The following is a 288,358-nucleotide window of genomic DNA, read 5'->3' on the forward strand; positions in this document are numbered from 1 at the left end:
AGGAAAGTAGGTGTCAGAATAAAAGACGTTGTTTGTATACGGTCCAGGCACAGTAAAAAGTCGTATCAATTAGGGAGTATTAAGTACCACCACCCCCCCCACACACACCGAAATCGAAGCTCCCAGACACCAGCCAAGGGCCAAGTTTGCAAACAGGCCTTTCTGAGGGTACCAGTCTCAGGACTGCTATGTTCTTGCGTCTGCAGAGGACAGTTGGCGGAAATCTCAGATACTACCATCGCTAGTATTAAGGAACCCTACAGGATAGAATGATGAGGTGAAACCAACAAGGTGAAGCCTATCAAGGGAAGACAAGAGCTTTGCCTTAAAGTCCAAATGTCAATTCCGAGTATTGGCTGGAGGAGACCCAGCTTGACAGCAATTAATGAGAAAAACCTCAGGGGGGTTTGCTGCTCAATATCAATTAACAGTGTTAACTGGGCCATTGGAAAAACTAATTGAAACTTATTCTAAATTAATGGGCGTGTCATGTCCAGATCAATGGATGTAGAACTCCCATGGTATTCTGAAACGACCAAACATCGTTTGGAAGATGTATGCACTTCTAAGGCTTTTATTCTAATACATGGATGAATAAATAAAAGATGTGTAGTAGGTAGTGAGGGCCGCTAGAGTGACACATGTATGAGCAGCCTTACCATTTTTGAAATGAGGTTTTGAAAATTTTGAAATGAGTCTGGGAGATTCTCTTTTGCTCCATTTGGCAGAATTGAGACCAGTGGAGGCAGCTTTAGGAGACAGATATGGAGACAATATAAAAAGGAATGAGAACAGCCCAGCTATGGAATTAGCTGACTTGGGCAAGAATGTCTTCCCCAATAATGGAAGTATTCACTCAGCTGGATGAACATGTGTCTCTAGACTGGAGGAGACATTGAAACTGAAGATCTGTAGAGTCTCTTTCTACTCTACAATGCTTGACCCTATGGTCCTATTAATTTAGACGTTTCCACTGTGCCCGTGGCTCAGAGGCTGCTGAACGGACGGTCAGAGGAAGAACAGGAGTCATGACCTGTGCCCGGTGTCTCAGTCTCATTTTGAGTGTTGCTGCAGGAACCCCGGGGATGCTCCCAAGCCCTGGGGGCTCATTTCATAACATTGCCTCATACAGGCAGGCCCTAAAAGTTTTGGAGATACAACTTTTCACTGGCAAGATTCATGCTTGAAATTTCGCCTCTAGAATTAATCTTCTAAGGATTCTGTGACAGACATCAAGACACTACCTCAGTGAAGGACTCTGTTAAGTTTGAGATGCAATTTCAGTATACACCAGAAAGTTCCTTAGTCCCAACTGACCAGAGCTTCTCACGTTATACCATTAAGCATTCATTTTTCTGCATCTTACTAATATGTCAACTTTCACAAAACACCCACTAAAAATAAATACCCCTGAGTGAAGTAGTGCTTTAGCTAATCTCATGTAAATCAGGGTTCTCTACATGTTCCATATTATGTAAAAATTATTGATTTCTATCAGGAAAAATTCAGTTGTATCAGTAAAAAAAAACAAACAAAAAATTGTGTCCCCACCATGCCTCTATCTGTTTTATTTCCTCATATACTTGACTCCCTGGACTCAGTCTCATTCAAACTTACTTCCTTGGAACAACCAGAACCCTAGTCACAGCCAGCTCTCTGCCTGCCCTGCAGCTGTACCCTGCTAGTGCCTTTGGCTGGAGTAAAACTCACGGCCATGCAGATGGGTCTCTCTTGAAATTCATAGTGCAAACCTCGCGTGGGCCCTTAATGCAGCTGGGCCATCAGACTATTCTTCCCCAATCTAGTCACTCTCGCGAAAGTGTATCTCAGACTTGAGTGTGCTGTCAGTCACCCGGGGGTCTTGATAAATAACACTTTCTGATCTTGCCTTTGAGTATGAGAGCCTGTGTTTCTAACAGGCCTCCAGGTAAGGTACAACACAACAGTGTATATGTGTCCATGCCACTCTCTCACTTTGTCACAGCTTACCTTTCCCCCTCCCCGAGTCCTCAAGTCCATTCTCTAGTAGGTTTGTGTCTTTATTCCTCTCCTGCCCCTAGGTTCTTCAGAACCATTTTGAGTTTTTTTTAGATTCCATATATATGTGTTAGCATACGGTATTTGTTTTTCTCTTTCTGACTTACTTCACTCTGTATGACAGACTCTAGGTCTATCCACCTCATTACAAATAGCTCAGTTTCGTTTCTTTTTATGGCTGAGTAATATTCCATTGTATATATGTGCCACATCTTCTTTATCCATTCGTCTGTTGATGGACACTTAGGTTGTTTCCATCTCCAGGCTATTGTAGATAGAGCTGCAGTGAACATTGTGGTACATGACTCTTTTTTGAATTATGGTTTTCTCAGGGTATATGCCCAGTAGTGGGATTACTGGGTCGTATGGTAGTTCTATGTTTAGTTTTTTAAGGAACCTCCATACTGTTCTCCATAGTGACTGTATCAATGTACATTCCCACCAACAGTACAAGAGGGTTCCCTTTTCTCCACATGCTCTCCAGCATTTATTGTTTGTAGACTTTTTGATGATGGTCATACTCACTGGTGTGAGGTAATAACTCATTGTAGTTTTGATTTGCATTTCCCTAATGTTTAGTGATGTTGAGCATCTTGTCATGTGTTTGTCGGCCATTTGTATGTCTTCTTTGGAGAAATGTCTATTTAGGTCTTCTGCCCATGTTTGGATTGCGTTGTTTGTTTTTTTGATATTGAGCTGCATGAGTTGTTGTATATTTTGGAGATTAATCCTTTGTCAGTTGCTTCAATTGCAAATATTTTCTCCCATTCTGAGGGTTCTCTTTTCGTCTTGTTTATAGTTTCCTTTGCTGTGCAAAAGCATTTAAGTCTCATTAGGTCCCATGTGTTTATTTTTGTTTTTATTTCCATTTCTCTGGGAGGTGGGTCCAAAAGGATCTTGCTGTGATTTCTGACATAGAGTGTTCTGCCTAAGTTTTCCTCTAAGAGTTTGATAGTTTCTGGCCTTACATTTAGGTCTTTAATCCATTTTGAGCTTATTTTTGTGTATGGTGTTAGGGAGTGATCGAATCTCGTACTTTTACATGTCCCTGTCCAGTTTTCCCAGCACCACTTATTGAAGAGGCTGTCCTTTCTCCACTGTACATTCCTGCCTCCTTTATCAAAGATAAGGTGACCATGTGCGCGTGGGTTTCTCTCTGGGCTTTCTATCCCGTTCCATTGATCTGTCTTTCTGTTTTTGTGCCATTACTATACTGTCTTGATTACTGTAGCTCTGTAGTATAGTCTGAAGTCAGGGAGCCTGATGCCTCCAGCTCCATTTTTCTTTTTCAAGATTGCTTTGCCTATTCAGGGTCTTTTGTGTTTCCATACAAATTGTGAAATTTTTTGTTCTAGTTCTGTGAAAAATGCCATTGGTAGTTTGATAGGGATTGCATTGAATCTGTAGATTGTTCTGGGTAGTAGAGTCATTTTCACAGTGTTGATTCTTCCAATCCAACAACATAGTGTATCTCTCCATCTGTTTGTATCAACTTTAATTTCTTTCATCAGTGTCTTATAGTTTTCTGCATACAGGTCTTTTGTCTACTTAGGTAGGTTTATTCCTAGGTATTTTATTCTTTTCATTGCAGTGGTAAATGGGAGTGTTTCCTTAATGTCTCTTTCAGATTTTTCAGCATTCGTGTATAGGAATGCAGGAGATTTCTGTGCATTAATTTTATATCCTGCTACTTTACCAAATTCATGGTTTAGCTCTAGTAGTTTTCTGGTAGCATCTTTAGGATTCTCTATGTACAGTATCATGGCATCTGCAAACAGTGACAGTTTTGCTTCCTCTTTTCCAATTTGGATTCCTTTTATTTCTTTTTCTTCTCTGATTGCTGTGGCTAAAACTTCCAAAACTATGTTGAATAAGAGTGGTGGGAGTGGGCAACCTTGTGTTGTTCCTGATGTTAGTGGAAATGCTTTCAGTTTTTCACCATTGAGGACGATGTTGGCTGTGGGTTTGTCATATATGGCCTTTAGTATGTTGAGGTAAGTTCCCTCTATGCCTACTTTCTGGAGGGTTTTTATCATAAATGGGTGTTGAATTTAGTCGAAATCTTTCTCTGCATCTATTGAGATGATCCTATGGTTTTTCTCCTTCAACTTGTTAATATGGTGTATCACATTGATTGATTTGCGTATATTGAAGAATCCTTGCATTCCTGGAATAAACCCCACTTGATCATGGTGTATGATCCTTTTAATGTGCTGTTGGATTCTGTTTGCTAGTATTTTGTTGAGGATTTTTGCATCTATGTTCATCAGTGATATTGGCCTGTAGTTTTCTTTCTTTGTGACATCCTTGTCTGGTTTTGGTATCAGGGTGATGGTGGCCTCGTAGAATGAGTTTGGGAGTGTTCCTCCCTCTGAATATCTTGGAAGAGTTTGAGAAGGATGGGTGTTAGCTCTTCTCTAAATGTTTGATAGAATTTACCTGTGAAGCCATCCGGTCCTGGGCTTCTGTTGGAAGATTTTTAATCACAGTTTCAATTTGAGTGCTTGTGATTGGTTTGTTTATATTTTCTGTTTCTTCCTGGTTCAGTCTCAGAAGGTTGTGCTTTTCTAAGAATTTGTCCATTTCTTCCAGGTTGTCCATTTTATTGGCCTAGAGTTGCTTGTAGTCACCTCTCATGATCCTTTGTATTTCTGCAGTGTCAGTTGTTACCTCTCCTTTTTCATTTCTCATTCCATTGATTTGAGTCTTCTCCCTTTTTCTCTTGTTGAGTCTGGTTAATGGTTTACCAATTTTGTTTATCTTCTCAAAGAACCAGCATTTAGTTTTACTGATCTTTGCTATCGTTTCCTTCATTTCTTTTTCATTGATTTCTGATCTGATCTTTATGATTTCTTTCCTTCTGCTAACTTTGGGGGTTTTTTGTTCTTCTTTCTCTAATTGCTTTAGGTGCGAGGTCAGGTTGTTTACTCGAGATGTTTCCTGTTTCTTGAGGTAGGATTGTATTGCTTAAACTTCCCTCTTAGAACTGCTTTTGCTGCATCCCATGGGTTTTGGGTTGTTGTGTTTTCACTGTCATTTGTTTCTAGGTATTTTTTGATTTCCTCTTTGATTTCTTCATGATCTCTTGGTTATTTAGTAGCGTATTTTTTAGCCTCCATGTGTTTATGTTTTTCCTGGAATTGATATCTAGTCTCGTAGCGTTGTGGTCGGAAAAGATAGTTGATGTGAACGACCAAACGAAAAAAGAATTCCACCAATGATAACAAGCGCTAAAAACTATACTAAGAAAAAAAAAAAAAGGACAGACAGAACCCTAGGACAAATGGTAAAAGCAAAGCTATACAGACAAAATCACACAAAGAAGCATACACTTACATACTCACAAAAAGAGAAAAAGGAAAAAGCATATATATATATATATATATATATATATGTATATAAAAGGAAGAGAGCAACAAAAGCAATAAACAAACATACCAATGATAATAAGCTCTAAATACTAAACTAAAATAAACATAAAACCAGAAACAAATTAGATGCAGAAAGCAAACCCCAAGTGTGCAGTTGTTCCCAAAGTCTACCGCCTCAATCTGGGAATGATTCGTTGTCTATTCAGGTATTCCACAGATGCAGGGTACATCAAGGTGATTGTGGAGATTTAATCTGCTGCTCCCGAGGCTGCTGGGAGAGATTTCCCTTCCTCGTCTTTGTTCGCACAGCTCCTGGGGTTCAGCTTTGTATTAGCCCCACCTCTGCGTGTAGGTCACCTGTGGGCATCTTTCGGGAAGTCTGAGGTCTTCTGCCCACATTCAGTAGGTGTTCTGTAGGAGCTGTTCCACACATAGATGTATTTTTGATGTGTTTGTGGGGAGGCAGGTGATCTCCACGTCTTACTCCTCCACCATCTTGAAGGTCCCTTCCAATTCTTTCTTTTCATTGTGCAAGATTCAGGCCCCACGAATCCTAGATCTGTCCGTGCTCTGACATCTATACCATTACCCTTGGGCCCCAGTCCCCACACACTTGCCCTGAGCTCCTGCCATGCTGGCCTTCTCACCATTCCTCAGACAATTCTGTCGTTCCCTGGTCTCTGCACTGGTCCCCCTGCCTGGAGCCTTCTTCCTCCAAACATCCACATTGCTTGCTTCTTCCCCTTTCAGAAGTCTTTTCTCAAAATTGACATTCACAGGGAACTATATTCAATATCCTGAGATAAACTATAATGGAAAAGAGTATTTTTAAAATGGCTTTGTATAACTGAATCACTCTGCTGTACAGCAGAAACTAACAAAACATTGTAAATCAACTATACTTCAGTGAAGAAGAAAGAAAAAAAAAATTCACCTTCTCCGTAAGGCCCTCCCTGTCCTGTCCTCTCCTCTCCTTTGAATATGAAGTCCATATCTACACATACTCCTGAAACTTCTTATTCCACTTTCATTGTCTCCTTTCTGTAGCATCTTTCACACTCTAAAGTAGATAGATTGATAATGATTGATCAAGCAATAGATAGATGCTAGACACTATCAACAACCAATCAGGTTATTATGCTTCAAGCTAATTGCCCCTCCACAAGAATGTACTCAATAAATATTTGTTAAATGAATGAAGCACTCCTACATCAAAACCTGTGAATCATTTACTTAGGTCTCACATACACACACACACACACACACAAAATGCTCTTCTAAACCAAAAGGATAACAACTTCTAGGATCTTAAGTGAAATGAAAATCAAGATGGAGTCACTATTGCTAAGAGAGCTCTCTAAAATGGATCCGGGAGGCCATTAAGGAAGTGTGACTTATGCATGTCTCCGCCTGGATGGAATCTGATCTTTTGACTTGATGAAGCCTCCCAGAACACCGGCCAGAAACTCAAGATACTTATCTGACAGTGACCCTAAAATAACTCGTGACAGTCTATCTATTGTTGGACCCCTACCCTAAAACAACTTGTGTTCCTTAAGGACAAATATTTTCTGACTCAAGTCAGAGTCAGTCACCGTTCTCTCCAGGCAACTTTTAACCAACCATCATGTGGCTTTTTGTCTCTATAAGCCCCTGACTCTTTCTCTTCCCCAGAGCATTCTTTCGGGGTTACCCGAATGTGGGGGTCTCCCAAATTGCAATTCTTAAGACCCCAGATAAACACTTTTCTTATCTGCAGCCTCCTGCATTATTATCATTATTATTATTATTATTTTTGGTTGACACCCCTTACTGTGCCTTGTAGAAATTTAATATCAACATGATACTCTGTGCCCCAAAATGTGAAAGTGTGGAGAAAATGTGACTCTTTGATTGAAAAGGCCCGGGGAAATATTGTAGGGTTTAGTTGTAGTCGGTGGATGCATATTCTTCTTTTTGGATCGTGTGAGGATTTTTCTTTTAAGATGATTTTTTTAGAGCAGTTTTAGGTTCGCAGAAAAATTGAGAAAGGTACAGACTTTTCCCTTATACCCCCTGCCCAGAGGTTGCAGGTTGTTACTACAGAAAAAGGACAGCATGATGTTTATAGTTGAATGACTGCAGGACAAAGGACAAAAGCTGCCTGTGAAATAAAGCTTCTCAGACGCATGGCTCTCGGTTCAGGAAACCAGAGAATTCTATGGTGGTCATTATTTAGACCAGTGAGGAAAATGAGTACAGCGGAAAATGTGGAATGCTGTGAGCATTGGATACAAGCCAGACGTTTGAAATGATTGTTTATTAACTTCTTTTCTGCCTGAATTTGTTTAGCTTTTTTTTTTTTTTTTTTCTTTTCTCGCCTGAGAAGTGAGGATCATTTTTCCACACCTGCATGATAGGGTAGCATCCAGGGCTCCATTTCCATCACAGTGCAGGAGGGGATGGCGGCAGGATCCTGACAGATGTTAATTTTGCTTCTGTCTCAGAACTTCACGTTTCAGGAAAACTCTTCCTCCTTGTCAACAGCAAATTAAGTTAGAGTTAATAGCTATGTTTCTTGTGTCTTCCCCTGGCTGTGGGCGGCTTCAAGCAACTTCTGTCACTGTGTGAGAGGCTGGATGAGAGGTCACGTTTCTCCTTCTCGCTGAAACAAAAGAAAGATTCAGTCATAATGTTTTCTGCTTGGCTTAGCACATACCCTGGGATGCTTACATATTTTGCATGGAGATTCTAGGGAAATTTTAATTTCAAGAACAGGTATCCCCTATGAGGATCAGTTGTCCGGGTGGTTAACCGTGTTTGTTCTTCATTTATATTTTACAAACCTATTTGTAGCTTTGGTTCATGTCTGATACTGAGCCTTGCCAGTTGTCAGAGAGCTATAGCTTTCTGTTCACAGCATGATGAACTGGCAGGAGGGGGCCTCCAATGGGCGCGGATGGCTTGTGGGGGCCGAGGGAGGGGCCACACGAGCCAGGGCTTATGAGGTTTGTTACTTTGTTATCCAAGTGAATAAGACACTAGTCTTACTGCCTTCGTCCTGGCGCCCACACAGCAGGCCGAAGGACCCTGTTGAAACCAGAATGAGATCATGTCACTCCACGGCTTCGCACGTTCCCTTGGGTCCTCATTTCACTCAGAGGAAAGACAGAGTCTTCACAATGGCCCCCAAAGCCCTCCTCGATCGGACCCATGCCCGCCTCTTACCTCTCCAGCCTCTTCTATTATTCTCCACCCGCCTCGCTCCATCCACTTGGACCACACTGGTCTTCTTGCTGGGCCTAGGACACACCAAGCCCATACCCTCCTCTTGTCCCTTGCATTTGCTGTCTCATCTGCCTGGAATTCTCTTCCCCCAGATTTCCTCAAGGCACCCTCCCTCATCTTCCACAAATCTCTGCTTAGAAGTCATCTTCTCACAGAGGCTTACCCTGACTGCTACATTTTAATTAGCACCCTCCAGACACCGCACTCACACATATATACCTAACTTTTCTCTTCTCTGCTTTCATTGTCCCATAGCCCTCTGTCATCATTTAACATTGTAGATTATCTTTCTTGATTGTTGTATCGTCTGTCTTTCCTACTGTGTACAGTGGAAGCTCCAAGAACGCATTGATTTTTACCTTGATATGATGTTCACTGCTCTAGTCCAAGCCCCTGGAATAGCACTTGGAATGTAGCCAGGTTGAGCATCCATTACTGGTTTGCCAGGACCATCCCAGTTATGCCTGAGGTCCTCGTGTGATTATTAACGGCACTCCCTTCACTGTGCAAAGTGTTAGATGCTTAGATTTATGGTCACTGTACACAGAGGAGAGGCTCAGTAACTATATCTTTATCTACTTATTTATTTATTTATTTATTTTTTCATTTCAGTTTATGGACAATGTATCTGCTAGGTTTTTTTTTTTTTTTTTTTTTTTTTGGCAGTACGCGGGCCTCTCACTGTTGCGGCCTCTCCCATTGCGGAGCACAGGCTCCGGATGCGCAGGCTCAGTAGCCATGGCTCACGGGCCCAGCCGCTCCGCGGCATGTGGGATCTTCCCAGACCGGGGCACGAACCCGTGTCCCCTGCATCGGCAGGCGGACTCTCAACCACTGCGCCACCAGGGAAGCCCTCAGTAACTATATCTTAATTGAGAGGCTGCTCCCTCAGGCGTACAAGCTTTTCTAGTTGTGGTTCAGGCAAATAGTCAGGACTGGGAAAAAAATCATATCGCTCACCAGGATAAAGCAGCTGAGGCTCAGAAATGGTGGTATAGAAGAGCAGCTGGCAGCTGGAAGGTCAGTCTTTGGGCTACAGTCCATCAGCCTCTGATATTCAGGAGCAGGGTACCAGTCTCCTACAAAGAGCACAGTGGAGTCACTGCTCCTGCAAGAAGCCTTGGGGACTAGAAAGTTGACCGGAGCAGAAATGTAGACTAGCATCCAAAGCAGAAATCTAGCTTTAAAACTGGGGTAGCAGCCAGGTAATCACACGTTCAGTTAAAAACGCAGCTAATGAAAAGGATTCTTGGGACCTCCCTGGCGGTCCAGCGGTTAAGGCTTCGTCTTCCCACGCAGGGGGTGCGGCCTCGATCCCTGGTCGGGGAGCTAGGATCCCACATGCCTCGTGGTCAAAAAAACACAAAACAGAAGCAATATTGTAACAAATTCAATAAAGACTTTATTTTACTTTTTAGTATTTATTTACTTATTTAATTTTATTTATTTTTGGCCTCATTGGGTCTTCGTTGCTGCACGTGGGCTCTCCTCTAGTTGGTACGAGCGGGGGCTTCTCTTCATTGTGGTGCGCGGGCTTCTCATTGCAGTGGCTTCTCTTGTTGTGGAGCATGGGCTTCAGTAGTCGTGGCACGTGGGCTCAGTAGCTGTGGCACGTGGGCTCAGTAGTTGTGGCTCGTGGGCTCAGTAGTTGTGGCTTGTGGGCTCTAGAGCGCAGGGTCAGTAGTTGTGGTGCACGGGCTTGGTTGCTCCGCGGCATGTGGGATCTTCCCGGACGAGGGCTGGAACCCGTGTCTCCTGCACTGGCGGGCAGATTCTTAACCACTGCGCCACCAGGGGAGCCCTCGATAAAGACTTTTAGAATGGTCCACATGAAAAAAAAAAAAAGAAAGAAAAAAAGGATCCTTAATGCTTTAGTCTCTTGAATGAACCCTTTGAAGCCTTTACGTATGTTCAAAATCATCCTTTTCTTAATGAAGACTGTGGCTCCCCTTCTACATGCCTTGTTAATCTGTGACTTTCCCTTGTTTCAAAATATATTCTTGAATATCTTTTTTAATATATCTTTCACTTTGATTTCTCATTCCCTGTATTAGTTTTCTATTGCTGACCTAGCAGCTGGCCACAAGCTTTTAGCAGCTCAAAACAACCCAAATATATCACCTCATGGTTCTGCAGGTCAAAAGTATGGGTTGGATCAGCGGGTTTTTCTACTCTGGTCCCACAAAGCTGAAATCAAGGCATTGGCTGGCCTGGGCACTTACGTGGAGGCTCTTGAGAGCTATTCCCCTGCTAGGCACATTCAGGTTTTTAGAGGGATTCAGTTGCATGCTGCTTTAGGACTGACGCCCCCATTTCCTTGCCGGCCGTTGTCTGGGAGTCGTTTACAGCTCCGGGAAGCTGCCCACATTCCTTGGTTTGTGGTCCCTTTTTACCTTCAAAGCCAGCAAGAGTAGGTCGACTTCCTGTCCCAATTGGAATCTCCCTGACCTGTTCCTCCCTAGCATCTCTCCTCCATTCTCCTCTGCTGCTGCATCTCTGACTGACTTTTCAGCCTTCCTCTTTTGTTTCTCTGGATTCATTTGTTTCTAATGGGCCCACATAGATAACCCAGAATATTCTCCCTATCATAAGGTTAACTGATTAATCGCTGTTGATCAGTTATTGTAATAAACTGTAAGAACTGTAATAAACAGATTAATTACATCTGCAAAGCCCCTTCACAGCAGTACCTAGATTAGTATTGGGTTGAATAAGCAGGAAAGGGGACTCTTGGGGGAGTCACCTTTAAGAACTCTGCCTGTCACACTCCTCCTGCTTTTGAAAATGTATATTTGAATCTCTCTTCAAAATGTTGAGTGTTAGGCACTTGAGGTGTTTTTACTTGTGAGTATGAGGGCCTCCCTGCCCTGCAGCTCTCCAAATGATGCCTGCGAAGGTGGTAAAATGGGTGGGCAGAACCTTGGGCCGGACTTAAAAAGTAAACTCATTTGGTGAGAACTGATTTGTGAGAGTCCTCCGGCTTCTGGCTGGTACTCAGTAACTTCATTCCTTCCTACCAGCAGAGTGTTTAGTAAATAGCAAACTTCGATGTCAACAATGTGTCTCCAAGTCTCTGATTTCCAAGGCAGGGGAAATGGGTAGGAGGATGTGCACAGGGCTTAGAAAACTCCAGCACGGGAGCATAATTATCAAAACGGTGCACCCGGGAAGTGGAGGTGGGAGGATCCCACGTAACTGAGGCCCACCAGATAGATGTGAATTGTGACAAGGGACATGTGGGTGATGATTCTGAAACTGCCGCAGTAACTCCTCTCTGGAGCTAGGATAGGTCAAAGGTGGTGGTTCTCCAAGTGTGAGTCCTAGACCAATCAGCGTCACCTGGGAACTTGTTAAAAGCATCAGTTCTTGGGCCCCATTCCCGACCTATTGAATCAGAAACGCTAGGGATAGGGCCCAGGTGTCCGTGTTTTAACATGCCCTCCAGGTGATTCTGATGCAGGCTGGAAGGAGTCCAACAGTGATTTCAAAGGGATTCCAAGGGGTTCCCCTTTCTGAAGATTAGGCTGCTCTCAAGATAATGGAGAGAAAGGAAACGGGCTTGCTCCCTGGTTGGGGTCCCCTTCTGTTGAGCCATCACACTGCACAAGAAACAGAAAGAGACACATTATCTGCAGGAGGTAAGTGTGTAAGGTTAAAATATCACGGACATTCTCAATTACCTTTCATGCATAACACCGTGTTAGTGGTTTTCTGAGAAGACGTGAGCACAGAATTATTTCCTCTAGAAATTTATACGCAGGACGCAGTTCCTTAACATCATACTTGAATATTTTCTCTAGAATGGGAGTTTTGTTGCCCGGAACCTCTGGGAACATTTTCCAACTTCAGTAATCTAGGACTATACTTAGTGCCCAGGGGCAAGAATATTTAAAATTTGAAAAACATTCCCCAAGAGATTCTGATCAAGTTCAGCGTTTCTCTGGTCCTGGTGAAAGCCATGGAGGAAGGAGTGTTCACGTCAAGGTTCCGACCTGAGCTTAAGGTGTTCCTAAGTCGTTCAACTGAAGCCCTTCAGGTCTGTCAGCTTTTCACTCACGACCCAGGGTGTGGAGGGCCCTGTTACCAATTTGGCTGCTAAATGGCTGGTGCTGAATAAAAGTAAGGGTCTAAACAGCAACAGTGAGCCCTGTCTCTCTACAGTGAGCTTCTCCTTTGATTGAACTTGGATGTGGGGCTGGCAAGTTGCCCAGACCATCAGCGAGTGAAAGAATTTATTGTGAGTAAATGCTTGAGGCGGAGGGAGTGGAAAAGGTCAAGGGCACGGTTGAACTCAGACATCGGCTTGGCTTCATAAAGAGAGGCGTGGGCCCTGTTCAAGGAATTGAGGCTTTTGTCCTCTTTTTCTTTCTTTGCTAAATGCTGATTGACTCCCTTTTCCCTGAGACGGTATGCTTTGGCTTTTGTTTTCCTCTGTTTGTTTTTTGGTTGGCCTGGAAGCTCCATGACCAAAAGAAATGGCTTTTCTGGATGTTTTGTCTTCAAGTTTTTTTTTTTTTTTTTTTTTTTTTTTTGCTGTACGCGGGCCTCTCACTGCCGTGGCCTCTCCCGTTGCGGAGCACAGGCTCCGGACACACAGGCTCCGCGGCATGGCTCGCGGGCCCAGCCGCTGCGCGGCATGTGGGATCTTCCGGGATAGGGGCACGAACCCGTGTCCCCTGCATCGGCAGGCGGACTCTCAACCACTGCGCCACCAGGGAAGCCCCTGTCTTCAAGTTTTGACATACCCAAGCAGCAACTCCTGAAACTTGTTCCTTGAGAGCTGCCTGCCCCCCAGCTCTGCCATTTCCAAACTCTGTAAGCTTGGGCAAGTCACTTAGCGCCTCAGCGTCTCATCTGCAACATACAGATATAATAGTTCTTACCTCACTGGGTGACTTTAAGGGCTGAGTGAGTTCGTAAATGGCAAGTGCTTACAACCGCGCCCCACGTAGAATAGGCGCACAGCAAATAGGAAAATTCTTATTGCTGTTGTGGTGGCTGCTTGCCCTGCCCTGGATCTCTTACTTCTCACACTTCCCCTCTTTCACCCAGTATGTACCACATGCCTGGTGGCCATAACTAGGGGAGAAGACAGACGCCATGGATTGGAGGTGAAATAGTTCCCCAAAGGCCACATCCCATCTGCATTCATAGTACCTCCTTGTCTTCTCTGACTGACCGTGAGTTCCTTAATGAAATGGTAGGAGAGTGAAAGAATAGCAAAGAATTACTTTAATGACCTGAAAATGTGGCCTTTGAGCATCTAGAAATGGAAACAGTAGAAACTAGCACAAACAAATTTTAAATCATTCCAACATAATGTACAGACCGTGTCAGTCAGAATAGGCAACGTCTTGTGCAGGGAAGCCCAGCATTGTAAGAATGTATGACAACAAGGGCTTATTCCTTGCTCACATAACCAGTCTGTCCTGGGGAAGCTGGGTCCCTCCTCCACAGCTCTCTTCTCTGGCCGACTTGGGCTGTGAGGGCAGCCAGCTTCTGGAGGGTTGCTGTATTGTCACTATGGCACATGAAGAAGGTCACGAGGGACTTCCCTGGGGGTCCAGTGGTTAAGACTCCGGGCTGCCAATGCAGGGGGGCCGGGTTTGATCCCACATGCTGCAACTAAGAGCCTGCGCGCATGCTGCCACTAAAGATCCCGCCCGCCGCAACGAAGATCCCATGTGCCGCGCTGAGACCCGGCGCAGCCAAATAAATAAATAGATAAAAGAAATATTAAAAAGAAAAAAAGAAAAGTAAAGCTTAAAAATAGGATAAACAAAAAAAAAAGAAAACGGTCATGAGGCAAATCATGTACTCGTTCTTAAAGCTGCAGCCCAGAAATCAGCCACTTCTCCTCACATTCCTTTGGCTAAAGCAAGTCAGCCGTCTATGCTTAACTTCCACGGGGTACATTTAATCTTTGAAGCAATATCCTAAAAACTATAAACATTGGAAACTATTGCTTCAAAAGAAATAATGAAAGCTATTTCATATTTAACAGTATAAGGACACAAATGAACCTGAAGTGAATCATCTCAACCCCAAGTGCAAATTATATCAAGTCAGTTTTTTCAGTCTTAACTCCCTTTTTTTTTTTTTGGCCGCACTGTGTGGCATGCGGGATCTCAGTTCTTCGACCAGGGATCAAACCCGTGCCCCTGCATTGGGAGCATGGAGTCTTAACCACTGGACCACCAGGGAAGTCCTTCATGTAATACTTACATGATTAGTATACTTTTTCAAAAGCATCACCATAAGCAGAATGATACAATTTTCAAACACTTGAATTGTCTAAGAAAGAACTGCATAAAAAGATCAGTCTCATTCCGATTTTAGGACAATAGAGAGGGAAGTGGAATTTTTCTCCCTGACTTATTTGTATTATCCTACATTTGTAGATATATAATTCCTAAAGTGTATTTTTCTGTAATGTCTTTTGTTCCTGGTGTTCAGTGTATGCATATATGTATTCCAGTTGCTTTAATTCAAAGAAACTACTTAAAATTTAACTAAGGAAATATATTTTTGAGAAAGTCTATCAAGTTTACTAGGTTGTAAGCATGGACTACAGTCTTTTTTCTTTTAAGTTAACCTTGGTAATTCCAGCTGTATAATTCAGTGTTTGCATTTAAAGCCAACTCTGAATTATCCACAGCTGTGAAATGAGAATAATAATAAACAATATCTTAAATTACTAAATTTTATATACTTATTTAATCCCTTCAATGCTCAGAAGGAGGTGCTATTATCCCCCCTGCCCCGATTTTACAATTTTAGAGATTGAGGAGAGGCTAAGAGACTTAACTAGGGTGACACAGTAAGTGGCAGAGAGAGCAGGCAAATCCTAGTCTCCCTGGGCACCAGAGTCGGTGCTCCTAATACCACTCTATGCTCAGGTGCTGACCAAGCCCCCCCAGAGTGAAATAAGACCATTTTGATTATCCAACTGAACTTATCCACATGGAATCCCTGAATATATAAAACAAAAACAGGATTACTTAGGGCCAGATAAAAATACATCCCAGTGAGTTAAGAGTAGGTATAATTTACCCAAAAGCATAATGATCACCTACCTGCACTAGTAGAATGAGTCCAATACAACGATTATCTATGTTTAAAGTATATAAGGAGGGAGTAGCAGGCTTTTGTAGGCTAAACGGATGAAAAAACAGTTGTGCTTATAGATAAGCAGCTGAATCCTTAATATTAAAGGAAAAACAACTATTTAAAAAAATGGTTTAAACTGGTAGGTATGTGAAAGGCTTCTTTAGTAAAAGCAGAGATGAACAGCAAGGAATATGCAGTAGCTTCAACTCACCTATTAACACATGAACCTCCAGGCCTGCCAAGAGACTTAGAGTGGCCAGACGTGTCATAATAGGCTTTTAGTTTTCAACAGGATCAGAGAGAAATCACATTTTAACTCCGATTAATTCCAACATCCTGTTAATTGAATACCTTGACAAGCTGGTTAATGAGACCATGGACGGAAGAATGTAAGATCACTTGTTTTTTATTGTGGCTTTTCAGTTTACATTTCCTTCATAAAGAAAAGCTGATAAATTACATTGGAAAATCTGTATTTGTAACCAGAAAATAAATTGCTATTACAGTAACTTTGCTAGGGTAGGCAGGCTACAGTATAAAGGGCATTTATTTTTAGGTAGATTGCTGGTGTTCAAAAATGTTCTATTTGCAAGGCTAGCTTGGTTAGCCACTATGCAGAAAAAGGGTTAAGATAACATGCCTGAGACTGCTTTCGTAAGAATGGTCTGTTAGTAAGGTTGGACCTTGCCTGGCTCTGGGAACTTGGAGTTTGGGAGGGTTCCCACCAGTCCCAGAACTGATAAGGGTGACTCACTGGGTCTAAGTGGTTTGTGCAGTGTAGTTCCTGCTGAACTCTGCTTTCCTTCTGGGGGGAATTTTGATATATGATTGACAGAGGGTACCTACGTGACCAGTCCCCAATGAAAAGCCCGAATGCTAAGTCTCTAATGGGTGTCCCAGGGCAGTAGCATCACACACGTGTTGCTGCATTTTTGTTGCTGGGGGAAGAGTGCGCTCTGAGTGACCCCTCATGGGAGGAATGAAACCAAGTAGGACCCTGTGGGCCCTCCCTGGTAGAAAAGCGTCTCTGTGTCCCCCGTTTCTTGTCTGTAGAAAAAGGCTTTAGTCTCCTAGACCCTTCGTGAGTTCCAAAGAGCAGACTCAAACATTTGCTAATTAGGGAAGTGAGGGAATGCAGAAACAAAGGAAAAGCAGTCAAGCAAGAAAAGTAATGACAGCTTCAACAGTAGTTCAGCAATAATACAGAGTCTTAGTTCCTCCTCAAGACCTCCACATAATAATCTGACATATATCTTTGAGTCGTTCTGCAAAAACTAAGACTCCCCACCCAGGCGGAGGATGGTGACTACACGCTGACTACAAGCAAGTAGACCTCAGACTGATTGGAACCAGAAGTTTGATGATTGATTAAGATTACCAAAACATCACCCTGTTACCTCACCACCAACCAATCAGAAGAAAGTCTTGCATCCTGCAGCCCTCACCCCAAATGTTGCCTTCAAAAACCCTCCCCTGAAGCCACCAAGGAGTTCTGGTCTTTTGAGCATGAGCTGCCCATTCTCCTTGCTTGGTGTCCTGCAAGTAAATGCTGTACTTTCCTTTACCACACCTGGTGTCAGTAGACTGGCTTTGCTGCTCAGTGGGCACGCGGACCCAAATTTGGTTTAGTAACAGGAAGAGAGTAAAAGGAAGCCTGCATGTGGATTCCTCGAGGTTCTGCTTGTGTCTTTTCCCCTCGTGATCTGGCTGTATATCCATACTGTATCACCGTAATAAATCTTAGCCATGTGTGCCACTGTATGCTGAGTCCTGTGAGTCCCTCTAGTGAATCTGAATGTGGGGATGGTCTTGGAAACCCTTCAGCACAGCTACTTTCTACAGGCATTTTACATCCACAGGCTTTAGTTTGAAAAGCAGTGCTAAGTACATGTGTTTCATGAGAAGCTTGTAGAAAGATGATGCCTTGCCCCTGTTCTGACCAGATAAGTAAAACTCCAAATATATTTGCAATCTTTGATTTCAATACATCAGCCTGGAACAAACATTTTACACAGTAACAAGCTCTGGAAGAGAATCAGGAAGGCAGTGAATGCACACAGCAGAAACAATAGTTCACTTTTAAAGAAAAGTAAGCAGAAATGTCATTGTTCCTTTAGCCTTGGGGCACAATTATTCTTTGTTCTGAGAATTGTGAGAAAAAAAAAAATCCAAGAAGCCATATGAAGATCTCCTGTGGACTTTAAAAACTATCAGCCAAGGGAGAAAGTGGGCAGAGATAGAGGGATCATGTTATTAACAAATGTTGTCTTTTTTGTTTGTTTGTTATTTTGTAATGCTTTTTTCTTCTTTAAAAAATGTTTTGCGGTTTGTGTTTTGTGAATGTTGTCTTTTAAAATTACAGTAACATTACCTTCACTACAATATCAGTATGTGTTTTATCTACTCTTCTTTTTAGGTACTGGAAGGCTGTTAAATATTTGTGAACAAAGGAAGAAAACACATTCACACAGTATGTTTTGAAATGGAATTGAAAACCAAAGAAAAGAACAAAGCAGAGTGTTCACTGAGATCATCACATGAAAAGAAAAGATGCCTGACAGGATTAAAATGCCAATGCCTGGCATCAGGTAAAATTGAAATGTCAATTTCATAATAAATACGTCATGAAGAGATCCTGTAACACAGTATGAAATGTTAGAAAATGACAATGCAGTGCAATGTGCATGTTCTAAGCATCACTGTAGTTTTTTTCCTCATCCTTTAAAGCAATATGATTTTTCAGAGTGCATAAAATACAGTGTTATGACAGCATTTAACACGTTTCATATAGTTTCACAGGGTATTTCCAGAATATGAGTAATAATTTAAGAGATATTTCATCTCTTGAGAGTATGGTTTGAAACTCTCTTCCTTTCCTGTACGATTCCTGTGACATGTATGCAACTTTAGCATCGGCCTCCCGTGTTTTTCCGCTTGCCACCCACTGACTACTTTGTAATTAACTTTATTTTTTTCTCCACAAACTGAAGATTTCTTAATGGAAGAAATAGTAAAAGGCTGGCCTTAAGGGGCAATGGGTTTTGCCAGAAAGTTGCAAGAGGATAAGGTTAAAAAGAAGGAAGATAGTGAGAGTAATGAATAGTTTGAGGACTAGAGATGGCAGGGAGTTACTCTAATTGCAATGTGAAGCCTATTGAAATGATCTGTCGTTAAAGTAGAAGTGATGTGACAAATAACTATGTCTATCAAAGAACTTTAATATTGTCTCAGAAAGGATTATTTTCCAATACTGTCAGTCCAGTTAGAACATATAAATCATTTGTAACAAAGATCTTTTTATTTCTGTTACATTCCTCATAGTAAAGGTGAGTAGAGTTGGCTTCACAAAATTATTTCTAAGACTGTAAACACCTTTAAGGAAGGGAAGTGAATCCATTATTCCTTACTTATATTTTTCTCCCCACATCCTCAGGCTTTTCTCAATGCTTCCTTCCTAAAAGGAATTTGGAGAAAAGTGGAGGGGGTGATGGGGGCAGTTTGCTCCTTTTGTTGATAGGTCGACTTGAAGAAAAATGCACGATACAAGAGTTGTGAGTTTGGTGTTCGTTTTTAACTTTTTATTTTATACTGGGGTATAGTTGATTAACAATGTTGTAGTAGTTTCAGGTGTACAACAGAGTGGTTCAGTTATACATATTACATGTATCTGTTCTTTTTCAAAATTTTTTTCCCAATTAGGATGTTACAAAATATTGAGCAGAGTTCCCTGTGCTACACAGCAGGTCCTTGTTGGGTATCCATTTTAAATATAGCAGCGTGTACATGTCAAGACCTTACTGGGGACTCTTGCCCAGGAGACAGCCTCTCAGTAGTTCTGAGGGAACTGCTCTGAAGAGGAAGAGGAAGAAGCCTAGTTTATATATGATTCTTGGCTAGGGAATCTATGCAGTCAAGCATGCATCTTGGTAGAAGATTACTGCTATTCACAAAGAACAGGTATCTCAGGTTAATGATTTTAGTGCTTTTCTATGTATGGGTCTCTCTAAGGGGCTTGTTTTTTCCAAAGCACAGAGTGCCTCATCCTGTTTTTCATCCTGAATTCTTCTCAGGGTACACTGTCAGTCAGTAATGACTTAGAGCTGGGTGCTGAGCAGTGCTCTTTGATCTTCTTTGTTTACAGCTATGTTATAAAAAATTAATTTTACTTTGTAATTCATAATTGAGAGGTGGACTGCAACTCTATCTGATTTCAGTTCTAGAATTTCCACTGGGTTCTATTTAGAGTTCGTACTTCTTTGCTGAGAGTCCCTGTCTGTATTATTCATTGTGAGGGTATTTTTATTTACTTCCCTGAGCATAATTAAAATAGCTCCTTTAGTATCCTTGCCTAATAATTTGGACAACTGAGTCATCTTAGGGTTGATCTCTGTTGATTAACTTTTCTCCTAAAAATTGGGCCACGTTCTCCTGTTTTGTTGGATAATTTTGGATTTTACCCTGGATATTGTGACTGTTATATCATGGAGACTCTGGATTCTGCTATAGTCTCCTGAAGAGTTGATTTTGATATTTTGCTTGTTTGTTTGTTTTTAAATCAGGTATGTCATTTGGTTGGTTTCAGACTTCATGGTCTGAATCTCCTGAGGTGGCAACATCTCAGATTTCAGCTCTCTTACATTTAGCTGTGTTAATTTGAGCCTACCCTAGCACCTGTGCAGTTCAGGGGTCAGCCACAGAATTGAGCAAAATTTGTAGAGAGAAATCGATACACCCCACCCCCACCCCCGTCTCCTTTCCATTGTCACCCCCTTGCTTTCCAGTGGCTGTAGTTGCTCTGCATTCTATCCTCTATTTCTTCAGGCCAGAAATTCTGCAGATTGTCTGCGTTTTAGCCTCTCCAGGTAGAGATATCTGTGTTTTTTCCTCAGTCTCTAACAGATGGAAAACTGGTACTGTGCTCCGTTCCTTCTTCCGAGTTTCGACTTCCCTCCAAGATCTACTGTTTTTGTTTATTCTCCTATGCCTCCCAGTCACTGTTTGTTTTATATTATTTTGGGTTTTTTTTTTCCCCCAGCATCTTAAATTGTTTCCTGTGGCAGGGTTGGACCTAGTAGAGCTACTCAGCTGTACTATAGCAAAACTGATAGCTCTATGTGATTTCAAATATGACAACTATAAGATGAACTTTGTGACTGTAAAAGCTTCTATGGTGTTTTCGCTAGTGGGATATTATAATAAAAATAATCGGCCTAGCTATTAAAAGTGAGCCTACCAAATATAACTTTTCTGTAAGCTATTTAAATATTTTAAAAATAGAATTTTCAAAAGAAAGTAAAATAAAAATAAGAAGTAAATAGAACAATAATTACTTGGAAATTCATATCATAAATTAAGGATATTTGAAGGAAGAATAAGGGGCATCACAGAAGACATAAGGTGAGAAGTAAACACAAAGGCTGTGACCTTGATTCTAAGTCATTATAGATAAAGACATTGGACTTCAGTATAGATTTTCTCCCTCCGAGTCTGATGTGGGTTGGCAGGGGCTCTCGTCCATTTAGTGACTCAGGGATCCAGGTTCCCACCATCTTGTGATGTTGCCATGTAAACACGTGGCTTGCATGACCTCTGCTATAGGGAGAGAAAGAGCCAGAGAGTTGCTTGCACACAGGCTTTTTATAGCCGGACTTGGAAGCGGCGTGCCATTTTTGTCTACATTCCATTGGCAAGAACTCAGTGAAATGCTCCCAACCCATCTGCAAGGGAGGTTGGGAATGTTGTCGTTCTGTGTGTCCAAGAAGAGGAAATGGTACGGTAAACACGTGGCACCTTATGTGCAACGCTCTCCTTTTAATCGAGGCTACAAGATGGAAAAAAAAAGATACGGTTTGTAGTCCACATTTCTCTTCTTAATGGGAAAGAAAGTTGCTACTTCTTGCATATTACAAGAATACTGCTAGGATCAAGATTACCTCAGAAAAGTATTTATGCAGTTGATCCAAAAGGAGCAAAGGGGCCCACTTACAGTAAAGAGTGATATCTTTAGTTATAGACAGACTGGTATTTGCGTGCGGGGGCGGTGTTTTATAAGATGTTCTTTCTGCTCCCTTTTCTCAGTAGTTTTAGCAACCTGCTCTATATTATAAGGGCAATACGGAGACTGTAGTTCTTGTACAATAAGATATAGGATATATAGCTTTTATATACAAGAAGGTAATCTACAGCCTATATGGAGGGTACGAGCACTGAGAGCTTGCCCCTGAGGGTTGGTGCAGCTGGGCTACCTTCATGCTGATTGTCCTTCAACCCCAGGGAGGCTGGTGGGCTGGGCTTTGACCTTTCTCTCTGGGGCTCTCTGCCCTGACATGTGGGAGTGGCCTGCATGTAATGCATTCAGGAATCCCAAAGCTTGAAAAGTTCTCCATTGATTACTGATTCTCCCTTCAAAAGTATTCCCTTCGTCAGATTTGGGACTTAACTGTGCATGGTTTGTTTTATTGTTACAGTTGGGTTTTAATTTTTTTTTTTAACTTAGAATATTTTAGCTGATCTTTCATAGTTTCTCTGGCGGGGTTCTTTGTATTATTGTAACGAACTTTAACCTCTTTCCTGTTTTACTAAGTAAATGTTTAACACAGTTTTTTTTTAGCTCCTTTCACACCTATATACAGAGAGGGAGAGAAGTGGAGCGAGAAACCAAAAGATATAGGAATAGATGGCAATTTCTGTATGCGATACAGGATTTTTGTGCAGAAATGATCAAAAACTATTTTGTGAAAGAGCCAATATCTCTGTCACAATCATTTTATGAAGAAATTATTTTATTATTTTAATACAGTACATAATATTTTCTGGAATTTATAATATATATTATAATAATATATTTCTAGAATTATAATACATTAATATATTATTGTATATTAATATATTATATATCATATTTTCTAGAATTTATACAATATAAAGTATACGAAAAATGCCCCAAAAAATCAAAAAGAAAAAAATTGCTCACAGTCCCATGATTCAGTCACTGTTTACAATTTAGAAAATGTGTGCACTGAAAACCTGATGATATTTGTAAGGAGATAGAGGGCAAACCCGTTTCAAAATCATGAACAGCTGGTTAGCTGAGGAGACAGTCTGTAGAAATGGAGAGAATGGAAGATTTGAGACAGTGCTATTAGAAGAGCATGAAGCAACTAAATGAATGAAGAGGCGTCAGAGAGGAAAAATTTTTCCTCTACCCTTCTGAGTTCTTCTGGCTGGTCTAAGAATTAATCTGACGTGAGACAGATTGACAGCAGAAAATCAAACATAAATTTAGTAACATGTAGACATGGGAGAGACCCAGGAAAATGGAGTAACTTGCCAGAATGTCTGAAGCCCTCACCTTAAATACCATCTTCAGCTAAAGACAAAAGAGGATGTTGGGGGCAGTGGTTTGGAACTTCAACGGGGAGGAAGGCAATTCACACGGAGATGGAAAAGCAAATGTTTGCTAAACAAATGTTTGCTGGGCTTTGCAGAGATGGTGCAGAAACAGAGTGGACCCCGATCTGTAGGTCCTGCTGAGTTTCCCCAATACATCTAGCCTGTGTTCTTTAGCTATCTCTAGTGATAGCTCTATTCTGGGACAGGACTTCTGTCTAAATTCTTTTAGGCAGTGAGGTGGAAGGTCAAAGATTCTTCCTGAGTCTTTGGGCCTTGATGGTTTTCACCTTGAAATAATCCGCATGTCAAAGAGACACATTTTGGTGTGGCAAATTTTGTTCCCCTGTAGAGTAAAAGTGTTATAAAGGTATAGTGTTAATATTTTTAAGGGAAAGAAAGGAAGTGATAAGCCACAAACAAAATCTCTTAGATCAAGAAAAAGCCCTAGTGCAAGCTCCCTGATAGAAAAAAAAGCTAGAGATAGCTCATAAGCCCCCAATGTAGAAAAACTAACGTCACCCAAAAGACTGATAACATTAGCCCTAAAAGCCCTGTGGGACTTCAGAGTAGCCAAAATGCTCCAGAAATAAACAGGATGAGGTCAAACTAATTAATCTAATTTATGGCCCACGTCGGGAAAGAGCAATCTGGCAGCTTCCTCACTGGATGCAAGAAAAATAAATTATTCTGTTTATATTTATTTTGGTTATATATTTTCTATGTAAGTTTAGCATAAGCATATTTTTTCACATAAGTACTGCCCTTCCACTTAAGATTGATAACAGAGAAAATCAAGTTGGGGTTTTCTTTCTTATTGAGTTCAAAACTGAACAAGAAATGACTATAAAAGTACAAGAACTTACAGTATAGACTCATGAAATAAGTTACAGAGGCGTGTAACTGAGAAGAGGAAGGGAAGAAGAGTGAGAAGATAAGAGCAAAGGCAGAAGAGAGGGAGGATTTTTTTCTTAAGTTTTAAATAGATTTTGTTTTTAAAAGAAATGAGCCACATACGCTACAAGTTCTCAAATTCAATCTGAGACTCTCCATTACCAAAATTCTTAAATTGCTTTTAAAAGTTAAATTAACTGTTTAATTCTTCACAGTTTAGGCGTTCTAGGCATCCCTGTTGAGAACATTGACCTGATTAGTTTTTCAGTTTACTTTTGGAAATTAGTTCCTTAGTCTGTAATTAAGCCACGTGCCCGTAGACTCAACAATGAACCCCAAAGATATTCACATCGTAATCCCTGGAACCCGTGAACATATTAGCTAACATAGTAAAAGGGTCTTCGCAGGTGTGATGACTTTCAGGATCTTGAGGAGGGGAGATGAGCCTGCGTTATTCAAGTGGGCCTTAAATGTGATCGCAAGGGTTCTTACGGGAGAGAGGTGGCGGGAGATTTGGCAACAGAAGAGGGAATGCAAAATGGAAGCAAAAGATTGGAGTGATGTGAGGAAGGGGATGAAAGGGACCACTAGCCAAGTGATATAGGAGACTTCTGACGATTGGAGAAGGCAAGGAGACAAATTCTCCCCTGAAGTCTCCAGAAAGAACACACCCTTGCCAACACCTTGATTTTAGACTTTTGCAGATTTTAGACATTTCTGACCTCCAGAGCTATAAGAAAATAAATATATGTTGTTTTAAGTCAGTAAATTGTGGTAATTGGTTACAGCAACAATAGGAAACTAATATAGCAAGCTGATTTGAATGGATCTGAAAGTAAAAAACAGAAAAAAACAAGGCTCTATATAATGTATATATATATGTGTGTGTGCGTGTATACATGCATATATATGTTCACATTCATATATACATATATAAACTTATATATTAAAAAGCTATTGCTATATATACATATATAAAAGGCTATTCATATATATATATATATACACACACACACACATGTATGAAATCAACTATCTGACATGTTAGACTTTTAATAAAAATGGAAAATACAACACATTCCTCTGGAATCATGTGAAGGTGATGTGCATAATCACTATACCACTTTTACTACACTTCATCTTAGCCAAACAACCGAGAAGCAATTACTATACTGCTTGTGACTGTAGTGAAACACAGATGAGATTTAAATATGGCAGAAACTCTCTTCACTGACCTCCTCCTGAAGGAGTTGTGGATGAAATGATGATCATTTAACTGTAAAACATACTAACCCATGTCCACAGCACAGTGAATACTCTTGGGCAATAATACTCATGCCTACTTCTGTCCCACCAGTTAAGTGGTCTGCTCTTCGTTGCGTTTGTTCCCAAACCTATTTATTTCAAGTACACATCCGTAAGTTGATCACAAATATTGTAATTCTGTATGTACAATTTAAATTCCATAATTTGACTAAACATTTCATAAACGGATGAAATATAAATTGGAATTCATGAAATTCCAACTGTTGTTTTCATGAAAATACTTTGGGAAGATTTAATGCAGATGAAGAGCTCGTAAAATTGCTGTTAAAATATGTATGGGGGAGACAACTTAAAGGTTTTGGATAAAAATCATAAAAGTCTAGGATTCTGTACTTAGACTGCTTCACAAATGCCTTTAGTTTTGTAAAAGCTCTTCTCTAAGGACACCCAGAAGTGGAAATTAGAGATGATGTTGTGCTGGTTAAGAGTGTAAACTTGGAAGACAGACAACATGTGTTTTAATCTTATCTCTACCATTTACTGACTGTATAATGTTAGGCAAGTTTCTTAACCTCAAATGTGAAATGAGGATGATAATAATTGCTACCTCAAAAAGATACTGGTTCTCCAAAGAAGATATACAGACTGCCAACAAACACATGAAAGAATGCTCAACATCATTAATCATTAGAGAAATGCAAATCAAAACTACAATGAGATATCATCTCACACCAGTCAGAATGGCCATCATCAAGGAATCTAGAAACAATAAATGCTGGAGAGGGTGTGGAGAAAAGGGAACACTCTTGCACTGCTGGTGGGAATGTGAATTGGTACAGCCACTATGGAGAACGGTATGGAGGTTCCTTAAAAAACTACAAATAGAACTACCATATGACCCAGCAATCCCACTACTGGGCATATACCCTGAGAAAACCATAATTCAAAAAGAGACATGTACCAAAATGTTCATTGCAGCTCTATTCACAATAGCCCGGAGCTGGAAACAACCTAAGTGTCCATCATCGGATGAATGGATAAAGAAGATGTGGCACATATATACAATGGAATATTACTCAGCCATAAAAAGAAACGAAACTGAGCTATTTGTAATGAGGTGGATAGACCTAGAGTCTGTCATACAGAGTGAAGTTAGTCAGAAAGAGAAAGACAAATACCGTATGCTAACACATATATACGGAATTTAAAAAAAAAATGTCATGAAGAACCTAGGGGCAAAACGAGAATAAAGACACAGACCTACTTGAGAATGGACTTGAGGATATGGGGAGGGGGAAGGGTAAGCTGTGACAAAGCGAAAGAGAGGCATGGACATATATACACTACCAAACGTAAGGTAGATAGATAGTGGGAAGCAGCCGCAGAGCACAGGGAGATCAGCTCGGTGCTTTGTGACCGCCTGGAGGGGTGGGATGGGGAGGGTGGGAGGGAGGGAGATGCATGAGGGAAGGGATGTGGGAACAGATGTATATGTATGACTGATTCACTTTGTTATAAAGCAGAAACTAATTAAAAAAAAAAAAAGAGAAATCTAGAAACAATAAATGCTGGAGAGGGTGTGGAGAAAAGGGAACACTCTTGCACTGCTGGTGGGAATGTGAATTGGTACAGCCACTATGGAGAACGGTATGGAGGTTCCTTAAAAAACTACAAATAGAACTACCATATGACCCAGCAATCCCACTACTGGGCATATACCCTGAGAAAACCATAATTCAAAAAGAGACATGTACCAAAATGTTCATTGCAGCTCTATTCACAATAGCCCGGAGCTGGAAACAACCTAAGTGTCCATCATCGGATGAATGGATAAAGAAGATGTGGCACATATATACAATGGAATATTACTCAGCCATAAAAAGAAACGAAACTGAGCTATTTGTAATGAGGTGGATAGACCTAGAGTTTGTCATACAGAGTGAAGTTAGTCAGAAAGAGAAAGACAAATACCATATGCTAACACATATATACGGAATTTAAAAAAAAAATGTCATGAAGAACCTAGGGGCAAAACGGGAATGAAGACGCAGACCTACTTGAGAATGGACTTGAGGATATGGGGAGGGGGAAGGGTGGGCTGTGACAAGGCGAAAGAGAGGCATGGACGTGTATACACTACCAAACGTAAGGTAGATAGATAGTGGGAAGCAGCCGCAGAGCACAGGGAGATCAGCTCGGTGCTTTGTGACCGCCTGGAGGGGTGGGATGGGGAGGGTGGGAGGGAGGGAGATGCATGAGGGAAGGGATGTGGGAACAGATGTATATGTATGACTGATTCACTTTGTTATAAAGCAGAAACTAATTAAAAAAATAAATAAATAAACTTAAAAAAAAAAAAAAAAGATACTGGGAGGACTAAAAGTACATGACACATTGTAGGTGCTCAAATGTTATTATTAATACTGTTATTGCTACTATGTATATGGTTTATTCAAGAGTGACTACGGGGACCATCTATTGATGGAGCCATACTCAAAGAAGACCCCCGGGCTTTAAGTCAAAAGACTGATAAATAAATGTACATATAGCTTTATGTTAAAATGAAGTTTTCAATTCTCCACTTTAGCCAGCTTTGCCAATTACCAAACCAATTCCAATCCTAATTGCTTTTGATGAGGGAATTCTCCTACAAGTTGGCTTATTTTTCTGCAAATTATTAGCTTAAAAACACAAAAATAAGACCCAAATCCTATGAAAGTACAAAGCTCCCATGACAGGGTAGTATCACTTCGCTCAACCCTTCCTTCCCTAGTGTTTTAAAGATTAAGAGTTTAAAACAGTAAAGCCATGTGCCTGTGGCCCATGGCACCCTGTACCAGTCCGGCTTCACCCTCTGTCCCTATGCAACATTCATCTTATAAAACAAGGGCCAAGGTCTTTTCAAGCTGAGGTTGCCTTCTGTAGCTGGTGCAGGATTCCCATTGCAGCTTGCTTTCAAACATTTCAATGTTGCATCTCTCTTGTTATCTTACCTTAAAAAATCATATTGAAGTAAATGGTGTCAGAACTATCCTAAGACCTAGCCTATTGTATTGGCCTAGGTCACCCAGAGGGGTCTACCCACGAGAAATGAGGGAAATTAATCACTACCTCGCGACTAAATAAACAGAATTTCATTTTTCTTATTCAGGATCAGAATAATAACTACTTCTGGTTAGACTATAATGGGCTCAAGTGAAGAGAGCAATGGAATCCCAGGTTGCTTCTGATAGAATCATCTCAATATTTTAGTAATTTGCAATTGGGTTTTCTCAAATGTCTTATATGGAAAATTTGTAATTATTTGGGAAAAAATGTTCCCTATTTTGGGGGTCATATTGGGAAAAGATACCCCAAAGTCTACAGCTATTGATCCAAAGGGAAGACAAATAAGAAGGAAACAAATATCATCTAGTAATATTTATTAAGGTAGGGCTCTGTTGGGCTTCTTCCCAAAGGTAAAAAGAGACTCAGCCCCTCTCCTCCCAGTGATAATAGATTTAAGAAAATCAACTCAGATTGTGATGAAACAAAAGACATATTAGAGCTGAAGACAAAATGGCCAGCAAACACTCAGACTAAACAGAGAGCAAATACAGAATCACTGAATGTTGTATCGATTTTTCTGTCTGAAGGATATATGTTTGACTATAGGATTTCAGAATTCAATCAAACGTCTTAGATTAAGAATCGTAACTTTTAGCCTTAAAAGGGATACTCATGATTTAGAGGCAAGAGCACAAAATGAGGTTTCAGAAGACCTGAATTCTAGTCCGAACTCCGTTCTGTATTTAGGTGAAGGCACTTAACCTCTCAGAGCTGAGTGAATTAAGATCAGACACTTACTGGATTCTAATTTAGTCCTTGACCCTTACCAGCCATGACCTTGGGCCCAGTGTTTAACCTTCCCTAGCCTTAGATTGGCTATTTGCAAAACAGGGATAATAATAGAACTAAACTGTAGTAGGTAGAAGTGATGATTCCATGGAATAAACATATGTAAAGAGCATAGCACTGTGGCCAGCATACAAGTACTCAAGAAATATTAGCTGGAATTTACTTATTCACTTGTTTGGGAGTTGGTTAGAGAGACTGGCAGGAAGGAATGAGTGTCAGAATCGGTGGCGTTAGCTCATTGAAAGGGAGCTATTTTTTTAAATTATTTACAATTTTTCAGCCTCTAAAGAAATGCTGGTACCCTAAAGCATAGTCCTGGGTGACCACACCCTAGTCAAACCTCTCATAACAGATCTTGCTCTTTTGCATGAAGATCCAGGGTCTGTGAATGCCTTCTGTGTGGTACTCATTCTGTTTAACCAGAAACTAGACAATTAGCCTGGGGAATAAAAGAGTATGCAGAAGTACAATTTATATTTATAGTAATTATTTTAGCTTTTATTCCAGTATTGACAATGCCTTATTAATAGTATCCTTTTCCAACAATTGAGAACTGTTTAGCCGCCAAAACGATGATCCAAATTTACAATCAGGATAAAAAGAGGTTTGGGGGAAGGATGGAGAAGTAACATCTCTGAAAGGTAAATGGCGGGGGAAGGCTTGGGCAGAGAAAACCTTGGTCCTGAGATGCTGATTGGACACTTCTGAAAGGAAAGTGAGGAGCTTCAGACCAAAATGCAGATGTGATCAAGTTTCAGCCAACCCAAGAGGGAGCTCCACACCAAAGATTGCTCCTTAGAGGAGTCCCACATTGGGCAGGAAGGGCCAGGTACCAGTGACCCACCATGCTCATTCACATGGTGGGGATTGCCCATCAAGCATGCATAGCCTCTGCCCCCACCTCCAAAGTTGAGGCGCATCCTGAAGGTGATATAGCTGGAGGCTGCCCGCTAAGCCTACTGTTTGTAGCTGAGCAACAGTTTTCCTTCTTGAAGGAAGATCTGAGAGGCATACCTGAATGGCTGCCAAAGAGTGTTCCCATAATATACACACCCTCAATATATTTTATTAGAATACAAATTTTTCCTATTTTTATACCTTACATCATTTAATGTTTTGTAATTTAAATCTTTATATTTTTTCTTGAAAAATTTTTACCAAATTCTTGAGTAGTTAAATTGAAATAGCAAATTACAAATTATAGTAAAGGACTTTAAAATATATATTTAAAAATTGATTTATTTTATTTTTAGAGGCAACTAAGTAAATATTCATTCCTGTGTTCCCAAGTATACCGATAAAGTTGGCATTTAAAATGCTGAGGTACCTAACCATAAAATTTCATTTATATTTTGTACTGAATTAAAATTCGTACTTTTGAAGTCATATTTTTGATATTACAAGCACATGTTAGATGCAAAAACAGCATTCTCTTTTAGTTTTCAGGTTCTTTAAGGATAGGCATTGTATCCATATTGCCAAGTATTTTCCAAGAGGTACTGTAGCCCAATTATAATGAACAGAGAATCACCTCATTTCTTGAATGTGATGAAGGATTATTTAAAATAGACCTTTAACATTAGTGAGATATATAAAACAGTCATTGAAAATGAAATATGTTTTTTATGTAACCTTACCTTTTAGTGAATTCAGGAGGATGATAGAGACTATGATTTTGGATTACTCTGTGATATAATGAAGGTTGTAAACAAAATGAGCCATGGACATTAGAAATGAAAAGCCATATTCTCTCTATCATGACAGTAAACTAGAGGATATTCTTTCATATATATTTTTACAGACATGTATGGACAGACAGATTGAATTCTGTAGATACATGTTGGAATTTCCAATGTACTTTAAGACCTTTTTAAAAATGTGAATATTGGCTCCCTGGATTATCTAAAGATTTAAATAAGTTAACCTGCACATACATGGCAGTCATAGTTATTATGTAACTAACTTTTGTATTCTGCAGCCAAAAGAAATTCCTGTATTCTGATGAGACTCAGTAAATATGGTTAGAAAAAAATGTTTATTTATTTAACATCTCCTAATTATATCACATTTTGCTGAGTATTTTTCCAATATTATAAAAATTTTCAATGATACAGAAAAGTGGGAAGGATTGTACAGTGAACACTCACCAAAGAGATTCTACAAATAACATTTAACTTTACTTGCTTTTATCTATCCATCTATCCATTACTTCATCCTTTCATCAGTCCAAATGATTTTCAACACATTTGAAAGTAGATCGTACATATCAGTATATTCCCCCTAAAATACATTAGAATTCATTAGAGTTTAATATTTGGTTGTATTTTTTTCTTTTGAGGTAAAATTTCGATACAGTATTATGCAAATGTCTTGAGTGTGCCATTCAATGAGGTTCCACAGATGCACAGATCTGTGCACCCAGAGTACAGAATGTTAATATCATCCCATAAAGTTTTCTCATGCCCACGTACCACTTTCCAGTCAATCTCCCAACACCCCACAGGGAAATACCATTGTCTTTTTTTTCCACCATAGATGAGTTTTGCCTGCTCTAGAAATTCATGTAAATGGTATCATACACATTCTTTCTTTTCTTTTCTTTTCTTCTTTTTTTTGGGGGGAGTTTGGTTTTGATTTTTGTTTTGTATTTTTTAAATTAATTTTTATTGGAGTATAGTTGATGTACAATGTTGTGTTGGTTTCTGCTGTACAGCAAAGTGAATTAGTTATACATATACATGTATTCACTCTTCTTTAGATTTTATTCCCCTGTAGGTCATTACAGAGTATTGAGTAGAGTTCCCTGTGCTATACAATAGGTTCTTATTAATTTTCTATTTTGTATTTAGTAGTGTATATATGTCAGTTCCAGTCTCCCAGTTGATCCACCCCCCCTTCCCCCTTGGTAACTATAAGTTTGTTTTCTACATCTGTGACTATTTCTGTTTTGTAAATAGGTACATTTGTACCGTGTTTTTAGATTCCACATGTAAGCAATATCATATGATATTTGTCTTTCTCTGTCTGACTTACTTCACTCAGTATGATAATCTCCAGGTCCACCCATGTTGTTGCAAATGGCATTATTTCATTCTTTTTAATGGCTGAGTAATATTCCATTGTATATAGGTACCACATCTTCTTTATCCATTCATCTGTTGATGGACATTTAGGTTGCTTTCATGGCTTGGCTATTGTAAACAGTACTGCAGTGAAAATTGGTGTGCATGTATCCTTTCAAACCATGTTTTTCTCTGGATATATGCCCAGGAGTGGTATTACTGGATCATATGGTAGCTCTATTTTTAGGGTTTTTTTTTAACACCTTTATTGGAGTATAATTGTTTTACAATGGTACATTAGTTTCTGCTTTATAACAAAGTGAATCAGCTATACATATACATATATCCCCATATCTCTTCCCTCCTGCATCTCCCTCCCTCCCACCCTTCCTATCCCACCCCTCTACATGGTCACAAAGCACCAAGCTGATCTCCCTGGGCTATGCGGCTGCTTTCCACTAGCTATCGGTTTTACATTTGGTAGTGTATATATGTCCATGCCACTCTCTCACTTTGTCCCAGCTTACCCTTCCCCCTCCCCATGTCCTCAAGTCCATTCTCTAGTACGTCTGCATCTTTATTCCCATCTTGCCCCTAGGTTCTTCATGACCTTTTTTTTTTTTTTTTTTTTTTTTGTTGCGGTACGCAGGCCTCTCACTGTTCTGGCCTTTCCCATTGTGGAGCACAGGCTCCAGACACGCAGGCTCAGCGGCCATGGCTCACGGGCCCAGCCGCTCTGTGGCATGTGGGATCTTCCCGGACCGGGGCACGAACCTGTGTCCCCTGCATCGGCAGGCGGACTCTCAACCACTGCGCCACCAGGGAAGCCCGACCTTTTTTTTTTTTTTAGATTCCATATATATATGTTAGCATACGGTATTTGTTTTTCTGACTTACTTCACTCTGTATGACAGACTCTAGGTCCATCCACCTCACTACAAATAACTCGATTTCATTTCTTTTTATGGCTGAGTAATATTCCATTGTATATATGTGCCACATCTTCTTTATCCATTCATCTGTTGATGGACACTTAGGTTGCTTCCATGTCCTGGCTATTGTAAATAGAGCTGCAATGAACATTGTGGTACATGACTCTTTTTGAACTATAGTTTTCTCAGGGTATATGCCCAGTAGTGGGATTGCTGGGTCATATGGTAGTTCTATTTTTAGTTTTTTAAGGAACCTCCATGCTGTTCTCTATAGTGGCTGTATCAATTTACATTCCCACCAACAGTGCAAGAGGGTTCCCTTTTCTCCACACCCTCTCCAGCATTTATTGTTTGTAGATTTTTTGATGATGGCCATTTTGACCTGTGTGAGGTGATACCTCACTGTAGTTTTGATTTGCATTTCTCTAATGATTAGTGATGTTGAGCATATTTTCATGTGTTTGTTGGCAATCTGTATATCTTCTTTGGAGAAATGTCTATTTAGGTCTTCTGCCCATTTTTTGATTGGGTTCTTTGTTTTTTTGATAATGAGCTGCATGAGCTGTTTGTATATTTTGGAGATTAATCTCTTGTTGGTCACTTCGTTTGCAAATATTTTCTCCCATTCTGTGGATTGTCTTTTCATTTTGTTCCTACATACTCTTTCATGTAAGGCTTTCTTCACTCAGCACTTTTTTTTCAGATTCATCCACATTGTTACTTGTTTCAGTAGTTCATTTCTTTTTATTATTTTTTTTTGCTGAGTTATACCTCCTTGTGTGAAGATCTCAGTTTGTTTATTCATTGTCTTACTGATGGGCACCTCTGTTTCCAATTTTAGACTACTGTAAATAAAGCTGTTAAGAACCTTTTCATACTAGTCTTTTTTGTACACATTTGTTATTATTTCTCTTGAGTAAATACTGATGAGGGGAATTATTTGGTTATAGAGTAGGCATATGAATAATTTTAGAAGAAACTGCCAGATCTTTCTCCAAAGTAGTTGTATATTGCTTCACTCCCACCAACAATGTATGAATGTTCCAATGGCTCCATATCTTCACTGACATTTGGTGGTGTTGATCTTTTCAATTTTAGCCAAACTGGTGGGTATGTTTTGTGATCTAATTGTGGTTTTATTTTGCATTTCCCTGATGACTGATGATGTTGGGCACATTGTCATGTGCTCATTGACCATTTGTATCTCTTCCTTTGTGAGACTTCTACTCAACTTTTTTGTTAATTTTTAAATTGCTTTTTTCTTTTTATTATTGAGTTTCAGAAACTCTGTTTGTATATTGATGCCAGTATTTTGTGAGATATGTTATGCAGAGTTTTTTCCCAGTCTGAAGGTTTTTCATTAATTTTCTAAATGATATCATTTGATGAACAAAAGTTTTAAATTTTCATGAAGTCTACTTCATCATTATTTTCATTTATGGTTATTGCTTTCTTTGTTCTGTCTTAGAAATCTTTGCCTACCTCCAAGTCACAAAAATATTCTATGTTTCCACATAAATGATGTATTTTATTTTATTTTACTTTATTTTTTAATATTAATTAACTAATTTACTTTTGGCTGCATTGGGTCTTCGTTGCTGCGTGCAGGCTTTCTCTAGTTGCGGCGAGCGGGGGCTACTTTTCATTGTGGTACGGCGGGCTTGTTATTGCAGTGGCTTCTCTTGTTGCGGAGCACAGGCTCTAGGTGCGTGGGCTTCAGTAGTTGTGGGTCGCGGGCTCTAGAGTGAAGGCTCAGTAGTTGTGGCGCATGGGCTTAGTTGCTCCACGGCATGTGGGATCTTCCCGGACCAGGGCTCGAACCCGTGTCCCCTGCATTGGCAGGTGGATTCTTAATGACTGTGCCACCAGGGAAGTCCCCCACATAAAAGATTTATAGTTTTACTTTGTACATTTAGGTCTATGTTCTATCTCAAATTAAGTTTTTATTGTGTGAGGTAGGAATCAAGTTTCAATTTCTTTGCATATGGGTACCCCATTATTCCAGCATTATTCATGGAAAAGGCTCTCCTCTCCCTAACAGATTGCCTTGGCTACTTTGTCAGAAATCAAATGACCATATAAGTGGGACACTTCTGGGCTCTCTGTTTAATCTATTGATATTTCTATTGGTCTGTATTCCAGGCTGTCTGTGACGTTGTAGTAGGTCTTAAAAGTCAGTTATTGTAAGTCCTCTAAGTTTGTTTTTCTTTTTCAAAATTGCTTTGGATAATTTGGATTCTTCCTTTACATTCCTATGTGGCTTTATTTTCCTATATGCCTTTTATAATCAGTGTGATTATTTTTTAGGTCTGCTGGGATTATGACTGGGAAGGTGATGAGTCTAAAATCAAAACTGGGAGAAATATATCTTAACACTGAGTTTTCCAATACATGAACATGGTGTATCTTTCCATTTAGTTAGGTCTTTCTGAATTTCTATCAGCAGTTTTTTGTAGTTAATAATAAAGAGGTCTTGCATATTCTTTGTGAAATTTGTTCCTAACCACTTTATAGTTTCTGATGTTATCATAAATTAAACTGTTTCCAGTTTTATTTTCTAATTGTGTGCTAGCATATAAAACATGATTGACTTTTATATTATTTTATTTCCAAATATATGGGTTTTGTCTAAATATCTATTGTACTTATTTCTTTTTTTAATGTTTTGATAATTTTATTTTTTATTATTTTTAATTAATTAATTAATTTGGCTGTGCCAGGTCTTAGTTGCGGTTAGTTGCCTTGTGTGGGATCTTCATTGTGGCATGCGGGATCTTTTAGTTGCGGCATGCAGGGTCTTGAGTTGCATCATGCGAACTCTTAGTTGCAGCATGTGGGATCTAGTTCCCTGACCAGGGATTGAACCCATGCCCCCTGCATTGGGCGTGCCAGTCTTAGTCACTGCACCACCAGGGAAGTCCCTATTGTACTTATTTCTAATTTAATCTCATTGTAGTCAGAGTGCATACTCTGTTTCATTTCAGTCCTTTTAAGTTTATTGACCTTAGTTTTATGGCCCATCATATGGCCTTCCATGCTACCTGTATGTTTACCAAGATTGTTTGAGATGATACAAAAGAAATACAGAAATTAAACTCTGCTTTCTTGCAGTTTCCCAACCACGTGGGAGTTAGAAATGTAAATACATGGAACAATACGACAAAGTCAGGAAAAACTAAATTATATCATCAGTAGGGATTAACCACATAAGTGATGAAAAGTCCTAAAGGAAAGGATTTATCAGAGTAGGGGCACAACAGGGTATGCACCCCTCCACTCATTCTGGACATGAGTGTTTAAGCCAATTCTTGAAACAAGTGCTGGGTGCAAACTATTAGATTGGAAGTTGGAGAACTAATGAGTGAAATGATTAAGGGATGGAAAAATGATCTGGCAAGTCATGAGCAGAAGACAGCATGGAATCTTATTTCCTTATGTTCCTTCTTTTTTTCCCACAAGAATTTTTTCTAACCTTGTATGTGTCAGGCTTTGTAATTAATGCCAGAGCTACATTGTTCCCCTGCCTCAGAGGTCTGGGTGAAGAGAAAGATTCAGGCATAAAGAAGAGGGGGATGCTGGTACTAGGCGAGCAAGGGGAGTAGCAATAACTAATTTACTTTGCATGGAGTGGCACCAGGAAGACCTTACACTGTGGGTGTCTTTGGAGCTGGGTCTTTAAGAATGTGTCTACCATGCAGAGAGAATAGAGAAGTCCTAGCAGCTTGAAAGTATAAGAGAGCAGCTTAGGTAGAGGGTAGAGGGAATGAGTTTGCAAAGGAGCGCTAGTGCCAGTAATTAGAAAATTTGATTGTGCTTAAGGAGTTTGTATTTTTTGTTAAAGTGCCTGGGAGTCATAAAATGTTTTTAAGAAGTACAATGGCTTGATCATGTTTGTGTTTGTTAACATATCTGGCAGAATTGAGCAGGGTGGATTGGATTTGGGAGAAACTAAAGACAGGGAAACGAGTTGGGAGAGCATCTTAGGTCAGGTGATTGATGATTAACCTGAAGTGATGCAGGAAAGAGGCATTAATATGTGAGACATGCAGGAGGTAGAATGAGTAGACAACTGAGGCTGGAAAAGAAGGGGTCATGGGTGACTTTCCCATTTCTAATGTGTGATGGGGTGCGTAGGGGTTTCATTAACAAGGAAAGAAATTGCAGGACAAAAGCAGAATTTGGAAGAAAAACTGAGTTTCATTTCTTATCAATTGAGGAGGAAAAATCCATTCGTCAGTTTTAACTATAGAACTGAAGATTAGGAGAAGGGGAGGCCAGAGATTTGATTTGCAAGTCATTAATATTTACTTGCTAGCAGTCAAGCAGAGAAGTAGAACTACATCCACCTGGTGTGTCTTGTGGAGACTGGACTATTGAATGAGAAAAAGGCTGAGATAACTTGTGAGTCCCCTTCTGGGCCTTTGAGTAACTATTAAGAGGAAGGAGGGTAACCAGGAGGTAGGGTACTAGTGAAGTAGACAGCTCTGGAATACCAACTCTGACAGTTTGGTTCTGAAATTTGCTTCATTTCTTAAACAAGAGGCATCTCATAAATAAGCAATTGGGGGAAAATTAAGCTAACATCATGTATTAATGAGAACATTTGGGGGTTTATGCAAGAGAAACCAATTTGAGCTAGCTTCAGCAAAATAAGATTTTCTTACGAGAATGCAGGGGTGCCTCATAGCAGCCAAGGGTAAGAATGCCACTGTAACCAGGAGGCGGACAGCCACTGAGAATCCAGGCTTGGCTCCACTCTGTTTACCTCCTTTCTCTTTGTGTCTCTGCCCTTTCTTGACTTGTTTTTTATCTTTCTCCTGATGCCATAGGTCCTAAATTGATATTATAGCTCCAGACACCCAGTGTTACTAATTTCCCCTTTCTAATCCCCAGGCAAGTTCTAAATCCCATTCTAAATCCCCAGGCAAGTTCTCTGATTGGGCCAGCATGGGTGAGAGGGTCCATCCTGATCCAATCAAGAGAGAGAGAGAGAGAGAGAGTGAGTGTGTGTGTGTGTGTGTGTGTGTGTGTGTGTGTGTGTGTGTTTAAGGGCCAATGGACTCCAGGCCAATTAAATCATAAGATCTGGGGGTGGTATCCAGACATCAGTATCTGTTAGAAGTGTCCCAGTTTGGGAACCAATGCCTTAGGCTCTGTTATTTTTATGAAAATAAAGACTATGGTAGGGTTAATAATGCCCCCACCATGTCCATGTGCTAGTAGCCAGAACCTGTGGAAATATTATGTTAAATGGCAAAGGGGAATTAAAGTTTCAGATGGAATTGAGGTTGCTAAAAAACTGACCTTAAAATAAGGAGATTGTTTTGGATTATCTGGGTGGGACCGATATAATCACAAGGGTCCTTAAATGTGGAAGAGGTAAGCAGAATTGTCAGTGTGAGAGAGTAATGTCATTCTGGCTTTACAGCAATGGAAAGGAAAGGGCCATGATCCAGGGCATGTGGGTGGTGTCTGGAAAGTGGAAAAGTCAAGAAAAATCATTCTCCCTTAGAACCTCCATAAAGGAACTCAACCCATCTGGCACCTTGATTTTAACCCAGTGTGACGCTTTTCAGACTTCTGACCTCTAGAGCTGTAATACATTTGTGTTGTTTTAAGCCATGAAGTTTGTGGTGATTTTTGTAACAGCAGCCATAGAAAACCAACACAGAGACATTATTGAGAAGACTGGTTAGTACTTGAATAAAAGAGAGAGATCAAAGATAATTCCAAGGCTGTATTCCTTAAATACAGTTGTTCCATGGTGAACATTGAACCTTTTTTTTTTTTTTTTTTGGTCTCTCTAGCACTTCTCTTCTGAAGACAGCATCTCCTTCTACCTTTTGTTTTCATTTAGAAATTTTCTCTTCATTTTTTTCCTCCAATTCTGAGTTTCTACTGGGGGGTACCATTCTTATGTCCCACCTGCACTTTCTCTCCAAGAATGGTTATATGACTCAGCCTCACCCAATCATGCTCTTTATCTGGTGTTCTAAAAATTGAAACTTCAGGAAGAGAGGTACTTTCTGTCTGCTGACACCTTGGTAGATGTGAGCCCACAATTTGTCCGAAGCCATGGTTCCAAGTGTACAGAACATGACTTGGAGGTTCTGAAGAGTGACCCCTTCCAAGAGAGGCAGGGTTGAGAGCCTAATCTGGAATTTGAAGCATTCAGTTACTGGTTCCACTTATTCTTAGGGCCAATCATAGACTTACCCTTTCGCAACTTGGGTTACACAATAACTTTCTCTTTTTGCGTAAGCTACTTCATTTTGGTTTTCGTCACTTCAATCAAAATATTCAGACAAATTCAGACATAAAATAAGAAAATAAATCCGTAATCAAATGAAAGTGAACAAACATATATCTGCATCTACTAAGATGCAAAAATTATCTTTATTAACACAGTGTTATTGTTGTTTTTTCTTTTAGCACCTTCTGTATGTAAAACATTTTACCAGTGAAGTAACTAGGACAAGGTCCTACTTCCAGGCACTTACAGATTTATTCAGCCTACAGAGTCTGTCTGCATTTAACAGTATACATACCCTCTTGCAGTCTGTTCTTACTGCAGTCCCCCTATGCTTATTTGACAAAAGCAAAACAGAAATGAGTTCAGAAAGTCTGGTTTGTAAAATACACAAACGGAAGAATCACAAAGGTTAATGGGAAGAATTTCAGGATATTCAAATCTCTAAGGGCAATGACCAGTCTCTCCCCAAAAATGTTTCTTTCCCTTTTCGGTCAAAATACTTGCTGGGAAGGACTATTGGTGTGGCCCTGTGGCAATTCTATTATTCTTAATAAGCCAAATGTTTCTTAGTTCCATCATAACTAAAGTAAAAAGAAGAAAGGAAAACTAATTTGGAATAAATCACTTCAGGCCCACAGGCCAATTCACTTTGGATTCACTCAGGTGTGTTTGTTTTAATAGCTGATCTGAAGGCATGTGAGATACCACAGCTTACCAGATTTTAAACAGAAAAGTACAGAACTTAAAACTAAGCACGCATGCAGCATGGAATAATAATCAAGTTAGGCTTCTTAAAATGCTAACTGCCAGAAAACCTGAAACCAATAGAGCAAAATTCACAGGACAACACAGGCTGAATATTCTGTTTCTCAGAGGGGCTTTTAAGAAGGCTCAAATTCTGAGGTAGCTCCCTAAAAAGCAGGGTCAATAATGGGTATTATTTGACAACATGTGTTCTTCTCCCCAAGATATTTGGGTAGGTTTGTTCAAGACTTTTTTTTTTTTTTTTTTTTTTAAGAAAAAGCAGATGTTGTCAGCAAAAGGCCAGAACAGCAGAAGAGTTTGTTCTCAGGGAAAGGGCTGAACTGTAACAGTGGGCAACGGTTGGAAAGTCACCAACCACGTTCTGGGCTCACACAGCAGAGACATGTTAACTAGGGTGCCCTGCATAGGCGGTTTGTGGGTGAGAAATTTCCATGCCGCTTACCATGGACTGAGGACACCGCGCGATGAGGAGAGAGGCCAGTGGGTGGAATAGTGTGTGGGGAGGTAGGCATGTAAAAGGGTGAAAGGCCCGCGAGGATCTAGGGTGGGTCCAGGGAGAGGCGTGCTGACGCAGAGGGCTGGCTAGCTTGGCCCCGCGCCAAGCTGGGCTTTCTGGAGTGTGAATGTGCGTGGGGTGCACCCAGGGGCCTCGACGACTTCTCTTGCCAGTGTTATTTGTAACAGATCTCAAGAGTGGAAAGCTCTAACGCGGTGCCCTGAGCGCTAAGTCTTCCGAACCTAGGCAGCGGAGGCCCCGCCCCTCTGTTTCCCACCCTGTCTGGCCCCTCCCCTCCCCTGCCTAACTCCGCCCTGGCCCCGCCCCCGCCGCTTCCCCCCGCCCTTCCCGTCGGCTCCTGGCTCCTCCTGGGCTCGGCGGCGGTGGGAAGGCGCAGGCGCGGTTGGCGGCCGGCAGAGCGCGGAGTAGTGGCGCGGGGCGCGCGGTGAGTGTGGTGGCGGCGCGGGGCTCGCAGCCGGGGAACATGGTTCGGGCGGGCGTCCGGGGAGGGTTCGGAGTGTGTGCGGGTGGCGGCCCTGGGAGACGTCGGCCCCATAAGGAGAAACCTGCCAGACGTGCGGCAGCGGGGCTGGCCGCGCTGCCGTAAGTGTCCGGCCCCGGCCGCGTGGGGAGCTGAGTGCGTGGTGGCGGGAGCGGGAGAGGGTATGTGTGAGGAGAAATTGAAGGAAAGGGCTCCAGAGGCTGGAAGTCCAGACTCAGGCTTGGCAGAACCGGGAGCCTCGCCAAGGGCGCTGGAGGGTGTCCCAGCTTCAAGTTCAGTACCCCCGCTTGGTGCCCCTGAGCGGCGGGCGTCCCGGGCCCGTCCCTTCCCCCGCGCTGCCGTCTCGGAGTGCAGAGTTGCCAGGAATATTCCGCGTCGCGCGGGGAGAGGATTTGGAGGAGGTGGGCTGTCGCCCCAAGCTTGTGCCAAGGAGGGAGTGGCATTCGTGTGACTTTCTTCACCCCGCCCCCGGGAATGTGCCCGTCTTCTGGTACATTGTGCTCATGGACGTTTTAACAAAGGCTATGACTGTTTTCTAGGCAGTGGCTGGTGACAGCGGGGGCGGGTCGGTGGAGGGGGGGCGCACGAGGTCGCGGTGCGGCCCTGGGGGAAGGGGGAGCGGGGGGGCAGGCTTGGGGGGAGTGGAAGGAAGGGAACAACCCTCCTGGCTCAGCTTTTTCCTCCTTCCTGGTCCGCTGATTTTGATCAGTGGTAGAAACAGCCTCGAGAGGGATGTGAGTGGAAATGAGTGTGTGTGTTCAGACTGGCTGCAGCCATTGGTTTTGTAATAGTGCTGTTGATGTATTTTCTAAGTGTCCCTTAAGGAGAAGGGCGAAATTAATGGAATTTAAGAGGAAATAATTGAACGGAAGGATGAAGAGGTGGAGTGTCAAAACTTAGAGCTAAATTAATGCTTTGAGATAGTCATAGTATAAATTAAGCCAAACTTTGAACGATGTGGAGGTGTGAAAGTCAGAGTAAGTGGAAGTTGGTTAGGGTGTGGTTGATTGTTTCAATCAAGAGTGGATTATTTTGTGTGTGTGTGTGTGTGTAGATGCTGAAAGTTCTTCAGCAGATTCACTTTAGAACCCTTAAAAATGATATTGGGGATATAAAACATCAGGGCAAATATTGTAATTTTAGATAAGGTTCTGAGGCTTTCATTTTCAAGCTTAGGATCTTTATGGAAATTAGTATGTGTTCCCAAGCATAGATGTTGATATTTATACTCATTTGTTTAACTTAATACAATAAAACAAATTGAACTTCTTCCTCCTCCACCCCTTTCCCTCGATTGTGAATCCTGTTTTATAAACATTTACTTTCAGATCTGAAGTGTGTTTAAAGGCTCAGTCCCCCCTCCAACCCCCAAGTCATGAAGTGAGCACGATTTCTTCTTGTGTTATTGTCATTTTATTCTTTCTTTTACTGTTATTTTAAGTTAAATGCCACTAACATTACCAGATTTGGGGAGGGAGGTGTTAGGGATACTTCCCTTTTCCAGTGGCTAATGAACTCCTATTCATCCCTTCAGACTCAGCCCAATTCACCACTTGGAAAAATTGCCAGATCCATCAGAATGAATTAGTCACCCCCCTTTGCTGCTAAACTGATACTACTGGCCTTATTTCTCTCTTGCTACTGGAACCTCAGTCTTCTGTGTTATCCCAGTACCTAGGGCTGCTGGGTAGGTACTAAGTGCCTAATGAATACAGTTAGATGTTAATAAGTGCTGTTGGAAAGATAGTAATTCGTATCACATAAAGTTCATGGGGTAATGGAAGAAATTCAGAATGCTGAAATTATATTTAGTATTTGAACAACATTATTTGGAATATGGATAAGAAACAAGTATGGAAATATGTTCCCATGTATTAGTCTGTGGATTATCCTTCTAAAAGAGGTGCAAAAACTTTGCGGATATCGACAAAATAGACATCAGAAAAAGGCCAATTCTTTTTTTTTTTTTTTTTTTTTTTGCTGTACGCGGGCCTCTCACTGTTGTGGCCTCTCCCGTCGCGGAGCACAGGCTCCGGATGCGCAGGCCCAGCAGCCATGGCTCACGGGCCCAGCCGCTCCGCGGCACGTGGGATCCTCCCGGACCGGGGCACGAACCCGCATCCCCTGCATCGGCAGGCGGACTCTCAACCACTGCGCCACCAGGGAGGCCCCCAATTCTTTTAAAAGGTCAACTTCTGACACTGAAACAAGTGAAAAGTCAACATGAAACGAAGATTAATCATTTGTAGAAAGACACAAATAAGGTGCTGCTGGAATTTAGGAAATTTGTAAGCAGATTAAGCTGGCCAGATGGTATCTTATGAAAGCTAATGTAACTAAAGAAGCTGTAACCTATTAGACTAATTAGAGAGACTAGTCAATTGCATTATACTCCTCCTAAACCGAAAGGTGATTTGAGTATTTGGCTAATGAGTCTCTTCACTTTAGAGTGCCCTCAATCGGTTTGTCCTATTTCTGCCAGCCAGTTCTCTTCACTGCACCAGCATCACTGGCCTTCTAGTCACCTCCGGCTCATAACAGGGATTATCTTCCTCTGGCCCCTTACCACTCAAGCTCATCACCCCTACACCTAGCTTTCGTCTGCTAGGTGGATTTACCCATCGCAGAGAATACCGTGAGCAAATAAGTGAAGAAAATTGATACTTCAGTTTTTAAAATGAGTCAGGATTGACTACTTGGTTACTCCAGGCTTCTGTGCCTGCAAAGCAGAAAACCTATTCTGGCTCTTAGGAAACTTGTAAGGTTTCTCCCCTCACTTAATTTATCCCCTCTCCACCTATATGTAAAAGCTCTTTTTCTTCATGTCACTTTTTAAAAATATATATAATATTGACCACTGTTCCCCCCAAAACACTCCAAGTTAGTGTCTGGATTTTGTCAGTAAAACTTGGGAATCAGAGAGAATGAGTAGTCGCCATAAAACATTTTCTTTTTTTTTTTTTTTTTTTTGCGGTACGCGGGCCTCTCACTGTTGTGGCCTCTCCCGTTGTGGAGCACAGGCTCAGCGGCCATGGCTCACTGACCCAGCCGCTCCGTGGCATGTGGGATCCTCCCGGACCGGGGCACGAACCCGTGTCCCCTGCATTGGCAGGCGGACTCTCAACCACTGCGCCACCAGGGAAGCCCCATAAAACATTTTGAAAAAAGTTCTACATCCTCTGTGGTCTGTAGATTCACTGAAAAAACAAAAAAATTCCCAACTACTGTGATTAAGGCTTCCTACTTAAAACTTTCCTCACCTAGACTTCCTCCCTTATTTCTGGTTTTTCCTCTCATTCTTTGACCAGTCAACCTCAGTCACTTCTACTGGGTCTTCTTAGGATTCTGTCCAAGACTCCTCCTTTCCCACTCTTTGCAGGAGACAATAATATGGTGGTCAAGGGCGTGAAATTTGGAGGCAAGATGTTAAAAATCTTTCTCTAAGTGTCAGCTTCCTCATCTGTAAAAATGATCATTATAACACCTGATAAGTGAGATCAAGTGTATTAACAGCTTACCATAATATCTAGCACATACTAATTGCCCTAATAGTGGTAGCTATCGGACACATTCCTGGGGGCGGGGTGAAGAAAGTCACACGAATGCCACCTTGCCATTTCTTATGACAAGTACTATAGTTTCACTAGCAGTTAACTTCAAAATTTGGATATACTGACACCTACTCTGTTCGAGCTTCAGTCCTGTGATTGTAGATTCCTCCCCTATTTCTAAAACAGGTGGCTTAGCACAGTGGTTCCCAAGCATCAGCATGCATAATAATCACAAGAATGCGTAGATTTCTGGGCCCCATCCCTAGAGTTTCTGATATCTGGGATGGGGCCTGAGGAGTTTTCATTTCTTACAAGTTTCCAAATGATAGTGATGCTGCTGACCCTTGGATCACATTGAGAGGCACTGATCTAGGTGGATTAAGACAAATTGGCAGGGAGGAAAGGAGACCAAAAAAAAAAAAAGACCAAAAAGTTATCAAAGAGAGGAGCATGCTTAAAAGCTGGTGGTATCAAACATCTTGTAAAGTTTGGAAAGGATAAAACTAAGAGAACACAGTTGGATTTGGTGACCAGGAGCCTTTTTGTTTGTTTTTCATGTGTGTCAGATACAGAGGGTTGATTTAATTATACTCCTCAATTGGTGGAATATTATCATTATTATGACCAGAAAAAAACATATGACAGGTATTTGAGGTAATGGTTCTTAATCTAGGGTGTGCATTAGACTCTGTTAGGGAGTTGTTTTCACTAGCATACTTATGTTGAGTGCCCTTCCCCCCAATGCAAACTCATCAAGTCAGAATTTCAGTGTGTGGAACCTGGGCATGAAAAAATTCCAGGAGATTTTCATGTACATCCTGGTTAAGAACCACTTCTTTGAACAATGATGGTCAGGAAGTAGAAGCAGTGAAAATAAACCAAGTGTTTGGTAAATTGTTGATGAAGTGAGAAGGGAAGAAAAAAACTGGGGTTTGAGAATTTTAAGGGATCAAGGAAACAGGAATGTGTAAAAAGAGGTAAAAAGCCTGCTGGAGTGTTTGAAGGTGTAATGCTAAGGGGATATAATTGATGAAATAGAGAACTGGAGCCAGAGGGCAGGAGGGAATAGAATCAGGCACCAAGAGAACAGAGGAGAAAAGAATGAGTGAAGAAAAATAAATCTAAAGGTAGAGAGCAGAGAAGTTGAAGGAACACTCCTTAAGGGAGGTTGTTTGCACACTACTGTTCAGTGGAACTTAAATAGTCCATGAAGTCTATGGATTTTTCAAGGTTAGTAATGCTGGTAAATAAACTAGTCAGTTCAGCTACTCCAGCTACCTCTAATGGTTACACAGTTGTGTTTTTCCACAACTTTTCGCATTTAGAAGAGTTTTTTGAAATTAAGTCTCGACATGCTGGGCTGTAATGCTGTTGCCCCAGCCCTTGCCATAAGATGACATATCATAAGTATTTATATGATTATTATTCAACAAATGTTTGTGTGCCTCTCAATTGCCAGGCATTGTTCTAAGAACTAAGGATACAGCAGTGAATAAAATATTTGTATTTTATTGAAATTTCTGTCCTCAGGGAGCTCACATCCTATTTGAGGGAGGAAGATAATAAACAAAATAAATAAAATATAAGTGTGCATGTGCACTCTGTGTGTGTGTGTGTGTGTATGTATATACATACATATGTATATGTGTGTATGTATGTAAATTTATAAAGTGTTGCATTCTCTGGAAAAATACAAAGTAGGGAAAGTGAATAGTGGAGCATCTATAGGTATTCACCAATAGGTGAATAGAGTCTGTTGGAGGGTGGTGATCAGGGAAGACTTCGCTGTCAGCAAAGACTTGTAAGAGATGAGAAAACCATTTATTTGGAGGAAGAGCTTTCTGGGCACACAGCACAGCAAGTATAGAGGTCCTGAGGTGGTACCTTTTTGAGACCTTTTTGCTAGGAATCACAAAACAGTCCTTGTGGTTAGAGTAGCATGAATGAGTGGGGATGAATAATAAGAAACAGGGTCAGATAAGTAAGAAGGTGTGTTGGAGGGTGGGAAGAGCATGTAGGGCTATTCAGCTCATTGTGAGAGGACATTGTAAGGTTATTGAGTGAGAAGGAAAGCCATGAAGCATTTGAAGAGTGAAATGATGTGATCTGATTTATTTTTTGCAAGGATCAATCTGAGTGCTTTGTGGAGAATAGATTATAAGGGGAGCAAGAACAGAAGAGACCAATTCGAGGAGAGGTTGTGGTGGCTCGGACCAAGACAGTATAATGCTGGAGGTATGATAAGTGATCAGATTTCCTGCTCACTTATTGGAAGTGGAATTGGAAGGGGAATGTGACGAAGCATGAGAGTCAGGGATGACGCCGAGGATTTTGATCTGAACAACTAGAAGGATGGAGTAGCCATTTAGTGAGACATAGAAGATTGTTGGAGAAGAAAATTTGAGAGAAGGAAGACCAAGAATTCAGTACTAGGCATGCTGAGTCTGAGATGACTGATATCCAGGTGGAATTCAGGAAAGTGGCATGGGTGGACAGGAAGCTCTGGGAATGGAACAAATCATTACAAGGAAAGAGAAAGGGTTACTCCTTTGCTTTAAAAACATTAATAAACTGTGTTTTAGAGCATTTTAGGTTCACAGCAAAATTGAACAGAAAATACAGAGTTCCCATATACCCCCAAACACACACGAACTCTTCCACTGTGAACATCCTGCAACATAGTGGTACCCTTGTTATAAGCAGTGAACCTGCACTGACTCATCATTATCACCTAAAGTCCACTGTTTACATTAGAGTTCACTCTTGGTGTTGTACATTGTGTGGGTTTGGATAAATGTTTAATGACATGCATCTACCATTGTAACATCATACAGAATAGTTCTGCTGCCCTAAAAATCCTCTGGCTCTGCCTGTTGATCCCTGGCAACCCTGGTCTTCTTACTGTTTCCATAGATTTACCTTTTCTAGAATGTCATATCGTTGGAATTCCACAGTATGTGAACTTTTTACATTGGCTTCTTTCACATAGCAATATGCGTTACTTTCCTCCATGTCTTTTCATGGCTTGATAGCTCATTTCTTTTCAGTGCTGAATAATATTCAATTGTCTGGATATATCACAATTTAACTTACTGAAGGACATCTTGGTTGCTTCCAGGTTTTGGCAGTTGTGAATAAAGCTGCTGTAAACATCTATGTGTAGGTTTTTTTGTGGACACAATTTTGCTGGATCATATGATAAGAGTATGTTTAACTTTGTAAGAAACTGCCAGTTTGTATTCCAAAGTGGCTGTACCATTTTGCCTCTCCACCTACAATGGATGAGAATTCCTGTTGCTCCACATCTTCACTAGCATTTGATTTTTTCAGTGTTTTGGATTTTGGTCATTCAAATAGGTGTGTAGTAATATCTCATTGCTTTAATTTGGAACTCACCAATGATATAAGATATTAAACATCTTTTCATATGCTTACTTGCCATCTGTATATTTTCTTTCTTGAGGTGTCTGTTCAGATCTTTTGCCCATTTTTTATTTTTATTTTATTTTTTTAACATCGTTATTGGAGTATAATTGCTTTACAATGGTGCGTTAGTTTCTGCTTTATAACAAAGCAAATCAGTTATACATATACATATATTCCCATATCTCTTCCCTCTTGCGTATCCCTCCCTCCCTCCCACCTTCCCTATCCCACCCCTCTAGGTGGTCACAAAGCACCGAGCTGATCTCCCTGTGCTATGCGGCTGCTTCCCACTAGCTATCTATTTTACGTTTGGTAGTGTATATATGTCCATGCCACTCTCTCAGAGTCTATTCTCTAGTAGGTCTGTGTCTTTATTCCCATCTTACCCCTAGGTTCTTCATGACCTTTTTTTTTCTTAAATTCCATATATATGTGTTAGCATATGGTATTTGTTTTTCTCTTTCTGACTTACTTCACTCTGTATGACAGACTCTAGGTCCATTCACCTCACTACATATAACTCAATTTCGTTTCTTTTTATGGCTCAGTAATATTCCACTGTATATATGTGCCACATCTTCTTTATCCATTCGTCTGTTGATGGACACTTAGGTTGCTTCCGTATCCTGGCTATTGTAAATAGAGCTGCAGTGAACACTGTGGTACATGACTCTTTTTGAATTATGGTTTTCTTAGGGTATATGCCCAGTAGTGGGATTGCTGGGTCGTATGGTAGTTCTATTTGTAGTTTTTTCAGGAACCTCCATACTGTTCTCCATAGTGACTGTATCAATGTACATTCCCACCAGCAGTGCAAGAGGGTTCCCTTTTCTCCACACCCTCTCCAGCATTTATTGTTTCTAGATTTTTTGTTGATGGCCACTGTGACCAGTGTGAGATGATATCTCATTGTAGTTTTGATTTGCATTTCTCTAATGATTAATGATGTTGAGCATTCTTTCATGTGTTTGTTGGCAATCTGTATATCTTCTTTGGAGAAATGTCTATTTAGGTCTTCTGCCCATTTTTGGATTGGGTTGTTTGTTTTTTTGTTAATTGAGCTGCATGAGCTGCTTGTAAATTTTGGAGATTAATCCTTTGCCAGTTGCTTCATTTGCAAATTTCAGAGACCTCTGGGACAACATTAAACGCACCAGCATTCGAATTATAGGGGTCCCAGAAGAAGAGAAAAAGAAAGGGACTGAGAAAATATTTGAGGAGATTATAGTTGAAAACTTACCTAATATGGGAAAGGAATAGTTAATCAAGTCCAGAAAGCACAGAGAGTCCCGTACAGGATAAATCCAAGGAGAAACACGCCAAGACACATATTAATCAAACTATCAAAAGTTAAATACAAAGAAAACATATTAAAAGCAGCAAGGGAAGAAAAACAAATAACACACAAGGGAATCCCCATAAGGTTAACAGCTTATCTTTCACCAGAAACTCTGCAAGCCAGAAGGGAGTGACAAGGGAGGACATATTTAAAGCGATGAAGGAGAAAAACCTACAACCAAGATTATTCTACCCAGCAAGGATCTCATTCAGATTTGATGGAGAAATTAAAACCTTTACAGACAAGGAAAGGCTGAGAGAATTCAGCACCACCAAACCAGCTTTACAGCAAATGCTAGAGGAACTTTTCTAGGCAAGAAACACAAGAGAAGGAAAAGACCTACAATAACAAACCCAAAACAACTAAGAAAATGGTAATAGGAACATACATATCGATAATTACCTTAAATGTAAATGGATTAAATGCTCCCACCAAAGGACACACTGGCTGAATGGATACAAAAACAAGACCCATATATATGCTGTCTACAAGAGACCCACTTCAGACCTAGGGACACATACACACTAAAATTGAGGGGATGGAAAAAGATATTCCATGCAAATGGAAATCAGAAGAAAGCTGGAGTAGCCATTCTCATATCAGACAAAATAGACTTTAAAGATTGTTACAAGAGACAAAGAAGAACACTACATAACGATCAAGGGATCGATCCAAGAAGAAGATACAACAATTGTAAATATTTATGCACCCAACATAGGAGCACCTCAATACATAAGGCAAATACTAACAGCCATAAAAGGGGAAATCGACAGTAACACGTTCATAGTAGGGGACTTTAACACCCCACTTTCACCAATGGACAGATCATCCAAAATGAAAATAAATAAGGAAACACAAGCTTTAAATGATACACTAAACAAGATGGACTTAATTGATATTTATAGGACATTCCATCCAAAAACAACAGAATACACATTTTTCTCAAGTGCTCATGGAACATTCTCCAGGATAGATCATATCTTGGGTCACAAATCAAGCCTTGGTAAATTTAAGAAAATTGAAATTGTATCAAGTATCTTTTCCGACCACAACGCTATGAGACTTGACCTCAATTACAGGAAAAGATCTGTAAAAAATACAAACACATGGAGGCTAAACAATACACTACTTAAAAATGAAGTGATCACTGAAGAAATCAAAGAGGAAATCAAAAAGTACCTAGAAACAAATGACAATGGAGACACGACGACCCAAAACCTATGGGACACAGCAAAAGGAGTTCTAAGAGGGAAGTTTATAGCAATACAATCCTACCTTAAGAAACAGGAAACATCTCGAATAAACAACCTAACCTTACACCTAAAGCAGTTAGAGAAAGAAGAACAAAAAAACCCCAAAGTTAGCAGAAGGAAAGAAATCATAAAGATCAGATCAGAAATAAATGAGAAATAAATGAGGGAAACGATAGCAAAGATCAATAAAACTAAAAACTGGTTCTTTGAGAAGATAAACAAAATTGATAAACCATTAGCCAGACTCATCAAGAAAAAAAGGAAGAAGACTCAAATCAATAGAATTAGAAATGAAAAAGGAGAAGTAACAACTGACACTACAGAAATACAAAAGATCATGAGAGATTACTACAAGCAACTCTGCCAATAAAATGGACAACCTGGAAGAAATGGACACATTCTTAGAAATGCACAACCTGCCAAGACTGAACCAGGAAGAAATAGAAAATATGAACAGACCAATCACAAGCATTGAAATTGAGACTGTGATTAAAAATCTTCCAACAAACAAAAGCCCAGGACCAGATGGCTTCACAGGCAAATTCTATCAAACATTTAGAGAAGAGCTAACACCTATCTTCCTCAAACTCTTCCACAATATAGCAGAGGGAGGAACACTCCCAAACTCATTCTATGAGGCCACCATCACCCTGATACCAAAACCAGACAAAGATGTCACAAAGAAAGAAAACTACAGGCCAATATCACTGATGAACATAGATGCAAAAATCCTCAACAAAATACTAGCAAACAGAATCCAACAGCACATTAAAAGGATCATACACCATGATCAAGTGGGCTTTATTCCAGGAATGCAAGAATTCTTCAATATACGCAAATCAATCAATGTGATACACCATATTAACAAATTGAAGGAGAAAAACCATATGATCATCTCAATAGATGCAGAGAAAACTTTCCACAAAATTCAACACCCATTTATGATAAAAACCCTGCAGAAAGTAGGCATAGAGGGAACTTTCCTCAACGTAATAAAGGCCATATATGACAAACCCACAGCCAACATCATCCTCAGTGGTGAAAAACTGAAAGCATTTCCACTAAGATCAGGAGCAAGACAAGGTTGCCCACTCTCACCAGTATTATTCAACATAGTTTTGGAAGTTTTAGGCACAGCAATTAGAGAAGAAAAAGAAATAAAAGGAATCCAAATCGGAAAACAAGAAGTAAAGCTGTCACTGTTTGCCAATTTTAAAAATCAGTTTGTTAATTTTCTTATTGAGTTTTAAGAGTTTTTTGGTATATTTTGGATAACACTCCTTTATCAGATGTCTATTTTGAAAGTATTTCCTCTCAGACTGTGGTTTGTCTTCTCATCCTTTTAACATTATCTTTCACAGAGCAGAAGTTTTTAACTTTAATGAAATCCAGCTTATCAATTTATTTCTTCCACAGATCATGCCTTTAGTGTTGTATCTAAAAGTCATTGCCATATCTAAGGCCAGTTAGGTTTTCTCCTATGTTATCTTTCAGGATTTTTATAGTTTTGTATTTTACATTTGGTCTTTGATCCATTTTGCGTTAAATTTTGTGAAGGGTGTAAAGTCTGTGTCTAGATTCTTTTTTTTTTTTTAGGTGGATGTTCAGTTGTTATAGCACCATTTGGTGAAAAGACTATCTTTGCCCCATTATGTTGCCTTTGCTCCTTTGTTAACAATCAGTTGACTATATTTATTTGTGTCTTTTTTCTGGGCTCTCTGTTTTATTTCATTGATTTATTTGTGTTCTTTCTCAATACCACAGTCTCTTGATTACTGTACCTTTATTGTAATTCTGTAAATTGGGTTGAGTCAGTCTTCTGACTTTGTTCTCCTTCAGTATTGAGTTGACTCTTTTAGGTCTTTTGCCTCTCCATATAAATTTTGGAATAAGTTTGTTGATATCCACCAAATAACTTGCTAGATTTTGACTGAGATTGTGTTGAATCTGTTGATCAACCTGGGAAAAACTGACATCTTGACACTATTGAGTCTTTCTATCCATGAACATGGAATAATTCTCCATTTATTTAGTTCTTTGATATCTTTTGTCACAATTATGAGGAATTTTCCTCATACAGATTTTGTACAAATTTTTTTAGATTTATGCATAAGTAATTCATTGGGGGGGAGTGCTAATGTAAATGGTAATATATTTTAAATTTCAAATTCCACTTATTTATTGCTGGTATATAGGAAATTGATTAACTTTTGCATATTAATGTTGTATCTTGCAACATTCCTGTCATTGCTTGTTAGTTCCAGGAGGTTTTTTGTTGTTGTTGTTGTTGATTCTTTTGGATTTTCTACATTGATGATAACGCCATCTGTGAACATTTGATTTCTTACTTACCAGTCTGTATAACTTGGAAAGGAGTGGTGAAAGGGCACATTATTTCTTTGTTCCTTATCTTAGTTGGAAAGCTTTGAGTGTCTCCTTATTAAGTATGATGTTAGCTGTAGGTTGTTTGTAGATATCCTTAACACATAGAGGAAGTTTCCCTCTATTTTTAATTTTCTGAGAGTTCTTAATCATGAATAGGTGTTGGATTTTGTCAAGTCCTTTTTCTGCATCTACTGATAAGATCATGTTATTTTTCTTCTTTAGCTTATTGATGTGATGGATTACATTAATTGATCTTCAAATGTTGAATCAGCCTTGCAAACATGGGATAAATCTCTCTTGGTTATGGTGTGTAATCTTTTTTATACATTGTTGCATTTGATTTGCTAATCTTTTCTTGAGGATTTTTGAATGTATGTTCATGAGAGATACTAGTCTGTAGTTTTCTTTTCCTGTAATGTCTTTGGTTTTGGTATTAGGGTAATTCTGGCCTCATGAGTTAGGAAGTATTCCCTTGGTTTGGTTTCTATCTTCTGGAAGAGATTGTAGAAAATTGGTATAATTTCTCCTTAGGGGTTTGATAGAATTCTCAAGTGAGCCCATCTGGGCCTGTTGCTTTCTGTTTTGGAAGGTTATTAATTTTTGATTTAATTTCTTTAATATATATAGGCCTATTCATACTGTATTCTTGTGTAAGTTTTGGCAGATTGACTCTTTCAGGGAATTGGTTTGTTTAATCTAGGTTATAAAATTTGTGGTCATGGATTTGTTCATAATAATCTTTTATTAACCTTTTAATGTCTCCATGCGATCTGTTGTGATGTCTTTTTTTTTTAAACCAAATTTAATCCATGTGTTTTTATTTATTTTATTTTATTATTTTTTTACATCTTTATTGGAGTATAATTGCTTTACAATGGTGTGTTAGTTTCTGCTTTATAACAAAGTGAATCAGTTATACATATATTATTTCATTTCTCATATTGTAATTCGTCTTTTTTTTTTCTTAGCTTGGCTAGAAGTTTACCAAATTTAAAGATTTTTTCAAAGAATCAGGTTTAGGTTTTACTTTGTCTGTTGATTTCTTGTTTTCAATTTCATTGATATTATTTTACTTCTCTTCTTTTGCTTACTTTGAATTTAATTTGTTCTTTTCTGGCTTTCTAAGGTGGAACCTTAGATTGTTAATTTTAGATATTTCTTCTTTTTTAATATATGCATTCAATGCCATAAATTTCCCTCTAAGCACTGCTTTTACTGCATTCCATAGTGTCTGGTAAGTTGCATTTCATTTTCATTTAGTTCAAAATATTTTAAAATTTATTTTGAGAGTTCTTCATTGACCCATGTGTTGTTTAGAAGTCAGTTGTTTAATCAGCATATATTTTGGGATTTTGCAGTTATCTTACTGTTAACTGATTTCTAGTGTAATTCCATTGTGGTCTGAGAGCAGACACTGTATGATTTCTATTATTTTAAATTTGTTAAGGTTGTGTTTTATGTTCCAGAATGTGGTTTATTTTGGTGCATATTCCATCAAGCTAGAGAAAGTTGTGAATTCTGCTGTTGTTGGATGAAGTAGTCTTTAGATATCAATTATATCCAATTGATTGATGGTGCTGTAGGGTTTGACTATGTACTTACTGAATTTCTGCCTGCGGGATCTGTCCATTTCTGTTAGAGGAGTGTTAAAGTCTGCAACTATAATAAGGGATTCATCTACTTTTCCTTGCAGGTCTGTCAGGTTTTGCCAAATATATTTTAACACTTTGTTGTTATGTGCATGCACATTGAGGATTGTTATGTCTTCTTGGAGGATCGACCCCTTTATCATTATGTTATGGTATTATCCTCTTATCGCTGACAACTTTCCTTGCCCTGAAGTAGTTCTGTCTGAAATTGATACAGCTGCTTCTGCTTTCTTTTGATTAATTACTAGCATGGTGTATCTTTCTCTATGCCTTTACTTTTCATCTATATATGTCTTTGTATCTAAAATGGGTTTCTGAATAATGCCATTTGCAGCAACGTGGATGGACCTAGAGTGTCATACTGAGTGAAGTAAGTCAGACAGAGAAAGAGAAACATCCTATGATATCGCATATATGTGGAATCTAAAAAGAAATGATACAAATGAACTTATTTACAAAACAGAAACAGACTCACAGACTTAGAGAAAGAACGTATGGTTCCCCCGGGGGGAAGAGTGGGGGGAAGGGTTAGTTAGGGAGTTTGGGATTGATAGGTACACACTGCTATCTTTAAAATAGATAACCAACAAGGACCTTCTGTATAGCACAGGGAACTCTGCTCAATGTTGCAGCCTGGATGGGAGGGGAGTTTGGGGGAGAATGGATACATGCATATGTATGGCTGAGTCGCTTTGCTGTGCACCTCAAACTATCACAACATTGTTAATCAGCTATACTCCAGTATAAAGTAAAAAGTTAAAAAAAATAATAAAATGAGTTTCTTGTAGACCAGCAGTCCCCAACCTTTTTGGTATCAGGGACCGGTTTCATGGAAGACAATTTTTCCATGGACAGGGGTGGGAGGAGGATGACGGTTCAGGTGGTAATGCGAGTGACGGGGAGTGCAGCTTCGCTCACTTGCCCAGCACTCACCTCCTGCTGTGCAGCCTGGTTCCTAACAGGCCACAGACCAGTTCTGGTCTGCGGCCTGGGAGTTGGGGACCCCTGTTGTAGACAACGTGTATTTGTCTTTTCATTGGTATATTTAGATCATTGACATTTTAAAGGGATTATTGATATAGTTGGATTAATAACTACCATATTTGTTACTGTTTTCTATTTATTGCTCTTGTTCTTTGTTCCTGTTTTTGTCTTTCATACTTTTACTGCCTTTTTGTGGTTTTAATTGAGCACTTTATATGATTCCATTTTCTCTCATTTGTTAGCGTATCAATTATGCTTTTTAAAAAAACTTTTAATGGTTGCCCTAACATTTGCTAAATATACATTTCCAACTAATCCAATTCCACTTTCAAATAATACTGTCTCACTTTGTGGGTGATAACAAGTACCGTATAATAAAAAAAAATTCCAAATTCCTCCCTCCTATTCCTTGTATCATTGTTATCATTCATTTCACTTATACAAAAGCATATTACATATATAAGCATTCATAATTGAATACATTGTTGCTATTATTTTCAACAAATTGTTAGCTTTTAGATCACTTAAGAATAAGAAAAATAAAACTTTTAATATTACCTTTAGTTATTCATTTTTTGATGGTCTTCCTTTCTTTATGTAGATCCTTATTTCTGACCTATATTGTTTTCCTTCTTTCTGAAGAACTTCTTTTAACATATCTTGTCAGGCAGATCTACTGGCTAAAAGTTTCCTCAGTTTTTGTTTGTGTGAGAAAGTCTTTATTTCTCCTTCCCTTTTGAAAGATAATTTCTCAGGGTACAAAATTCTGAATTGGTGGATTGTTTTTAATCTCAACACTGTAAATACTTCTCTTCACTCCCTTCTTGCTTGCTTCGTTTCTGAGGGAAAGTCAGATGTACAGTTAAGCCTTGAACAATGGGGGGGTTAATCCAAGTGAATATAGCTTACAGTCATCCCTCTGCATCTGCATCCTCTGCATCTGCAAAATCAACCAGCCATGGGCCGTGTGGTACTTGAGTATATACTAGTGAAAAATATCTGCATATAAGTGAGCCCGGGCAGTTCAAACCCAGGTTATTCAAGGATCAACTTACCTTTGTTCCTCTATAGGTAAGTTTTTTTTGTCCCCCTTCGGCTTCTTTCCAGATTTTTTTGTCTTTGATTTTCTGCAGTTTGAATATAACATGCCTAGACATCACTTTTTGTTTGTTTCTTTGTTTTTGTTTTTTTTTAACTTTCTGTTTTTGGTTTTTAAAATTAATTAATTAATTAGTTTATTTTTTGGCTGCATTGGGTCTTTGTTGCTGCACATGGGCTTTCTCTCGTTGCAGCAAGTGGGGGCTACTCTTCATTGCGGTGCGCAGGCTTCTCATTGCGGTGGCTCCTCTTGTTGCGGAGCATGGGCTGTAGGCACGTGGGCTCAGTAGTTGTGGCTCGCAGGCTCTAGAGCACAGGCTCAGTAGCTGTGGCACACGGGCTTAGTTGCTCTGCGGCATGTGGGATCTTCTGGACCAGGGCTCGAACCCATGTACCCTGCATTGGCAGGCGGATTCTTAACCACTGTGCCACCAGGGAAGCCCTGTTTCTTTGTTTTGTTTTGTTTTTAAGCATTTATCCTGCTTGGTGTTCTCTCAGCTTTCCTGGATCTGTGGTTTGGTATCTGACACTTATTGGGGAAATTCTCACTCACTATTACTTCAGATATTGCTTCTGTTCTTTTCTCTGTTTCCTCTTTCTGGTATTCTCATTACACATATGTTACATCTTTTGTAGTTGTCTCAGAGTTCTTGGATATTCTTTTCAGTTTTGGTAAGTGTTTATTGTCATATTTTCAAGCTTAGAGATTCTTTACTCACCTGTGTCCATTCTACTAATGAGCCCATCAGAGGCATTCTTTATTTCAGTTACAGCGTTTTTGATTGGTAGCATTTCTTTTTGATACTTTCTTAGAATGTCCATCTCTCTGCTTACATTATCCATCTTTTCTTGCATGTTGTTTACTTTTTCCATTAAAGCCTATAGCATGTTATTCTTAGTATTTTAAAATTCCTGGTCTGATGATTCCAGCATTCCTGCCATATCTGACTCTGGTTTTGTTTTGATTTTTCTCCCTTTTCACAGGGTTTAGAAGACAACCTCTTGGTATTGCAATACCTTTCCTACAATGGCAAAGTGATTGGGTTATCCTGAAAACCTTGAAATAATATTGTCAGTGCAAGTTGACTTTTAGAGTCTCTTAAAGAAATGGCTTTATACAACGTATGTCAAAATTTTATTTAGCATTTATTGAACACCTTTGCTGTGAAAGGGGTATGCTTTACCCTTTGTAAAGCAAAAACATAAATATTTCTTAAGAATGTTATTGAGCATAATGAAGTGAGAGTCCAATAAATTTCCACAAGGCAGAGATAATCAGAGCTCTTAAAAATGCTCAGTGGTTGCTTTGCTTTCTCTATTATTGCATGGAAATAGCTGGTATACTTCTTTTCAAGCTCATTCACATACTTATGATGAAGTTTTGATAGCATTCGTTATCTTCTTGAAAGTCTTGGCAGTTAAATGGGCCAGAATTTAAATAACAATTTGAGCTTCTTAGGTACGTTTTTTCAGTGCCTCGGAATTTAGAATCTAGGATTTCTTTAGGAAAATGTATTCTATTTTATATTCCTGCCTTGGAATAAGTTCCTTGCATTCTGTTTTTTCCCTTCTTTGTGTCCTAGAAGATATGTGTTATTTCCTGGAATCCTAGGTAACCAAACTCCTCCTTTTTGAGTGACAAAAACGTTGTTACTCAAAGCACTGTATGTTCTGTGTATGTGCTCCAGTCTGGCTCTAGAGAGCCTGTTCTTTGTGGTTTGGTTTCTAATGTTATGTGTTACCATTTTGTAAAAAAAAAAAAAAAATTCCATGTGACTAACTTGCCACAGTAATGCTCTCTGACACGTTTGCTTCAGGGAGAAAGCTGGCAAAGTTAGAAACACATGCCTAGTTTAAAATTTGCTGTCACTGCAGAAAAAAAGTTAATGGAATATAGTCCTAGTTTTTTCCTCTGTGTTAGTATTACTCATGGGACCAGAATAATGATTTTGGCAAGAGTATATTTACTTTCCTGTGTAATTTTATCATACTTCAGTATCTCACTCATATTTTCCCTAGGATTTGTCAAGAAAATATTATTATATAGAGGAGTAAAAATAAAATTCTTTCTTTAGGCTCATAAGCAGTTAGTCTGAAAATACAAATGTTTTTGTTGCATTAATATGAACTATACAAAATTTAGTGTTCCTTGTATTTTAAAGTTCCTTTAACTTAAAATGCAAATGGTAGACATTCATATTTATTAACATGTTCTTTATATTTCATTCTCTCAACTCTGAATGTTCACCTAGTTTACAGAATTGACCTTTGCAGAGTTTTCAATAGTCCATCCCCACTCTGTTGTCCTTGTTCAGGGTTCATTACTTCTTTCCTAACACTCTAATCATATCCTTTTTACTGGTCTCCTCAGTCATTTCTTAGCAGTGCTTAACGCAGATCTGCCCCTCCACAGATACTGAAAGCCTCCAGCCTACAGGTACCACCCTTCACAGTGCTTCTAGAAAGCCCCACCCACCCCTAAAGTCTGACCCCTTTACTTTCTTAAAAGGTTGTATATGCCTAACCTTTCTGAGTTGGCTTCTGCTTTTTCTGTCTGAATTCCTCATTTGCATTTCAGTTCTTAACTAATGAACTGGTGCTAGTTCTCTGCCAGAATCTCACCCTCATTAGCCAGGGGTCAGAGCATCTCTGTTGTCTTTGACTACTTGGTCTCTGCCTGGTTAGGGTTGGGAATCAGGATTCTGAACACCCCGCGACTCCTTGCCACTAGAGTGGGTGGCCTCTAGTGTACTTCATCGGGGCTGATAAGAGGAAGAAGATAATCAGGGCCTTCAGAAGACCAGGAAGGGCACTGGGGTAAATCCTGCTTAGAATGGGATTTTGTTTTTTCCTCTGGGACCCAAACACACTCTTAGCAACCCTGTCCTTCACGGGAGTATAGTGAGTTCATTATTCAGAAGGTTGCCCACATTATTTTTTCTTCTCATCTCTCAAGCAACTCCTGACTGCACAGATTATCTTCCTTAATAATGATAATCACAGCAATGACAACCCCTCTGTGTTGTACCACACATTTTACTTTTATTATATTTGTTGCCTTGTAGGGGATATGACATTTACCCCCACTGTATACTGAGGACACTGCAGTTCAGAGAGGTTAAGAGCTCAAGGTCACTTTGGGGTATGTGGTAGAGCTGGAATTCCAGTCCAGCTTTCTGACACTAAATCTTGGAGCTTTTTTCAGGAGGCCCCACTGCATGAAGCATGCTTTTGGGCTGCCTCTTTCCATTTTCAGCTTTATACAGTAAAACTCCTGTGTTCAGGAAGAGAAAATATATATTGAACACTTACTATGTGTGCATTTCAAGCATCAAACATTATGATCTAGCAAGCATTAGGTGCTTAATGATTGTTGAATGAATTGATGAATGAATGAATGAGAGGATACTATGTAAATTTGTTAGAAAGGGCAATCTCTTTGTGCTTAACACAGTGGCAGGCATGCGGTAGGTGCTCAAAAATATTTGAATTAATGAGATTATTCATTCAAATATTGTTGAATTAATGAGATTATCCAGTGCACCCTTCTATTAAAACATGATGATGACTATAAGTATTTGAGTGATAGATCTAGTCTTCTGGTGAAGAAAAGATGGGTTTTAATGGATGTTTTTTCCTTTGTATCCCTCAAAGAGTAGTTGATATCCTATGATGAGCTCCACTTCCAGTAGAAGGCTTCACTTACCTACTTCATCTTACTCGACCTCTCACTTATTTACTCCTTAAAACTCCTTCCTTGACTTTGACCCTTGCCCTTGGATAATGCCATTAATTCTCATAACCAGCTACGTTCTGCACACTGACAATCCCCACAGCTATATCAGAATTTTTAGGCAGAATTTTTCCTTGACAATCCAGGGTCATTTAAATGACTGTCTACCTTAAACTAAAATGTCTTAGAACTTTCCCGCCCCGCCCACTACCCCTTGTATATATATCTGCTGCTTCTCCTTTGTGTCTCATCTTGTTAAAGGGGAGGAAACTCTTTATTCAGGACAGAGACCACTGGGTAAGAAGCAGCCTCAGTATAATCACGAATGTGACCACATGGGGTTCCCTTAGCCACTGCTTTGGAGAAATCAGTGTTGACCTAGAGTTAAGACCCCCTAACTTAAGGGGCTAACAGTGGTCTACATCACCCCCTCCAAACAAGTTTTGTCTTTTGGTGCTTTTCTGTGCCGCTGACCTTCTATTCCTCCTTGCCGATGCAAGCAGGGATGACAGGAGAGTGAGGCCTCTTTCTCATTACATTCCTTTCTCAAGCATGATGTGTGAGAGAATGTACTCTGATTATCACATCCATAGAACTTTCTCAAGGTTTGTGTAGATTTTTCCCCCATTGTCTGTTTCTTTCCTGGCTGGATAATAGACCATAAGTTGTTTTGTGAGTTGTTTTTCCTGTTACTTGCAGTCCTCACAGGAGGCCTGCCCAGTGACACAGTGCGGTTAACTCTTACCTATTTCTCTGGGCCTATTCATGGTTTCCCCTTCTTGTGCTAGAGTCACTGGGCTTCAGCTGATAGTGTTATGTTTTTTCCTGTTACATTACTACAGTGGCATGTGGTTTTGCTTCTCTTTTTTCCTTCATCACATTTGTGTGGGACCCATTTGTCTAAAACTGTATATGAAATGTCTTCAAACAGCCTTAGTCAAGTGAGACGCTGTCTGTGTATAATGTTGGCAAAGAAATATTAAGCATTTCCTTCCTACATTTAGTCATATTAAAGAGAAATTTATAAGGAGTATTTTATTCTTTTTATTACAAAATGTTTACTATAAGATGACCAAAAGTTAATGCAAATCTAGCCTCCACTTTGGCATAGGTAAATCTTAGTTGCTATGTGACCATCTACCGTCTGTCTGTCCATATCTGTATTTGAAGAAACGTAATTCAAACTCATTTTGTTGAAGTGAGAGAGTGGTGTATATATGGACATATATACACTACCAAACGTAAAATAGATAGCTAGTGGGAAGCAGCCACATAGCACAGGGAGATCAGCTCGGTGCTTTGTGACCACCTAGAGGGGTGGGATAGGGAGGGAGGGAGGGAGACGCAAGAGGGAGGAGATATGGGGATATATGTATATGTATAGCTGATTCACTTTGTTATAAAGTAGAAAGTAACACACATCATTGTAAAGCAATTATACTCCAATAAAAACGTTAAAAAAAAGGTAAATGTAGTGTTAGATTGTCTGGTGAAAGGTGAAAGTTGTTTGATGTTATTATCATTTTTTTTTTTTGGTTTTTTTTTTTTAATTTTTTAAATTAGTTTCTGCTTTATAACAAAGTGAATCAGTCATACATATACATCTGTTCCCACATCCCTTCCCTCATGCATCTCCCTCCCTCCCACCCTCCCCATCCCACCCCTCCAGGCGGTCACAAAGCACCGAGCTGATCTCCCTGTGCTCTATGGCTGCTTCCCACTATCTATCTACCTTACGTTTGGTAGTGTATATATGTCCATGCCTCTCTTTCGCTTTGTCACAGCTTACCCTTCCCCCTCCCCATATCCTCAAGTCCATTCTCAAGTAGGTCTGTGTCTTTATTCCTGTTTTGCCCCTAGGTCCTTCATGACTTTTTTTTTTTTTTTAATTCCGTATATATGTGTTAGCATACGGTATTTGTCTTTCTCTTTCTGACTTACTTCACTCTGTATGACAGACACTAGGTCTATCCACCTCATTACAAATAGCTCAGTTTCGTTTCTTTTTATGGCTGAGTAATATTCCATTGTATATATGTACCACATCTTCTTTATCCATTCATCTGATGATGGACACTTAGGTTGTTTCCAGCTCCGGGCTATTGTGAATAGAGCTGCAATGAACATTTTGGTACATGTCTCTTTTGGAATTATGGTTTTCTCAGGGTATATGCCTAGTAGTGGGATTGCTGGGTCATATGGTAGTTCTATTTTTAGTTTTTTAAGGAACCTCCATACTGTTCTCCATAGTGGCTGTACCAATTCACATTCCCACCAGCAGTGCAAGAGTGTTCCCTTTTTTCCACACCCTCTCCAGCATTTATTGTTTCTAGATTTCTTGATGATGGCCATTCTGACTGGTGTGAGATGATATCTCATTGTAGTTTTGATTTGCATTTCTCTAATGATTAATGATGTTGAGCATTCTTTCATGTGTTTGTTGGCAGTCTGTATATCTTCTTTGGAGAAATGCCTATTTAAGTCTTCTGCCCATTTTTGGATTGGGTTGTTTGTTTTTTTGCTATTGAGCTGCATGAGCTGTTTATAAATTTTGGAGATTAATCCTTTGTCAGTTGCTTCATTTGCAAATATTTTCTCCCATTCTGAGGGTTGTCTTTTGGTCTTGTTTATGGTTTCCTTTGCTGTGCAAAAGCTTTGAAGTTTCATTAGGTCCCATTTGTTTATCTTTGTTTTTATTTCCATTTCTCTAGGAGGTGGGTCCAAAAGGATCTTGCTGTGATTTATGTCATAGAGTGTTCTACCTATGTTTTCCTCTAAGAGTTTGATAGTTTCTGGCCTTACATTTAAGTCTTTAATCCATTTTAAGCTTATTTTTGTGTATGGTGTTAGGGAATGATCTAATCTCAAACTTTTACCTGTCCCTGTCCAGTTTTCCCAGCACCACTTATTGAAGAGGCTGTCCTTTCTCCACTGTACATTCCTGCCTCCTTTATCAAAGATAAGTTGGCCATATGTGCGTGGGTTTATCTCTGGGCTTTCTATCCTGATCCACTGATCTATCTTTCTGTTTTTATGCCAGTACCACACTGTCTTGATTACTGTAGCTTTGTAGTATAGTCTGAAGTCAGGGAGCCTGATTCCTCCAGCTCCGTTTTTCGTTCTCAAGATTGCTTTGGCTATTCGGGGTCTTTTGTTTTTCCAAACAAATTTTGAAATTTTTTGTTCTAGTTCTGTGAAAAATGCCAGTGGTAGTTTGATAGGGATTGCATTGAATCTGTAGATTGCTTTGGGTAGTAGAGTCATTTTCACAATATTGATTCTTCCAATCCAGGAGCATGGTATATCTCTCCATCTATTTGTATCATCTTTAATTTCTTTCATCAGTGTCTTATAATTTTCTGCATACAGGTCTTTTGTCTCCTTAGGTAGGTTTATTCCTAGATATTTTATTCTTTTTGTTGCAATGGTAAATGGGAGTGTTTTCTTGATTTCATTTTCAGATTTTTCATCATTAGTGTACAGGAATGCCAGAGATTTCTGTACATTAATTTTGTATCCTGCTACTTTACCAAATTCATTGATTAGCTCTAGTAGTTTTTCGGTAGCATCTTTAGGATTCTCTATGTATAGTATCATGTCATCTGCAAACAGTGACAGCTTTACTTCTTCTTTTCCAATTTGGATTCCTTTTATTTCCTTTTCTTCTCTGATTGCTGTGGCTAAAACTTCCAAAACTATGTTGAATAAGAGTGGTGAGAGTGGGCAGCCTTGTCTTGTTCCTGATCTTAGTGGAAATGGTTTCAGTTTTTCACCATTGAGGACAATGTTGGCTGTGGGTTTGTCATATATGGCCTTTAGTATGTTGAGGAAAGTTCCCTCTATGCCTACTTTCTGCAGGGTTTTTATCATAAATGGGTGTTGAATTTTGTCGAAAGCTTTCTCTGCATCTATTGAGATGATCATATGGTTTTTCTCCTTCAACTTGTTAATATGGTGTATCACATTGATTGATTTGCGTATATTGAAGAATCCTTGCATTCCTGGAATAAAGCCCACTTGATCATGGTGTATGATCCTTTTAATGTGCTGTTGGATTCTGTTTGCTAGTATTTTGTTGAGGATTTTTGCATCTATGTTCATCAGTGATATTGGCCTGTAGTTTTCTTTCTTTGTGACATCCTTGTCTGGTTTTGGTATCAAGGTGATGGTGGCCTCGTAGAATGAGTTTGGGAGTGTTCCTTCCTCTGATATTGTTTGGAAGAGTTTGAGAAGGATGGGTGTTAGCTCTTCTCTAAATGTTTGATAGAATTCGCCTGTGAAGCCATCTGGTCCTGGGCTTTTGTTTGATGGAAGATTTTTAATCACAGTTTCAATTTCAGTGCTTGTGATTGGTCTATTCATATTTTCTATTTCTTCCTGAGTCAGTCTTGGCAGGTTGTGCATTTCTAAGAATTTGTCCATCTCTTCCAGGTTGTCCATTTTATGGGCATAGAGTTGCTTGTAGTAATCTGTCATGATCTTTTGTATTTCTGCAGTGTCAGTTGTTACTTCTCCTTTTTCATTTCTAATTCTATTGATTTGAGTCTTCTCCCTTCTTTTCTTGATGAGTCTGGCTAATGGTTTATCAATTTTGTTTATCTTCTCAAAGAACCAGCTTTTAGTTTTATTGATCTTTGCTATCGTTTCCTTCATTTCTTTTTCATTTATTTCTGATTTGATTTTTATGATTTCTTTCCTTCTGCTAACTTTGGGGTGTTTTTGTTCTTCTTTCTCTAATTGCTTTAGGTGCAAGGTTAGGTTGTTTATTCGAGATGTTTCCTGTTTCTTAAGGTGGGATTGTATTGCTATAAACTTCCCTTTTAGAACTGCTTTTGCTGCATCCCATAGGTTTTGGGTCGTCGTGTCTCCATTGTCATTTGTTTCTAGGTATTTTTTAAATTCCTCTTTGATTTCTTCAGTGATTACTTCGTTATTAAGTAGTGTATTGTTTAGCCTCCATGTGTTTGTATTTTTTACAGCTCTTTTCCTGTAATTGATATCTAGTCTCATAGCATTGTGGTCAGAAAAGACACTTGATACAATTTCAATTTTCTTAAATTTACCAAGGCTTGATTTGTGACCCAAGATATGATCTATCCTGGAGAATGTTCCATGAGCACTTGAGAAAAATGTGTATTCTGTTGTTTTTGGATGGAATGTCCTATAAATATCAATTAAGTCCATCTTGTTTAATGTATCATTTAAAGCTTGTGTTTCCTTATTTATTTTCATTTTGGAAGATCTGTCCATTGGTGAAAGTGGGGTGTTAAAGTCCCCTACTATGATTGTGTTACTGTCGATTTCTCCTTTTATGGCTGTTAGTATTTGCCTTATGTATTGAGGTGCTCCTATGTTTGGTGCATAAATATTTACAATTGTTATATCTTCTTCTTGGATCGATCCCTTGATCATTATGTAGTGTCCTTCTTTGTCTCTTCTAGTAGTCTTTATTTTAAAGTCTATTTTGTCTGATATGAGAATTGCTACTCCAGCTTTCTTTTGGTTTTCATTTGCATGGAATATCTTTTTCCATCCCCTTACTTTCAGTCTGTATGTGTCTCTAGGTCTGAAGTGGGTCTCTTGTAGACAGCATATATATGGGTCTTGTTTTTGTATCCATTCAGCCAATCTGTGTCTTTTGGTGGGAGCATTTAGTCCATTTACATTTAAGGTAATTATCGATATGTATGTTCCTATTCCCATTTTCTTAATTGTTTTGGGTTCGTTATTGTAGGTCTTTTCCTTCTGTTGTGTTTCTTGCCTAGAGAAGTTCCTTTAGCATTTGTTGTAAAGCTGGTTTGGTGGTGCTGAACTCTCTCAGCTTTTGCTTGTCTGTAAACGTTTTAATTTCTCCATCAAATCTGAATGAGATCCTTGCTGGGTAGAGTAATCTTGGTTGCAGGTTTTTCTCCTTCATCACTTTAATTATGTCCTGCCACTCCCTTCTGGCTTGTAGAGTTTCTGCTGAGAGATCAGCTGTTATCCTGATGGGGATTCCCTTGTGTGTTATTTGTTGTTTTTGCCTTGCTGCTTTTAATAGGATTTCTTTGTGTTTAATTTTTGACAGTTTGATTAATATGTGTCTTGGCGTATTTCTCCTTGGATTTATTCTGTATGGGACTCTCTGTGCTTCCTGGACTTGATTAACTATTTCCTTTCCCATATTAGGGAAGTTTTCAACTATAATCTCTTCAAATATTTTCTCAGTCCCTTTCTTTTTCTCTTCTTCTTCTGGAACCCCTATAATTCGAATGTTGGTGCGTTTAATGTTGTCCCAGAGGTCTCTGAGACTGTCCTCTGTTCTTTTCATTCTTTTTTCTTTATTTTGCTCTGCATCAGTTATTTCCACTATTTTATCTTCCACCTCACTTATCCGTTCTTCTGCCTCAGTTATTCTGCTATTGATCCCATCTAGAGTATTTTTTATTTCATGTATTGTGTTTTTAATCGATGCTTGATTCATCTTTAGTTCTTCTAGGTCCTTGTTAACTGTTTCTTGCATTTTGTCTGTTCTATTTCCAAGATTTTGGATCTGGGAAATAGAATCTTGGATCATCTTTACCATCATTATTCTGAATTCTTTTTCAGGTAGACTGCCTATTACCTCTTCATTTGTTAGGTCTGGTGGGTTTTTATCTTGTTCCTTCTCCTGCTGTGTGTTTTTCTGTCTTCTCATTTTGCTTATGTTACTGTGTTTGGGGTCTCCTTTTTGCAGGCTGCAGGTTCGTAGTTCCCGTTGTTTTTGGTGTCTGTCCCCAGTGGCTAAGGTTGGTTTAGTGGGTTGTGTAGGCTTCCTGGTGGAAGGTACTAGTGCCTGTGTTCCGGTGAATGAGGCTGGATCTTGTCTTTCTGGTGGGCAGGTCCACGTCTGGTGGTGTGTTTTGGGGTGTCTGCGGACTTTTTATGATTTTAGGCCACCTCTCTGCTAATGGGTGGCGTTGTGTTTCTGTCTTGCTAGTTGTTTGGCATAGGGTGTCCAGCACTGTAGCTTGCTGGTCGTTGAGTGAAGCTGGGTGCTGGTGTTGAGATGGAGATCTCTGGAAGATTTTCGCCGTTTGATATTATGTGGAGCTGGGAGGTCTCTTGTGGACCAGTGTCCTGAAGTTGGCTCTCCCACCTCAGAGGCACAGCACTGACTCCTGGCTCCTCAATTTGGGATGATTTGTTGTCTATTCATGTATTCCACAGATGCAGGGTACATCAAGTTGATTGTGGAGCTTTAGTCCGCTGCTTCTGAGGCTGCTGGGAGAGGTTTCCCTTTCTCTTCTTTGTTCTCACAGCTCCTGGGTCTCAGCTTTGGATTTGGCCCCGCCTCTGCGTGTAGGTCGCCGGAGGGCGTCTGTTCTTCGCTCAGACAGGACAGGGTTAAAGGAGCAGCCTCTTCGGGGACTCTGGCTCACTCAGGCCGGGCGGGAGGGAGGGGCACGGAGTGCGGGGCGAGCCTGCAGCGGCAGAGTTCGGCGTGACGTTGCACCAGCCCGAGGCGCGCCGTGCGTTCTCCCAGGGAAGCCGCCCCTGGATCCCGGGACCCCAGCAGTGGCGGGCTGCACAGGCTCCCGGAAGGGCGGTGTGGACAGTGACCTGCGCTCGCACACAGGCTTCTTGGCGGCGGCAGCAGCAGCCCCAGCGTCCCACGCCCGTCACTGGGCTCCGCGCTTTCAGTCGTGACTCGCGCCCGTCTGTGGAGCCCCTTTAAGCAGCGCTCTTAATCCCCTCTCCTCGCGCACCAGGAAACCAAGAGGGAAGAAAAAGTCTCTTGCCTCTTTGGCAGCTCCAGAGTTTTCCCGGACTCCCTGCCGGCTAGCTGTGGCACATTAGCCCCCTTCAGGCTGAGTTCTCGCCGCCAGCCCCAGTCCTTTCCCTGCGCTCTGACCGAAGCCCGAGCCTCAGCTTCCAGCGCCGCCCGCCCTGGCGGGCGAGCAGACAAGCCTCTCGGGCGGGTGAGTGCCGCTTGGCACCGATCCTCTGTGCGGGAATCTCTCCGCTTTGCCCTACCCAGGTATGTGGGGAGTTTCTTGCCTTTTGGGAGGTCTGGGGTCTTCTGCCAGCATTCAGTAGGTGTTCTGTAGGAGTTGTTCCACGTGTAGCTGTATTTCTGGTGTATCCGTGGGGAGGAAGGTGATCTTCGCGTCTTACTCTTCCGCCATCTTACCCGGAAGTCTCTATCATTTTTATAGTATATGTTATTTCACTGTAAGATGAAAATTTGTCAGTAAGCGGTTGGGACACAAACATAATTAAATACCTTTGTTCTCTACCTATCTTAAAAAATGAGAATATTAAATAGTTTGTTAGTTTCATACAGTGTGTGATCACTGATCACAATCAATATTTTTAAGCTACCTATAATGACTAAATTCACTGTTTATTTTAAGGGTATATAACCGTAGTGTTCATTTTCTGAACTTACTAGAGAGAGAGCTCTCTTAGCAAAACTGTGCATCAGTGTTTGTTTTGATTTTGGTTCACCGCTTAGCATCTTGTCTTTAATCAACATAAAGCTTGTCTAATTCATTGGCTCAAAAAAAAAAAAAAACAACCCAAAACTCATTTTGTTGTAGGTTCCCCAGCTAGCCAGGACAAAGGCAGACTGTCTCAGAGAGCTCTGAGATGGGTTTGTTTACAGCCTAAGGTTCTAACACTGTCTGGGGTAGATGCTGCTGATTATAGTACGCTGGTTGTTTTAGAACCACAGCCTTTGATCTGACCTTATTCTGTTTGACCAGAAGGAGCAGCATTAATTCCACACCACAGAATATTACAAGACCCTGAGAGTGTCCTTCTGTAGGACCAAGAGTGAGTGGTTAGGGAAGTCATATAGCTGGTATACAGCTTCCTTCATTGTGCACTACACATGTCTCCCACAAATAGGCCCCCTGCTTCAAGGGTGTTTGTATTTGGAGTGGTTAATTCCATTAGCCTGTATGGGTAGGTGACAGAGGATATTTTATTAAAAACTTCACTTACTGTCCTCCTCCATGACTTTCCTTCAGTTAATTCAGGGCCCAGCTGAAACGCTCAGTATCACTTCTTAGTGAGTGCTTCAGAAATCTTGGCATTGAATATCACTCTAGTAAAAGCACATAAGATCAACATATTGTGGAAGAGCTTCTCTGTGCGGCACCCTGCCCACCTTGCACGTCTTCATTCAGGCCACGTGGGCAATGCTTCACCACAGTCTGACTCAAGTCTTGGCGAAATGCCCTGTGGTTCCTCCTCGAGCAAGGGGAGGTAAGCGGCTCAGTGAGGAGCTGTCACTAGGTGGTTTCTCCTAACATCCCTCGTGGGAACCTGTCATAAGTCCATTTCTCATCCATCTCCTCGTTCAGCTGAGTGCAGGGGTCTCCTCCTTGTACCTTGTGCCCTTGAGGTGTCTCTGTAAGTCTGTAAAACTGCTTGGATTTAGTTTAGAGGTGGCTCCTTGACAGCAGCATGACACATCGCTTCAACATCTGTCATCTGGCCCTTCCTGTTTGATGTCAGCATGTGGGATTAAGGGCTTGGCACACTGACACTGTGCTGATTCTGCTTTTGCTGTGTGTTTAAGTAATAAATTGTCTGAATCCATTTGAGCTCATTATCTCCTTACCAGACTAATCTGTGGAAGTGTGGCAAGCCAACCTAATAGCTGTACTAGTAATACTTGTGGCCCTGTGAGCCATTGAGTTGCTGCTTTGGGAATGTTTGTGTGACGCAGTGGGGCAGTGGGGCTCTCACTGGCCAAACACTCGGCTCCTATATGTACCATGGGTTACCCTTTGACCCTTTGTACTTGTCTCTGGGCAGAGTGAGGCCCCTATTGGAATTACCCTTTTCTCACATTGCCAGGCCAACAAAAATACTAAAATCTGCTCATCAGAAAGGCTTTTTATACAACTGGAAGGACCACACAAATTCTAAAGCTGACCCCTAACACCTGCCTCCCGCCTCCCTCCCTCCCCCCGGCCCCAGCCTCTACATCTCTCTAAGTGTGGTAGGAAACAGAATAATCACAGTGTTTGGGCCTACTCAGAATTGTGTACTTTATTTTATTTATTTATTTATTTTTTTGGCTGCGTCAGGTCTTAGTTGCAGCATGTGGGATCTTCGTTGCAGCACACGGGATCTTTTCATTGCAGCGAGCAGGCTCTTCATTGCGGCATGCAGGCTTTTCTCTAGTTGTGGCATGCAGGTTCTCTCTCTCTAGTTGTGGCACGCGGGTTCCAGGGCACGTGGGTTCTGTAGTTTGAGGCACACGGGCTCTAGTTGAGGTGCGCGAGCTCAGTAGTCGTGACGCGTGGCCTTAGTTGCCCCGTGGCATGTGAGACCTTAGTTCTCCAATGAGGGATTGAACCCGCGTCCCCTGCATTGCAAGGTGGATTCTTTACCACTGGACTACCAGGGTTAGGGTTAGGGTGTACTTTAAATGGTACATTCCTACTCAGGAGGTGGTTCCCTCTTGCTCATAGATTTTGTGATATTTTGCTTTCCAAAGAAACCAAATGTTTCACCCTACAAGCACCTAAAAACATTTCTATTCTGGCATTAGATCTGGGAAAAATGGAAGACAACATGGAGGGTAATTTCTACTTATATATTTTTGAAAAATTTTCTGTATAGTACTTGTTGATTCATTATGATCTTTTTTAATATAGACATTTAAGGCTATAACTTTCCTTCTAAGCACAACTTTAACTGCATTCCACAGATTTTATGTTGTATTTTCATTACCATTTAGTTCAAAATATTGTCCAGTTTCTCTTGTAATTGATTTTTTGTTTTTTGTGTGTTTCCCTTTGTTGAAAGCTTTTCATCCAAATGCAGTCACATACATTTTACTACATACTACTATAATTTTTATTCTAATACAGTAATACTCCTTCAATTTATCAGATCCTTTTCATAAGAGAAGTTAGCATATATGTAATTTATTTTTGATCCAGTGATTATTTAGAGTTTTATTGTTTACTTCCCAAATATGTAGTGTTTTCCTGGTTTACATACTGGTGTTTGTGAGGAAAATGTTAACACAGGGGGTCTGGTTGCTGACTCCTTCGTGTCTCTAAGGGAACCTGGAACCATGATTGACTCTTGGTTAACCCCTAGGAATGTGGCCCTCTGCATGTTTTTATGTTAATGGTTGATTTAGTTTTGAACACCAGGAGCAATAGACCGTGCTGTACCTGTTTGTCAGAACTGCTTTGTGCAAACATCCAGATTGATGAAGTGTACCTAGTTTCATTGTTGGGGTCCTGAGTTTCAATTACCATGGCGGTCAAGTAACAGGATATGCCTGTATGACCAGCCTTTCGTACAAGCCATGAAAGCTGAGACTCAGTTGCTCTTTCTGCTCTTCCCTGGGCAGAGGTATTTTGCATATACCCCTATATTTTGCCTCTAGAGAGAGTATGTATAAAAAGGTCTGTGACCTCTCTGGGTTCTACCCAATGCATAACCTTTTTCCTCCTGCTTTTACTCTGTACCCTAGACTGTGATAAATCTTAGCCATGAGTATAACCTACTGTTGGCTCTTCCGTGGTGAATCACAAACTTGAGGGTGGTCCTGTGTGCCCTAAAATGGTATTCTAATTTGATTCTTTTGTGGTCAGAGAACATACTCCATATGATTTCAGGTTTGGTTTTTTTAAGAAAAAAATTATTGAGGCTTGTTTTATAACCTAGAATATGATCTCTCCTGGTAACTATCCCATGTAAATCTGAAAAGAATGTGTATTCTGCCGTTTTGGGGTGTATCATTCTATAAATATATATTAGGTCAAAGTGGCTGATAATGTGCATATCTTCTATGGCTTTGCTGATTGTTCTTTTTTTTTTCTAGTTCAATCCATTGCTGAGACAGGAGTGTTAAAGTCATCAACTATGGTTGGACAATTGTCTGTTTCTCCCTTTAATTCTGTCAATTCTTGTTTCATATATTTTGAAACTCTGTTATGGGATGCATACACATTTGGGTTGATCCCTTCCTGTTGAATTGACTCTTTTATCATTATTGACTCTTTTATCATTCTCCTTTATCTCTGGTAATACATTTGGTTTTGAAATTTGTCTTGTGATGTTAATGGCCATTGCAGCCTTTTGCTTATTACTCTTTGCAAGGTACGTTTTTCATCTGCTCATTTTTAACCTGTCTGCGTATTTATATTTAAAATGAGTGTCTTGTAAACAGTGTAGACTTGTGTAGTTTGTTTTATTTTTGTCTTCTGACAATTTCTGCTTCTTAATTGGAGTGTTTAGTTCAATGATCTTTAATGTAATTATTGACATGATTGGGCTTAGGCCTAATATATATTTTTTTTATTTTCTACACATCTTCTCTGTTTTTCCTTCCTCTCTTCATCCTGCCTTGTTTGTAGAGGATTTGAATATGTTTTCAGAATTCTCTTTTATTTTGTCTTTTGATATTTTAGCTATTCTTTTTCGTACTCTTTTTATAGCAGCTGCCCTAGGGATTATAATATACAAAAATAACTTTTCACAGTCCACTTAATTAGTTAATAATGTACTACTTAGTACATTAGTTAATAATGTACTACTTCAAGTAAAACATCGAAAACTTACAAACTTATAGGTCCACACCTCTGTCCTTTTTGTTATAGTTGTTACATGTAAACACACACACATACACACACACACACACACACACTCCAGAAGACACTTACCATTTTAGTTTTAGACAGTTATTTGATTTATAAAGAAATTCAGAGGAAAAAAGCAAAATATAGTCCTCTGTATTTATTCCTCCATTTATTACTTCTTATGCTCTTTATTCATTTTTGAGTGTCCCAATTCCATCTAGTATCATTTGCCTTACATGTAAATAACTTCTAGCATTTCTTACAGTGCAAGTCTGCTGCCAGCAAATGCACTTCTTATAGTGATCTGCCAGTGACAAATGCTTTTAGTTTTCTTTTATCTGAAAGTATCTTTATTTTGTTTTCACTCTTCAGGGATATGTTTGCTGGATACAGAATTCTGGGTTAACATTTCCTTTTTTTTCCCCCCAAGACTTTAAAGATGTTCCAGTCTTTCTGTCTTCCATGGTTTCTGATGAGAAGTTAAGCATTAATCAGATCACTGTTCTCTTGATGGTGATATGTCATTTTTCTCTGGCTGCTTTCAAGGTTTGCTCTTTATCTTTGCCTTACAATGGTTTATTATGTACTGTGGCTGGGTTTCTCTGCTTATCCTGCTTTGATTCATGTATTTTGTATCTGCGAATTTCTTTCATCAATTTTGGGAAATTTTAATCCATTATTTCTTCAAATATTTTTTCTCTCTCCTCTTCATCTGGTATTCTATTTACATTTATTTATGACTGTATAATATCATTTAACAGGTCTCTTAGCTTCTGTTCATTTTGTTTAATTTTTTCTCTCTATTCTTCACCTTCTGTAATTTCTGTTGATTTGTCTTTAAGTTCACTTACTCATTCCTCTGTCATATCTATTTGATGTTAGTCAATCTAGTGATTTTTCCAGAAATTATATGTTTCTGTTGTTCTAAAATTTCATTTTTATTGTTTCTGTTTCTCTGCTGAGACTTCCAATTTCTCTGCTGAAGTTTTCATCAATTGATCATTCCAACATCTCTGCCATAATTGAGTCTAGTTCTCATGCTTTCTTTGTCTCATCTAACTAGGTTGTTTTGTTTTATTATGCTTTGAAATTTTTTGTTGAAAACTGGACATCATGTACTGAGTAATAGGAACTGAGGTAAATAGGCCTCTAGTGTGAAGTTTGATGTTTATCTGGCTAGAAGTTAGACTGTGTGTAGTATGTACTGTAGCTGTAGGTGACAGGATAAACCTTCCGCTGGTGTCTTTGTTTTTCACTCCCCTATTGTCTTCAGGTTCTCCTAGGGATTTGTTCTTAAATAAGGTCTGGGATGAGCTATTCGTTCCGTTTTATTCCCCTCTCATTATACAAGAGTTCTACTGATGTAGTGGGAAGGTGTGGGGAGAGGGGAAGTGTTTTATAATCCTAAGACTGGGTCTCAGTCTTTTAGTGAGCCTGTACCCCTGGGCTGTGACCTTCACGACTGCGTCTCAGCATTTGCTTTTCACCCTTAGGTGAAATAGGAAGGCTAGATGGGGGCTGGAATTGGGTGATTTCCTTCCCCCATGTGGAAGGCTAAAGGGGGTTAGAACCAACTGGGTATTTGGGTATTTTGAGCCAATTTGAGTATTTCACTTCTCCAAGGTTGATTAGGCTCTGTTAAATAGTTTCTCTTGAGGGCAGACCTTGTTAAGAGGTAGAGAATGTTCTGGGCATATTACAAAGTAGCTACTTTCCCCCTCCCACTTCTGGAAGCCTGAGGGAATTTTTCTCTGATCTTCACTGTGAGAACTTGGCAGGGCTCCTGGTGGTAAAACTCACAAAAGTATGAGGGTCCCCCTAAGATCAAGCCCCCCTGAAGTTTTTAACTCTCAAACTTGTCCACACTGAGCTTCTAGCAATCAGCTACAGTTTAGGTTTTCTACTCTGGTACTGGTTCTGGAGTTTTCTGTTCCTGGGCCTCTTCTTTGGTAAGTTGGATTTTCTGTATGCACCTGTCTGTCTCTACAGTTTTGGGGGCAGTGTTTTGTGCTGTGAGCTCAGTGCTCTGCTGGATCTAGAAAGAGTTGTTGACTTTCAGTTTGTTCATCTTTTTTTCTTGTTGTGAGAATGGGAATGATAAATTCCGAAGTCCTTCTATACCAAGGTCGGAAGTCAGGTTTTTATGAATTGAAAACATGTCTTCTTGTATTTCATTGAGGCTAGCCACTTTAACATCCTTGTCTGTTAGTTCTGGTTCATCTTGGAGTTGGACTAGAATGATTATCTTTTCTCCTGATAATGTGTTATATTTTGTGTGTGTGTGTGTGTGTGTGTGTGTGTGAGATATTTTCTTGATTCTTCGTATGCTGGGTACTTTGGGATTATATCTTGGATGTTATGAATGTTAAATTGAGGAGATTCTGGACTATGTTATTTTTATCCATTAAGTACTATTTCTTTATTTTAGCAGCCAGTTTTCTTGGCTGGGCTTGAACAGCTAACTCTTGTATAGTAGCTCTTGTCTTTGTTCAGATCTGCTGTTTTTGGATGGGCTGTTAATAGTCTAGCCTGTGCAAGTGTTGTTCAGGGTTTAGTCAGAGATGTGGGTAATTAGGGGTTAGGGATCTACTCTTTGGGTCTTTCTCTTCAATGCTCATGATTTCCTGGATTCTTTTTATCTGGTTTTTCAGGTCTGAACGACTGGGTTTTTCACACATGCTTATACTTCTGCTGTGAGCACTTGGACTTCACCTAAATCCAGACTAAAAGGCACATCATCTCCTCTCCTTCAACTGAGTGCACAATCTGCCAGTGTCTGTCTGCTTCTCTTCACTCATCAGCACCTTCTGGGTGGCAGTTACAGTCTTAGTTCAAAATTTGTTCTTTTGCTTTGCATTTATTCCATACCACCATAGTTAGGATTCAATTACAGATGTAATTGAATACAGAGTTTGGGGGTTCCCTCTCTGGCTGTCTTCCTTCTGGGATTCCCTCACTTCTTCAGCATTTTCCCAACTCACCTTTTCTGGTTCCCTACGCCAGGATAATGTCGGGTTTTTTCTATGTGTCCCCTGTCCTCCACTAGCTGCTGTTCATCACAAATGCTGCACTTAGCCCCAGGCTAAAAGCCATGGTGACTAAAACTTATTGACATAGTTCCCTGTCTGTATTCCTCCCAGCAGTTGTGGGTTCCCTGTGAGAGTCTGTATGCTTTTGCTCACTGTCCATTACCTTAAGTTCATTTCTCTTTCTATGATACCTAGGTTTTGTGGTTGTTTTTTGTGTGTATGTGTGCAGGGGATGGAGAGAGTCCTATAGGTTCTGAGTTTATCATATCCAGAAATGGAAAGTTTTGAGGAATATTTCCATGAGGGCAAAAAACCAATTTACTTTACTGAATAACCTCTTAGAAACCAAGACCATGTGTTCCTTTAGTGAATGTTGGTAAGACAGAATCCTGTGATGTCCTAGCCTCTTGTTTTCCATACAAAAGGGAGCAGGGGGCAGAGACATTTTAGAGATAAGCAGAATCCTTTAAGGGCTATGAGCAACCTATATATTCCCACCTCACTAAGTTGTATTGAAAATAGAATAACTTTTCACCAAGCCTGGAGATTTAAAAAAAAAACCTATTTAGAGCTGTTTTAAGTCAAATGCTAGATTCTACTCTGCTTAGTACAATGCTTGTAGTAGGTATTCAGTAAATGTTATTTCACCATAATAAATTACTCACCATTAATAAATTAACTAAGAGTGAGCATTTTGATTATCTCAGAAATAAGAAAATTAAAGAAATATATTTGTATATTTTTCTTCTTGTACTCATGTAGATACGCAGCTGATATATTTCAAGCCATTTTAAATAAGATTACTTTGTCCATGATATACTTGGTTATATAGTGCTATATAAATGCGTTTGGGAGGAAGTCCCTGTAATGGTTATTTCTTCTAACTCATTTGCTGAAGGACTGTAGGGAATGGTGAGCTAGATAATTAAATAAAGTTCATTTTGTAGTTTCTACCTTATATGACAGCCAGAGTAAATGAGATTATTAACTTGAACACCTTAAGAATGCATACAGTAATTAGGAGGCTTATAGAAATCATCAAGGAATTTACAATGATAGAAGAGCAAAGAATTAAGGTTTATCTAATGATGGGGTTAAAGTGTTCTGCATGTATGTCTGCACACATACAAAGTATAAAATTCATCAAAATACAACTCACAATACTTTTGGCTCATTACCCTCTTGTAAATTCACATGTAAGAGATTATGTGGGGTCTTGATAGCATTATGGTAAATCACAGGCTGTGCTGTAGGTGCTACTCACTATTGAATGGGAATGAGATCAAAGCAGCCATGTTGGCCTGTCACTAAAATGAGAGATTTGGCATTGACTTGTCAGTGTGGTTATTGTAAAAGAGATGCAGTATGGAGCTGTTTCCTAAGATTAATCCAAGTATTCAGCATCATAACTCAGAAACTCATTCAATTCTCTGCCCTAGGTCTCCATTTACTCAGTGCTATAGGCAGATTGGTGAACCCTGAGAAGGCTTAGGCCTTTGAAGGGGCTGTGTGGTAGCTATCTTGCTGTTGGCTCTAGTGACCTGTAGCTATGGATCCCCCTGTATGCACCCCTTTTCTGAGGTTGAAATCCAGTGCCCCAAAGCTGCTTTGAGGCCTGAATTGCATGAGTGAGCACTAAAAATGTGAAAACAATTATAGACCAGAATAACAAGGTAAGGCCAAAGAATGTTTTTATGGATATTCATGCATGTTGCCAGCAGGATTCAATTTTTTTCCAGATGATTCTGAAAGATTCGCTTATAATTTAATGAATTTATATTTGATTCTTCTGAGCACCCAGTTACATTCCTATTGGTTCTGTACCAGACCACATCATTTTATGTCCCTTTGTCTTACCCATCTCTGAGGTAGATAAATGCTTCAGTTCAACGGGTGGTAAGGGGCTGTATTTTCATGGGACTTTCCTTGTGTTTCACAGTGTCTGTGCGATAAGAAGGACAGGAAGAAAATCTGTTTTACAATAAACTGCATAAGGTGTTAAATTCTATAACGCTTATTATGAAGTTTGGTGAAATGCTTTTCCAAAGAGAATTTTCTCCTCAAATTAGTAGCTATCAATAAATTGGTATGTGGGAGGAACCTTCCTTAAGATTGGTGTTCCTTGGTAGCTAAAGCAAGACATTGCAGACATTTCAGAAGCAGTTTCCAAGGAGGTGAATAGATGGTGAGGTAATTTTCTTAAGTACTTGGATCCTGATTGTCTCCAGAAGCTTTGAAGCTGTGAGTTACAAAATAGACTGATTTGATCTCCTGGGGATATTTGCCAGCTTCATAATTGCACCGAGATTTTGAATGAAAACAAGTGACAACACGATGTCTTTCCCTTTGTTCTAGGAGGGAGGCGATTCCTCGGTGATAAGGAACAAAGTGTAGGTTTCAGTTTGGAAGACTTGGAAAACCAGATTTCTTATAGGCCAAACACAGCAGTATATCTGTGATACAGTTATGCAGCCACCAAGTTGTGACTACTTGTTTTATTGAGATAGCCTTGAAAAAAGTCAATTAGACTAAGCAACATGAAGGCAGGTTTTATGTTATTTTGGTAATCGGACTCCTGGCACGACGCTTGGCTGTGGTAGATCCTGATACATTTTTGTTAGAAGAATGGGAAGTCTGTTGTGTTGCAGTGTCCTAGGTTGCTTGACGTGTAGACTTTCCTTCCTGCCCCTGGCAAACAAGTCATTTTTCAGGACTCTCAAGTGTTGCCTGGTCTGTGAAGACTTCATATCTTTTCTGGTTACCACTAACCTGACCATTCTTCCCTTAATGTATCCTTTACTTCTTTTATAGCATCTATGACATTTTAATTTCATTTTTGATGTGTATCTGCCTCTTTATACCACAGTGGGGAGCTCAATTACAGTTTGTTTGTTTACCCTTGGTATATTACTAGGAATGAGTTTGGCTGCAATTGAACAGAAATGCAATTAATAGAGGCTTAGATAAGAGTGTAGTTATCTCACAAAAGTAGTTTGGAGGTAGGCAATTCAGGGTGGATGTCTTCAAGGACACATACCTTTCTGTTTTTCCAACCCATTAAGTTTAGCATGTGGTTCTCATTCGCATGATTGTACAATGGCTATACTTCACACCTCACATCCGTATTCCATGCAGGAAGAAAGAGGGCAACTGGCAGAAGGGTTTGCAGAGGTATGTCCTCTTGAAAACAAGACTCTCCCCTTACATCACATTGGCTAGAACTGGGTCATTTGTACACCCTTAGTTACAAGGGAGTCTGAGAACTTTTCCAGCCCTCCTCCTACAGAAAGGCTGTGGGGCAAAGGCATTGTGGATGGCATTTGTGTAGGTAGTCTGCAATTTCCTGTTGATGATTGGGGGTCTCCCTCAAAAATGTCCTGGCACATGTCCAACCAATTATGTCACATATTGAACATATTTTAGTAGTAGGCTTACCATCTTAAATCTCAAGAACAAAATCTGTTTCTTTGCTATTTCTTCAGATTCTTTGCATCTATTTTAAAAGTGTGGTCTGGCTCTTGGTTTCAAATTAAACTTACTTTGGCCATTTTCAAGATGAAGGTTATGGTCAGAGATGGAAATAAGCAGTAGTACAAGAGAATGTGGTTCTAGGAACTTGGCCCCAGCAGTATGGAAACCATTTCCCTGTAAGTGATGGACTCCATAAATAGTCTGTCTGCTTCCTAGGGTTCTGTGATTTCTAGATGTCCTTCAATTCCTTTTTCCTTTTATGAATTGCATTTGACAGAGGGAGGGGCTGCAGCACTTGATGGGTCCCCTTATTTGTAGTGTGAGTATATTTAATTTCTGTATCAACAAATAGTTTCCGGGTGTCCTCTTCTTTAAACTGGTTGGAATGAAGCTGAGGGCATCTGGGAACCCTTAGGACCCTCTCCTCCTTGCTGCTGCTGCCCCCACTCCTATTCTCTACTGCCTTCTTAGGGCACTCCTTCCTGTGATTCGTGACTTTATTTGTATTCCTTACTGTGTTCTCTAGATAGTTGTGAATTGTAATGTCTCTTTCTTTATCCAAATACATGTTTTTTTCAGCCATAAATTCCCTTGTCCTTACTTACGGCAGCAACAGGGAAACACTACAGTCATATCTATTAGACAAATCCCTTTCCTCAGAGACCAAGCTTTCCTCCACAGTCCTTCCCTTTAGTTGTTCTAGGAAAGGCAGGAGGTTTTCTGGAGGTTTTCTGAAGCAGTTTTTAAGTTGCTTCTAGAAAATTTATATCCATTTTGGTAGTGGACAAATTTTTTTCCTTCAAAGGCCACATATATAAGGAGGAAGAGATCAAATAAGGGCCACACATGTAAAGATCCTACTTAGAAGGTAGTTCTTTTGGGTAGAAGTTTTATTTTTGAGAGAAAATGTTCTTCATCCATGCTTTTGCAATTAAAAACAGCGTAAATGCCCCAAAAGAGCAGAGAGCACAAAATTTTAACCAAAAGCTATAGGTTTATAAAAGAAGAAATATAGCTAGCTCATATATACATTATATATAATCTATTCAACCTGATTGTGATCAAGGAATTGTAAACTAAAGCAATGAGATACCATTTTTATTTATTTATTTTTTTTGCTGTACGCGGGCCCCTCACTGTTGTGGCCTCTCCCATTACGGAGTGCAGGCTCAGCAGCCATGGCTCACGGGCCCAACTGTTCCACGGCATGTGGGATCTTCCCAGACCGGGGCATGAACCCGTGTCCCCTGCATCGGCAGGTGGACTCTCAACCACTGCGCCACCACGGAAGCCCCCGAGATACCATTTTTAATCTGTTGAATTCACAAATTTGAAAAACAAAATGCTCATACTCGTTGACAAGTGTGAGAAATAGTCTTTAAAAGTTTTTTAATTATAAAAGGTTAGGCATACTGAAAAGTAGAGAAGCCAGTATGATGAAAACTTCTATGTCTACTATTTTATTTATTTCGGATCTTTTTTAAAGGCCTAATCCTCCCTAATCTGGTTCTGTTTCTTCCTCCCTCCTTCCTTCACTGTCAGCCTCCCTAAAGCCAACCTGCGGCAGCCACTTTCTGTAAACAAGCATTCTCGTATACTGGTGGTAAAAATGAAATTGCTTCAAACTTTCTGGAGGGCAAGTTAGCAATATGTATCAATCAACCTAGGAATTTAATCTCAGAAAACAATAAGATGTGCATAAAAATATAGGTGGGTACATATCAACATTATTTATAATAAAGAAACAGAACCATCCTAAATGAACACCACTAAAGCACTGGTTACATAAATGATAAATATTCATATGATGGATTATGAAGTAGTGATGAGAATTTATGTGTGTTCCAAGTTGTCTGCCCTATGTATATATCATTGAGTAGAAAATATTTCCCATACATGTCATGCAAGAATCGGTAGTCAGTGCAATGGTAAAACATATAATTTGGTTTTATGTTATGAACAGTTAAAGTAGAAAAAGAAAGGTAAAGGGGAAAATGGAAAATTAAAAGATCAGTTGAGTTTATAATGAAAGAAAGTGAAGTCGGCAGCTGGTTTGTTTAGGCTGTTCAGGGGACTTGGTGTCTTAGCCATCAGTTATTGAGTGTTTTTTCTCTGTGTCACCTGGGTGCAGAAAGGCCAAGTGATGGCCTCATCCCTCAAGCAGCTTGTGATCTGGGGGAGATAATACACAGAAAATTGGTGAACAAACAAGAGAGAGTAATATTTGACAAATGCGTACTACAGATTTGAATGCTATAGAAATTTGGAGGACAGAGAGATTATGTCCTGCTGGGCTGATAGAGATGCATTTCTAAGGAGGCAGGAAATTATACTGTCATTAATAATGGCTTTTGGATTCCAATATGCCAAAAGGAAAGGACATCATATTTAAATGAAGGGGAATGGTATGAACAAAGGCTTGGAAGTGGGAAAGTATATAGCATTTGTAGAGAGCTGGCTTGCCTTGATTTGTAGGATTCTTGTTGGAGTGGAAAAACAATTAACAAGGACCAGTACTCGGCCTAGAATGTCACCCTTGTCTTCAGACCTCTGATGCGGCTTTGCATGTAGTTGTGTTTGTTACTTTTAATTGCAAGTCACAAAAATGTTCATTTTAGTATTAGAAAATCTACTGTAGGACATATGAAATTAAGCTGAAATTTTTCCATTCTTGGTTCACTACTATAGTGGGGACAGCAGTAGAGTGAGAAGCAGATCTAGGATGTGCTGCAGGGTCTACCAAGCAGCAACTCTGCAGTTTGGTTACAACCAAACCAAGCCTTGGTTTCCTCATCTGTAAGACAAGTATGATATTATTTGCCTTACTGAATTCATAGGGTTTCTAATGTGCAGATCAAGTAAAATGATATAAAGATTCTTCTTGACGCAGTGTTGGAGAGGCAAAAAACATCTTCAGACAGAACCCCCTCTACCCTCTGCTCCCTCAACCTCAACTCTGATGAAAAGGTATGTAACTAAGGGAAATAAAGGATTTATAGAGAAATTTGAACCCACCTGAAAATTGAGTACTGACATGACAATAGTCCAGAAAAACGTTCCCCCACCCAATACCAGAATCTTTAGTGTGTTGTCCCCAGAAAGTTGGACTCCAGTATAGATTTGGGGGTTGCTTTTGAGCCACGATTATATTGTAACAAACATCCTCTTTTGTTTTGGCCAGTTGATCCCAGGGCTGTACAGATTTGGTAAACTCACTTGACAGGCATTCACAATGTATTTCCGAAGTGTAGTAATTCTTAGGGACCCAAGGCTACCCCCAGATGAACTATAGTCCCTCATCCTTAATTTTTTAGTGTAGAATGATATTCTGAATTCTCTTGGCCCATGGGTTTGCTTATCAGCATTTTTTTCAGGGCTGCCACTCTTTTCTGGCTAAAGGCCAGCAGAGTGAGTCAGATCACTTAGGATTTGTTTATAGAGTGGCCATCAGGATATTTGTCAGAATCAGCCAGGTGCAGTGAGTTTCCTTTGGCATGGGCATTCCTCTGGGCCTGGTGTGTTTTTGATTGTATCTAGGAAGTTTTAGGAAGCCATTTGAGTGGGTCCATTTCTAAATATATTATACAAATGTAGAGTACACTGCTTCTGGGCTATCTTGCCATTGGCCTACTTATAACAAAGGAACTATTGAAATTGTGTTGTAAAATGCCTTATAGTAGGGACTTCCCTGGCGCTTCAGCAGTTGAGACTCTGTGCTTCTGTTGCAAGGGGGCACCGGTTCAATCCCTGGTCGGGAAACTAAGATCCTACATGCCATGTGGTGCAGCCAAAAAGTTAAAAAAAAAAAAAAAAACCTTATAGTATTTACTATATGGATGTTGAAGATATTGTTCATTACAATATGACACTAGGGATAATTTTTCTCTATAATCTCAAAATCATAAGTGATAAGGCTTCTAGGCAATTGGTTTGTTTTTATCGTAGGGATGCCATGGCTTATGTAACTAATAGTGTTTTTCTCTTGGCATTGGCTACTAAGAGGTTTATCTCTTTCTTTAACAAAGATACAGAACCCTTCAGCAAGTTTTTTGTATACAAATCTCAGTTCTCTCTCTTGAGGCTATATTATCCTGAAACTCTTCTATTCTTGATTTTTCCCTTTGTCACATTTTCCTCAAATGCTTTTTGTTTTTTAATTTAATTTAATTTTATGTTATTATCTGATTTTATATAGATCATCTTTAATTCTTTCCAGAACTAGGTAGGGTATGAATAAATAAGATTAATTTGATACTGAAATGTTAAGTTTAATGTGTTGAAATGGTGTCTGTTTTGCTTTTGTTATTTATTATGACTTGGTGGTAATGTAGGATGCCAAAGTAGGTGATCTACTGAAGTATATAACAATTGAACTTTTAGATAAGATAGAATGGAGAGGTAAAGCAACAAATGATCATATGCCTACAATAACCCCTGCAGTGAATACCTCAAGGTATGCACAAGTTATATCTGCCCTTTCCTGTCAAGCTTCTCAAGTCTCAGTTCATTTCACCAGGAAGCCTTTTATAGAAGAGGAAACCGAGTTCCAGATATTTCTCACAACTCAATAAGTAACAAGAACAAAGGACTAGCACAGTGCACGTTCCTTGATCAGGATCAGTTCTCCCATGCCCACCCTATATGATCCAACTCTTTCATTGCCATATCATCTCTATTTTACCATGGGAAAACTCCAATTTTTGTAGTCTATTTCAGCTAGGTATTAAGAAGCAAGCTGATTAAATTAATTTACACGTGTGAAGAGTTGATAACTCCCTCTGATTTTCCTAGTAATATATGCCGGTTTGCCCCAAAAGATAAGATAGCTCTATCTCTAGATGTCTAAATCCAGGTTCTCCCATTTATCTGTCCCAAGGCAATAATCAGAAATGAGAATAACAGTTTATATTTAAAAATATACACTGCTACATTATTTATGACAGCAAAAAATAGAATCAGTTCTTAATGGCTGCATAAATTTTTATTGTATGAATGTAACAAAGCTTATTTCTTTTTTTTTTCTTGTTATTTCTTGTCTTTTTTTTAACATCTTTATTGGAGTATAATTGCTTTACAATGGTGTGTTAGTTTCTGCTTTATTATAAGATGAATCAGCTATACATATGTTCCCATATCTCTTCCCTCTTGCGTCTCCCTCCCTCCCACCCTCCTTATCCCACCCCTCTAGGTGGTCACAAAGCACCGAGCTGATCTCCCTGTGCTATGCAGCTGCTTCCCACTATCTATTTTACGTTTGGTAGTGTATATATGTCCATGCCACTCTCTCACTTCGTCCCAGCTTACCCTTCCCCCTCCCCATATCCTCAAGTCCATTCTCTAGTAGGTCTGTGTCTTTATTCTCGTCTTACCCCTAGGTTCTTCATGACCTTTTTTTTTTTTTTTTTTTTTTGCTTAGATTCCGTATGTATGTGTTAGCATATGGTATTTGTTTTTCTCTTTCTGACTTACTTCACTCTGTATGACAGTCTCTAGGTCCATCCACCTCACTACAAATAACTCAATTTCGTTTCTTTCTATGGCTGAGTAATATTCCATTGTATATATGTGCAACATCTTCTTTATCTATTCATTTGTTGATGGACACTTAGGTTGCTTCCATGTCCTGGCTATTGTAAATAGAGCTGCAATGAACACTGCGGTACATGACTCTTCTTGAATTATGGTTTTCTCAGGGTATATGCCCAGTAGTGGGATTGCTGGGTCATATGGTAGTTCTATTTGTAGTTTTTTCAGGAACCTCCATACTGTTCTCCATAGTGGCTGTACCAATTCACATGCCCACCAGCAGTGCAAGAGTGTTCCCTTTTCTCCACACCCTCTCCAGCATTTATTGTTTCTAGGTTTTTTGATGATGGCCATTCTGACTGGTGTGAGATGATATCTCATTGTAGTTTTGATTTGCATTTCTCTAATGATTAATGACGTTGAGCATATTTTCATGTGTTTGTTGGCAATCTGTATATCTTCTTTGGAGAAATGTCTATTTAGGTCTTCTGCCCATTTTTGGATTGGGTTGTTTGTTTTTTTGTTATTGAGCTGCATGAGCTGCTTGTAAATTTTGGAGATTAATCCTTTGTCAGTTGCTTCATTTGCAAATAATTTCTCCCATTCTGAGGGTTGTCTTTTGGTCTTGTTTATGGTTTACTTTGCTGTGCAGAAGCTTTCAAGTTTCATTAGGTCCCATTTGTTTATTTTTGTTTTTATTTCCATTTCTCTAGGAGGTGGGTCAAAAGGGATCTTGCTGTGATTTATGTCAAAGAATGTTCTGCCTATGTTTTCCTCTAAGAGTTTAATAGTGTCTGGCCTTACATTTAGGCCTTTAATCCATTTTGAGTTTATTTTTGTGTGTGGTGTTAGGGAGTGTTCTAATTTCATTCTTTTACATGTACCTGCCCAGTTTTCCCAGCACCACTTATTGAAGAGGCTGTCTTTTCTCCACTGTATATTCTTGCCTCCTTTTTCAAAGATAAGGTGACCATATGTGCGTGGGTTTATCTCTGGGACAAAGTTTATTTCTGAATGGTAGAACATTTAGGGAATGATTAAATTATGGTACATGAATATAATGTAGCCATCAAGAATCATGTTTATGAAATATTTAATTTCATAGGAAGATTATTTTGATATATGAATGAAAAAAGTTGGACACAAAATGGAGTATCATATGAGCTCAACTTGTTAAAATACAGTATTTATTTATTCAATAAATTTTTTATTCAATAAATTTTGCATGTCTAGTGTGTGTCAAGTAGAGTGATGAATGTGAGGATATAGAATCAAACAAGATATGCATGATCCCTGCCAGCATTAAACAAAATAGGGCATGATTATGAAATTAAATCTCCCTTTGGGGATTGGTGATTTGTAGTCAAATGTGCTTAAGCTCATTTTCTAGTTTGTGGATTCTCCAGGACCTTGGTTTCATTTCTCTTCTGCTTTTTGTCTGGGAATTCATAGCTCTCCAGTTCAATTAGATTGAGTGGTAGAATTTAAAAATAATAGCAACAGACAATTCAAGCCTGACATTCCCCATCATCTTGAGATTTTTATTTTTTTTAACCTATGTGGTCAGTGTTGCCCAATGACATCAGTATAATAGCTTCTCCTAGAAATCTATCCTTGTGAGTTTGTGTGGGCTCCTTCTGCAGGAGAAGATACTAGTTTGCAAAGGAAAAAAACATTTTTTTAGTTTTACCTGACACGAGCCTTTATAGAATGTGATTCTTATTGTTGGGTAGCATTATGAAATTAATTTTGTTCTTGAGACAAATTTCCTTTAAAAAAATTTGAATGATGCTTACAGGAAATGGACCTTTACTCAGAAATAGTTTTTACTGAAGAAGCTATAAATCTTATTTATTTAGGAAAGTCATCCTGCAAAATAAACCTTCTTTAGAATTGAGGTTAATGTTTTAATTTAATGTTTAATGGTCCGTGTCAAACCATTAAATTTTGGTTCTCCCAGTAGCTTTACTGTAATATCCTTGAACATATTCACTACAATGATACGCTTTGTTAAATAGTGATGCAACTTATTACATGTCATAGAAAGAGCCCTTCCTTCTAAAACCTTAGAGGTGTATCAGATTTGTTCGATATACTATTTGTTATGATATTTCAATGCCATTTTTGTCATGTGCATTCACAGTAGGATAGTGGGAATGTTAAAAATGTGAGAACGGATTTTTTTTCTGGTTGAATTGTAAATGTTGAGCTCTTGAAGTTATTTAGTATATCTGATCTCATTTATTTAAAAGAATTATAAACCTGAATTACTTATATGATCACATTTAAAGCACCAGTATTGTTGCATTTAGGGCTAAGATTTTGTGCTGTGGTTTGCCTAAGGTAATACAACCAAAGCCACATTGTTTATTCTTTTACTTTTTCACTCACACATGGTGTCCATTATGCATTGATCTTGTCCAGCAGTATTAACTTTCTTTAACTGATTGTTCTGCTATCTGAAGAGTCGTATTAAAATTTAATCAGTAAACTAAAAATAAGCAGCTAATGCCATAGTGCATTCTGGTAACTCATAAAAGAGAAAAAGAAAGTAAAACCTAATGTGGGCTTGTGAGGTTAAAGGAAGGTGAGTATGTATTTATTGGCTATTCAAGGATATATGTAAATTACCTTTTTTTCTCTCTGAGAAGTGTGATGTAATGGGACCACACTTGTAGGTGATAGACTCTTCCACTTGCAGATATTTACTGTTTTCCCTACTAGCGCTGAACTGCTCTGAATTATATACCACTATATAATAGGGGTAAAGCCCATCTGTGCCCCTTGTTTTCCTCAGAAGAGCTTTTCTGGACAGTGACTATGGCTAACATGGTTCATGAGTTATGTCCTGTGTGTGCTGCACTTCCCATCCGCCAAAACGAAGCAAATCCTACCCACAAGCATTATCTTCATAATAGCCTCTCCCTTTTTTCTCATTTCCACGTTGAAGGTTCTTTCCGACTTACTGCTTTTCTTGTTTCTCTTTTCAAAACACTTCTAGATTTAGAAGAGGTACCTAACCATATTCCTGCTGTTAGTTCTAACTTTACTTTTATTTTTGATGGCTCTCTTCTGCTCAAAGTTACTTGTTTTCACAATACCACAGAGAACCTATTAGTTTAGAAAATTATGGCATTTTGCTCATCTTAAAAGTAATATTTGCTTAAATGGGCAAAAGATTTGAATCAGGCACTTCACGTAAGATGTCCAAATGACCAGTTTAATGTTCACAAAGGTGTTCAGCTTCATCACTCATCAGGAAAATATATGATATGATACCATTAACACCCACCAGAGTAGGAAAGATGAAAAAGACAATACCAAGAATCTGTGAAAATGTGGAGCAACTGGAACTCTGCTCTAGTGCTGCTGGCAGTGTGTATTGGTCCAGCCACACTGGAAAAGTGTTGATCAAGTAATGAGTAGAGCTGAATATAGGTATGCCTATGAACCCATTAATTCCATTTTTAGGCATAGACGCAGAAACAGTTACATACATTCATAAAAAAACATGTACAAGAATGTTCATAGCACTATTTGTAGTAGACCTAAACTTGAGAAAACCCAAATGTCCATCAGTAGTAAAATGAATACATTAACGGGGATATATACCTAACATGGAATTGGTAGTGAGAATGAATGAACCATGACTACATGGAACAATATGGATGAATCTTACAAACATTATGTTGAGCAGAAGAAGCTAGATCCAGAAGAGTATACACTGTGATTCTACTTATATGAAGTTCAAAAACACTCAAACTTCATCTATGATGTAAGAACTCAGGCTGGTGGCTACACTTGCTGTGAGGTAGTGACTAGACAGGAGGGGGGTTGGGGGGGCTTCTGGGGTGCCAGTATTCTGTTCGGTGTTCTGGTCTGGGTACTGGTTACATGGGTTGTGCTCACTTTATGAAAATTCAACAAGGAATATACTTATGATTTGTACACTTTTATGTATGTATGCTTTATTTTAATAATATTTTATATAAGCGAATAATAAGTACTGTATTATTTATCTACTGCTACATAACAAATTACCCCAAAACTTAGCAGTTTAAAATAATAATTATCTCCCAAGTTTCTGAGAGTTAGTGATCCAGCAGTAGGTAAGCTGGGCGGTTTTAGCTCAGGGTCTCTCACAAGGTTGCTAACAACATGTCACCTGGGGCCTGCAGTCATGTGACAGCTCGAATGGGGCTGGAGGATCTGCTTCAAGGTGGCTCAGTCATCTACCTGTTGACAGAGGCCTCACTGAAAGCTCCTTGTGTTACCACAGACTAGAAAAAAGAAAAACCCCACAGATAACATTTATTTGCTCATTTATTTATTTATATACATATATTTGTGTATAATGTTTTTACACGTTTAAATGTATTTAATGAATTATAATGAATACTGTCATAATTTTTTTCTCCACTCTACATTGTGGGCATCCATTTTTTTATGACTGGCTCATCTATAGATCTATTTCATCATTTTTGCATATAGTTTTACTGAGGTATAATCGACATACAGTTGACATACATGCACATAATTGAAGTGTACAACTGGATAATTTTTTGTGCATGTATACACCCATGAAATTGTCATCACAATCAAGATAATGAGTAACTTCTCACCCCAAAAAGTTTCCTCCTGTCTCTTTATCACAATCCCTCCTCTCATTCTTTTTAATGGCTGAAAAGTTTTATTTACATATGTAAAGCATCTTTAAAATCCACACTTAGGTATGCTCACAGGTAGCTCAATCTGATTTTTTGTTTAAATTGTAGAACTCTCACCCCATTTGGAGGAAGAAATCCCCCTCTCCCAGTCAAGAGCATGTAAGCCAGATTGCCTGGGTTAGAATTTGAGCTCTGCCACTTTGCACACTGTATGACCTTGGACAAACTGCTTAATTATTCTGCATCAGATTCCTTATCTGTACCTCTCGTGCTAATGCTAGTACTATACCTAACTCATAAGATTACAAACATTAAAGGAATTAATACACATAATGATCTGATGACAAAGCACTATGTTATTGTCTTCTGTTGTTATTGTTCTCGTGGGTTGCTATGCTAAAAGCCTGGGTTCTCAGTTTCTCCTGATGATATTAAAGCTGTGAGTTGATAGTGTCCTACCTTCAAATATATTACTGGCACCTACTTCTTCCTTTCACTCCTGTTTCTTCTGTATCACCTCCCTCTGAGTTCCTTACTAAAGATGAGGAAAGGTATGTATTTAATGCCAGGCTCTTTTGGTATTTAGGTGATGTCTTAGGGACATTTAATTTGCTGAGAGATACCCAAAATAGGATGCTTTACAAATCCCAAAACCTTATGAGTCAAGATGTCAGAATGCCACTTGCATATTTCTACCTTAAAAGTTGTTAGTGGTGACTTTGATAGTAGTGGTTATACATGTACAATAATTATTCCTTGAATATATGCTAAGTATATATCCTGTGAAAGATCCAAAGAATTAAGATATTTTTGTCCTTGGGAAGCTTACTATCAACTTGAAGAAATAAGATTATATTTTGAAGTAGTGAGTGTGGAAAGGCTGGGATCAGGTATTAGAGATACAGCAAAGGAAGAGTGAGTAGGTCTTACTGATTGTTTATGTCAGATTGAGCCAAGGATACTGCCACTGCTGTAAACCATGAAACAGGCGTGTGTTTTACTACTTCCCCTAAACTGGAAACAACCCAAATTTCCATCAGTGATAGAATGAATAAATAAATAGGAATGTATAACTAATAGGGAGTGGGTAGTGAGGATGAATGTACTACAACCACATGCAACAGTATAGATGTTCACAAACATGAAGTTGAGTGGAAGAAGCTTACTCCCTAAGTATACACTATGATTCCATTTAAATGCAGATCAAAAAACACGCAAAATTCATTTATGGTGTAAGAAATCAGGTTAGCAGTTACAGGTGCCTACCCCTCCACCCCCAGTTTCCTCACCTTGCTAATTCCGAGTACAGGGCTTGCCCTGATCACTGTAACCACCATGACCACCATCGCCTCCAAGGAGCGATCGGGGCTCTGTTCTTCTTCAGGATTTATGGTCCAGGGAAGTTGCAGAGTGGGCTATCTACATGGCAGATTGGCTGGGGACTGAATAAAGCCTCAGGCATAGGTAGGCATCCTTCTAGCAGGGAGGTCATCAGCAAGGGCATGAGCACCATCCGAGAGAAGCCCTCACCGTGCACCACCAGTAAAGATTCTGTCCATATGCTTGCACTTGTGGTCTGTTGATGCTAAAACCACTCCTAAGGGACTCTTGGGCATTCAGGTAATGCCCCTCACTAAAATGGCCCAGTGGTACCCACCTGTTTGGTCCCTGCAGATCTGGCCCTTCTGTCCTATGGCCCACTGACTTCTCTCCTCCCTTTAACCTAAGGGAGCCTTTCTAGCCTGGGATGGGGGAATGAATGGATGGGATTGAAGGGGGAACCCATGCTCTCGTTACATTCTTCAGTCATATTGTCTCAGCTGTACCTTGGAAGACAAAGTTAGGAATTTTTGTTTCTCTTTTTCTGACCCAAGCTTATCTTTCATTTGAAGCAGTGAGCACAGAATGGCTTAGCTACTTGTGCAGGCAGTAGTAGGTAAGGGTGAAAGAAAAGGAAAAAAATGAACTCTTGGGAGAAATAAAACTTTAAATACCTTAAAATGTCAATCCCACAACACTTGGGTTGAATGAGATAATGACGATATCAATAATATAGTTATGGAATTTAGAGGGGAAGCTACTTTATATATGTGGTGGAGAAAATACTTGGTTTTAGATCCGTGATGTTTCAGGTGGTGGCACGATATCCAGGTGTAGATTTCTCTGAGGCATTTGGAATTATGGAAGTTAGGGGAAAGGTCAAGGCTGGATATATGGCTTTGTATTTTATTGGGGTGGAAGTGATAATTGAAACATTACTGTGGATGAAATAAATGGTTTCTGTTAAGAAATACCGATGACTTCATCAAGTGATTTATAGGGCATCTAGATTATTTGATGTAAGTTGTGATGACTTCTTTTTATTCACGGAGGTACTTCTATAGCATTAGCATGATTTATTTAGATAGTTACACCATTGTCTTTAATATTTTATTCTGTACTTGAAATATAAGTCCCACTATCATATAAAATTAATATCTCTAACTTAAAAGTTATTAGAGAATTTTCTAGCTGTTGTTATTGATAGTGCTAGATCTTTATATTTCAATAATATTTATCCTGGGCCTACTTGTATTTCTTTTGACTTGTTGATTTATGGAAATTCAGTAAGCCATTTCACAGTATACTCCTGGGGTTGGCAAGTAATGGCTTGCTTCCTGTTTTGTGTGGCCCGTGAACTGAGAATCGTTTTTACATTTTTAAACGGTTGAAAAATTTTAAAAGGAAATTTCATAATGCATGAAAATGATATAGAGTTCTAATTTCAGTATCCATAAATAAAGTTTTATTAGAACACAGCCACACACAAATGCATTTCTGTGCTTGCTTTTGTGCTACAACACAGTCCAATCGTTGTAGCAGAGACCAATTGGCCCGCAAAGCTCGAAATATTTACTCTCTGGCCCTTTACGGAAAAAGTTTGCTGACCCCTGGTACACACCACCAACAGTTGTGTCATTGATAAACTACTAAAAGACAGGTATTCAAAAAGAAGTCCTTGTTTACACAGATAGTCATTTTAATAATCCCCGTCTTCCTTTCCTGCTTTATTTTTTTAGCCTTTGTATGCACCACTGTTTATCACGATTTAGTATGCTATATGTTTTGCTTGTTTCAATAAACAAGTCACAGGTTCCCATCTAGGTTGTAACTTTCATGAGGGCAGGGATTTTTGTCTTTTTTATTTACTGCTCTCTCCCCAGTACCTAGGCATGTGGTAGAAACACAATATGTATTTGAGTAGTCACGTAGGATATATTTGCTGAATTGAAGAAATGATTGTGCTGAATTGGCTACATATTACTCTACCCAAATCTGAGGATAACTGGAGAACAGACCGAAACAAAGCCTTTATGTCAGTTATTATATTTATACATTGAGGTTCACGGGCCTAGTGAAGTGAATGGCGTGGAGTAAGTACCCAAAGGTTAGAGTAAGTGAAGAATTAAGCAAGCTCTTTAGGAATAGGTTGTTTTATGAATGCACGGGTATTGTTTAGCAGTGTTCCACTACGTTTAGAATCCAAACTATTTTTCAACCAGTAAATCCTTGGATGATTTGACTGTTTATCTCTTTCTCCAACCTCTTCTCTCTTGCTTGCCATGCTGAAGCCATACTGAGCTTCTTTAAATTCCGTTAATAACATAAGTTCCTTTATGTATAGTTTTTTTGTAATATTTATTTATTTTATTATTTATTTATTTGCTTGTGCTGGGTCTTAGTTGCAGCAGGTGGGCTCCTTAGTTGTGGCTCGAGGGCTCCTTAGTTGTGGCATGTGAACTCTTATCCACTGCACCACCGGGGAAGTCCCGATGTATGGGTTTTTTTTTTTTTATTTGTTTGTTTGTTTTGTTTTTAACTATTATGGCCCCCTATAGATTCTAAGCTCTATTAAGGCAGGGGTCAAGTCTGTCTTATTCACCATCAAGTCCGCAGTGCTTACCAAATTTCTGACGTTTAGTAAGCAGTAAGTAAATATTTGTTGAATGACTACATACATGATTTAAAGAGTGCTAGACTTGGTGTCAGAACCCCTAGGTTAAAATCGTGTGGAATGTGTTCTGAATCTTAATCTGGATGCCAGTTAGACGGGTGTGTTTGTGAAGTCATTGAGCTGTACACTTACGAGCAGTTTTGATGCAGATGTGTTGATGAGTTAAAAACAATCCTGGGATACCCCTGCTTACTGATGATGTGAACATGAGTGAGTCAATTTCTTTGAAATTTAGTTTCATCAGTTATCAAGACGTATTGTCGTACCTATCTCATAAGGTTGTTGTGAGCACTGATAAGGTGATGTATGTGAAACGGTCTTACTGTTGTAGATATTCATCATATACCAGTTGAATCTTTATTATTTGAAGGATGTGGAAGTGGAGAAGGTACAGAGAGGAAGCTCTGAGAAACCTAGTAGAATAAACCCATCTCTTACAGAAGGGCCCTTAGGCAGCTGAAGAGAGCTGAGGCTTTAAGAGACACCATTAGGAGACAATGGACTTCATCTGTCTCTGGAGTATGCCACAGGGCTCTTAGGCCCTCTTACTCTTAAAAATTGGAAGGACTTTGGGGCTTGGGGAAGAGCAGGAGACTAGGACTGGCAAAGCCTTTAGTAAGGTGGCCAGAAATTAATGCAAGTGCATATCTGTGTCCTCCACAGTGGAGGACAGTGAAGTGATTGACCTAGCTAATCAACCATGAGAGAGCCATGTGGCTAAAAAATAAAACCATCATTGAAGTGCTTCTCTAAAAATTAAAATGTACCCTGCAGTGTTTCAGAACTAATAATAGAGCTAGATATAACTGAATCTCAGAGGATTACTGGAAGAAGAATCACTACTGGGATTAGGAGTTTCCAGGCTGTGATTGTCACTGGAAGGCTGGGAAGAGAGAGGCAAGCGTGTGTAAGGACATCAAAAACGGCAAAGGAGGCTCTTAAAGAACTGAGGGCACACATTTCAAACTTAAATAGGACATGCAACTGAAGCTAAAACTTTAAAATCAAATTTTATTTTTAAAAATTCAGGTCATAAAATATATATTATTCTACCCTCTGTCTTAAGTAGTAATATTTACACTTAATGTAGTGAACCAGATTGACCACCAGAACTACATTGAACCAAGACATTCTAGGAAAAGGAAGTCTTTGTTATGATCCTCACAGGTCCTGCTCACTGTTTATTTATTGTTATCAAGAACTGTTCTAGCTGTTCTCATTTAATCTTCCCTCAAAGTCTGTGAAATCAGGGCTACCAATAATAACTCCATTATGGATGGAGAAACTGAGACTTAGAGAGTTAAATAACTTGCACAAGGCCACATAGCTAGTGATTGGCAAGGCAGGCCTCAAACCCTGGTACATGTGGTGGCAAAGCCCACACTCTGACCTGGTTGGGGAGCTCTTGTCGGGATATACGTAACCTGCTATTATTTAAGAGGCCACAGTTCTGGAAATCTGCTCAGTACCAGCATGCCTTCCGTATATAAGAAATTCACACCACAGAGAAGAAATCCTAAAAACTGTAGACTGATGAATGTTACCTGAATGTACTGGAAGACAGTAGCATCCGTAACGTTGTTACTGGATTGTAAGCTTCAAAAAAGCAGAGAATTTGTCTCTCTTTTGTTTGCCATGTTTCTCTGAAGCAGGGTTTCTCAACTTTGGCACTGTTGACATTTTGGACCAGGTAATTCTTTGTTGTGAGGGACTGTTCTGTGAATTGTAGGATGTTTACCAGTATCCCTGGCCTCAACCCACTAGAGGTTAGTAGCACCCCTCCCCAGTTGTGACAAGCAAAAATATCTCTAGACATTGCTAAACGTCTTTTGGGGACAAAATTGCGTCCAGTTGAGAACAAATGCCCTTTTAAAGAATAGAACAGTGCCTGGCAAGTAAAAGACCCCCAGTATTTTTTTAATTGACTGAAGACAGGAGTGAATGGTGTTCCACAAAGTATACTGCTTGTGATATGCAAGATAACTAGAGGGAACCTTGAAAAAGTTCTAATAGTTATGCATTTTTATATGCATTAGAAAAAGATAACGTTTTGAACCCATGATTTCACATAGTATTTTACAGGACAAGGCTAAAGTGGATACTGAAGTTAAAAAAAAATGGCTTAATTGAAGGAAACATTAAGTGTAGACAATAAATGCATTTAGCAAAAATCATAAAATTGATTAAGGTGGTATGTAAATGACTGGAGTTTGATGCATTGCTCTATACTAAGGGAAACTTAGGCAAACAGTGTGTCCTGAATATGCCAGGTATGAGAGCCTCCTCTAAGTCCGGCCCCTAGAGCCCTCATTGGGAATGATCTGGTGTCCTGTACAACCTAGACACAGATGTTGACGACAAATTGCTTACCCTCTGAAAACTGGACAGTCTGATGGATACTGTAAGGTATGCGCATCTGTATGACATAGCACCTAAGTTCCATATTGCATGAGAGTTCAAAGGAAACAAAGATTACTTCCTGTTCATGTGATGAGGAAAGACCATACTACTGATAGTGAAGGATGAATGGAATCTTAGTAGGTATGGACATTGCAGAGAAAAAGCACAGAGGAATAGAGCTGGAACAGTTTAAAGCATACTTAAGGGATGAGTAGAGGCCACTTTGGCTGCAATGTAGGGTGAGTGCTGATGATGAAGGTGGAACCTGCTTGTTGAGAATGTTTAATCCCAGGCTGGCTAAATCCATGGAACAGTGATTTTTATTTAGATTTCCTAATGTCTGGCTAAAAGCTGCTTTGTTGTTGTTTTTAAGTGTGTTGCCATTACTTTAGAAGTGGTATTTAGTTCGGGATGAGGATCTGACTAAGAGTCAAGATTGATGAATACTGCTGCTTAGAGAGGTATACAGACTTAGATACACACACACACACAGCAGCCGAAAGAAGAGAATAAAGCAAGAGGGGATCAGAGTAGAAAGAAAAAGCTAAACCCTGGCAACAGGAGAAGAAGCAGGGTAGTAACCTGGGACTGGGGGAATACAGGGTTTTGGGGGCAATATTGGCAGTAGGCCTTAAACTCCATGCCTCTGTAAGGAAACTGTCTTCTTTAAAACAAGATTCAGATCTTTGCAAGTTTACTACTGGAACACTAGGTGAGTCAGCTGACGGGTAATATTGATCTTTACCTCCTTGGTTTTGTCTTCGCCTGGAAGAGAGCTGCCTCTGAAGCCTGTTCTCTCCACCATGTTGACCTCTGGAGAGGCAAGTCCTCTTGAAAATCCTGGCCTATGACTGACAACCCTTTCCTTTGTGGTTCCCCGAACACAACTGAGAATGACTTGATTCTTTTCAAAAAGACTATTAAATACTAAAGAATAAACAAGAAATAAAACACAGTTGCCAGTCAACTCTCCTTTCCCTGCTGTCACCACAGAGAACTTCTTAAAATCCAAATTTAGCCATGTGACTCCCTGGCTTAACTCTTTCATAGCATCTTGTTTGTGTAGGGATTGCATTTTAGTGTATTGACTTTCTTGTGTTTTTTCTTGGAGTCAAAAAGGTTTTATAATTCTCTTTACCTAACGCTTATTTTACTTATCTGATTTGGAGGGGTGACAGTGAAAATTGAGATGATACTGGGAAGGGTGAAGGACCTTCCTGTGAATATGTATGAGAGTTCCAGCTCTTTCCTAAAGCCTTCCCAGAATAGCTTCATCTGAAGGGTCAGGGCTCACTAAACTCTTGCTTTCTGACGAGGTGTTTCTACGCTACCTCAAGGAGAAATCCCAGTGAGTGGGACTACAGCCCTCCACTTCAATTCAACCTGAAAACTTTGGCCCTAACCCATTTTATGTATTAGTGTTCTGCATAAGATTTTTTGAGAGTGGGTCTGCTGCTTTAAATAAAAGGTGAGGTGATGAGAAATCATTAGATGATTTCTCAAGTTCCTTTTGGCTCCAAAAGTCTCTGAGAATCAAGCCCCCTTGACTTCTTTCTTGATTCACCTTAGGTTAATTTTGTTCCATACAATTAATGCCTTGTTAGAAAGTAATGAAATTTCAGAGCTGCAAGAGGTTTTAGCAGTCACCTTGTCCAGTTTCCCAAACTGAGCTCCCAAGAATACAACTCCTAAGAAATACTGATTGCTCACAAAAAGGATTGTATAGCCAAATATATTGAGAGGCTATACTTTTGTCACATTGCTTATTAGCATTTTTAAGGCTCTGAAAAGTTTTATAATAAACCTGTTTAACCTTAAGACAGCATGTCTTACATTTATTTGATCAGAGCCCTATTTCTGAATAATGCACCTTTTAACATCCTGTGGACATAAATTTGGGAAACACTCATCTAGTTCTGCTCCCTCCTTTTGCAAAGAACTTGAGATAGAAAATTTTCCAGTGTTACACAACTAGTTCTCAGGTTTCAGTTGCATATTTATTCCCTGATTGTCTCTATTTCATATATGCTTAATTTCTTTCTTTCCCAGCTTTATTTGAGATATAATTGATATATAACATTGTATAAGTTTAAGGTGTACAATGTGATGATTTGATACATAGATATATTGTGAAATGATTGCCACAGTAATGTTACTTAACATATCCATCACCACAATAAGGTTAGTTAGCAGATCCATCACCTCACATAGTTATAATTTTTTGTGTGGTGTGTTGAGAACTTTTAAGGTCTACTTGCTTAGCATCTTTCAAATATACAGTAAGTATTGATAACTATAATCATCATGCTCTATATTACACCCCCAGAACTTACTCATCTTAAAATTGGAAGTTTGTACCTTTTGACCATCTTCACCCATTCTCACCACCACTCCCTGCCCCCACTCCTGGCAACCATCAGGCTACTCTCTATTTTTATGAGTTTGGTTCTCTTCGGATTCCACGTATAAGTGAGATTATACAGTATTTGTCTTTCAGTATCTGACTTATTTCACTTAGCCTAATGCGTTAAGATTCATCCATCTTGTCACAAGTGGCAGAATTTCCTGTTTTATGGCTGAATAATATTCCAGTGTGTGTGTGTGTGTGTGTGTGTGTGTGTGTGTTTATCCATTCATCTGTTGGTAGGCATTTAGGCGTTTCCATGTCTTGACTATTGTAAATGATGCTGCAGTGAACATAGTGGTACAGAAATCTCTTCCAGATAGTGATTTCACTTCCTTCAGCTATATACCCCAAAGAGGAATTGCTGGATCACATGGTATTTCTCTTTTTTTATTTTCTTGAGGAACTTCCATACTCCTTTCCACAGTGGCTGTACTAGATTACATTCCCACCAACAGTGTCCAAGGGTTCCCCTTTCTCCATGTCCTCAGTAGCATTTATTATCTCTTGTCTTTGATAATAGACATAGTAACAGGTGTGAGGTGTGATGTATCGTTGTGGTTTTGATTTGCATTTCTCTCATGATTAGTGATGTTGAGCACCTTTTCATATACCTGTTGGCCATTTGTATGTTTTCTTTTGAAAAATGTCTACTTAGATTCATTGCCCATTTTTAAATTTGTTTTTTGGCTGTTGAGTTCTGTAAGTTCATTGTATATTTTGGATATTAACCCTTTATTGGATATGTGGTTTGCAAATAAACTCTCCCATTCCTTTGGTTACCTCTTCATTTTGTTGATCATTTCTTTTGCTATGCAGAAGCTTTTTAGTTTGGTGTAGTCTCATTTATTTGTGCTTTTTCTTGCCTGTGTTGTTTCCCTTTGTTTTCTTCTAGGACTTTTATGAATTCAAGTCTTACATTTAAGTCTTTAATTCATTTCAAGTTAATTTTTGTCAGTGGCATAAGGTAGGTGGTCCACTTTCATTTTCTTGCGTGTGAATATCTAGTTTTCCTGGAATCGTTTATTGAAGAGACTGTCTTTTCCCCATTGAGTGTTCTTGGCTCCCTTGTCAAATATTAGTTGACCTCATATGCTTGGGTTTACTTCTGGATTCTGGATTCTGTTCTTTTGGTCTGTCTGTTTTGTTTTGTTTTGTTTTGTTTCCTGTGCTAGTACTTCTAGGTTGTTTAATTTGTTGTTGTATAATTGTTCATAGTAGTCTCATGATCCTTTGTATTTTTGTGGTATTAGTTGTAATATCTTCTCTTTCATTTCTTATTTATTTGGGTCCTTTTTTTTCCTTGGTCTAGCTAAAAATTTGTAAATTCTGTTCATCTTTTCAATGAACCAACTTTTAGTTTCGTTAATCTTTTCTATTGTTTTCCTATTCTTTTTTTTTTTTACATCTCTATTGGAGTATAATTGCTTTACAATGGTGTGTTAGTTTCTGCTTTATAACAAAGTGAATCAGTTATACATATACATATGTTCACATATCTCTTCCTTCTTTATTTCATTCATTTCTGCTCTGATATTTAGTATTTCCTTCCTCTACTAACTTTGGGCTTAGTTTGTTCTTTTACTAATTCCTTGAGGGGTAAAGTTCGGTTGTTCTTTTGCGATCCTTCTTTTCGCTTAAAAGTTTACTGCTATAAACTGCCTCTTAGAACTCATTCCTCTCAAAAGCAATGAGATGCTTTGTTGCATCACATTGTTTTTCTTGTGTTGTGTTTCTATTTTTGTTTTCGTTTTTCTTGGGTTTTTTTTTTGGTTTCATTTATTTTTAGTACCTTTTTTTAACATCTTTATTGGAGTATAATTGCTTTACAGTGGTGTGTTAGTTTCTGCTTTATAACAAAGTGAATCAGCTATACATATACATATATCCCCATATCTCTTCCTTCTGCATCTCCCTCCCTACCACCCTCCCTATCCCACCCCTCTAGGTGGTCACAAAGCACCGAGCTGATCTCCCTGTGCTATGGGGCTGCTTCCCACTAGCTATCGGTTTTACATTTGGTAGTGTATATATGTCCATGCCACTCTCTCACTTTGTCCCAGCTTACCCTTCCCCCTCCCCGTGTCCTCAAGTCCATTCTCTAGTAGGTGTTTACCTTTATTCCCTTCCTCCCTAGATTCTTCATGACCATTTTTGTTTCTGTTTTAGATTCCATATATATATGTTAGCATACAGTATACGTTTTCCTCTTTCTGACTTACTTCACTCTGTATGACACACTCTAGGTCCATCCACCTCACTACAAATAACTCAGTTTTGATTCTTTTTATGGCTAATATTCCATTGTATATATGTGCCACATCTTCTTTATCCATTCATCTGTCGGTGAACAGTTAGGTTGCTTCCATGTCCTGGCTATTGTAAATAGAGCTGCAATGAACACTGTGGTACATGACTCTTTTTGAATTATGGTTTTCTCAGGGTATATGCCCAGTAGTGGGATTGCTGGGTCATATGGTAGTTCTATTTATAGTTTTTTAAGGAACCTCCATACTGTTCTCCATAGTGGCTGTATCAGTGTACATGCCCACCAGCAGTGCAAGAGGGTTCCCTTTTCTCCACACCCTCTCCAGCATTTACTGTTTATAAATTATTTTGATGATGGTCATTCTGACTGGTGTGAGATGATATCTCATTGTAGTTTTGATTTGCATTTCTCTAATGATTAGTGATGTTGAGCATCCTTTCATGTGTTTGTTGGCAATCTATATATCTTCTTTGGAGAAACGTCTATTTAGATCTTCTGCCCATTTTTGGATTGGGTTGTTTGGTTTTTTGATATTGAACTGCATGAGCTGCTTGTAAATTTTGGAGATTTATCCTTTGTCAGTTGCTTCATTTGCAAATATTTTTTCTCCCATTCTGAGGGTTGTCTTTTCATCTTGTTTATGGTTTCCTTTGCTGTGCAAAAGCTTTTAAGTCTCATTAGGTCCCATTTGTTTATTTTTGTTTTTATTTCCATTTCTCTAGGAGGTGGGTCAAAAAGGATCTTGCTGTGATGTATGTCATAGAGTGTTCTGCCTATGTTTTCCTCTAAGGGTTTGATAGTGTCTGGCCTTAATTTAGGTCTTTAATCCATTTTGAGTTTATTTTTGTGTGTGGTGTTAGGGAGTGTTCTAATTTCATTCTTTTACATGTACCTGTCCAGTTTTCCCAGCACTGCTTATTGAAGAGGCTGTCTTTTCTCCACTGTATATTCTTGCTTCCTTTATCAAAATAAGGTGACCATATGTGCGTGGGTTTCTCTCTGGGCTTTCTATCCTGTTCCATCAATCTATCTTTCTGTTTTTGTGCCAGTACCATACTGTCTTGATTACTGTAGCTTTGTAGTATAGTCTGAAGTCCAGGAGCCTGATTCCTCCAGCTCCATTTTTCGTTCTCAAGATTGCTTTGGGTATTCGGGGTCTTTTGTGTTTCCTTACAAATTGTGAAATTTTTTGTTCTAGTTCTGTGAAAAATGCCATTGGTAGTTTGATAGGGATTGCATTGAATCTGTAGTTTGCTTTGCGTAGTGTAGTCATTTTCACAGTGTTGATTCTTCCAATCCAAGAACATGGTATATCTCTCCATCTGCTTGTATCATCTTTAATTTCTTTCATCAGTGCCTTATAGTTTTCTGCATACAGGTGTTTTGTCTCCTTAGGTAGGTTTATTCCTTGGTATTTTATTCTTTTTGTTGCAGTGGTAAATGGGAGTGTTTCCTTAATTTCATTTTCAGATTTTTCATCATTAATGTATAGGAATGCAAGAGATTTCTGTGCCTTAATTTTGTATCCTGCTACTTTACCAGATTCATTGCTTAGCTCTAGTAGTTTTCTCGTAGCCTCTTTAGGATTCTCTATGTATAGTATCATATCATCTGCAAACAGTGGCAGTTTTACTTCTTCTTTTCCAATTTGGATTCCTTTTATTTCTTTTTCTTCTCTGATTGCTGTGGCTAAAACTTCCAAAACTGTGTTGAATAATAGTGGTGAGCATGGGCAACCTTGTCTTGTTCCTGATCTTAAAGGAAATGGTTTCAGGTTTTCACCATTGAGGATGATGTTGGCTGTGGGTTTGTCATATATGGCCTTTAGTATGTTGAGGAAAGTTCCCTCTGTGCCTACTTTCTGGAGGATTTTTATCATAAATGGGTGTTGAATTTTGTCAAAAGCTTTTTCTGCATCTATTGAGATGATCATATGGTTTTTATTCTTCAGTTTGTTAATATGGTGTAGCACATTGATTGATTTGCGTATATTGAAGAATCCTTGCATTCCTGGGATAAAGCCCACTTGATCATGGTGTATGATCCTTTTAATGTGCTGTTGGATTCTGTTTGCTAGTATTTTGTTGAGGATTTTTGCATCTATGTTCATCAGTGATATTGGCCTGTAGTTTTCTTTCTTTGTGACATCCTTGTCTGGTTTTGGTATCAGGGTGATGGTGGCCTTGTAGAATGAGTTTGGGCGTGTTCCTCCCTCTGCTATATTTTGGAAGAGTTTGAGAAGGATAGGTGTTAGCTCTTCTCTAAATGTTTGATAGAATTCGCCTGTGAAGCCATCTTGTCTTGGACTTTTGTTTTTGGAAGGTTTTTAATCACAGTTTCAATGTCAGTGCTTGTGATTGGTGTGTTTATATTTTCTGTTTCTTCCTGGTTCAGTCTCAGAATGTTGTCTTTTTCTAAGAATTTGTCCATTTCTTCCAGGTTGTCCATTTTATTGGCATAGAGTTGCTTGTAGTAATCTCTCATGATCCTTTGTATTTCTGAAATTTCAGTTGTTACTTCTTTTTCATTTCTAATTCTCTTGATTTGAGTCTTCTCTGTTTTTTTTCTTGATGAGTCTGGCTAATGGTTTATCAATTTTGTTTATCTTCTCAAAGAACCAGCTTTTAGTTTTATTGATCTTTGCTATTGTTTCCTTCATTTCTTTTTCATTTATTTCTGATCTGATCTTTATGATTTCTTTTCTTCTGCTAACTGTGGGGGTTTGTTTGTTCTTCTTTCTCTAACTGCTTTAGGTGCAAGGTTAGGTTGTTTATTCGAGATGTTTCCTGCTTCTTGAGGTAGGATTGTATTGCTATAAACTTCCCTCTTAGAACTCCTTTTGCTACATCCCATAGGTTTTGGGTCGTCGTGTCTCCATTGTCATTTGTTTCTAGATAATTTTTGAATTCCTCTTTGATTCCTTCAGTGATCTCTTGGTTATTATGTAGTGTATTGTTTAGCCTCCATGTGTTTGTATTTTTTACAGATTTTTTCCTGTACTTGATATTTAGTCTCATAGCATTGTGGTCAGAAAGATACTTGATACGATTTCAGTTTTCTTTAATTTATCAAGGCTTGATTTGTTACCCAAGATATGATCTGTCCTGGAGAATGTTCCATGAGCACTTGAGAAGAAAGTGTATTCTGTTGTTTTTGGTTGGAATGTCCTATAAATATCAATTAAGTCCGTCTTGTTTAATGTATCATTTAAAGCTTGTGTTTCCTTATTTATTTTCCTTTGGATGATCTGTCCATTGGTGAAAATGGGGTCTTAAAGTCCCGTACTATGATGGTGTTACTGTCGATTTCCCGTTTTATGGCTGTTAGTATTTGCCTGATGTATTGAGGTGCCTCCTATGTTGGGTGCATAAATATTTACAGTTGTTATATCTTCTTCTTGGATCGATCCCTTAATCATTATGTAGTGTCCTTCTTTGTCTCTTGTAATAGTCTTTGTTTTAAAGTCTATTTTGTCTGATATGAGAATTGCTACTCCAGCTTTCTTTTGATTTCCATTTGCATGGAATATCTTTTTCCATCCCCTCACTTTCAGTCTCTCTGTGTCCCTAGGTCTGAAGTGGGTCTCTTGTAGATAGCAGATATAGGGGCCTTGTTTTTGTATCCATTCAGCCAGTCTATGTCTTTTGGTGGGAGCATTTAACCCATTTACAGTTAAGGTAATTATCCATATGTATGTTCCTATTCCCATTTTCTTAATTGTTTTGGGTTTGTTATTGTAGGTGTTTTCCTTCTCTTGTGTTTCCTGCCTAGAGAAGTTCCTTTAGCATTTATTGTAAGGCTGGTTTGGTGGTGCTGAACTCTCTCAGCTTTTGCTTGTCTGTAAAGGTTTTAATTTCTCCATCAAATCTGAATGAGATCCTTGGTGGGTAGAGTAATCTTGGTTGTAGGTTTTTCCCTTTGATTGCTTTACATATGTCCTGCCACTCCCTTCTGGCTTGCAGAGTTTCTGGTGAAAGATCAGCTGTTAACCTTATGGTGCTTCCCTTTTATGTCATTTGTTGTTTTTCCCTTGCTGCTTTTAATATTTTTTCTTTGTCTTTAATTTTCGATAGTTTGATTAATATGTGTCTTGTCGTGTTTCTCCTTGGGTTTATCCTGTTTGGGACTCTCTGTGCTTCCTGGACTTGATTAACTATTTACTTTCCTGTATTAGGGAAGTTTTCAACTATAATGTCTTCACATATTTTCTCAGTCCCTCTCTTTTTCTCTTCTTCTCCTGGGACTCCTATAATTCAAATGTGGGTGCATTTAATGTTGTTCTAGAGGTCTCTGAGACTGTCCTCAATTCTTTTCATTCTTTTTTTCTTTCTTCTGCTCTGCAGTAGTTATTTCCACTATTTTATCTTCCAGGTCACTCATCCATTCTTCTGCCTCTGTTATCCTGCTATTGATTTCTTCTAGAGAAATTTTACTTTTATTTATTGTGTTGTTCATCATTGTTTGTCTGCTCTTTAGTTCTTCTAGGTCCTTGTTAAACGTTTCTTGTATTTTCTCCATTCTATTTCCAAGATTTTGGATCATCTTTACTATCATTACTCTGAATTGTTTTTCAGGTAGACTGCCTATTTCCTCTTCATTTGTTTGGTCTGGTGGGTTTTTACCTTGCTCCTTCATCTGCTGTGTGTTTCTCTGTTTTCTCATTTTGCTTAACTTACTGTGTTTGGGGTCTCCTTTTTGCACGCTGCAGGTTTGTAGTTCCCATTGTTTTTGGTGTCTGTCCCCAGTGGCTAAGGTTGGTTCAGTGGGTTGTGTAGGCTTCCTGGTGGGGGGGACTAGTTCCTGTGTTCTGGTGGATGAGGCTGGATCTTGTCTTCCTGGTGGGCAGGTCCGCATCCTATGGTGTGTTTTGGGGTGTCTCTGACCTTATTATGATTTTAGGCATCCTCTCTGCTAATGGGTGGCGTTGTGTTCCTGTCTTGCTAGTTGTTTGGCATAGGGTGTCCAGCACTGGAGCTTGCTGGTCATTGAGTGGAGCTGGGTCTTGGCAATGAGATGGAGATCTCTGGGAGATTTTTGCCGTTTGATATTACGTGGAGCTGGGAGGTCTCCTGTGGGCCAGTGTCCTGAACTCGGCTCTGCCACCTCAGAGGCACAGGCCTGACACCCAGCCAGAGCACCGAGAGCCTGTCATCCACATGGCTCAGAATAAAAGGGGGATAAAAAGAAAGAAAGAAGGAAGAGAGCATCCAAACCAAAAAACAAATCCACCAATGATAACAAGTGCTACAAACTATACTAAAAAAAAATTGTTTTTTAAAGGGACGGACAGAACCCTAGGACAAATGGTAAGAGCAAAGTTATACAGACAAAATCACACACAGAAGCATACACATACTCACTCACAGAAAGAGAAAAAGGAAAAAAATATATATATTGTTGCTCCCAAAGGCCACTGTCTCTATTTGGGATGATTCGTTGTCTATTCAGGTATTCCACAGATGCAGGGTACATCAAGTTGATTGTGTAGATTTAATCTGCTGCTGCTGAGGCTGCTGGGAGAGATTTCCTTTTCTCTTCTTTGTTCGCACAGCTCCTCGGGGTCAGCTTTGGATTTGGCCCCGCCTCTGCACGTAGGTCGCCTGAGGGCATCTGTTCTTCACTCAGACAGGACAGGGTTAAAGGAGCAGGTGATTCAGGGGCTCTGGCTCACTCAGGCCGGGGGGAGGGAGGGGTACGGAGTGCTGGGTGAGCCTGCGGTGGCAGAGGCAAGCGTGACGTTGCACCAGCCCGAGGTGTGCCGTGCGTTCTCCCGGGGAAGTTGTCCCTGGATCACGGGACCCTGGCAGTGGCAGGCTGCACAGGCTCCCAGGAGGGGGGGTGTGGAGAGTGAGCTGTGCTTGCACACAGGCTTCTTGGTGGCTGCAGCAGCAGCCTTAGCGTTTCATGCCCATCTCTGGGGTCTGCACTGATAGCCGCAGCTCACGCCCATCTCTGGAGCGCCTTTAAGTGGCGCTCTGAATACCTTCTCCTCATGCACTGTGCAACATGTAGGCAAGTAAAAGTCCCTGGCTTCTTCGCAGATCCAGACTTTTTCCCGGACTCCCTCCCAGCTAGCTGTGGTGCACTAGCCCCCTTCAGGCTGTGTTCACGCAGCCAACCCCAGTCCTGTCCCTGGGGCCCGACCTCTGAAGCCTGAACCTTAGCTCCCAGCCCCACCCGCCCTGGTGGGTGAGCAGACAAGCCTCTCGGGCTGGTGAGTGCTGGTCGGCACCAATCCTCTGTGCGGGAATCTCTCCTCTTTGCCCTCCGCACCCCTGTTGCTGCACTCTTCTCCGTGGCTCTGAAGCTCCCCCCACCCTGCCACCCCCCGTGTCTGCCCGTGAAGGGGCTTCCTAGTGTGTGGAAACCTTTCCTCCTTCACAGCTCCCTCCCACTGGTGCAGGTCCCATCCCTGTTCTTTTGTCTGTCTTTTTTCTTTTTTCTTTTGCCCTACCCGGGTATGTGGGGAGTTTCTCTTGCCTTTTGGGAGGTCTGAGGTCTTCTGCCAGCGTTCAGTAGGTGTTCTTTAGGAGTTGTTCCACGTGTAGATGTATTTCTGATGTATCTGTGGGGAGGAAGGTGATCTCCACTTCTTACTCTTGTGCCATCTTGAAGCTCTTCTCTATTTTTGTATGTCTTAAAATTTGTTTTATTTACCTTTTGATTTCTTCTTTGGTCCATTGGTTGGTTAGGAGTGGGTTGTTTAATTTCCATGTATTTGAAATTTTTCTGGTTTTCTAACAATTATTGATTTCTGCCTTCATAGCATAGTGTTTGTAAAAGATGCTTGATAAAATTTCTGTCTTCTTGAATTTGTTGAGACTTATTTTGTGGCCTACCATATGATCAATCCTATAAAAATTTTCTCTGTACTTGAGAAGCATGTGTATTCTGTTGCTGTTGGATGGAATGTTCTATATATGTCTGTTTGATCCATTTAGTCTATAGTGTTATTTAAGTCCACTGTTTCCTGATTGATTCTGTGTCTGGATGATCTATCCGTTGCTGAGAGTGGGATATTAAAGTCAACAGGTGTTATTGTATTGCTGTTTCTCATTTTATTTGTTTTAGTATTTGCTTTATATATTTAGGTGCTCCAATGTTGGGTGCAAAAACATTTACAATTGTTATATCTTCTTGATGAATTGACCCCGTTTTCATTATATAATGACCTTTGTCTCTCATGACTATATTTAGCTTAAAGTTTACGTTGTCTGATATTAGTATAGCTATCCCTGCTTTCTTTCGGTTACCACTTGCTTGGAATATCTATCACTTCATCCTATATGTGTCCTTTAAACTAAACTTGAGTCTCTTGTAGACAGCATATCATTGGGATCTTGTTTTTTATCCATTCAGCTATTCTGTCTTTTGATTGGAGAATTTAATCCATTTATGTTTAAAGTAATTTTTGATGGGTATTGCCATTTTGTTCTATTGAATTCTTCAGCCATTGTATTCTTCAGCTCTAAGATTTCTGTTTTTTTTTTCTTGATAGTTTCCATTTCTTTCTTGAACTTTTTGTTTTGTTTGTGTACTGTTTTCCTAATTTTCTTTAGATGTCTATGTGTTCTTGTAGTTCACTGAAGTTCTTTAAGAGGATTATTCTGAATTCTTTCTCAGACGGCTTATAGACCTCTGTTACATTAGGGTCAGTTATTGGAGCTTTATCAGTTTCTTTTGTTGGTGTCATGTTATGTTTACCTCTTTTCTTCATGATCCTTGATTCCTTGCATTGTTTAAACAGTCTCCTCCTCCAGACTTTACAGGTTCACTTCTGTAGGGAAAGACCTTCACCAGTCATGATAGCTTGAGGCTACTGGACAGGTCAGCTGCTAGCCTTCACAGTTAGCAGGGCTTGCTGTTGGGGTCTCTAGTTGGATGAGGCCATTGCTTGTGCTCTGAGGTTGGGGGGATGCCACTGGCTGGGCTTCACAGTTGGGTAGGCCCATTGGCTGGGCTCCATGTTCAAGCAGGACCACTGGGTGACCGTCTCCCTGTTTGGGTGGGGCTGCTGGTTTTGCTCAGCAGTCAGATGGGGCCACTAGCTGGCTTCTGCAGTCACCTCCAGTTGGGTAAAGTCCCAGGCTGTGTTCACTGGTAGGGTGGTGCCACTGGTTGGATTCCATGATTCAGCAGGGCTGTGGGTTGGGTTTAGCAATCACCCCTTGTTGTGTGGAGTCTCAGACTGTGCTCCATCACCAAGTGGTACCGCTGGCTGGATTTTATGTTTAAGTAGGGCCCCAGGCAGGACGGATTGGTTCGATGCTCTGTGATTAGGTGGGGCTGCAGAATGTGCCCTGAAGTTGAGCAGGGCTGCATTCTGGTGTTCCTGATCAGTAGACTGTGCTCTGCTGCTAGGCTGAGCTTCCTTGTTGGGTGGGATCACAGGCTATGCTTCTTGGTTGGGCAGGATTACTGGCTGGGCTTCCTGCCTGGGCAAGGCCGCAGACTGTGTTCAGCAATTGGGCAGGGCCGTAGACTGGGCTCCTCTGCTTATCAGGGTTGTAAGGCTGGGATCCATGGCTGAGTGGGATTGTAGGCTAGTCTCTCCCTCTCTAGCAGCCCCATAGGCTGGGTTCCCTTGTCACCCAGGGTCACTGTTCCAGCTCTCTGGTTTTGCAGGGCCAGTGGCTATGCTCAGCAGTTGGGCAGGGCTGCTGGCTTGGCTGCCTGACCAGGTGGGGCTATATGATGGGCTTGTGGCTGCTGTAGTTCCCTGGCCAGGCTTCCTGGAAGGAGAGACTGGAGGCTATGCTCAGCACTTGGGCGAGGCTGAGTATTTGCTTGCCTTCATGGGCTGGATGGTAGAACAGTCTCCATTTGCAGTCTGGCCCATTGATTATTGGTCCAAATCAGGTAGAACTACCAACTGAGCTCCCTAGCCAGAAGGGGCCACTGGCTCAGCTCTGCAGATGGCCAGAGTTGCTGGCTGGGATCTTTGCTCAGGTACTGATATGAGCAGGAATGCCGTTTGCCAGAGCCTGAGCACTGTTTGCTGTAAGCCCTGCCCCCTTCTCCATCTCTCTCTGATCCCCAGTAGTCAAGCCCAGCAGATTCCTCTGGTGATCTCCATGAGGCAAGACCTGAGTGGGCCTCCTGGGAAGTGTCCCATATGCTGGGGGAGCTGGATGTCCACCTCGGGCTCTCTTTTCCCATTATAGAATCCATATTCCCACTTCTCCCCACAGGGAGGAGGGTGATGTGGCCAGGGTATATCCAGTCCTCTCACCCTTCTAATGTGCTCCTTCTCAGTCTCTGTTGTCCAGCAGGGTGCTTCAGCCTTACCCTCAGGTTCTAACATCTTCACAGTGGAGTTTTTTCTATGCATAGTTGCTAGGTGGTCTTCTTGTGAGGGGGACTGAAGTTGGGAATGATCTATGTGACCATCTTGATAACATCACTCTCCTCTATATGCTTGACTTCAAGTAGATTATGTATTCCTTAACGTAGTGATAAATTATGTCTTATAATTTTGCCTCTCTGGTGCTTAGCTCCATACTGGGAATGTGGCAGGTGAACAATAGATGTGTGGTAGTTCTGTGATTAAACCCTGTTAGAAAATAAAGCATTATAGTATAAATTAGCTTCGGTGTATGTATTTTCATAAAGAAACAGAATTGCTGCTCTTCCATGCACACCTGATTTGCAATATGTATTTTTTTCCTCCAGAGTTTCTGTTGTCAGTAGCTCATAGTTATTGATTCATACTGTTTATTGGTAGTAACTCTGTGGGCTGCTTTGCTGAAGGGATAATTTGATTAGAGGTACTGCTGTTTGACACCATTCAGGAAAATGTTACACTATAAATGGTATTGGATTTGTCACAGAGTGACATTGAAGAGAAACCAGGGATAGGCAGACTAATAACATGCTAGCCTTGTTATTAAAATTGGGCCTTTTGGCATTTGTGTCCACCATTTTTTATTGATATCACTGCCTTCCTAAGAGATAAGCTAGTGACCAATTTGATGACTTTTATTTGGCAAGGGCAGAAACTAATGCCAGATAAACAAGGTCATAGTAAGCTGATGTAGAGCCCATGCCTCCAGAATACTGTGTTTCTGTCCTCTGAGGTTCGATATCTGTTTTATTTAGGCAAGGGGGCAAGATTGAATGCACTGAAATGAAATGCTCATGTTGACAACATAAGTTTTAATGGAACTTGAATCTGACTGTGTGTGTGTGTGCTGTGTTTTTTACAGGGAATCATCATCCAAGGACCTACCAGAGACCACAAGAAAACATGGGGAGAAGTAAGTTTCTCTTTACTTTTAAATAACTTAGATTCTCTCCACATTAATCCACTATATCCAGGAAATTCGATTTGCAACTCGAAGCTTGTATTTGGGGTTTTTTTTTGTGGACACCTAAATCATATTTCTGGTTAGTGTTAGAAAGGTTTTGTTTGAAGCAGGGCTGTGCATAAAAAGACCAACAGATCACATGTTGCTCACTGGAAAGGGTCTTTTGTTTCCCCTGCTCTTTTCTGGACATCTTCCAGTACAGGGAGAGAAGGCTCAAACTTGATATTATATAAACCTGCCCTAATCCCAGCTTCTTTACAACTCTTAGCAAAGTAACCCATATGCTGCTAATGGTTTCTCAGCCTTGCTGATAATAACATAAACAAAAATATGATTGTACTATGCAACCAATGATAGTAGTAAAAAATTCATCTGTGAGGTTGACTTATAAATGGCTTTGGTTGCCCCTAAAATGTTTAAGCCTGGCATTAAGAAGCATTAGATGAATTCTTTTTATTTTTCCTTTCTCATAAGGCTATTATATGGGCAGTGAACAATAGACAAATTTAAGGTCATTTCTTTGTTAAGTTGTTAATAACCAGCCACTGCAGTGACTTCATAAATAATTCTAATCAATGTATACCATAAAAATCTGATGCTATAAAGGACCTCAGAGGAAGACTTGGTGTTGGGTAAGTATAATGAGAAGAGTACTGGACATAGGTCAAAGACCTGAATTCAAGTTCTACCTCTACTATCTTGATCAAATCCTACCGTTCCCCTAAACTTGTTTGTTCATCTCTGAGTTGGGATTAAAAACATTCTGCCCTATTAGCCTCAGGAGACTGTGGTTGTCATAATGTGATAATATATATGAAAGCGTGTTGAGAACTCTGAAGTATAATGGAAGAGTGCAGTGGTATGTTCGTTGGTGTCCTTACTGAATAAGTATATCTTCATTGGTTATGTCTTTCAGTAGTTAAAATGAAGTTATTTGATCAGATGCCTCTGTAGGCAGCAGGGCTGGGACTAGGGTTGTGCAGGTGACAGAGAGTGCTTCCTTATGTTAATGCTCTAGGCATCTTTCTCGCCCCATGTCAGTATGGGCCCTGGTAGGCAGCCCCAAGGATTATAGATAGAAAATATCTTCCTGAACCTTAATGAGCCAGCTTTTGTGTGTTTTCTCCAATGCTTCCCTGGGTATTCTGGTTCTTTCCCAACCTTCACAAAAGATACCAATCTCTGATAGTTTAGAAATTTTTTTAAAATGACTAAATAAAAAAAACTGGTCAGAGTTCTGGGACTAATCCATACCACGTCCTAACTCCAAGTCAGCTGTTGACAGAACCTTCCAGAGTGACTCATCATGGTTTGATCCTCACTTTCTCCAAGCTTCAAGTGAATTTGGAGAATGTTGTGATGATTGGATTTCATCATGGCCATATGGCGAAGAAAGCTGCACTGAGACAGGGCAGCACATTACTTCTTGTTTTCATTATTCCTTTTCAGAATGGTCATCAGGTTATTAGCAGGGAGATCATTTGGTGCTTGCTTTAAAAGGCACCCCACCAAGTATTTGTTTAAATGGTCAGGTAATTAATAGAGTTCTTGCTAAAGGACAGGGCATGGTACTGTAATCTGCAAAGATGGGCATGTTTCCAACCTGGAGATGAGATAAGGGAAGTGCTTCAAAAGAGATACTACTTTTACAAACACATGGAAGCGTGTAATAGCAGCATTTTGACTGTGTTAAGCACTTTAAAAACATCCTTAAAATCCTGAATCTCAAAGAATCTATCCTTTACACTCTAAGCTTTACTTAGCTTGTCTGATTATACTTGTTAATTGCTGAAAAAAAGGATGCTTAGTGAAAAAAAAAAGGTGCTTCTGTGGGCTCTTTTTTTCCTTTTCTGGCAGTGTACAATGGAGTTTTTAGTGGATTTGGCAAAGATTCTCACAAACATAGCTCAGTGTGTCATACAAAGGGACAGCAGAGGAAAATACCACAAAGACACGGCACTAGCCTCATTAATTAAGGAGCCATGAAAACAAAGAACACAGCTGGGAAACCATACAGTATAGATGAAAAATTAAAATGAAATTGAGGTGAATTTCTTTTAGTATTCTTTGATACTGGATGAAGAAATTATTTATAAATATGTTAGAGGAATCATTCTTTTATTTATGTGATATGAAAAAATTCATAAACAAATTCTTACAAATTGTGTCCATTGTATGTGGCATTGAAATCCTATTTACTATATAGGGATTTAGTATTTAGCTAGAATTTAGGACTTTTATGAATATATAATTATTTTGATATTAACAAGTATCTGTAGAGCATTTCATAACTCGTACATATTTCTCCATTATCTTATTTGAGTTGTAAGAGAACCCTATAATGTAAATAGGGATTATTATCTTCATTTTATGTATTATAAAACTGAGGGTTATGTGAGAAAGTCTTATCTAAAGTCCACAGTTTATAAATGAAGAGTCAGAAGACAAACCTAGGTCTCCTTATGTCATATCCAGTTTTTATTTTCTTCCAACAAATTGTATTCTGAGCACCCTAGTCATCAGCAGTGTATAAAGTTGATTAAAAACTTAGGAGCTATCTGATGCTGTGAAAGGTATGGAAGAAAATATTTTCTTAGAATTACGATGATATTCATATGTTTCTCACAGCATGGGGGAGTGGGCAGATAGGAAAAGAGAAATGGCTCAGTGTTCATCAACATTTATGGTAAGAGCTAAAACACGTGTGTCAGATAGTGGAGTGCCTCAAGTATCAAAATCCTCTGAGCAGGGCTTCCCTGGTGGCGCAGTGGTTGAGAGTCCGCCTGCCGATGCAGGGGACGCAGGTTCGTGCTCCAGTCCGGGAGGACCCCACATGCCGCAGAGCGGCTGGGCCCGTGAGCCATGGTCACTGAGCCTGTGCATCCGGAGCCTGTGCTCCGCAACGGGAGAGGCCACAACAGAGAGAGGCCCGCGTACCGCAAAAACAAAACAAAACAAAACAATCCTCTGAGCAGCGGTGGTCCATGGCTGCAGTAATTCAGAGGCAGCAGCAGTGATTGACAGTCACCAAGCTAGATAACAAGATAATTCAACTCAGAAGCTTGCTGTACACAGCCCACAGTGGGAGGTGCCCAAAGTAAGGGGCCTAAGACACCACTTCTGTGATGAAAGTCACCCTTCTTGATTGATAGGTTTTTATATTTGTGGTTCTTCATAACACAAAGAATAAAATACAGCATGGAATACCAGAAAAGCATGTAGATGACAAGGGGAGATGCTGTTACAAAAAACAACAGCATGTATAAATAAAATTATGTATAATATTTTAGTAGAGAATTAACATTTTCACAAAGAAGAGAATGTAAGGATTTTGCAAATATGTATATATAGGCTTACCAAATATTATGTACACAATACTAGAGAGTATTTATCAGTAATCATCTTCAGATGGAAAGTAAAACTTTATCCTACCTTTTCATCCCCGCCCCTCCCCCGCCCCCCTCCCCCCGAATAACTGGTACATTCACGATAAAATGACAAAAGTCTCAGTATTCCACAAAGCAATTTCTTGGGAGTTGTCGTGCTAAAAAATTTGGGAGTTGTTTTTGTTACAGTGTTTGAGTAGAATTTGACTTTGAATCACACCTATTTTCCATCTGATTTTTTTCTGTCAGAACACACTTCTCTTACTGCATATTTTAAGTGCTATAGCAGCAATTTATGGTATTTATTACTCTAATATGCAGTTATGATGGCTAATTTCACTGTCTTTACCTTAATAACAAAGCTTGTGGAAGAAATTCATCATGTTTCCTCAATAATAGCAAACCACAAGATGTTCCTACTCGTCTTTTACAAAATAGGAATAATATTTAGCCGTGAATCTTCAAACTGATTAATTTTGCTTTGTTGTGTAGAAAACAATATCTGGAATAGCTGAATGATAGCAGGCAGACAGGCCTTATTTGTGAAGAATAATTAACATAAAAATATAAAGATACCTTAGCATTTGTTTCTGTTTCTCCTCTTTCAGTATTCAATCTTTGGAGATAGCTTTTACCTAGCCTAGTAGGTAACCCTAGGTCTATAAATTCTTAATCTGCAAAGTCAGTTTCATCTTCATTTTCCATGCTTAATGGTAACATGCCCTTGATGTCCTAGTATACATGAACATACTGTTGTGCCGTAGAGAAACAGAGACAGTGCTACCAGTTACACTCTTTTTTAATTATTATTAAAACATAGCAGCATCATTCCTTTGGGTCACTGGATGTACTTGGCTCCTTTAGTTCAAAGAACCCAAACATGTCCCCTCCACTTACTAAGACTTAATGGAAGGAAAGATGGTTTATAGCTACCACAGTAAATTTCTAAGCTCTTTGAGTCACTGCTGAACTACTGTTCAGTTGAGGCCAATCCTGAACTTTCATTCTGAGCATACAGCTCCATGTTTTCAAACAGGGAATGAGTGTTCAAACTGACAAGCCTTGTAAAGTGACTGTCTCGTAATGTAGTGCCTGATTTTATTTGACAGCTCCCAGGTTTACAGTTCAAGTGAAGGCACACATTTAAAGACAATTATTTCATTTTCTGACCTATATTAAATCTGAGAGTCTCTCTATTATGGTAGCATATTCATGCCTCTGCAGTTCAGATGATGTCACCAATTTATTGTAAACCCTTGTCTAGCTTCATAATTTTATAACAGTAAAACAAATCTGCTTGGGGCTGACAACAGCCATTATTTTTTCCTGGCAAGTTTTTCCCATCAGAAAAAAAATGACCTTACTATTTAAGGGTCAGGCTGCTTTTTTTTTTTTTAAACTCATTATAGTGCTTGATGCTTTTTGTCTTTGATGCAATCCTCTCTGCCTTTTACCTATTCAAGAAGAAAATAACTTTGGTGCGTAAGTTTAGAATGGTTTCTCAACCTTAGCGCTATTGACATTTTTTTTAAAAAATTGAGGCAAAACACATAATGTAGGCAAAACAATTCACATAACATAGAATTGACCATTTTAAAGTGTACAGTTTAGTGGCATTTGTACAGTCACAATGCGGTACAACTATCTTGTACCAAAATATTTCCATCACCTCCAAGGGAGACCCTCTACCCGTTAAACAGTCAGTCTCTATTTCTCCCTTCCCAGGCCCTGGCAAACCTGTGATCTGATTTCTAGCTCTATGGATTTACCTATCCTGGGTATTTCATTTAAATGGAGTAATACAATATGTGCCCTTTTGTTGTGTCTGGCTTTTTTCACTTAGCATAATGGTTTTTAGGTTTATCCATGTTGTATTAGTACCTTATTCCTTTTTATGGCTGAATAATATCCCATTGTATGAATATACTACAATGTGATTAGTCATTCATCAGTTGGTGGACATTTGTGTTGTTTCCACCTTTTGGCTGTTCTAAACAGTGCTACTGTGAACATCGATGTACAAGTTTTTGTTTGAGTATCTGTTCTCAGTTCTTTGGGGCATACATGTAGGAGTGACTATTGACATTTGGGGCCAGGTAAGTCTTTGTCGTGGGGCCTCTCCCCACTACATGCCAGTGGCACCTGCCCCCTCAAGTTGTGAGAATCAAAAATGTATCCAGACACTGTCAGATGTTCCCTGGGGTGCAATGTCTCCCAAGATTGAAAACCACTGATTTAGAATAAAGGGAAGGAAATCTTTAGAGATAAGCCATAATTAACATATTATGATTTTCATAGAAGTAATTCAAGTCTAAAAGAGAGCACTAGAGTTGGCCCTCTGTGTCTGCAGGTATCCACAGGTTCCACATCCATGGATTCAACCAACCATGGATCAAAAATATTGGAAAAAAGTAAAAATTCCAGAAAGTTCAAAAAAGTGAAACTTGAATTTGCTGCATGCCAGCAACTATTTACATAGAATTTACATTGTGTTTCCAACTATTTATGTATCACTTACATTGTATTAGTTATTATAAGTAATGTAGAGATGATTTATAGTATATGAGAGGATGTGCATAGGTTATATGCAAATACTATGCCATTTCACGTAAGGGACTTGAGCATCTGCAGAATTTGGTATCCATAGGGGGTCCTGCAATGAATCCCCCATGGCTACAGAGGGACAAATGCATATGGTTGTCAACAGAAATAATCAATAAACTGATCTATGATAGGAATAAAAAGAAGTTTTATTTGAGCCAAACTAAGAACTGTAGCCCAGTAGACAGCAGCTCAGATAACTCTGAGGAACTAGTCTGAAGAAACATGGTTTTCAGCACAGTTTTGTATCTTGTCAGAACAAAGAACATCAAAGAAGTCAGGGATACATTCCTTCAAGATTTCAAAACAACAGCCACAACACATCAGCATATACACAGGGACTCAGTATGGCCTTGGCACCTGGGAAGGAAGTCTTGTCACTGAAGGCATAGCAGCATTGGCGACCCAGGAAGGGAGGCATTTCATCTTTATTTTTAACATGGACATTTTTTACTTCTGGCCAATGCACCCTTTTCTTTAAGGATTAAGGCAGATGTACAATGCATGTTTGATAGGCCACAAACAGGCTGTTTTAGTTACCATAAAGTTCGAGTTAAAGCATACATAAGCCAGAATGACTTTCCCATACCGCAACAGTATGTGAAATTTTCTTCCGTTATGGTTCTAGAAACCAAGGTGCAGTCCTGGTCTATAATCAAGCAGCTGTGTCCTTGGATAAGTCACTTAACCTCTGGATTTCAGTTTTCTTGTCAGTAAAATGAAGGGATTGAGATGGATCAGTGGTTTCCAGTGTTGCTCAGTGAAGCTCCAGGTTTTCTAAAGGGGTCCCTGAGGAGCCACTATGAGAGAAGGGGAGGAAAAGAGAGCACTCCTGGTATGTAGTACCTCCCCTTCAGACAGAGCAAGTGAAAGTTTGAATTCTATCATTTCTAGAGCAAATTCACGTATAAATAACATTGATTTCACCAGCGAAAAGTCATTTCTGAAATCCATGTGCTAATTAACAAAGGCACTAATTTGTCAATGAGACTCCATTTCTGAAATCCATCATGCTCTGCTGTTTGTGCACAGAAGAGAAAGATAGCTGAATACTATCTTTGAATGCTGTCTGAACAACCACCTCTGAAATGTGGCTTTTTGATTAAATGTAGTATGTGTTCTATTAGGACAATTATTCACTCCTAACATCTAGATTACAGCTAACTATTACATAGATAATACCATACTGTCTATGTTGACAGATTGTGAAGCATTGATTATAACATAGAGTTATGTATTTAAAACTGTATTTCATATTTGCTGAGTCTCTCTACATGCCTTTCCCCCCATTAAATTGGTGATTGTTATAGTTGTTTCCATTTTCTTCCATATGGGACAGAACTGTAATCAGTGTAAATCAGATCCATAAGCTAAAAACAAAGTTTTATGGTCGTGACAACTATAAACTCTAAGACTAACGATATTCTTGTTGATAATAGTTGAGGCACTAGTGATAGGAGAAATACCTATCTTTGGAATTCCCGTGTTTTCATGATTCCACCTGACTGTGTGCTTAATTTTGTGCAAATTAGACCATTTTCTAATTCCATATTTGTTTGTTTCCTGTGGGTAAGGCACAGCCCCTAGTCTATAAATATCATGTGTTAGAGTACCATACCATACATTTAAACCAGTTATTGCAATTGCTAGTAACTTGATTGCAGTCATCCTTATTTCATGAAGAATTCTTTTTGATAAGGCGTTATGAATTGTAGAACTCCTTCAAAGAAAATTTGGCCTTTTACCTTCCTTTGTGGGAGAATCTATTAGATCTTTTCTCTGTATCTCATTATTCCTTACAAAGTGTAAAATCGTTAGACAAGAGACATCTGAATATTTGATGTAAAATTTGGCTTTTAAGAAAACCATATTGAGTTAGCAAGACTCACTCGGCAGGGGGGGAGCCATATTTGTTTTGTTTTTAAAAAATATTGACTTTATAGACGTATGTTACCTGTTTTGTCTTCTCTCTTATAGAAATCCATTTCTGGCATTTTCTCCACACTTATTCCAGGAAACCTGCCTGTTATCATCTGGCGTTTCATTGCATACCTCCGGTAGCACAAAGATATCTTTTTTTTTAAAGTTTTAGGTAGTGATCATAACCACTACATTGTCCTTAAGAAGCAGGTTCAGGATATTAAAGATATTAATTACTTCTTCTCTCAAACCCTGAGGCTCCCCACTCTCACTAGCTCAGTCCTGTAACTTCACATTATTTTTTCAAATATCTCAGTCCTTGAGTGGGTTTTAGCTTCCTAATTCCTGTGAATACATGTACTACATGCCATTCTAACTAAGCTGTAAGTTTGTGACAACCTGTTTGGGCACATGAGCACCACTGTACAACAAATTCTGAATTATAAACCTACCTTCTATGAAAAAATTAACCTTTAATTTCCACAAATAGGTTACAGTGGTGAAATACAATTGGGAAGTAATCTGGTTTTTCCACCTCCATAACTAATAGGAAGATAATCCAAATAGGATCTTTTTATTTTGCATAATATTCGTTTTTAGGAGGTGAAATGTCACTTTAGAATTTTAGTGAGACTGTTTTTCTAGGGAAAGTTATATCCATCAGTCTGATAAGAAATGCCTATTTAATACCCATTTCAGCAGAAAAAAACCTTGAAGGCATCGTATGCACACACAACTGAGTAAATGATGGTATCAAAATGGCTTAGAAGCAAGAAAACAAAGAATTATGAGTATGACACTTCATAAGATTTTCTTTTATAGTATATAAATCTGAACGCAGGATTTGGTGCGCTTCTTGTTGATTTTTGCTTCTTGTTTGTTTTTTTTGTTGTTGTTGGTTTGGGGGATGGTGGTTTCTTGGCTGAAAAATAGTGTGTTCATATCCCCAAAGAATTTGGATGTGATACACTACTCCCACTTAACAAAAATCTTTCCAAGTATAAAACTTCACAGTTACAGCTCAAAGGACCTAAGAAATCACATACATACAACACCTTAGGTTCACAAATTAGGAGACAGGCCCAGATAAATTAAGCAACAAATGCAGAATCATGCAGCCAGGTTAGTGCCAGAGCTGGACAGGAATCCGCATACCTGACTACAAATTCAGGACCTTTTCACCCTACCATACTCCTCTCTTTGCCTGCAGTTTCATTTGTTTCAATAAAGGGTTAGTGAAAGTGGTGAATGTATATTGGCTTTCTCAGACTTCAACAAGATAGCCTCAAAAGGCAGTTTTCATATGACTAACAGAAAGCTCAAATAAGTGGATAGCTTAGCATCTTATGCAGTCTTTTATGAGAAATTCACAACTAAACAAGATGTTAGAGATTTATTCAGAAAAGAAACAGCTTCCTGGTTAGCATGTGGACTCATAGTTTCAGTCTGTGGCACACCAGCATTTACACAACACTGTCTAGGAATGAACTTTCCATTTGACTAAATACATTTTGCAGATTGCTCATGCTCACCTTTTTAAATTGTTAAAAAAACTTTTTAAAAACTATTTTTATGGAAATAGTTCTAAAATAGATAATATACCTTACTGCCTTCTTGAACAATATCGTGAACATCATGTGGTCCTTTCTTGGTGACTCAGGTTCACCATCATAAACATAATCATTGATGCCTACAGCTTTGGGAGCTGTTAGTGTGAGCAGGGCTAGGACCTACTCTAAATAACCCTCAAAGGGCCATCTGTCTGTCTTTCCTCTTGTCTTCAGATTCATCAGCTTTCACTTCTTGTTGCTGTCAGTGTGTTGATCTAGTTCAGCCCACCCCAGTCCCTTCTATTTCTCAGCTTTAATGTGCAGTGAGGCTTTCAAGTCTTATAGCCAGGCTCGTGGATGAGGGTTGAGTAAATTGATCCTTGATTAGTCTAAGGGAGCTGAGGCTCCCCTGTAGGTAAAACATAAGATAAGTTATAATGCATGACCTTGGTCATCTTTTGTTTCTCAGTTTATGAGACTGGATTTATTTGAGTGACTTCTGCATAAATAATGTCTTACTGTCCTTAATATCCACAGTGATTATGTCAAATATTGAATAGCTACCTGAACTATCAAATAACCCAAGTATCAATGGAAAATAATTTATTTAGTATATTTTGTTGTAGCTACTCATTCATGATTCACTGAACATATATATCTGTCATGTGTATGATTTTCATTTCTTAATCTGTCCTTCTTAAGAGCTTCTTTGTGATCTATTATTAAAATTCTCATGATGATAGACTATCAGCATACATTTAATCAAAGTTGAAGTTAATAAAAGTAAACATATAAGGTATGGTAAAGGATACTTATGAGTTTTTTACAAAATCAAGTCCTTCTAAATAAGGACCAGAAATAGTCCTTAATTACATTCTGAAGAACTTCTGAAACTTTTAAATCTCATGATATCCTCAAAATATTTATGACTCATCAAAGTAGGCACTACTCAACATTAGCCAATTGAAAGGACCTATGAGACTCTCATAAGGCTTTAATAATGGCTAAAGGTATGGTGCAGCAGGAGAAAGATGGCTCCTAGGGCCATTTTTAGTCACACAGGGCATGCTTTTTCTTCTAATTGTGAACAGTCGAGATACATGCAAGATAACCTTGGTCTCAGGGGAGCCAAGGCACATGTTTACTGAGAATCTTTGATACCCAATGGTCATACAGATGAAATTAGGCTGCATACCATCAGTGCAAACCATCAATCTATACATTTTCAATAAACAGTGTAGACAAGCTAGTACAGAGTGCCTCCAAGGGCTTTAAACAGCACTTTATAAAGCTAGTACATTTCATCCCAATCTTGACCAAGGGAACCAAACTTCTAGGCATCCCTGGAGTTAAACATACAGACTCACTGAAAGTTAACCCTATCCTTGATCGTTTATTCTTTATTTTCTAAGTGTATTTTTTGTATCATCTTGGTAAATCTCTTGTTTTTCCTTTAATGGAATAACTGCCACCATGACAGCTGTCATGGTGAGAACAAATCACACTCTTGTTTATTGAGCTCCATTTTTTGCCAGGCTCTGAGCAAAGCACTTTATGTCCATTACCTCATTTTTAACTATGACGTCGGTGCTGTTATTCCAATTTTACGGATGAGGAAGGGAAGCGTAGGGTTTTTGCTTTCCTCACATAGCTGTTTGCTTTAACAACTTTTTCTTACTTTCTAAATGAGTAACTGCTGTGTACCATTTAACAAGCTTGGAGTACCAATGAGATCGCATTTGTTACTCAGATTAAATAGCCACAGCCCCTGGAAATATGAGAATGTCTGTCTTCCTTCCCTGACCAACCCTATTCCCATGGGAAATTGAAGAACTCTAGGGTTGCACCTTAGGTCTAGAGGAGTACGCCCTGGGAGGAGCAGTCAAGATGGCGGAGTAGTAGGACATGAAGCTCACCCTCTCCCACAAATAGAGGAGTATGCCCTGCCTCCTGCACTGAAGAAAGATAATGGAATGCTAGGTGCATTTGTAGGAAGTCCCCATTCTCTTGCTCTTCATGTTCTTGCTGTTGTTGCCAGCGATTAGTCTTACATTAAAACCAGGGCACTCAAACCAGGCTTTCTGGTACCCAGGACAATTCCAAGGACAGTAGAGGAGTCACTTTGTGAACTGTGGCATAGGTTGCCTTTGCTGGGCTGGTAGTAATTACCAGCAGTGCTGGGAGAAGAGGAGGGCACCTTTCTACCCAGCATTTCACTCACCTGTGCTCGCTCCGTAACACAGGAGGCCCGATTGCCCGGTGTTCCGGCTACCTAGTGACCCTGTTGTTTCATTTTCATCTCCCTGGCCTCTTTCCCAGGCAAGCTCACAGAACCAGAGTGGCTAATTGAGGGAGACCTTAGGATAACCTACAGTTGAGGGGTGTGACTGGATGGGGGCGCTATACTATATTCTTTTCCTGCTAGCTCTTATCAGGGCCACAGTAACCCATGTGACAGGTTTCAGTAACTGTAAAAAGGGATCTCAGTTTCCTTCCTCAAAGAGAAGGAACTTCCCAGCCCATTCAAGCATGGTGTGCCAGATGTATTTGGGAGAGCAGTGGCAGGACTCCATCAGCCTCTAGAACCCCTAGGTCAGAGGTTCCCAAACTTTCTGAGTTTAAGGTACCCTTAGTTATTGCAGTGACTTTTTCACAGCAGCCATAGGCCAAAAGAAATGCCTAATAATTCCACTTATTAAGTAATTAGGTCCAAACAACCTAATAGGTATTTATATCCTGACAGCTTGGTAGCCATTTGAAAAAATAATACAGGCATACCTCCTTTTATTGCAGTTTGCAAATATTGTGGTTTTTTACAAATTGAAGGTTTGTGGCAACCCTGTGTTGTCAGGTAATAGTTAGCATTTTTAGCAATAAAGTATTCTCTAATTAAGGTATGTACATTGCTTTTTTTTTTTTTTTTTTTTTTTGCGGTATGCAGGCCTCTCACTGTTGTGGCCTCTCCTCTTGTGGAGCACAGGCTCCGGATGTGCAGGCCTAGCAGCCATGGCTCATGGGCCCAGCCGCTCCGCGGCATGTGGGATCCTCCCGGACTGGGGCACGAACCCGTGTCCCCTGCCATCGGCAGGCGGACTCTCAACCACTGCCCCACCAGGGAAGCCCTGTACATTGCTTTTTAAAGACATAATGCTATTGCATACTTAAGAGTCTATTGCATACTTTATAGTATAGTGTAAACATAACTTTTATAAATGCACTAGGAAACCAAAAAGCTCATGTGACTCGCTTTGTTTCGATATTTCTATCTTAAATAGCCATGCAGTTACTTACTAATTGGATGTGTGTACCTGTTGGGCACCGCACAACTTCTCAAACCTTCTCACTTCTTGTCAAACACAGTACTTTCTTTTTTAAATCATAGCCGAAAATTCAGTTTCACAAAGGAAAGGAGTGTAGAACTATCTAATAATGAAACTGTGAATTACCTTAAGCTCATAGTTTGTGTGGTATCCAACAGATGTTAAGTATCAATGCACTTCTCCAAAAATGTAAAATATCCTGCACATTCTTCATGAATTCACTGCAGCACCCTGGAGAGCCAAGGTGCTAGTTCCTTGCCAAGCCAAAAAGCATCTGACTGTGCCCTCTTCCCACAGCAGTAGTTGTCCAGCTGCTCTCCCTCTACATAAGTATTACTGCAAATTAGTGGTTCTTTCAGAACAACAAAAGATGTGCTCCAAGCAGAGCCCAAACAGAAGTACTGTACAAATTTCAAAAGGTAGTTTCTCTTGCAAAAGGATATTCAAGTGCTGTCTCACTAGAAACTTTGCAGTAAATGTATTGATTTCATAATCATATGTTAAGTTTGCCATGCTGCCTCATAATTAGAGGCATGGTCCATGGCTTCCCAGCTTCTAGTCATTCAGATATCAAGTTTCTCCCATTCTGCCTTTTCCTTTATTCCACACTTATTGAATCATGTTCTGTACCAAGGTCTTTACTATGTATTATGAAAGACAGATGTTGGATCAAAATATTAATAATACATGGGCCCTGCCCTCAAGTCTTGAGGGGGAACCAGATAGGCATACCAAAAATTATAATAAAATTATAATATAGTTTAGTTAATTGCTATAATTGAAGTATACGTAAATACTGAGAGTCTGTAGCAGCTCTGTCTAACGAAGTGGGGAGTAGAATCTGGGGAAGGTTTTTAGAGGATGTTACATCTGAATGGAATAGGAGTTTGCTAGGCAGAGGAAATATTAGGTACAGAATTATGGAGGCATAAAAGAACCTATATGAAGGATGTTAAGATTTGGTTTGACTGAGGAATAAGGTACATGATGGGTGTAGTGGCCAAAGAGGTCACCCATATTTCACATCTGTCCCTTTCTTTCCCTTCCTATTGCCACCATTCTAATGCATGATCTCATTATTTCTTAACCTGGTCTGTTGTAAGTAGCCTTTTTCCTGCCTTTATCCCTCCATTTTCTCTTCATCCTACCCCCAAATCTGTTGTACTTATACATTTTTCTAGGTTATTCTCCACGAAGTATCGGTCTAAACTCTTGAATGCTGTCGAATAGTTTAAATATCTTAGCGTAACATTAAATGCCTCCATGACATGGCTATCAGGCCCCTTTCCGGTTTCATTTCCCTCTCTTCCTCTTTTGAATTGTGTACTCTGGCCCTACTGACCAGCTTATATTCCTCGTTTATGGCCATAGGTTTATTCGATTTCAGGCCCTCACTCACTATTTTGTTTTCCTAGGATGTCTTTCCTCACCATCTTTGCATGCTCCAATCCTGCCAATTTTTAAAAGGCCAACCCAAATATACTTTTCACTTGCCCTTCTCCAGGTCCCTCTCCCATCCTGAAACACACCTACCCAGCAGAAGTACGCCTGCCTGCTGACCTCAGAGAGCATCTACCTTGTTCATCTTGTGTTAGAGCTGTTTTTGTATCTCTCTTTTTTTTTTTTTTTTTTTTTTTTTTGCGGTATGTGGGCCTCTCACTGTTGTGGCCTCTCCCGTTGCGGAGCACAGGCTCCGGACGCACAGGCCCAGCGGCCATGGCTCACGGGCCCAGCCGCTCCGCGGCATGTGGGATCCTCCCGGACCGGGGCACGAACCCGTGTCCCCTGCATCGGCAGGCGGACTCTCAACCACTGCGCCACCAGGGAAGCCCTGTATCTCTTTTATCTTCATTATCTCTTGCACTGAAGAACCTTGAGGTCAAAGGCAGTCTCCTACTCATCTTTGTGACTTGTCGTGATCTCATTGTACATAGTCTGTGTTCAGTAAATATGTCCTAAAGAAGGAATTTTGTTCACTTAAAAGAAAAATGTAAACATTTGCAACTTTAAATAATGGCTGTTTCAATGAATCGAGACCCAAGATTAGAGAACTGATTAGATAAGTGGACTAGAGATTTTCCACGTGGGCTGTTAATTTTCAGGCCTTACCATCTGCTGTTTTTCAGCAAATGTACGGACATGACTTTGCCTAGATAAAGATTTTTGGCATTAAAATGTCAGTTTTAGTATGCTGCAATGCATTAAAAATATATAACATGACTACATATTTCGGTTTAAGGCAGTAATTTACAGTTACTTGAGAAGCTATCTTATTTCATTTATTTTTATTCTTTTCTTTTGAAGAGAAAGCATGGGTGAGAGCTATTTATTTTGAAATTATGAAAAAGTAGTTACATTCTTTGAATTAATATACTTATTTTGTGGTCATTTATGTGTTTACCAGACTTAGAGTTTAAATATTTTCTTTAGTAAGGGTGTTTCCTAACTGAATCTAAAGAAAACAGCTTAGGTTTTTCTTTATGTCCTTTAATGAGAAAAGAACATGTTTGATTAATACCTCAGTGTTGTGTTCTCAGAGTAAATTTACAGTCTGTATACTTGCCACATCATGTAATCTCTGATGAAGGCATACACATGATTCTGGACAGCTGTGGGGTAACTCACACATTTTGATGAGAAGGAGGTAGAGGGAAGTAATCAACTTTCGTTTCAAACATTAAGTCCAAACACAAGCCCTAGCATCGTGGAAACTGCCCAGTGTTTTAGGAAGAAATAGTCTGATCTTATCCTATAGGTCCAAGCTGCCACCTTTCCCTTTATTTTGTTTCCACATAGAAAGAATCCCAATTCTGGTATCACCCATGAGATTTCCAAATTACCTTGATGAGGAACAGCAAATACTCTGCCACAACTTCCTATTCCCTAATATATGGCAGACGGAACTAATCTGTAACAATATCTTTCCTACTGGTCGGACTCTTACTCTACGTGGTATCTTCTAATTGAGCACATTTGGCAGGTGAGATAAAATATACTTGCCAGCTTATTCCATCTAGAGTTCTCAGTATTATATCATGTTGCCTCCCAGTACAAGAAAATACACAGAAGGTGTTTCTGGAGTGCTCTTGGTAATTTGATTAGGCTGGAATAAGAAGGGCTGTGTCTTGCTATACATTACCTTATAGTTGCTTAACCTTCTGAATTGGCCTGCTTTCTGGTTTCAAGAGTTAGCTGCTTTCCTTGACCCCTTTATGGAGATAGTGTATATAACATTTTCTCTTAGGAGAATTCAGGTTTCTTTTTTTCCTCTTAAAAGCTTAAAATGCATTATTATTGGTTTAATTTCAAGAAAACTGTCCCAAAAGCCAAAGATGCATTAGACTTTATTGACATATCTATTGTGTTTAGAAACAAGGAAGCCAATAGCTCTGATCAGTTTTTTACTTGTCAGACCACACTGAGTGTAGAATACAATATTTTATGAGGTAAAGACAGTATGGAGACTCTTATCTATTTTATATGACCAACAGATGAAGGAACTAGACATGCTTATCCTAGAAAAGAGAAGCCTCGAGAGAAATCAGTTACTGTCTTCATGAATTAGTTGGCCTATTATATGGAAGAGAATTGTTTGTCATAGCATAAATAAAACCAATGGCTAGGAAGTTGTTAATTCAGTGAAATGTTCCTTGAAAAAGGGCTCCACAGTCAAATAAATATGACACATGCCTGTGTCATGTTTGTTTTCTGGAGATTTAAAATATATATTAAATTCATATTAAAGGTCCTGAAAAGTCATGCAGTAAAAGATCTTTTTTAAATTTGTTAATCCCAGCATTCCATAAACACCTTCCTCAGAACTAGTTTTCTAAGGAGCTCCCATTTGAGTAGTGGTTTCAAACTGTGGGAGTGGGACCAGCAGCACCAGTGTTACCTGGGATCTTACTATAAATGCAGCTCCTTGGCCCTACCCCAGACTTACGGAATCAGAGACTCTGGGAGGTTGGCCCAGCAATATGTGTGATAATAAGTCCAGCATAGGATTCTGATGCTGCTAAACTGTGAAAAGCACTGAGAGAAAACTCTACTATTCCTCTCCAACTCAACAGCATCCTTTTATTTTTTTATTTTTTAAGATTTCTTCTAATGATATTTTATGACTGTGTGATTAATTTTTATTGATGGTTACCCTTCTGAAGTTCAGAAGGAAGGAAACACTTATGGAAGGCCTGCTGTAGTTTTCAATGTAGCCATCTAATTGGTATCAATTTGGATACTTTAAAGAATCCTAAGTAATGAATCTGTATCTTCTATGAAGTGAAATACACATTTCTAAAATGAGGTAAACCTTAAATTCATTGCTATTGTGGCCTTTTTTTTTTTGCTCTACGCGGGCCTCTCACTGTTGTGGCCTCTCCCGTTGCAGAGCACAGGCTCCGGACGTGCAGGCTCAGCGGCCATGGCTCACGGGCCTAGCCTCTCCGTGGCATGTAGGATCGTCCTGGACTGGGGCACGAACCCATGTCCCCTGCATTGGCAGGCGGACTCTCAACCACTGTGCCACCAGGGAAGCCCCGATTGTGGCCATTTTTAAAAGAGCATTTACCGCTTTTTATTTTACTTCAAAATGTTTTTTGCAAAATGTAGACTTTATTTTTTTTTAAAATACATCTTGAAGGATCTGTAATGTGCCTTCTCTCATGTCAGAGGTCTTTAAGATTAGGGAATTTTCTAATTTCTTTGCATTAGCAAAGATTAAATTCTGGTAGCATTCTATTTATCTCTCCAAACAAGCAGGACAGTTTTAGAAAAATGTAATTGAAGTATAGTTTAAAATGAATCTGTACGTAAAAAAAAAAAATAATTCCCCATGAGTATGCATATAACCATTGCCTTAATTTACTGGGTATCATAAATATGCATTTTGAATGTTTATATGAAATGCCCCTATAAGTCATGCAGAACAATTTTCTTTTTCTGAAGGACATTGAAATGGGGTTAAATATATTAAAGTGTCAAAATATATTTAAGTGCATTTAGAACAAAATTATTACTAGTATCCCTTGGAATGAATTATGGCCAAATTTGTCTTAATTTCTTGATATTATTTTGTCAACTCTTCCTTTCATACAAGTAAATGTTCTCTGGGTTTATATTAGGTCAATTGGAATTTTATTTTTTTTTTAGTTAGGGGGACGAAGACTGGTAGTCCACAGACTGGATTTTGATTTCATTGCTGCTGTCCAACAGCAGAACGCCTGGGGGCATCCTCTTACAGTAATGAGCACAAGTACTGGTATCATTATTGCTATATTTAAACACCCATGGTTGGCAGGAATGTGCTAAAGTCTGGATATAACATCGTTAATCATATTGCTGTCCCTGCCCAGGGCAACTGCTACTGAAAGGACACATTCACATGATGAGGAAGACAGCAGATTGGTGGTTGAGAGCTGAATGTCACTTTGCTGACCTAGAGAAAGAGGTTTAGGGTGTTGGCTATGTTTTCTAAAGAGTATCTAGCAGATTTCATCTTGTATATTAACTTTCCACATTTTTTTAATTACAATTTTATTCTTATTATTATATCTCTTTTTAGTTTTCCTCACAGGAGAAAAAGCCAATTCAGTATTAAAACGCTACCCAAGAGCTAATGGACTTTTTGAAGAGATAAGGCAGGGCAATATTGAACGTGAATGCAAAGAAGAAGTCTGCACATTTGAAGAAGCAAGAGAAGCTTTTGAAAATAATGAAAAAACTGTAAGTATATTGGCAATCTTTTTAAAATGTTCACAGATTTGCCTACCTTTGTGATGTATATTTGAAACCTGCATTCCCAAATTGTGTGCATTGCTATCATTTAAAAACTACCCTCCCGGGGCTTCCCTGGTGGCGCAGTGGTTGAGAGTCTGCCTGCCGATGCAGGGGACACGGGTTCATGTCCCGGTCCGGGAAGATCCCACATGCCACGGAGCGGCTGGGCCCGTGCACCATGGCCGCTGAGCCTGCGCTTCCGGAGCCTGTGCTATGCAACGGGAGAGGCCACAACAGTGAGAGGCCACAAAAAAAAAAAAAAAAAAACAGGGAAAAGAATACATCACCCATGATGCCATTATGCAATCACAAAGCACTGTTGGCTTTTTAATTTCTTTCCAGCTTTTTTCTTCTGTATCTGCTTACTTCTTGCAGGGTTTTTTTACACATTTTTTCTCCTTATTAATATATGTTCATTGTAGAGAAATTGAAAATGTAGTAAAACATAAAATGAATAAAATCAGTTGAATTCTTAGCACCATCAGTTTTATAATTTTGGTATTTATCCTTCTAGCCTATTGTTAGTATATAATTTTTTATAAGAACAATAGGATTATGGTATAAATGGTGCTTTGTAGCATGCAGTTTTTAATAAAAAACTAGCTCATGTACTTAAATGGAACTTAGTTTTTGATATTGTGATTTTCCAAAAAATACAAATTTTAGATATTCTGCTGTGGTTTTCATAAAGCTAATGACTTCATCCTGCTTTATCATTCTCCTTTAAAGGAAAGGTAAGAACTTTAGTGGGAAGATACTTTGAAACTATGTAAATATTCTGTTCTCCACCAAACTTCTACCTACTAGTTTTTTGGGGGTTTTTTTAGTGTTTAATCTTTTTATTGCATGTAGAATTTTGAGCCTGAATTTCCTTTCTGAATCCAGAACATTATTAAAAACAAGCATCTTTAAACGTCATTAGGCTTTTCTCCAGGTACTAGTATTTTTACAATCATCAAACAGCATTCTTAGTACTACATGAAGTATAATACTTTGAGATTGAACTATGGAATATGTCAGGACTTAAATAAACTTTGTAATTATACACTGGCTGTGGATCGTACACATTAATCAGACATGATTTCTGCCCACCTTACATGGCATTTTGCTCTCACATACATTTCCCCCCTCAGCTAAGTTTAAGTTCAGATTATCATAGAAATATGTATAACGGGTTTATTAAAAGTCCTAAGATTGGGGCTTCCCTGGTGGCGCAGTGGTTGAGAGTCCGCCTGCCGATGCAGGGGACATGGGTTCGTGCCCCGGTCCGGGAAGATCCCACATGCCACGGAGCAGCTGGCCCCGTGAGCCATGGCCGCTGAGCCTGCGCGTCCGGAGCCTGTGCTCCGCAATGGGAGAGGCCACAACAGTGAGAGGCCCGCATACCACAAAAAAAAAAAAAAAAAAAAAAAAAAAAAGTCCTAAGATTTGTGAGATACAAGTAGAAATCAACTTTATTTTTCCTTTTCAGTAGAATTTCTCCTTCTACTCGTTCCTAGAGTTGATCTTGAGTGCAATCAGTCCACAGCTTTTTTATGTGTTGTTTCCCTTATTTTGTATTTTCAAATGAGTTCCAACCTTACCCACTAGTTTTAATGTCTGCTGTTGATAGTTCTTGACTGAATCAATTAAGTTGTAGTTTAATATAACGCCAAATGGTGGATTTCTGACTCCATCATTCTGTGTACGTTTGTTAGTTGGCATTCCACTATGGGCAGGAACTTTCCCCTTATCTGTCTTTCATAGATCATTTTATTCAGTGAGTTATAGTGCATTGCTGTCAGTGTTTTGATCAAAATGTCTCAAATTTGGTTAATGGAAGTTTCTTCAAACTGGCTTCTCTGTCTCTTTGACATGTCTCTATCAGTTTTTCTTGCACTTTTTTACTTTTTGGCCCAACAAGGTGTTCCAGGATAATCTTGTACTTTCTCTGCCCCAGTCTTGGAATTGGCTGTTTCTCTGAGGAGCCTTTCTTACTTATAGTTAGGAATAATATTTAGAAACCAAGATCTGGGAGCTAGAGTGTTCTCATTGCTCTCAGAGTATCATTGCTTCTGGGCCTTCCAGCAACAGAGCTAGGAAAATAATTACACACATGTATGCATATAAATGTGTGTATGTGCGTGTGTGTGGTGTATGGACTTGCATCTTCATCCTGCTGATCTCCGATTCCAATACCCCTCAGGGTTCTTTTTTGTTTTCCCCATTCTGTATTTCTAGGTGTGATGTAGATATTCTTTGTAGATATTCTTCCACAACGAGGGCCCTGACTTTCAGTAACATCAATATATTAACTCATTTGCCCAGTTCTACAACACACATACAGTGGTTTCAGAATTTTAATATCCATATCGTAATAGGGAGGGGGAAACATTTATATTCATCCATCCATCTATCCATTCTGGAAGTCACTCCATATGTATTCACAGAGATTATCCTATTTTTAAAAATCTGTATAGTACTTCCTTGTAAGGATGTGTCACAGTTTATTCAACCAGTCTACTGTATTTAGGCATTAAGTAGTTTCCAGTATTTTTGCAATTAAAGATAATTCTGTAGTAAATAATTTTGCATTATTGGAAGTATATCTTCAGGGTAAATTCTTAGAAGTGGATTGCTTGTCAAGGATTGATGCATATGTACTTTTGTTAGATATTGCCAGAGTACCCTCTGTATAGCTTGTACTATTTTACATTCCCACCAGGTATTTGAGAGTGCCTATTTCCTCACAGTCTGACCAGCAGAGTGTATTTTAAAAGTGTTGACATTCTTTTCAATCTTTTGGGTGTGACGTGGTATCTTGGTGTTGTTTCAATATACATTTCTCTTATGAGTGAAGCTGTGTATTTTGCCATGTGTTTATGGGCCATTTTTATGTCTGTCTTGTGAATTGTCTTTGCCTTTTGCCCATTTTTGTATCAGATTTATGGTCTTTTTTTCCCTGAATTTTTAATAAGTATATTAGAGATACTAGCTTTTATTGGTGATATATTTCAAATATTTGCTTACAGTTGTCATTTATATTTTGACTTTGCTTATGGATTTTTCTCATGTAATTGTTTTTAATTTCCATTGTAGCCATAAATTAAAGAAATATTTTATTAAATCCAGATTTTTATCAGTAGAAAACCATCCTCTTATGCCCTGGTTATAGAGGAATTCACCCAATTTCTTCTAAAATCTTTGAGTTTTTACATTTAGATCTCTGATTCACTTACAGTTTATTCTTGGGTGTGGTGTGAGTTATGGATCTGATTTTTTTTCACATAGGTATCCAGTTGTCCAAACACAATTTATTATGAAATCCCTCTTTGCCCCAGTGATTTAATTACCCTTTATCATATACCTAATTTCAGTATGTGCCTAGTCAATTTCAGGATTTTATATTCTAGTCTGTTGGTCCATCCTTCTGCTCAAATGCCAGTGCCACACTGTTTTATTTATAGAAGATTTTCAGTATACTTAGTATAAATTAGAACTAGTTCTCCTTATAAGCTCTTCTTTTTCAATGTTTTGTGAGCTATTCTTACATGCCTGCTTTTCCATATAAATTTTAGTATTAATTTGTCTAGCACAGAAAAAAATCATTTGTCAGTATTTTTATTGGAATTTCTTTCAGTTTGTAAATTAATTTAGGGAGAACTAACATCTTTAAGATATTAAATCACCCTCTACAAGAAGAGATTTCTTTCTATTTGTTGAAATCAGTATTTCTCTCTTTCAGGAATGTTTTATTGTTTTCATCATATAAGTTTTGCATGGTTCTTAGGTTGACTCCTAACTATTTCTTTGTTGCTACTGTACATGGGTTCTTTTCCATGATATATTCTAACTGGTTATTATTTGTGAATGTGTAAGCTCTTGATTTTTTTTAAACCTTATTGGGTTATAATTGACATACAATTAACCACACATATATAAATTATACAACTTGGTAAGTTTTAACATATGCATACACCTATGAAACCATTACCACAGTCAAGATAGTGAACAGATTCATCATTCCCAAAAGGTCCTTCTTGCCCCATTGTAATTCCTCCTTCCCACCTCTCCCCATGATCAAGAGCACCCCAAGGCAATGATTCATCTGACTTCTGTCACTGTAGATTAGTTTATATTTTCTAGAGTTTTCTATAAGTGAAATCATACCTTATGCACTCTTTTGTCTGACTTCTTTTACTCTGCATGTTTATGTTCAGATGTCCATAGTGCACATATCAATAGTTATTCATTTTTATTGCTGAGCAGTATATCATTATAAGTATATGGACATTTGGGTTGTTTCCAGTGTGGGGTTATTACAATGAAGCTGCTATGAACACCCATGTACTAGGTTATTGATTTTTTAAAATTAATAAACCATATATTTGACTTGAGTTCTAAGAAATCCTGTGGTCCAAGTTATACTTGCAAGGATGCATTAGATTTTTTAAAACTTTTGAGATAATTATAGATTCTCAGAAAATTGCAAAGATAATACAGAGAGGTTCCATGTAGCCTTTACCCAGTTTCCCCCAGTCATTACATCTTGCATAATTGTAGTACAGTATCAAAACCAGGAAACTGACATTGGTACAATCCGTGTGTATAGTTCTGTGCCATTTTATCACTTGTGTAGACTCCTGTAACCACCACCACAGTTAAGATGCAGAATTCTTTCATTTGCACAAAATCTCCCTTAATAGTTGCACCCCCTACCACCACCACCATCCCTAACCTGTGGTAAGCACTAATCTGTTCCCCACCTCTGTAATTCTGTCATTGCAAGAATGTTATATAAATGAAATCATATATATGGAACCTTTTAATATTGCCTGTTTACACTCAACGTAATGCTCTTGAGTTCACCCAAGTTGTGTGTATATCAATAGTTCATTCTTTTTTATTTCTGAGTAGTATTCCATGGTATGGATGTATCACAGTTTGTTGAACCATTCACTTGTTCACTCACATCTGGGTTGTTTCCAGTTTGGGGCTATTTTAAATAAAGCTGCTATGAATATTTGTGTACAGGTTTTTGTGTGAACATAAATTTTTATTTCTCTGGGGTATAATTGTTGTATGCTAAGTATATGTATAGTTCTTTAGGATACTGACAGACTAAGCTGTCATTGTATAAATTACCGTTTTAAATTCCCACCAGCAGTGTTTGAGTGAACCAGTTTCTCTTCATACTTGCCAGCACTTGGTGCTGTTACTGTGTTTCCTTTTTTAGTCATTCTGATAGATGTGTAGTGATACCACATTGTGATTTTAATTTCCATTTCCTTAATGGCCAGTAATGTTGAACATCTTTTCATATGCTTATTTTCCATTTATATATTCTCTTCTGTGAAATCTCCTTTCCTGTCTTTTGGTTATTTTCTAATCGGATTGTTTGTTTTCTTGTATTTTTGAGTTTTGAGAGTTTTCTGTACATTCTAGATACAAATCCATTGTCAGATACATGTTGTAGGCTATTGATTTTTATGTGTTCATTGTATACGTTATTACCTTACCGACCTCTTTTACTGCTGTCAAGGTGAATGATGATGTTTTTATTGCTTCCCTCTCTGGCCCTTATGAGTGTCAGTGCTTCTCTGTATCCTTTCCTGCCCTCAGAGACAGGATGCTGCATTTCAGCAGTCTTCGAAGCAAATAGAAGGAACTCTTTGAGCAATTGCTCGAGCAACGCTCTGCACTCTCCAGCATCACCTCTTCCTCTCTATAGAATAATTCTCATTAGCCTACACACCTCTTAGGAAAAAAAACTCTCTTCACCCTACATCTCCCTTCAGCAGTCACCTCATTTCTTGAAACTCTGCTCTGTCTGTATTCACTCCCCTGGTGAGCTTTCCTAGTTTGTGGCTTGAAATGCTAATAACTCCCAAATTTATATCCTGGAGGGTTACCTTGAACTGCAGACCTGGGTGACTAACTGCCTACTCAACATCTCCTCTTGGAATTGGATACATTTCTCAAACTAAACGTAGACAAATTTGTGTCCCCTCCCTCCAAATCTGCTTCTGCCACAGCCTTTCTGATCTCAGTATGCGGTAGTAACTCATCCATCCATCTCTTTGCTAAGCCCCAAACCTTGTTGCCATCCCTGACTCTTCTCTCTTTTTCATATCCCCACTCCATCTGCCAACAATGTTGGTTCTAACATGAAAGTATATTCAGAGTAGAGCCACCTCTCAGCCTCTCTACTTTTTACCACTTTACATCCAAGCCACCATCACTCTCATTCGTATGGCTTCTTGTCCCCCTCCTCATAGGTCATTCTCAAAAGAGCAGGCTAGAGCGATCCTTTAAAGTGTCTTCTCTTCCTCAGACGGCTTCCTGTCTTCCTCAGTACACATCCAAGTGCTGAGAATCACCCACAAGGCACTAAACGATCAGTCCTCATCCCTCTCCGCTCCACACCTCCACTATGGCTGCAGGTACTTCTTTATCTCATCTCCTATGACACATCACCCCTTAATCACTTTTCTATGGATTCCTTGTGGCTCCTTACAGACACATAGCACGTTTCCTGCCTCAGGGCTTTGGCACTTGCTCTTTCCTCTTCCACATGGATGTTTCTGAGCTCCCTCATCACTCCCCGTCAAGTTCACTTTCTCAGTGAGGAAGTATCCTACTTTAAATTACAACCTCTTGCCCCTTCTGAGAATTATTTTTCTTCCCAGCACTTAGCACCATTTGATATCTATTTGTTGTATTTGTTTATTGTTGCTCTCCCCCCAGAACTGTTAGCTCTATGACAGCAGTGTTTCTCTTCTGTTTTGTTCATAGCTATGGTCTTTAGCATATGAGACAGTGCTGGCACATAATGGGAATTAAATAAATATTTGATGAAGGAATGAACGAATGGATTGGCGTATTATGAAGTACATTTAATTCACAGGAAGTAGTGATCTGAAACTTGTTCACAAGTTAGCTGATAGATGTGGACTTAATTTAAAATGTATTTTTTATTTTGTTGGTGTTAGGTTCCTTTCCTTCTTTATGGTTTAAGGCCTGTCATCTGAGTTTGCTTATGCCATTGAAACCATACCATTTACAAAAAGGTGTAATCAGGGGATTTTGGTCTAGTAAGTGTAATAGAAATGGTATTCTGATCCTTGATCTATTTCAGAACATTTATTTTGGAATATTGTTTGTTATATGTTAAGAAGGATCTGCTCTGTGTTAACAAGAGTTTGAATAACATAGTATCATCTTTGAAGTTCACTTGATTAATCCAGGCAGTGAAGAAAATTAAGACTAGAAAGCAAATGCCAAAAGTCAATAGACTACATACTAACTATCTTTTTGTTTACTAAAATTTATCACTCAGGACAGTTTTACTCATACTTAATTTTCATCATCCCCAAATCTGAACTGTGTGAAGTTAGAAGTATGCTTTCAGTAAAAATTCTTTTTTGGTAATTTCTTACCTAATTTGGAACATAAGTCTAATTATAAGATACAATAGAGGAAAATGTGTTATACTTCATGGTCCTCCTCTTCACCAATGTAGAAATTTGGTCAGATTTATTCGGATGTTATCTGCTGAGTGCCTACTGTATAACAGACACAGAACATTCAACAGTGAATAAGCTGACCCTCCCTCCTGGCATTTGAGATCTGGGAGAAACAGCCTGCATACTCACGTAAGCAGTAGTAGTTAACAGAATGCAAATCCTCTGCTTGGAAGATCACATGGACCTGATTTGGTGTCTCAGCTCTGCCACCTACTGACTGTATTGCTTTGTGCAAACACTTTACCTTTCTAGGCCTCAATTTCTGTACCTTTAAAAAAGGAGAAATTACACCCTCAGCATTAGGTTTGGAGCTGTGCACTTAGCTTAGTGCCTGGCACAGAGAAAGCCTTTGATAAATATATTTTATTCTAGTTTTTAGGTGCTGAATTATAATCACTTTATTTCAGAATCATTATTCGATCTGTACCATTGTTTTCTCTCTTTTCCTCTCTACAAGTCCCCCAGGGTACTTTGCATTTTGGAAGTTTTAATCTTGAACTAACATGAAGAAAATAGTAATAATTCTTTAAAACAACTATTTCAGAACTTTTCTTGACAAATTATTTCTAGTTTATTTGTGCTTGACTTTCCAAAATGGCTGTCCTCAAACTTGAGAGTGCATTAAGAATCGGCTTGGTTGCTTCTCAAAACTGCACAGTCCCCCTCAATGCCGAGATCTGGGTCTCTCATACTATACCACAGCAAAAGAAATTAGGACTCTTTGGGGGAAATGGCTGATTCAAGGGCTGGAGCAGGGAGAGTACAAGATGAGCTGAAGTGTACTGTAGTAACAGAAAGTAAGGAAGTACTCAAAGAGCAAATGAGAGCATGTCCAAGAGGCACAGGAGCCAACCTGAAGGAGCTCTCAGTGGCCAAAGGCAGAACAGTTTGAATAACAAAATAACTGATGTAGTATTGGATTATAACCTAAAGCATATAATAAATGCTTGAGTCCATAATGATACAAATAAATGAATAAATAGGTGAGAAGAGACAAATCTACAGTACACAAGAATTCCAAACTGTGTATGTAAATACCCCCATCTCCAGGAGTCAGAGCTGAATTCTCTGCCTCTCTTGAGGGTTGCTTGGTCTTAATGATCTGCTTCCAAAGATTAGAGTATGGAAAGTGGAGGGAAATACCTTACTTCTCCACTTACTTTGCCAGTGGAGAAAGCTGGCAAACCACTACCTTGACAGGGTGATCGAAGTTAGCATCATCAGTGATAAGTCATATATAGCATGTTATGAGAAGGGACTTCACCTCTGTGGTATTTTCCCCCCAAACCAATAACCCCAATGGAATTATGAGAAAATTACCGAAGACATCCAAATTGAGATATATTCTACAAAATACCTGACCCCTCAAAACTGTCAAGGTCATGAAAAAGAAGAAAAGACTGAGAAACTGTCACAGAACAGATGAGACTAAAGATACATAACGATTAAGTGCAATGTGGATTGGATTCTGGAACAAAAAGGTCATTAGTGGGAAAACCAGTGAAATCCAAATCCATTGTTAATAGTAATGGACCAATATTAGTTAATTAATTATAACAAATGTGCCATCCTAATGTAAGATGCTAACATGAGGGGATACTGGGTGAGGGGTACAGAGGGATGCTCTGTACTATCTTTGCGATTTTGCTGTATATCTAAAATTACTCCAAAATTTAAAAAAAATTTATTTTAATAATGCACAGTCCAGGGTCCACAGGTCTCCATAGGGCCAGGGAATCTGCTTTAATGAGCAGTCCTGGGGATTCTAATGTAGGTGATCAGCGGATTACATTTTGTTAGATTGTAAAGCAAATAGTTTAACTAAAACTGCTTAGTTGGAATACTCAAAAAGCTTTGCAGCGGGTTGTATTTGTGGGGGTGCGGACGATTGTCCTGTGTGGGGCTGTCCCATGCCCTGTGCACTGCATGCTCCACTCCTCCCCCAAGCTGTGTCTGCAGTTTAGAAACTGAGTCCAAGGATTTTAGTCTAAGTCCAGCTATTCCTTTTTGGATAATACCTCTCATTCCAAAGTGTTGCCTTAAATTTGTCTTGTGTGGAAATTATTAAAAGAGAAATTGAAGAAAGAGATATGCCGTGACCCTTCATACTAGGATATGCTACAAAAGCTACATAGGGGATCTCTGAATTCAGAGCCCACGGCAGGACGTACGTAGCATGTAGACACTTGTGGGTGAAGATGGTGATTAACAAGAAGTGCTCAGTGTCTGAGGTATTTAACAGTTGGTCACTAGTTCCCTGGAGATTACTCGTCACACCTGCAGGCAGAAACTTGGATTCTTTGACATTGTTAGGGGAACTCCTATTTCACTTAGCTTCTCATGATCCACTGATGGCCCTTGAGCCACTGATTCAGAGCTTTGCCCTTTGAGAGCTGAGGGAATTTAGGAAGGTAGAGAGTCGAGTCTGGGCATAGACATATAGGGGCCAAACAGGGGGCATCAGTTTGGCTGTCTCCTAGTCATACTCTATGCATTTCCATCCAGTCTTTCCACACCTTCCCTGGACCCATCCCAGACCCTCTTGGAGGAGCCAAATGTGAAGTTCCCTTTCAGCCACAAGGGGTATTTCCTGGGGCTCCCATGGGCTTTGTCACTGTTTCTTTTTTTTTTATTTTTTTGCGGTACGCGGCCCTCTCACTGTTGTGGCCTCTCCCGTTGCGGAGCACAGGCTCCGGATGTGCAGGCCCAGTGGCCATGGCTCACGGGCCCAGCCGCTCTGAGGCATGTGGGATCTTCCCGGACCGGGGCACGAACCCGTGTCCCCTGCATCGGCAGGCGGACTCTCAACCACTGCGCCACCAGGGAAGCCCTGTCACTGTTTCTTTTGGGATCTCTTGAGAGTAAGTTAAACAGGACCAAAGTGTGTTATTTTGTGGAATTGGTATTCTGAGGTATCAGGAAGGTCTGACAGCACGTTGTCCATTATATGATCATTTAAGGTAAGTTTTTATTGACTTTATTGTCGATGTTGTTTTTAAATTTGTGGTGAACTTTATTCTCTGGCAGTTGGGCCCTTTTGTAGATTATAAATCCTATGTAGTTTCAGTTATTCCTTTCAGGTTATGGTAGTAACTTAATTTGGAGGGTTTCAGCCTGAATATTAACAAAGCAGTGGACTTGCTCCAGTGTGGGTCTCTCCTGCCCATGCCAGCAGCCTGTTAACCTTAACCTGAAGTTACGTCATCACGTTTCCTGTCTTAATGCCAGTTAATCTTTTTTCAGACCTCCCCTCAGAGACTGGGTACTGGTGGGGCTGAGGGGTCCATTTTTTTGTCATTTGTAGAATCATCTGCACCATAGATTTAATATCACTCTGCATATCTTAGGCAGCAATGTCCAGTTAGTGATGCCCTGTTTAACCTCCAAATATGCTGCTATTTACCCATGATTACCCTCAAGACACATGTGGAATTTCAAAACTCATCAGTACTCATTAGAATTAGTTTGCCAGAAGGAGTTCTCCTAATAGAGCTGGTGGAAATTCAAGGGTTCCACAGGAATATCCACCAGAGTTTAAGGTCACATAAGTGATGGATGAATCAGGTGTCTGAAAAGACCCTGCCTTGCATGACCACTCTAGTTTGACAGTCTAGACTCTTGTTCCTTGAAGGCAGGCAAATCTCATACCTTTGTAGGCACTTTGGGACATAAACATTCCTACCCATCTCTTCCACTTGAAACCTGAGTGTTGGATTCGCTCACTGTTTCCTCCTGTGCTCCTTCAGCTTCTGCTAGACCTTGACCTGAAGATCGTGGAGTAAGGAGACGGTCACGGTCTGCTGTTTAACCCTTGCCCCTTCCCATTTCTCTCTCCTATGGTATTTTGAGGACCTGGGAGAAGGAAGGGAAAAGGGGACAGATGTCTCTAACTTAATTGGTATTGCTGTCACCCCCTCTTGGCTGTCACTAATTCTTTGGTGGGCCTAATTATAAGTTGGGTGGGAGAGGCACAGTGTTCTTAAAGGGCTCCTAGAAGAAGCCTCTCCACAACACAGTTCCAAGAATAGGAGTCATGACTCTGTACTGGCCTCTTCTGCACCCTTCCCCAGCTGGCTCCTATCCTGGTATGCACACCTCACTTCCTCGTTGTTGAGGTGCTCTGCCTGGCAAACAGCCCTCTGGGGCAGAGTAGCAGCAACATAGCTCGAGTTTTGCCCACTATCCACCTAACTTATGGGAAGTACTTATACCCTCATTTTAATCCTTGGAAGGAGTCTGTCTGCTCTATTGCTAACCCTGTACCCCACCTTGCTTTTCCTCATATCCACCCTGCCCTTCCTGTGGGCACAGGGGGCAGGAGTGGGGCACATCGGCCATTCCACTGCTTAAGCAGATGTCCACTTGGGGTATGGTTGTTAGTGTTCTCCTCTTGCAGGTACCCTACATGTGGCTTTCTTGGAGCTCCCCTTAGTAGTTTAGGGTCTTACGGTCTAAACACTAACTTTGAATTTATGAAAGTGTGACCAACAAACCTAGCATGTGCAGTGGTGATCCTAGTGGCCCCGTCAGCCACCGTGCCACTGCTTTGGAGTACCTGATTGCTTGCTAGGCAATACTGTTACTGTTAGAAACGGCTCACGTTATCCAATAGTGAGTGGCGTGCAGTCAGTGGAATTGATGAGAATGAAACTTTCACATTCAAATTGGGATTTGAGTAGAACCCTAAATCAGCAACTTTGCTTGGTAAATGTTTAACGCACCTATTATTTCATCTGAAAGATGGTGTCACATGCCTCCCATGGCATGCTAGGAGGAGGTTAGCTATGAATTCAGAGAACAGGGGTTTACCTGTTACCCAAGGAATTATATTCCTTAGCCTAATATATTAAACCTCTCTCTCCAAAGAAGTAAAAGAAGATTTCAATTCATGGTATATTTGATAAAATACAGCAGCCAATCACCACCCCTGCGTACTCCTCAGAGATTCCCATCTGGATGGGGCCACTACTGTATATCAATTTCTGTTACAGTGGGTGGCTGCTTATTTAATATTGGGGGTGGTAACTGGTCCTTTCCCCCAGTGTTAGGGCACAGTTCCTCTAGTGTTAGGGTGCACGTCCCCCAGGGCAAGACTTCTGACCATGGTTCTCATGGTTGGAATATCAGCAACTGTAAAAATAAGATTCAGTTTAGTGGGATAGGGAGGGTGGGAGGGAGACACAAGAGGGAAGAGATATGGGGATATATGTATACGTATAGCTGATTCACTTTGTTATACAGCAGAAACTAACACACCATTGTAAAGCAATTATACTCCAATAAAGATGTAATAAATAAAATGACTATTAATTTTAAAAAAAGATTCAGTTTAGCCACTTCCAAGGTACAATAAAATCAGTGGCAAAGGAAATTAGAACTTTGCAATAGCTCTATATTCTCAGCCATAGGTCTTAAGTACCATCAAGCTGAAACAGGGCATCTCTTCCCCTAGTGCACACACAGCCACCTGCAGAGCAAAGCGGGCTCTGCCTTTTCTTGAATTGTATGCTTCAGAGGGTTGCACTAATGTCATAACTTAACATAGCATTACTATTTGAATGTTAAAATATTACCCCATTCCCAAAGCTAATATTTGATACCAATCACTGCTCATCATGAATAGACTAAAGCCTGATTTTTCTTTCCATTCTATTATTGAAGAAAGGACTCATCGAATAGGCTCCAATCATTGTTATAACTGTGATAGGGTCCAAGAAAACCAAATAGGTCAAGCTCTTCATTTCACAAAGAAGGAAATAACAGCCTCAGAGAAGTTGTCAGTTTGCTCATTTCCCCACAGCAAGATATTGATTGGTGCAGCCCCAAGTAGGACCCAGGTCTCCCTGCTCTGCCCTCCCCTCCCTCTGCATTGAACACAATTCCCTCCTAATTTAATGGGTGATGGTTATGCTGGGGTTTCACCGTGGAACAATTTATCTCTAGGCTTCTTATGCCAGTTCTTATTAGGCCATTATTAGTAAAGGCACATCAAAATATGCTTATTCAAGCCCAGATATGATTGAAATGGAAAAACTGGTGGCTGGTTCATACTCTTAGCTGTATTTTTATTTTTACTGTTTTAAAATGCGTTAGAACAGGCAAAGCGGGTGACATTCTTTGCATCTGTACACCAATACTGTGAGTGCCAAAAAGACCAATGATGCGCCTGATTTCTGACTGGAGTTGGAACTCGTGGCTTTTGATTCCTAATCAAGTACTCCTGAGCATCATACCATGTAGCTGACACAGTTGGAGCACAAGGCAGGAAGAAAAGAAAAAGAAAACCTAATAGAACTTGCAATATAATAGGGCCAATTGGGAAAGAATATAGAGGTTGGCTGAAATTTCCTGTTACTATCTGAGAAGTGGCAACCTGAACTCTTAGAAAGTTTTGAACTTGTTTGGTTTAAGGGTGAGATCATTTTCAAGGGAGCTGTCTTTAAGCTAAATAAACTGATGAGGTTTCATTATAATTCTAGAGTAATGTCTGAGGAGGTAGAAGGGATGATAAAGAATTCTATTTAAAGTTAGTGAAACTTTTCAATTCTATAGATTCATTTTTATTACTTTGAAAGACAGATTACATTATAAAGATCCAGGTACATACTAATAACTAAAATGAGATAAAGTAGTAAGAACAATAATTCCCCACAAATCTAGAATTTATACTAGTTTTCCATTAAAACTGTTCCATTTTGCTGTTTTGTATTTTAAAGTATTAAAATCCAGAAACTAACACAACACTGTAAATCAACTATACTTCAAAAAAAAAAAAAAGAAAAAATACCCAGGGTAAACTTTAGATGAAACAGAGATAAATAATTATTTACTAGGAATTGTAATATCTCTTTAACTTACTATAAAGAGATACTTTGTTCCAGTATATGCCATGCTCTTTGCCTTCTCCATTCTACCACCTCTTGTATTACTCATTTCCATTATACTAGAAATCCTGTGCTCATTGCAGTTTGGTCTGAATTGTCCTACCACCAACATTCTTGGTGAGAAAAGAAAGTAATTGCCTGAATTAATGTATTCTAAGTTGCAGTCTGTGTGGCAGATAGTTGATCTAAAAACCATTTTACCCCCTTCTTCCTTGCTAAGAGAACCCCAATTTGGGGGAGTAATAAACATACCCAGGTGCTAGAGGTGAATCATAATTAGTCTAATCATGATTCTGGTCTAGTCTAGTCATTGCCATGACTAATCACAGCAATATTGTTCCCTTTTCATAATCTGTAGTAATGTCTTCTCCCTCATTCTTGATATTGGTAATTTGCCTTCTCTCTTTTTTCCTGATCAGTCTAAAAATTTATCTTTTCTTTAATCCTAAAGAGTCTGTGTTTGGTTTTATTTATTTTCTCTATCTTTTGTTTATTTTCTATTTCACTGAATTTTCCTTTCTTGATTGTTCCTGACTTCTGCTTGATTTAGGTATTTATTGCTCTCCTTCTTCTTGTTCCTTAAGGGAGATGGTTAGGTTTTTGATTTTACATGTTTTTTCTTTTCTAATCTTGTGTGATTTGAATCCTTTGAAATTTATTGAGACTTGGTTATGGCCCAGAATATGATTTATCTTGGTAAATATTCTATGTGTACTTGAGAAGAATGTGCTTCTAAAGAATATATTTAAAAGTTTCTTCTGTTTCATGAGTATTATTTCTTCCTCTTTTCCTTTTCTCCTCCTGATTTATAAAAAGTAATACCGTACTGGTTGCCTGCAGAAAGGAGACCAGTGTGGCTTTGAACCATGTGATGACTATATTACCTATTCAGAAAATTATGTACAGTTTTAGAAATTTTTAAAAAATGATAATTGAATCATGGTAGTAGTTAAACACACCAAAAACATCTACGCGTGCACGCACACACACACACACACACACACACATACCCTAAAGGGTATCATTAGCACACCAGAAATATGAGGAATTCTTGGAAGATAGGAAACGGCAGATGCAGTCAAATTAGTTAATTCAGAGAATTTGAAACATCTGCAGTAGAAAACTGAGGCCATTCAGACACACTTTAGGAACAGTCACCAAAACTGAAGCATTGTACAGAGTCCTAGGTCAGCAGTGAGATGAAAGAGCTAATCTGTGAACGGTACATGTTTCATCCTGCCTTGAGCCTCCCCCACCCCTGCTTCCATTGGGCATAAGCACCTGTGCCATTTGACCACCTTTAATCTCCCAGAACTGCACTCCAAAGACAGTGAATGAGCTTAAGATACCTGTAGGCCTGCACAGAAGGGAAACATCAGGACACAGCTACCTCGAAGGGAAAAACGTTTGTCTTCTGATGTGATAAATTACATCTTTCTTTTGGCAACAGTGAGGGTCTCTAGCCTACCTGAGAGCTCCATGCCATGTTCCCGCAAAGGAGGCCACTGAATAATTGACATGCTCTGCCCTCCCATTCCAAGGAGGAGACTATAAGTGAAATGGATGTCACAGCTCTAGAGCTGATCCATGCTAATTACTGAGGCTAATCAAATGAGTTCTTTCTTCCTAAGTTTAAATGAACAAAAAGGCTTGCCAGACATTGAGGAAAGTAAAAGAGAAGATCATGATGAACAAACAACTATTTCTGGAGAAAAAGCAAATATAATACAGGAAACAGAATAAATCCAAATTCATATTCTCCGAATTTTAAGGAAGATAGTGGGTTTATAAAATGAGAAGAGGGCGCAATTAGAGAACAAGAGAAAGTCCTTGGAAACTGAAATATTTTTGCAAAGTTAAAAACTTAATAGATACCAGGTGCGCAGGTCAAAGTCACCCTGCCTCACGCAGGCTGTGAGGGAATGTGGGAGCAGCGTTCGTGCCCCGTCCACCCCACGCGACCACTTCCGGTAACAGAACCGCAAGCCCACCGCCTACCTCCCATAACGGACCCCATTTCCGGTCTGTCCCAGAGCGGCCGCCCTCTTCGACCACACGGGAGAGCTCCGAGGCAGCGACCGCAGGCCCCGCGGCTTCGCCTTCACCTTGGCCTTCACGCCCGCCACGATGCCCGTGCCGTCCACCATGAAGCAAGCGCCGCCCTCGCAGGGGCGCCAGAACTACCACCCCGACTGCAAGGCCACCGTCAACAGCCATGTCACCCTGGAGTTCCACGCCTCCATGTTCTGCCTGGACGTGGCCTTTTACCTCCGCCGCGATGGCGACGTGGCCTTCAAGTACTTCACCTGGTTCTTCGTGTACCGCTCCAGCGAGCACAGCTCGCGGGTCTGGAACCTGATATGCCTGCAGAACAACCGCAGGGGCCGCCTCGACTTCCACGACATCGGGAAGCCAGTCAGTGACAACTGGAAGAGCGGCCTCAAGGCCATGAAGTGCGCCTTGTTCCTGGAGAACCGCGTGTACCAGAGCCTGCTCTACCTGCACCAGCTGGCCACCAACAAGAGCGACCACCACCTGTGCCACTTCCTGGCAACTCACTACCTCAGCCAGCAGGTGGCGTTCATCAGAGAGCTGGAGGGTCATGTCACCACCCTGAGCATGATGGAGGCCCCGGACGTCGACCTGGTGGGGTCCCTCTTTGACAGGCTCACCCTGGGCGACAGTGACAAGAACTGAGCCTGGACTGGACTTCCCCAGAGCCACGGGGTGACCAGAGCCCTGGTCACCATGCCTGCCATGCAGACGGCAATACTGCCCTTGCAGAAGAAGTTCGCTTAAGTTTTTGGTTTTATGGGGGTTTTTTTGCAACAAGTGCAGGACTCTCTTTTCCTGGACTTTATGTTATCACTTAAGTTTTTTTCTTCCACTTTTTCCGTTTCTTCCAATAAAGTTATTTGGTTCCTAAAGAAATAAAGGTCTCTCCTTGGTTCCTGTGTGCAAATCGCTCACTTTTTAAAACAGGAGGCTCTCCACCCACCCATGCCCCACCCACATGCAGCTCAGGATCTCCACAGAGGGAGGGAGAAGGCATTCCATGGGGCCCTGGAAAGTGCAAAATCCATCTTCCCCTTATAAACAATGTGGGTATATGGGGGTAGACTGGGGTGGGGTGAGGTAGGGGTCCCTGGTGAATGTGGGTGCATGTGCATAGTAAAAGGTATAGAACCATAGCCTGAAAATCATGATTGCAGTTGCCTCTTGGGAAGAAGTCAAGGGAATGGGATTGGGTAGGGATTAAAATAAAGGGAGTCTTCAGTTTCACCTGAAATGTTTAAGTTCATTAAATTATGCAAATACTAATGGTTAAGTATGAGTAGCAAGATGGGGGGTGGAGGGGTTTGGAAGTCTGAATGGTGGAGTATCTCTCTGACAAGTTCACTCTGGGCAACAGTGATAATGGAAAAATGAGTGTTAGGCTGTCTTGCTCAGAAACACGAGGGTGACTTTCCGTGGTCACCAATGCCTGGCATGCATGTTGTAATAACAAAACATCCACTTATATGTTTTCTTTCCTTTGTATCATACGTATATATGCATGCGTGTGTGTGTGTGTGTGTGTATATATATATTTTTTAATTCCAACCAGCAGCAGAGTTCATTTTGCATCTCTAGACTAGATTCTGAATGTTTGCTTAGGAAGACGCCCTTTGTTGAAAAGCAGTTCGGTGATCACATTACTGGAAATGATATAGCTGCTTCCTAGACCTTTCCTGAGCCTGGCTGTATTTCTGCCCTTGGGTTTCATATATCCAGCTTTGACTTCGTTTTTGTTATTTGCCACCAAGAGAACCTAACCTAATATGTCTTATTATCAACACACTTTTACCAGCCTTCACTGTATTTACAGTAAATAGCTCTTCTAGGGTAGTAAATGACATTTTTTTCTTTATCCCTACTACGGAGTCCACTGAAAGGAAAAAGGATCAAGGGTGGAAGGGATCAAATAAGAACAATTGCCTGGTTGATTCGTGTGTGCAACTCTCTTACCTTTTAAGTGTTAAAACAAGTATCCAGGAGTCTCTCCAGCTACCCATGCCCGGTCCACATGTAGCTCAGGATCTCCACAGAGGGAGGGAGAAGGTGTTCCATGGGACCCTGGAAAACACAAAATCCGTCTTCCCCTAATAAACAATGTGGGGGTGGCCTGGGGCCCTGGTGAATGTGGACGTCTCTACATAGTTAAAGTATAAAAACATGGCCTGAAAGTCATGATTGGGGTTGATCAGGGGAAAGAGTGAAGGGAATGAGATTGGGCAGGGGTTGAAATAAAGGGGGTCTTCACTTTATTTGAAATGTTAATGGTTAATTCTGAGTTAGCAAGATGGGGCGCCCTGGAAGCCAACACGGCAGAGTCCCTCTTTGAAAAGCTCACCCTGCGCTACAGTGTTAAGGGAAAGTGAGCCTTAGCCTGTCTTCCCCTGGTCCTATATGCAGGACATGCAGTTGTCCTCAGAAAACCTCTACTTTCCCCTTATAAACATTGTGGTTATGTGGGGTGAGGTGAGAGGGGCGGTTTGGGGCTCTGGTGTCTGTGGGTGCATGTGTATGGTAATGTATGGTAAAAATGTGGATAAAAACATGTTCTGTAATGCATCATAGCGGTTGCCTCCCAGGAAGAAGTGAAAAACGGGATTGGGCAGGGATTAAATAAATGGAGTCTTCAACATTATCTGAAGTATTTTAGCTTATTAAATTATGCAAGTGTTAATGTTTATTACTTCTCAGTAACAATCTGGGGCCTTGAAAACTGGCATAGTGGAGTACCTATGTGGCAGGCTTGCCCTTGTCAGTGATTTTGGGAACTGTGCCTTAGGCTGGCTTCTCCATAGACACAGCTATGACTTCATATAGTTAGCAGTGCCAGGCACGCATGCTGCTGTTCTAAAACCTCTGCCTTTGTTTCCTTTTTTTTGGTACAATTTCTACTAATAATTTAGTACAAAAAGAAAATCCTACTCAGTACAAGCGTTGAAAATTTAACATAATTGCTGAACATCAAAAAAATTTTTTTTCGCAGTACACGGGCCTCTCACTGTTGTGGCCTCTCCCGTTGCGGAGCACAGGCTCCGGACGCGCAGGCTCAGCGGCCATGGCTCACGGGCCCAGCCGCTCCGCAGCATGTGGGATCTTCCCGGACCAGGGCACGAACCCGTGTCCCCTGCATCGGCAGGCGGACTCTCAACCACTGCGCCACCAAGGAAGCCCAACATCAAATTTTTGATAATGAATATATAGTAGATTGAATCTCTGTCAGAGAACTAATTAAGAGTCATAGAAGAACCTTGTACAATAACTAATAGCCACCAATAGAAATTTCAGAAGGAGAAAATAAAGGGTTGTGTAGAAGGGGACACAATAAGCAAGAAATATTTTTAAAATGCTAACTGCATCCAAATACTATTATCATATATTTTTCTCCTTTAATTATACCAACACTCTAAATTAGATTAATAGATCTCCCTATGTGGAATTATTATTCCTGGAATGATATTTGGTCACTTGATTTGTTTTAGTATAATTTTTTTGAGCTATAACATTGTATAATATTAAGATGTACAATGTGTTGATTTGATACACATATATTATGAAGTGATTGCCACCAAAGCCTAAGCTGAAACCTCCATCACTTCACATAATTACCGTTTCTTTTTGGTAGTCAGAATATTTAAGATTTACAATCTTAGCGACATCCAAGTATATAATACAATATTGTTAACTATAATGACCATGCTGTACATTAGATCCCCAAAGTTTGTACCCTTTGATTAACATCTCCCCCTTTCCCCAACCCCAAGGCTCTGGTAACCACCATTTTACTCTGTGAGTTTTGCTTTTTTAAATTCCACATATAAGTGATAGAATACAATATTTGTCTAACTTATTTTACTTAGCATAATACCCTCAAGGTTCATTCTAGTTGTTAAAAACATCAGGATTTCCTTCTTTCCCATGGCTGAATAATACTCCATTGTGTATGTGTGTGTGTTTATATATATATATATATATCACATCATCTTTATCCATTCATCCACTGATAGACACAGGTTATTTTCATATGTGGGCTCTTGTGAATAATGTTGCATTGAACATGGAGATGCAGATATCTCTTTGAGATCCTGTTTTCATTTCTTTTAGATAAATACCCAGAGAAGGGATTGCAAGATCATATGGTATTTCTACTTTTAATTTTTTGAGGAGCGCCCATACTGTTTTTCATATTGGCTGTATCAATTTACATTCCCAACAACAGTACACAAGGGATCTGTTTTTTCTACATCCTTGCCAACACTTGTTACCTCTTTTATTTTTAATGACAGCCATTCTAATAAGTGTGAGGTGATATCTCGTCATGGTTTTGATTGGCATTTCCCAGATAATTAGTGATGTTGAACACCTTTGTATGTACCTGTTGGCCATTTGTATGTCTTTTTTGGAAAAAATGTCTATTCAGGTGCCTTGACCACGTTTTAATTAGGTTATTTGGCTTTTTTGCTAGTGAACTGTGTGAGTTCTTCATATATTTAGGATATTTTTATCAGATACATGATTTACCTGTTGGCTTTATTGATTGTTTCTTTTGCCATACAGACCTTTTTTTAGTTTGATGTACTCCTACTTACTTATTTTTGCTTTTGCTGCTTGTACGTTTAGTGTCATATCCACAAAATTGTTGCCAGGACCAAAGTCAAAGAACTTTTCTCCTATGTTATCTTCTAGGAGTTGTATGACTTCAGATCTTATGTTTAAGTCTTTAATCCTTTTTGAGTTAATTTTTTGAGGGGTGTAAGATAGGAGTCCAGTTTCATTCTTCTGAATGTGGTTATCTAGTTTTCCAAACACCATTTAACAAAGACATTATCCTTTCCTCATTGAATATTCTTGGCTCCCTTGTCAAATATTACTTGGCCCTATATGTATGGGTTTATATCGGAGCTCTTGATTATGTTCCACCAGACTATGTGTGATTTTTATGCCAGTACCATACTGTTTTGATTACTAAGGCTTTGTATTATAGTTCAAAATCAGGAAATATAATGCCTCCAGCTTTGTTCTTATTTCTCAAGATTCCTTTGGTTATTTGGGGTGTTTTGTGCCTCCTTAGGAATTTTAGGATTGTTTTTCTATTTCTGTAAAAAATCCCATTGAAATTTTTTTTCCATCTTTACTGGAGTATAATTGCTTTACAGTGGTGTGTTAGTTTCTGCTTTATAACAAAGTGAATCAGTTATACATGTACATAGGTTCCCATATCTCTTCCCTCTTGCGTCTCCCTCCCTCCCATCCTCCCTATCCCACCCCTCTAGGTGGTCACAAAGCACCAAGCTGATCTCCCTGGGCTATGTGGCTGCTTCCCACTAGCTATCTATTTTATGTTTGGTAGTGTATATATGTCCATGCCACTCTCTCACTTTGTCACAGCTTACCCTTCCCCCTCCCCATATCCTCAAGTCCATTCTCTAGTAGGTCTGTGTCTTTATTCCTGTCTTACCCCTAGGTTCTTCATGACTTTTTTTTTCTTAAATTCCATATATATGTGTTAGCATACGGTATTTGTCTTTCTCTTTCTGACTTACTTCACTCTGTATGACAGACTCTAGGTCCATCCACCTCATTACAAATAACTCAATTTTGTTTCTTTTTATGGCTGAGTAATATTCCATTGTATATATGTGCCACATCTTTTTTATCCATTCATCCGATGATGGACACTTAGGTTTTTTCCATCTCCTGGCCATTGTAAATAGAGCTGCAATGAACATTTTGGTACATGACTCTTTTTGAATTATGGTTTTCTCAGGGTATATGCCCGGTAGTGGGATTGCTGGGTCATATGGTAGCTCCATTTCTAGTTTTTTCAGGAACCTCCATACTGTTCTCCATAGTGGCTGTACCAATTCACATTCCCACCAGCAGTGCAAGAGTGTTCCCTTTTCTCCACACCCTCTCCAGCATTTATTGTTTCTAGGTTTTTTGATGATGGCCATTCTGACTGGTGTGAGATGATATCTCATTGTAGTTTTGATTTGCATTTCTCTAATGATTAATGATGTTGAGCATTCTTTCATGTGTTTGTTGGCGGTCTGTATATTTTCTTTGGAGAAATGTCTATTTAGGTCTTCTGCCCATTTTTGGATTGGGTTCTTTGTTTTTTTGTTATTGAGCTCCATGAGCTGCTTATAAATTTTGGAGATTAATCCTTTGTCAGTTGCTTCATTTGCAAATGTTTTCTCCCATCATGAGGGTTGTCTTTTGGTCTTGTTTATGGTTTCCTTTGCTGTGCAAAAAGCTTTGAAGTTTCATTAGGTCCCATTTGTTTATTTTTGTTTTTATTTCCATTACTCTAGGAGGTGGGTCCAAAAGGATCTGGCTGTGATTTATGTCATAAAGTGTTCTGCCTATGTTTTCCTCTAAGATAGTTTCTGGTCTTACATTTAGGTCTTTAATCCATTTGGAGCTTATTTTTGTGTATGGTACTAGGGAGTGATCTAATCTCATACTTTTACATGTACCTGTCCAGTTTTCCCAGCACCACTTATTGAAGAGGCTGTCCTTTCTCCACTATACATTCCTGCCTCCTTTATCAAAGATAAGGTGGCCATATGTGCATGGGTTTATCTCTGGGCTTTCTATCCTGTTCCATTGATCTATCTTTCTGTTTTTGTGCCAGTACCATACTGTCTTGATAACTGTAGCTTTGTAGTATAGTCTGAAGTCCAGGAGCCTGATTCCTCCAGCTGCGTTTTTCATTCTCAAGATTGCTTTGGCTATTCGGGGTCTTTTGTGTTTCCATACAAATTGTGAAATTTTTTGTTCTAGTTTTGTGAAAAATGCCATTGGTAGTATGATAGGGATTGCACTGAATCTGTAGATTCCTTTGAGTCTATAGTCATTTTCACAGTGTTGATTTTTCCAATCCAAGAACATGGTATATCTCTCCATCTGTTTGTATCATCTTTAATTTCTTTCATCAGTGTCTTATAATTTTCTGCATACAGGTCTCTGGGGTCCACGCTTTTAGCTGCAGCTCGCACCCATCTCTGGAGCTCCTTTAAGCAGCGCTCTTAAGCCCCTCTCCTTGCGCACCAGGAAACAAAGAGGGAAGAAAAAGTCTCTTGCCTCTTCAGCAGGTCCAGACTTTTTCTTGGACTCCCTCCCGGCTAACCGTGGTGCACTAACCCCTTCAGGCTGTGTTCATGCCGCCAACCCCAGTCCTCTTCCTGCACTCTGACCGAAGCCCAAGCCTCAGCTCCCAGACCCACCTGCCCCGGCAGGGGAGCAGACAAGCCTCTCGGGCTGGTGAGTGCCAGTCGGCACTGATCCTCTGTGTGGGAATCTCTCCGCTTTGCCCTCCGCACCCCTGTTGCTGTGTTCTCCTCCGCAGCTCCGAAGCTTCCCCCTCCGCCACCCGCAGTCTCCGCCCACGAAAGGGCTTCCTAGTGTGTGGAAACCTTTCCTCCTTCACAGCTCCCTCCCACTGGTGCAGGTACCGTTCCTATCCTTTTGTCTCTGTTTATTCTTTTTTCTTTTGTCCTACCCAGGTACGTGGGGACTTTCTTGCCTTTTGGGAGGTCTGAGGTCTTCTGCCAGCATTCAGTAGGTGTTCTGTAGGAGTTGTTCCACGTGTAGATGTATTTCTGGTGTATCTGTGGGGAGGAAGGTGATCTCCGTGTCTTACTCTTCTGCCATCTTCCCCTCTCCCCCATTGAAATTTTGATAGGAATTGCACTGCATCTACAGGTGGCTTTGGCTAGTGTGGACCTTTTAACCATATCAATTCTTTTCCTCAGTGAGCACAGTATATCTTTCATTTTATTGGGTCTTACACTTTTTTATCAAAGTCTTAAAATTTTCAGTGTACATATCTTTCACCTTCTTGGTTCCGTTTATTCTTAAGTATTTTACTGCTTTTGATTTTATTGTGAATAAGATTGTTTTCTTTATTTTTCAGATGTCTTGTTAGTGTATAGTAAATACAATTGTTTATGTTAATTTTGTATCCTGCAACTTTCCTGAATTCCTTGATTAGTTATAACAGGTTTTTGGTGGAGTCTTTAGGACTTTTTATATATAAAATCATATCATCTGCAAAGACATTCTGACTTCTTCCTTTCCAATATGGTTGCCTTTTATTTCTCTTTCTTGCCTGATTGCTGTGGCTGGGACTTCCAGTACTATGTTGAATAGGAGTGGTGAGTGGGATTCTTGTCTTGTTCCTGATCTTAGAGGAAAAGCTTTCAGCTTTTCATCATTGTGGATGATGTTAGCTGTGGACTTGCTCTATATGGCTTGTATTATATTGAGGTGTCTTCTCTCTATACCCAATTTAAGAATTTTTATCATGAAAGAATGTTGTATTTTATTAAATTATTTTTCTTCATCAAGGTGATCATATGATTTTTATCTTACATTCTATTAATGTAGTGGATCAGTTTTTGATTTGCATATGTTGAACTATCCTCCATCCCAGTGATAAATCCCACTTGAGCATAGAACATGACCTTTTTAATGTGCTGCTCAGTTTAGTTTGCAAAGGTTATGTTGAGGATATTTGCATCTATACTGAACAGGGACATTGACCTGTAGTTTTTTTTCTTGTAGTGTCCTTATCTGGCTTTGGTATTAGGGTAATGCTAGCCTTGTAAGATGATTTTTGGAGTGTTCCCTCCTCTCCAATTTTTTGGAAGTGTTTGAGAAGGACTGGTGTTAATTCTTTTTTAAATGTTTGGTAGAATTCACCAGGGAAACCATCTGGTCCTGGCTTTTCTTTGGGAGAGCTTTTTCATTAGTGATTCAATTACCCTACTCATTATTGTTCTGTTCAGATTTTCTGTTTCTTCCTGATAAAGTCTTGGTAGTTGCATGTTTCTCAGAATTTATCCATTTCTTCTAGGTTCCAATTTGTTGGTGTATAGTTGTTTATAGGACCTCTTATGATCCTTTGTATTTCTGTGGTATCAGTTGTAATGTCTCCTCTTTCATTTCTGATTTTGAGTCTTTTTTTTCCTTAGTCTAGCCAAAGCTTGTCAATTTCATTAATTTTTTCTTGATGTATGCATTTGTCACTATGAATTTCCCTCTTAGAACTGTTGTTTGTGCATCCCATTTGTTTTCATATGCTGTGTTTCCACTTTTGTTTGCCTCAAGATAATATTCTATTTCCCTTTTGAATTGTTCTGTGACCCTTTGGTTGTTCAGGAGTATGTTTTTTAAATTTCCACATATTGGTGATTTTTCCAGCTTTCCTTCCATTACTGACTTCTAGTTTAATACCATTGTGCTCAGGAAAGCTACTTGGTATGATTTCAGTCTTTTTAAATTTGCTAAGACTTTTTCTGAGACTTATCATGTGATCTATCCTGGAGAATGTTTCTTGTGTGCTTGAGAAGAATGTGTGCATTCTCCTGCTGTTGGATGGGATGATCTGTATATATCTATTTGACCCCTTTGACCTAAAGTAAAGTCCAACCTTTCCTCATTGATTTTCTGTCTGGGTGATCTGTGTTGAGAGTGGAGTATTAAAGGCCCCAACTATTATTGTATTGCTATTTATTTCTCCTTTTACATCTCTTAGTATTTGCTTTATATTACTTAGGCATTCTGTGTTGGGTGCCTAAATATTTACACTTGTTATATCTTCTTTATGAATTGACTCCTTTATCATAAAGACTTTGTGTCTTTTGCCATATTTAGCTTTAAGTCTATTTTGTGTGATTGATGCATAGCTACCTCTGCTTTCTTTTGGTTATATTTGCTAAAAATACCTTTTTCCACTCCTACACTTGCTATATATGTATGTCCTTAAAGCTAAAGTAATTCTCTTGTAGGCAACTTATCATTGGATCTTGTTTTTTTATCCATTCAGCCATCCTGTGTCTTTTGATTGGAGAATTTAATCCTTTTATGTTTAAAATAATTATTTATAGGTAAGGACTTACTATTGCCATTTTGTTCATTGTTTTCTGACTGTTTTGTACATCCTTTGTTCCTTTTTTTTCCTCTCTTGCTGTCTTTCTTTGTGCTTTGATGACTTTTTATAGTGGTATGCTTTGATTCCTTTATTATAATCTTTTTTTGTATCTAACACAGGTTTTTCCCTTGCGTCTTTGGGGTTGGTTACTGATGATTATTGTGATCCTTTGATCATGTCATGTTTCCTTGATGTTTTTCATGTTCCTTGAAGTTTTGCATTGCTGTCTTTTCATTTGAAGCAGTAGTCACCTCCTACAGTCTTTACTAATTGCCTTCAGGAGAGAAATACCTGCTCTGAACCCTGGTAGTGATTCTGAGGCTTTCTCAGACCTTCTATGGATATAGCTGCTCCACGCTTCTTCCTCCCTCTTGTGGCAGAAGTCTTAAGCTTTCTCTTACGCCTTCTCTTGTTCCTGCACTGCACCAGTCCAGGTGTTGACAGTCTCACTTTTGTTTTCCAAGAAGTGGCACTAAGTCTCAAGTTTGTGGTGTTTCCCTAGCCTGCAGATTTGGGCGACTTTCTGCACGTGCTCACTAGCCATTTTCCAAAGCTCACCCTGCCACCACCACTGGGAGCACACACAGGGAGCTGACCAAAGTGTGTGGGGGGGGGGTGTAGAGGAGGCATGCTGAGTACTGAGGGTACCCACGGGTCAGTTGGGGTCATCCATGAGCAAGGCATAACCAGTGCTTGTGGGCAGGCTTCTTGATGGAGTCCAAGACACAATTATTAGGATCCATGTCCCTTTAATACCCTCTATGAGGCCTATCTGCCACTCTCTCAGCTTCTCCTTGACCCCCAGTCATGAAGCTCACAATTCAGTATTCCTCTCCAATGTGTCTGAACTTTGTATTATTTTTTCCAATGGTGTGTTGGAACTTTTCCTCTGAAAATCTGGACTTCCACAAAGGTTTTCACATCTGTGGGTGATTGTCTAAGACAGTGTTTTCCAGGGGCTCCTGGACTGTGGCCAAGAGAAGCTGGAACTGGTTCACAGGCTACCCCAGGAGCCATACCTGGGACCAAGTCAATATGCCCTTTACCCAGTGTGTGGGTGGTTGAGACTCCTTTTGGGACATTTAGCATATGGAGCTGCATCATCCCACAGCTCCCACAAAGGCACTGTTGTCCATGAATGGATGCCAAACTGTTGTTTGAGGGGGGACGAAAACAGTAAATCTCTTATTTCACCATGATGCTGACATTACTCTTGCTAATATTTCTACTTATGATTTTTCATCTGTGTTCATACTTTAACATGTAGATTTTTAAAAAATATGTGTGAGTAACATCCCTGTCCTGCTTTGGTGTTAGGATTATTCTGCCCTTGTAAAACAAATTGGGAAATTTTCTCCATTTTTATATGCTCTGGAATAGTTTTCGTGTCATAGGTTTTTTGTTCTTAGAAGGTTTAGTAGAATTCCCATTAACATGATCTGGATTTGCTCTCTTTTTGTTAAGATAGATATGTTTATTTCTGTGAAAAAAAATGACTGGGGTTTTGATAGGGATTGCATTGAATCTGTGGATTGCTTTGGGTAGCATGGATATTTTAACAATATTAAGTCTTCTAATCCATGAAATGGTATGTCTTTTCATTTATTTGTTTCTTTTTAAATTTCTTTCAGCAATGTTTTGTGTCACATTGAGTGATTTTCATACATTCAATTATCCTTGTATCCCAGGGATAAATCCCACTTGGTCATGATATATGATTCCTTTAATGTGCTGTTGAATTTCATTTGCCTAGTATTTTGTTGAGGTTTTTTGCATCTATATTCATCAGAGATATTGGCCTGTAGTTTTCTTGTAATTTCTTTTTCTGACTTTGGAGGTAGTGTAATACTGGCCATATAAAATGAGTTTAGAAGTGTTTCCTCCTCTTCAGTTTCCTGGAAGAGTTTGAGAAGGATTAGTATTATTTTTTCTTAAATTCACATGGGGGCTTCTCTGGTGGCGCAGTGGTTGGGAATCTGCCTGCCAATGCAGGGGACATGGGTTTGGGCCCTGGTCTGGGAGGATCCCACATGCTGTGGAGCAACTAAGCCCGTGCACCACAGCTACTGAGCCTGCGATCTGGAGCCCACAAGCCACAGCTACTGAGCCCACGTGCCACAACTACTGAAGCCCACACGCCTAGAGCCTGTGCTCCACAACAGGAGAAGCTACCGCAACGAGAAGCCCGCACACCGCAACGAGGAGTGGCCCCCATTCGCCGCAACTAGAGAAAGCCCACACACAGCAACGAAGACCCAACACAGCCATATATAAATAAGTAAATAAATTTATATTTAAAAAATTCACATGGAACCACAAAGGTCTCCAATAGCCAAAACAATCTTGAGTAAAAAGAACAGAGCTGGAGGCCTCACACTTCCTGATTTTGAAAAATATTACAAAGCTACAGTAATAAAAGGAGTATGGTACTGGCATAAAGAGAGACATATAGAGGCCTTGCCCGCTGGTGCGTGGAGCGGCGAGATACTCCGGGTTGAGCAAGTTTGTAAAGTGTCCTTTTCTTTTTTGGAAAAAAAGACAAAAAGACCCTCAAGATAATTCCTCCTATGTTATAGAAGATGAATTTGAAGGAAAACATTGGAAATTACTTATTGAAGTTGAAGTTGCAGAGCAGTGACTGAAGCCGGGTGGAAGAAAGGCTCTTAGTGCTGCAGCCAGGAGCCAGTGCTGTGCCTCTGAAGTGGGAAAGCCAACTTCAGGACACGGGTCCACAAGAGACCTCCCAGCTCCACATAATATCAAGCAGCGAAAATCTCCCAGAGATCTCCATCCCAACACCAGCACCCAGCTTCAGTCAACGACCAGCAAGCTACAGTGCGGGTCACCCTATGCCAAGCAACTAGCAAGGCAGGAACACAACCCCACCCATTAGCAGAGAGGCTACCCAAAAAACATAATAAGGCCATAGGCACCCCAAAACACACCACCAGACGTGGACCTGTCCACCAGAAAGACAAGATCGAGCCTCAACCACCAGAGCACAGGAATTAGTCCCCCCCACCAGGAAGCCTACACAACCTACTGAAACAACCTTAGCCACTGGGGTCAGACACCAAAAACAATGGGAACTACGAATCTGCAGCCGGCAAAAAGGAGACCCCAAACACAGTAACATAAGCAAAATGAGAAGACAGAAAAACACACAGCAGGTGAAGGAGCAAGATAAACACCTACCAGACCTAACAAATGAAGAGGTAATAGGCAGTCTACCTGAAAAAGAATTCAGAATAATGATAGTAAAGCTGATCCAAGATTCTATTTCCAAGATCCATAATCTTGGAAATAGAATAGACAAAATGCAAGAAACAGTTAACAAGGACCTAGAAGAACTAAAGATGAATCAAGCATCGATTAAAAACACAATAAATGAAATGAAAAATACTCTACATGGGATCAATAGCAGAATAACTGAGGCAGAAGAACGGATAAGTGAGGTGGAAGATAAAATAGTGGAAATAACTGATGCAGAGCAAAATAAAGAAAAAAGAATGAAAAGAACAGAGGACAGTCTCAGAGACCTCTGGGACAACATTAAACGCACCAACATTCGAATTATAGGGGTTCCAGAAGAAGAAGAGAAAAAGAAAGGGACTGAGAAAATATTTGAAGAGATTATAGTTGAAAACTTCCCCAATATGGGAAAGGAAATAGTTAATCAAGTCCAGGAGGCACAGAGAGTCCCATACAGAATAAATCCAAGGAGAAATACGCCAAGACACATATTAATCAAACTGTCAAAAATTAAACACAAAGAAATCATATTAAAAGCAGCAAGGGAAAAACAACAAATAACACACAAGGGAATCCCCATCAGGTTAACAGCTGATCTCTCAGCAGAAACTCTACAAGCCAGAAGGGAGTGGCAGGACATAATTAAAGTGATGAAGGAGAGAAACCTGCAACCAAGATTACTCTACCCAGCAAGGATCTCATTCAGATTTGATGGAGAAATTAAAACCTTTACAGACAAGCAAAAGCTGAGAGAGTTCAGCACCACCAAACCAGCTTTACAACAAATGCTAAAGGAACTTCTCTAGGCAAGAAACACAACAGAAGGAATATACCTACAATAACGAACCCAAAGCAATTAAGGAAATGGGAATAGGAACATACATATCAATAATTACCTTAAATGTAAATGGACTAAATGCTCCCACCAAAAGACACAGAGTGGCTGAATGGATACAAAAACAAGACCCATATATATGCTGTCTACAAGAGACCCACTTCAGACCTAGAGACACATACAGATTGAAAGTAAAGGGATGGAAAAAGATATTCCATGCAAATGGAAATCAAAAGAAAGCTGGAGTAGCAACTCTTATATCAGACAAAATAGACTTTAAAATAAAGACTATTAGAAGAGACAAAGAAGGACACTTCATAACGATAAAGGGATCAATCCAAGAAGAAGATATAACAATTGTAAATATTTATGCACCCAACATAGGAGCACCTCAATACATAAGGCAAATACTAACAGCCATAAAAGGGGAAATCGACAGTAACACAATCATAGTAGGGGACTTTAACACCCCACTTTCACCAATGGACAGATCATCCAAAATGAAAATAAATAAGGAAACACAAGCTTTAAATGATACATTAAACGAGATGGACTTAGTTGATATTTATAGGACATTCCATCCAAAAACAACAGAATACACATTTTTCTCAAGTGCTCATGGAACATTCTCCAGGATAGATCATATCTTGGGTCACAAATCAAGCCTCGGTAAATTTAAGAAAATTGAAATTGTATCAAGTATCTTCTCCGACCACAATGCTATGAGACTAGACATCAATTACAGGAAAAGATGTGTAAAAAATACAAACACATGGAGGCTAAACAATACACTACTCAATAACGAAGTGATCACTGAAGAAATCAAAGAGGAAATTAAAAAATACCTAGAAACAAATGACAATGGAGACACGACGACCCAAAACCTATGGGACGCAGCAAAAGCAGTTCTAAGGGGGAAGTTTATAGCAATACAATCCCACCTTAAGAAACAGGAAGCATTTCGAGTAAACAACCTGACCCTGCACCTAAAGCAATTAGAGAAAGAAGAACAAAAAAACCCCAAAGCTAGCAGAAGGAAAGAAATCATAAAGATCAGATCAGAAATAAATGAAAAAGAAACGAAGGAAACGATAGCAAAGATCAACCAAACTAAAAGCTGGTTCTTTGAGAAGATAAACAAAATTGACAAACCATTAGCCAGACTCATCAAGAAAAAAAGGGAGAAGACTCAAATCAATAGAATTAGAAATGAAAAAGGAGAAGTAACAACTGACACTGCAGAAATACAAAAGATCATGAGAGATTACTATAAGCAACTCTATGCCAATAAAATGGACAACCTGGAAGAAATGGACAAATTCTTAGAAATGCACAACCTGCCAAGACTGACTCAGGAAGAAATAGAAAATATGAATAGACCAATCACAAGCACTGAAATTGAAACTGTGATTAAAAATCTTCCATCAAACAAAAGCCCAGGAACAGATGGCTTCACAGGTGAATTCTATCAAACATTTAGAGAAGAGCTAACACCTATCCTTCTCAAACTCTTCCAAAATATAGCAGAGGGAGGAACACTCCCAAACTCATTCTACGAGGCCGACATCACCTTGATACCAAAACCAGGCAAGGATGTCACAAAGAAAGAAAACTACAGGCCAATATCACTGATGAACATAGATGCAAAAATCCTCAACAAAATACTTGCAAACAGAATCCAAGAGCACATTAAAAGGATCATACACCATGATCAAGTGGGGTTTATCCCAGGAATGCAAGGATTCTTCAATATACGCAAATCAATCAATGTGATACACCATATTAACAAGTTGAAGGAGAAAAACCATATGATCATCTCAATAGATGCAGAGAAAGCTTTCGACAAAATTCAACACCCATTTATGATAAAAACCCTGCAGAAAGTAGGCATAGAGGGATCTTTCCTCAACATAATAAAGGCCATATATGACAAACCCACAGCCAACATTGTCCTCAATGGTGAAAAACTGAAACCATTTCCACTAAGATCAGGAACAAGACAAGGCTGCCCACTCTCACCACTCTTATTCAACATAGTTTTGGAAGTTTTAGCCACAGCAATCAGAGAAGAAAAGGAAATAAAAGGAATCCAAATTGGAAAAGAAGAAGTAAAGCTGTCACTGTTTGCAGATGACATGATACTATACATAGAGAATCCTAAAGATGCTACCGAAAAACTACTAGAGCTAATCAATGAATTTGGTAAAGTAGCAGGATACAAAATTAATGTACAGAAATCTCTGGCATTCCTGTACACTAATGATGAAAAATCTGAAAATGAAATCAAGAAAACACTCCCATTTACCATCGCAACAAAAAGAATAAAATATCTAGGAATAAACCTACCTAAGGAGACAAAAGACCTGTATGCAGAAAATTATAAGACACTGATGAAAGAAATTAAAGATGATACAAATAGATGGAGAGATATACCATGCTCCTGGATTGGAAGAATCAATATTGTGAAAATGACTCTACTACCCAAAGCAATCTACAGATTCAATGCAATCCCTATCAAACTACCAATGGCATTTTTCACAGAACTAGAACAAAAAATTTCAAAATTTGTTTGGAAAAACAAAAGGCCCCGAATAGCCAAAGCAATCTTGAGAACGAAAAACGGAGCTAGAGGAATCAGGCTCCCTGACTTCAGACTATACTACAAAGCTACAGTAATTAAGACAGTCTGGTACTGGCATAAAAACAGAAAGATAGATCAGTGGATCAGGATAGAAAGCCCAGAGATAAACCCACGCACATATGGCCAACTTATCTTTGATAAAGGAGGCAGGAATGTACAGTGGAGAAAGGACAGCCTCTTCAATAAGTGGTGCTGGGAAAACTGGACAGGGACATGTAAAAGTTTGAGATTAGATCATTCCCTAGCACCATACACAAAAATAAGCTCAAAATGGATTAAAGACTTAAATGTAAGGCCAGAAACTATCAAACTCTTAGAGGAAAACATAGGTAGAACACTCTATGACATAAATCACAGCAAGATCCTTTTGGACCCACCTCCTAGAGAAATGGAAATAAAAACAAAGATAAACAAATGGGACCTAATGAAACTTCAAAGCTTTTGCACAGCAAAGGAAACCATAAACAAGACCAAAAGACAGCCCTCAGAATGGGAGAAAATATTTGCAAATGAAGCAACTGACAAAGGATTAATCTCCAAAATTTATAAACAGCTCATGCAGCTCAATAGCAAAAAAACAAACAACCCAATCCAAAAATGGGCAGAAGACTTAAATAGGCATTTCTCCAAAGAAGATATACAGACTGCCAACAAACACATGAAAGAATGCTCAACATCATTAATCATTAGAGAAATGCAAATCAAAACTACAATGAGATATCATCTCACACCAGTCAGAATGGCCATCATCAAGAAATCTAGAAACAATAAATGCTGGAGAGGGTGTGGAGAAAAGGGAACACTCTTGCACTGCTGGTGGGAATGTGAATTGGTACAGCCACTATGGAGAACAGTATGGAGGTTCCTTAAAAAAATACAAATAGAACTACCATATGACCCAGCAATCCCACTACTGGGCATATACCCTGAGAAAACCATAATTCAAAAAGAGACATGTACCAAAATGTTCATTGCAGCTCTATTCACAATAGCCCGGAGCTGGAAACAACCTAAGTGTCTCTCATCGGATGAATGGATAAAGAAGATGTGGCATATATATACAATGGAATATTACTCAGCCATAAAAAGAAACGAAACTGAGCTATTTGTAATGAGGTGGATAGACCTAGAGTCTGTCATACAGAGTGAAGTTAGTCAGAAAGAGAAAGACAAATACCGTATGCTAACACATATATACGGAATTTAAAAAAAAAATGTCATGAAGAACCTAGGGGCAAAACGGGAATAAAGACACAGACCTACTTGAGAATGGACTTGAGGATATGGGGAGGGGGAAGGGTAAGCTGTGACAAAGCGAAAGAGAGGCATGGACATATATACACTACCAAACGTAAGGTAGATAGATAGTGGGAAGCAGCCACAGAGCACAAGGAGATCAGCTCGGTGCTTTGTGACCGCCTGGAGGGGTGGGATGGGGAGGGTGGGAGGGAGGTAGATGCATGAGGAAAGGGATGTGGGAACAGATGTATATGTATGACTGATTCACTTTGTTATAAAGCAGAAACTAATTAAAAAATAAATAAATTTAAAAAAATAATAATAAAAAAAAGAGAGACATATAGACCATTAGGACTGAATAGAAATAAGCCCACACATATATGGTCAAATCATCTTCAACAAGGGTGCCAAAAATGGGAAATGGATAGTCTGTTCACCAAATGGTGTTGGGAGAGGCAGATATCTACATGCATAAGAATGAATCTGTAACCTTAGACTACATGAAATGCAAAAATAAACTCAAAATGGATTAAAGACTTTAACATAAGACATGAAACTATAAAACTTGTAGAAGAAAATATAGGGGAAAGACTTCATGACATTGGTCTTGTCAATTGTTTCTTGGATACCAAAAACATAGGCAGCAAAGGCAAAAATAGACAAGTGGGACTACATCAAACTAAAAAGCTTCTGCACAGCAAAAGAAACAGTCAACAAAATGGAAAGGTAACCTATGGAATGGGAGAAAATATTTGCAAACCATATATCAGATAAAGAGTTAATATCTAAAATATAGGAGGAACATATATAACTCAATAGCAGAAAAATAACCCAGTTAAAAAAATGTGGAAAGGACTTATAGACATTTCTCCAAAGAAGACATACAAATGGCTAACAGGTACATGAAAAGTTGTTTAATATCACTAATCATCAGGGAAGTGCAAACCAAAACCACAATGAGGTATCACCTCACATCTGTTAGGATGGCCATTATCCAAAAATCAGATAAAAACAAGTGTTTGTAAGAATGTGGAGAAATTGGAACCCTGGTGCACTGTTTTGGGGAATGTAAAATAGTACAGCCACTATTGAAAACTGTGTGGACATTCCTCAAAAACTTAAAAATAGGACTACCATATGATCCAGGAATATCACTTCTGAGTATTTATCCAAAAGAATTGAAATTAGGATCTCAAAGAGAGAATTGCACTGCCATGTTCACTGCAGCATTATTCACAATAGCCAAGAGGTGGAAATGATCCAAGTGTCCCTTGATGGATGAATGGATAAGGAAGAGGCAGTGAAGAAAATACAAATAGGAAAGAAAGAAATCCTCTCATATGCTACAATATGTATGAACCTTGAGGACACTATGATAAGTGAAATAAGCCAATCACAGAAGGACACATACTGCATTATTCCACTAATAGAAGATATACAAAGTAGTCAAGCTCATAAAAAGAAGGTTGGATGGAGATTTCCAGGGGCTGGAGGGCAAGGAAAACTGGGAATTTGCTGTTCAATGTGTATAGAGTTTCAGTTATGCACAATAAAAAAGTTCTAGATATCCTGCTACACAATATTGTGATTATAGTTAAAGATACTGTATTGTACACTTAAATTTTAATTAAGAGGGTAGATATTGTGTTACGTTTTCTACCACAATAATAAATCACTTGTAATAGATGCCTTGTAAATATCTGTTGAATAAATAAAGTAAAAATAGATAATCTTATTATACTTAGCAATCTATCAAGATTCTTCCTAACTTAGATTTCAAGATATTAATTGCCATTACATACCATTTTGGCCATCCTAACATATTTTAATATGTAATTCTCTTACTGCTTTTCATTTCTAAATATCTTAGAATATCAAATTTTATTTTCCCTTTAACTCAAGAAATTTAGAAAGATGTTTATAAAATTTAAAACAGATGTTTGGGATTACCACTTTTTGCTAATTTCTACTTGTATATGATATGGAGTGAGAATATAATTGCCCTAATTTCATTCATTTCTTTGTTCATAATTCATTTAACAAGTATTTATTGCATGCCTACTGTGTATCACACACTATACTCATCAATGAGGATATAGCATGGTCAGACAAAGGCCCTTGTCTTAAAGGAACTTAAAACCTAAAAATAAATAAGTAAATAAATATGATTAATTTCAATTGGGATTAAAACCATAGATAAATATTCAGTTTACTGTGATAGAGAATAGCTATTGCTGGAGGAGACATTATTATTATTTTGAATAAGGTGATCAGGGATGCTTCTGTGGGTTGATGTTATATTGAAGGCCAAAGGATAAGTGAGAGTCAGCATATAATAGCCAAGGGAAGGCATTTTAGGTGTCAGGGTATCAGAAAGGAGGAGGTGTATGTCACTGAACCATAATGAATTGAGGTAGAGTTGTACAAGGTAAGGTGGAGATGTAGGGTCTTGTAAGCAGTATTAGAGTAGTCCAAATTATATTCCAAGTGCAACGGCAAGGCTGTAAAGGGGTTTAAGCAGGCAAATGATTCTGGCTGTTTCGAAGGATGTTGGGTTTGGGGAAGAGTTGAAGCAAGAGGACCAGGTAAGAGGTATTGCAGAGGTCCAGGTGAAAGACCATGGTAGTTGGAACGACAGGGGTGGCTAAGGAAATGAGATATAGACAGATTCACATGGATTTTGGATAAGCTGATAGGATTTGTTCATGGATTTGGAAGTGAGAAATAAGAAATGGAGAAAATCTAGATTCATAGATTTGGACTTGAGCACCTGGGTTGATGGTAGTGCTGTTTATTAATCTGGGGACTTTTGCTGGGGAAACATTGGAGGTGGAAGGGTGGGGAAGGCATGTCATCTAAAAAAAATCTGAGATGCATATTTAGACATCCAAGTGGAATTGTCATGCAGGTAGCCAGAAACATGAATCTGGAGCTCAGGAGGAGGTCTTGTTTTGAAATATACATATGGGAGGCATCAGCTATAGATGATGTTGAGGTCAAGGTACTGGAGAAGCTTACCAGAAAGAGAGTGGAGAGAGAGTATGGCGCAGCCTGCTGCACACCCAGGGCAGCTAACATTAGAGAGCTGCTGGCCCCACCTGGACCATTACCTCATTCCAGACTGTGACCACCTGTGTCCACACCCAGTGGCCCCAAATCAGCCTGGCTTCTGGTTTCTCCTTTCAGGATGTGAAAAAGAGTTAGCTCTTTACGTTGTCTTCAGGGCTATGGATAGAAAGAAATTATTTCCCAGTTAAAAGAAGATTCCCCAAGGAAGTGATCTCCTTTTCCATATGTCTTTTTTTTTCTGTTCCCTTTCAAAACCTCAGTCTCTCACTCAGTCCACTGTGTTTGACCAGATAAAATCTGTACCTATGAAAACTCTAAGGTTGTCCATGTTTGGGAAAAAAATTCTCAAAATATTTTGTTTCTTCTGAGCTGCCTGTGTGTTACAAAGATAAAAGTTTAAAATTACAGATTTTTGTATGCAGTATTCAAGGTTACAGGAATAGTGTGAGTCTTTTTAAAGCTAGCAGATTGCTTTGAACATCTAATAAAATGTGAATACATTTATCTACGTAGTAATTACCATCCACAATTCATCACTGCATTTTAACACTTTTTTAAAAAATGAAAATTATGGCCCTGTGAGTTCAGTTTCCAGAAAATGCTATTGTCATTTACCTCTTCTTAGTCAAAGTTGGTCTTTTTACTTTCTTTCTTTCTCTGCTTGCTTGGAGGACCCCTCCTCTCTCTGACCTTGACTCAGATCCTACCTATTAACTGTACTCCTAGATATGAGGAAGCACAGTGTAAGCAGCTATTTGTGTTTATAACTGTAAATTGACTGAGGATCCTTATTTTCCTGATTTGGAGACGCAGTTTGCTGTACTGATTTCTTAAGCTCAGATTACCTGGCTTCAAATCCCAGTTTATCCACTTACTTATCTTGGGTGAACTTGGCCAAGTTATTTAACTTCTCTGTGCCTCAGTTTCCTCACATGTAAAATAGAGATAATAAAAGTGTCAATCCCATTGGGTTTTTGCAATTAAATGAGTTATATGTAAATCATTTTGAACAGTGTCTGGTATATAGTAGGTACATTATGTGTTAGTCATCATTTATCATCACCATCCTCATGGTCCACCCACTTCTAAGTTTTTTTGTGCTGTTTATGCTTTGGGGAGAAGATTTCATGTCTGTACTTTGCCACTGGTGGGTCTCTTGCATTTTGACCAACATTCGTTACCCTGCATATTTAGAAGGAAAAACTCTTTGTAGCTGCTTAGTTGTCAGGTGTTGCCAGGATTCAGGAGGGTAGATTGCTATTTTCACTGCCCCAAACTCAGGCCCAAGACAACAAGTGAATTTTGCTACGACAGTTTTCCCTGGTAATCCTCCCCATTCTGTCTCAATGAGCTTCCCTTTTAAATCACCCCGTAGAACACTTTTTGCTTATCCTTCCCAATTCCAGGTTGCCCAAGTCTGTTTTTTCCATCCTGAACTACCTCTCGCTTCTCAGAGATGGAAAAGAGCAAAAGGATGAAGTGCTAATCGTTAATCGTAACCCCCACTGTCATCTGCAGGTTGGGATCTGAAAAGGAGAGGAATGGGTGGGTGCAAATGGGGGGCTGAGGAGTAGGCAAACAGGATCACATTAGAGCTACTAACAAAATAATAACTAAAATTGATAAATCACCACACACTTTGCCATGGGGGTTCTCAAGCTTTGCTGCACGTTAGAATTACCTCCAGGGTACATCCCACACCAATTATATAAGTCTCTGGGGGCGGGACCTAGGCATCCCAGGCAATCGAACCAGCATTAGCACCTTGCTACTTAACGTGTGGTCTGTAGAGCAGCAGCAGCAAGAGCTTGTCTAACAAGCACCTGAGAGCTTGTTAGAAACTCAGTAGTCTTAAGCACTACCCCAGACTTACTGAATCAGAATCTACATTTTTAAAAATTTTTGGCTGCGTTGGGTCTTCGTCGCTGCACGCGGGCTTTCTCTAGTTGTGGCGAGCGAGGGCTACCCTTCGTTGCAGTGCGCAGGCTTCTCATTGTGGTGGCTTTTCTTGTTGCGGAGCATGGGCTCTAGGGAGCACAGGCTTCAGCAGTTGTGGCTCATGGGCTTTAGAGCGCAGGCTCAATAGTTGTGGCACATGGGCTTAGTTGCTCCGCGGCATGTGGGATCTTCCCTGACCAGGGATCCAACCCGTGTCCCCTCTATTGGCAGGCGGATTCTTAACCACTGTGCTACCAGGGAAGTCCCAGAATCTACATTTGAATAAGAGTCCAGGTAATGCATATGCACACTGAAGTTTTTGAAGCACTGTTTCAGCATCCTAGTTCTCAATGATGGCTATACCTTGGGATAATCTGGGATGCTGGAAAATCATACTGATGCTCAGATTTAAACAACTCATCTAGGTATATCCTTATGCACGTACAAGACCAAACATGCTAAAAACTTACTGTAACTTCAACAATTGTTGAATTAACAAATACTAAAAAAGACTTTGAAACCTCTCATTTCCATTGATGTTGCATACTTGCCCATGCACATACACACACACCTTTAAGCACTCTGTTTTATAAATGGGTTGGCAACCCATATGTTTTATCACAAACATGGATTGGAAGCATACAAGCCAGATCCAGCCCACCATCTACTTTTGTAATAAAGTTTTATTGGAACAAATGCATGACCATTTGATTACATATTGCTTGTTACTGGGTTCCTGCTACAGTGGTACAACTGTTAGCAAACTCAGGTCCGGCTGCTTGCCACTGGAACGTTGGAAAAGTTGCTTTAAAAAAGTTGCCATCAATCTGGAGAGAAGGCTGACTAGTGTCCCAAAACAACTCTAAAGATTCTGCTCGGCCATGAAACTTTCTAAAGGGTAAAAAGGGAAGTAATCTTAGTTAATCACTGAGATAGGGGGTCGGACTCATCGCCATCTCCCACTGCATTCAGGCTTGTCAGTTCCTTGTGATCTTTCTTTAGATGCTGTCTAATTCACACAGCTAGTTTGAGAGATTAATGAAGGGGAAGCTGGGGAAGAGAACTGGTCATCTGTTAATTTACTTATTCTTCATTCCTACTTCTTTGATCTAAGGAAGGAACCAACAGGTTAGGCAAGGCTTTGTGTGATCAAAAGATTTGAAGGGTGTGCTTCAGCTGGAGGTTAGTTAAAATATAGCTTTGCTAAAGTGACAAGACAAAAGGTGCCTCCTGTAGACAGCTCTTTCCTGCAAAGTGCTCTTTTCTGCCAAAAGATGCTTACACAATTAGTAGATACGACAAAAGACTGTATGCCCCACAAAGTCTAAAATATTATCTTATTCTTAACAGAAAATTTTGCCAACCCGTTTTATACTAACTTGTCGCAGTCCCTGAATATTTAAAATATTTAAATTGCTAAATATTTAGAAACTTTCAACTGTCTTTATACCTCTAACATACTCACATTGCAGTCTAATCGTCACTCTCTGGCAGAAAGGAAAGCCATGTACTGTATATGCTGAATCTAGGAGGGTAATGATTTAATATAGCATCTCCAGCCAAGAGAAGTATGGAAGACATTGCTGGTTACCTAATCCAATGGCCATTTCATTCCTCCTTCCCTGCTAAGGCAACACCAATTTGGGGGGAATGACAATGTCCCCAGTTACTGGTGATAAGTCATAATTAGTCTATATCCATCATGGCACTTATGTTCTCCTTAAAAGGTATTTGCTTTTTGTTCTCTCCTGCTGCTAGGGCCGGCCATGTGAATGATTTCTGGCTGCCTGGGAAAAGTTTGCTCCCCTGATAAAAGAGATAGAGTTTTGTGAAAAGAAAGCATTTTGCCACCATTCTGATCATCCTTGTTGGGATGCTTGTATGAGGACGTTATGCCAGAAGCAGAGAGCCACCTTGTAACCATGAGAAAAGGCTGAGACAATTGCAGGACATCAGTGTAGACCATGTCATACTTTTTGCCAGAGTCATCAACCCTAGCATTTTCTATCACCCAGGCTTCTTGAATAAGAAAACACAATTGACATTATTGTTTAAGTACTTTGTGTGTATTCTGTTACTTGTGGCTAATCTAACAGACGTAAGATGACTATAGGGGCAAGGCATTGTTTAGCCTCACTCAAAATTAAATCTACCTTTTCCTTCCCTTTTTAAATAAGCAGTATTGTAAGTGTGTGTTATATGTGAGGTTTCAGATACAGCACCTGTTTCAGGTGCTCTACAGACATTTTCTGTGTTGTTGTTAACAACAATCCTGTAAGGTATGGATCTTATTTGATGAGATAATGGGTTCAGAGTGATGTCATTTTCTAAAACCACATACCTACAAAGTGATAGAGCCAGAATCATCTGGTTTCAGGGGAGGGGGGTAATGTCTTTGCATCACTTCTACTTTGCTATCAATCTCAGTTCCTTGTGCTACATGAGCCTTATTACACAGGTGATTTTATTTAAGCAATAGCCCTGTGAAATGAGTCGCTTTACCTCTATCTTTAAATAAAAAGTAATGCAGTTTGGTTTATGGGCAGTGTTTGCATATCCCTTCCAGGTGTTCAGACCTAGAGTTCATTCTCTCCTTGTCACACTCAGCCCTGAATGACCTCTCTCTCCCTCAGTGTTCAATATTCATTAAAAACACAGGTCCCTAAACCTCATCTGCATCTCAAACTGACTGCTATCTCAACCTTTAATTCATAGCCAGGCTTCTAGAAAGGTTTACCTGTGTCTGTTGACTTTCTTAAAAGGAAGAATTTCTTAGTATTAAGTTTAGAAGTAGTACTTCCACAAGATCTAGAAATAAAACATATAAAATGATCTATGTGAAAGCCTTCCTCCTGTTCCTGTCCCTGGGCTCTCAATTGTTCCTCCCCTGCCCCCTGAAGGTAAGCTTTTCCTGGGACTTTTCTGTATATCCTTATTTACATTTGTTTCATGTATATTTCAGCATATATGGATTTATACCCTCCCCTCCAACCTAAATAGTAGCATAATTCAAAGATCCTGCATCTTGATTTTTTCTCCATCCTTTACAATATAAAAGAATGGATTTTTTATTTGAGATATAATTGGCATAACATTTCATTAGTTTCAGGTATACAATATAATTTGATATTTATATATATATTGCAAAATGATCACCACAATAAGTCTATTTAACATCCATCACCAAAGATGGCGGAAGAGTAAGACGTGGAGATCACCTTCCTCCCCACAAATATATCAAAAATACGGGGGCTTCCCTGGTGGCGCAGTGGTTGAGAGTCCGCCTGCCGATGCAGGGGACACAGGTTCGTGCCCCGGTCTGGGAAGATCCCACATGCTGCAGAGTGGCTGGGCCCGTGAGCCATGGCCGCTGAGCCTGCGCGTCCGGAGCCTGTGCTCTGCAACGGGAGAGGCCACAACAGTGAGAGGCCCGCATACCGCAAAAAAAAAAAAAAAAATACGTCTACATGTGGAACAACACCTACTGAACACCTACTGAACATTGGCAGAGGACCTCACACTTCCCAAAAGGCAAGAAACTCCCCACGTACCGGGGTAGGGCAAAAGAAAAAAGAAAACACAGAGATAAAAGAATAGGGACGGGACCTGCACCTTGGGGAGGGAGCTGTGAAGGAGGAAAGGTTTCCACACACTAGAAGCCCCTTCGCGGGCGGAGACTGTGGGTGGCGGAGGGGGGAAGCTTCAGGGCCACGGAGGAGAGCACAGCAACAGGGGTGCAGAGGGCAAAGCGGGGAGATTCCTGCACAGAGGATCGGTGCCAACCAGCACTCACCAGCCCAAGAGGCTTGTCTGCTCACCCGCTGGGACGGGCGGGGGCTGGGAGCTGAGGCTCGGGCTTCAGTCGGATCGCAGGGAGAGGACTGGGGTTGGCGGCGTGAACACAGCCTGAAGGGGGCTAGTGCACCACGGCTAGCCGGGAGGGAGTCCGGGAAAAGGTCTGGAGCTGCCTGAGAGGCAAGAGACCATTGTTTTGGGGTGTGTGAGGAGAGGAGATTCAGAGCACCGCCTAAAGGAGCTCCAGAGACGGGCGTGAGACGCTAAGGCTGCTGCTGCAGCCACCAAGAAGCCTGTGTGCGAGCACAGGTCACTCTCCACACCTCTCCTCCTGGGAGCCCGTGCAGCCTGCCACTGCCAGGTTCCCATGATCCAGGGACAGCCTCCCAGGGAGAACACACAGCGCGCCTCAGGCTGGTGCAATGTCACGCTGGCCCCTGCCACTGCAGGCTCGCCCCACATCCGTACCTGTCCCTCCTCCCGGCCTGAGTGAGCCAGAGCCCCCGAATCAGCTGCTAATTTAACCCCGTCCTGTCTGAGCGAAGAACAGATGCCCTCAGGCGACCTACACGCAGAGGCAGGTCCAAATCCAAAGCTGAACCCCAGGAGCTGTGCGAACAAAGAAGAGAAAGGGAAATCTCTCCCAGCAGCCTCAGAAGCAGCGGATTAAAGCTCCACAATCAACTTGATGGACCCTGCATCTGTGGAATACCTGAATAGACAATGAATCATCCTAAATTGAGGAGATGGACTTTGGGAGCAACTGTAGACTTGGGGTTTGCTGTCTGCGACTGACTAGTTTCTGATTTTTATGTTTATCTTAGTATAGTTTTTAGCGCTTGTTATCATTGGTGGATTTGTTAATTGGTTTGGTTGCTCTCTTTTAATTTTTTTGTTTTAACAATTTTTTTAATTTTTTATTTTAATAACTATTATTTTATTTTATTTTATTTTATTTTATTTCTTTTTTTTCTCGCTTTTCTTCTGAGCTGTGTGGCTGACAGGGTCTTGGCGCTCTGGCTGGGTGTCAGGCCTGAGCCTCTGAGGTAGGAGAGCTGAGTTCAGGACATCAGACCACCAGAAACTTCCTGGCCCCATGTAATATCAATTGGCAAAGCTCTCCCAGAGATCTCCATTTCAGTGCTAAGACCCAGCTCCATTCAACAACCAGCAAGCTCCAGTGCTGGACACCCTATGCCAAACAGCTAGCAAGACAGGAACACAGCCCCACCCACTAGCACAGAGGCTGCCTAAAATCATACTAAGTTCACAGACACCCCAAATCACACCACCAGACGCAGTCCTGCCCACCAGAAAGAAAAGATCCAGCCTCATCCACCAGAACACAGGCACTAGTCCTCTCCACCAGGAAGCCTACACAACCCACTGAACCAACCTTAGCCACTGGGGACAAACACCAAAAACAATGGGAACTACGAACCTGCAGCCTTCAAAAAGGAGACCCCAAACACAGTAAGTTCAGCAAAATGAGAAAGCAGAAAAACACACAGCAGATGAAGGAGCAAGGCAAAAACCCACCAGACCAAACAAATGAAGAGGAAATAGGCAGTCTACCTGAAAAAGAATTCAGAGTAATGATAGTAAAGATGATCCAAAATCTTGGAAATAGAACGGAGAAAATACAAGAAACGTTTACCAAGGACCTAGAAGAACTAAAGAGCAAACAAACAATGATGAACAACACAGTAAGTGAAATTAGAAATTCTCTAGAAGGAATCAATAGCAGAATAACTGAGGAAGAAGAATGTATAAGTGACCTGAAGATAAAATAGTGGAAATAACTACTTCAGAGAAGAATAAAGAAAAAAGGAAAAGAATAGAGGACAGTTTCAGAGACCTCTGGGACAACATTAAATGCACCAACATTCGAATTATAGGGCTCCCAGAAGAGGAAGAGAAAAAGAAAGGGACTGAGAAAATATTTGAAGAGATTATAGTTGAAAACTTCCCTAATATGGGAAAGGAAATAGTCAATCAAGTCCAGGAAGCACAGAGAGTCCCATACAGGATAAATCCAAGGAGAAACACACCAAGACATATTATTCAAACTATCAAAAATTAAAATCAAAGAAAAAATATTAAAAGCAGCAAGGGAAAAGCAACAAATGACATACAAGGGAATCCCCATAAGGTTAACAGCTGATCTTTCAGCAGAAACTCTACAAGCCAGCAGGGAGTGGCAGGACATATTTAAAGTGATGAAAGGGAAAAACCTACAACCAAGGATGTCATTCAGATTTGATGGAGAAATTAAAACCTTTACAGACAAGCAAAAGCTGAGAGAGTTCAGTACCACCAAACTAGCTTTACAACAAATGCTAAAGGATCTTCCCTAGGCAAGAAACACAAGAGAAGGAAAAGACCTACAATAACGAACCCAAAACAATTAAGAAAATGGTCATAGGAACATACATATCGATAATTACCTTAAATGTAAATGGATTAAATGCTCCCACCAAAAGACACAGACTGGCTGAATGGATACAAAAACAAGGCCCGTATATATGCTGTCTACAAGAGACCCACTTCAGACCTAGGGACACATACAGACTGAAAGTGAGGGGGGGAAGATATTCCATGCAAATGGAAATCAAAAGAAAGCTGGAGTAACAATTCTCATATCAGACAAAATAGACTTTAAAATAAAGACTCTTAGAAGAGATAAAAAAGGACACTACATAATGATCAAGGGATCAATCCAAGAAGAAGATATAACAATTATAAGTATATAAACAGACTCCTGCTCCTTGCCTCCCATTGATAAAAGAGATAAAAAGTAGAGCTAAGAGCTAAGACCACTGCTAGGGGACACGAATAAAGACACAGATATAGTGAATGGACTTGAGGACATGGGGAGGGGGAAAGGTAAGCTGGGATGAAGTGAGAGAGTGGCATGGACATATATACACTACCAAATGTAAAACCGATAGCTAGTGGGAAGCAGCCGCATAGCCCAGGGAGATCAGCTCGGTGTTTTGTGACCACCTAGAGGGGTGGGTTACGGAGGGTGGGAGGGAGACACAAGAGGGAGGAGATATGGGGATATAGGTATATGTATAGCTGATTCACTTTGTTATAAAGCAGAAACTAACACACCATTGTAAAGCAATTATACTCCAATAAAGATGTTAAAAAAAATCCATCACCATACATAGTTACAAAATATTTTTTCTTGTGATGAGACCTTTTAAGATCTTTTCTCTTACAAATACATAAATACACAATGCAGTATTATTAACTATAGTAACCATGTTGTACATTACATCCCTATGACTTATTTTGTAACTGGAAGTTTGTACCATTTAACCCCCTTTAAGCATTCTGCCCACCCTACTCCCAAACCTGTGGTAACCAGCAATCTGTTCTCTGTATCTCTGAGCTCAGTTATTTGTTGTTTATTTTGATTGTTTAGGTTCCACGTAGAAGTGAGATCATATATTTGTCTTTCTGTGTCTGACTTATTTCACTTAGCATAATGCCCTCAAGGTGCATCCATGTTGTCGCAAATGGCAAGATTTCCTTCTTTTCGATGGCTGGATAATGTTCCATTGTGTATATATACCGCATCTTCTTTATCTATTCATCTGTTGATGGACACTTATAGACTGTTTCCATTTGTGAGTTATTGTGAATAATGTTGCAGATGAACATGGGGGTGCAGATACCTCCCTGAGATCCTGTTTTCATTTCTTTTAGATAAATACCCAGTGGAGGGATTACTGGGTCATATGGTAGTTATATATGTGTATGTATATATATATATATATATTTTTTTTTGCGGTACGCGGGCCTCTCACTGTTGTGGCCTCTCCCTTAGCGGAGCACAGGCTCCGGATGCGCAGGCTCAGCGGCCATGTCTCACGGGCCCAGCCACTCCACAGCATGTGGGATCTTCCCGGACCGGGGCACAAACCCATGTCCCCTGCATTGGCAGGCAGACTCTCAACCACTGCACCACCAGGAAAGCCCTAATTTTAATATTTTGAGGAGCCTCCGTACAAAGTTTTCCATAGTGGCTACACCAATTTACATGCTTACCGACAGTGCACAAGTGTTCCCTTTTCTCCATATCCTTGCCAACACTTGTTATTTCTTATCTTTTTGGTAATAGCCATTCTAACAGGTATGAGATGATATCTCTTTATGGTTTTGCTTTGCGTTTCCCTGATGAGTGATGTTGAGCACCTTTTCATGTACCTGTTGGTCATCTATGTCTTTTTTTAATAATGTCTATTCAGATCCTCTGTCCATGCTTTAACTGGATGGTTTTTTGGATTTGTAGTTTTTTGCTATTGAATTGTATGAGTTCCTTAAATACTTTGGATATTAACCCCTTATCAGATATATGATTTGAAAATATTTTCTCCCATTCAGTAGGGTTGCCTTTTCATTTTGTTGATAGCTTGCTTTGTTGTACAGAAGCTTTTTAGTTTGATGTAGTCCCACTTGTTGATTTTTGCTTTCTTTGCCCATTTTTGGGTGTCAAATCCAAAAAATCATCACCAAAACTGATGTCAAGGAGCTTACCACCTATGTTTTCTTCTAAGAGTTTTATGGTTTCAGGTCATACTTCAAGTCTTTAACCCATTTTGAGATAATTTTTGCATGGTGTAAGATAGTGGTCCAGTTTTCCCAGAACCATTTATTGTAAGGAGAACATAACGGCCATGACTGATGTAGAATAATTATGACTTATCACCAGTAACTGGGCACATTGTCATTCCACCCAAAATCAGCTTATAGCCTTATGGTATATGACCCTGTTTTTCTCTTGTTGCCTTTAGAATTCTCTCTTCATCTTTAACTTTGGCCATTTTAATTATGATATGTCTTGGAATGGGTCTCTTTGGATTCTTCTTGTTTGCAACCCTCTGTGCTTCCTATATCTGGATATCTGTTTCCATATTCAGGTTCAGGAAATTTTCAACCATGAAATCATCAAATACATTTCTGACCCCTTTCTCTCTCCCTTCTCCTGCAACCCTTATAATGTGAATGTTAGGACATTTGATGTTATCTAAGAGGTCCCGTAAACTCTCACTTTTTAAAATTTTTCTTTTTGCTGTTCTAATTGAGTAATTTCCATTATTCTATCTTCCAGATCACTTCTGTGTTCTTCTGTATCACCCAGTCTGCTGTTAATTCCTCTATAGTGTTTTTCATTTCAGTTATTCTTCAGCTGGACCGGTTCTTTTTTATATTTTCTAGTTCCTTGTTAAAATTCTCACTGTGGTCATCTATTCTTTTCCTAATTTCAGTTGGCAAGTCTTATTACTAATGCTTTGAACTCTTTATCTTGTAAATTAGTTCTCTATCACTAGTTGTTTTTTCATGGTTTTTTTCCTTCTTTCATTTGAAGTAACTTTCTCTGTCTCTATGAAATTAGGTGAAATAGTTACCTATCCCAGTCTTAAAGGGGTGTCCTTGTGTGGCAGTGTCCCTATGCAATCTGCATGTGCCCAGTGGCTTTGGTGGGAGAGCTGGATCTAAAGTGAGCACAGGTCAAATCTTTGCCTATGGAGTGCTGGCAGTTATCATGTTGGTGGGAGGTGGGCTGGAGATGGAGGGGCTAGAGCCAGTGCCAGGTGTGAGCCAGGGCTTCTCCTAAGCTCAGCGGCCATAACTGCCCTATTGGGGGTGGGGGCAGGTCCTAAGGTGCTGGAGCAGAAGCCCTGAGGGTCGGGTCCAAGCTAGTTCTATTCCATCTAAGCATATATTCTCCCTGCTCCTGGCAATGGCACCCTCACCCCAGAGGGGAGCAGCACTGAAGCAAGAGGGGCTGCAGTGGGTGCTCTGTGAAGGCTGGGGTGCATAATGGGATGGTCCCCACACGCCAGTCAGAGCTCCAGGCAGCTACCAATCCACTGCCTCCACCAAGCACTAGCAATGGCTGCTTTCACCCCATTCAGATGCGGTGCTGGGTCCAAGCCGGCTCCATCCTCCACAAGTATGCACTCTTCTCGGCAATGGCAGCCTTTGCCCTGGTGGGGAGCTGTACCAGAGTTAGAGCGGCTGCAGCAGGCATTCATCATAGGCCAAGGCAGTCACAGGAAACTGACCAGAGCCCTAGGCAGTTTCAATCTGCTTCCTCTTCCTTGTTTCAGGAGTAAGCAAGCTTGTGTGTGTGTTCTTCAGGAGTGAAGTCTCAATTTCTTACAGCCCACTGGTTTTCAAACCAGCTAACGGGACTCATCTTCCTGGTGTTGGACCCCAGGGCTGGGGTGCCCAATAAGTGGTTCAAACCCCTCACTCCCAGGGAGAATCTCCAATCCCATGATATCCCGCTCCCCTTCTGTGTTCCTTCCTAGGGACGTGGGTCCCAACCTGATTGCTTCTCCTCTGTTCCTAACCAACTCTATGTGGATCTTTTTTTACAGCCTTGGTTGTAGAAGAGCCTTTCTGCCAGTTTTCAGTTTGTTTTCAGTGAGAATTGCTCAACATATGGATGTATTTTTGAGGTGTTCATGGGGCGAGGTGAGCTCAGCCTCCTTCTACTCTGCCATCTTGATTTCCTCCCTCCTTTTTTTTTTTTTTTAAAGACCTGAAAGTTATCAGAAACCTCTACTAGTAAGAGTGCTTTCCATGAGTGTCCTTGAAGATGAAGCACTTTGTATAGGAATACTCTGGCGAAAGCAATAAGCAGTAACTATCTGTAATGACAAAAAGAAATGTCCATCATTAAAAATGTGATGAGAGTTTATTATAATGCAGTTCACACGGATAGTTGGTTATTCCTGTCACATAGAACACTTTAAGATAATAATTAGATTTACAACTAATAACATTCTACTAGGACATATCAGATTTTTAGGAATTTTATAAAACTTCTGCAAGTTTTATATGTTACTATTATATTAGTAACATATATGTATCAAATATAACCTAAAGAAGGTTTAAGCATTACTACTTATTTATTAATGTCTACCATGTAATTTAGCATATCAAATAAACCTAAGTAAAGTCTCTCTTTTTGTAAGGAGAGACAACAAATCTTTTGACATGTTCCAGGGACCTTCTGGAAAGTCCCAAAATTAGTTCAAGGTCAAAAAGATGTCATTTAGAATTTTATTTTTAGAAAGTTTGTCAAAAAATATCAAAAATATTAGAACAAATAGGATCATAGGTCTCTCTGAAACAATACTTAGTTATCCATTTAATCAAAGTCACAAAGACTTAGCAGGCAAATACAGAAAGTTACAAAATTGTAAAAACAACAACTTAGCTCTTTTAATAGAGAAGACTCAGTTTTCTTAAGTTGCCAAAGACCTGATAAAGATAACATGAAGCACAGGAAATTATTTTGATAAAACACACAATCTTTGTTTTCTAGGCAAATTTATTAAAAGGTAAAGAAAAACCTTTTACAGTCTTGTTAGGAGCAGACTAATAGCCCACAAAAATTTTGTCCTTTTAGCAGATGAAAGAAAATTAAGTTTTAGATTCACATACATACACTACTTACTAAAGCTTATTTTTTTAAAAAAAACCTTACGATAAATTTATCCCATTTTTAGCTAACTTGACTACCCAAGATAAAGTTCTCTCTCCCTGCCCCCAACTTTCTATATCCATTCATTTTGACCTTTATTCTTCTCGTTTCATTATGAAACAAACAGTTCTACTTTAGGACAAAATTACTTTCATTTCCCTTTTAAAAAATGCATCTCCATACTTCATACCTTTTCTTAGCCAAAACATCCAGCTTGCCTTGCATAGTGATGTTTCCCTTAGTTTTTCTAAGTAGTTTTAATTACGTATATTAATTAGAATTCTTAACCCTTAAAAACCTTAACTTCTAGTGAAAACTAAGAGGTAAGCAATTGTGAATTGTTATAGAAGTATACTGTAGATTGGAAAATTTCTGAATAAATTTCATAATTTCTAGAAGCATATGCTTTCTCATAGTATAAATTTTTTAATGTGGTACATGTCTGCTGACAGATCCAAGTATCTTTAGTTTCTCTGTAGTGAGAAGTCAAGGGTGAATAAACCTATGTTTGGTAATTAATCTTTCCATATTTTATCTTATTTGGAAATGATGCAGATATTCATTGAATTTCTATCATTTGTCTTAACTTAGAAAAACTCTAAGGTTTCAGGTTCCAAAAGGATTTGAGTAACTCTTTAAGTAGACATACCATAAAACATAATTACTGTAGAAAAAGTTCACTTAATGTTTATCCCACTTATGTCTATTTAATTTACTTTTTAAATTTTTTTATTTTTTTCTTTTTTAAAAATAAATTATTTATTTGTTTTTGGCTGCATTGGGTCTTTGTTGCTGCATGCAGGCTTTCTCTAGCTGCAGTGAGTGGGGGCTACTCTTCGTTGTGGTGCACGGGCTCCTCATTGCGGTGGCTTCTCTTGTTGCAGAGCACGGGCTCTAGGCACACGGGCTTCAGTAGTTGTGGCTAGCAGGCTCTAGAGCGCAGGCTCAGTAGTTGTGGTGCATGTGCTTAGTTGCTCCACGGCATGTAGGATCTTCCCGGACCAGGGCTCTAACTCATGTCCCCTGCATTGGCGGGCAGATTCCTAACCACTGCACCACCAGGGAAGTCCTAATTTACCTCTTCTTAACAATCATATTCAGATTACTCATGAAAATTTCATGAAACATTTAAAAAGCTAGCCATAATGACAGATTTTCAGGAGAGAGAATGTGAGCTTTAAAAAAAATTTTTTTTATATTGGAGTAGAGTTGCTTTCCAATGTTGTCTTAGTTTCGGGTGTACAGCAAAGTGATTCAGTTATACATACACAGATACCCATCCTTTTTCAGATTATTTTCCCATATAGGTTATTACAGAATACTGAGTAGAGTTCCCTGTGCTATACCATAGGTTGTTGTCAATTATTTTATATATAGCAGTATGTATACATTTATCCCAGACTCCTAATTTATCCCTCCCCCAACCTTTCCCCTTTGGTAACCATAATTTTGTTTTCAAAGTCTGTGAGTCTGTTTCTGTTTTGTACATAAGTTCATTATTACCATTTTTTTTAGATTCCACATATGAGTGATATCATATGGTATTTGTCTTTCCCTGACTTAACTTCACTTAGTATGATAATCTCTAGGTCCACCCATGTTGCTGCAAATGGTATTATTTAATTCTATTTAATGGCTGAGTAATATTCTGTTATATGTATGTACCACATCTTCTTTATCCGTTCCTCTGTCGATGGACACTTAGGTTGCTTCCATGTCCTGGCTCTTGTAAATAGTGCTGCAATGAACATTGTGGTACATGTCTCTTTTTGAATTACAGTTTTCTCAGGGTATATGCCCAGTAGTGGGATTGCTGGGTCACATGGTAGTTCTACTTTTAGTTTTCTAAGGAACCTCCATACTGTTCTCCATAGTGGCTGTACCAATTCACATTCCCACCAACAGTGTAGAAGGGTTCCCTTTTCTCCACACCCTCTCCAGCATTTACTGTTTGTATGATTTTTTGTTTGTTTTTTTGAATTTTTGAATTTTATTATTTTTTTATACAGTAGGTTCTTATTAGTCATCAGTTTTATACACATCAGTGTATACATGTCGATCCCAATTGCCCAGTTCATCACACCACCACCCCCAACCCCCCCCACGGCTTCCCCCCTTGGTGTCCATACGTTTGTTCTCTACATCTGTGTCTCAACTTCTGCCCTAGAAACTGGTTTATCTGTACCATTTTTCTAGGTTCCACATACATGTGTCAATAATACGATATTTGTTTTTCTCTTTCTGACTTACTTCACTCTGTATGACAGACTCTAGATCCATCCACGTCTCAACAGATGACCCAATTTTGTTCCTTTTTATGGCTGAGTAATATTCCGTTGTATGTATGTGCCACATCTTCTTTATCCGTTCCTCTGTCGATGGGCATTTAGGTTGCTTCCATGACCTGGCTATTGTAAATAGTGCTGCAATGAACATTGGGGTGCATGTGTCTTTTGGAATTATGGTTTTCTCAGGGTATATGCCCAGTAGTGGGATTGCTGGGTCGTATGGTAGTTCTATTTTTAGTTTTTTCAGGAACCTCCATACTGTTCTCCATAGTGGCTGTATCTATTTACATTCCCACCCACAGTGCAAGAGGGTTCCCTTTTCTCCACACCCTCTCCAGCAGTTGTTGTTTGTAAATTTTCTGATGATGCCCACTCTAACTGGTGTGAGGTGGTACCTCATTGTAGTTTTGGTTTGCATTTCTCTAACGATTAGTGATGTTGAGCAGCTTTTCATGTGCTTCTTGGCCATCTGTATATCTTCTTTGGAGAAATGTCTATTTAGGTCTTCTGCCCATCTTTGGATTGGGTTGTTTGTTTCTTTAATATTGAGCTGCATGAGCTGTTTATATATTTTGGAGATTAATCCTTTGTCGGTTGCTTCATTTGCAAATATTTTCTCCCATACTGAGGGTTGTCTTTTGGTCTTGTTTATGGTTTCCTTTGCTGTGCAAAAGCTTTTAAGTTTCAGCAGGTCCCATTTGTTTATTTTTGTTTTTATTTCCACTACTCTAGGAGGTGGATCAAAAAAGATCTTGCTGTGATTTATGCCAAAGAGTGTTCTTCCTATGTTTTTCTCTAAGAGTTTTATAGTGTCCTGTCTTACATTTAGGTCTCTAATCCATTTTGAGTTTATTTTTGTGTTTGGTGTTAGGGAGTGTTCTAATTTCATTCTTTAACATGTAGCTGTCCAGTTTTCCAAGCACCACTTACTGAAGAGACTGTCTTTTCTCCACTGTATATCCTTGCCTCCTTTGTCATAGATTAGTTGACCATAGGTGTGTGGGTTTCTCTCTGGGCTTTCTATCTTGTTCCATTGATCTATGTTTCTGTTTCTGTGCCAGTACCATATTGTCTTGATTACTGTAGCTTTGTAGTATAGTCTGAAGTCAGGGAGTCTGATTGCTCCAGCTCTGTTTTTTTCCCTCAAGACTGCTTTGGTTATTCGGGGTCTTTTGTGTCTCCATACAGATTTTAAGATTTTTTGCTCTGTAAAAAAATGCCATTGGTAATTTGATAGGGATTGCATTGAATCTGTAGGTTGCTTTGGGTAGTATAGTCATTCTCACAATATTGATTCTTCCAATCCAAGAACATGGCATATCTCTCCATCTGTTGGTATCCTCTTTAATTTCTTTCATCAGTGTCTTATAGTTTTCTGCATACAGGTCTTTTGTCTCCCTAGGTAGGTTTATCCCTAGGTATTTTGTTCTTTTTGTTGCAATGGTAAATGGGAGTGTTTCCTTAATGTCTCTTTCAGATTTTTCATCATTAGTGTATAGAAATGCAAGAGATTTCTGTGCATTAATTTTGTATCCTGCAACTTTACCAAATTCATTGATTAGCTCTAGTAGTTTTCTGGTGGCATTTTTAGGATTTTCTATGTATAGTATCATATCATCTGCAAACAGTGACAGTTTTACTTCTTCTTTTCCAATTTGGATTCCTTTTATTTATTTTTCTCCTCTGACTGCTGTGGCTAGGACTTCCAAAACTATGTTGAATAACAGTGGTGAGAGTGGACCTCCTTGTCTTGTTCCTGATCTTAGAGGAAATGCTTTCAGTTTTTCACCATTGAGAATGATGTTTGCTGTGGGTTTGTTGTATATGGCCTTTATTATGTTGAGGTAGGTTCCCTCTATGCCCACTTTCTGGAGAGTTTTTATCATAAATGGGTGTTGACTTTTGTCAAAAGCTTTTTCTGCATCTATTGAGATGATCATATGGTTTTTATTCTTCAATTTGTTAATATGGTGTATCACATTGATTTGCATATATTGAAGAATCCTTGCATCCCTGAGATAAATCCCACTGGATCATGGTGTATGATCCTTTTAATGTGTTGTTGGATTTTGTTTGCTAGTATTTTGTTGAGGATTTTTGCATCTATATTCATCAGTGATATTGGTCTATAATTTTCTTTTTTTGTAGTATCTCTGTCTGGCTTTGGTATCAGGGTGATGGTGGCCTCATAGAATGAGTTTGGGAGTGTTTCTTCCTCTGCAGTTTTTTGGAAGAGTTTGAGAAGGATGGGTGTTAGCTCTTCTCTAAATGTTTGATAGAATTCACCTGTAAAGCCCTCTGATCCTGGACTTTCGTTTGTTGGAAAATTTTTAATCACAGTTTCAATTTCATTACCTGTGCTTGGGCTGTTCATATTTTCTATTTCTTCCTGGTTCAGTCTTGGAAGGTTATACCTTTCCAGGAAATGTATCCATTTCTTCCAGGTTGTCCATTTCATTGGCATAGAGTTGCTTGTAGTAGTCTCGTAGGATGCTTTGTATTTGTGGTGTCTGTTGTAACTTCTCCTTTTTCATTTCTAATTCTATTAATTTGAGTCTTCTCCCTTTTTTTCTTGATGAGTCTGGCTAATGGTTTATCAATCTTGTTTATCTTCTCAAAGAACAAGCTTTTAGTTTTATTGATCTCTGCTATTGTTTTGTTTCTAGTTCATTTATTTCTGCTCTGATCTTTATGATTTCTTTCCTTCTGCTAACTTTGGGTTTTGTTTGTTGTTCTTTCTCTAGTTCCTCTAGGTGTAAGGTTAGATTGTTTGAGATTTTTCTTGTTTCTTGAGGTAGGCTTGTATAGCTATAAACTTCCCTCTTAGAACTGCTTTTGCTGCATCCCATAGGTTTTGGATCATCATGTTTTCATTGTCATTTGTCTCTAGGTATTTTTTCATTTCCCCTTTAATTTCTTCAGTGATCTGTTGGTTATCTAGTAACAGACTGTTTAGCCTCCATGTGTTTTGTGTTTTTTACATTTTTTTCCCTGTAATTCATTTCTTATCGCATAGCATTGTGGTCAGAAAAGATGCTTGATATGATTTCAGTTTTCTTAAATTTACTGAGGCTTGATTTGTGACCCAAGATGTGACCTATCCTGAAGAATGTTCTGTGCGCACTTGAGAAGAAAGTGTAATCTGCTGTTCTGGGATGGAATGTCCTATAAATAGCAATTAAATGTATCTGGTCTATTGTGTCATTTAAAGCTTCTGTTTCCTTATTTTTTTTTTTATTTTGGATGATCTGTCCATTGGTGTAAGTGAGGTGTTAAAGTCTGCCACTATTATTGTGTTACTGTCGATTTCCTCTTTTATAGCTGTTAGCAGTTGCCTTATGTATTGAGGTACTCCTATGTTGAGTGCATAAATATTTACAATTGTTATATCTTCTTCTTGGATTGATCCCTTGATCATTATGTGGTGTCTTTCCTTGTCTCTTGTAACACTCCTTAAAGTCTATTTTATCTGATATGAGTACTACTCCAGCTTTCTTTTGATTTCCATTTGCATGGAATATCTTTTTCCATCCCCTCACTTTCAGTCTGTATGTGTCCCTAGGTCTGAAGTGGGTCTCTTGTAGACGGCATATATATGGGTCTTGTTTTTGTATCCATTCAGCGAGCCTGTGTCTTTTGGTTGGAGCATTTAATCCATTAACATTTAAGGTAATTATCACTATGTATGTTCCTATGACCATTTTCTTAATTGTTTTGGGTTTGTTTTTGTAGGTCCTTTCCTTCTCTTGTGTTTCCCACTTAAGAGAAGTTCCTTTGGCATTTGTTGTAGAGGTGGTTTGGCGGTGCTGAATTCTCTTAGGTTTTGCTTGTCTGTAAAGCTTTTGATTTCTCCATCGAATCTGAATGAGATCCTTGCTGGGTAGAGTAATCTTGGTTGTAGGTTCTTCCCTTTCATCACTTTAAATATGTCCTGCCACTCCCTTCTGGCTTGTAGAGTTTCTGCTGAGAAATCAGCTGTTAACCTTATGGGAGTTCCCTTGTATGTTATTTGTCATTTTCCCTTGCTGCTTTCAATAATTATTCTTTGTCTTTAATTTTTGCCAATTTGATTACTGTGTCTCGGTGTGTTTCACCTTGGGTTTATCCTGTATGGGACTTGCTGTGCTTCCTGGACTTGGATGGCTATTTCCTTTCCCATTTTAGGGAAGTTTTCGACTATAATCTCTGCGAATATTTTCTCTGGTCCTTTCTCTCTCTCTTCTCCTTCAGGGACCCCTATAATGCGAATGTTGTTGCATTTAATGTTGTCCCAGAGGTCTCTTAGGCTGTCTTCATTTCTTTTCCTTCCTTTTTCTTTAGTCTGTTCCACAGCAGTGAATTCCACCATTCTGTCTTCCAGGTCACTTATCCGTTCTTCTGCCTCAGTTATTCTGCTATTGATTCCTTCTAGTGTAGTTTTCATTTCAGTTATTGTATTGTTGTTCATCTCTGTTTGTTCTTTAATTCTTGTAGGTCTTTGTTACACCGATCTTTGCTTCTGTTCTTTTTCCAAGGTCCGGGATCATCTTCACTCTCATTGTTCTGAATTCTTTTTCTGGAAGGTGGCCTATCTCCACTTCATTTAGTTGTTTTTCTGGGGTTTTATCTTGTTCTTTCATCTGGTACATAGTCCTCTGCCTTTTCATCTTGTCTATCTTTCTGTGAATGTGGTTTTTGTTCCACAGGCTGCAGGATTGTAGTTCTTCTTGCTTCTGCTTTCTGCCCTCTGGTGGATGAGGCTATCTAAGCGGCTTGTGTAAGTTTCCTGATGGGAGGGACTGGTTGTGGGTAGAGCTGACTGTTGGTTTGGTGGGCAGAGCTCAGTAAAACTTTAATCCACTTGACTGCTGATGGGTGGGGCTGGGTTCCCTCCCTGTTGGTTGTTTGGCCTGAGGCAAGCCAACACTGGAGCCTACCTGGGCTCTTTGGTGGGGCCAATGACAGACTCTGGGAGGGGCTCATGCCAAGGAGTACTTAGCAGAACTTCTGCTGCTGGTGTCCTTGTCCCCATGGTGAGCCACAGCCACCCCCTGCCTCTGCAGGAGACCCTCCAACACTAGCAGGTAGGTCTGGCTCAGTACCCCCCTGGGGTCACTGCTCCTTCCCCTGGGTCCCAATGCGCACATTACTTTGTGTGTGCCCTCCAAGAGTGGAGTCTCTGTTTCCCCCAGTCCTGTCAAAGTCCTGCAATCAAATCCCACTAGGCTTCAACATCTGATTCTCTAGAAATTCCTCCTCCTGTTGCCGGACCCTCAGGTTGTGAAGCGTGACGTGGGGCTCAGAACCTTCACTCCAGTGGGTGGACTTCTGTGGTATAAGTGTTCTCCAGTCTGTGAGTCACCCACCCAGCAGTTATGGGATTTGATTTTACTGTGATTGCACCCCTCCTACCATCTCATTGTGGCTTCTCCTTTGTCTTTGGATGTGGGGGTACCCTTTCTGGTGGGCTCCAGTGTCCTCCTGTTGATGATTGTCCAGCAGCTAGCCATGACTCTGGCGTTCTCACAATAGGGAGTGAGAGCACGTCCTACTCTGCCATCTTGGTTCGTCTTTTCTGTTTGTACGATTTTTGATGGTCATTCTGACCAGTGTGAGGTGATGTTATAGAGCTTTTTTTAAACAAATTAATTTTGGCAGTACAACCCAGAGGTAGAAAAAAGGTCACATATACATAACATGCATCCAAAGACATACATAGACCCACAGAGACCTTATAGCTTCCATTCCAAATTTTAGCCATGAATAAGATACAACAATACAAAACTCACTTGTGTATAAATAATGATTGAATCCAAATTGTGTCCGGCAGATGGAACAAGTTAGGATTAACCTGCTCCAGTGGCTAAAGCTTTTTACTAATATTTTCGGAGAAGACTTTAAAGATTTGTATTTGTCCCTGACAAGTAATATTATGGAGGCTATGGAGTAGATTTTGTGCAATGGAGCTTTTAAGGCAGTTGCATTATTAAAAGCATCCCCCCCCCTTTTTCTTGTCTTAGGTGATTATGAGCACTGTTTTACTTACCATGTCTTTGAAATATAATCTCCCCAGGAGCTAAGATTTACATCTTCAAGGGACAGAGAAAGATTGTAAGTTTTCTCCTAGGAGTTTTAGTGCCCTTTGGATCATTTCAGGAATCCCAATAAAAGGTAGTGGCACCCCCCCCCCAGTAATTAGGGGGATGCACCCTGTAAAAAGAATTCTCTGGACTCAGGGTCAAAGGGGGCCCATTCAGGGTTGGAAATGAAGAAGGGGTCATTTGGGTCACTCTGGTCATGGAAACCATCAACCCATTGGACTGTGCCAATTTTGTGCAGCAGGAGATGGTTCTTGTCTTAATGTTTTCCATTCACTGTGATGCTTAGCAGTGATCACTGTGGTGGAAGGATGGGGATGGTGCTAGGCAATAAATATCCAAGTAAGGAGAGGGACGGCCCTGGTACAGGTATCAGTGGCTCTAGGAACCTTTGCCTTCCCTTTTCCCTCCTCCTCCTCATTAGAGGCCCCGATAATCTCGTCAGCTTTTCTTTTGGTGGCAGGAATGTCTCATGAGGCATGTTTCTCCATTCTGCCTCATTCAGGGGAAAGCTGAGGGGCTCGGGATCTGTGGTATCATAGAGGAGAGGAGCAGGTTATAGATTTTAGGATCTTCAGGGATACCAACCAGTTAACACGTTTTGGCAGCCATGAGTAACAATTCAGAGCTTGTTCCCCCCCAAAAACACAAAAACCTGCAATGGCCAGTTAGCTTCCCCTTCTTCCTGCTGCATAAAATCTTTAAGAAAGGTTTGAATTTAGTTAAGGTATAGTTTCTGATCTGTTTCTGTTGTACTTCTTGATTTTTTCCTATTGCCTCAGTCTTAAGTATTATTATTGGAAAATTCTGAATGACATCACTGTGAGCCCTTTTTGTGGGCAGCTGCTTTCCTTTCCAGGGTGTGCCTCCACTAGCATGATATGCACAAGGTCTTTGGGAAAAGCCTCTGGAGCATAATACCACAATCTTGGCGTGTTGGTATGCTGGCACTGAGTAATGCCCTGGAAGCTTCCATGGGGTTTTACATTTATCAAGGAGCTAGTACACCTCCTTAGACTTGTTAGGAGCTGCTGGCACCAGGTGTTCAGGACAGGACATTTATAAATATTTGTCCATTAATTGTTTAGCAACATGATGGCAGGGATGATTATCTCATCAGGTCTGGGAGGTGAAGAGCAACAGTAGTGAGTGAAGTAGTGACACAGAGACTGTGGGCCTCTGTTGTATTTTCCCTTTTGTGTTGCCATCAGTTTCCTGTCAGGAGGCTATTTCACTGTTCTGGGTTAAGGCTCACAGTTCAAGCATGACCCACCAACTCAATTTTCACAAGAAGAAGTCTCCTATCTTCCTTACCTATAGGAATCCTTTCATCCTGCCTTTAACCTAGAGCCTCTCCTTGGTCAGTGACAATAGCCTGGTGATCCAGTCCACCTTCCTAAGTTCTCCTTGGCCTTGAGGTATGGAGTACCCTCACACACATTCATAGTCTATTAAAGCCTCTACAATTAGTGGCCTAACCACCTTATTAGACCATATGCCCTTGATTACACTGCTCTGGGTATATTGTTGAGTTATTATAGCAGCCATGATACACAAGCAACATGCAACAGAGGCAGTATGTGAAAGCACATAGCAGCTCAACAGACCTCAGGTAAGCAGTGCCCTTTCTCAGATGGGGTCACCCACCTGAGTTGGTTAGATCATGGTGTGTGATCCTTTTCATATATTGTTGAAATCAGTTTGCTCGTATTTTGTTGAGGATTTTTGCATCTGTGTTCATCAGGGATATTGGCCTGTAACTTTCTTTTCTTGTAGCATCCTTGTCTGGTTTTGGAGTCAGGGTTATGCTCACCTTGTAAAATGAGTTTGAAAGTGTTCCCTCTCCTTTTTTTTGGAAGCCTTTGAGAAGAATTGGTACTAACTCTTCTTTGAATGTGTTGTATACTTCACCAGTGAAACTGTCTGGTCCTTGTCTTTTGCTGGGAGGTTTTTTGTTTAATAATCTCTGGTTTAATCATCTCTAATTTAATTACTAGTAATTGGTCTGTTCAGATTTTCTTTCTTTATGATCCTGTCTTGGTGTTTGTATGTTTCTAGGAATTTATCCATTTCTTCTAGGTTGTCAAATTTGTTGGCAGGTAATTGTTCATAGTAGTCTCTTACATACTTTGTGTTTCTGTGGTATCAGTTGTTATGTGTCCTGTTTCATTTCTGATTTTATTTTAGTCCTCCCTTTTTCTTGGTGAGTCTAAAGGCTTGTCAACTTTATTAGTTTTTCAAAGAACCAGCTCTCAGTTTCACTGATTTTTCTATTGTCTTTTTTAGTCCCTATTTCATATATTTCCACTCTGATCTTTGTTATTTCCTTCCTTCTACTAACTTTGGCCTTACTTTTTCCTTTTTTCTAGTTCACTGAGGTATAAAATTAATTAGGTTGTTTACAATTTTTGTTTCTTGATGTAGGAATTTATTACAATGAACTTCCCTTTAGAACTGCTTTTGCTGCATCCCATACGTTTTGGTATGTTTTATTACCATTTCATTTGTCCCAGGAATTTTTTTTCTCTTTGATTTCTTCATTGACCCATTGGTTGTTCACATGTTGTTTAATCTCGACATATTTCTGAATTTTCCAGTTTTCTTCTTGTAACGGACTTCTAGTTTCATCCCACTGTGGTTGGAAAAGATGCTTGATAGCAGCTTTCAGTCTTCTTAATATATTAAGGTTTGTTTTGTGGCCTAACATATGAACTATTCTGGAAGAAATTATATGTGCACTTAACAAGAATGTGTATTCTGTTGCTTTTGGATGGAATGATCTCTCAAGTCCATCTGTTCTAATGTATCATTTAAGGCTGATGTTTCCTTATTGATGTTCTGTCTGGTTGACCTATCCATTGATGAAAGTGAGGTATAAAAGTCCCCTACTATCATTGTACTGCTATTTCTCCCTTTAGGGCGGTTAATCTTGGCTTTATACATTGACATGCTCCGATGTTGGGTGCATAAATATTTACAAATGGTATATACTCCTGTTGGACTGACCCCTTTATGTAACGCCCTTCTTTCTCTCTTATTACAGTGTGTGTTTTAAAGTCTATTTTGTCTGGTGTAAGTATAGCTACCCCAGCTTTCTTTTGGTTCCTATTTGCATGGAGTATCTTTTTCCATCCCTTCACTTTCAGTCTGTGTGTCCTTACATGCAAGGTGAGTCTCTTGAAGGCAGCATATAGATAGGTCTTTTTTTTTAATGCATGCAGCCACTCTGTCTTTTGATTACAGACTTTAGTCCGTTTACATTTAAAGTAATGAATTATAGGTATATACTTATTGCTGTTTTGTTAATTGTTTTCTTACCGTTTTATAGTTCTCTATTCATTTCTTCTGTTCTTTTCCTTTGTGATTTGATGATTTTCTTTAGTAGTACGCTTAGATTTCTTTTGCTTTATCTTGTGTGTCTACCATGAGGCTTACATATAGCAACTTATAACAACTTAACAGTCTATATTTTAACTTTGAACACATTCTGAAGTTCTACATTCTTACTCCTCCCCCCTCCACATTATGCTTCTCATATCACATTTTACATCTCTTTATCTTCTATATCCCTTACATACTGTTGACCCTTGAATAACATGGGTTTGAACTGCCCAGGTCCACTTACTTACACATGGATTTGTTTTCACTAAATATATACTATAGTACTACACAATGTACAGTTGGTTGACTCCACAGATGTGGAACTGGTATATGCAAATTTTCAAGTGGGTGGAGGGTCAGCACACTTAACCCCTGTATTGTTCAAGGGTCAACTATAATGTCTGTCTGTCGTTATTTTTTACTACTTTTGTCCTTTAACATTCATACTAGCTTTAATCCACCATTTTACTATATATTTACCAGTGAGATTTATCCTTTCATATGCTTTCTTGTTACTAATTAGTGCCTTTTTTCAGCTTAAAGAAAAATTCCTTTAACATGTCCTGTAAGGCTGATGATGAACTCCTTTACCTTTTGCTTGTCCAGTAAACTCTTTCTGTCTAACTATCAATACTTAGATGATTCTTGGTTGGAAGTTTTTCTTTCAGCACTTTGACTATATCATGCCACTCCCTTCTGGCCTGCAGCATTTCGGCTAAAATACCTACTGCTGGTCTTACCGGGGTTCCCTTGTATGTTACAAATTGTTTTTCTCTTGCTGCTTTTAAAAGTCTCTCCTTAACTTTTATCAATATAATGTGTCTTGGTGTGTGTCTCTTTGGGTTCATCTTGTTAGTTTGGAACTCCCTAGGCTTCCCAATCTGGATGTCTGTTTCCTTCCCCAGGTTAGGGAAGTTTGAGCCATTATTTCTTCAAAATATCTTTCCATCCCTTTCTCTCTCTTTCCTCCTCCTGGCACCTCCCTAAAATGTGAATGTTAAGTCAGCTTGATGTCCCCACAGTCCCTTAAGCTATCATCTTCATTCTTTTTTTCTTTTTGCTGCTCTGACTGGGTGAGTTCCACTGCCCTGTCTTTGAGTTCACTGACCTTTTTTGCTTCATCTAGTCTGCTGTTGAACCCCACTAGTGTATTCTTCAGTACAGTTATTGTATCCTTCAGCTCTGTGACTTCCTTTTAAAGTTATCACTGAGTTTATCCATTCCTTACCTGATGTTCCTGAGTACAGCAACATCTTTATGACCATTATTTATTTTGAACTCTTTATCAGATAACTAAGTCACTTACCTGTTTCATTAAGGAGTTTTTTCTGAGGTTTTTATCTTGTTTCATTTGCAACATATTCCTCTGTTTCTTCATTTTCCTTGACTCTTTGTATTGGTTTCTATATAGTAGATGAATCAACCACCTCTCTCAGTCTTGAAGGAGTGGCCTCATGTAGGAGATGAACCTTATCATTCAACCCTGCGCTAGCTCTTGGTTGTCTCTCAAACACACAAATATGATATCACAACCAGCAATCATGAGAAGAGGAGAGTACAAATGCAGGATATTGGAAATGCATTTGAAATTAAAGACCAGTAACTTTTAAAACAATCTTATTTATATATAGACTGCTATATCAAAACCTCATGGGAACCACAAACCAAAAATGTACAATAGATAGATACACACAAAAAAAGAAAAAGGAATCCTAACACAACACTGAAGATAGATAGTCAACAAATCACAAGAGGACAGACCAAAAGAGGAAGGGAAGAAAAGAGACCTTCACCACAAAATCCAAAACAAAATGGCAATAAGAACATACATATCAATAATTGCCTTAAATGTAAAAAAGGACTAAATGCTCCAACCAAAAGACACAGACTAGCTGAATGGATCCAAAAACAAGACCCATATATATGCTGTCTACAAGAGACCCACTTCAGACCTAGGGACACATACAGACTGAAAGTGAGGGGATGGAAAAAGGTATTCCATGCAAATGGAAATCAAAAGACAGCTGCAGTAGCAATACTCATATCAGACAAAATAGACTTTAAAGAATGTTAAAGAGACAAGGAAGGACGGACACCACATAATGATCAAGGGATCAATCCAAGAAGAAGACAGAACACGTAAATACATATGCATCCAACATAGGAGTACCTCAATATATAAGGCAAATGCTAACAGCCATAAAAGGGGAAATCACCAGTAACACAATAGTAGTGGGGGACTTTAACACCCCACTTTCATCAATAGACATCATCCAGATAGAAAATCAATAAGCAAACACAGGCCTTAAATGACACACTAGACCAGATGGACTTAATTGAAACTTATAGAGCATTCCATCCAAAAGCAGCAGAATACACATTCTTCTCAAATGCACATGGAACATTCTCCAGAATAGGTCACATGCTGGGCCACAAAGCAAACCTCAGTTTAAAATTAAGAAAATTGAAATAATATCAAGCATCTTTTCCAACCACAATGCTATGAGATTAGAAATCAACTACAAGGAAAAATGTGTAAAAAAAACACAAGCACATGGAGGCTAAAAAATATGCTACTAAATAACCAATGGATCACTTAAGAAATCAATACCTAGAGACAAATGAAAATGAAAGCATGACAATCCAAAACCTATGAGACGCAGCAAAAGCAGTTCTAAGAGAGAAGTTTATAGCAATACAATCTTACCTCAGGAAACAGGAAAAATCTCAAACAACCTTATGCCTAAAGCAAACAGAGAAAGAAGAAACAAAACCCATAGTAGAAGGAAAGAAATCATAAAGATCAGAGTAGAAATAAATGAAATAGAGATGAAGAAAAGATCAATGAAACTAAAACTGGTTCTTTGAGAAGATAAACCTTTAGCCAGATTCATCAAGAAAAAAAGGGAGAGGGCTCAAATCAATAAAATTAGAAATGAAAAAGGAGAAGTTACAGCACATGCCACAAAGGATCATGAAAGATTACTACAAGCAACTCTATGCCAATAAGATGGACAGATTCTTTAAAAGGCACAATCTCCCATGACTGGACCAGGAAGAAGTAGAAAATATGAACAGACCAATCGTAAGTACTGAAATTGAAACTGTGATTTAAAAACTCCCAAGAAACAAAAGTCCAGGACCAGATGGCTTCACAGTCAAATTCTATCAAACATTTAGAGAAGAGTTAACACCTACCCTTCTCCAACTCTTCCCAAAAATTGCAGAGGAAGGAACACTCCCAAATTCATTCTATGAGGCCACCATCACCCTGATTCCAAAACCAGACAAAGATCCTACAAAAAAAGAAAATTACAGGCTAGTGTCACTGATGAACATAGATGCAAAAATCCTCAACAAAATACTGGCAAACTGAATCCAACAATACATTAAAAGGATCATACACCACCATCAAGTGGGATTTATCCCAGGGATGCAAGGGTTTTTCCATATCTGAAATGATTGTCAGACCTGTCTGGTCCCTTCAGATTACATTTATTATCTGTGTAATTTTAGCCTTATCTAAAACTACTGAATCCCTTTCATCTTTTTCATTAAAATTTTTTCTTCATTAAACAAATTTTCATTCTCTTTAAAGCACTGTTTTACCAAGTCTTTTATATTATAATATTTTTATTAGTTATAATATCACATTGTAATATATCATTATTATATTACACTTAGTTATAAATTATTTTCCATGCAAGTTAAATTTGATCCTTACATGTAATCTGAAAGATCCAGACCCAGGGTTAAGAAATGACAAAAGTAAAAGCCATCATGGAAAGAAGGAACAAAACAAAACAAGCATCAGTAACAACAAAACCTGTGTTACCTCACATTGGAGATCAATCATACCTTCTTCATAAAGCAGGCTGCTTGGCACTCACCTGGTGGGCAAGTCTTAATCCATATGAATACCTTCTGCAGTAAAGATTAAGGTTTTTTACCAAGTCTTGAAATCATTTATTTGCTCTTTCTGAATATGTTCTGGCTGTTTTCAGTAAGATAGATAGAGAATAATCTAAAGAGCTCAGAAAGACATAAACTGGGTTTATTTGTTTGAATGGCAGTTGTAGTATTTTACTTGATCTCATGTGACTATTTCTCCAATTCTCTTGCCTCAAAGACAAAGTTAGGCTAGTTTCCCAAGAAATAAATCTGTCAGTACCTTTTATTCAGATCAATGTTACTTGCTTTCAACTCCACATTTAACATGATGAGAAGATTGAATTTTCTAGGAAAGTGTCCAGGTTTAAAAAACCTTATACATCAGGGCAGATTGCTTTTTGGTTTGCTCTGACGCCAGGCCTGTGGCATTCAAATCCCAGCCCCAACATTTGTGTGTTAAATGACCTTGGTTTTATAATTTGGTAACATCTCTGAGCCTCCATTTCCTCATCTGCAAGTAGGGATGATAATTATACCTTCATTATTGGGTGTGGCTTAAGAATTGAGTTGCTATAGGTAAAGTAAAAATCAGTGTTGTAATTCCATTTTTGCCTAAGCTTTATTTTTAACCCTGGAAAATAAAAGTGTGACTTTGTTTTAAAGTTTTTTTCTCCCAAAGGAAAAAAATTTACTAGTCTGTAGATTTCTGAGCATGCCAAAGAAACTACAGAAATTGAATCACACAAGCCAAGCATGAAAAAAAAGAATCATTTTCATGTGCATCATTGATGCTCGATTATCCCAAAGTGACTGGACAAGATTAAAAAGCCACATTTTATTGTGTTTATCTAAGATTAGCATTAGATAATTATCTGAAATCACATATTTATTGTGTTTTGTGGTTAAGATTAAATGCGGGGGCGGGGGGAAGGAGATGATGATCTGAGAGATTAGGAAGAGAGGAGAAATCCTCATCTATATAGGTAAAGAAAATCGACTACAAATCAGATACTTGGTGGGTCTCTGTAAGTACATTATTAAAAAGTTTCTTGTGGTTTAGTACAGTTTGATTCCAAATTTCTAAAGAATGTGTATGTGTGTAAGGATTCGAATGTGAGTTGGAAGTAAGAGTAGATGTAAACCGAAAATGTTACTAGTGATTATATCTTTGCAATGTAATTCATTGCAGATGAGTGGTTTTCTCTTTTAGATGTTTCTGCATTAGTAAATTTTTATGTAATATATATTTTCTGTAATAAAGTTGGCAATCCTAAAAGTAACAATTATGCAAAAAGTTAATAGTGTACAGTTTTATTGTTTAAGAAAAGCTTCATGTATCTGTGTTTCATGAGTTTTCAACCTGTGATTATCAAGTGATTGTTTCACGAATAAAAATATAATTTCAAGTTTGGGGTATTGTCCTAAAATAAATGCTGTATGATTTGGGATTATACTGTCTCTAACCTTGGCTTGTTTTAATATTGCACCTTGTGTATTTTCATCTGTACATAGCCTTTAGTAAATACCATATTTCTTATAGCATATTGAAATTTTATCTTAGAATCACAGAATATTGTAATAATAATGTACCTTATAGGAGATTGAGTTCAGGGGTGGAACATTGATGACTGTAGGTCATTTGTTATACACAGTCAAAGCCTTTATGAGTAATAAAATATAGTACTATAAAACAAGCAGCTTTATAATGCCCACCGTCTTACTTTCTGCCAGATATTTAAATAGTATCAGTGACCTGTAGTGCCTGCAAATATTGTTTTTTTAAAAAAAAGCTATTATTGGCTAAGTTTAAGCCTTGAAAACAAAGTCTATAGCATTGGGGGTGGTGTTTGTACCAAGGTTTGGGATATAGATTAATCAGTCAGTTTGAAGCAGAGGCTTGATTATGATATACAAGAATTCATTATAATCACTACTACTTATTCAATGTTTATATGCTAGGGACTTACCTTAGATGCATTAGAGCTGTGTACTTTGGGGCTGGGGAGGAATATCTGGTAGAAGAGGATCCCAAACAGAACCATTAGAAAACAAGGCATTCATCTGTGAAGCATTTGAACAGCCAGAAATAGCACAATGATGATGGGATCCGTGAATGAGAAGCTCGTAATTGGACATGGAAAATGGTATTTAACTTAGATTTTAAAGGGAAGATTATGTGGTATATTTGGAAAAAGGAAAATTCCTTATGCTTTTTTTCCCCTTGTAATATGTCATAACTGAAAATACAAATAACACCAAGTCTTAAAGACTTTTGGTTCTGACTGACCATATTAGGGGAGGATCCAGAGTGAGCACCATGATTTGTAATTTCTTGTCAGGGAAAATATAGGCTGTAGGTCATCTGAACCAGCGAGTCTGGTTTTGGGTTTTGTTTTCGTCATGTTAATAGAACCCAGATATGTGTTCATTTGCTATCTATCTCCTATCTTTTGAGTACACTGATTTTCAATTCATTTCGTCTTGTATTTTCAGAAGGAGTTTTGGAACACTTACACAAAAGCACAACAAGGAGAGAGTAACAGAGGAAGTGACTGGTTTCAGTTTTACCTTACCTTTCCATTAATCTTTGGCCTCTTCATTATCCTCCTTGTCATTTTCCTAATCTGGAGATGCTTCCTAAGAAACAAAACTCGCCGACAGACGGTGACTGAAGGCCATATTCCTTTCCCTCAGAACCTCAATATTATCACTCCGCCTCCACCACCAGATGAAGTTTTTGATAGCAGCGGATTGTCGCCAGGCTTTCTGGAATATGTAGTTGGGCGCTCAGATTCCGTCTCCACTCGCCTGTCCAATTGCGATCCCCCACCGACCTATGAGGAAGCCACTGGTCAGGTGAACCTGCGGAGGAGTGAAACAGAACCTCATTTAGATCCACCCCCGGAGTATGAGGACATCATCAACTCCAACTCAGCCAGTGCCATTGCTATGGTGCCTGTGGTCACCACCATCAAATGAAACTGCACACTTCTTTTTATTATAATCATTTTTAAAATACTAATGAAAGAACTTTCTAGCACTTTACCACTACATAAATGTGCATTTGACTTATTGGATTCTGACAGCATACCACTTCACATCCTCTGATTTGATTTTCATTAGTTTTGTTTCCTACTATAAATTCATTATCCATGCTCATTTTTGCTAATGGAAATATGTTAAGAGGGAAAAATACTAGTGGAGGTCTTCATGTGAGGAGATGTACATGTGTGTACGTATATATGTTTATGTATATATGTACATATATGTGTTTGTACATCAGCCCAGTGTACGGGCAACTGTCTTAAAAAGTCATTAACATCTATCTAAATCACCTGTAAAGTTAGAACATTACTCACCAAAACCGGGGTGGGGGAGAAGGCACCAACAAGTTGTGTAACAGGTAGCAACATGCTGTTGAATTTTGAAAATAAGATGAACTTAGCATGTTTTCTAATTCTTACAGGCTTTTGTTAACCTTCTTCAACTACCTTAAAAGGAAAGAAAAATGCAAGCAGTCAATCTTGACTTTAGGAACATCTCAGAAGGCAACAGAGAAGGAAGGCACAATAAACAATACCTTGCTTATTTCAGTGGACAGCAAGAAAATCATGGGTCCTTAGTGGCATTTGGCTGGTTTCATAGGAGGGATTTTTGTTGCTGTTATTGACTGCCTCCCCCACAAAAATTAAACAGTATTTGCTCAGTATCTTTCCATGTCTCATGCTATTTGTATTAACATCTTGATGGAGTGGATTTCCTGGCAAAAGAATAATTTCTCAAGTAGATACACGTATTAATGACAGGGAACAGATGCAGATTTCTCCTTTGCCCATTGGCCACAGTATTGTTTTCTCGTTGTTTCATTGCCCTTTACTCCTTCTCCTACCACCACAGAATCTTCAAGCACCTAAGAATTTAGTTAAAATTCCTGAAATTATTTTCTTAATGTTTTTATATAGAGTGACGCCTTTGTCTCAAGATGATTAGGAGGCAATTTTCCATTAAATTAAGAACTGTGATTTTTATATTGTTCTCCAGTTGGTGGAGGAAGATTGCAAAGTCTGTGCTGTGCCACGTGCACAATAAATCTAGTTATACCTGCACACAGACCTCATTGTTGCTATTTCATTTTGTATTTTCATCAGATTTTTTTTAACTGCAGGATTTTTACTTTTCCCTTGGAGCAGGGGGAACAGGCTGTGAATAAACTGCCAACATAAACTGGCTCAGAAAGGAAAAATAAAAGTTATACATGCACTGATGGAAAATTCATTATATCGGTCAGGGAAATGTCTGTGCCACTCCCATGACTGCGTAGTGTTGAGCAGGGTTTGGAAGTGTCGTACCCTGCTGCCTCCATCTCCAGCCCACCCACACTCCCCCAAACCCAAGGAAGGAGGACCCTGAACTAAGGAGTCAGATGACCTGAATTCGAATTCCGCTCTGCCATACACTTGCCAGGCTACCTTGGCAAAGACCCACATCTGACCCTCAAATTTCTCCCCTCTGAAACAGCAATAGTATCCTTTGCCCTGCCTTTCTCCTGGGGCTTTAAAAGTATCTAATGAGGTGGTGTGCATGAAAGTCATTTGTAAGAAGTGAAGAGCTCTCTAAGTGAAAGGTCATAGCATCGTTCTCATTGCTCCTATGAAGGGAGAATTTTCTCCCCGTTTCCCTAAAATGTATCTGAGTTTTCACATAGCGAGGAAGTGTAGAGTAGGCGGCTCCATAAATGGCTAACGTGTTCCTAATCTGGGTGTGTGGGCTCTTAGTTAAACACCTGTCATTCTCTGGTCTCTACGGATGCTGCGCCTACCTAATGACGACTGCCAGCTCAGCACAAACAGGATTAAGCAAATGTTGGAAAGGGAACTAAGATGTCTATGTTTAGATAATAGGTTTTATAGCTTTCATGGACTAAAAATGAATAAATCTTGAACCTGGTCTCAGCAGAAATGACAATATTATTTTGAATTTGGTCATGAGTTCATGGTGATCTGTGGCTTCTATGTAAAGCTGAGAGTGGGAGTGTTTGAGCCAGTGATTTGTGTGCATGTGTGTAGGTATGTATTTTGGTTTATTTTTAAAACAAAAGTAAGGCTCCTTTTGTGTGGACTTTTTTGTCATTAATAACAGGCCTTAGATTAAACCAGCAGTTTTCAAAGTGTGGCCAGTGAACCCCTGGGTGTCCTTGAGAACCTTTGAGGGGATCTGTGGGATCAAAAGTATTCTCATAATAATAACCAAGACATTAGTTGTCTTTCCACTCTCTCTCTCTCAAAAAAGTAGTTAAAAATGTAAAAGCCATCTTCCCATGAATTTTTTTTTGTTTTAGAAAACATAACTATTTTCTTTAAAGTGTTATTTATGTTAGCATGCAATGGACTTTTTACTTTTTAAATGAATAAATACTTAAAAATTTTTTCAGTTTTACTTTCTTAGATGGCAAATACTGGTACATATAAACTCCATAAACAAAAGCTCTTTGGTGTCCATATCCCCAACAAATGTTGAGTATAAAAGGGTCTGGAGACCAAAAGTTTGAGAATTACAGGATTAGACAAAGAAGCAGGATGTTCTATTACTAAGTATGTATTCTTGCAATTTTATTTTACATTCTAAACTCCTGGTATTGGACTTAATGCTGCCTCTTAGAGATACCCGAATTTCAGTATAAGAATGAATGTTGATCCTTGAAGGAAAAGCCAAATGATTAAACTGATCAATGACTACAGCTTTTTAGACTGTTGGTCACAGACCACACTACTCCACAGTGATAACTGGCATCAGCCACAGGTCTCCTGGCAGCATTCAGGTGATAATGACAGGATAAGTAAATTTTTAAGATAAACAAAATAAATACTTTCTTCAAGAAACAGTCTCTTCGGTTACTTTGTTTTGTTTGATATTGGTTTGGGTTTGACATTTTTAGAAACCCTTTTGCTACCCCATCTGGTTTTATAAACTGCGTTTCTTAACATTTGTTATAATTAAAGGGGCTTATCTGGAATAACATATATTTTTTATGCTTTGGCCTTTCTTACCTGACTATTACATTCACCTTTGATTATTTTTAATAAAGGTTTATTTTTACAGATATATTTAGTACCTTCCTTAAGCAGTAACTAAATTGAATCAACCAATGTGCATTTAAATGAAAGAATGAGCTTCCGGGTCTTCCAGTGGACCCGTTTCCAGGCCTCCACATGCACTGCTTGTGTCTGGAATCCTAGAACTGGCACTTTTCTGCCTCCCTGCTTTGAATGTTACAATGAACTGTTATCTGTTGAAAGTAAATTAAATGATTTCTTGTTTTCCTATTGACCAGTACAAATACAGATGCTGTGTTTGATTCACTGTTACTGATGACTTCAAGATTGATGATCTGAGAGGATAACTGTGGAGGTAGCTTTAACTTGGTTCTGTGTAAATAGCATGTATTTTATAATATTACACATTTTTAAACACTTGGTTTACATTAAATTATGGTATTTAACTATTTTTATGTTTATTCTAGGTAAGGTTTTTCTTATGTTTCTGTGTTTTTGGTATGCTAAATAAAGCTATTTTTAAACCCAAGCAATTTCTTCTGCCATGTGTTAACTATATTATGGTTAGGTGATAAACAAGCTCTTATTGTGATGTTTTTAACATGGTAAAATTATTACATTTTTTCTTATGAATTTAGGGAATATTGGTCAGTAAAGAAATCAAAAATTACCTGGTGAAAACTTCAGGCTGTTCTCAGCATAAGAAAGAACCATCTGTACTAGTTGTGAATGATGCTGGAATGATACAAAATGGGAACACTTGCTCCAAAGGGATACACTGAGTTCCCTGCTATAGTGTGGTTTGTAAATTACTGGGACTAGTGTTGTCTGCAGATACAAAGGAGCTGGGTTTTTCCTCCTTAGCAGAATAGCTTGCATTTGACAGGAGAAAATGAGAAAGGAAAGCAAAGGATACAAACATATGTGACCACAGGGCATCTCCCTAAGTGCAGTTACCTCAAGACTAAAAGCTGATGTGCCATGTCATTAACCAAGCAAATGTAAATATGACTTGGGCTTTATGGTATAAAAAAATTTAAACTGTTTACTTATATCCAAGGAAGAATTTTAGGTATAAATTATAAGTTTAAATATACATTTTATAAGCATAAGTTTTCAGAGAATTGTCCAAAATGTCATAGAAAGGTACTTTTAAAAACATATAGCAATTTCTAAAACTTACATAACTTACATCTTAACACATCCATGAAACCCAACACCTGGATCAAGACATTTCCAGGACCCGAGAAGGCTCCCTGTTACCCCGCCCCCTCCTTAAAGAGAACACTATTCTCACTTTGATCATAAAATATCAGTTTTTAAAATTTCATACTTGTCTGAAGTCCATATGGACTTGCCCCTTTTCCTTTTAGTTTTTTTTTTTTTGCGGGACGCGGACCTCTCACTGTTGTGGCCTCTCCCGTTGTGGAGCACAGGCTCCAGATGCGCAGGCTCAGCGGCCATGGCTCACGGGTCCAGCCGCTCCACGGCATGTGGGATCTTCCCGGACCGGGGCACGAACCCGTGTCCCCTGCATCGGCAGGCAGACTCTCAACCACTGCGCCACCAGGGAAGCCCGCCCCTTTTCCTTTTTAAAAAAATTTCCAAAAACTTCAAGCTAGAAGTTCCAGAGCTGCTCTTCCATCTCTTGGCCCTCCTTGAACTCACCTACTCATTCTAAGCCTTTTCTACATACCTGAGGCTCTTTGAGGGCCAAAATTATGTTTAATGCTTTTAACTCTCTTCCACAAATACACCAAATACCTAAAAGTGAGGACTCTTCTAATACTATAAATTGACCAAACCATCAGTACCTTTCTGGCTGGTCCCCTTAATGCTTGTCTTCATCCTAAAATTCTTATCACATGCCATTTCCTTAAACTTTGTATGCTAACATTTTGTTCTCAGGAATTTTATTTACTTTATCTACTACTTTTTTTCCCTTTAGATCAAAACCTGCTATAATCTGGCCCCACAGGCTTATCCAACCTTATTTCCTTCCATAGCTCAGATGATAGATATTTACAAAAGTACCTACCTTGTGTTAGACAATAATGGGATTAGAAGGCAATGGTGCCTATAGCCCTTCTCCCTGGGGATGAGACTGGGATAACTTCCTAACCTTCTAATTTAGTGCAACCCTAATTCTACCCCATCTCACAGAGATTCTTTTTGCCCAAAGTTCTATGGTATTTATAATCAGTCATCTTTATCATGTAGTCCTTTATAGCAGGCTATGTTGTGACTTTTATAAGTTTTTAACAATGGAAACAATTTGAAATTTTTTTCATACAGCCCTAATATATTAAACAGATGAGACTATTGTGGTTGACTACAGAAGTGGGAAGCTTGGAACCTCACCATCTGTGACCTTCCTTGTCAATCCCCCTTCAAGTCAGTCCAAGTTCCCTCTGCAAACATTAGAATTTGATGAACATAACTGGAAAACCACTGAAACATCTCCTTGGAAAACCACTATAACGTCTCCTATTGATGTCCAATTTCTTAGTCCCTCATTTTTCCACACACGCAAAAAAGCAATCTACAGAATCTCCTCCACTAACACACTGCTTAGGGTTCAAAATGTTCTTTCTGGTCCAACTGTTCCTAGCATACTGCACTGGCCACCAACAAACACTATCAAAATTTTGTCAGAGGACAGCACTATGTAATGTTAGTAGTTCTGATTCTTTGGTTACATCATTTCCATCATCACCATACTTTTAGCTACATTTTCAATACTCAGTCCTTTTGCATTTGTGGAAATGATAGTTTGATTGTATCCACAGACCATATTTTAAAATAAGCGTAGAGTAATGTCAATGAAAATAGTATGGACAGAGGACTCCAAAAGCCTGTTCTTCCACAAAAGCAGCAAATAAACTGCCAAAAACTGTCAGAATCAACTTCATTAGCACTCTGGAAATAAAGTTTATAGCAACCAATCAAGAAAAAAACTTTAACTTACCCTGTCCTTATCCCCTGCTTCCCTTCTCAGTGGCATCTTGGAAGACAACAGCTCACATTCCATGTATAGGTTCCTAGTACCAGAAGGAGAAAAATGAACCTTATTCTCAAAGAATTGAGGTTGGTTGTTTAGCCCTTTATTTTGGCTTCCTGAAGTACCAGCACAAAGGGCTTATGTTTATTTCACCTCACTTGGAACTTTCCCAAGGTGGAGGCAGCTACCAGGGTGGGGTGGGGACATTCAAAAATACTTAAAAGGTAAAAGCATTAGCTGCTACCTCCTGGACAAGAAGTAACAGTTGGGATAAATAAGAGATAAAATGAAAAACTTGGGAGGAAAGGCTAGGGAATGAAGAGAATAAGGACTTTGAAAAACTCCCAGATAGTCTTAGGAATCTATTAATAGAAGGCCAAGCACATATCCAAAGCTGGGTACCTGCTCTAAAAAATCTGAGAGGCTGGGGCTTCCCTGGTGGCTCAGTGGGTAAGAATCCACCTGCCAATGCAGGGGACACAGGTTCGAGCCCTGGTCCAGGAAGATCCCACATGCCACGGAGCAACTAAGCCCATGTGCCACAACTACTGAGCCTGCGCTCTAGAGCCCGCGAGCCACAACTACTGAGCCCACGTGTCACAACTACTGAAGCCTGCGCACCTAGAGCCAGTGCTCCAGAACAAGAGAAGCCACCGCAATGAGAAGCCCGCGCACCGCAACAAAGACCCAACACAGCCAAAAATAAATAAATAAATAAAATTTAAAAAAATCTGAGAGGCTTTAAAACTCACCTTTGTCTGATCTTCAGGTTCTCCATAAGCAAGAAGTGAAGGTTATGATAGAGTTGTATATTATTTGGCTGACAGCTGAAGGTTTCCTCCAACACAAAGAGCCCATCTGCCAAAACTAGGACACTTTTTTGGGGGGGCATTCTAGGCATTTAGGGAACTCTGTCAAGTCACTAGCTGACCACTACAATAACAGAAACGAGACTTCTATCACATGACAAAGAGTACAGACTTCAGCCACATACGACTTCAACCACATATGACAAAGAATACAGACTTTACAAAATGAGATTAAAACGTTACTAAAGCAACAAACAACAACTAAAACAAGTAGCAAAAACAAACCCTGAGGAGGGGGAAGAATCTGATTTCCAGAGTTGCTATCCTTTAATATTAATTCATAGCTCCACCTTACTGCTCAGTATAGTCCCCAGTCCCCACCATCTAGGAAGCCTGATGAGAAAACTCAGGCAACTGTGGAGCCCATCCTACAGCCTCATGTGGGCAGGGCACAAAGCCAACAGTCCTATCCAACAGTTCTCAGCCAGCAACACACACCCCCAACCTTGGAGCTCATGTAGTGGCCTCACCCCAAAATGGACCCAGCAAGCCCAAGTGGCCCAAGGATGTTACCAGCAGACATGTACAGGAACCCAACAGCTGACTGGTGAAGAATTGTCTCTGACGAAGCAAACCTGTTAAGTCTGGAAGAGGAAACCACTTACTCAAATGTGCAGATACCAATAAGGAATCAAAGATCATAAATAACCAAGTAAGTATGAAACCAAAGGAAACTAAGAAAACTCCAATTACTAATCGTAAAGAAATATAAATTACGAACTGTCAAAGAATTCAGAATAATCCTTTTAAAGAAGTTTAGTGAAATACAAGAAGACACAGACAACTCAATGAAATCAGTAAAACAATACATGAACAAAAATAAAACTTCAAAGGAATAAAAACCATCAAAAACAAAAACAAATCCTAGAGCTAAAAAATATAAAAATATAATGAATAAACTGAAGAATTCAGTAGGGAGCTTCAAAGGCAGACTCAACCATACCAAAGAAGGAATCAGTGACTGAGAAGACAGGAGTATTGAAATTATCCAGTCAGAGGAGAAAAAAGAATAAAAAGAGTAAAGAAAGTTGATGGGACATATGGGACACAATGAAAAGAAACAATATCCACATTATAGGAATTCCAGAAGGGGAAGAAAAAGACAAAGGGCCAGAAACTATATTTAAAGCAATAATGGCTGAAAAAATTCCCAAACCAGGGGAGAGAAATTGACATCCAGATCCATGAGCCTTTAAAGGATGCCAAATAGGTTGAACTCAAAGAGAGCTACTCCAAAATACATTATAATTAAGTTGTCAAATGTCAAACACAAAGGCGGAATTTTGAAAACAGCAAAAGAAGAGAAGTTATGTACAAGGGAACTCCCATAACACAATCAATAGATTTCTCAACAGAAACGTTTCAGGTCAGAAGAGAATAGCATGATATATTCAAAATATTGTAAGGAAAAAAAAAAACCCTGTTAACCAAGATTCCTATACCCAGCAAAGCTGTCCTTCAGAAATGAAGGAGGGATAAAGACTTTCTCAAACAAACAAAAGCTGAGGAAGTTCATCACCACTAGACCTGCCTTACAAGAAATGCTAAAGGGAGTTCTTTGAGTGAAAGTAAAAGGACAATAATAAACATCATAAAAACGTAAGAAGATAGAGTAAAACTCACTGATCATGGTAAATATATAGTCAAAGTTAGATTCTTTACTATGATAATGGTGGTGCTAATTCACTTACAGCTCTAGTTTAAAAGTTAAAAAGCAAATGTAAAAATTACCATAACTATAATAATCTGTTATTAGTTATACAATATAATAATATGTAAACTGTAATATCAATAACCAAAAATGTGAGGGGAAGGAGAAGTAAAAATGTAAAGCTTAGAAATTCAGGTGAAGTTAAGTTGTTATCAGTGTAACACAGGGTGTTATAATTTTAACCTATTTCATGTGAGCCTCATGGTGACCACCAGGAAAAAAACCTTTAGAGTTACACAAAAGAACACGATAAAGAATTCAAAACATACAGATACTAAAAGACATCAAAACACACACATACAAAGACAGCAGGAACAATGGATCTACATAACAGCCAGAAAACAATTTAAAAAAATGACAATAGCAAGTCTTTACCTATCAATAATTACTTTAAATGTAAATGGATTAAATTCTCCAATCACAAGACATAAAATAAATGAATGGATTAAAAAACAAGATCCAGAGAGGAGCTTCAAGATGGCCAAAGAGTAAGACACAGAGATCACCTTCCTCCCAACAAATACATCAGAAATACATCTACATGTGGAACAACTCCTACAGAACACCTACTGAACGCTGGCAGAAGACCTCAGACCTCCCAAAAGGCAAGAAACTCCCCACGTACCTGGGTAGGGCAAAAGAAGAAAGAAAAAACAGAGACCAAAGAATAGGGACGGGACCTGCACCAGTGGGAGGGAGCTGTGAAGGAGGAAAGGTTTCCACACACTAGGAAGCCCCTTCGCGGGCAGAGACTGCGGGGGGCGGAGGCGGGGGGAAGCTTCGGAGCCACAGAGGAGAGCGCAGCAACAGGGGTAAAGAGGGCACAGCGGAGAGATTCCTGCACAGAGTATTGGTGCCGACCAGCACTCAGCAGCCCGAGAGGCTTGTCTGCTCACACGCCACTTATTTTGTCAGGAGGTAGTGATTAATTTCCTTCATTTATCGTGGGTAGACCCCTCTGGGTGACCTAGGCCAATACAATAGGCTAGGTCTTAGGATAGTTCTGACACCATTTACTTCAATATGATTTTTTAAGGTAAGATAACAAGAGAGATGCAACATTGAAATGTTTGAAAGCAAGCTGCAATGGGAATCCTGCACCAGCTACAGAAGGCAACCTCAGCTTGAAAAGACCTTGGCCCTTGTTTTATAAGATGAATGTTGCATAGGGACAGAGGGTGAAGCCGGACTGGTACAGGGTGCCATGGGCCACAGGCACATGGCTTTACTGTTTTAAACTCTTAATCTTTAAAACACTAGGGAAGGAAGGGTTGAGCGAAGTGATACTACCCTGTCATGGGAGCTTTGTACTTTCATAGGATTTGGGTCTTATTTTTGTGTTTTTAAGCTAATAATTTGCAGAAAAATAAGCCAACTTGTAGGAGAATTCCCTCATCAAAAGCAATTAGGATTGGAATTGGTTTGGTAATTGGCAAAGCTGGCTAAAGTGGAGAATTGAAAACTTCATTTTAACATAAAGCTATATGTACATTTATTTATCAGTCTTTTGACTTAAAGCCCGGGGGTCTTCTTTGAGTATGGCTCCATCAATAGATGGTCCCCGTAGTCACTCTTGAATAAACCATATACATAGTAGCAATAACAGTATTAATAATAACATTTGAGCACCTACAATGTGTCATGTACTTTTAGTCCTCCCAGTATCTTTTTGAGGTAGCAATTATTATCATCCTCATTTCACATTTGAGGTTAAGAAACTTGCCTAACATTATACAGTCAGTAAATGGTAGAGATAAGATTAAAACACATGTTGTCTGTCTTCCAAGTTTACACTCTTAACCAGCACAACATCATCTCTAATTTCCACTTCTGGGTGTCCTTAGAGAAGAGCTTTTACAAAACTAAAGGCATTTGTGAAGCAGTCTAAGTACAGAATCCTAGACTTTTATGATTTTTATCCAAAACCTTTAAGTTGTCTCCCCCATACATATTTTAACAGCAATTTTACGAGCTCTTCATCTGCATTAAATCTTCCCAAAGTATTTTCATGAAAACAACAGTTGGAATTTCATGAATTCCAATTTATATTTCATCCGTTTATGAAATGTTTAGTCAAATTATGGAATTTAAATTGTACATACAGAATTACAATATTTGTGATCAACTTACGGATGTGTACTTGAAATAAATAGGTTTGGGAACAAACGCAACGAAGAGCAGACCACTTAACTGGTGGGACAGAAGTAGGCATGAGTATTATTGCCCAAGAGTATTCACTGTGCTGTGGACATGGGTTAGTATGTTTTACAGTTAAATGATCATCATTTCATCCACAACTCCTTCAGGAGGAGGTCAGTGAAGAGAGTTTCTGCCATATTTAAATCTCATCTGTGTTTCACTACAGTCACAAGCAGTATAGTAATTGCTTCTCGGTTGTTTGGCTAAGATGAAGTGTAGTAAAAGTGGTATAGTGATTATGCACATCACCTTCACATGATTCCAGAGGAATGTGTTGTATTTTCCATTTTTATTAAAAGTCTAACATGTCAGATAGTTGATTTCATACATGTGTATGTGTGTGTATATATATATATATGAATAGCCTTTTATGTATGTATATATAGCAATAGCTTTTTAATATATAAGTTTATATATGTATATATGAATGTGAACATATATATGCATGTATACACGCACACACACATATATATATACATTATATAGAGCCTTGTTTTTTTCTGTTTTTTACTTTCAGATCCATTCAAATCAGCTTGCTATATTAGTTTCCTATTGTTGCTGTAACCAATTACCACAATTTACTGACTTAAAACAACATATATTTATTTTCTTATAGCTCTGGAGGTCAGAAATGTCTAAAATCTGCAAAAGTCTAAAATCAAGGTGTTGGCAAGGGTGTGTTCTTTCTGGAGACTTCAGGGGAGAATTTGTCTCCTTGCCTTCTCCAATCGTCAGAAGTCTCCTATATCACTTGGCTAGTGGTCCCTTTCATCCCCTTCCTCACATCACTCCAATCTTTTGCTTCCATTTTGCATTCCCTCTTCTGTTGCCAAATCTCCCGCCACCTCTCTCCCGTAAGAACCCTTGCGATCACATTTAAGGCCCACTTGAATAACGCAGGCTCATCTCCCCTCCTCAAGATCCTGAAAGTCATCACACCTGCGAAGACCCTTTTACTATGTTAGCTAATATGTTCACGGGTTCCAGGGATTACGATGTGAATATCTTTGGGGTTCATTGTTGAGTCTACGGGCACGTGGCTTAATTACAGACTAAGGAACTAATTTCCAAAAGTAAACTGAAAAACTAATCAGGTCAATGTTCTCAACAGGGATGCCTAGAACGCCTAAACTGTGAAGAATTAAACAGTTAATTTAACTTTTAAAAGCAATTTAAGAATTTTGGTAATGGAGAGTCTCAGATTGAATTTGAGAACTTGTAGCGTATGTGGCTCATTTCTTTTAAAAACAAAATCTATTTAAAACTTAAGAAAAAAATCCTCCCTCTCTTCTGCCTTTGCTCTTATCTTCTCACTCTTCTTCCCTTCCTCTTCTCAGTTACACGCCTCTGTAACTTATTTCATGAGTCTATACTGTAAGTTCTTGTACTTTTATAGTCATTTCTTGTTCAGTTTTGAACTCAATAAGAAAGAAAACCCCAACTTGATTTTCTCTGTTATCAATCTTAAGTGGAAGGGCAGTACTTATGTGAAAAAATATGCTTATGCTAAACTTACATAGAAAATATATAACCAAAATAAATATAAACAGAATAATTTATTTTTCTTGCATCCAGTGAGGAAGCTGCCAGATTGCTCTTTCCCGACGTGGGCCATAAATTAGATTAATTAGTTTGACCTCATCCTGTTTATTTCTGGAGCATTTTGGCTACTCTGAAGTCCCACAGGGCTTTTAGGGCTAATGTTATCAGTCTTTTGGGTGACGCTGGTTTTTCTACATTGGGGGCTTATGAGCTATCTCTAGCTTTTTTTTCTATCAGGGAGCTTGCACTAGGGCTTTTTCTTGATCTAAGAGATTTTGTTTGTGGCTTATCACTTCCTTTCTTTCCCTTAAAAATATTAACACTATACCTTTATAACACTTTTACTCTACAGGGGAACAAAATTTGCCACACCAAAATGTGTCTCTTTGACATGCGGATTATTTCAAGGTGAAAACCATCAAGGCCCAAAGACTCAGGAAGAATCTTTGACCTTCCACCTCACTGCCTAAAAGAATTTAGACAGAAGTCCTGTCCCAGAATAGAGCTATCACTAGAGATAGCTAAAGAACACAGGCTAGATGTATTGGGGAAACTCAGCAGGACCTACAGATCGGGGTCCACTCTGTTTCTGCACCATCTCTGCAAAGCCCAGCAAACATTTGTTTAGCAAATATTTGCTTTTCCATCTCCGTGTGAATTGCCTTCCTCCCCGTTGAAGTTCCAAACCACTGCCCCCAACATCCTCTTTTGTCTTTAGCTGAAGATGGTATTTAAGGTGAGGGCTTCAGACATTCTGGCAAGTTACTCCATTTTCCTGGGTCTCTCCCATGTCTACATGTTACTAAATTTATGTTTGATTTTCTGCTGTCAATCTGTCTCACGTCAGATTAATTCTTAGACCAGCCAGAAGAACTCAGAAGGGTAGAGGAAAAATTTTTCCTCTCTGACGCCTCTTCATTCATTTAGTTGCTTCATGCTCTTCTAATAGCACTGTCTCAAATCTTCCATTCTCTCCATTTCTACAGACTGTCTCCTCAGCTAACCAGCTGTTCATGATTTTGAAACGGGTTTGCCCTCTATCTCCTTACAAATATCATCAGGTTTTCAGTGCACACATTTTCTAAATTGTAAACAGTGACTGAATCATGGGACTGTGAGCAATTTTTTTCTTTTTGATTTTTTGGGGCATTTTTCGTATACTTTATATTGTATAAATTCTAGAAAATATGATATATAATATATTAATATACAATAATATATTAATGTATTATAATTCTAGAAATATATTATTATAATATATATTATAAATTCCAGAAAATATTATGTACTGTATTAAAATAATAAAATAATTTCTTCATAAAATGATTGTGACAGAGATATTGGCTCTTTCACAAAATAGTTTTTGATCATTTCTGCACAAAAATCCTGTATCGCATACAGAAATTGCCATCTATTCCTATATCTTTTGGTTTCTCGCTCCACTTCTCTCCCTCTCTGTATATAGGTGTGAAAGGAGCTAAAAAAAAACTGTGTTAAACATTTACTTAGTAAAACAGGAAAGAGGTTAAAGTTCGTTACAATAATACAAAGAACCCCGCCAGAGAAACTATGAAAGATCAGCTAAAATATTCTAAGTTAAAAAAAAAATTAAAACCCAACTGTAACAATAAAACAAACCATGCACAGTTAAGTCCCAAATCTGACGAAGGGAATACTTTTGAAGGGAGAATCAGTAATCAATGGAGAACTTTTCAAGCTTTGGGATTCCTGAATGCATTACATGCAGGCCACTCCCACATGTCAGGGCAGAGAGCCCCAGAGAGAAAGGTCAAAGCCCAGCCCACCAGCCTCCCTGGGGTTGAAGGACAATCAGCATGAAGGTAGCCCAGCTGCACCAACCCTCAGGGGCAAGCTCTCAGTGCTCCTACCCTCCATATAGGCTGTAGATTACCTTCTTGTATATAAAAGCTATATATCCTATATCTTATTGTACAAGAACTACAGTCTCCGTATTGCCCTTATAATATAGAGCAGGTTGCTAAAACTACTGAGAAAAGGGAGCAGAAAGAACATCTTATAAAACACCGCCCCCGCACGCAAATACCAGTCTGTCTATAACTAAAGATATCACTCTTTACTGTAAGTGGGCCCCTTTGCTCCTTTTGGATCAACTGCATAAATACTTTTCTGAGGTAATCTTGATCCTAGCAGTATTCTTGTAATATGCAAGAAGTAGCAACTTTCTTTCCCATTAAGAAGAGAAATGTGGACTAAAAACCGTATCTTTTTTTTTTCCATCTTGTAGCCTCGATTAAAAGGAGAGCGTTGCACATAAGGTGCCACGTGTTTACCGTACCATTTCCTCTTCTTGGACACACAGAACGACAACATTCCCAACCTCCCTTGCAGATGGGTTGGGAGCATTTCACTGAGTTCTTGCCAATGGAATGTAGACAAAAATGGCACGCCGCTTCCAAGTCCGGCTATAAAAAGCCTGTGTGCAAGCAACTCTCTGGCTCTTTCTCTCCCTATAGCAGAGGTCATGCAAGCCACGTGTTTACATGGCAACATCACAAGATGGTGGGAACCTGGATCCCTGAGTCACTAAATGGACGAGAGCCCCTGCCAACCCACATCAGACTCGGAGGGAGAAAATCTATACTGAAGTCCAATGTCTTTATCTATAATGACTTAGAATCAAGGTCACAGCCTTTGTGTTTACTTCTCACCTTATGTCTTCTGTGATGCCCCTTATTCTTCCTTCAAATATCCTTAATTTATGATATGAATTTCCAAGTAATTATTGTTCTATTTACTTCTTATTTTTATTTTACTTTCTTTTGAAAATTCTATTTTTAAAATATTTAAATAGCTTACAGAAAAGTTATATTTGGTAGGCTCACTTTTAATAGCTAGGCCGATTATTTTTATTATAATATCCCACTAGCGAAAACACCATAGAAGCTTTTACAGTCACAAAGTTCATCTTATAGTTGTCATATTTGAAATCACATAGAGCTATCAGTTTTGCTATAGTACAGCTGAGTAGCTCTACTAGGTCCAACCCTGCCACAGGAAACAATTTAAGATGCTGGGGGAAAAAAAAACCCAAAATAATATAAAACAAACAGTGACTGGGAGGCATAGGAGAATAAACAAAAACAGTAGATCTTGGAGGGAAGTCGAAACTCGGAAGAAGGAACGGAGCACAGTACCAGTTTTCCATCTGTTAGAGACTGAGGAAAAAACACAGATATCTCTACCTGGAGAGGCTAAAACGCAGACAATCTGCAGAATTTCTGGCCTGAAGAAATAGAGGATAGAATGCAGAGCAACTACAGCCACTGGAAAGCAAGGGGGTGACAATGGAAAGGAGACGGGGGTGGGGGTGGGGTGTATCGATTTCTCTCTACAAATTTTGCTCAATTCTGTGGCTGACCCCTGAACTGCACAGGTGCTAGGGTAGGCTCAAATTAACACAGCTAAATGTAAGAGAGCTGAAATCTGAGATGTTGCCACCTCAGGAGATTCAGACCATGAAGTCTGAAACCAACCAAATGACATACCTGATTTAAAAACAAACAAACAAGCAAAATATCAAAATCAACTCTTCAGGAGACTATAGCAGAATCCAGAGTCTCCATGATATAACAGTCACAATATCCAGGGTAAAATCCAAAATTATCCAACAAAACAGGAGAACGTGGCCCAATTTTTAGGAGAAAAGTTAATCAACAGAGATCAACCCTAAGATGACTCAGTTGTCCAAATTATTAGGCAAGGATACTAAAGGAGCTATTTTAATTATGCTCAGGGAAGTAAATAAAAATACCCTCACAATGAATAATACAGACAGGGACTCTCAGCAAAGAAGTACGAACTCTAAATAGAACCCAGTGGAAATTCTAGAACTGAAATCAGATAGAGTTGCAGTCCACCTCTCAATTATGAATTACAAAGTAAAATTAATTTTTTATAACATAGCTGTAAACAAAGAAGATCAAAGAGCACTGCTCAGCACCCAGCTCTAAGTCATTACTGACTGACAGTGTACCCTGAGAAGAATTCAGGATGAAAAACAGGATGAGGCACTCTGTGCTTTGGAAAAAACAAGCCCCTTAGAGAGACCCATACATAGAAAAGCACTAAAATCATTAACCTGAGATACCTGTTCTTTGTGAATAGCAGTAATCTTCTACCAAGATGCATGCTTGACTGCATAGATTCCCTAGCCAAGAATCATATATAAACTAGGCTTCTTCCTCTTCCTCTTCAGAGCAGTTCCCTCAGAACTACTGAGAGGCTGTCTCCTGGGCAAGAGTCCCCAGTAAGGTCTTGACATGTACACGCTGCTATATTTAAAATGGATACCCAACAAGGACCTGCTGTGTAGCACAGGGAACTCTGCTCAATATTTTGTAACATCCTAATTGGGAAAAAAATTTTGAAAAAGAACAGATACATGTAATATGTATAACTGAACCACTCTGTTGTACACCTGAAACTACTACAACATTGTTAATCAACTATACCCCAGTATAAAATAAAAAGTTAAAAACGAACACCAAACTCACAACTCTTGTATCGTGCATTTTTCTTCAAGTCGACCTATCAACAAAAGGAGCAAACTGCCCCCATCACCCCCTCCACTTTTCTCCAAATTCCTTTTAGGAAGGAAGCATTGAGAAAAGCCTGAGGATGTGGGGAGAAAAATATAAGTAAGGAATAATGGATTCACTTCCCTTCCTTAAAGGTGTTTACAGTCTTAGAAATAATTTTGTGAAGCCAACTCTACTCACCTTTACTATGAGGAATGTAACAGAAATAAAAAGATCTTTGTTACAAATGATTTATATGTTCTAACTGGACTGACAGTATTGGAAAATAATCCTTTCTGAGACAATATTAAAGTTCTTTGATAGACATAGTTATTTGTCACATCACTTCTACTTTAACGACAGATCATTTCAATAGGCTTCACATTGCAATTAGAGTAACTCCCTGCCATCTCTAGTCCTCAAACTATTCATTACTCTCACTATCTTCCTTCTTTTTAACCTTATCCTCTTGCAACTTTCTGGCAAAACCCATTGCCCCTTAAGGCCAGCCTTTTACTATTTCTTCCATTAAGAAATCTTCAGTTTGTGGAGAAAAAAATAAAGTTAATTACAAAGTAGTCAGTGGGTGGCAAGCGGAAAAACACGGGAGGCCGATGCTAAAGTTGCATACATGTCACAGGAATCGTACAGGAAAGGAAGAGAGTTTCAAACCATACTCTCAAGAGATGAAATATCTCTTAAATTATTACTCATATTCTGGAAATACCCTGTGAAACTATATGAAACGTGTTAAATGCTGTCATAACACTGTATTTTATGCACTCTGAAAAATCATATTGCTTTAAAGGATGAGGAAAAAAACTACAGTGATGCTTAGAACATGCACATTGCACTGCATTGTCATTTTCTAACATTTCATACTGTGTTACAGGATCTCTTCATGACGTATTTATTATGAAATTGACATTTCAATTTTACCTGATGCCAGGCATTGGCATTTTAATCCTGTCAGGCATCTTTTCTTTTCATGTGATGATCTCAGTGAACACTCTGCTTTGTTCTTTTCTTTGGTTTTCAATTCCATTTCAAAACATACTGTGTGAATGTGTTTTCTTCCTTTGTTCACAAATATTTAACAGCCTTCCAGTACCTAAAAAGAAGAGTAGATAAAACACATACTGATATTGTAGTGAAGGTAATGTTACTGTAATTTTAAAAGACAACATTCACAAAACACAAACCGCAAAACATTTTTTAAAGAAGAAAAAAGCATTACAAAATAACAAACAAACAAAAAAGACAACATTTGTTAATAACATGATCCCTCTATCTCTGCCCACTTTCTCCCTTGGCTGATAGTTTTTAAAGTCCACAGGAGATCTTCATATGGCTTCTTGGATTTTTTTTTTTCTCACAATTCTCAGAACAAAGAATAATTGTGCCCCAAGGCTAAAGGAACAATGACATTTCTGCTTACTTTTCTTTAAAAGTGAACTATTGTTTCTGCTGTGTGCATTCACTGCCTTCCTGATTCTCTTCCAGAGCTTGTTACTGTGTAAAATGTTTGTTCCAGGCTGATGTATTGAAATCAAAGATTGCAAATATATTTGGAGTTTTACTTATCTGGTCAGAACAGGGGCAAGGCATCATCTTTCTACAAGCTTCTCATGAAACACATGTACTTAGCACTGCTTTTCAAACTAAAGCCTGTGGATGTAAAATGCCTGTAGAAAGTAGCTGTGCTGAAGGGTTTCCAAGACCATCCCCACATTCAGATTCACTAGAGGGACTCACAGGACTCAGCATACAGTGGCACACATGGCTAAGATTTATTACGGTGATACAGTATGGATATACAGCCAGATCACGAGGGGAAAAGACACAAGCAGAACCTCGAGGAATCCACATGCAGGCTTCCTTTTACTCTCTTCCTGTTACTAAACCAAATTTGGGTCCGCGTGCCCACTGAGCAGCAAAGCCAGTCTACTGACACCAGGTGTGGTAAAGGAAAGTACAGCATTTACTTGCAGGACACCAAGCAAGGAGAATGGGCAGCTCATGCTCAAAAGACCAGAACTCCTTGGTGGCTTCAGGGGAGGGTTTTTGAAGGCAACATTTGGGGTGAGGGCTGCAGGATGCAAGACTTTCTTCTGATTGGTTGGTGGTGAGGTAACAGGGTGATGTTTTGGTAATCTTAATCAATCATCAAACTTCTGGTTCCAATCAGTCTGAGGTCTACTTGCTTGTAGTCAGCGTGTAGTCACCATCCTCCGCCTGGGTGGGGAGTCTTAGTTTTTGCAGAACGACTCAAAGATATATGTCAGATTATTATGTGGAGGTCTTGAGGAGGAACTAAGACTCTGTATTATTGCTGAACTACTGTTGAAGCTGTCATTACTTTTCTTGCTTGACTGCTTTTCCTTTGTTTCTGCATTCCCTCACTTCCCTAATTAGCAAATGTTTGAGTCTGCTCTTTGGAACTCACGAAGGGTCTAGGAGACTAAAGCCTTTTTCTACAGACAAGAAACGGGGGACACAGAGACGCTTTTCTACCAGGGAGGGCCCACAGGGTCCTACTTGGTTTCATTCCTCCCATGAGGGGTCACTCAGAGCGCACTCTTCCCCCAGCAACAAAAATGCAGCAACACGTGTGTGATGCTACTGCCCTGGGACACCCATTAGAGACTTAGCATTCGGGCTTTTCATTGGGGACTGGTCACGTAGGTACCCTCTGTCAATCATATATCAAAATTCCCCCCAGAAGGAAAGCAGAGTTCAGCAGGAACTACACTGCACAAACCACTTAGACCCAGTGAGTCACCCTTATCAGTTCTGGGACTGGTGGGAACCCTCCCAAACTCCAAGTTCCCAGAGCCAGGCAAGGTCCAACCTTACTAACAGACCATTCTTACGAAAGCAGTCTCAGGCATGTTATCTTAACCCTTTTTCTGCATAGTGGCTAACCAAGCTAGCCTTGCAAATAGAACATTTTTGAACACCAGCAATCTACCTAAAAATAAATGCCCTTTATACTGTAGCCTGCCTACCCTAGCAAAGTTACTGTAATAGCAATTTATTTTCTGGTTACAAATACAGATTTTCCAATGTAATTTATCAGCTTTTCTTTATGAAGGAAATGTAAACTGAAAAGCCACAATAAAAAACAAGTGATCTTACATTCTTCCGTCCATGGTCTCATTAACCAGCTTGTCAAGGTATTCAATTAACAGGATGTTGGAATTAATCGGAGTTAAAATGTGATTTCTCTCTGATCCTGTTGAAAACTAAAAGCCTATTATGACACGTCTGGCCACTCTAAGTCTCTTGGCAGGCCTGGAGGTTCATGTGTTAATAGGTGAGTTGAAGCTACTGCATATTCCTTGCTGTTCATCTCTGCTTTTACTAAAGAAGCCTTTCACATACCTACCAGTTTAAACCATTTTTTTAAATAGTTGTTTTTCCTTTAATATTAAGGATTCAGCTGCTTATCTATAAGCACAACTGTTTTTTCATCCGTTTAGCCTACAAAAGCCTGCTACTCCCTCCTTATATACTTTAAACATAGATAATCGTTGTATTGGACTCATTCTACTAGTGCAGGTAGGTGATCATTATGCTTTTGGGTAAATTATACCTACTCTTAACTCACTGGGATGTATTTTTATCTGGCCCTAAGTAATCCTGTTTTTGTTTTATATATTCAGGGATTCCATGTGGATAAGTTCAGTTGGATAATCAAAATGGTCTTATTTCACTCTGGGGGGGCTTGGTCAGCACCTGAGCATAGAGTGGTATTAGGAGCACCGACTCTGGTGCCCAGGGAGACTAGGATTTGCCTGCTCTCTCTGCCACTTACTGTGTCACCCTAGTTAAGTCTCTTAGCCTCTCCTCAATCTCTAAAATTGTAAAATCGGGGCAGGGGGGATAATAGCACCTCCTTCTGAGCATTGAAGGGATTAAATAAGTATATAAAATTTAGTAATTTAAGATATTGTTTATTATTATTCTCATTTCACAGCTGTGGATAATTCAGAGTTGGCTTTAAATGCAAACACTGAATTATACAGCTGGAATTACCAAGGTTAACTTAAAAGAAAAAAGACTGTAGTCCATGCTTACAACCTAGTAAACTTGATAGACTTTCTCAAAAATATATTTCCTTAGTTAAATTTTAAGTAGTTTCTTTGAATTAAAGCAACTGGAATACATATATGCATACACTGAACACCAGGAACAAAAGACATTACAGAAAAATACACTTTAGGAATTATATATCTACAAATGTAGGATAATACAAATAAGTCAGGGAGAAAAATTCCACTTCCCTCTCTATTGTCCTAAAATCGGAATGAGACTGATCTTTTTATGCAGTTCTTTCTTAGACAATTCAAGTGTTTGAAAATTGTATCATTCTGCTTATGGTGATGCTTTTGAAAAAGTATACTAATCATGTAAGTATTACATGAAGGACTTCCCTGGTGGTCCAGTGGTTAAGACTCCATGCTCCCAATGCAGGGGCACGGGTTTGATCCCTGGTCGAAGAACTGAGATCCCGCATGCCACACAGTGCGGCCAAAAAAAAAAAAAGGGAGTTAAGACTGAAAAAACTGACTTGATATAATTTGCACTTGGGGTTGAGATGATTCACTTCAGGTTCATTTGTGTCCTTATACTGTTAAATATGAAATAGCTTTCATTATTTCTTTTGAAGCAATAGTTTCCAATGTTTATAGTTTTTAGGATATTGCTTCAAAGATTAAATGTACCCCGTGGAAGTTAAGCATAGACGGCTGACTTGCTTTAGCCAAAGGAATGTGAGGAGAAGTGGCTGATTTCTGGGCTGCAGCTTTAAGAACGAGTACATGATTTGCCTCATGACCGTTTTCTTTTTTTTTTGTTTATCCTATTTTTAAGCTTTACTTTTCTTTTTTTCTTTTTAATATTTCTTTTATCTATTTATTTATTTGGCTGCGCCGGGTCTCAGCGCGGCACATGGGATCTTCGTTGCGGCGGGCGGGATCTTTAGTGGCAGCATGCGCGCAGGCTCTTAGTTGCAGCATGTGGGATCAAACCCGGCCCCCCTGCATTGGCAGCCCGGAGTCTTAACCACTGGACCCCCAGGGAAGTCCCTCGTGACCTTCTTCATGTGCCATAGTGACAATACAGCAACCCTCCAGAAGCTGGCTGCCCTCACAGCCCAAGTCGGCCAGAGAAGAGAGCTGTGGAGGAGGGACCCAGCTTCCCCAGGACAGACTGGTTATGTGAGCAAGGAATAAGCCCTTGTTGTCATACATTCTTACAATGCTGGGCTTCCCTGCACAAGACGTTGCCTATTCTGACTGACACGGTCTGTACATTATGTTGGAATGATTTAAAATTTGTTTGTGCTAGTTTCTACTGTTTCCATTTCTAGATGCTCAAAGGCCACATTTTCAGGTCATTAAAGTAATTCTTTGCTATTCTTTCACTCTCCTACCATTTCATTAAGGAACTCACGGTCAGTCAGAGAAGACAAGGAGGTACTATGAATGCAGATGGGATGTGGCCTTTGGGGAACTATTTCACCTCCAATCCATGGCGTCTGTCTTCTCCCCTAGTTATGGCCACCAGGCATGTGGTACATACTGGGTGAAAGAGGGGAAGTGTGAGAAGTAAGAGATCCAGGGCAGGGCAAGCAGCCACCACAACAGCAATAAGAATTTTCCTATTTGCTGTGCGCCTATTCTACGTGGGGCGCGGTTGTAAGCACTTGCCATTTACGAACTCACTCAGCCCTTAAAGTCACCCAGTGAGGTAAGAACTATTATATCTGTATGTTGCAGATGAGACGCTGAGGCGCTAAGTGACTTGCCCAAGCTTACAGAGTTTGGAAATGGCAGAGCTGGGGGGCAGGCAGCTCTCAAGGAACAAGTTTCAGGAGTTGCTGCTTGGGTATGTCAAAACTTGAAGACAGGGGCTTCCCTGGTGGCGCAGTGGTTGAGAGTCCGCCTGCCGATGCAGGGGACACGGGTTCGTGCCCCTATCCCGGAAGATCCCACATGCCGCGCAGCGGCTGGGCCCGCGAGCCATGCCGCGGAGCCTGTGTGTCCGGAGCCTGTGCTCCGCAACGGGAGAGGCCACGGCAGTGAGAGGCCCGCGTACAGCAAAAAAAAAAAAAAAAAAAAAAAAAAAAACTTGAAGACAAAACATCCAGAAAAGCCATTTCTTTTGGTCATGGAGCTTCCAGGCCAACCAAAAAACAAACAGAGGAAAACAAAAGCCAAAGCATACCGTCTCAGGGAAAAGGGAGTCAATCAGCATTTAGCAAAGAAAGAAAAAGAGGACAAAAGCCTCAATTCCTTGAACAGGGCCCACGCCTCTCTTTATGAAGCCAAGCCGATGTCTGAGTTCAACCGTGCCCTTGACCTTTTCCACTCCCTCCGCCTCAAGCATTTACTCACAATAAATTCTTTCACTCGCTGATGGTCTGGGCAACTTGCCAGCCCCACATCCAAGTTCAATCAAAGGAGAAGCTCACTGTAGAGAGACAGGGCTCACTGTTGCTGTTTAGACCCTTACTTTTATTCAGCACCAGCCATTTAGCAGCCAAATTGGTAACAGGGCCCTCCACACCCTGGGTCGTGAGTGAAAAGCTGACAGACCTGAAGGGCTTCAGTTGAACGACTTAGGAACACCTTAAGCTCAGGTCGGAACCTTGACGTGAACACTCCTTCCTCCATGGCTTTCACCAGGACCAGAGAAACGCTGAACTTGATCAGAATCTCTTGGGGAATGTTTTTCAAATTTTAAATATTCTTGCCCCTGGGCACTAAGTATAGTCCTAGATTACTGAAGTTGGAAAATGTTCCCAGAGGTTCCGGGCAACAAAACTCCCATTCTAGAGAAAATATTCAAGTATGATGTTAAGGAACTGCGTCCTGCGTATAAATTTCTAGAGGAAATAATTCTGTGCTCACGTCTTCTCAGAAAACCACTAACACGGTGTTATGCATGAAAGGTAATTGAGAATGTCCGTGATATTTTAACCTTACACACTTACCTCCTGCAGATAATGTGTCTCTTTCTGTTTCTTGTGCAGTGTGATGGCTCAACAGAAGGGGACCCCAACCAGGGAGCAAGCCCGTTTCCTTTCTCTCCATTATCTTGAGAGCAGCCTAATCTTCAGAAAGGGGAACCCCTTGGAATCCCTTTGAAATCACTGTTGGACTCCTTCCAGCCTGCATCAGAATCACCTGGAGGGCATGTTAAAACACGGACACCTGGGCCCTATCCCTAGCGTTTCTGATTCAATAGGTCGGGAATGGGGCCCAAGAACTGATGCTTTTAACAAGTTCCCAGGTGACGCTGATTGGTCTAGGACTCACACTTGGAGAACCACCACCTTTGACCTATCCTAGCTCCAGAGAGGAGTTACTGCGGCAGTTTCAGAATCATCACCCACATGTCCCTTGTCACAATTCACATCTATCTGGTGGGCCTCAGTTACGTGGGATCCTCCCACCTCCACTTCCCGGGTGCACCGTTTTGATAATTATGCTCCCGTGCTGGAGTTTTCTAAGCCCTGTGCACATCCTCCTACCCATTTCCCCTGCCTTGGAAATCAGAGACTTGGAGACACATTGTTGACATCGAAGTTTGCTATTTACTAAACACTCTGCTGGTAGGAAGGAATGAAGTTACTGAGTACCAGCCAGAAGCCGGAGGACTCTCACAAATCAGTTCTCACCAAATGAGTTTACTTTTTAAGTCCGGCCCAAGGTTCTGCCCACCCATTTTACCACCTTCGCAGGCATCATTTGGAGAGCTGCAGGGCAGGGAGGCCCTCATACTCACAAGTAAAAACACCTCAAGTGCCTAACACTCAACATTTTGAAGAGAGATTCAAATATACATTTTCAAAAGCAGGAGGAGTGTGACAGGCAGAGTTCTTAAAGGTGACTCCCCCAAGAGTCCCCTTTCCTGCTTATTCAACCCAATACTAATCTAGGTACTGCTGTGAAGGGGCTTTGCAGATGTAATTAATCTGTTTATTACAGTTCTTACAGTTTATTACAATAACTGATCAACAGCGATTAATCAGTTAACCTTATGATAGGGAGAATATTCTGGGTTATCTATGTGGGCCCATTAGAAACAAATGAATCCAGAGAAACAAAAGAGGAAGGCTGAAAAGTCAGTCAGAGATGCAGCAGCAGAGGAGAATGGAGGAGAGATGCTAGGGAGGAACAGGTCAGGGAGATTCCAATTGGGACAGGAAGTCGACCTACTCTTGCTGGCTTTGAAGGTAAAAAGGGACCACAAACCAAGGAATGTGGGCAGCTTCCCGGAGCTGTAAACGACTCCCAGACAACGGCCGGCAAGGAAATGGGGGCGTCAGTCCTAAAGCAGCATGCAACTGAATCCCTCTAAAAACCTGAATGTGCCTAGCAGGGGAATAGCTCTCAAGAGCCTCCACGTAAGTGCCCAGGCCAGCCAATGCCTTGATTTCAGCTTTGTGGGACCAGAGTAGAAAAACCCGCTGATCCAACCCATACTTTTGACCTGCAGAACCATGAGGTGATATATTTGGGTTGTTTTGAGCTGCTAAAAGCTTGTGGCCAGCTGCTAGGTCAGCAATAGAAAACTAATACAGGGAATGAGAAATCAAAGTGAAAGATATATTAAAAAAGATATTCAAGAATATATTTTGAAACAAGGGAAAGTCACAGATTAACAAGGCATGTAGAAGGGGAGCCACAGTCTTCATTAAGAAAAGGATGATTTTGAACATACGTAAAGGCTTCAAAGGGTTCATTCAAGAGACTAAAGCATTAAGGATCCTTTTTTTCTTTCTTTTTTTTTTTTTCATGTGGACCATTCTAAAAGTCTTTATCGAGGGCTCCCCTGGTGGCGCAGTGGTTAAGAATCTGCCCGCCAGTGCAGGAGACACGGGTTCCAGCCCTCGTCCGGGAAGATCCCACATGCCGCGGAGCAACCAAGCCCGTGCACCACAACTACTGACCCTGCGCTCTAGAGCCCACAAGCCACAACTACTGAGCCCACGAGCCACAACTACTGAGCCCACGTGCCACAGCTACTGAGCCCACGTGCCACGACTACTGAAGCCCATGCTCCACAACAAGAGAAGCCACTGCAATGAGAAGCCCGCGCACCACAACGAAGAGAAGCCCCCGCTCGTACCAACTAGAGGAGAGCCCACGTGCAGCAACGAAGACCCAATGAGGCCAAAAATAAATAAAATTAAATAAGTAAATAAATACTAAAAAGTAAAATAAAGTCTTTATTGAATTTGTTACAATATTGCTTCTGTTTTGTGTTTTTTTGACCACGAGGCATGTGGGATCCTAGCTCCCCGACCAGGGATCGAGGCCGCACCCCCTGCGTGGGAAGACGAAGCCTTAACCGCTGGACCGCCAGGGAGGTCCCAAGAATCCTTTTCATTAGCTGCGTTTTTAACTGAACGTGTGATTACCTGGCTGCTACCCCAGTTTTAAAGCTAGATTTCTGCTTTGGATGCTAGTCTACATTTCTGCTCCGGTCAACTTTCTAGTCCCCAAGGCTTCTTGCAGGAGCAGTGACTCCACTGTGCTCTTTGTAGGAGACTGGTACCCTGCTCCTGAATATCAGAGGCTGATGGACTGTAGCCCAAAGACTGACCTTCCAGCTGCCAGCTGCTCTTCTATACCACCATTTCTGAGCCTCAGCTGCTTTATCCTGGTGAGCGATATGATTTTTTTCCCAGTCCTGACTATTTGCCTGAACCACAACTAGAAAAGCTTGTACGCCTGAGGGAGCAGCCTCTCAATTAAGATATAGTTGCTGAGGGCTTCCCTGGTGGCGCAGTGGTTGAGAGTCCGCCTGCCGATGCAGGGGACACGGGTTCGTGCCCCGGTCTGGGAAGATCCCACATGCCGCGGAGCGGCTGGGCCCGTGAGCCATGGCTACTGAGCCTGCGCATCCGGAGCCTGTGCTCCGCAATGGGAGAGGCCGCAACAGTGAGAGGCCCGCGTACTGCCAAAAAAAAAAAAAAAAAAAAAAAAACCTAGCAGATACATTGTCCATAAACTGAAATGAAAAAATAAATAAATAAATAAATAAGTAGATAAAGATATAGTTACTGAGCCTCTCCTCTGTGTACAGTGACCATAAATCTAAGCATCTAACACTTTGCACAGTGAAGGGAGTGCCGTTAATAATCACACGAGGACCTCAGGCATAACTGGGATGGTCCTGGCAAACCAGTAATGGATGCTCAACCTGGCTACATTCCAAGTGCTATTCCAGGGGCTTGGACTAGAGCAGTGAACATCATATCAAGGTAAAAATCAATGCGTTCTTGGAGCTTCCACTGTACACAGTAGGAAAGACAGACGATACAACAATCAAGAAAGATAATCTACAATGTTAAATGATGACAGAGGGCTATGGGACAATGAAAGCAGAGAAGAGAAAAGTTAGGTATATATGTGTGAGTGCGGTGTCTGGAGGGTGCTAATTAAAATGTAGCAGTCAGGGTAAGCCTCTGTGAGAAGATGACTTCTAAGCAGAGATTTGTGGAAGATGAGGGAGGGTGCCTTGAGGAAATCTGGGGGAAGAGAATTCCAGGCAGATGAGACAGCAAATGCAAGGGACAAGAGGAGGGTATGGGCTTGGTGTGTCCTAGGCCCAGCAAGAAGACCAGTGTGGTCCAAGTGGATGGAGCGAGGCGGGTGGAGAATAATAGAAGAGGCTGGAGAGGTAAGAGGCGGGCATGGGTCCGATCGAGGAGGGCTTTGGGGGCCATTGTGAAGACTCTGTCTTTCCTCTGAGTGAAATGAGGACCCAAGGGAACGTGCGAAGCCGTGGAGTGACATGATCTCATTCTGGTTTCAACAGGGTCCTTCGGCCTGCTGTGTGGGCGCCAGGACGAAGGCAGTAAGACTAGTGTCTTATTCACTTGGATAACAAAGTAACAAACCTCATAAGCCCTGGCTCGTGTGGCCCCTCCCTCGGCCCCCACAAGCCATCCGCGCCCATTGGAGGCCCCCTCCTGCCAGTTCATCATGCTGTGAACAGAAAGCTATAGCTCTCTGACAACTGGCAAGGCTCAGTATCAGACATGAACCAAAGCTACAAATAGGTTTGTAAAATATAAATGAAGAACAAACACGGTTAACCACCCGGACAACTGATCCTCATAGGGGATACCTGTTCTTGAAATTAAAATTTCCCTAGAATCTCCATGCAAAATATGTAAGCATCCCAGGGTATGTGCTAAGCCAAGCAGAAAACATTATGACTGAATCTTTCTTTTGTTTCAGCGAGAAGGAGAAACGTGACCTCTCATCCAGCCTCTCACACAGTGACAGAAGTTGCTTGAAGCCGCCCACAGCCAGGGGAAGACACAAGAAACATAGCTATTAACTCTAACTTAATTTGCTGTTGACAAGGAGGAAGAGTTTTCCTGAAACGTGAAGTTCTGAGACAGAAGCAAAATTAACATCTGTCAGGATCCTGCCGCCATCCCCTCCTGCACTGTGATGGAAATGGAGCCCTGGATGCTACCCTATCATGCAGGTGTGGAAAAATGATCCTCACTTCTCAGGCGAGAAAAGAAAAAAAAAAAAAAAAAAGCTAAACAAATTCAGGCAGAAAAGAAGTTAATAAACAATCATTTCAAACGTCTGGCTTGTATCCAATGCTCACAGCATTCCACATTTTCCGCTGTACTCATTTTCCTCACTGGTCTAAATAATGACCACCATAGAATTCTCTGGTTTCCTGAACCGAGAGCCATGCGTCTGAGAAGCTTTATTTCACAGGCAGCTTTTGTCCTTTGTCCTGCAGTCATTCAACTATAAACATCATGCTGTCCTTTTTCTGTAGTAACAACCTGCAACCTCTGGGCAGGGGGTATAAGGGAAAAGTCTGTACCTTTCTCAATTTTTCTGCGAACCTAAAACTGCTCTAAAAAAATCATCTTAAAAGAAAAATCCTCACACGATCCAAAAAGAAGAATATGCATCCACCGACTACAACTAAACCCTACAATATTTCCCCGGGCCTTTTCAATCAAAGAGTCACATTTTCTCCACACTTTCACATTTTGGGGCACAGAGTATCATGTTGATATTAAATTTCTACAAGGCACAGTAAGGGGTGTCAACCAAAAATAATAATAATAATAATGATAATAATGCAGGAGGCTGCAGATAAGAAAAGTGTTTATCTGGGGTCTTAAGAATTGCAATTTGGGAGACCCCCACATTCGGGTAACCCCGAAAGAATGCTCTGGGGAAGAGAAAGAGTCAGGGGCTTATAGAGACAAAAAGCCACATGATGGTTGGTTAAAAGTTGCCTGGAGAGAACGGTGACTGACTCTGACTTGAGTCAGAAAATATTTGTCCTTAAGGAACACAAGTTGTTTTAGGGTAGGGGTCCAACAATAGATAGACTGTCACGAGTTATTTTAGGGTCACTGTCAGATAAGTATCTTGAGTTTCTGGCCGGTGTTCTGGGAGGCTTCATCAAGTCAAAAGATCAGATTCCATCCAGGCGGAGACATGCATAAGTCACACTTCCTTAATGGCCTCCCGGATCCATTTTAGAGAGCTCTCTTAGCAATAGTGACTCCATCTTGATTTTCATTTCACTTAAGATCCTAGAAGTTGTTATCCTTTTGGTTTAGAAGAGCATTTTGTGTGTGTGTGTGTGTGTGTATGTGAGACCTAAGTAAATGATTCACAGGTTTTGATGTAGGAGTGCTTCATTCATTTAACAAATATTTATTGAGTACATTCTTGTGGAGGGGCAATTAGCTTGAAGCATAATAACCTGATTGGTTGTTGATAGTGTCTAGCATCTATCTATTGCTTGATCAATCATTATCAATCTATCTACTTTAGAGTGTGAAAGATGCTACAGAAAGGAGACAATGAAAGTGGAATAAGAAGTTTCAGGAGTATGTGTAGATATGGACTTCATATTCAAAGGAGAGGAGAGGACAGGACAGGGAGGGCCTTACGGAGAAGGTGAATTTTTTTTTTCTTTCTTCTTCACTGAAGTATAGTTGATTTACAATGTTTTGTTAGTTTCTGCTGTACAGCAGAGTGATTCAGTTATACAAAGCCATTTTAAAAATACTCTTTTCCATTATAGTTTATCTCAGGATATTGAATATAGTTCCCTGTGAATGTCAATTTTGAGAAAAGACTTCTGAAAGGGGAAGAAGCAAGCAATGTGGATGTTTGGAGGAAGAAGGCTCCAGGCAGGGGGACCAGTGCAGAGACCAGGGAACGACAGAATTGTCTGAGGAATGGTGAGAAGGCCAGCATGGCAGGAGCTCAGGGCAAGTGTGTGGGGACTGGGGCCCAAGGGTAATGGTATAGATGTCAGAGCACGGACAGATCTAGGATTCGTGGGGCCTGAATCTTGCACAATGAAAAGAAAGAATTGGAAGGGACCTTCAAGATGGTGGAGGAGTAAGACGTGGAGATCACCTGCCTCCCCACAAACACATCAAAAATACATCTATGTGTGGAACAGCTCCTACAGAACACCTACTGAATGTGGGCAGAAGACCTCAGACTTCCCGAAAGATGCCCACAGGTGACCTACACGCAGAGGTGGGGCTAATACAAAGCTGAACCCCAGGAGCTGTGCGAACAAAGACGAGGAAGGGAAATCTCTCCCAGCAGCCTCGGGAGCAGCAGATTAAATCTCCACAATCACCTTGATGTACCCTGCATCTGTGGAATACCTGAATAGACAACGAATCATTCCCAGATTGAGGCGGTAGACTTTGGGAACAACTGCACACTTGGGGTTTGCTTTCTGCATCTAATTTGTTTCTGGTTTTATGTTTATTTTAGTTTAGTATTTAGAGCTTATTATCATTGGTATGTTTGTTTATTGCTTTTGTTGCTCTCTTCCTTTTATATACATATATATATATATATATATATATATATGCTTTTTCCTTTTTCTCTTTTTGTGAGTATGTAAGTGTATGCTTCTTTGTGTGATTTTGTCTGTATAGCTTTGCTTTTACCATTTGTCCTAGGGTTCTGTCTGTCCTTTTTTTTTTTTTCTTAGTATAGTTTTTAGCGCTTGTTATCATTGGTGGAATTCTTTTTTCGTTTGGTCGTTCACATCAACTATCTTTTCCGACCACAACGCTACGAGACTAGATATCAATTCCAGGAAAAACATAAACACATGGAGGCTAAAAAATACGCTACTAAATAACCAAGAGATCATGAAGAAATCAAAGAGGAAATCAAAAAATACCTAGAAACAAATGACAGTGAAAACACAACAACCCAAAACCCATGGGATGCAGCAAAAGCAGTTCTAAGAGGGAAGTTTAAGCAATACAATCCTACCTCAAGAAACAGGAAACATCTCGAGTAAACAACCTGACCTCGCACCTAAAGCAATTAGAGAAAGAAGAACAAAAAACCCCCAAAGTTAGCAGAAGGAAAGAAATCATAAAGATCAGATCAGAAATCAATGAAAAAGAAATGAAGGAAACGATAGCAAAGATCAGTAAAACTAAATGCTGGTTCTTTGAGAAGATAAACAAAATTGGTAAACCATTAACCAGACTCAACAAGAGAAAAAGGGAGAAGACTCAAATCAATGGAATGAGAAATGAAAAAGGAGAGGTAACAACTGACACTGCAGAAATACAAAGGATCATGAGAGGTGACTACAAGCAACTCTAGGCCAATAAAATGGACAACCTGGAAGAAATGGACAAATTCTTAGAAAAGCACAACCTTCTGAGACTGAACCAGGAAGAAACAGAAAATATAAACAAACCAATCACAAGCACTCAAATTGAAACTGTGATTAAAAATCTTCCAACAGAAGCCCAGGACCGGATGGCTTCACAGGTAAATTCTATCAAACATTTAGAGAAGAGCTAACACCCATCCTTCTCAAACTCTTCCAAGATATTCAGAGGGAGGAACACTCCCAAACTCATTCTACGAGGCCACCATCACCCTGATACCAAAACCAGACAAGGATGTCACAAAGAAAGAAAACTACAGGCCAATATCACTGATGAACATAGATGCAAAAATCCTCAACAAAATACTAGCAAACAGAATCCAACAGCACATTAAAAGGATCATACACCATGATCAAGTGGGGTTTATTCCAGGAATGCAAGGATTCTTCAATATACGCAAATCAATCAATGTGATACACCATATTAACAAGTTGAAGGAGAAAAACCATAGGATCATCTCAATAGATGCAGAGAAAGATTTCGACTAAATTCAACACCCATTTATGATAAAAACCCTCCAGAAAGTAGGCATAGAGGGAACTTACCTCAACATACTAAAGGCCATATATGACAAACCCACAGCCAACATCGTCCTCAATGGTGAAAAACTGAAAGCATTTCCACTAACATCAGGAACAACACAAGGTTGCCCACTCCCACCACTCTTATTCAACATAGTTTTGGAAGTTTTAGCCACAGCAATCAGAGAAGAAAAAGAAATAAAAGGAATCCAAATTGGAAAAGAGGAAGCAAAACTGTCACTGTTTGCAGATGCCATGATACTGTACATAGAGAATCCTAAAGATGCTACCAGAAAACTACTAGAGCTAAACCATGAATTTGGTAAAGTAGCAGGATATAAAATTAATGCACAGAAATCTCCTGCATTCCTATACACGAATGCTGAAAAATCTGAAAGAGACATTAAGGAAACACTCCCATTTACCACTGCAATGAAAAGAATAAAATACCTAGGAATAAACCTACCTAAGTAGACAAAAGACCTGTATGCAGAAAACTATAAGACACTGATGAAAGAAATTAAAGTTGATACAAACAGATGGAGAGATACACTATGTTGTTGGATTGGAAGAATCAACACTGTGAAAATGACTCTACTACCCAGAACAATCTACAGATTCAATGCAATCCCTATCAAACTACCAATGGCATTTTTCACAGAACTAGAACAAAAAATTTCACAATTTGTATGGAAACACAAAAGACCCTGAATAGGCAAAGCAATCTTGAAAAAGAAAAATGGAGCTGGAGGCATCAGGCTCCCTGACTTCAGACTATACTACAGAGCTACAGTAATCAAGACAGTATAGTAATGGCACAAAAACAGAAAGACAGATCAATGGAACGGGATAGAAAGCCCAGAGAGAAACCCACGCGCACATGGTCACCTTATCTTTGATAAAGGAGGCAGGAATGTACAGTGGAGAAAGGACAGCCTCTTCAATAAGTGGTGCTGGGAAAACTGGACAGGGACATGTAAAAGTACGAGATTCGATCACTCCCTAACACCATACACAAAAATAAGCTCAAAATGGATTAAAGACCTAAATGTAAGGCCAGAAACTATCAAACTCTTAGAGGAAAACTTAGGCAGAACACTCTATGTCAGAAATCACAGCAAGATCCTTTTGGACCCACCTCCCAGAGAAATGGAAATAAAAACAAAAATAAACACATGGGACCTAATGAGACTTAAATGCTTTTGCACAGCAAAGGAAACTATAAACAAGACGAAAAGAGAACCCTCAGAATGGGAGAAAATATTTGCAATTGAAGCAACTGACAAAGGATTAATCTCCAAAATATACAACAACTCATGCAGCTCAATATCAAAAAAACAAACAACGCAATCCAAACATGGGCAGAAGACCTAAATAGACATTTCTCCAAAGAAGACATACAAATGGCCGACAAACACATGACAAGATGCTCAACATCACTAAACATTAGGGAAATGCAAATCAAAACTACAATGAGTTATTACCTCACACCAGTGAGTATGACCATCATCAAAAAGTCTACAAACAATAAATGCTGGAGAGCATGTGGAGAAAAGGGAACCCTCTTGTACTGTTGGTGGGAATGTACATTGATACAGTCACTATGGAGAACAGTATGGAGGTTCCTTAAAAAACTAAACATAGAACTACCATACGACCCAGTAATCCCACTACTGGGCATATACCCTGAGAAAACCATAATTCAAAAAAGAGTCATGTACCACAATGTTCACTGCAGCTCTATCTACAATAGCCTGGAGATGGAAACAACCTAAGTGTCCATCAACAGACGAATGGATAAAGAAGATGTGGCACATATATACAATGGAATATTACTCAGCCATAAAAAGAAACGAAACTGAGCTATTTGTAATGAGGTGGATAGACCTAGAGTCTGTCATACAGAGTGAAGTAAGTCAGAAAGAGAAAAACAAATACCGTATGCTAACACATATATATGGAATCTAAAAAAAACTCAAAATGGTTCTGAAGAACCTAGGGGCAGGAGAGGAATAAAGACACAAACCTACTAGAGAATGGACTTGAGGACTCGGGGAGGGGGAAAGGTAAGCTGTGACAAAGTGAGAGAGTGGCATGGACACATATACACTGTTGTGTTGTACCTTACCTGGAGGCCTGTTAGAAACACAGGCTCTCATACTCAAAGGCAAGATCAGAAAGTGTTATTTATCAAGACCCCCGGGTGACTGACAGCACACTCAAGTCTGAGATACACTTTCGCGAGAGTGACTAGATTGGGGAAGAATAGTCTGATGGCCCAGCTGCATTAAGGGCCCACGCGAGGTTTGCACTATGAATTTCAAGAGAGACCCGTCTGCATGGCCGTGAGTTTTACTCCAGCCAAAGGCACTAGCAGGGTACAGCTGCAGGGCAGGCAGAGAGCTGGCTGTGACTAGGGTTCTGGTTGTTCCAAGGAAGTAAGTTTGAATGAGACTGAGTCCAGGGAGTCAAGTATATGAGGAAATAAAACAGATAGAGGCATGGTGGGGACACAATTTTTTGTTTGTTTTTTTTTACTGATACAACTGAATTTTTCCTGATAGAAATCAATAATTTTTACATAATATGGAACATGTAGAGAACCCTGATTTACATGAGATTAGCTAAAGCACTACTTCACTCAGGGGTATTTATTTTTAGTGGGTGTTTTGTGAAAGTTGACATATTAGTAAGATGCAGAAAAATGAATGCTTAATGGTATAACGTGAGAAGCTCTGGTCAGTTGGGACTAAGGAACTTTCTGGTGTATACTGAAATTGCATCTCAAACTTAACAGAGTCCTTCACTGAGGTAGTGTCTTGATGTCTGTCACAGAATCCTTAGAAGATTAATTCTAGAGGCGAAATTTCAAGCATGAATCTTGCCAGTGAAAAGTTGTATCTCCAAAACTTTTAGGGCCTGCCTGTATGAGGCAATGTTATGAAATGAGCCCCCAGGGCTTGGGAGCATCCCCGGGGTTCCTGCAGCAACACTCAAAATGAGACTGAGACACCGGGCACAGGTCATGACTCCTGTTCTTCCTCTGACCGTCCGTTCAGCAGCCTCTGAGCCACGGGCACAGTGGAAACGTCTAAATTAATAGGACCATAGGGTCAAGCATTGTAGAGTAGAAAGAGACTCTACAGATCTTCAGTTTCAATGTCTCCTCCAGTCTAGAGACACATGTTCATCCAGCTGAGTGAATACTTCCATTATTGGGGAAGACATTCTTGCCCAAGTCAGCTAATTCCATAGCTGGGCTGTTCTCATTCCTTTTTATATTGTCTCCATATCTGTCTCCTAAAGCTGCCTCCACTGGTCTCAATTCTGCCAAATGGAGCAAAAGAGAATCTCCCAGACTCATTTCAAAATTTTCAAAACCTCATTTCAAAAATGGTAAGGCTGCTCATACATGTGTCACTCTAGCGGCCCTCACTACCTACTACACATCTTTTATTTATTCATCCATGTATTAGAATAAAAGCCTTAGAAGTGCATACATCTTCCAAACGATGTTTGGTCGTTTCAGAATACCATGGGAGTTCTACATCCATTGATCTGGACATGACACGCCCATTAATTTAGAATAAGTTTCAATTAGTTTTTCCAATGGCCCAGTTAACACTGTTAATTGATATTGAGCAGCAAACCCCCCTGAGGTTTTTCTCATTAATTGCTGTCAAGCTGGGTCTCCTCCAGCCAATACTCGGAATTGACATTTGGACTTTAAGGCAAAGCTCTTGTCTTCCCTTGATAGGCTTCACCTTGTTGGTTTCACCTCATCATTCTATCCTGTAGGGTTCCTTAATACTAGCGATGGTAGTATCTGAGATTTCCGCCAACTGTCCTCTGCAGACGCAAGAACATAGCAGTCCTGAGACTGGTACCCTCAGAAAGGCCTGTTTGCAAACTTGGCCCTTGGCTGGTGTCTGGGAGCTTCGATTTCGGTGTGTGTGGGGGGGGTGGTGGTACTTAATACTCCCTAATTGATACGACTTTTTACTGTGCCTGGACCGTATACAAACAACGTCTTTTATTCTGACACCTACTTTCCTTCTGGAAGTCTGGACTTCTGCTACTTGATAGGCAGAGGGTGCCTATGTGACCAGCCTCCAGTAAAAAACAAAAAACAACCCTAAACTGAGTCTCAAAGGGCTTCCCTGGGCAAAAGCACTGCACACATGATGCTGCATTTTAATTTCTGGGGGAAGAGGATGTTGCGTGTGGCCCCTCATGGGAGGCGTACACATGGATTCCTCCAGACTCCGCCTGTGTTTGTCCCCTTAGGATCTGGCTCTGTATCCTTACGACATGGCTGTGATAAATCTCAGCCCCGACTGCACCTATGTGCTGATTCCCAAGAATCCTAGTGAATCTCTGAACGTGGGTGCAACACTGAGGACCCGTGACCTACCTCCTGACTCTGAACTACTTGCAGATCTAAATTGCCTGATTCCTACTATCAAGCAGGGGTGGGAGCTCAAGCATGACTATGACAGTCCATCCTTTACAAGCTTAAGTCTGTGTCTTCACTCATTGGGGGTGACATATAATGATACCGAACGCTGGATGATGGTGTCCACCATTCAATAAAGCAGTGCTTCCCAAATGTGTTCTGACGGCTCTCATCCTACAAGACTCTCCTTGAATAAAAGGGCCCCATGTCAAGTATTTTTGAGAATTCTCAGTGCAATAGATTCCCCTTGTCTTTTTCAGTACCACACAGCAAGGTCCACAACTGACACACTCCCTGAGCATAGAAGATGTAGCTTCCCTTTCTACGACTTGCAAATCCACAACAGAAATGTATATAATGATATAAAAATTACTCATCTAACTCCCACCTAGATGTATTAGATGTTAACATTTTGTCACACTTGCTCCTGTTCTTTTTTTAAAAGTAATTCAATATTTTTGCACCAGAAGTTTCTTTTGTATGCCGCTTCAATGGCATCCTCCAAGCCACTTCCTAACAAGAGGTAAATATTACCTTGGGGGTGTAGGTTATGTTTCCTGTCCAAGTTCTCACACTTTTACCATCCATGTATGTGGAATTGTTTTAAATGTGTTTGATCCTTACAGAAGTATTATTGTGTTATAATGTGATTATTTCCTGTTGCTTTTTTGAGGGTTTATTTCTCCATGTAGATGCATGTAGCCTCGGCTTACATATTTTCACCGATCTACACCATGTACTGTTATAACTACACCAACCACTTTCTTAAAATGCCCCTTCCCAAGCTAACCTTATACTTAATACGTTAAGAGTCTCTGGGGATGGGTACCAGCCATCAGTATTTTTTCGAGTCTCCTTGGTGATTCTAGCGTGCTGTGGGGTTTGCAGATCAGTGTCTTACCCTAGAACTTAACATTTTACTCAAAAGATTTAAGGGGGTGTCATTCTTATATGAAAAAAAGCAGGGATATGTCACAGAATAGAATGCAAAATCCACAGAGCAGTCAAGTACCTAGGCCAAGGTCACAGAACTGGTGAACGGTAGATACAGGATTCACACATGCAGCCCGTGGCTGCCTGCTCTCCTCTGCTATCAGGAGTAGTTAGTTTGAAGAGAGTAAGCAGCATTGCTCTGGTCCAGTAGTTCTTAAAGGGTGGTCCCCACACCTGCATCATCAGCATTACCTGGAAACTTGCTAAAAATGCAGATTATCGGGCCTCACCTCAGACCTTCTGTTTTTTTTTTTGTTGTTTTTGGGGTGCGCGGGCCTCTCACTGTTGCGGCCTCTCCCGTTGCGGAGCACAGGCTCCGGACGCGCACGGGCCCAGCCGCTCCGTGGCATGTGGGATCCTCCCAGACCGGGGGACTAGCCCGTGTCCCCTGCATCGGCAGGCGGACTCTCAACCACTGCGCCACCAAGGAAGCCCAGACCTTCTGAATCAGAGACTTTCAGGGTGAGGACTTGTGATCTGTGTTTTAACAATCCCTCCAGGTCAAAGAGATGCACACTGAAGTTGCAGGACCACTTTTAGTCTCCTAACTTTAAAACTTTCTATCCATTTAACATTTACTTTCAATTTCAGTGAATATGATGATAACTTCCCTGTCTCGCCCTTCCCTTTTTACCAATTGTAGACATGCTTTTCATCTTATTTTTTCTGTTCTTTTCTTTTTCTTTTTCTCACTAGAGGTGCTTTTAGTATTCACCTTAGTTGAGGTCGTTTACTACATGACAGCTATGGCCATACTTAAAATGTTTACAGACTCGTAGGAAAAAGATCTGGGTTGCCAAAATAAGACACACCTCTTTTGAACGAGGAAGGCCCTGAGCCTGTTAAATGCTGAAATCTTTCTATGAGACCAAAACTACCTTTACATCTTACGCAATCACCTCACTTTTCAAAAGGTGTTAAATGGTTTTTAGGGGTTAGAAAAGGTGATCTTACATAACAATCAAACCATGGTAATTAATTATTCTACAACATGGTGATGCTTGTGAATGTTGCTTCAGTGTTGCTGGTGGTGGTGTTTTTTTAATACTGTATCAAAGTGCTAGGAAGAAGGCTTCAATGATTACTTAAGCTTCTTTATAAATGTGTACGGAGTAAGTTTTCTTTTCGAGCAATTCTATATGACGATTGGTCATATGGTTCAGTCTTTGTTTGCAGCATAGCTGACAAACTGCACAAGTGAGCATTCCGCAGGCTCAGCAGACACAGAAAACCCCTGGCTCCTGTGACAGCAGCAATCTGGAAGCATTCTGCATATTGTTAGCTGTAAATAAACTGCTCAAGATGAGGAGAAAGGACACACTGGGGAAGAAAGGCAGCCATGGGAAACCTGTGACACACTCGTTCATTTCAACCCTACCCTTTCATATGTTTCTCATGCAACTCTCTCTTCTCACGACTTTTTTTCTTTTTTTTTTTTTCTCCCCCAATTTTTAATAGCCACTTCAAGTTCCCGGCTCATGAGCTGTTTATTCACATACATTTTTTTTAACGTCTCTATGGGAGTATAATTGCTTTACAATGGTGTGTTAGATTCCGCTGTATAACAAAGTGAATCAGCTATGTGTATACATATATCCCCATATCTCCTCCCTCTTGTGTCTCCCTCCCACCCTCCCTATCCCACCCCTCTAGGTGGTCACAAAGCACCGAGCTGATCTCCCTGTGCCATGCGGCTGCTTCCCACTAGCCATCTATTTTACATTGGGTAGTGCATATATGTCCACGCCACTCTCTCACTTCGTCCCAGCTTCCCCTTCCCCCTCCCCGTGTCCTCAAGTCCATTCTCTACGTCTGCGTCTTTATTCCTGTCCTGCCCCTAGGCTCTTCAGAACCACTTCTTCTCATGACTTTACGCATCCTCTTTCCTGAGGTTTCTCACGTCGCCTTCTCCACCCTCCTCACTCCCTGCACCCAGTCCCTAATCCCCCCCAATCTGGCCCCCTTCTGTGGCCTTGGATAAGTTATTTTGCCTCTCAGAAACTCCATTTCCTCATCTTTCAAATATAGATGAAGCATTTAACACATAATTTCTGGCACATGGTAGACAGTCAGTGAATGGTAATTCTCCACTTCTATCATTATTATTTCTGTTGTGAATGGCAGAATTTCAGGCGTTTCATGGTAGACTTGTCTGAGGCTTTCCTACAGCCCTCCAATGATACCATGTGGGCAAACATCATGTAGGCTGGCCCCATGTGGCGTTCCAAGGATGGGCCAGTGGAAGCGGTCTGCCCCTTGGTGTAGGCAATGACTACAGCCAACAATAGGCTTCACTGACGACAGACAATTTCAAGAATAATAAAAAACCTGACTAAAATCTGTCTGCATTTTATTATCACTATGCACAGCAAAACAGTGCAAGTCATAAGCCTTCCCATGTGGGCAGATACTCCCACTGCCTGGTCACTGTGTGCCACTGGGCTGGCTCTGAGACATAATATTGCCTTCTTTCCAAAACAACTGGAAAATATCCTGTGGGATTTTGATAGTAAATTGAGCTCACTTCAGAGTGCAGAAACAAGATTCATATCAACTTAATTTTGGCTGAACATTCAAGGTTTGGGTAACTATTAATGGTTTTACCCATTTGTTTTTAAAAAACTAGTACCCCAATTTTTTTCTTTGAAAATATCACAAAGTCCATAGTAACTTTTACTGGAACACAGTCACACACATATATTGTCTGTGGCTACTTCTGTACTACCATGAGAGAATTTACTACTCGTGACAGAGATCATGTGGCCTGCAAGCCTAAAATATTTACTATCTGAACCTTTACAGAAAAATTTTGCTGGCCCCTGATCTAGAGCAAAATATATATTGAATTATTGATGGCATCCTTTATTTAGTTTAATTTTTAAAAATAATTGTTATTCTTTTGTTTTGGGGTTTTTTTGTGCTAAGTGTTTTAATTATTTGCTGTTTTAGCCTAAGTTTTTTTTTTTTTTTTTTTTTTTGACCGCATCACGGATCATGTGGGATCTTAGTTCTCCGATCGGGGATCAAACATGTACCCCCTGCAGGGGGAGCATGGAGTCTTAACCGCTGGACTGCCAGGGAAGTCCCATTCTTAATTTTAAAGATTATACATGTTCATATACAAAATAAGTTTTAAAGTAAAAATGACTATTTATTTAGACCTTTTTGGAACCCTGATTTTTTTAATCTGCCTATTGATTTTAAGATTCTAGGGGTCAGAAATTCCTGAGGCATAGCATCATGTCTTATAGTCACTGTGTACTGTAAAATCTCCCCATATGATGATTCCGTATTCAGAGATTCCACATGACTCCAAAACGAGAAAGTTACATGTGAGGTAAAGGCACCCTGAACGTGATAAAGACAGACTAGTTTTCTTCTCCATTGAAATGGCTAAGTAATTTAACTGGAGATCACACAAAGGTGGCTTGACCAGGAGACATGTTTTGTATGTCCTTCATAATATTTTTAAAATGTTTTAAATGGAATGCCTTTATATGGGGCGTGCAATTGCTACTTTACCACAGTCCTCAACATTCCTTGGTAAACCCTTGACCCATTTCACACATTTAAATGACCTCCCTGACTCAGGTGGGCGGTGGAGTTTGTAACCCTTGAACTAAAAGCAAAATGTTCCCTGATGTAACCATAGTCTACATGTTACTAAAACACTTCTGCGAAAATTATTAGTGCTCATCAATAAGGCTATTATTTTATGAGCCATCAGAAATCCCTATATTTTGCTATTATTAATATATGAGGGCTGTACACCTGAAACTAACACAGCCTTGTAAATCAACTATACTCCCAAAAATTTTTTTTAAATATATATATATATATATATATGTGTATATATATATATATATATATATATATATATGAGGGGCAATGTTAGTATTGACATTATATTAGGGAGTAAGAATATGTGATTTGTTGCAGAGAATGGGTGTGAACTGGCAATGAAAGGAGTTTTCACTTGCTTCTTCCCACCTACTCCCCTCCTTCACCACAGCTCTTCATCCTCTAACAATCTTACGTTAATTCACCCAAGAAGTTCTCATGTCAAATACACTCTAGTTTGTATTTTCTTAAATTTAGATTTCCCAGATTTCAGAATTCGAGACTATGACTCTCTCATATAATATTTCCCTTTGATGGAATTAAAAATAAAGTTTTAAATCTTTTACATAAGCATTTTTATGTGTAGCAACCAAACATCAATATGCCTTCCTAAAGTAAACTAAGGATGAGATTTTTCAAAATGTAAAATCTCATTTCTTTCATGGATTTTACACTTTAAGTTTACCATTAACAGGTAAGAGAGATAAACAACAAGGTCCTGATGTATAGCACATGGAACTATATTCAATATCCTGTGATAAACTATAATGGAAATGAATATGAAAAAGAATGTGTATATATACGTATAACTGAATCACTTTGCTGTACGCCAGAAACTAACATATCATTGTAAATCAACTGCACTTCAATGAAAGAAAACCAGGTAATAGAGCACAGCGAATTTTAAAATAGTACTATACTGAACTCAAGTCACCAAAATTTGCCTGTCTTCCATACGGGGCATCAAAGATATAAGAAACTGCTTCTATAATCACATTCAAATACATAAGAGACTGCTTCTATAATCACATTCGAATACGTACATAAGACAAAATGTGATAAACTGCTATACCATAAGTACAAATAAAATACAATGGGAAAACAGGAGACTGAGAGATTATGAACAGGAAGGAAGAGCAGAATAAAGAATAATTAAAATTTCCCCAAACCCAAATACACGCTGTCTACAAGAAATTCACTTCAAATATAATGATATCGGTAGGTTAAAAATAAAAGGATGCAAAATGATGTATCATACGAACACCATTCAAAAGAAAGCAGAAGTGACCTACTAATATCAGATAAAGTAGACTTCAGAGGAAAAAACATCACCAGGGATAAAGTGGGACATTATATAATGATAAAAAGATCAGTCTAGCAGGAGGATGTAGCAATCCTACATACATGTATACCCCAAACAACAGAGCTGCAAAATACACAAAACCAAAACTGACATGACTGAAAGAGAAATAGGCAAATTCACATTATAGCTGACAATTTCAACACCTCTTTCAGTAACTACAGAACTACTAGATAAGAAATCAGCAAGTGTATAGAAGAACTGAACAACATCAACAAATGGGATCCACCTGACATCTACAGAACATTCTACCCAACAACGACAGAACACCCACTCCTCTCAAGCACACAGGGAATACTCACTAAGATAGGCCACATCCTGGGTCATAAATAAAACATGAACACATTTTAAAGAATTAAAATCTCTGATCGTAATGGAATTAAACTGGAAATCGTTAACAGAAAGGAAAATCTCCAATCATTTGGAAATTAAACACCACACTTCTAAACAATCCAGTGAAAGAGGAAGTCTCAAGAGAAATTTTAGAAAATGTATTTGTGACACCTATTTATGCAGAGGGAAATGAAAAATGTAAGTGCATTCCATCTCTCCCAGGCTTGCCTCCTTCTTTGCTACATCTTTCCAATGATTACCTGGGCACAGCTTTGAATGTGTGCATGAAACCACCTGAAGTGATTTGTCCAAATCACTGAAGCAACAAATTCCTTCCCATTTGCAAAATCGACCCAGGTAAACATACACACGTCGTTCAGCCCTGGCCCTGATGCATAGGACGGATGGGGATTCACGGAGACAGCATGAGAAACAGCAAGAAGAAAGCATACTGTCCAGATCTCTAGGGGAGTATCACTAGTCATGGAATTGCAGCCAGTAAAATATGGAGACAAAGCGCAGAGACATTAAAGCATCCCTATTTAAACCCCCTCGCAGATTCTGAGCATGTCTTAGTCGTATTCGCCAAAACTTACTGAGGACTAAGAGGAAGTCAGGGAAAAGAAGGGACAGATTGGGTACTTCATCTGAGTATCCAACCACCATTTACTAAGCTCTTACAAAATATCGTGTTCAGTGCTCAAGAGGCCAAAAAAGAAATAGCAAACATATCCTTCACAAGTTTTATGGCCTAACTGAATTAAACGGTAGGGGAGAGGAAATAAAGATGGTGGTAATCCACTATACAATCTACCAAAATTAATCACAATTCCTTCTGAAAAGATTACGGTTGTAAAATTATTAACCTGGCAACTCCCAAGCATGAAGCTAACAGCAGGGATTGAAAATAAAGTTGACGGCTTCCCTAGTGGCGCAGTGGTTACGAAGCTGCCTGCCAATGCAGGGGACACGGGTTCGAGCCCTGGTCCGGGGAGATCCCACATGCCGTGGAACAACTAAGCCCGTGCGCCACAACTACTGAGCCTACGCTCTAGAGCCCGCAAGCCACAAATACTGCAGCCTGCGCGCCTAGAGCCCGTGCTCCGCAACAAGAGAAGCCAACGACCGCAATGTGAAGCCCGCGCACCGCAACGAAGAGTAGCCCCTGCTCGCCGCAACTAGAGAAAGCCTGCGTGCAGCAATGAAGACCCAACGCAGCCAAAAATAAATAAATAAATAAAAGTAAAGTTCCATATATACACTAACAAATGTAAAATAGATAGCTAGTGGGAAGCAGCCACATAGCACAGGGAGATCAGCTCTGTGCTTTGTGTCCACCAAGAAGGATGGGATGGGGGAGGTGGGAGCGAGGCTTAAGACGGAGGGGATATGGGGATATATGTATACGTAGAGCTGATTCACTTTGTTATACAGCAGAAACTAACACACCATTGTAAAGCAATTATAGTCCAATAAAGATGTTTATAAATAAATAAAGTTCCCTTAAAAAAAAAGAAAATGAAGTTGAGGACTTAAAAGGGAGTGAAAGAGTTGGTTTTATGAAATATCAATAAAAGCTACAATTATTTGTTACATGTGTGATGATTAAGTGGAATAAGATGCAGGTCTTTTTCTTACTGTTCTTGTATCCCATGTATATTTCTGGCCATATGTAACTTTTACTAAGAGTCAACAATTAATGATGTTAAAATGATTCCATATTTTTTGTTTTTCTTCCCTTTCCCAGTTTACAAGTACAGAAGCTAAGTAAATCATGTATTGCCGTTTAGAATTATTCACATCTGTAGTAGTAACTAGGTCTCTTGAGATAGAAATAAGTGTGTTAAGATAGTGCCAAATATAGAACTTCTTCACTCGAGATTCTATTCCAAGACATTAAGAGTTAAAAGAAACTTGGAACCAGCTAATTGAAGCTATCATCTGGCCCTAATTTTAAGAGTGCTCATCTTGTAGACACTTGCATGCTCACTGCGATAAAAGATTGTTCAGATTCACGCATATTTAAATTCTTTATAGCATGATCCTGTGTTTTTAGTAAAGAATAAATAAAGTATCTCAAAGTTAAGTTAATTTTGGGCTATCATTTTACTACAGCTTCAAATGCTGAATACAATTTATCACATGAGTATTACACACATGACTGTGCCAGGTGACCACTTGATCAAAGGTTATCTACCAGGATCTTTTAGTGCAGGCACTACACATAACTATTATCCTCCTGAGGAGGGTCTTGTTACGTGTCTGGCACCAGCCCACCTTCTTTGAGAGGCAGTTCCTGGCTTGATACTGGGCACCGGTTGGCACAGAGAGACCTGCTGGCTAACTCCTAGCAGGCTTCAGATCTTATCTTAAATTTTCTTTCTCTGGTTAGTTCCAGATGGCCTCCTTCACATGTCTCATTGTTGGCTCTATGTCAGGTGAGGCAGGGGATGACTTGGCCATGTGTCCCTCATCATCCAGCAGGCTAGTCTGGGCCTGTTCCATGGTGGTGATTACAGGGTTCCCAAGAGCAGCAAAAGAGGGCAAGCACTTTTCAAGTCTCCGTTTATGTCACATTTGCTATGGCCCCATTAACCAAAGTAAGTCACGTGGGCAAGCACAGAGCCAGTGTGGGAGGGAAGTGCTCACGGGTATGGACAGTGGGAGGGTATTACTGCAGTCTTTTTACAAACACAGGCATACCTCGAAGATGTTGCAGGTTCAGTTCCAGACCTCTGCAATAAAGCCAATATTGCAATAAAGTCAGTCACACACATTTTTTGGTTTCCTCATGCATACGCAAGTTATGTTTACACTATGCTGGAGTCTATTAAGTATGCAACAGCACTATGCTTTGCAAAAATGGGCCCTAGATAGTTAAGACGCGCCTCTCAGGAAGAACAGACCTAAACAGACATTTCTCCAAAGAAGACATACAGATGACCAACAGGCACATGAAAAGATGCTCAACGTCGTTAATTATTAGAGAAATGCAAATCAAAACTACAATGAGGTATCACCTCACACCAGTTAGAATGGCCATCATTAGAGAATGGACTTGAGGATATGGAGAGGGGGAAGGGTAAGCTGTGACAAAGTGAGAGAGTGGCATGGACATATATACACTACCAAACGTAAAATAGATAGCTAGTGGGAAGCAGCCGCATAGCGCAGGGAGATCAGCTCGGTGCTTTGTGACCACCTAGAGGGGTGGGCTAGGGAGGGTGGGAGGGAGACGCAAGAGGGAGGAGATATGGGGATGTATGTATATGTATAGCTGATTCACTTTGTTATAAAGCAGAAACTAACACACCATTGTAAAGCAATTATACTCCAATAAAGATGTTGAAAAAAATCTACAAACAATAAATGCTGGAGAGGGTGTGTAGAAAAGGGAACCCTCTTGCACTGTGGGTGGGAATATAAATTGGTGCAGCCACTATGGAAAACAGTATGGAGGTTCCTCAAAAAAACTGAAAATAGAGTTGCCAGATGATCCAGCAATTCCACTCCTGGGCATATATCCAGACAAAACTCTAATTTGAAAAGATACATGTACCCCAACGTTCAGAGCAGCACTATTTACAACAGCCAAGACACAGAAGCAAAATACATGTTCATCGACAGAGGAATGGATAAAGAAGATGTGGTATGTGTGTATGTAGATATATACATAGACACACACAATGGAACACTACTCAGCCACAAAAAAGAATGAAATAATGCCATTTGCAGCAACATGGATGGACCTAGAGATTATCATATTAAGTAAGTCAGACAAAGAAAGACAACTATCACATGGTACCACTTAAACGTGGAATCTACAAAAATGATAGAAATGAACTTATTTACAAAACAGAAATAAACTCACAGACATAGAAAACAAACTTCTGGTTACCAAAGGGGATGGGGGGGGTGGGCAGCGGAATTAATTAGGAGGTTGGGATTAACATACATACACTACTATGTATCAAATAGATAACCAACAAGGACCGACTGTACAGCACAGGGAACTATACTCAATATCTTGTAATAACCTATAAGGGAAAAGAATCTGAACAAGAATATGTCCATATATATATGAATAACTGAATCACTTTACTCAACACTTGAAACTAACACAACATTGTAAATTAACTACACTTCAATTAAAAATGGTTTAAAAGGTTTAAAAAAGAAAATTTAAAGACATTTTCGATGGCAAACAAGGCTTACTATTTCTGATGTAGACCAAATATGTAACGTTGTTCTATAACAAGTGTCTATCCCACTGGTAATCCATTTGGATTTATGGAATATTCATTTGGCATAGAATTTGATAATGAGAAGAACTTCAAGTGAATTTCAATGTACTCGCTTCAGTAAAATTACTGCCACGTCACGTAATGTCCCTATTACTGTTGGAAGCCTTTTACGCCCTGGTACATCAAAAATATAATGCAAAACATAGAAAGATTGAAAACAGAAGATGATTATTTTCCCTGTTTGCCAGAATCGTACCGTAACAGAAATCAAATCCGCTCACTGAACTGAAGGTTCGGGAGGAAATAAATGTCCCCGTCTGAAGGTGTTCAGCGTTTGGTGTTGTCAGACGATAAACTGAGGTATATTAAACATTTTAAGAGCTTCTCCGAGCAAACCTTGATTCCATTGGCACAGTGCCAAACCGGAAGTTGCTGGGTTGCTCTGCTGAAAGATGATACACAGAAGTGTGGAAGCAAAGAAAGGAAATGCTTCCATGGGTTACAGCTTAAAGCCTAGCTGGCTTGTCGTGATTGGTTGCCCTTACGTTCCAATTTAGTAGCCTTGAGGCATATGCAGGCTTAGACTTCAGTTCACGTCCACAGTGGCCTTCGAGCCACCTCAGCCCAGGGGCCTCCTTGTTTCCTTTACTGTCCCGGCCAGGCCTTCTCCGGCTGGGCTTCTACACTGACAGGCAGGAGCAGCAGCACCACTACTGAGGCTACTTGCAAACAACTTTCTAGGACTTATACCCTTTGGGCTTGATTTCTTTCTGCTAATGCGCTAGTGACGTTATGATTAAGAAGCTCCACTTCTAGTTTAACCTCACCACCCAGAGAGAAGGCAAGAGAATAATAAGGACAACTCAGCAGTGCTTGAAAAAATTAAAATCACCAGTAGAATTGTCCCTGGGGCCTCTGCCGTACTAGAAAAACCTTCCCTTGTTGTCATGAAAGTCACGGCGAGCGCAGATTTGCTTGTCTAGGGTAACTAGGAGGTTACCTGAGCGAGGACTCCACAAGTCTAACGTGAAACACTTCGCGAGCTAGCAGCCCTGTAAAACCTCCAGATTTATTCACAGTCTGAAGAAGAGTAAGATACATTTGGCTGCCAAAACCAACACCGTGGCACAAGGAATTGCCCATGTTCAAACAAAGACCCACGATGGCATCATTATCCACAAGTCTTTGCTTTTCTTCTAAAGGCCTGAAGATTAAAGCACCACAGATGAACTGCACAATGGAGCAAGCACGACCCACCCCATGAGTGTGATTAGCTACAAGGAGCAAAGATCACAGATACTGAGAACAGAGGACTTCTGATGTGGAGGAGGCAGGGGAGCGTGAGTTGGGGAGCAAGAAACTCTGGCTTAGGGCCCTGGGAGACACATGGAAAGGGAGACAGCACTCAAAGGCAGACGGATTTCTTGCGACTCCTCCAAGTCTGGCTCCTTAGCCAAGTCGGGAAGATGTCATCCTCTCCCGTTCTCTCCACTGCCAGTTTCCGTCCTACTCTCGGTTCCGTGGCCTTGAATGCAAACAAGTAATGTCTATATCAGTGTTTTGGTGTACCTGGTGATAATGTACTTATTCAAAATAATAAAGGACATTATAAGTGTCAAGTTACTAACAAACTTTTGATTTGTGTCTAACTAGGAATGAATCTGTCTTTGGGATATGATGACGTGTGGTTCGAAGCTTAAGTCATGAGGACAGAGAGGATTTCTATTCTGAAAAAACGTGGAGAAAAGTGAGGACCCTTGTGTTTGAGAATACCGGAAATATTAGAAATGGAGATGAGAAGGCAACGCTGGTTGAAAACTATAAGTTAATTTCTTCTGGAAAAATAAAGGTAATTGACGAGGTTTATTTAAAGTTGAGAGGCAGTAACATTCTTTTTTTCAATTATTTTTTATTTTTCGGCCACGCCACACAGCATACAGGATCCTAGTTCCCCAACCGGGGAGCGAACCCGCGCCCCCTGCATTGGAAGGGCGGAGTCTTAACCACTGGACCACCACGAAAGTCCTGAAAGGCAGTAACATTCGAAACAGTATCCAGACACTCGCTTTCTTGCTCCTAAGTGGTCAATGGAACCCTACAGAATGGCTGACAGGGAACCTTGGATTAGCTTCAACATTCATCGTGGAATGTTTCAGGTAGGGCTTTTCTCTTTTTTCACAATTGATAACCCACTCTTTACCGCCACAGGTAATGATATAAGTTAGATGAAAAGCTTTTCCTTTAAAGTCCATATGTATTTGAGAATTTATTAAAATTGAGTTATTAAAAATGGAGTTTTCTAAACAACCATTTTCTTTATAGTCTAGTGGGATAATAAAAATAAATAACAAAAAGGACTATCAGGGCTTCCCTGGTGGCGCAGTGGTTGAGAGTCTGCCTGCCGATGTAGGGGACACGGGTTCGTGCCCTGGTCCGGGAAGATCCCACGTGTCGCGGAACGGCTGGGGCCGTGAGCCATGGCCGCTGAGCCTGCGCGTCTGGAGCCTGTGCTCCGCAACGGGAGAGGCCACAACAGTGAGAGGCCCGCCAACAGCAAAAAAAAAAAAAAAAAAAAAAAAATCACAGCTCTGAAATAGAGAACGTAGGGGAATTTAAAGCTTCTTCTCTCTGTCACGTCTTCCAATACACCTGTTGTGCCTCAGTATGTTCTAAACAGTTAGCTGGAGTTTACCAAGTCCTAGGACCCAAATGAAAAGTAGGTGTTTTCTTGTGAAAGGGGAAGATACTTTATTTCAGGTGAGATGAAAAGGAAATTGGCTCTGGATACAGAAACAGTTAAAAAGAAGAACCCTCCTATGAGGGCTCAATTCAGCCTTTGTGTATTACCAACATGAAGGAAGATATTTTACTTATTCTTCTTCTATAAATAAACACTTTAGCTGTGCTATGAGTTTGGCACACCTTCATGACTTTTACTGTGGTTTTCCTTAACTTACCTTTATTGGGATAAAGCTTGTGGACTCCCACACTACAACATGAAGGAAAATAGTAGCTTTGACACTATGACAAGCTATTGTTTGACAAACTATGTTTGTGATAATTTTTTGGAAGATTTGCTTTCTTAACCAAACTCTTCATATGTTAAAATTAATTTGAATGAGGCATTTCAAAATAAAAATCTACAAGATGATCCTTAGACGACGTAAAAGATAGCGTTTCTGATATATACAGATATGCCCTCCTGACAATTTAGGTAGGTTTATATTGATACAAATCTCAAATAAAGATTATAAAATAAAAAAGGAATTTTAGGAAAAAAATTTGGTTGCTCCTACACCATACATGCCATATGATGATTATTAAAATGGCAAGCATGGATTTTTTTTAAGATAGATACGTAGAGACATAGAGATAAATAGGTAGATTCTTATCTATAAAAGCACTGCCACACAAACTTGAACATACAAAATAATACAAATGTTCTAAAGGTTAAGAAAACCTAAACATGTCTCTTTTTAATGTCTAAATTGAAGTGCAGCAAAAACCTATCTGATTGTGTGACTGCATTGTTAGGAAATTTGGTTTGGAAACTTTTGGAAAATAATAAATTACTGGCCGAAATGCTCACTATCCATTATGTTGTCACCTGAAACAGAGTCAATCAACTTCTTCAGCAAAAGAACAATGGGTAAACTAATAAAGTACAGGTTAGTCACCACGTATTACAACCAAGTGTGATTTCGTGAAATAACAGGTCTTAGAGTACGTCAAAGTCAGCTATGCTCTTCAGTTCTTGCTTTGAAGCCAACCTACCTTGGGAATCCTTTTATCAGTAAACACAGACAACGGGTGTCTTTGTTTTCTCAAAGTTTGTATCACCAGTTGTATTAGCTAGGGCTGCCAGGACACAAAGTACCACAAACCAGATGGCTTACAAAACCAGAAAGGCATCGTCTCACAATTCTGGAGGCTGCACGTTCAAACTTGAGGTATGGGCTGGGTTGGTTCCTTCTGAGAGCTGTGAGGGAAGGATCTGTTATGGCTTCCCTCCTGGACTTGTAGACATATCACCCTGTTCTCTGTCTTCACGTCCACAGGATATTCTCCCTTTGTGCACGTCTACATGTCCAAATTTCCCCTTTACGTGACACGAGTCATATTGGATTAGGACCCGTCCTAATGACCTCATCTTAACTTAATTACATCTGCAAGTACCCTAGTTTCAAATAAGGTCACATTCTGAGGTACTGGGTGGGGGGGTTAGGACGGCAACATATGATTTTGAGGGGGGAGGGGGGATGCAATTCAACCTCTGACACAAGTCTAGGACATATTAACAACACGGTAACTCGAGCAGTACATGAAGCAAGAGGGTAACTGTGTTAAAGAACTCTGTCTTTCAACGCAAGCTTCTCAAATGAATTGCTGAAGTGGTGCCAACTCTCATCTATCAATCAAACTGAACTCTTGAAACAATAAAATAAAGTACTTAAAGGACACGTTATGGTGGGCCTTTTCTGGCAGCTGCGTCACAGAATCACAGTGCCGGTAAGAAAGATGGGCAGTCAACTTTGAACAGATGCTTTAGAATAGTCTTTACCACCGATATAAGACTTGGGAGAAATACGACACCAATCTTAGAAGGATAAAGAGTTGCACAATCCAGTTCATCCTGAACTCAGATCATCAAAGGGTCGAAATATTTCGGAGCAGAACGTGCGCCTCGTGTCAAAATTAGCACCATCTTCCTAATGACATTCCGATCTTGGACCTGCAGCCGTGACTAGACAGCTTGTTTCAGCGCAGAGTTCTGATCTGGTTGAAGAAATCCACAGTGTTAACTGTCCTCCACTCACTCAGGTCCTCTTCCTGAGGACAACATGACAGCTCCCTTCACGTTCCCACATCCTACGGTGCTTCTGCAGGTGTTACGTGTTCGTACTGATGAGCTCCTTCGGGGATGTTCTTCTTGGACTTGAACATATGAGAAGAATGGCTGCTGAAGAGGAAGCTCTTCTTTTCTTCTTGAGGGTGAGGGGAGAGGTGGGGGAGGGAGAGGCCATTAGACTGCAGTGCTTGCTTTGTACTCAGAGGAACCGGGAGGGGGAGACAGGCCTCAGTCTGCGGACAGCAAAACCCGGGCCGGCGCTGCTCTGAGCAGGGGTCAAACTTGGTGCAAACACCTGGGTTGCTTCCCCCACCTCCCCAGCCAGGAAGATGGACCCAGCTACGTGGCACAAGAAAAGGCTTCACTTACGTTGCCATTATAATGTTGGACGCCAATCAAGTACCCAAACAAATAAATAGAGAGTTGTGAACTGTGCTAAATTATATGAAGGGAAAGAAAGAAATTCTCTAAAGAACCCCAATATCCACAGCTGTAAAATACGGAAATGTGCTGTAGGTCTCAAGGAGCAAATGAGAAAATGCATGGAAAGCAGGTGGCACAGCATCCGGGGTTCAGTAGATGCTCAATAACATGAGCTCTTTTGATATGACTGTGATTCTGCCCTGTAATTCCAGCCTCTAATATCTTCTACATTGAAACGTTTGCTGATTTATAGTCATGGATCCCCCTTAGGAATTCATAGTCCATTATTAGTGTTTACTACAGTCCATTCACCAACTTGTTAGTCTACCCTTCCATAAAGAAGAATGAAGTATATGGGGGTTCTATGTCACAATACGAGCATGGATAGCTTCTCCCCCTGCACACGAATCACAGCGTTCTATGACCGCTATTGCCATCAGGCAGAACTGACAAATTACGTGACATTATTGGTACTGTTTTCTGCCGAGACACTAGAAGTTATAATGTTTACATCATGCAAAGATCAGATTGACATCTAAGTCATCCTTGCCCATTTCTGCTCTCAGTTATTTACTCAGGTCTCTTCGTTTTTCCAGTCATCCTGCAAAGTCCTACTATTTTGATTTACTTCAGCCTGATGCCCATCTTTCCTCCACTTGGAAAGCACGCTTGGCGCGTGGCGCTGGGAGGGGGGCTGCTGTCACGGGCATCCTCTGTGCCATTGCAGGAGCATCCCTGTGTGACTGGGAGTGGCCGTCTCTGAGGAGGAAAGAATGGAGTTTCCCTCCAGAGTGGAGGGCGGGGTCAACCACGGGCTTGTGCGGAGATGTGTCTCTTGGTCTCCTCTGCTGTCTACCTCTGCTCAAGAATTTGCAGGCAATAAGCAGGTCACAGAGTCATGCGATTTAAAATTTTAGGCCTGCAAGGGCTTTGAAGTTCATTTTGTCAACCCCCTCAAAGTCCACTTAGATCCCTTCTGTAGTATCTTCATATCAAGAGGCCATTCAAGTACATCTTTCCCCTTAGAAGAAGGAGCATTCCATCTATTTGAGGAGAACTTTATGAGGAATTTTAGGCGCTGCCTTAATTAAGTGGGATCAACATGTACTTGAAGACCTGTATAAACTGTCAAGCAGAATTTCAATTTAGGGAAAGATTCTCCCGGTCTGTCCTAAAACTGAAGATGGGACTGTATCTCCTAGAGAATAATAATACTAAAACAGTAAAATAATGATAATAGCTAAATTTATTTAAACTTTAATAAGTGTCACCGCTGCACAGTGAAAGGTAAAGTAAGCCCTTCACGTTCTGACTCGTGTAATCTCGGCAACGCATACACGCGGGACGTACCGTTATTCCCAGATGGGCAAGCTGAAGCTTGGAGAAGTTGCAAAGGTTGCTCAGGAAACTATTACGGAGGCCACATGATCACTGAGTTTCCCCCAAAATAATGCTGTCTATGTATATACTCCTCTGGAGTTTACACACTTGTTTGGTTTTCGCTATTTCCATTTGATCTTCCTCCTCACATGCTCACGAGTCTGCTCCAAACCTATCTTACCTGCCATCTACTTTTGCACCTTTCACCAGAGAAACTGGAAAGCACTATCTTTAGAATATTATCTACATCTTAGAAACAAGGAATTCGAGTCTGGGCCTAAATGCTGCCTCCATAATCTGTTCTGGGCCAAAGCAAGTTTGTTATCCAGGTAGATGGGGGTTTGGATGAAGAAGCCAATCGTCTCCAGTCTTCCCAAGAAGCCCTCCACGTGGTTAGTAACTAAGACCCTTAGCATAAACCCCTGTCCACATCCCCCTCTCCTCGCTGAAGTCACAGTGAAGCCAGGCGGAGCCGGGAGCGGCGAGGTTCCTTCCTGGCCACTAGAGGCCAGCAAGCCACTGCCCAGAACCTCCGAGCTGGAGTGCCCTGCTTCTGACATCATGAGGCCGGTTCATTCAAAAGGAGGAGGATGTTGCGAGAATGTTTTTAAAAGGAAAACGTCCCCTGTACTTTCAGTGCATACTACTGAGAGGCCTCTAGTTTTGAAGGCTTCGCCAGACTTCCCAGAATGTAAGTCTTAAGGAAATTAAACAAGCAGAGAAAGTGTGTCTCTGTGGTGTCCGTCCCTGCACCTCTTCCAAAAGCCCTATGCCGTCCCTTCTATCATAATGCTTTATCTCCCCCACCCAGTTAGCTATCTGGAACAAAACACAACTTGAACTGTTCTCTTTTTCTCCTCTAATAATTTATTTTCGAAAAGCAGTAACGTCCCTCCTCTTCTTCACTTCTCCTCAGGTTCACACCCTTTCTCTCCCCCTTTTTCTCTCTATTGCTCACTCCTCTCTTCCCCTCTCTGTTGCACTTCTAGGAGGAAATAAGCACTCTGTGACTAGATAATCCACTCTCACAGTTTCAACTACCACCTGTGAGCTGATGTCTTCTAAATCTGTTAGCTCTGGCTGACACCTCTCCTGCAAGCCTCAAAGGTCTATTTCTCACTGACTGTTAGTCATCTGCACGTGGGTGGGTCCCCAGGACCGCAGCTCGACCAGACTGAACACTAGACGGCACTGTGTGAAATAATCCCAACCACCACAAACATATTTGCAAATATCTGCATATGTAGAGAATATCTTTGAAACGATACACAAGAAACCAATAAAGGAGGCGGCCCCCAGCGCTTGGAGCACTACAGCCAGGGGACAAGGTTGGAGAAAGACTCACTTTTCTCTACGTGCCTTTCGGACCCTTTGGATTTCATATAATGTGCATGGATTACCTATTAAACAATAAAGGGAATTATAGAAACATCTTAATGTTTACATCTTCTAGAGTTTCACCAAGCCCATTGTTCTCCTTCTGCCACGTGCTCCCTGGGTAGATAAACTGACTCTCAGTTTCCACTACCAGTTATGAGCTGGGACTCCCAGATCTGTTATCTCTGTTATCTGTTATCCCCTCCTTCGAGCTTCAAAGTTCCATTTCCCACCGTCAGATATTGTCCGTGGGTATGTCACCAGAACCTCAAACTCAACGTCTCCTGCACCCCGTTCACCATCTTCCAGCTACCTGACCTTGAGGAACGCCCTCTGTAAATCCTGCTGAATTGAAGGATGATGACCCTGCTGCTGCTCCTCCTGAGTTGTCAGTCCCAGCTGCCAACAACCGTGGTCTCGCCCTGCACCCGCCAAACTGGGGTTCATTCCTTCCCTCCCCAGATCCACCCAACCAGCCAGCCAAACAGCCCGGCCCCTCCCCTCCCCTAAAATATGCCTCAGATTCAGCCCATCCCCCCCCATTTCTATTACCCTCCTGTAGGCCCTTATCATCTCTTTCCTGGGCTTCCATGCTCCCTCCCCATCTGACTTCCTTCTTCCCGGCCTGTGCTTTTCCAAGTCCCCCCACACACACACAACTGCCCGAGTCATGCATGTAAGTGTAAGTGTAATTTTTTTTTCTTCTTTTGCTGCACCGCGCGGCTTGGGGGATCTTAGCTCCCCGACCAGGAATAGAACCCGGGCCCCTTGCGGTGGGAGCACGGAGTCCTAACCACTGGACAGCCAGGGAATTCCCTGTTTCTTTACTTAATTAATTTTTTTCTGTAAGTGTAAGTCTAACAGCATTGCTCCTTGCTCACCCCTGGGGGGCTCCTGTACCAGGTGAGGAGGCCCCAACACAGCACCACACTGTGTCCTTGTCCCTCGCCACCTGGCCTTGTCCTTCCCCACCTGGCTTTGCCGACCTGTCCGGCTTCATCTCCTCCCATTTCTGGACTTATTACAGAAGTCGCGCAAATGTCTGCGGTTTCCCAAGCGTCCTGTGCTGTTCCGCCCTGACACCTTTGTTTATGCTCCTTGCTGAGCTCAGAATGCCCACTCCTGACCCCCTTCGGCTTCCCTTCATCTTGGCCATCTCCTCACCATCACGTGAGACTCACACAAAGACCTAAGGAAGGAACGTGGGATAAAGACGTCCTGAGACGGCGAACATTGAAAACTGTGAGCCTCGCGCCCAGTCGTAACATCATTGACAAGGGAAAGCAAAAGGATCATGATCTCCAGCTAGTTTAATTCAGTGGTCTAAGTAACCGATCTAGAATTTCTTTGAAAACAACATTAACAATCTTGCATGACCACTGGAAGCAATGAAAAGGAGCAAGAGACAACTCAAGTTTAGGCTGCATCATGTCTGGTCACCCAACCACAAGCATATGAAAGGTACTGAGGAGGTACTAAGACTCCATAGAGTCCCCCCGTTGTCATATAACATCTGCCAACGACGTTAGTTAACTCTACACTTCACAGTGAATCATCTACCTTCAGCATTTACCCTCCTTTTAGACTTGGGAACAAGCTAATGAATTTGAAGTGCAGGCAGCAGAATGAAGATGTGTTTTTGCCTCTCAGAAAGGCTCCTTTTACATTTCGAGGGTCATATCTTGAGTTTCAGGGCAAGTCTGAGTTCACTTAGTGCAGAGAAAAAATATGTCAGGATCTGGATACTACAGATTTCAGTCATAAAACAGAAGCACCTTGAGTCTTGGTGTAAGTCTGCAGTGATAAAGATGCATAGTGGGGAAACTCCCAACATCCAAGGGGTCTGGATCCAATAAAACTGGGGCTGAATCATCTGTGGTGATGAGGGAGAGAGATGCAGATCAGAAGCATTTGAGATTTTTACATCTCACTAATGTCACTAAGTAGCCCAACCTTATCAGAGACACTATCAGGAAAATTCAGAGTCTGGGTTAGCTTTTGCCTCACCTTTGCGGCACATGCCAAGAATCAGAGAATGGACAACAGAAGAATATTAACCACAAAGAGTACCTGTGTGCTACAGTTAAAATAAACTCAGGTTCACTTCAATTCGTTCATTCATTCATTCAACAATACTTATTAAATGCTATGTGCAAGAATTTGGAGTAAGATCACTCGGAAGAGGGTGATGACATATCCGTGAAACACTTCTAAATCAGCCAGTCTCTATTTTCCAAGGAATCTGTGGAGAGGTGTTGTGAATGAGAGGAAGTAACAGAATTAAATCGCATATCTAGTCAGGAATGGGGGCATCCAAGTCCCTCTCCTCTGCTCTCATGTGAAGGTAAGTTACAGCTACAGAATAAAGGAACACAAAATATACATAGATAGGTATGGTGCCATACATCCAAAGGATTTGGGACAATCTCAATTTTAATATCATTTTCCCTTATCTCGAAGAGCGTGCTTGTATTTGTCAAACCACACAGCCCAAGTTTGACTTGGGAAGTACAGCTAGGTTGGCAGACACACAGAGAGGGCATCTAATGACCTGCTGGTCCCGTGAGGAGAAGAACAAAAAGAGAGCAAATTAAAGGCTCCCTAAGAAACACTGCATTTGAGGATCATGAAGGCAAAGATATGGATGGCTCTGAATACAGGAGAAGACGGAGCAAAAGGAGCTGGACAGGCTGTTCTCAAGAGTGGAGCTCCTTAGAAACATTTCTTTGGTATTGAGAAAAAGGTGAAAATGTAAAATAATAGAAAGAGAGAATGAAGGAAGCTCCTTCTGAACTTTTCTTGAAGGTCAAGATAATTTGATAATTTACAAAAAGACTTGCATTAACTCCGTCTTCCCCATTTTGGAGCTCTAATAAGCTCTGGTATGATTTTTTCTTTCTTTCAGAGAACAAACCACACTAATCTTGGAAAATGGTCACAGATCTTTTTTAGTGTAATACAGGTATTGCTGAAACACAAATAGATAAGCTTGGTTATACAGGGAAATCTAGTCATTACAAGGATTTTTTCGAGGTTAGATATATTCTGGGAATATTGGCTGGGTCTGGGGATGGACTGCAAATGAGATTTCTATAGACCAACTCTTCTTCATTCTCTCGTCCAAGGTCGAGTAGGCTATTCTGAGTCAGAAAATCTGGGTTGGAACCTGGTTCTGCCATTTGCTGACTGTTAGAACTGAGACAAGAAATTTTAAGCTCTTTGAGCCTAATATTCGTCATTCACAGAAAGGAAACAAGTCCTTCCTTGAAGAGATTTTAGAACGTTTAAATAACCTAAAATACCGTAAAGTGCTCAGACCATGATAAAAAGATATATAGGTGACAGTTATCAGGACTCTTTACTAACTCTCTCTGGTCTGTTTGCCATGGTACGGGAGGGAGAGGGTTCTACAAACAAACAAGGAAGAACGCTTGACCAATGAGCTAAAAAATCTATTACACAATGGTAGGAGAACTGACTTTCAATAATCATATACCAGAAATTCTCCTTACACCTGGGTAACACCAAATTCTATTTAAAATGCCAATCTCAACTGTTTCTGCTATTTGACTCTGACCCCTCTAATAAAGATTTAGCATAAATAGATAGAATGACAATCTTCAGTAAATGGGATAGAAATGTTTTGTCTACCAAGTTCTTTACTGCCTAACAGTCTTACAAATAGGGCCAGAGATAAAAAGTTACCATGAAAACCAACAGGATGTTCAGCATTACCTCCTGGATATTACTTGTGTGATATTCTTGCTGTAATCTTATCTTAGGTTGTCACCAAATGTTTCCTGAATCCCCATCAAATATTCATACTGTGCCAGGTACTATCAGGGACACAGTGATGATTACAGCACAGGCTTTGCCCCAAAGGCGCTCATCATCTAGCGAGAGGGAGGCAATGGTAGCGATTGACAAAAAGGCCAGCTGTGGAAGAGTTTTCTGAAAAAGGTGCAAAGTGTTCTGGGAATATAAGCAAAAGGTAGGTTGCTCCCCACTGCAGACATCTAGGAGGGTTCTCTAGGGAATTATTTGAACAAGGTCACGGACGAGGGGGAGGACTCCATTGTCAGAATGACAGTAAAGGGATGGGGTTAGCAGCAAGGCTGAGAAGCAAGCTTGAGCTTGACCCAGAAAGTGGATGAGAGCAGGATGCATTCAGAAACAGTAGCTACAACAGCATGGAGTTGTATAGAACGCAGGGAGTAAAGAAGACAAAGTCGAAAAGGCAGGTCAGGAGAAGACTGGGGAAGGTTTTAAATGGCCAGCTGAGAAGCTGGGTTTTTTTTCTAGCTGCAGAAATCCAATGAAGGAAGAATGCCATGCTGGGTCTTGGTTCTGGAAAGATGCACAATTAGAGTCAGTATAGAGGATTTATTGGCGGGGTGAGAAAGAGACTAAAGGGAAGTCAACCAGATAAGGAGCCCTGGCCATAGATCAAAGGTATTAAGACCTAGAAGGTGGGCAGTGGCACAGAAAGCAATGGATGAATGACACTCTGCTTTTTTGTCTTGAGATGACACACTCCTTGAGTGCACCAGTCTCAGATATACTTTGTTGCTGAGATTAAGAGACTTGGGCTAAACTGAAGAAATGAAAGTCCTTGAATGTAACTAATTTGTGCAACTGCTCCTTTAAAGACTTGCCTGGTGGTCACTATCTGGAGAAGACACACTGAGACAGAAGTGACCGTGTGCAAAGATTTGCTTAACCAAGGGACCTGTGATAAAATAAATGTAATACAAAAGTCCAGTGATTTGCATGGTCCCAACATCACACATCTTTTTTTACATCTTTGTCCCCTCCGCCGTCACTCTGTATTTTCTTTAGTCTTTTCCCTCTTCTACAATTTCTGCTTTCCCCCCCACCCCCGCCCCGCCCCGGCCTTGCGGTGTGCCTTGTGGGATCTTAGTTCCCCGACCAGGGACTGGACTCACGCCCTCGGCAGTGAAAGCACTGAGTCCTAACCACTGGGGCGCCAGGGAATTCCCAATTTTTGCTATTTTTATGTGAACATCTTTTGCAGGTGATGGTTGACAACTGGTTGTCCCTAATTCGTTCCCCAATATAAATGAGCCAATGAACCTACTTTTTAAAATGCTTTGAGGGACTTCCCTGGTGGTCCAGTGGTTAAGACTCCGTGCTTCCAATGCAAGGGGCGTAGGTTTGATCCCTGGTCGGGGAGCTAAGACTGCACGTGCTGTGCGGCGCAGCAGCCAAGAAAATATATTTTAAAAAATGTTTTGAGATTCTTAATGTAAGTGTCCAAACCCATGTAAAAATCACAAAATTATGAAATGAAATGACCAACCTTATTACTTAGACTCTATTCTCAGAAATAAAATCAAACATTCTCTAACACATGCAACAAATCAAATATCACCATTGGCACTTTTCCTTTTCACACCTAACATGTGAGCTCTTAATTGCACTATTGCATTCATTTTCTCCTTTCAGGTAACAAAAAAGTGAATCTGTGAATGCAGCTACACAGATCCCTTTAGAAAGCAATCAGACATAGAATGACTCTAAGTGAAGACTCCGGGCACTTTTCTATGTGTATAAATGCACGCACTCTGCATACCAGTGGCCAAACCAGGAAGAACATTCACTGGTTTTCTTCCTCAGGATCTGTTAGGACTCCTTCTAGCCCCCACCTTTACTCACTCTCTAAGGAATTCAAGATCTGGGCAGCAATGCCAGGCTAGGGGGTCAGCAGGGACCAGGAACCAAGGAGTGTATTTAAAAACAGAAACATTGGGACTTCCCTGGTGGTGCAGGGGTTAACAATCCGCCTGCCCATGCAGGAGACATGGGTTCCAGCCCTGGTCCGGGAAGATCCCACATGCCGCAGAGCAACCAAGCCCGTGCGCCACAACTACTGAGCCTGCGCTCTAGAGCCCGCGAGCCACAACTACTGAAGCCCACATGCCTAGAGCCCGTGCTCCGCAACAAGAGAAGCCACCGCAATGAGAAGCCTGCGCACCGCAACAAAGAGTAGCCCCCGCTCGCCGCAACTAGAGAAAGCCCGCGCACAGCAACAAAGACCCAACACGGCCAAAAATAAATAAATAAATTTATTTATTTATTTATTTTTTAAAAAACCAGAAACATTTATGTGTTTGACAATTAATTAGATCTTATTTTCTTGCTTTTAAAGACAGTTTCATAATGTTAAAATGTAGTCTACCATTCTACGGGTGATAATTCAAAGTCCTTCTTGCTTACACTCTCTGACATAAATCATAGCAATATTTTCTGATCTGTCTCCTAAACCTAAGGAAATAAAACTAAAAAAAAAAAGGGACCTAATTAAACTTAAAAGCTTTTGCATAGCAAAGGAAACGATCGACAAAACAAAAAGACAACCTTCTGAATCAGAAAATACTTGCAAATCATATGACTGATAAGGGGTTAATACCTAAAATATATAAATAGCTCATACGACTCAACATTTAAAAAACAGACAGAAGGGACTTCCCTGGCGGTCCAGTGGTTAAGACTCTACGCTTCCAATGCAGGGGACGCGGGTTCGATCCCTGGTCGGGGAACTAAGATCCCACATGCCGCACAGGCAAAAAATTGAAAAACATAAACAAAATAAACAAACAAACAAACACACCAGGCAGAAGACCTGAATAGGCATTTTTCCAAAGACAAAATGCAGATGGCCAATAAGAAAAGCTGCTCAACAGCACTAATCTTCAGGGAAATGAAAATCAAAACCACAATGAGATATCACCTCACGCCTGTCAGACTGGTTGTCATCAAAAAGAACACAAATAACAAATGTTGTCAAGGATATGGAGAAAAAGGAACCCTTGTACACTGTGGGAGGGAATGTAAATTGGTGCAACTACTGTGGAAAACAGTATGGAGGCTTCTCAGAAAACTAAAAAGAGAACTACCATATGACCCAGCAATTCCACTGGGAATTGCTGGGACATATGGTATATAAAAAAAAAAAAAACAAGCCACTAATTCGAAAAGATACATGCATCCCAATATTCATAGCAGAACTATTTACAATTGCCAAGATATGGAAGCAACCTAAGTGCCCATCAACAGATGAACGGATAAAGAAGATGTAGTGTGTGTGTTTGTGTGTGTGTGTGTGTGTGTGTGTGTGTACACACATACATACATACACTCATACGATGGAATGTTACTCAGCCATAAAAAAGAATGAAAGTTTGCCATCTGGGGCAACATGGATGGACTCAGAGGGTAAGCTAAGTGAAATAAGTCAGACAAAGGCACATACTCTATGATATTACTTACATGTAGAGTCTAAAAAATACAACAAATCAATGAACATCACAAAACAGAAGCAGACTCACAGATATAGAGAACACACTCGTGACACGAGTGTTTACCAGTGGGGACAGGGAAGGGGGGCAGAGTAACATAGGGATAGGGGAGTAGGAGGTACAAACGATTATGTATAAAAGAAGCTACAAGGATATATGGTACAGAGGGAATATAGTCAATATTCTATAATAACTATAGATGGAGTATAACCTTTAAAAATTGTGAATCACTATATTGTACACCTGTAACTTAAATAATATTGTACATCAATTATATTTCAATAAAAAGTGCTTTTTGTTCAAATTTTCCATTGAATTTGGTTGGTCCATTTACATGCGTAAGTGAAAGAATCACAGAGATACTGGGACACAACACTGACAAGCAAGAGTTGATAAATAGTAAAATATATATTAAGGGCTGTATAATACTTTTGCTATCAAGCCAATCGAGGTATTCACTGATCCATGCCATTCTTGGTGTTGACTAGGAAAAAAAACTCCAGCCAGTCCTTAATACACAGAGTTAATATGTTCTGAGAGGGAGGGGGCAGTCAATGTAACCTTTTTCCCTAACAGAAAGTGCCCTTTCAGTAACCCATTTGAACATTTAAAACTCTTGGAGGCAAGATGGTAAGGACAATTAAACTGCAGGTAAATGAGTGCCTCATTCAATTACTGTTTGGATTGGAAAAAGAAAGAAAGAAAGAAAGAAAGAAACAATAAGGTGACTGTTTAAAAGGAGAGCAAACAACTCTTTCCTTAGAGCACTCATCTTGGGTGACAATGGGGCAAAAGGCTTATACCCTGGGAGGCAGCCGCACCCCTGCCTGGAAAACAGGAACTCTTTAATACAGAGGAGTAAATTATTTCCTAAATGCATTGAGCTGAGCTTCTAAAAAGTCTGCTTATCTCCAAGGTAGAAGAACTTCATTTTGTTCTGAATGAAAGGATAAAGCTCTTTGTTTCTGGTTAGAGATCATTAAGATGATACTTTAATATTCTCCTCACACTCAGATTTTTCAGATATTTATGAAAACATCTTCCTGATTTAAATTATCTTGGTCCATTAAAAACTGTGAATCACTATATTGTACAACTATAACATATGTAATATTGTACAGCAACTGTACTTCAATTTTAAAAAAACCCAAAGGAAAATAAGAAATTATCTTGGTCCACAAAGCCAGATAATCTGCTTCAACCACTTCATTTTACACGTGAGAAAAGGACCCCAAAGGTTAAGGAAACAGCTCTAGATTGCCTATTATTTTTTAAATGTATATGCTTTTTAAAAAGGGAGCACAAAGAGCATTTCTTGTCAATATATACAAGCTGTTTTTTGAAATCTTTTGGATCGTCAGCTTGTTTGGAGTGCTGCAAGCTCTGATAGCTAAGTAAGGAGGGCCTACATAGGACAATGCCCAGATACCAAATCTTGAACTGAATTCTGAGCTGATCCACTGATAGCCACCCAAAAATACTGCGATAAATCCACACGCATATCTCCTCTGACAGCCTCGTTTTTTCCTCCTCCATTTTCTATTTTTTGGCATCGCACATCCTTCCTCCTGTTAGATTCTGTGGCATACATGAGCCGTATGGATTCACAGGTGCAGGTCAACATATTAGTAAAATAATAAAAACAAACAAAAAAAAACCCATAAAAGCCTATGAGCCTCTCAAGCCTCCTTAGCATGAAACTCACGTATTTGTTTTTGCTCATGTCAACTTATTACTCCCACAAGAGTTGGGTGACATGGATATGTATTTATTGGACATATGTTTAGGTTGCTGCAGGAGAGAAAAGGAGAGTCAATTCTAGGCACTGGCTTTTTTTCTTTTTTTTTTTTATGTGACGCTGGTGCCAGGTGGAGTGTAGTAGGAGCACGGAGAGTGCCAAGTTCCTGTCCTGGTGGAGCAGCACCACAGTTTTAAAAGGTGGGGTTACAGGGTGGGCCCCCGAAGGGATGCTCTCCTATTAGCCCTGTCCAGCTTGGCTCAGCCTCTCCAGCCTGGCAAGGGTAACTACACTTATATCAGACAAAATAGACTTTGAGTCTAAAACTGTCTTTGGAGACAGAGAAGGTCATTGCATAATGATAAAAGGGTCAATTCAACAGGGTGATATAACATGTATAAATATATACACACCTAAATACATAAAGCAGATATTGATAGATCTTCATGTTGTATGTCTTAAATATACAAAATTTTTATTTGTCAATCATACATCAATTAAGTTTGAAAAAATATTGACAGATCTAAAGGCAGAAACTGACAGCAGGACACTAATAGTAGGAGACTTCTACTTATGACAGTAGATAGAACATCCAGACAGAAAACCAAGAAGGAAACAGCTGATTTGAGAACACTATAGAGCCAACTGACATAACAGACATATACAGTAAGTAGTTAGCATCCAGGGGTAGAAGAACACACATTCTTCTCGAGTGTATACAGAACCTTCTCCAGGATAGATCACGTTAGGTCGCAAAACAAATCTTAACAAATTTAAGACCCCAAACAGCCAAAGCAATCCTGAGAAATAAGAATCACACTTCCTGATTTCAAAATATATTGCAAAGGGGCTTCCCCAGTGGCACAGTGGTTGAGAGTCCGCCTGCCGATGCAGGGGACAGGGGTTCGTGCCCTGGTCCGGGAAGATCCCACGTGCCGCGGAGCGGCTGGGCCCGTGAGCCATGGCTGCTGAGCCTGCGTGTCTGGAGCCTGTGCTCTGCAACGGGAGAGGCCGTGACAGTGAGAGGCCCGCGTACCACACACACACACACACACACACACACACACAAAATATATATATATATATAGCAAGGCTACAGTAGTCAAAATAGCATCATATTGACATTAAAAACAGACATAGAGACCAAAGGAACAGAACAGAGAGCCCAGAAATCCATACATCTATGGTCAACTGATCTTTGACAAGGCTGCTAAGAACACCCAAAGGGGAAAAGGTACTCTGTTCAATAAATGGTGCTGGGAAAACTGTATATCTACATATAGAAGAATGAAATTATCTCACCCATATTAAAAAAAACAACTCTGGGGCTTCCCTGGTGGCGCAGTGGTTGAGAGTCCGCCTGCCAATGCAGGGGACACGGGTTCGTGCCCCGGTCCGGGAAGATCCCACATGCCGCGGAGCGGCTGGGCCCGTGAGCCATGGCCGCTGAGCCTGTGCGTCCGGAGCCTGTGCTCCGCAAGGGGAGAGGCCACAACAGTGAGAGGCCCGCGTAACAAAAAAAAAAAAAAAAAAAAAAACAACTCAAGATGGATTAAGATTTAAACGTTACACCTGAAACTGTAAAACTACCAGAAGAAAACATGGGGGAAAAGCTTCTTGACGTTGGTCTGGGCAATCATTTTGTGGATAGGTCAGCAAAAGGACAGGCAACAAAAGCAAAAGCAGACAAGTGAAATTGTATCAAAAGCAAAAGCTCCTGCAAAGCAAAGGGAACAATCAACAGAGTGAAAAGGAGATCTGAACAATGGGGGGAAATATTTTCAAACCGTATATCTCATAAGGCTTAATACCCAATATTTATAAGTAAGTCATACAACTCAGTAGCCAAAAAAAAAAAAAAAAAAAACAGCCCTCAATTTAAAAATGGGCAAAAGGCCTAAATTTCTACAAATAAGAGATACAAATGGCCAAAAGGTAGGAAAGGGTGCTTGACCTCACTAATCATCAGGGAAATGCAAATCAAAACCACAATGAGATATCATCTCAAACCTTCCTGTTATCAAAAAGACAAAAGATAACGTGTCCTTGAGGATGCAGAGAAAATGGAACCCTTGCGCATTGTTGTTGGGAATGTAAATTGGGATAGCCATTCTTTTTTTTAACATCTTTATTGGAGTATAATTGCTTTACAATGGTGTGTTAGTTTCTGCTTTATAACAAAGTGAATCAGTTATACATATACATATATCCCCATATCTCTTCCCTCTTGCTTCTCCCTCCCTCCCACCCTCCCTATCCCACCCCTCTAGGTGCTCACAAAGCACCCAGCTGATCTCCCTGTGCTACGCGGCTGCTTCCCACTAGCTACCTATTTTACACATGGTAGTATATGTAAGTCCATGCCTTATAAAGGCAGAAGAAAATCCTGCCTTTAACAACATGGATGAATCTGGAGGGCATCATACTAAGTGAAATAATCCAGATGCAGAAAAACTAATACTGCATGATTTCACTTATATGTTGAATCTCAAAGAGTCAAACTCCTAGAAGCAGAGAATAGTAGTAGTAGAGTTGGTTGTCAGATGCTGGGGGGAGGGGGAGATGGGAAGGTTGTTGGTCAAGGGGTACAAATTTTCAGTCATTTAAGATGAATAAATTCTGGAGATCTAATGTACACCACAGTGAATATAGTTAACAATACTGTATGTTTGAACTTTTCTGAGAGGGTAGATCTTAAGTGTTCTCAATACGCACAACAAAAGATGGTAACTATCTGAGGTGATGAATATGTTAATTAGCTTGATTGTCGTGATTGTTTCACTATGTATATGTTGATCAGATTATCAAGTTGTATACCTGAAAAATATGAAATTTTAAATTATCAATTATATCTCACTAAAGCAGGGGAAAAAAGATTAATAAATTTCAAAAGACTGAATAGAAAAGAACTCTGTACATGAAGGTTCATAGCAACATTATCCATAACAACAAAAAAGTGGAAAAACCCAAATGCTCATGAACAGACGAATGGATAAGTTAAATATGGTATATCTACATAACTGATTAGTATTTGGCAATAAAAAGAAATGAAGTACATATACAATGCTTCACCATGGATGAAACTTGAGAACAGTAGGCTAAAGGACAGAAGCCAGTCAAAAATGACCACATATTCTATGATTCCATTCATATAAAATGTCCAGAATAGGTAAATCTAAAGAGACAGAAAGTAGATTAGTGGCTGTCAAGGGCTGAGGTGGCTGGGGGATGGACGAGGTGACTGCTAATGGGGATGGCGTTCCTTTGAGGTTCATGACTATGTGTCACAACTGATTGTTTTGATGGTTGCACAATCCTGTTAATACACTAAGATCAATTAAGTTGTACACTTTAAATGAGTGAATTGTTAATATGTAAGTTATATCTCAGTAAAGCTGTTATTTCAAAAAGGAAGAATCTACATCAGTGTGGAGCAGGGGAGACGAGCTAGAAAGCATAGAGTCCATAAGGAGAATACGGCCGTCTGTCCTCCAGTAGCTGAAGGAGATCGGGTCCAGGACCCCCGCAGATACCAAAGTCCGTGGTACAGACTTGTACCACGTAGTACAAGTCGGCACGTAGTACAAGTACAGTCGGCCTTCCATGTCTTTGGGTTCTGCATCCATGGACTCAACCAACTGCAGATGGAAAATATTTGGAAAAAGAAAATTCCAAAAAATCCCCAAAGGCAAAACATGAATTTGCGGCACGCTGGCAAGTATTTTACATAGCATTTACTCTGCAAGAGGTATTATAAGTAATCTAGAGATGATTTAAAGTACACAGGAATGTACACTGGCTATATGTAAATACTGCACCATTTTACATAAGGGACTTGAACATCTGTGGATTTGGGTATCCTGGGACTAATCCCAGGTGGATACCAAGGTACCATTGTGAAATGTTTCTCCTTCGTGAAATCAGGAATGATAGTTTATCCTTTGATATCTTTCCCTACACCAAATATTAGTGCATTATTACAGGGAATAATTTGTGCCTCTCCTGATAGTTTAAAGCTGAGTTTCAACGACATAATTCTTTAACTCCTAAAACTCATAAAACTTTTGGTTTGTCATTATTCTAGTACGCTTCCAATTATAAGTTATAGTGGCTGATTTGTTTCTTTTATTCAAGTTGTACGTACTTTACACATCATTTCGCTTGTGGTTTCTTCTGCAAGTCTGGAAATAATACAAGTTTTCACCGTCATGCTCTTTCCATTTAATTATTTAAGTAATAAAATAAGAGCTTTCTTGATAGTTCAGCAAGAACAAACTTTATACCTTTCCATAGTAGAAATTAAAGGCAAAAAGAGATGAAATAGAAGCTCAGAGAGGCTGAACAAAAAACAAGATGTGAAAGACCTATACACTGACAACTACAAAATGTTGCTCAGATAAATGAAAGAATACATACATAAACGAAGAGATGTACTTTGTCATGGGTCAGGAGACTCAATACTGTTAAGCTGTCAATTATCTCAAAATTTATTTGTAGAGTGCATAAAATCCTAGTGAAAATCCCCACAGGTTTTTTTTTTTTAAGACATTGACAAATTGATTCTAAAATTCCTATAGAAATTCAAAAGACCTACAAGAGTCAAGACAACTTTGTAAAAGAATAAAGAAGTGGGAGGACGAATACAGCCTAATTTTAAACTTACTGTAAAATATAATCAACACAGAGCAGAACTGGTGTAAAGACAGAAGATTCAATGAAACTGAAACGCGTGTCTAGAAATGGACCCACAAAAATAGGGACAACTTACACTCACAAAGCTGCAAAAGTAATTCAGTGGAGAGAAGCTCCTCTTTTCAAAAACATTCTGGAACTACTGGATATCCACAGGCAAAAACTAAAAATAATAACTTTGATCCATATCATTCATCATCTAAAAAGTTAAGTTGAAATAGATGACAGATCTCAATGTAAAACCTAAGATTATACAAATTTTAGCAGAATGAAAAAAGTCTTCATGACCTATGGATAGGCAGTTTTCTTATATACAACACAAAAAGACAATCCATAAAAGAACAAACTGACATACTGGACTTCATCAAATGTAAAAACTGCCCTTTGAAAGACGGTGTTAAGACAATGGAAAGACAAACCACAGATGGAGAAAAAGATTTACAAATCATATTGCATCCAGAATACACAAAGAATCCTCAAAACAAGAGATGTCAAGCAGAACAATTTTAAAAAGTGCAAAAGTTTGAACAGATTCTTCACCAAAGGAGAGACAGGAATGGCAAATAAGCACATGAACAGATGTTCAACACCAGTAGTCCTTAGGGAAATGCAAATTCAAACCACAATGAGATGCCACTACACACCTATTAGAGCAGCCACAGTGAAAATGACTAACCTTACCGAGTGTTAGGGAGTAAGTAGACAAAGCGCCATTCTCATATACAACTAGAAGGAATATTACTTAGTACAACCACTTTGGAAAACTTTCGTGGTGGTCTAAAACATAAAACATCATCTGGGGCTTCCCTGGTGGCGCAGTGGTTGAGAGCCTGCCTGCCGATGCAGGGGACACGGGTTCGTGCCCCGGTCCGGGAAGATCCCACATGCCGCGGAGCGGCTGGGCCCGTGAGCCATGGCCGCTGAGCCTGCGCATCCGGAGCCTGTGCTCCACAACGGGAGAGGCCACAACAGTGAGAGGCCCGCGTACCACAAAAAAAAAAAAAAAAAAAAAAAAAAAACATCATCTGCTCCCACCATGCCACTCATAGCTCAAGTTTACCCAAGAGAAATGAAAGTATGTACATGGACATACAAAAACAGGAACACAAATAGTTGTGGCAGCTTTATTCATAATAGCCTCAAACTGTAAACAACCCACATGTCCATCAAAAGGTGAATGGAGGGGCTTCCCTGGTGGCGCGGTGGTTGAGAGTCCGCCTGCCGATGCAGGGGACGCGGGTTCGTGCCCCGGTCCGGGAGGATCCCACATGCCGCGGAGCGGCTGGGCCCGTGAGCCATGGCCGCTGAGCCTGCGCGTCCGGAGCCTGTGCTCCACGACGGGAGAGGCCGCAGCAGTGAGAGGCCCGCGTACCGCAAAAAAAAAAAAAAAAAAGGTGAATGGATAAATAAATGGCACTATGTCCATACAACGGAACAGTAACTACAACAAAAAGGAATGAGCTTTCACCCACCGCCCATCCTGGGAGAAATGCAGGCTTCACAGGGCGCCTGTGTTGACCCGCCTCCGGGAAGAACCTGGCTGCACCTGGCTACACGGTCTCCTAGCAACCGGAGAGGCCGGAACAGCAAACTATTGAAGCGGTGGTCCCCCCAGAGGCCAGGGCAACCATGGCGGACAAGAAGCGGCTGCTAGGACCGGGGCCACTGGAACCGATGCCCCTGGACATGACCTGCAAGCCCTGGTACAAAGACAAGTTGCCCTCCAAGTGTTTCGCAAAGCACAAGAAGATGCTCCCGAGGTTCCCCACCTCCCTGGACAGCCGGCGGTGGATATTTGTGAAAGAGCTGCTGGACGACTTCCGGAAGGGTTGCCCACCTTGTGAAGATATGATCACTCGCAGCCCTAAGGAGGGCTTCCTCCCCAGGATTGCTCACAGAGTTCCCCAGCATGCCCCCAAAAAGAGTCAGAAAAAGCTGCCCGAGGAAGCAGACCTGTTTTCCACGCTCTCGCCAGCCCAGCTAGCACAGAAGGCATTCGTGGAGAACATCGAAGCCCAGCTGACCAAGCATCCCTTGGCTCTCTACCCGAATCTGGAGGAAGATCTACCTGCAGACCTCTTATTAAAGGTGCTGGAAGTGCTCGATCCTGACGGGAAGCTGGAGGACACATGGGCTTATTGTCAGGGCCCCAGGAAAACAACGAAGCCCCCCACAAAGCTTCGTAAAAAACGTCCTGCCAAGGTCTACCTGGTCCCTTCAAAGGTAAAGTACAGCATCGGGCTAGAGAAAATGGAGAAGATAAAATTATCCAGAGAGGAAGGAAGCTGGGAGAGGAAACCCCAGAAGCCACAGAATCCTTATAAACCCAACTCGGTGGAGATGAGGTATGGTGCACTGTACCTGAAGCCCAAGTTGTGCAAAAAGCTAGTTAATGACAAACCTTCAATTGACCCCAACGTCTTACTTGAAGATGGGAGTTTTAGAAAGAAGCTTCCTGAACACGACATTCTTGAAGATCTTTATGGAACAAATAGCGTTTAAAGATTTCATTCTAAGCAAGGGCTACAGGATACCAGACATCCTTGAGAGGCTGTTCCTCAGGAAGGGATGGAAATATGATTCCGTTAAGACTCCTATACACAAAGTAATAAAAATCAGCCAAAATGGAGATGATGCACGAGAAGATGTTTAGACAGTTTTCTATTTACTACTTACTTGGCTATTTCTCTCTCTCATTTTAATATCAATCAGAATTCATGGTGAGTGTCCATCCCACCATGTACGTACAACTTTGAGTCTACATCTGTTAATTTAACACCTAATGCTTATAAATATTTCTCAGTGACCTTCTGCTTGGGTTCATCAATATTATATAAATTTTATCAATTATGAAATCAATATTCACATATACTCTTCTCACATTTTATAATGTTGTGAATACTACATTGTTGCATCAGTTATTTGTAAAAATAAAACCATAAAAAAGAAGAATTACTTTTTAACAGTATGATTAGTTAGGTCAGCTACAAAATGGGATACATTTCAAAATAACTGTGCTGAGAAAAAGGAGTCAGAGAGTTCTACTTGTATTAAAATTATAATGAATTAATTATGACAATTACTTTCTTAAGCAAAACTTGACATCGGTAGCCAAAATAATGTTAGCCCCATTTAATAATGAAATGGTTATCCCCCTTATTAGGATTGCATCAAGCCCCCAAAACAGATTGAAAACTATTTACCAAAATTATAGGTGAAACTTTAGTTATGCTCTTTTGTCATGCTTCCCAACTGAACATACTTAAAAGTTTTACCATAGTCATAAAATTTCACTGTGGAAGAGTGTTTCCATATCATATAACACAGGTGCAGAATAGCAGGGAGCTTCAAGTTCTTGGCAAATCTAGTGTGCAAAATAGGTCTGCGCGAGCAAAACTACACAGCACCAACACTACACAGCACCATCAAACATCCACACATATCTATTCAAGTAAGATTAATCTTTGCATTTCATGAATAGCAATTTAAAACGCACTCATAAATGTAAAATAAGAAATCAAGCAACTTCTTTACGTTTCCAAAATAACAGGTAAAATTGTCTGGGACAGGAAATTTGTAGCTAGAAAGATTTGTAGCACAGATTTGCAGCACACTTCTGTTTCCAGTAATGAAGGAATTTATCTGTAAATGGAAGTATGTGTATATACTTCACCCTCGTGAGAAGGGAACACAGCCATCAGGTTGTAGTATTCACCAACATCCTCACTGCAATCAACTACTCCCTTTTCATTCACTTCCCCATTTTCACTGAGGTGACTTAGTGTCTGAATTCCTGACTTGCTCCCTGTGACTACTCTCATCAACGTTCTTGATTTAAATATTCACAAAGACTATCCATTCAAATCCTGGCACTAGCTCCATTCGTCTGGCCCTCATCTCACTAGAGACACCAATCCCTACAGTCAGACTCTAGACTTTGTTTGGGGCAATAATGACACCAACTTCAAAGCTCAGTTTCAATTATTCCACCTTCCGATCCCTGCTTTTTACCTAGCTGATCACCCCTTTTCATATTCCCAAACCTCCAATCCTTCAGTTCCAACACGTTTCCAATCCAGTGACCCTTATCACTCTTTCAGCATTAATTGTGCCTTGCGTTCAGTTCCTTACGTTCCCAGCGTAGACGCCACCATCCTCTACTATCCCTTCTTTGAGTCTACTTTTAACTCCTTTGCCTCTCTCTCCCGCTCTTATATTCTTCTGAGAAAACCCCAGTCCTGGTTAAATCTTAATCTCTGCCATTCTTGTACTTGCACCCAAACAGTTAAATATGGCTAGAGAAAAACACATACCACACTGGCTGGTTACATATGGCATGAATCTTAAATGAGCCTTCAACACTAGCTGAAAGTTCTGCCCCATTTCCCTCATTAATATATTTTCCCATTTTCCAATGATCATCTTATTTCTGTCATCAATTGGCCAACACCCTATTTCCATTTCTCCTTCTCAAAGCATTGCTTTGTACTTCACTGATAAAATAAAAAAATTTAGAAGAGAACCGTCTTTTCCTCCCATCACCACATCTACCAGGCCAGTGACATCTGTACCCATATTCTCTATCCCCTCAGAGACAGACGATGAACTCTTTATTCTACTGAATAATACTATGCACTGGATCCCAACACTTTGACAAATTAAATATTTGTCCTGTATTTGCCCCCTTATTTTCCTATATTATTTTTCTGTCTTTTGGGGGATAATTCCTGTCATTAAAAAGCAAACAAACAAACCAAAACCAAAAAAGCCTCTCATAACTCACATCATCTGAAATAACCAAAGAAAACAAAATAAAAATTCTCTTGACGTAATTATTCTCTCCAGCTACCACTCTATATTTTCTGCTCCACTTTGTAGAAAAATTACCAAAAAGAGTCATTTATAAATCATTGCTTCCATGTCTTCATCTCCCAGGGTCTCTTGAATTCATTCCAATCAGAATTTTGTTCTACTTTGCTAGGGAAACTTTCTTGTCGAGGTCACCAATAAGGTGTCATGGCAAAATCCAATTAATATTTTCATCGTATTCAAGAGCATTGGACTTGATAAGTAACTCATTGCTTTTTGGAATCCCCCATTTTTCTGTTCTTCTAACACCACAATTCCTATTGTTCTCCTCCTTCTCAGTTTGAAACTTGAATTTCAAAGTCTCCTGTTTCTGACCTCAGTGTCGGATTCACCCGGAGCTCAGTCTTGGGACTAACTCCCCAGGTAATTCAATATAAGAGCATGATTTTGTCTACTATCTCTGTATATCTAATGACACCCCCCCCATTTTGAAAATTTTTTTTGTAGATACTTTTTTTTTTTTTAAACATCGTTATTGGAGTATAATTGCTTTATAACGTTGGGTTAGTTTCTGCTGTATAAAAAAGTGAATCAGGGGGCTTCCCTGGTGGCGCAGTGGTTGAGAGTCCGCCTGCCAATGCAGGGGACACGGGTTCGTGCCCCGGTCCGGGAGGATCCCACGTGCCGCAGAGCGGCTGGGCCCGTGAGCCATGGCCGCTGGGCCTGCGCGTCCGGAGCCTGTGCTCCACAACAGTGAGAGGCCCGCGTACCACAAAAAAAAAAAAAAGTGAATCAGCTCTATGTATACATATATTCGCATATCCCCTCCCTCTTGCGTCTCCCTCCCACCCTCCCTATCCCGCCCCTCTAGGTGTCACCCCCAATTTTTATCTTCAGCGGTGAACTCCAGATTGCCCATATGACCCCTCTACTAGCATGTATAATAGGAATTTAAAATAAAGCATTATCTTCCACATATAAGAAATATCATATATTTGTCTTTCTCTGTTTGACTTACTTCACTTAGTATGATAATCTCTAGTTCCATCCATGTGGCTGCAAATGGCATTATTTCATTCTTTTTTATGGCAGAGTAATAGTCCATTGTGTGTGTGTGTGTGTGTGTATTCATTCCACATCTTCTTTATCACTTATATGTGAAATCTAAAATATGACACAAATTAACTTATTTACAAAACAGAAGTAGATTCACAGACATAAAAAGCAAATTTATGGCCACCACAGGGGATAGGTGGGGGGAGGGATTAATTAGGAGTTAGGGATTAACAGATATACACTGCTAAAAATAAAAAATAGATAAACAACACGGACCTACGGTATAGCACAGAGAACTATATTCAATATCTTGTACTAACCTATAATGGAAAAGAATCTGAAAAAGAATATATGTATGTATAACTGAATCACTTTGCTGTACACCTGAAACTAACACAACATTGTAAATCAACTATACTTCAATGAAAGAAAGAAAGAAAGGGCATTATCACAAGAACACAGACATTCCTACTTCTGAATTTGCTCTTCTTGCCATATTCCCCATTTTGGTAAATGGCATCACCGCTCAGCCAATTGCTCAGGCTAGCCTTGACTTCTCTAATTCCATGCTGAAGTTTGATATAACTTCACGATATATTCCCAGAGGGAGCGCCTCTCGCCATCTCTACCCTTCCTGCTCTTCTCTGAGCCACCATATCTTGCCACACATTAGCAAGGGCCTCTTACCCTTGCTTTCCGACTGCAATTCTTTTCACACTGCAGAATATTTTCCACACAGTAAGCCAGAGTCATCTTTAAAACATCAACATCAGGTCACATTCCTCCCCAATTACAATGCTCAGAAGGCTCCCCATTACACTTGGAAGAAAATGTAAAGTCTCCATGGAGAATGAGAAATATCCCACTTCAGAGCTTTTTGAATTTGCTCTTCCTTCTGTCTGCAATGTTCTTTTCCTACATGTTCATACGGTTCGCTTTATTCAGGTATCGCTCAAACGTCGCTTCTCTGGGGAGTCCTTCTCAGACTACCACACCCCAATTATCACCGTGCATCACTCTCTACCACCTTCCCCTGCTTTATCTTTAGGTTTATCTCTACGAGATGTGGTATGTATATCTATGTTTATGTCTGTATCTCCTCTCTTCTCTAGGCTTAACCCTCTGTGAAAACAGAGACATTTTAAATTAGCCTCTAAGTTCTCACTACATAGAAAATGCAGAGCACAAAGCAGATGCTCAATAAATATTTGCTGAATGAATTAATAGAGGAGACGCTTTTTAAAATAATAGTATTTATTAAGAGTCTACAATTTTTCCCTCACTTTTTAACAATAAAAACCCGTTCTACCCTCATCTCCTTCTCTTTTCCCATAATGTGAAACAATCCCTACCAGAAGTGGTCTCTTCCTCTTCAAAAGATCTCATTCGTTTTCCTCCTTTTTACTGATCAAATACAATTTATCAGAGTTCCTTGTATAATAATACATGCCTTTCTCAGAGGTTCCACTGCAGTCACATCCAAAACAAGGGCTATGTGTCATTTCCTTTGTATATAAGGTTAATACTACATGTCCCAGTCAATGGGCTCATTATCTACTTTATCCCATTGTATTCTAACACAAATCACCCCCTTTTAAATAACAGGCCCTCAAATACTCAACTGCATGAATGAATGGGTTTAGCTTTGAAATAAATAAATCAGGTAAATCAAACTGTAGTGTGAAATGACTCCATGGGCAGTAGTTCATTAGAAGAGCTGTGATGTGCAAGACACGTAAGAAAGGAGATTTAAGTCTCCCATTTAACCAAAAGTAGACTCAATTATCTACAATTTCCTCAATATTAAAAGTGCATTAAAGAATATGCACAAGTCATAGAAACAGCAACACATTTATAGTCAGAAGACACACACTAGAATATCTTCTTTTCCATATTTTGGTTATGTGACCTGGTACTTCAAGAAGCATGTCTCCTCATCTATACAATGGAGGCTATATTAGCAAACTCATACTTTGCTGAAAATTAAAGGATTACTTTATATAAGTGCCTAATACCACCAACATCACAGAACAGATACTCAGCATACATCTGGGGAAGAGGAGGGAGTAAGGAAGGGTCCTAAAAAGGTACCCAGGAAAGAAGCCAAGAGAAAAAATAAAAAACACTTTTTGATGGTGTTTATCCAGGGTGATAGGCTTCAACTAAACCTCACTCAATCCTAGCTTTTGCTTAAGATGAAAATGTGCATTTGCAAAATAAGAGTCACTAATAAGGCCTCCTATTGCTTATTGGTGAAAATAAAATTTTCCTTGGAGAAATTATATGGGTTCCTTCACTGCAGCAATTACCCACATTGGTATTAGCTGTCGTACAGATATAAACAGACGCAAACAGAATTTAGACTTCTTAACACCAGGGAGACTTCAAAATCCATAGTTTTTAGAAGGAGAAGGAATTAGGGAGAGCCTGACGTATAACTGTGTTAGTGTAGCTACTTAAAGTTTTCAAAATGCCCATTCACAATCTTTGTGGGGCTTTTTGTTTGTTTTGAGGTTTATAACACAGAGAAACCCCAAAGACGTCTTATCTCCATTTTATAACTGAGAAAACTCCAGGTAACTGAATTATCTAAGGTCAAGTGTGAGGTCAAAGTCTACTACTTGTGTGTATTATTTCCACACTGACACTCAGCAATATCATGGACAATGAAATATGCACCTTGAAACCTTGGACCCCAACCACTGAAACTAGAGGAAGAACATTCCCAGCACCAGGGCCTCTAGGAAAGGACATATAAAGATGGACTTTCATTTTCTGGAACCAGTTGTACCCTGCTCTTCGATCTCGCCTGTTACAGCCACCACAGCCTTGTCAGTTGTGTGGCAGGAGCAGGGATAAATTCAATTCAACTCTGGAAGGATGCAAAAATCGCAAACCCAGTAGAACTGGATATCATGGCCAGCGATACCCAGATCATGCTCTCCTGACCACTTACCATGTAAGCAGAGGACAAGGATATTGTTCTTTTTTCAATCTATCATTAGAGCAACTAAAGAATCTTTAGTATGTATAATAAAAACCAGGCCTTTAAGTAAGGAAGATATTTATAGCACCATTTATAATATTTATTTATAGCATACCCAACAAATCTCTGTGTTGTGAGGAAGAAATTGATAGCACATGGAAGAATTGAAAGATAATGAAATAGCTACTCTTGTAGTTCAATAGCTTACAAAATGGGAAATCTGCTCAGCCATCCAGGGGGCTGTATGCTGGGCTCCAAAGCCAGGCGAGTCTGTGCACGGGGTTCCAAGATTTTGCAGAGTCACTGTTTGGGTTCCTGGCTGGGCAAGCCTAGAGGTTGCGCTCTGCAGGTGGATGGGGCTGCTGGCTTGCGAGCCTGCCTAAGCAGGGATAGAGGACGAGTTCCATGGCTGGGCCAGACTGCTGGCTGGGGACCCCATCTGCCTAGAGCTGCCCACGTGCTCCCTGGCCAGATGAGATGACTGGCTCCACACCACAGGTGGAAGGAACTGCTGGCTGTGCTCTCTGATTGGGCACCACTGCCGTCAGGTACACGGTCCATCACAATCTCCATGCTGGAAGCCGGAAGCCCCGCCCCCGCCCCCTTTAGTTCAAGCTGATACCAAGTGCTTGAGCTTTCCCTTTTCTCCCAGTGTTCCTCGTGAAGGATGGATGTGGACCTCATGAGAAGCTTCCCAGAATGTTGTGGAACCCGGATGCTCACGCTGGGGTCTCCTTTCGCCACTGGAGAAACCTCTTGGTGCGGCTGCGTGCTGGCCTGCAGGAAGGGCTATGTGGTCAAAATGAAGCTGCCTTGTGGTCCACAGGGGGGTGCTTCGGCCTCACTTCTGGCTCCTGGGATTTTTTTTTTCCCCCACAGAGGCCTTCTTGTCTGTGGAGAGTTGCTAGTTTGTATTTCCTTGAGGAACAAACACTAAAGCCGGGAACCTCTGATTCCACCATCTCGCTGATTTCACACCCCTCTTCCCCAATCAGACCTTCTTTCTAGCATGTGGGGAAAGTAACTTAACTACTAAAAATCACTCAGCGGACTTCCCTGGTCGTCCAGTGGATAAGACTCTGTGCTTCCACTGCAGGGGGTGCGGGTTCGATCACTGGTCAGGGAACTGAGATCTCACACGTGCCATGTGGTGTGGCAAAAAAAAAAAAAAAAAAGACAATAAAATTTTTAAAAACCCCTCAACTCTACTATACATTGCATATTTGCATTCTTTCCTTCATATCCTTAAATAAAAACATATTCAGCTTTGTGAGCTATCGTATTTTTCATAATACAGTACAGAATACCAGTACCCGTATTTAATGGATCTGTATTCAATAGTCTAAAGGTCTATACTCTTGAAGTAATTTTAAATAATATCTATTACTTTACTACTCTACACTAAAGTAATTTAAAAGTAAAGGATTAAAATTAAGATCTACTACTCTTTGCACCATTATTATTATTACGGCCCAAGTAGAGAAAGCTCTGCAATAGAAATAAATAGACATGATCTAATAATGTCCCTGACCTTAGGAAGTTTACAATTTCCTTAGAATGAAAAGACAGATACACTTGAAATTAAATAGCGGCTCAGGGCTATAATATTACAAATGTCTAAAGGCTATATAAATTTATATTTTTTATAACCTACGTTTTGAAGATTAATTCCTCTTTCTCATACTAATCTTTGGGATTTATTAATTCCAAAAGCTATTCATATTTTGGAACTGCATTACCTGCTAACCTTTTCACCAGAAATAACATAAAACAGATTTCAGTGACTAGCTAAAAAAGAAAAAGAACAAAATAAGAGGGAAGGAGAAAAGCATTATATTAGCCTTCCAGGATTTTAACAGAAGAGTCTCAAATTTTAAAATTAAGGGGAGCTTTTTTTTTTATGTTGGGCATAGGAGTTTATTAATTAATTTACTTATTTTTGCTGTGTTGGGTCTTCGTTTCTGCGCGAGGGCTTTCTCTAATTGTGGCAAGCGGGAGCCACTCTTCATCGCGGTGCACGGGCCTTTCACGATCGCGGCCTCTCTTGTTGCGGAGCACAGGCTCCAGACGCGCAGGCTCAGTAGTTGTGGCTCACGGGCCCAGTTGCTCCGCAGCCTGTGGGATCCTCCCAGACCAGGGCTCGAACCCGTGTCCCCTGCATTAGCAGGCAGATTCTCAACCACTGCGCCACCAGGGAAGCCCCAAGGTGAGCTTTTATATAGTGAGTAGACTACTTTCTCAGGGTCAGTCTAGTTTCTAAAATAATAGCTACTGTGTATTCACTGCAGTCAATGAGCTGTGTAATACTAGCATCATCATAAATGCATCGTCTAATTTAACCTTCATGACATCTCATATCGTTAGTACCATTTTTCTGATGAGTAGATCACTATAGGCAAGTTCACATAGCTTCGAAGGCATGGAGTCAGGCTTCCAACGCACGACTAGCTGGCACAAAACCCCACACCTTTCACCTCCTCCTAAGAAGGGAGTAAAGAATGCATATTGCACTCCTTTCTGCACCTATGTACCTTAAGCAATGCAGCAGTATACTGAGAATATAGATCATGAATAATCTAAATTCCCAAGATTGAAGTGCTCGTTATATAGAACTTACTGAGAGATTACATTTAAATATCTTAGCTTACTTTTTAGTAGCTAGCAAAAAACTTCCTGAATCACTTCCTATTACAGATATGAAAAATGCAGAATAATCAAAAACTTTAGCTTTCTACTAGTGCTGACTTGATCCACAGCATCTAGTACAACATTTATAGTTTTTTTTAAATTAAAACTTCACAGAATGCACACACATACAAGCAGCTACGATGCATGTTCCCATTAATGTCTACATTACCTAACTAATATATTTCCATACCACAATCCACAGGAAGGTCCAAATTTTAGCAAAATTAACATTAGCAATCAGAGCCTAATATGACCATACAAATGTATGCATTCCATACACGCATACACATACTGCAGTTTTCTAACATGCTATTGAACCTATCACAAAACGGGAATTGAGATGTTATTTTGTAAAAAGAGTTCTAATATTATATTATTACCTGTTTTCTCTTCTTCGTTTGACCCAACAGCACTCTTTTCCAAGAAGTGTCCCATAAAGACATTTACTATAATGAACTGCTTTAATTCAAAATGTAATCTAACCAAACATGCTTAATAGCCTGGCTAGGAAAATCAATACCATGGTTTATAGAACAGTGTCTCTGGAAAGACAGGAAGTGGACTCTTGGTTCTGCATAAAATCTTGTTAATCCTAGTTCCATTTCCCCCTCCTACATTTGTAACAACTGAATAAACCGATTATGTTTTTTCATCTTGTAGCTGCAGCCTCTGTAGACAAACGGATTAAAATACTTACATTGATGTGATCAATATATTTATCAATCAATAATGACCCAGGAATTGATCTTCATAATTGGAGGAATTCTGCACCTTAATTCATTTATATGCTACTGTCTTTTTTCAAAACTTAGGGATTGTTGATGTGGAAAATTAAAAGAGAATTAAGGGGGAAGGGCCACATAAGGAAAATTGCTGTTCTCTACAGCATAACTGAGGAATATACATGATTAAGGCAAAACGTGATGATTTGGGGGGAATAAAAGCATGGATAACTGATAGAGAACTCACGAAATAGGGAAGCAGTTGTAAATAGATTATTGTGGACACGGAACTGACATTTCCAGTTATCGATACTGTTGTTTTGTCCTTGACAGTTAAGATCTGAGGAATGTCAAGCAGTAGCTTTCAATAGCTCCATGTATAAGAAAACAATATTCCTGCCACCAGAAGCTGCTCTAGTACAGCTTTCCTCTTCTACTCCAGGCCACGGACTCTACCACACAGACACTCAAAGGCAAGAGTCTTATCCCTTAAAATCCTGTCAGTAGTTCTCTTCACCTCAATTCCCAATTCCAACAGCCTCTTCCCTTTTTAATGGGCTGCCTTTGGCCTCACCTTCCTTCCCAAATCCAGCAGTTACTCCACAACAGATCTGCATTGCACATCCTGTAAAGGAATGCGAGGTTTTGTCTTGGCGTTCAGTCTCTCTTCCAAGAGATATATACACACACGGATATATTTCCATGTATACGTGTATACACATATATACATATATATATACACATGTATGTGTATATCTCATGTATATGGTATATATATCTCATATGTTTATATGAGAGATATGAGATATATATATACACATACATTTACAACTTGTTAGCTTTACAGCTATAAAAGCATACTTTAAACCTACAGAGCTTTATACCTAGTTTTATGTTTGCGCACATTAAAGGAAAATTCTAAGAAGAATTGGTCATGATTGGGTGACTGATTTTTTTCCTTCTAAAGGAAACATAGTTTAAATACATATTCAACATCCACTCCCACTCACTGTTCTAATTGGGACAAGTAATGAAACTAAAACTTTCAAAGGCTACTCAGTCTTTAATTCATGTTTTTGAGCCCCTACTGTGTGAAATCTAGGCTCAAACAAGTTAAACAGTCTTTGTTCTAATCCTCACGGTCCAGCCAGACTTTCCAAACTACCTAGAAAGGAATCCAGTTCAGAGTGTCACTCTCTGCTACTTATAAGATGGGTGCTCGAGCATGTTACATACTCTGTAATTCACAATTTCTTTATCTGAAAAATATGGGTAATAATAATAAAAATTAACTCAGAAAGTAACTGTAATAATAAGATAATGTAGAGTGAACAGCACAGGGACAGATAATATTCATTTTAGATGGATATATCACTTTAACTACCCCTCATTAAATGATTTGTTTATATATATGCATGCACATCAAATATATACATTTGGAGAGGATGATAAGCCACCAACTGCTGCTGTATGGTCCACTTTCTTATGAATGTATCATTGAGCCAACTGCATTATTAATTTTTAAACAAGGGATTAACATGAAACACTGAAGAGCACTTATCTCCAAAACAATGCAAATACGAAGAGTTCATAGAACCAGGTTTTGTGATAGTACCTATAAAAAATACCTGGCATAAAAAGGTACTCAATAAAAATATACTGAATGAATGAATAAGAGGTAATCACCGACACCTAGTAGGAACTTACTAATATCACTTCTGTAACTGTTAGTTCGTTTACGTTTTTAAATGATGAAAGGAATTGAAAGTCAAAACAAAGACTTTTCACAGATTATGACACTAGAATTTTTATTTGCTGACTCTGCATTTAATATGAATAATACCGTGATGGTTAATTTCACATCTCAATTTGACTGGGCCACGGAGGGTCCTGATATTTGGTCAAACATTATTCTGCGTGTATCCGTAAAGCTGTTTTGGGATGAGATTAACATTTGATTTGGACAAGGATGATCACTTTCACCACTTTCATGCAACAAAGTACTGGGAGTCCTAGCCAGAGCAATCAGTCAAAAAAAAAAAAAAAAAAAAAAACGATAAAAGGCAACCAAATCAGATTCCACCCTAAAACGGTTAGAACAAATAAACAAATTTAAAGTTGCAGGGTACAAAATCAATATACAAAAATCAGTTGCATATCTATACACTAACAACAAACGATCAGAAAGAGAAATTAAGAAAACAATCCCATTTATAATTGCAACAAAAATAATAACTACATAGGAATAAATTTAGCCAAGGAGGTGAATGTTCTGTACATTGAAAACTATAAAACACTGATGAAAGAAATTGCAGGAGACACAAACAAATGGACAGATAGTCTGTGCCCATGGATTGGAAAAGTTAATATTATTAAAATATTCATAATATCCAAAACACTCTACAGATTCAATGAAATCCCTATCAAAATTCCAATGGCATCTTTCCCAGATAGAGAAAAACAATCCTAAAATTTGTACGGAGCCACAAAAGAACCCAACGAGCCAAAGACATCTTGAGAAAGAAGAACAAAGCTGGAGATACCACACTTCCTGATTTCAAAGTATATTACAAAGCTACACTAATCAACACAATATGGTATTGGCATAAAAACAGACAAATAGATCCATGGAACAGAAAATAGAAAGACCAGGAAAAATCCCACACATATATGGTCCATTCATTTATGACAAAACAGGCAAACATATACAATAGGGAAAGGATAGTCACATCAATAAATGGTATTGGGAAACCTGGACAGCCACATGCAAAAGAATGCAACTGGATCCTTACCTTAAAAACATACACAAAAATCAACTCAAACTGGATTAAAAACTTGAACATAAGACCTGAAACCATAAACTCAGTAGAAGAAAACATAGGAGGTAAGCTCGCTGACATCACTCTTGGTGATCATTTTTCAGATTTGACACCAAAAGCAGAGTCAACAAAATATACAATAAACAAGTGGAACTACATCAAACTAAAAGGCTTCTACACAGCAAAGGAAACCATCAACAAAATGAAAAGGTAACCTACAGAATGGGATAAAATATTTGAAAATCATATATTAGATAAGGAGTTAATACCTAACATACATAAAGAAATCATACAGGGCTTCCCTGGTGGCGCAGTGGTTGAGAGTTTGCCTGCCGATGCAGGGGACACGGGCTCGTGCCCCGGTCCGGGAAGATCCCACATGCCGCGGAGCAGCTGGGCCCGTGAGCCATGGCCACTGAGCCTGCGCGTCCGGAGCCTGTGCTCCGCAACGGGAGAGGCCACCACAGTGAGAGGCCTGCGTACCGGAAAAAGAAAAAAAAAAGAAACCATGGAACTCAATAGCAAAACCCAAACAGCAATCTGATTTTAAAATGGGTAGAGGAAGTGAATAGACATTTTTTTCAAAGAAGCCATCCAAATGGCCGACAGATACATGTAAAGATGTTCAACATCACTAATTATCAAGGAAATGCAAATCAAAACCACAAGGAGACATCTCCTCACACCTGTTGGAATGTCTATCACCAAAAAGACAAGAAATAACAAGTAATGGTGAGGATGTGGAGAAAAGGGAACCCTTGTGCACTGTTGGTTGCAATGTAATTTCGTTCAGCCACTATGAAAAACGGTATGGAGGTTCCTCAAAAAATTACAAATAAAACTACCATATATACATAGAAATACTACTGGGAACTACTAAGTACAATATGAACGACTACTGACATAAACAGAAATAACAAATTGGAATCTAGCATTCCACTCCTGTGTATATATCCAAAGCAAATGAAATTGCTATCTCGAAAAGATATCTGAACCTTCATGTTCACTGCAGATTATTTACAACAGCCAAGACATGGAAACAACCCAAATGTCCATCGTTGGATGAATGGATAAAGAAAACGCTGTACATATATACGATGGAATATTATTCAGTCATAAAAAAGAAGGAAATCCTGCCACTGCAACAACATGGGTGCACCTTGAGGCCGAAATGCTTAGTGAAATAAGTTAGAGGAAAACACATACTGTATGCTATCACTTATAAATGGTACCCCCCCCAAAAATCCCAGAGACAGAGAAGAGATTGGTGGTTGCCAGAGGTGGGGATGGGCAGTGGGGGAAATGGGTGAAGGTGGTCAAAAGGTAAAAATGTCCAATTATAAGTTCCAGGAATGTAACGTACAGCAATGGCGACTATATAGTTAACAATACTGTATCACATAGTTGAAAGTTGCTAAGAGAGCAGATCTTAAAAATTCTCATCACAAGAGAAGAACTTTTATAACTATGTGAGGTAATTAATGTTACCAATATTTATTGTGGTAATCATTTTGTAACATATACATATATCAAATTATACACCTTGGACTAATACAATGTGATATGCTAATTATAACTCAATAAAACTTGAAAAAGTATCTTGTCGTAAAAAACTTGAGGGCTTCCCTGGTGGCGCAGTGGTTGAGAGTCTGCCTGCCGATGCAGGGGACACGGGTTCGTGCCCCGGTCCGGGAAGATCCCACATGCCCCGGAGCGGCTGGGCCCGTGAGCCATGGCCACTGAGCCTGCGCATCCAGAGCCTGTGCTCTGCAAGGGGAGATGCCACCACAGTGAGAGGCCCGAGTATCGCAAGGGGGGAACAAAAAACTTGAATTGGTAGACTAGGTAAAGCAGATTGCCCTCCTTAGTGTGGATAAGCCTCGTTCATCAGCTGAAGGCCTCAAAAGAACAAAAAGGCTGACCCTCCTTTGAGTAATAGGGAACGCCTCCTATCTGACTGCCTTCGATCTGGGACATCAGTTTTTTTCTTGCCTTCAGACTTAAACTGACACATCAGCTCCTCCTGGTTCTCTTTTTATTCAGGCTCTCCTGAGTCTCCAGCTTGCTGACTGCAGATCTTGGGTCTTGTCAGCCTCCATAATTGCATGAGCCAATTCTTATAATCAATCAATCAATCAATCCTATTGGTTCTGTTTCTCTGCAGAACCCTGACTAGTACAAATACTGACCACAAACATTTCATTTTATGGTCCTATAATCACATGTTAAAAAAAATACATTCTATCTGCTCTGAAGGTTTCTCACTCTGTGTTTCTACTTAGTTTACATTCTTCGTTAAAGAAACACTGGATGAAAGGCTTTTGTTTATACATATGCATATTACCTTTGTGAAAATGTGAGATCGCAGTCCATGACTGTTTGTTGATTTTCCCTTAGAAAAGTCAGTTTTTAAGTTTTAGGCTTCTCTTAGCTATAACATATATTTTACTGTTACCTACTTACCTAGGAAGTAATGATGAGGTATAAAATATCTCAGAAACACCATCCATTATCACCCCTTAGTACGAATATAACCGTTCAAGAGTATTACGATTTTAAAAATCTGTGGAGTAAAGCTGTAGGGATAATAAATATTCAATAAATCTTTGTTGAATGAATGAATGAAAGATCATTTGACATCAATGGTATTTCCTACCACTGTGGCTCATTCCATACAACATAATTGAGGGGTTAAAAACATGCTTGCTGTGTGGCAGTGAAAGAGCAAATGAGGTTGGAGAGGATGAATACATCCACATGGTTCAGAGCTTTCTCTAAGACTGCATCGAAGCCTTTTGTTTCCTGACAGAAAAAAGAGAAGACTGCACTTACCCCAGAGGAAGGAATTGGTAAATCACGGGAAAGGGGCTGTGATTCTAGGACTGTGCTGAACGTTTATGAGAGACAACAAAGGGAGCGAAGACCAAGTTCAAACCGAGTGAAAGCTGGAGAGGTGGAAAGATTCACTGAGACTCTGGAGCTGGTGCTCTGCTGTCAGACAAGTGTGAACGTGACCAGAAACAGAAAGAGAAAAGTGGAGATCACTGGAGTTAGTAAGGTCCAGGAACCCAGTGAAGAGGCTATCAGAAGTGTCATTAGTGTGGGTGTTGAAGTCACTGAGGAGAGCTAACTTCAACTAGAGCTCTGTGATAGTAAATATAACCAATGATACCACAAAAGAACTGTTTGATGAAAGAATCACATTAGGGCACTCTTCCAATAAGAAATCACGCAAGTGATTAACTCAAAACGGTGGCACTTACATTTGTGAGTAACATTTAAAAAGATTAGGCCAGAAGCTCAGTGCAGTCTCCCTGCCTCACTTGTTGCAGGTGGGGGCTGGGTGCTGAAGCTCAGGCTTCAGAGGTCAGACCCAGAGAGAGGACTGGGGTTGGCTGTGCGGAGACAGCCTGAAGAGGCCGGACTGTGGCAACTGAGGGTGTACTCCGAAGAAGCCAGGGCCTGCCACAGAGGCAAGGTGCCGTTATTCGGGGACACACGAGAAGAGGGGTGGGACCACTAGAAGAGCTTCTTTCCCTGTGAGCACCCCCAGGCAACGAGACACCAACTACAGGAGCTACCAGGGCAGGTGCGACTCACCGACGCCATTGTGGGCTCCAGAAGTGGGCACAGGATACCGCTACAAGACCCACAAGCAGGTGCCAAGCGCTGCTCCTGCTGTCCTGGGAGAGCGCAGAGAGCAGCTGCCCCTAGAAGACCCACAGGCAGGCGCCAAGCCCCACGCCTGATGTCCCGGGAGTGCATGGACTGCAGCCGACTCTAGGAGACGTGTGAGCAGGTGCCAAGCCCTGCCCCCACCACCCTGGGAGCACGCAAGGGCTGCTGCACCTGCACACCGCATATCCAGGGGATAATGGCCAGTACACGCTGAGGAAAGAGGCAGCAAGCATGCAAACCAAAAGCAGCCCCTCGATTCTGGAAAAGACGGCAGAGCAGAAGGACTTGAGCTCACCTCCTCTCACGTAAACACCGAAACCACAGCTAACTGCTGAACAACCACTGACAAAAAGGACTGGAACCTATCAACAAAGATAGCTTACCTTCAAAGACAAAGAAGAAGCCACAACAAGACAGTAGGAGGGGCACTTTCGTGACATAATCAAATCCCATACCCACCAGGTGTGGGTGACCCACACACGGGAAAATAATTATATCACAGATGTTCTCCCACAAGAGTGAGAGTCCTGAGCCCCACGTCAGGCTCCTCAGTCTGAGGGTCTGGCATCGGGAGGAGCAACTCCCAGAGCATTTGCCTTTGAAGGCCAGCTGAGCTTGAGTGCAGGACTGGGGGAAACGGTGATGCCACTCCAGAAGGGTGCACACAAGGTTTCATATGCACTAGGACCAAGCACAAAGCAGTGACTCCATAAGAGCCTGGGCTGGACATACCTATGAGTCTTGGAGGATCACCTAGGGAGGTGGGGGTCAGCTGTGGCTCACTTGGTGGGGGGGCAAGGACACAGGTGGCAACGGACCCAGAGGATATTGATTGGCGTGAACTCTCACAGAGGTCGCCATTTTGGCATCAAGACCTGGCCCTACCCAACAGCCTACAGGCTACAGTGCTGGAACGCCTCAGGCCAAACAACCAGCAGCACAGGAACACAACCCTGCCCATCAGCAGACAGGCTGCCTAAAGCTGTCCTGAGCTCACAGCCACCTCAAAACACACCCCTTGACACGGCCCTGCACACCAGAGGGACAAGCTCCACCTACCAATGGGGAGGCACCAGTCCCCCCCAGCCAGGACGCCTGCACAAGCCTCAGGACCAACCTCACCCACCAGGGGGCAGACATCAGATGCAAGAGGAGCTATGATCCTGCAGCCAGCAGAAAGGAGACCACAAATACAGAAAGTCAGAGAAAGTGAGGCAGCAGAGAAATATGCTGAAGATGAAGGAACAAGATAAAAACCCACAATAACAACTAAATGAAGTGGAGGTAGGCAACCTATCTGAAAAAGAATTTAGAGTAATGACAGCAAAGACGATGCAAGATCTCGGAGAAAGAATGGAGGTACAGATCGAGAAGATACGAGATGTTTAACAAAGAACTAGAAGATTTAAAGAACAAACCAACAGAGACGAAGAGCACAATAACTAAAAAGAAAACCACATTAGAAGAAATCGGTAG

The 288,358-nt window shown here is 39.9% G+C and overlaps 2 protein-coding genes across 5 annotated transcripts; both read left to right on the forward strand.

Annotated features, from left to right (window-relative positions):
* Nucleotides 1–18,220: 18,220 nt before the first annotated feature.
* Nucleotides 18,221–202,729, forward strand: LOC308608777 (transmembrane gamma-carboxyglutamic acid protein 1). Of its 4 annotated transcripts, XM_081222108.1 has the most exons (5): nt 41,159–41,184; nt 72,478–72,521; nt 111,200–111,250; nt 129,639–129,799; nt 198,641–202,729. In XM_081222108.1, exons 3-5 carry the CDS (start codon nt 111,241–111,243, stop codon nt 199,124–199,126), a joined length of 657 nt encoding a protein of 218 aa, XP_081078234.1. In that variant the 5' UTR covers nt 41,159–41,184; nt 72,478–72,521; nt 111,200–111,240; the 3' UTR covers nt 199,127–202,729. The 4 variants fall into 4 exon arrangements, with proteins under 4 accessions (XP_081078232.1, XP_081078233.1, XP_081078234.1 ...); XM_081222106.1 differs by lacking the exons at nt 41,159–41,184; nt 72,478–72,521 and adding an exon at nt 18,221–18,373; XM_081222107.1 differs by lacking the exon at nt 72,478–72,521 and having other exon boundaries at nt 41,115–41,184.
* Nucleotides 202,730–269,699: 66,970 nt separating this feature from the next.
* LOC308609439 (protein FAM47E-like) lies at nt 269,700–270,626 on the forward strand (the record flags this gene model as incomplete). The annotated part of the gene is made up of 1 exon (XM_081223107.1): nt 269,700–270,626. Exon 1 carries the CDS (start codon nt 269,754–269,756, stop codon nt 270,624–270,626), a length of 873 nt encoding a protein of 290 aa, XP_081079233.1. The 5' UTR covers nt 269,700–269,753.
* Between the last annotated feature and the right edge of the window lie 17,732 nt (nt 270,627–288,358).

The sequence above is a fragment of the Mesoplodon bidens genome, assembly GCF_964165515.1.
Source record: "Mesoplodon bidens genome assembly, chromosome: X".
NCBI lineage: Eukaryota > Metazoa > Chordata > Mammalia > Artiodactyla > Ziphiidae > Mesoplodon > Mesoplodon bidens.

Excerpts from the sequence above, each read along its gene's own strand:
- LOC308608777 (XM_081222106.1), top strand. The coding sequence starts at position 18,268 with ATGGAATTGAAAACCAAAGAAAAGAACAAAGCAGAGTGTTCACTGAGA. Across the intron at positions 111,251-129,638 it reads ACAAGAAAACATGGGGAGAA|TTTTCCTCACAGGAGAAAAA; the intron begins GTAAGTTTCTCT and ends ATCTCTTTTTAG. Across the intron at positions 129,800-198,640 it reads TTGAAAATAATGAAAAAACT|AAGGAGTTTTGGAACACTTA; the intron begins GTAAGTATATTG and ends TTGTATTTTCAG.